Raw genomic sequence first — 288,358 nt, forward strand, 5'->3', positions numbered from 1 at the left:
AGTGAAATAAGGCATTACTTTGCCTACTAAAGTGATGAAAAAGGTGAACCAACCGACCTTAATTCACCAGTCTGCAAGTGCTGCTATAAGCACTGTGCTGCCCCGGGAGGCAACACATCAAATCTCAGCAAACTTCTGTCACTCGCTTATCCTGATTTGCTCAAGGAGTTAGAAGATCGACAGGTGAGTGTCTCTTTCAACTGCTTTAATTTAGACTTTTATTTTAAAGGGATCCTTAATATTATTTTTAGTATTAGTAATAGTGTTGAAGGGCATATTACTGCTGTGACGACCTCTAAAGGGAAGCAGCTGAGAGAGAGAGAGGTATAAATGAAGAGTTTGATTCCAAAACGCAATAAACGCCATAAAAAATTTAAAAAAAAACTGAGTTCCCGCCAAAATCAGTATTGTATGTGGTCGGTATTGAAAAGTCATTTTTGAATTTGACGCAGGATGCAATATCCGCCGTGTTATTCTGTCTTGTTTTCTCTCTATCTTTCCAAGCCGCGACAAACGCCAGTCTCCCTTCTCTGCAGAATGAGATCCATCCGCTCAACCAATCACAGCGCACCATTCCACGCATTGTAAACAGTAATGGCGGCGCTTTGAATACACCCGGCATCCTAGTTTTCCTCATCTACTTTGTACTCTGTGATCAACAAACAAACAAAAAAATGAATAATGTTGACGGCATTGATGAACCTGATTCTGATACATTTTCTTTGCACCATTTGATAAAGACTGAAAAGATATGAAGAGATGATCCTATTTTAATTTGATCTCTTCAGGTTTTTTTGCTTCCAAAATCAAAATTTGACCTATGTTCCATGTAGGTTTTATTTATTTATTTATTTACATTTTCTTTGCACAATTGTTCATGCGGCGTTTCAAGCAGTGTGTTTAATAAAATTGTTTTCAATTCACTTATATTTTGAGGCTGGTTATTTGTCACCTACGGTATCGATTTAGTATTGATACAGAGGTATTAGATCCTAGTATCGTACCGAAGTCAAAATTGTGGTATCGAGCCACCTAAAAATCCCCCACCCTAAACAGTTCCCCCACCACTAAAGGGTCCCACAGAGCTTGGCCATGAAGTGCAGGGGCTGGTAGCTGGGCATTTTAAAACCCAAAACATTGCTCATTGGAGAGTGACTACATCAAATCAGCGGGTCTTCATGACAATGGTGCAGGAATGCAAAGTTTTCCAGTTCTGCTGTTGCTCCTGTAGGGTCTCAGGGTCTTATTGCTATCAGACCCCGGCAAAGCTGTCATCCTAACCCAAGAAGTTTGTTCGCTCTTGGTCAAAGGGACGATCAAAAAGGTGGACAGCATTGTTCCAAGCAAAGTGCATGTTAGTGTGTGTGGCACTGGTATGACTGTTTTAAGTGCATTCATATTTCTGGAACTTTTTTTAACACTTCAGCTGACACAGATGGAGGATAGAGGATGATTAACATACAATTTTCCATGGGAATATAAGATCTATAGTCTCTAACTCTACACCTACAAACTATAATGAGAACTTTGACTGTAATGTCAAAATATTAGAAACCCCAACAATGCTGCTGCATCTTGTACACATAACAGCTTCACACAAATCATATCCGGTCAGAGGAGGTCCTAAGGCAGTGCCTTACCATAAATGGATAGAGTTGAGGGGTGACAAATTGTGCTTATATGGTAGGTTTCATTAAAAAGGATGCAGTTTTCATGTTCTTGTTAGGCCTCAGTGAAGATGATTTATGAAGATGATATCTTAGGATTAAGATGATTTCTTATTTTTTTCTTCCTCTATGAAGACGATTTACTTTTGAAAGTCTTCAGTTATCATTGCCACTGTGGTATAGTTTCCCAGAGTTAAGCAAGTGACTTATAATTGCAAGTGTAATATGGAAAAGTAGACCTATAATCAATATTCACTCCTTCAGTAGACTAAAGACTGGGTAATGATATGAACTATTTGCACTATGATGATGAACATGTGCACCATAGAGAGGCTGTAATCTAACATGGGTTTATTGATTTAATCTTCCTAACACTCCAGGCATGTAAAGCATAATACCACTAAGGAATGACACATAATCTGATTCATTGCTGTCTGCCGTTGTCTAATGACTGTTATTATACTTATGTATTCCTGTTATGTAGCTGTACATAGTAACATAGTACATAATAATGTGAATTTTGTTATTTCAGACTTATTGTATTACTTGTCATATGCTTATTATTTAGAATTAAGTTAATTACTTCAGTGGATTGCACAGTTTATTCTGATTAATTAAAATTTCTTCAGTTAGTATTATGAAGGGAAAAAAAGGCAAATGTGCTGTTTGTTCAGATTCTGAAACAATCAAGGCTTCAGGCAGTCAAGCTACAAACAACATCAATGAGCTAAATTAAATTGAAGTAAATTATATGGGTTAGAAACCCATCTGGAAATAAAAAATCAGGGAAAAAAAAGAAAAACAAATTAATTGTAGCATCTGTAAGCCCTGAGAGGTGCTCCATGTGTGAGCACTGAATTATGCCAGACAGCTGACCTTTAACAGAATTAAACAATAGAGTTAAGCCAGGTCATACCTAGGCAGCAATGTGACATGCTGGCCTTGGGTAAGCCAGCCAGGGTGCCATGTTCATGTTCTGCTGACCTTGTAGAACATTAGCCAAGTAGAACATCAGCAGGGACAAGCATTAAATTCATTAGGTTCACCAAGCAGCTTCAGATTTATTGGTCAACATGGCTCCAATTTGCTAGTAGTTAATCACAGTGTGTTTAAACAATCCTCACACTGATGAAGACAAACACAGTTTATGGAGTCATTTTACTGCGCTCTGGCGCCTGCCATAGTGCTGCTTGAGATTTATTTGCTTAAAGAAAAAGCAAAATGCTCCATCCTGGAAAAGGTCATGGAGGTCAAAGAATTTGGTCTTGAGCCTTTAAAGTCATGTGGTCGATCCGAGCCCATAACGTCCCACTACAATTAGTGCGTCCTTGAGCAAAGCAATCGCAGGTCACACCTGTTCTGTGACTGTGGAATACAGATTTACTCAGGTGTCTTTGAGGAAAACATCAGCTACATCATATTCATGAGATTCTCCCCAGCAACTATAATAATAATGTCATTTTTCATTAATGCACTTTTTAATTGTATTTATTTTTACCCAAATGCAAGCAAAGAGTGTGTAGAATATTGCCACTTGGTGGCAGCACCACACCAAAACATAAAAAGTATTGTGGTGTTGCAGTATTGTGGAAACAATGCTAACCATAAAACACACTAGGGAAATAAAGAGACATTTTCAAATTTATGAAGAAATCCACTAATCTGAAGCTCTATTTACTTTTAAAACATTCATATATTTAAAGGGAATAGTGAATTGATTCTGAGGCCCTAATCATAGCCATGATCTCTTACAGTATAAATATTTTTACACATAATCTAAGTATGACAGGAACAGCAGCCCAGTTAAAGGTGACTTGTATGAGAAATATGTTATGCTATGTCTGAACTGTCTATAATCTGTGATTAGATTAATAGATTAGCCAGAACAAAAAGGCAAAACACAAACTTTTAAGAACACAGAAAACAGGAAAACAGGGAAGGTCACTGTTCAAATCTCCGATACTGTAACAGAGACATACATATATAGCACTATAGACTGTTGGAATAGTTATTCATGGCATAGACATATGCATACAGTCAACTCTATCAATTACCAGAACTGTTCAAGGGCCAAAAATGATTGTACAATTATAATTTTATCACATTAACGTCAAACATGAAAAAGGTTTTTCTGTAGTAGTCATCCATTTCCTGGCAAATTTTCAACTGTTCCTTGATATTTTTAAATCTATTTCCTGACTTAACAACTGTCTGTAACCATCTTTTATGTTAATAGCTTTTTGGTTTTCCCATGATGATGGATGTCAAAAAGATTTTTTACACGTGTACAACCTCATATTTACACGCCAGAGAAACAGGAAATGGTCAACAACATTGCTAGAGTTTTTGGAGCCAGAGAGCAGAGTAATATAATTATTTTAAAACTCACATTTTATTTGAGTTTATTTTCAATATTATTTATGTGTATCAATAAAGTTGCCACATATGTTGCTGAGAAAAATGACTAATAATTAAAAAAGCTGTTTCTGCAGGAAGGTTGTTTTGCTGCTCTAGTACTTTGGATGGAAAATTTGCATCATAATGTGTTGTTTATTATACAGCATCCCTGTATATCTAAAGAATTGCAGTAATTGTGGGAATTGCAGATACACTACAGATATGGTAGACAGAGCCTAGGTTTGAAAAACATTGGAATATTAATTTAAACCTGTTACATCACCCATTGCACGTTTTTTTATTTTTATTTTATTTATTCAGTTTTGCACATTTTCATGAAGGGTGGTTGCTCTTTGATGCTTCGGGGCTGTTTTGCAGCTAGTAGTCCAGGGGCTCTGTGAAGATTGATGGTATCAGGAATTCTGGAGAGTAAGAATATATACTAACCCAAAACTATTTGCCTTTGCCAGGAGATAAAGAATTAATACATAGAACCTTAGTGGTAGTGTTTTTGAAAAAATACTTAAGTGGTTGCATTATAAACCACATGACACCATCGTCTTTTAAAAGCCCTTCAGAGTCCTTAGCATGTCCTCTGTCACATCCTTTTTCTCTCTATTTCACCTTTGTGTTCAATGTCGTTGTCACTTGCTGAATGTGCTGAATGGCCTGATCATCTCTCTGCCTTTATCCTTCACATTTCTTTGCAGTGCAGTCAGATCCCACTGTACAGTTTTAGCTTTCATATTCAGCGTACTGATTATAGGGGGTGTTGGTAGGGAGATGTGCTCATGTTAAGGGCATAATTCCAATGTTAATTACAACTAAATCACCATTTGCACAGTCCTGCTTGAACACCTGGTTGGATCTAGGCTGAATTAATGTCCTTTACCCACATGTTGCAAAGTGAAAACATCAGTGTCTGTCAGTTACATTCAGCCTTTATACATAATGCAGCATCATCTGCTCTGAATGCAAAGCAGTTTTAAGTACCCTGACTGCTTACATAAGTGGCCATGTAAATACTGAATGCCAGATTCACTTTGGTTTGAATATTATTACAATTTCTATTTAAACAATTTGTATGTGAAAGTCAAAAATCCACATTTGAACATCTAATATACCATGTTCCACATTGCCAAATCTTAGTCTATTGGAACCCTCGTTCCTATACTCTTAAAATGGGCCAGAAATGTTTCTTTAGGGTTTAGTTTTACATTTTATAAATTATGGCCCTAATTCTATTCATTTCTTTGTATTTTTTTTTCATATTTATGTAACAAGTTTAACAATAGACATTGTCTCACAGGACCTTTACAGAAATTTGGAAGTAGATTTATATTTGTAATGAAGAAACCAGAGGTGCAGAGAGCACAGTGGCAAGGAAAAACTCCCTGCGACCACATGAGGAAGAACCCATGAGAGGAACCAGACTCAAAAGGGAACTCATCCTCTTCTAGGTCACACCAGGATTACATACATTCAGGTTAGTACAAACAGTACTAAGTGTGTTGAAAAGATGTTTAGTAGGAGCATATTGCAGGTTTGGAAAAGCACAGGACAGTCTTTCTGTTTACAGCAGCAGTTCTTAGAAGGTAGAAATTGGTATACAGGTGAGGGGAAATTTATATACAGAAGCAAGGTTAGTCTTTAGCATGAACTGTCTTTTGGAAGTACAGATCTATAGGGTTTCCATGTGAGACAATCCAGAGAAGCAGAAGTAGAGTGACCAGTGCAGAAGCATTAAGTAGAAGTAGAACATCAGGATGAATCAGGCAGGTTAAGAGAGTGAGAGGAGTCACAGCAGGAGAAATGTGTCATAAAAAATGAAGAGTGCCTTTTATGTTTCTGAATGTTAAAGTGGTGTCTTACTAGGCTTATACACTCACCAACACTTTATTGGGAACATTATGCTAATACTGGATAGGGCCTCCTCTTGATCTCAAAACAGCCCCACTTTTTCATGGCATGGATTCCACAAGGTGCTAGAAACATTCCTTTGAGATTCTGGTCCATGCTGACATGATTGGAGCACGCAATTCCTGCGGCCTTTTCAGATGCACTTTTCATGCTGAGAATCTCCTATTCTACCACGTCCCAAAGGTATTCTACTGGATTCACATCCGGTGACTGGGAAGACCACTGAAGAACACTGAACTCATTGTCATTGTCAAATCGAGATTCATCAGACCAGGCTACATTTTTTCCAGTCTTCAACTGTTTTGGTGAGCCTGTGCCCACTGCAGCCTCAGCTTTCTGTTCTTGGCTGACAGAAGTGGAACCCGACGTGGTTGTCGGCTGTTGTAGCCCATCCTCCTCAAGATTCGACATGTTGTGCATTCTGAGATGCTTTTCTGCTCACCACAATTGTACAGAGTGGTTATCTGAGTTACTGTAGCCTTTCTGTCAGCTCGAACCAGTCTGGCCATTCTCCGTTGATTTCTATTATCAACAAGCCATTTCTGTCCACAGAACTGCCACTCACTGAATGTTTTTTCTTTATTGCACCATTCTGAGTAAACTCTAGTGACTGTTGTGTGTGAAAATGCCAGGAGATCAGCAGTTATAGAAATACTCAAACCAGCCCGTCTGGCACCAACAAATATGCCACGGTCAAAATCACTGAGATCACATTTTTCCCATTCTGATGGTTGATGTGAACATTACCTGAAGCTGCTGGCTTATATCTGCATGATTTCATGCATTGCACTGCTGCCACATGATTGGCTGATTAGATAATTGCATGAATGAGTAGGTGTACAGGTGTTCCTAATAAAGTCTTCAGTGAGTGTAGAGCACTACAAAATTCTATAACGGCATTATGTACCCTATGTAATGAGCATATGGGGTGAAATATAGTAAAAGCCAAAAAAAAAAAAAAAAAAAAATCCTGCAGGACATGAAGATGGATTTTTACTTCCGGGTAGCCTAGGAAATGTAAAATCTAGCTAAATATATAAGACAAGAAAACAAATCCAAAATATTAAGTTTTATGGTAAAATTATGACATGCTTGTGATTATTTTTAAGAAAAGTACAGTGTTTTCTTTGATGGAAACTTGATGCAAATGTGAAGTTCAATTTATCAGAGAAACAAACATTTATTTTTATTTCTATTATATTACACTGCAAAATGATAGCAAGTAAAAACATCTTGCATATAGGCAAATTCAACGAATCTTTCCCTTTTATTAGAATATATAAGATTTATAATGTATAAGATTTGTATATAATTTTACATATTTCAAGCATGATTGATTAATTTCTGCCTTAATCTACTGGCAGAAATGTTCGCTTATTTTCAAGAGTTTATGTCTAAAATGCAGCAAAACTAGAATAAACCAATTTTAAGCTTGAAATTAATGAATATGTGTAGAAATAGGCTTTTATAACATTTGTTAAAGAAACATCTCAAATGAGAAATATTAGAGAACTTTTCCTTTATTCAAGATATCCTCACTTGCTATCATTTTTTGCAGTGTATGCAGCATGTGTGCAAACCTGCCAGAAATCTCCACAGCACATCTCTCTCTCTCTCACACACACACACACACACACGCGCGCGCGCGCGCACACCCCCAACACCCATAACTACATCTATGCAGGCACACACACGCACACACACACACGACAACGGACTCTAATAACTACATCTATGCATGCACACACATAACCACACCACTGTGACCATTAACCATCAGCACATTTAACCATCAGCATATTCACAGGCAAATTTCCAGACCCAATTCTTATGGTCGTCTGAACAGCTTCTTTGCAACAACGTTACATAAATATCATAGAGATTAGTATATATTAGTATATACTAATGCTAGATTTGAGGTACACCTACCTTGTAACTACAATCGTGTGCATTTTGTAGGTGTACAGTTACTGACAGTAGCCCTTATGTTGTGTACACAGATTGTGGAGCAGATATTATTTGGGTGCTGGTTCACTCTTCATACAGTATATCAACCCTTATATCTGTACTGTCTGTTCCTTTTCTTTGTGTTCCAGCGTTTGTAGTTTATAAGACAGTTTCAACTTGCGTATTCTGAGTAGTCAGACTGTTTAGCTGGTTTAATTATGTATGAGCTAATTACACAGCTCACTGCTTCAGAAACACAGAGTGATGATATACAGTCTGTCTATGAGAGTTATTGTTATCAGTGTGTTTTCTTTGGCAGAAATGGCTGTACTAATTTATTTGGTATGAGATGAACCTTTGGTTCTTGGCAGTTGTTGGGATCTGGATGTACAAATTTAAATTAAATCTATTCTTTTGGCATTTCATGGCATTTCATGCAATAAGCTATTTGTTAAACCTCATGGGTTGACTAAAGACATCTCCATCTTCTCTGCTATCAGAGGACATAATATTTAGTGGAACACACAATGCAGTATGACCACATACAGAGCCACATACTCATACACACATATCCTTGCCACACAAAGCAAATGGGCCACATGAATTCAGTGGTGAAAAAATACATTTATTGAAGTCCATGGGGAATGTAGAAAAAAGGTGATGAAGGTTGTTGGCTTTGCTTACAGTATCACTGGCATATTCCGAAACACACACACAATCCCAAATACACACATGCTTGTGCACATACGTACACTGCCAGCAGTCTTGGTAATGCGCTCCAAAATGGTACAGATAGTTCAAAACAGACTCGCATAGACAGCAGTTTAGCTAGTCTCTGAAGAGCGAAGCTCACCACAGTAATCGGGATTTGAGTGAAGAAAGCTTAGTGAGTCTTTTTTTTTTATGCCAGATTTCCTCTTTTCCAGTTTGACACACTGATGGGAAAATGACACACATGCCATTTAGATGTCCAACTACTACTAATGTTCCACTACTAACGTCAGGAAGGGGTCTGAAATGAATGGGAGGAAGGTTACTAAAGATGGCCACGGCTATAACGTAGTGTTTATCCTGTTTTATTTAGGAGCTGAGAGAATACAAAGGTGCAGTAGAAGAAACAGGAGACAACAGATTTGGCATCCAGGTTTCCACAGGATGGGCAAAACTATTTTCTCTTTTTCAATCAATGTGATGTGAACTACTTGCATTGCACATGACTGATCCATACATTACACCAAGTTGGCTATTTGTTGAACCATTTTTCTGTTAAAAGATGAAGGGAAGTAGTAGCTTAGAAAACCGAGCAAGAGAACACGTTTTATAATGAAATGCAAGAATGTGCAAAATCGAGTGAAGTAGCTTACACTGAACATTTCCTTGAACATAGCTGATAATTTCCTGAGTCTAAAACCCCATCTTCCTCAAGAGGAGCAGTTAGACTCCTGCTGTGAGCAATTTTTTGCCTGTGAACCATCTGGGTAAATTGAGAAATTTGTCATGTATTGTCCTTTTTTTTTTTTTTTTTTTTTTTTGGATTTTCTATATAAAAAAGGCAAAATGAGTTAAACAAGTATTCAAACTTGCTTGACCTTAAATTTAAAAGAGAGGAAAACAGTGAGGGGTAGTTTCATAAGCACACTATTGTCACTCATTCATACCACAACAACCTTCTCTCTCATATCACAGTGTATTTGCACATTCACAAACCATCTGTGACAGAGATGCATTTAAACAACCCTTATCAGTAACATATCAACTCAGATACTGAGCAATAGCCAAAATATAGATAATAAAATAAAAGGGATGCCTCAGTTATTGAAAATGTTTTACTTATTTCATACATATTTAGGTTTTTTATGTTTTAGGTCCAAATTTTGAACTACTGGTGATCAGCGTACAGGAGTGACAGCCAGCAACAGAAGAAATGGCTGAGGCAAAGCTTTGCTAGAGGTCACCACCCAGGCCAAATATTATTCTTTTTACATACTGTAAAGAAATAAGGTTCATACCAGAAATCAAGTGCTGATTTTGAAATTCAGATCTTATGTCCATGTGAAATGTTGAGCAAATTTAGTGTGAGCACACTAAGCACCACTGGCACATGGCCACGTACTGCATGGCAGTGTAGAATGGCCAGAAAATAAGTTACATTTAAAAATACTGGGTTGAAAGATAAGATTCAGTGTTTTTAATCAATACTGTAATGGCTTATTATATACTTGCTGACTACTTTATTAGGAACACCTGTAAACCTGCTCATTCATGCAATTATCCAATCAGCGAATCATGTGGCAGCGGCACAATACATAAAATGATGCAGATAAGTCAAGAGCTTCAGGTAATGATCAAAGCAAACATCAGGATGGGAGGAAAATGTGATCTCAGTGACTGTGACCACAGCACGGTTGTCGTTGAGTATTTCAAAAATTGCTGGGATTTTCACGTAGCCTCGAGAGTTTACACTGAGTGGTGCAAAAAACAAAACATCATCCAGTGAGTGGCTGTTCTACAGGCAGAAACTCGTTTTTGAAGAGCGAGGTCAGAGGAGAATGGCTAGACTGGTTTGACATGACATGAAAGCTACTGTAACTCAAATAACCACTCTGTACAACTGTGATGAGCAGAAAAGCATCTCAGAAGGCATAACGCGCACAACGCAGATCTTGATGTGGATCAACTACAATTGCAGAAGACCACATCGAGTTCCACTCCCGTCAGACAAGAACAAGAATCCAAGGCTACAGTCTCAACTTGGGTACAGGCTCAGTGAAACTGGACAGCTGAAGATTGGAAAAAGACCAGCATTGTGAGAGGCTTTCCTGTGCACCACAGCTGTAAAGATGGTGATTTGAGTTACTGTCAGCTCGAATCAGTCCGGCCATTGTCCTCTGAGCTCTCTCACCAGCAAGACATTTGATCACATTCTGATGTTTGGTGTGAAACTGATCTACTCTTGACCTGTATCTGCATGATTTTATCTATCACATTGCTGCCACATGATTGACTGGTGGATAATTGCATAAATGTGCTAGTGTACAGGTGTTCCTAATAAAGTGGATGGTGAGTGTACATAAGTGAATTTTGTGTTTCATTTCTCAGCAATGGTTAGTTTGTTTGCACTCCAGCTGATTGATGGACCACGGTTATGCAATTGTGTTAGTTGGTCTAGCACCAGAGAGTAACACGATAGGATCGTTGTACACACACCTCAATGATCAGAAATTCACCATAGAAACGGTATAATCAATACAGATCTGCAGTAAAACAGACAGTCTCGTTTTTTTTTTTTCTTCTAAGTTTGCACACTATAGAGGCCGAAAAGAACTCGGACAGAACTAGGTCTATTTTTTTTGTCTGTTTTGTATAGTACTAAGTTTCAGCTGTCGTTCACAGTATACAGTAAGCATGATTGTTAAAGTGACATGAAAACACAGATGAGTTAAAATTGCTGGTGATGTATTCATGTTGTACTTGGACACTTGGAACTTATTCTAAGTGCTTTTCACTTCACTTGTGTTGCACGGTTGGGGCACTGTCAATAACATTTTATTTAATAACTTAGATCTCATTAGAGTATAATCCGGTATCATATGAAAGATTTCTTTTCACCAAACACTAAATTGATTGCATTTGCAGAAGGACACACACAATACATTCAAGTGCACTCGCATATACGCAAAACCCAGTCACACAAAGTCACACACAGATAATGTTTGTTATCCTGTAGTGATAAAATTAGCTTTGTGGTAAAAGATAAAATCCGGATATAGAGCATGACCCCAATCTGGCAGCAAGTGTCAAACAATGTTTCCTTTTTCCCAACAAGTCAGGTCTGTGTAGCCATTCTGGAGTGATGTTTTTGTAGAATAAACAATAAAAGAAAACAAACCTGAAAGTAAGGATTGTGAGAATATTAAAACGAAAACACATATGAATCTTTAGAACGTCTGCTTCGTTTTTTAAATCCTAGAGAAGGTGGTTATTTCAGAATGCGCATCGAGCCCTTGAACTACACAGTAGTTTCATTCTTCCAGGGTCCAGTGCGTATATTCCCCGTGCTGTCAGATGGGTACAGGTGCCCCTCGTGTCCACTTCCTTTGAGAAGCCCGTTCTGGTTGGGTACACACTGTGGGAAGGACTGTCTGCGAGGGTGCATCTCAACATGGCCATGACACGGCACTGCGAGCTCATCCTCGGCCATCTTCCCGCAGCCGCAGAGGAGGGTTCCCGGCTCCCTGCTTTCAGTGTGACACAGGGGCGAAGGCAGAATCTCTGCCTTGGTACAGCATGTGTGCCGGTGGCAAAGTGCAGTATGGCACATTGGAGTGTCATGGTGAGAGCAGGCATGGTGCCACTCCTGGTGCTCGTCTTGGGCCAGGTGGCAGATGTGACCCTGGCGTTGACAGGTGCTATGCAGGCTGTCGGTGGGTGAGCTGTGTCCGCTGCCTGCATCTGCACTGGCTGGAAGATGAAAAGCCAGCTCTCTCTCTCCAACTGGCGATGCCCGCTGCCTTCCTTTAGTCCTGCCTGGTTTCAGGCAGCTGTGCAGGTGGATGGGCCGCTCTTCCAGCAGCTTCTCTGTGTGGAGAGCTGAGCAACAAGGGGTCACAGGGCTCACAGGGGTCAGACAGGTCACGTGGTTCTGTGCCTGCAGGTTACTGAGTTTACATAGGCCATGTGAGTGTGTGTGGCTGAGGACGGATTTTCCTGTGCAGGGAGAGTCCAAGTGGCAGTGATCGTGTCCATGCCCATGCCTGTGTACATCCCCATTAACATTGACCTTAGGGCGCCCATGGGCATGCCCATGCCCTTGGCAGGTATTAGCTTGGTGACCAGGGCAACAGGCACACCAGCAATGCCAGACATCGTCACGCTTAGCGCAGTGGTGAATCAGCACAAAAAGACCCAGAGTGACCGAGAAGGCTCCATACAGACAGCTGAATATCATGTCCAGGAAATGAGTCTGAGACACAGCCAGAGCCCCAAATGTCCATGTGGCTAAGAACAAAAACAGTGTGAATGCAGCGCTCCTTAGTTGGGCCTTGAATGAGTGCTCGTTGGCAAGTAAAGATGGGTTGATCAGGCCCGGGCAGCCAGCATGGCAGCGGGTCCCATCACCTCCTGGCATGCCAGGTTCACCTTGATGGTGGCAGTGGGGCACATCAGCAGCAGAGAGTCTCTGCTGCTCCTCAGACAACACCTTTAGCTCATATTTCCTCTCTGGGTGTTTACGCAGCTGGATGAAGGTGCACAGGAAGTAGACACATGTCACCAAAACGATGAATGCCACAGGTCCATAGAAAGCCCCAAGACTAGGCTCCCATGCCATCCAGCAGCTGCAATACAAAAGTAGTACAATTAGTTACTATATCATACGACATATAGCACAAAACCCCCAAAGCATATCAGTAATTGCATTTTTTTTTTCAGGCAGAGAGAAGAAAAAACAGCAACTCAAGCTATTTATAGAGCAAAATATACATAGTATTGGCTGCAACAGAGACATTTCTAAGACAAAATTTCTAATGCACTAATGTGCACTACACTGTTTCAAATATCACCCCCAAAGAAATCATTTACTTACTATGGAGTTTGCTCTCCGCTGCCATAATTTTCTATGTTGATGGCAGCTGTGATGCCACAGATAATGAAGGGAATTCCTCCACCGATTAAATAAAACCTGCAGAGACACAAACGCAGAGTCATGTGTCACAGGATGAGACGGTATTCTGCAGGTTGACATACCAGGAGGCAGTAAAGCAATAGCTGAAACAGCAGTGCAGTAATGAAAAGGAATTAGAGATCATACAACAGAATATGACTTCCATGACATGCTGTTATATGTCTGGAACTTCCTTGCTAAGCATTTAGCTACAGTGAATATACAGTTATAGCTCCTTGTATGTGACAAATAAAACTTGAAGAATGCAGTTCACTACAGCTGGGATTTGTATTCAACTTCCATTCTCATTTTTACATTTTTATTAGGTGATTAAATATGAATGGGTACAACTTTTTATCACAACATTATTCTCCATTAAATTGTCCAAAATATTTTCCTCAAGCATATTTTGTGTGTAGAGACCCTTTCACGCTTTGCCAGCTCATTGTTCTAAAAGTCTTTCTCACTCTCTGACACACACACTCTCTCTCTCTTCCTCCCACTATCTCACTCTCTCTAAACCTTGTGAAATTCAATTAAGGTGAGTACTTGAGGGGCTCTCATTAACAGTCCTGTCATACTTGACAGAGGCTTTTTCTTCAGAGGCTCTCACCTCATCATAAATACTTATTACTCACATACTTTTATTGCTGAACTTGTGTGTGTATGCTAACATGAGAAAATGATTTGTGAGGTTCTTCCCCTGGTCCTCAAGTTTACAAGCATTTAATTTCAGTCACATTTTACTGTATTTAAAAGGAAAAAAGAAAGAAAACACCACACAGACATGTCAATATCTCATATACCCATTATGTCTGAAGAAATGAATGTACACACACACACACACACATACACACGCATGCATGCACGTTTGTTCATTGTGCTTTTATTTGTACAGTTTAAACACCTTTACAGCGAGACTTTCAGAGCATCTCTTCAGCAAGCATATCAGAGACGCAGCTTTCTTAACCTGAAGATCAAGCACAACTATCAACTGATATTAATAGACATAATATCAGTAATATCAGTAATATATAGGAAGCACACAAACATACTGCCACGTACAACAATAAACACTCCATTGGGAGATTGAGAGCTTCAGGCTAGTATCTGATTAACATACATTTGTTGTAGTGGTGTAACACAATGACACTCTCTGTATCTGTAACTGTTTAGTGTACCAAATATCGGTCTCTGTATCAGAATTTGGATTTAAACCCAAATTTGGCATGGTCTAAACCAGAATTTATTTATTTCTCTTAAATATGTACAATACCACTATGCTCCAGGTCACACAGGAAAACATCGGGGAAAAAATCTAGGAAAAACCTAATTTAAATGGTTACAATAACATCAAGTTGACATCAATAAAAAAATACAGAGCGCAATATAGAGGTAAGAATCCCAAGTTAACGACTGTTCGTGTCTGCCATTGATGTTTATTACTATTTTGAAATACCTTATTTAGAACTTCTTAACCTGTCTATTTTTTGTTTGTTTTACTTAAATTTAGTGCAGTTAGAATACCTAGCTAGCTAGCTGGCTAACATCTACAGACACATTCAGTTATATAGCCTATGTTTTGAAGGTCTATTTTGGGTACATATTTCATATTGCTTTCATATTTCATATAGGGTTATTTTACCCTGTGTTTTATTAACTACTTGTACAACACAGTTGTTTGTTTGTGTGTGTATGTGCACGCAGTGATCAACATCAGTCATGATGTCTCAAAATTGTCTTTTGATGCAATCATTGATGACTTTGCTGCAAAGAAGTCCAGGCGTGTGCAGTTTTGAAACAATTCTCAAATTTTTGCACAAAAAGTGACTACGCAAACATGAATAACCTCACAATGTTGCACTGCAGTGTGATGGAATGTATCATGTATCTATAGTTTATTGCACTTTTTTGCCTGGTTGTATTTTGTTTAATTCTTGTGTGATTTTTTTTTAAGCAATAAGAAGGTAATTTGAAACAGGTTTGTTACCAGTTGTATACATCATATTTATATAGAGGTTTATCATTATTTATGTGATATAATAGTAGATTCAAGTTCATCAGCTATCTAAACTCTTGCCTGGGATGGCCCTGACCTATGGGTTGAATCACCAGCACTCTCAGCATGCCCTGTGAATTTGGGCTCAAACTCAGCTACATCACTTGTTCATAATTGGTCTCAATTCATGTTAAATGTTCCGCTAGTGTGACAATTTTGTTGTGTCCCATGCAATAATCGTATCTGTGTCCTCCTAATCATATCTGTATTTGAATCTATTTAGAACACCTTATCTGTTTATTCCAAATAATGAATTCATATTCAGTTACATCCCTAATCTGATACCAAGGGCAAAAGCTTCCTCTGTTGTTTGGAGCATTCTGAACTGAGTCTCTAAAAGGTGAACATACAATATACAATAAGTAAATCATAATAAAAATGAGTAAAATCTAAAAATGTTTGACTTCCAAATGATGACTATCATTCTGAAGTTCCATGCTGATGCTAAAATTCTTCCCACAGATATTTACATAAAGAACAGCACACCAGAGGAAGTCTATGACATTGGAATAGGGCGCTCTGATAAGGCTGATATTGCGGGCTGGCCAATAAGCTACTCCGTCAAAGGGTTTCCATTTAAGAGTATGTGTGTGAGTGGCTTCTGAGCGGTGTGTGTGCGTGTATGTGTGTATGAGTGCAATAGAGGTGAAGGAAATTGATTTGTCTCCAGCTGCTGGGCCTCAGTGGCTAGGTCTTGTGACAGCTCACATTAAAGTCAATCACAGAGGATCAGCCCAGCGCCACAGTCAGGACATTATCTGCTTTTAGATGCGCCCCTGTACCCACACACACACACACACACACACACACACACATGCAGGCATGTATTACTATACTTGTGAGGTTACATATACACTAATAATACATACCAAAAACAAAATGAGAGCGGGGCTCATATATTAGACATGACAACATGTCCGTATGTATATTGCTATACATTACCATACCTATGACCAAATAGTGTAATGTTTCTGGTGCTTGGACCCCCTAAGGTCATTGACTAAGTATGTAAACCCATTTTCCACGAAGGTCAACTGGGTTGCTGACCTTCTTGGTTGACTGAAGCCTGAATCACATGCTTGAGCAGGAAAATGTGAATGGTGGGATGCACTCTGCAATAAAGACGCAATAGGAAGCAACTATAAATAGGTACTGATATGGTTTACTTTAGATGGGTGAATGAAACTAGTTATTATTAGGGTTGTAAAATGAAACTCACATCTAGATAACCAGGCACCTCAACCTAGCTGGTATGGAGGCACAGGACGACTTTGTTAAGCTGCATGTTGTTCTAGCTGACAGACTTAATACTGAAGATGGGCAGTTTGCAACAACAACTGTCTGTGTCATCAGTTACCGCTATATCCAATGGCTCACTGGGCCATGGAAACAAGACACATTAATATCCAATGGCACATGGTATAGTGGTTAGGTCTGATGATGTTTAATAGTGAATTTTGTGTGTACACAACCGAAAGGAGTAATTTATACCAATCCTGTTAGTTTGCACTTCAAGAGAATGTCCCATTTCCCCAATTCTGTTTGTCCATTAAATTGACGGTGGTAGTGTCCAGAAGATAAGATTACATTCACATTATGCTGAAAAAGCCTGGCCAGACATGACAAGTGGACAGTGATGCCCTGTCCCATTCCCTCTAGGATACCATTGTTATGAAACATATGGTGCAATAAGACTTTCACAGTCTCTAGAGCTATTGGGAGTCCTTTGAGAATCTACTGCCACATGGGGATTGAGAAGATCAGTAACAAAGTATATTGCAGTGTGAGACCAAAGCCTCAATGGGTTGGTCTCACAAGAGACTGATGGTCTGGCTTAGGTTGCGTACAGACAGAACCAGAATGAGATCAGTTACCATCATAACTGGTGTTGTGGCATATGCCAGACTGGCCACAAGAAAGTGTGGGCATGCAAAACTGGTACATACAATATGTCTTGTTAGGCATACACTATGTTGGTGTAGGATCTGTTTAGAGAACTTGTTGAATTAGGTTAATGTCCTATACAATGGGAGCCCAATGCACAGAGAATGTAGAGTAGCTACAGGATTTTCCTGTGGTTGTGGGGAATCATGGATTTTGGATGAAGCATCTGGCATTTAGTATTGTGTTGTATACTGTATGTTGTGGTAAAAAATAAAGAAGAAAGAACATATAGCCATTTGTCAACACTTAATTGTGTTTAGTCCTCTCTAATCAGTCAATGTTCAAAGACTAGCTTGAAGAAAAAATAGGCATCACACAACTGCTTATATCCTATATCACAGGAAGACAACTTTTATAAACAGATGCACAACAAGCCTGTTGAGGAATATTCAGAGGAATAGATCAGTATATCATCAATTTAACAATCACGAGATTGTCATGCAAGCAAACACTGATTAAATCCTAGACGAGAGATGGGGCATTACTTAACCCAAAGAACATCTAGCACTCATAATGTCCGCTGCTGGAGTGAAAACGCTGGAGTGTTTTTCCATTCATTGTCCTCATAGCCTATATCTGTATTAAATTTTAGGTACTGTACTTGTCCACCTTGGTAAAATAACATGCTACTCTGGGTGGCTCTGAAGAGGTAGAGGTAGCAGGTATCATGGTAATGATATCATAGCAATGCCCTTTTAGAATGCCTTTTTTAGAATGCAAGATCTTGAATAGAGCTATGGCAGCATGAAAAACTCACAGTAATATAGCAGTAGAGTGGTTTTCAGTATATCATGATATAAGCACTCCTGACCACAATGCAAATAAATCTAGTATATTAGATAGGGCATTGCTGCTTGGATTTTTAAATACCTCCGTGGCACTGGGTTGAAAATAATCCACCAGCCAAAAATATCAAGAATATCAAACAGTAGTCCTGTGGACAAAAATGTATATTTGATGAAGAGACTGAAAATGATTTATATAAATTGTGCATGGAATAAAAGACTGTACACCTACAAAGTGGACTAAAAAAATGCAGTATGTTTGTCCAGTAAAGCGGCCAATAATAATCAAGAATTCCCAGCAAAGCTATTGCGCCTGATATATTGAACCAGTAGAACATTTTGCGTTTTGAAATATTCTAGTATATTTGTATATTTGAACCAGAATTTGTTCTGACATCCATACCTGTATAGTACAACAATCTAATGGTATATGATTATTTCTAATCTCTTTGTCATACTATACTATCTTTGCGGTACACTGTCACAACCCTAACTTTGTCATTCAGGGGAAATTCTAGATATATAGGTCCTTTCAACACTGGTGGCTCTTACTGTTTTTCCCAAGAAAATGAGTTTAAATTAGATTAGTCAATGTAATCCTGAAACTACATCCAAGCTAAAGGATTTAAGTACCCTTGGACAGATGGAACTGCCCCACGTGAGAGTGATGGGTTATGTGGTGTGATTTATGTTCCCAGATGTTGGAGGAAGGTTAAGAGTTCAAATCCAGTTACTACAGATTATCAGTGATGCAGACAATCTATTTCTATTGATTCTAAAGGTGAACTTGGGTTTTATTTCTTCTTTGGTTGAGCCACAGAAGCGACTGCACAGGAGAATGTCCATTCAAATGCCAAGCTGAATTATTTCCTTTAGACTGGTGCAATCTATCCACAATGATCCAGCATGAGTAGAAGCACACCTGATACCACTGTTTCAATACTGACACCAAATGATTAGACAAGTAGAATTGGGTGCATTTCTGCTTAGTTGGAATGAAAAGCCTGCTGTCACTCTGGCCCTTTGTCGATAACATCACCTAGACTTGTTCTAGACCCATTGAGTCATCTTTGCATGTCAGCCCACATTGCAAAGTGGGGTTGAGTCCATGTCTGCAAAGAGGAGTCTCTGACTGTTCAACCAGACTGCTGTAATCAGGGTATGAAATTCCAGTTTGAACATTGCTGCCGATTTGATCTCCTTTTTTAGGGTCAATCACTCCTCTTGGTTATTTGTATGGTTAAAAACATCTTAAGTTAGTTTCCTATAGTCAGTCTGTGAGGTTAGAACCTGCTGTTTGCCAAATAGCAAAGCCCACTTCCCAACAGCAAAGATACAAAGTAGGCTACCTTAGCAGACTCATTTGGGAAAGCTCTGGGTTGGCTGCCTGAAGAGAGGTCAACTCTGCTGGATCCTGTTAATAGGACGCTACACACCAGGATGGAAATCTGAAGGGTTTATTGAAAAAAAATTAAATATAAAATTCAATACTCATCGACAAAAACACTTCCAAAGTCAAATGAGGGCAACATGGTAATCCAGTATCAAACACCAGAGAAACAAAGCAGGAGGCAAAACCGAAGATATCAAGCACAAACCAAACATGGCCCAGCCTGTACCTCTAAAAGAAACAGGATTTTGCAAAGAACAAGACTGAAATAGGTGTTTAAATACACAGAATCCAGAAACTAGGAACAGGTGATTGTCATAACTAATTAGCATGAGCAATAAACATAGAACTGGACCTTTGACCAATGTGGACTGTGAAAGACTCCAGTAGATTTATGGCAAAGTGAGTTGATTAGACAAGATGAGACAAAAGGACCTCAGAAGTAATATAAGTTCATAAAGTCATAGAATTAATACCCCATATTAACTCCATGCACTAACATAATTTTGAGTTAGTTAGTTAGTTAGTTATGAGAAAGCTATGAATGTGGCTACACTTTAGAATAATCCCTTATACATTGAATAAACTATGCTATAATCAGATTTTGAAATTAAGCATCTAATGGCTCCAACAGTTTGCCTAAATAAAAGCAGGCATCCATTTTAGAGGTCCTGAGTATATGAAGGTCCAAGTGGACCCTTGGGAACAACAACTGCCAAAGCATAACTTTCTCATTTACTGTAAACAACATATTTCTTTCCTAGTATATTTATCAAATCCTTTGCGTATTTCTATAAACCACTGTTTTCAAAATTCCAGTGTGTACACAAATCTCTTTGTATGCCTACATAAATCTGCATGTGTGTTTTTTCTCAGGCGATGAACACACACACACACACACACACACACTATCAGTCTCTTTCTCTCTGGGGAGCATTAACATAGACAAACATATCAATTTGCTGAGCCAGCTGCAGATGCTGACATGAAGGAAGTCAGTCAATATAGGTTTTGCTGAACATGTAGAAACAGTGATTGCTTTTTCAATAATTACCAATACAAATAAATAAGGTAGGGAGAAAAATTTACTTCCGTTATGCCAATTCTTAGACATAGATTGAAGTGTGGTATTGGTATTCAGTTAAACTGGTTGCAAAACCTTTATGAAAATCAAAGAGTAAAGTGCAGAATACCACAATTATCTGCATATACCTAATATCCTCAGCAGGAGCTTGAAAGGTCACCAGGTAACTCTCAGCAAAGTAAAATTTCATTTCTAACATGCAAGCCCTTTCATCTGCAGGATTTTCTATTAACTGCCAGCTGCTTGCTTTTGAAAATGACCCTTGTACTTAGACAAAGGCAGAAGTAGACAAGGGCAAAAACTCTTTCAAACTGATAAAACTAATGAAACAAAGTTGATTGTACAGCACAGATGATAATGATCTTGCCACATTAACATTAACCAGAACAAAAAAGACTGCACACCAAGAAAAGTCAGCACAATTGTTTGACTTCTGTAGAATTCATGTACAAAATAGTAGAAGTGAGAATTCGGTCTTAGGTCAACTCTACCTACACACTCGCCTCTCAGTTCAAAACACTATTTCAACACACAGCTGGACTGAACACCTGTTCCCCCCAACACACACACTCACAAACTCAATGACAATGCTGCTCGATCCACTATAACGAATTGACTATTGTACCACACCAGGATGCTAATACTCCACTATTCCATTGTGCTACATTATCTTGATGTCAAGGCACAAAATATATTTGCACTACTACCGTTACATTTGTACTGTATATTGTATATTTATAATAAAAAAATATTTAATGTGTTTAATATAGCTTGAAAGGGAACTGCACACTGAATATTGTTGGTATTCGTATGTGTAATGCTTGTACTGAACACCATAGCTTTGTCTATAGCTCTGTACATTTTCTCCCTGGGTGGCCAATGTGCAAGCAAAAAAATCTATCCCTATGCAAGCCCAACAGAAATTCCTTGTAGCATATTAGCATAACATCAATAACAGGTCAATGAGAAGGTTAAAAACAACATCCCTGGTACATAACATTAAAGAGACAAACACATCTGTTGCTTTTCAGTGCAGCTGAACCAGCTTGATTCTGAATGAATTTCAATCAAAATCCAATTGTGCATTTTAATCTTCAAAGCAGAGCTTCATTCATTGAACATGCACCAATATCAGTCTGAACATAATCACATAAAGCTGCACAAAAGACTTGAACACAGAGAATAATGAAGAGAGACAGAGACTCGATGAATGTGTATATGTGTGTGAGTGTGTGTCTAACCTTAGCATGGGGGATCTGGGTGGGTGAGGAGGCACGTCTCCATCCTGAGGCTTGGGGGGTTTCTTGATCACCTGTTTGTAGATGTTCCGAGCTGTGAAGCCCAGCCATAGCATAGTGGACAGAGACGAGTAATGAAGTATTACTCCAACCTATGAAACAACAAGCACAGAACCCAATTACACATAGATCAGACATATGGTTCTTTTTGGCATGCCACTATTAAAAACCCCTCTCCCATCCTTAAAAAGTAACCATCCAAATGATCCAAAGTCATGATAATCTACAATAGCTCACTCCTCCCTATAAATAAGAGGTCATTCTTCATTCCACTCACACGGTTATTTTCAGGACAATTTGTCACAAAGTGGATACATAGTTAAATCAGTGCTTTTATTCCATATTAACACAAACAGAGCTAATCACATTAGTTTATTCATGAACTGTGATGTCAAAGAGAAAAAAAAAGAGACTTTGGAATTAATATATTTAATGAATCAATTGACCAAAGACATTTTAAAACATTTATACACAAATCACTAAATATCTCACCCAGTAGCTGCCAAGATCAACATCAACGTCACTTTTTTTTTTAATTCATTGGACAGACAGGTGTAAGATTTTGTGTGTAACACACAACATTCTGGTCACTAGGACATAACTTTAACCACTGAAGTACAACTGCTAAAAAAAATCTTCAAGCTACTGGTCAGGGTCATATGAGAATTATAACCAATATTGCATACTTTCAGCAAGGCACTAAAAATACTATTTCTGAAAATTTACATTTATGGCATTTGGCAGACGCCCTTATCCAGAGCGACTTACAAAAGTACTTACAAAATGTGCCTTCCCAAAAGACTTGTTCAACTGTCTGTAATTTGAAACAAAAAGCTCAGCCTCTTGTCACTCCTGGGTCAAAGTGAGACCTATGTTACTTAAGCCTACACTGCTAATTCATCGATAGATCCTGACATCAGTAATGCATTCAGTACCCATGACAAATTCCCAGCTGTGTTGTAAAGCACACCTGCTGAAAGTGCTCGCTTATGTTCTTTAAGATTTTCACCTTCTTCTTTACCTTGGAGAGGGGAAAGTTAGAATGGTATCCCCACCCTTTCCCCACTCTGCCATATTTAATGCAAATAATGAAGAACAACTGATCTACCTTCCAAAGTGCATCTGTATGTGGGATAACATACAAAACCCAAGCAGCCTTATCAATTTGAGTAATTTGAGATTGTTATCTTAGTAATACTGCATAGTAATTATAATCACAAGTTGCACTATATGGCCAAATGTATGTGGACACATGACTATCACACCAATATGTGAGCTTTCCCCACTCTGTTGCCACACAAGTTGGAAGCACACAGTTGTATAGGATGCCTTTGTATGCCATAGCATCACAATTTCCCTTCACTTGGAACTAAAGGGCCCAAACCTGTTCCAGCGTGACAGTGCCCTTGTGCACAATGCGAGGTCCATAAAGACATGGTTTGCCAAGGCTGGAGTGGAAGAATTCGAGTCAACTGCACAGAGCCCTGACCTCAACCCCACTGAACACCTTTGGGATGAACTGGAACACTGACTGTACCTGACATCAGTGCCTGACCTCACTAATGCTCACTAATGACTGAACAAGCAAATCCCCACAGCCACGCTCCAAAAACTAGTGGAAAGCCTTCCCAGATGAGTGGAGGTTATTATAACTGCAAAAGGAGGACTAAATCTAGAATAGGATGTTCAGAAAAGCATATATGGGTGTATTGGTCAGGTGTCCACAAACTTTTGGCCATCTAGTTTATTACACAATTTTATTTATTTATTTTTTTTTACAGTTTATACACTGACTCCATTGTGTGTCCCATTTTCAATGTTCCTCACTTAAGAACATTTTTTTTCATATGCAGTACAGCCCAAATAGCCTTATTACTAAAGGTTACAGTTAACGTTTTAAGAAGAACTATAAGAAATTCCCCCTTGTGCACCATGCACTGTAAACTCTACTTTTTAACCCCTTAATAAGAAGACAGTAAAGCAGAAGCTGGTCCTTCTGAGAGCTCCACAGCATGAAGACACAACACACAACCCATAGATGAGCCACAAAGAGTAGTCAAAGAAAGGAAAAATTGCTGGGGAAATTTAGGCTCCAATTGAAATCCAGACCCATAATAACTATTATAACTATGCTATTTGAAGGGAGAGAGTGAGAGAGAGAGAGAGAGAGGTGTGTGAATAGCATCTTAGGCCTCCACAAAAATAGCGCTAAACATGCCTGCAGGGCAGAACTGGAACTCTGCCCTTACACATTCAAATACAAAGCAGATCAATAAAACTCTGGCAGCATTTCAATCAGGCCAGCCACAATTCTATAAAATATGCACCGAGGTGCAGATTTAAAGTTCAGCCCCATGATTCATGACTATTATTGTGCATGAGTTCAAATGTTTAACGAAAGGATATGTAGGTCATAAACCTGAACCAGTAACAGAAAATATTCTGCAAGGTCACTCACATTTAAATGGAGTCTGTCTGTAAGATGCTGGTTTTGATAAGTTCATATTCTGTCAGTACAGCAGAGTTCCCATGCGTGTATGCAAAGTTCATCTGTATCTTTGTGTGTGTGCATAAAGACAAAGGGTCAGTGAAGACGTTGAGCAAATTGAACTACTGCACATTAGCACACTAAATCAGGGGTTCTTCACATTTTCAACAACTTCAGATTCAACAGATGCCCTCAGTGCTATTCATTTTAAAAAAGATAATACAAACAATAATTCAATACAATAAATAATACTTTTAGATATTAAGCCAATTATATAAAATATGTACAATAATATTCTGGCTATATGTATACTGCAGCTGTAGACGGAACTCTCTGAACTTTCCACTGACAGATACACTACGTCCAAATTAGGTTTTTTTTAGGACCTATTTGTTATTCAGTTATTGAGATTTAACTACACGTATACAAACTCAATAATAAATATAATAACTCTGATACTGGCTGGCTGGGAGTTTCACTACTGTAATAAAATAATTGTAAAAATTGTGGATTCCTATCTATATTTCAAAGAACCCCTGTAGTTCCACTTTGAGAACCACTGCAAGAAATTCAAGCAATATGTACTGGTATAAATGGGCTACTACTGGTATAAATGGGCTAGAAGAACTAACACACCTTGCTTTCAAAAATTAAAAGACAAGGATTGATTCTTGGCATCTACATCAGTTTATTTGCTGTTAAAGAAATATGGTAAGATGGTATGTAGAAGTGAGGCTGGGGCTGATTTCTTTCCAGCCCTGACTGTAGATTCATGTGGCCTATCAATGACCATCATGTCAGGTAATTAGACAAACACCTCCTAGGTTTAATCTTCATTTTGGGTTAATATTTTTCAGCCCACTTCGCTGAAGGATCTGTAACACATCATTAGCAGTGATTAAGAAGGCACATGTGAAATACAGTCATGGGTGTAATGAATGCGAACGAGGCGGTTTATCATCTTTTTTCCCCTAAATGCCTTTAGAGGTGAAACTCAAGCTAGACTAAGCACTCAATGTCCAATTAAAATACAAATTACACAGACAACAGAACTGTAATGTCATGACCAGTTGTCACTGCTAAAATGTCACTCTACACTAATCACTAATCAGCCTATACAACTAGTCTAATATTACACACCTGCACTGAGAAACGATTGAGATTATTATTAAAGCGTACATGACACAAACCACTATCCTGATAAGCTACACCATGCCAACATTTCCAGTTTTCATCAGCCTACATTTGCCATTGTAGAATATGTACAGTGTATTTGATAGAAAAATATTTCTAACAGAAGATTTAGAGCAGTCTGATTGACATAATCAGTATGTGAATCAAATATACTGTTAAAATATAATGTTTTCACTTTATAATGACACTTTATAATAACAGATTGTTATTATAGCTGCCATTGCCAATTTGACATTATTTTAAAGGCATCCTAGAATTCACAAAACATTTTTATGATTAAATCCTTTCATCCGAGTTCATCTAAATAAGAATCTGTCAGTGCAGCAGTTTTGCCACGTTTTTTAGGAAACAAGTGGGCTGAAACTCTCAACTGTAAAATCTCAGTTATTATTGACCATGTAACAGGCAAGGGTTATTGCATCATAAAATATATGAGCCTATAATTTTCCAGTATGAAAATAAAGGTCATGCAACACTGGTTTACAAAGGGAAGGGGCAGAGTGGAAAGCACTGGTTGTCAGAATGTTGATCACGATTTACTAGTCAATCGCAGAGGCATTTTTAGTAGATCCAATCCATCCACGTACTGTCAATGATTGCAACACATTCTAAAAAAAAAAAAAAAAAAAAGATATGGTAAAATATCTGCTGATTGGCTAGATATTAACTGCTACATATTTAATTGGTGGTGGTGTGCAACTGTATGGGCGGGGAGTAGCCCAAAATACATTAATTCTGGCCAATTACAGTTGTGAAATTAGGTTACCTTTGCAGATAACTGTTTCCAGCATGTGTACTCAACTCTGTGAACAAACTCTGTTCAGGAAACCATGCCCGAACAATGAGAGAAGGCAAAAATATATCATTTTCATGTGAATGGGAAAACAAATTCTCGTTTACAGTGGTGAGAGAAAGAGAAGCCTACTTGACATGTCACCATATCACCATACTGCTTGATATGTTTAGTGTTGTTGAAAAGGGGCAATTTGTAGCACCATCACACCACTAACCATCTGAAATTCAAGGACTTATTCCCGCCCTAGAGTGAAATATGAGAAAAGAATTCAAGAGTTAAAATTGGTTTTAAAACCCAGCAATCACTTTTCACAAAACCCACCAAGAGAGCTAAAGCTGTTACCGAGGCTTCTTTCCGTGTTAGCCATCTCCTGGACAAGCACAAGAAGAACTTCAACAATGGGGAGTTTTTAAAAGAAGTGATGACTCACCGCTAACACATTATTCACAGACTTTAAAAACAAAAATGGCATAAAAATGGCAATTAACAGTGTGCTGCTGTGCATGCTGTATTAACATGAATTAACTGTATTAACATGTTTCTGTTCCTGTTGTTGCCTATAGATATTTGAACTCTATTACTGTGTCACTGTGATGAACTGCTTTACTGTTAGTAAAGTAAAATGGCATTACTCTTGATGGGCTTTTTGTTTCTTTTGGCAGCATATAGTGTGGTAGAGTTCGGTTGAAATGTTGACTGCCAAAGTGATCTTGTGCTCAAAAAAGGCTGAAGACCACTGGTGTAAAGGAATGGGGATGTTTCCAATTTGCACATTCACTGATTCTGTTCTTTTGTAGATCAGGTAGTATGAAGTGTTGAAGAAAACTGATCTTGAAAACAAGCTTTGGGTGACTTTTTAACTTGGGTAAGAGCCGATATTGCCAGCAGGTGCTAGATTTGTGTGTGGCTACGTTTCAAACGTTTGGATGAGCGAGCCCTGAAAGCAAATCTGTATCATGAATAGATTTTGAGCTATATTTAACAGATTTCTGACATTTCCGATTAAATAGTATTGTCAAGAGACATTTAAGGCTGTAACGAGCAGCATGACTGTAGTTTCTTCTAAAAGCTACTTAACAAGTGATTTCTTCAGATAGCCTTCAGACTTTTATAGCTTCAGTTTTCCCTTCTTTGACACAGAATGCATTAGTTCTCATGCTCTACTCTTCAGCACTGAAAAGTCATTCAGTCAGCCTGAAAGGAAAGCTGCATGAGTCACTGTATTCAGAACATTGTAGCCTCCATTTCAGCTGTTTCGGAGTTTACCAGTGACCATCTAGACATTGGTTCAGCTTGATTACCTTTGCAGGAGTCTTACAACAGAAAAGATTTTAGCGACTGCATTGTGCTTAGGTGTTTTTGTGGCCCATGCCGCTGACTTAATATTACAACACAATAGTCTTTGAACAACCATGTCTCTTTGGGTCTGGAATGCAGGGCTATAGCTATCGGGTATATTATAGGTCACTATTTACTATTACAGGATGGGCTACTCTTCAGAAATGTGTACTATTAATACAGGTGAATACAGTCAATATATACTTTGCTCAGTACATGTCTGCATAGAGTAATGGTACCCTGGAGGTAAGATACATGCACACAAAACAATCTTTAAAAAGCTCCTGTGGGATGGGGATAAATAATGCAAACCAATAGCAAAGATCCATTAAGGAAGAGGTCATCAACCATGTAGCCATTGTTAGTAACACTGGCAACACACACAGCTGAAAAGACTTGTATACATGAGGAAGTCAGTGCACATCAGTATGCACAAAAATAACATTTCAGTAGGCAGTGTTGCTTTGAGGAAGAGTGAGAGAGAGAGAGAGAGAGAGAGAGAGAGAGCATGAAAGGGTTTAAAGAGTGTGTGATTATGAAAAGGCCGAGGACTCACCGCTTGGCAGAAAATTGGGTATTTGATGCGGTTGATGCCTCCGGCGAACACAGCGAACGTCAGAGCTGTGTGGAAACAGAAGTTCAGGAGCATGTGCCATCCTTTCCGGCTGATCCGAATTGTACTGTTACAGAAAAAACATATAACACAGTTGTGTGTGGGCTGCATTTTACACTTTAAAGCCTTAATCAAGAACTTCTCTAGCTGGAAAGCCCAATCAAATGGAGTGCTGTGTATGGGCTGGGGATCATCCCTTAAGACCCAGCTGCAGTCAGTTCAAAATCTTTCTGCTGTTTTTAGCACTGCAACAACAAAGCACATAAAGTATATATTTCCTATGCTCACTAAGTTTAGATCTAATCACGGGGAAGCTGTGTTGCTGTTTTTGACTGTTGAGATTAATGATTAATGGTAAACATCTATGTTAGTGGAACAGCATCATTGACTATTTCTCATGTATCAGACATATACACTCCCTGTCTACATTATTTAGACTGTTGTCTATTATTATGGAATTGTATATTATTATAGAAAGTTAAAAAAAAAATCCAGTGAGTGGTAGTTCTACAGGTAGAAAAGCATCACTGATGACAGAGGTCAGAGGAGAATGGCCAGACTACATCGAGCTGACAGGAAATCTACAATAACTCAAATAACCACTCTTTATAACCAATGTGAGCAGAAAAGCATCTCCTGTTCTTTTTCCAGTTTCAGGGAAAAGTTTCCTGTGCCTACTATAGCATAAGATTCCTATTCTTGGCTGACAGTAGTGGAACCCAATGTGGGTTTCTGCTGTTGGAGCCCATCTGCCTCAGGTTTTGGCATGTCTTGCGGTCTGAGATGCTTTTCTGCTCACCACGGTTGTATAAAGTGTGGTTATTTTAATTTACTGTAAACATCCTGGTCATTTTCCTCTGACCTTTCTCATCAACAAACAGTTTCTGCCCACAGAACTGCATGCTCACTGGATGTAATTCTTTTTCACACCATTCTGTTGTCTGAAGTGAACATTAACTGAAGCTCTTGACCTGCATCTGTTTTGTGCTGCTGCCATATGATTGGCTGATCGGATAATTGCATGAATGGGCAGGTGCAGATGTGTTCCTATTAAAGAGTTTGGTGAGTGTATATCAAAATAACAACATGATAAGACAGCTACAACACCAATTATTACAGGAAAAACATGTGGCATTGCTGAACAATATGTTAACTAATATGGTGATAAGTCACTCACTTATACTGTTAATATTGAAAAGGAATGCATTAAGGGTTTGGATACTCTCTGATACGCTTCTGGAGATGACAACAAATCTCCCAATATTGTGCCCTATACACACTACATAGTCTCTCTGTGTCTATAAATCTGCAATTCTTTGGCACGAGAGAGCAGTCGAGACTGCAACAGCTTCAGGGGGTCATTCAGCATTAACCTGGCATCCCCACTAGAACTCTATGTGTACTCGATGGTGGCAGTGTGTGAGTCTGTGTGGGTACAGTAATGAGAGGATAGCAGTCAGGACTGCAGGATTAAGCACATTCATTATCATCATCCAAACAGCAGCAGAGAACTGCTCTAACAAAAGAAAGAAGGTGACATCAGGGTGTAGAGTAATATTATCTAATCTGAGTTAAAGAAAGGCTGAGTGAGAAGCAAAAGTGTGTGGATCAGTATCTACACTTCAGAAGTCTGTGGGCGTTGATGAGTGTGTAGACACAGGGACACAGCTCCCATCTCAATGACTAAGGCAGTCTGTTAGACAGGCCTGACTCATAGCAAACGGCCCAGCACCAGTTTAAAGAAAACAACTGAAGTGAATGGATGAGGAAAAAGATGAAAGCTGAGGCAAGAGGTGTACTGCAATGGTGAGATCAACAAATCAAGACAGTTCACTTCAGTTTAAATGTGTTTTTCCAGCTGATAAAAAAGCCTTGCTGGACAGTTAGAAGTGTGAATAAACCTTACAATTCTGTTGGATGTGGAAACATACACACACACGAAAAATGTGACTATACACACGACTACATATACCAACAGCACAACCTTTGAGATTAATTAAATCAAAGTAACATGCTAACAGGTGCACAAAACAGTACATGTTCAATACGTTAATGTTCAATTTATTAACATTGAGACTCATGACACAAAGAAAGCTTGGGATCTCCTACTCAATGCACTTTGCGTGAGAAAGAAACTGAGGTTTATAAACCGTTGTGAAGTGGTGGAAATGGTCAACCACAGAGCTATCAAAACACTCGGGACTAAGGAAGAAATGCAGTAACAAAGATGATGTGTTATTAAATGAAGTTCTTATTAAATGTAGTACAAATAAATAGTGTAAGGGCATTAATTTGGCTGGGTACAGAGTAAGGTAGCTACTTGTATATATGTGTATATATGTGTTCATTAAACTGTATTAATTTTTTTGACTGGCTTCTGTAACATTTGAAAATTTGGCTAAGTCACAATAATCTTGTTTATTGTGTTGTGAATGCGATATTTAAAGATGTAGGTTCTCTGTATAGTTCTTTAACCCAGGGTTAAATGGTCTCATAATATTACACATGCTGTCACAAATAAAAAAAAAATCTATGAGTCTATGAAAAATCTATGAAAATCCAAGAAGTAGAACTCTGGGATGCCTCAGCCACCAACAAGTCTAGTCCTTCTGGTTACTAATTTGTATGCCTGAAATATCCTTACAATATACTTCAAACAGGAACGAAGCTATTAATGTAATCAGTTCATCTGGTGGTTGCAATGATAATTCCATATAAATCATACACACATTCAACTACTCATTGTTGAGGTATCGCACTAATGAGAATCTCGGCTGGATGGACGAACAGATGGACAGACCCACGTACAAGCCGAAAACATAATACCTAGTGGTTTTGTCTGACTCCCAAAACCACACACAAAACTGGCTGCCATTAATTGCCTAAGGTTTAGCAAATTGAACAGAATATGTTATCAGCCACACTTTCCATTTTCCACCCTTCTTCCCCACTTTTTCGGTGATCTTCCCATAAATGTGTATGTATTACGAATAGAAGCAGACAGTGCTACCGGATACATGGTGCTTAAACTGCACATTTAGGCTTGTACACTATTTTTGTATCATGAACAACATGGCCTAATTAAACCTAAACGCAGGTTCACAGCCTTGACGTACTTATCCACATGATCCACAAATCTGTTGTAAGTTCATCATGATTAAAAATCTTGAATATGTTCTGAAGTTATATATAAAATTCCATATGTTTAGCTGAAATTGGCTTAACTAATGTTGTCTGGAATTGAACTGGACTGACGCTGAGAGGAAAAGAGGACCATGTGCATCTCTATAGCGCCCCAATGACTTGGAAAATTAGACTCTAATGAGAGCGGCTTGAACTGACCTACCTGTGGTGCACTATGTAAGTGATGATGGAAGCAAAAAGGCAGAGCAGCATGACAGCAGTGCAGGCATACACGACCGGGTGCAGGAAGTCCCCCGGGTATGGAGGGAACGACAGCACCTTCTTCAGATCCTACAAGGAAGAAGAAAGAGACAGTCAGTACCAGTATTGAACTGTTTTGGCAGTGACATCATCAAGGACAGCTGGGAATCAGGCAGCAGGCAGAGAGAAGCTGAGTAACCATGACAGCAAAGCAAATCAGCGCCAATAAGAACAGAACGTATGAGCAATGGCACTCGCTCAATCCTGTTTATCTGATAACAGCAATAAAAACACCTGCAGCACCATGGAAAGGACACGTGACCGATTATTTATATGCATATTACCTGTTAAGGGACACAGAGAGATTACCACTGAGAGGTAATAGGGAGGTTTCAAGTCTTAACATGACTCCTTGACTGTTTCCTTGACTATAATAGCATATAGCTTGTCATTATCATAAAAGATTATTATTACATTATTTTTTTTCCTCATCTTTCAATAAAAAGCTTGGTTGGTACTGCCACAATACCAATGGAAGTGTGAATGAACAAATCATTATTCATATTTATTAACTTCTTTATCCTGGTCAGGGTAGCAGTGGATCTGGAGTCTGTCCCCTGAACACTTGAGGTAGGAACACATCCTGAATGGGACGAAAGTTCATCACAGAACACCATATACACACACATTCACACACTCATTCACACCTAGTGGCAATTTAGAATAGCCAATGCAAATAGCAGCATGTTTTTGGGAGGTGGAGGTAAACGGAAAACCCATAGGAAACCTACATGGACATGGGGAGAAGATGAAAAACTCCACACAAACAGTAACCTGTGCTCATAAGTTCACCTAAACTGGACAGCGGAGGATTGGAAAAAGACAAAGGATTTTCCATTCTTCAACTCCAGTTTGGGTGAGTCTGTGCCCATTGTAGTCTCAGATTCCTGTTCTTGGCTGACAGGAGTGGAACCCAGTGTGGTCTTCTGCTTTTGTGGCCCATCCACCTCAAGGTTAGATGTGTTGAGCATTCTGCTTTTGTAGCCCATCCACCTCAAGGTTAGATGTGTTGATGCTTTTCCACTCACCATGGTTGTAAAGAGTGCTTATTTGAGTTACCTGTCAGCCCAAACCAGTCTGGTCATTCTCCTCTGTTTTTGACAAGAGCTGAGAAATCAGCCTTCCTGACATTTGGTGAACTGTCTTCCAGACAGAGCAGATCTCAGAACAAAGGAGACTTTTAAAAATAGCCAGGCCACAGTCTGGCCAATCAAAGTGACATGCTGCAGAAGAACGCTCCCTGCAACGCTGCCACAAAATCTGTCTATATGATTTCCAAGCACGTCCATGGCCAGCAAAGTGCATACTTAGGACTGACACCTATCCAGGCAACTCAATCACAGCTCAGAAAAGCAAGAGTTTAATAAGATTTGACCAATTCAGTGTATAATAACCCAGAACACTGTGACCTTGTGCTATTGTAATCACATTTTCCACACAAACACCTGCAAGCTCAGTCAAGTGTTGCACACTTTTTACTCAGTGTGGAGCTGGTTAAGCTTCTCACTGTGTGTTCATTGCTAGAACAGTGCACATACAAACAGCTGTCCACTTCCAGCATGTATGTGCTGGACTATGTTTCTCAAGAGCACTACATCTTGAAGGGGGTCAGGACCCATACCATGGCAAAGAATAAGGCAGAAACATCAAGTAATGCCATCATCTTTTGGTTGACACAGAATGGTGGGACTTTGATCTTTTTTTTTTTATTATTTCCTCAATTTCAGATCCTGTAGCATACCATATTACCATGGTACCAATATTATGCATCAGCACAAGCCAATTTCCTTAAATACCTGCCCTCAAAAATTATGCAAGTTCTATTAGAGGAGGCTTCATTAGAGAAGAAAGGAATAAAACAAATATGGTGTGTTGTTATGGCAAAAAAAAAAAAAAAACTCATGATGGGGTTATGTGATACACAACCTGAAGTGTTTTATTCCTCTTATACAACAGCACTTTGCCAACAGCAGCTTGTCATGCCAAGAAATCAGAAAGCACAAACTCCCCTTACTTGCTTGCAAGGTAAACCTTACTGGTTGTTACAAAGCTCTGACACTGTAGACTCCTATCAATAAATGTTAAATAAATGTCGACATACAGAAAGCTCTACCACATCACTGATTATAGTTTTTTATTTGTTAAAAAAACATGTTTTTTTTAATCTGTGGTTTGTTACTTCAATTTACTACTAGGGGGCAGTTGTGGCCTAATGGTTAGAGGCTCGGACTTGCAACCCAAAGGTGAACCTGAAGGTTGTGGGTTCGGGTCTCAGGCCGGCAGGGATTGTAGGTGGGGGGAGTGAATGACCAGCGCTCTCTCCCACCCTTAATACCACGACTGAGGTGAGACCCTTGAGCAAGGCACCGAACCCCCAAACTGCTCCCCGGGCGCCGCAGCAAAAAAGGCTGCCCACTGCTCCGGGTGTGTGTGTGTGTGTGTGTGTTCACTACTGTGTGTGCACTTGGATGGGTTAAATGCAGAGCACAAATTCCTAGTATGGGTCACCATACTTGGCCACACTTCACTTCACACTCACTCACTCACTTACTAAGTACTACTAGGTATTATTAAGTGCATTCATGTAAACCTACAATTTGAATGACAGCAGCACTACAGAGCCTTCTGACCAATCTTAATCATGAATTCAACAGTGCTGTAGTCTAAGTTGTTTATAATGCATGGACACAAATTAGGCATTTACTTTCTACAAATACGCCGAGTTGTTTTTATTATTAGAAATTTGTGAAGGGCATTTTTCTAAAGCTAGTTTGAAGTTGACTGACTGTTCTATTCTCTCAAAATGAATCTTTATTTGGTGGTTCTTTATAAGGCAAATGCAGCCTACTGGGCCAATGCTGAACAAATCACAGTCTTCTTTTAAATGCTAATAAATCTATTATAGTAAGAAATGGTCTCCATTTACCATGTCAGACTCATAGACTAGTGTGAAATGCAGTATTGTGTTTAAGATGTTTCTTTTCTAATATGATTGGCAGCCCCTGCAGAATTGCAGTAATTTCTAGTAAACAGAATGTAGCAAAATACTGTTGTATGATTATTTATTACATGTCTAGATGGACCTTGAGCTTTTTGTGTCATATTTCGTGTGAGATGTGGTTAAACGTAGAGAGGTCTATGGAGGATTCCTGTAATCTGTGTCCTTCTAAGCCAAAGTGACTAGACTGGTTAATTTTAAAGTTACTTTATATGGTCAAATGTTTATGGACACCTGGTCATCACACCCTTTTGTAGTTCTTCCCCAAACAGTTGCCATGAGGCTGGAGGTACACAACTGTATAGATTGTCTTTGTATGCTATAGCATTACAATTTCCCTTCACTTGAACTAAGAGGCCCAAACCTGTTCCAGCATGACAATGCCCCTGTGCACAAAGCAAGGTCAATAAAGACATGGTTTGCCAAAGTTAGTGGGAAAGAACTCGAGTGGCCTTACCTCAACCCCACTGAACATCTTTGGGATGAACTGTAATGCCGACTGCACACCAGACCTCATCACCTGACATCAGCGCCTGACCTCACTAATGCTCTTGTGGCTGAATGCACAAATCTCCACAGCCATGCTCCAAAATCTACTGGAAAGCCTTCCCAGAAGGCTTATTATTACAGAGGTTATTATAACAGCGAAGGGAGGACTACATCTGGAATGGGATGTCAGGAAAAAGCGCGTATGGGTGCGATGGTCAGGTGTCCACATACTTTTGGCAATATAGTGTATTTTGTCCTGTGTTTGCAGGGTTTTATAATTTGTATCAGATTGTGATAAATTCATCTGTACATAACCAATGAGTGTGAAAATACCTCCATTTACCCCATGTAATTATTATTTAATTACAGCCATCTTTACGATTACAATAGAAATCCAGTCACATTGACCTCCTATTGGGCTTTTAGAAAAAAAAAGTAATCACAGGTCTATCAGCACAGGATATTCATTGTATAATCTGACATGGAGAAAACGTTACTGTCGAATCTGTTATAGAATTCAGCCGAGATATTATACGGATCATCTTGTACAGTGTGACAAGTAATAATCTTAAAAGATATCGCATAGTATAAAACAGGGATGAGATGAGTACAGCTCAGATCAGTGCAGATATTCCATTATCTGTAACTTTTTTTAAATCATCCTTTTTATATCTCTTTAGTGGATAACTGATCCAGTCAATTAGAAATCATACTAATTATTACTTGGTATCATAGTATAATCCCATGCTTCATTACCCTGTTCTCTGTTAACCTCCAGATCATTCCAGCTGAGCTCTCAATAAGTCATTAAAGCCTATCACTATATTAGCCTAGCCATGCGGCTAAAGCCTTTCGCCACTCTAGCCTATAACCAAGCAGCTAGAACCTCTCAGCTTTAGATTAGCTGTAACTCTAAATCCTTTAAACCTGGGCACACAAGCTTGGCGACAGCTACTAGACCCTGTCAGTACATTAACAATGCAATGCTGCAAAAGCATTAGCCTAGCTGCTTCGCTAATCCCTGCAATCCATGCTAATACAAGCAGGTCGCATGCTGAAATCAAGGCTGCTGCTGCTGTTGAGGTTCTACAGGCTCATTATTCACACTGTTTGATCTAACCCTTGCTAAGCCTCTGTAGCCTTAGCCGACTCTTAAAGCGCAGAACGCAAAACCTGAAGGGAGTTGACCAGAAAAAAATTGGAAGTGAGGGTTAGATATAAAGGAGTTCAGTGGAGAGAAAGAGAGAGAGAGAGAGAGAGAGAGAGAGAGAGGGAGGACAAGGGCAGAGAAAATAATGGAATAGTGTTGTAAATATTTATCCCCACAAACGAGGCAGGGGATTTCATCAGAGCTGTGACACGCACACAAAAAAGACACAGAGAAATGGATTTACACCACACACACACGCACACACACACACACACACACAGGTGGCACTAGCTGGCCAAGAGATGAAAATCTTTTGGCTGGTAGCCCAAGCACTCACAGGCTTTATCATCCTTATTGAGCAGTGACTTATCTGGAACTGAAGTTAGCAAATCAAACCTCAAATAATCAAAAAACATGACACAGCTGCACATATATCTCTTAGAAAAGCAGGCACCACACACACACAAATTTTTATTATAACCACATCTACACAAGCTCTGTTTGCCATAACTTTTTTTTTTTTTTTAAATATCTATTGAATATATAAAAGCCTACTTGTGTTGGTATGTGAGCCAGAAGTCAGAGATCACAATATCTGAATTTAGGCCAAATACAAACATAGAGCAGGCTGATCTTTTTCTACACACCCATGTGTTCACATCGATATAAATCAGTTTCACTTACATACCTTTTGTTACAGTAGACATTGTCACAAAGCATTTTTTTCAGAAATCCAAATGTAGATGCAGATTCTGATAGAGATCCAGCAGCATGACCTGTCATACAGTATTACACATCAGCACAAGCCAATTCATTTAAAACCTTCTCTGAAGCAGAAAAAAAGTATGCAGGACACCACACACACACACACACACACACACACACACACACACACCACAGCCCATAGGAATTAAATGTTATCTACCACTGCAGAGACACTCAAAATCTTACAAACAACATATAAAGACTAGCAAAAAAAACCCACAAATATCCAGAAATAATAACTGATGACACTTATAGCTAGCATGTTCTAAACATTGCTCGCAGGTTTACCAGTAGGCTCTATTACCTAAGGATGGCACATTTAAAATACATCCCATGCTAATACAATGATGAAAAGACGAAAAACATGTGGAATGACCTGGAAGAACAGCATCATAACACCAAAACCTCAGAAAGACCTGATAAGTAATTAAGGAGTAAAGGTACACAAAGATCTTTCATTATCTGAGAATTTCAGTTGAGGCTAGGGACTTTAATTCCACTGCAGAGAATAATGCCTCAGTTACAATAGTCACTAAATGTTAAACTGTGATGGTTTAAAACTGTATTAAATTTGACAGAAGCACAGCATATTGAATTGTATTTTGTGTAATATGTAAATATATTGTGTAATAAATACCTCCATAAATACCTCCATTAAACCCATAAATACCTCCATTAAACCCATGTAATTATTATTTATAACAATGCAATGCTGCAAAAGCATTAGCCTAGCTGCTTCTCTAGAAGAGCTGCTTCTCTTCTAGACTTTGTATAGAAACTCAGATTCACATCCTCAACAAAGGGCCAAAAAGGTCACCGAAGAGCAAAGGCACTAGATCTATTTTACATGGATATTCACTGGAAACTACCCTTCCTTATATACGCAGCTGCTACATAAATGTAAACAGTAGTGAAAATGTTATACCACAGTATTGGTGACAAGTGGTCTGCAAAGTAGAAGAAGTCTCGGTTATCAGCGCTTTGTGCCAGTCAGGGCTTTGTCTAGACCACAGGAAAGTCTCCAAGACACCGCTGTCTTGGGTGCATCCAAAGACCTCTCTGTATGTGGCTGCATTTATTCTTCTCTCTGACCAGTTTCCCTGTGCCTGTCACTCAGAAGCACCCGCATAGCACAATGCTGGCACCGCCATGCTTCACCATAGGGATGGCATTAGCCAGTTGATAAGCAGCAACTGGTTTTGCCAGACATAGCTTTTAATTTATTTTTTTTAGCTCATCAGACCAGAGAAATCTTTTTCCCCTCATGCTCTTAGAGTCCTTTAAGTCCCTGACATATGCCTTTTACTCAGGAGTGCTTCTGTCTAGTTTCTGCTGAGGAATTCTGAAGCTCTGTTGGAGTGGCTACTGAGTTCTTGGTCACATCCCTGACCAAGGAACTTCTAACCCAGTTACTGAGTTTGGCTGGATTCAGCTCAATTCTAGCTCTAGAAAAAATTCTAGTCATTCCAAACTTCTTCCATTTCATGAAGATGGAGCCCGCTATGCATTTGAACATTCAAAGCTTTAGGTTATATACCCTTACCCAGATCTATTTCTTGACACAATTTGACTGCAGAGGTCTATGGAGAGTTCCTTGGACTTGGCATGGCTTGATTTTTGGGCTGAATGGACTGTGAATTATATACACATGAAAGGCGTGTGCCTTTTATATCTTGTCCGATCAGTTGAATTTGCCACAGGGGGACTCCAGTCAAGTTCTAGAGACATCTCAAGATAATCAAAACAAACAGGATGCACCGCAGCTAAATTTGTTGTGCCTTAGCCAAGGATATGAACACGTAAAAATTGTAAGCATTGGCAAATCACTGTGGTATATAAGAATTAAACACATTTTGACAAATAACACTCATCAGTACTGCAGCTGTTAATATCTACAAAACCAATCTGTGGAAGACAAATGTCTTAGCAATGATATATATCATGCAATGAATGACACTCTATTTTCATGCAAGCAAACAGAAAAGCTGAAGACAAGTGGTCTGCCAAGTCACTGTCTGTAGGGGATGTTTTGGACAAGTCTTTTTGTATTTATTGTGGTTTTCAAGGTCACTCTAACAAGTGCTCGCTCTGCTCTTTCTGCCTTAGCAGCTCCTTGGGCCTGTAGTCAGGCTACATAATACAATAAGTCTCAGATATAAGAAAGAGGTTATGAAAAGAACAGTGTCTATATTACAGTAGTTATATTTTATTATACTGCATGTTACAGCATTATATTTGGAGAGATATTACTTCTATACATCATAATGTAGAGTATGATGATAGTCATCCGTATTATGAAACATTCTTATTACTCAATTGTACAGTTAGTTTCATAACAGACATTTTGAATAGACATAATAGACATCATAATAGACTTTTGCTGAAACTTTTGCCTTCTGTGGAACAGCTTCACTGAACCTATAAAGCAAATGTCCAGTTTTTACCACATTTATCACAGCACTGTTAGAAGTAAAGAAGAGTTAGTGCTTATGCCATAGTAAGTCATCATTATATTCTCAATTTCAATATGCAGGTCATATATCATTCACTCCTGCAATTACTTATTTACTCTGCAATTAAAAAGTGTGTTTGGACAAATCACACTCCAACAAATCAGCAGCAAAGATGAGTCGACCCTGACAGCATTGATCAGGGTCATGGGAACATGTTGATTCAGCCATAGAGAAGGAGAGGATATGTGTGTAGAAAGAACCACATTTCACATTATTGTGCCGAATTATTTCCACCTTCCTGCCCTCTACATTTCATCTCCATACACACGTCCTTCAAAAGCTATTATCCTTCAAAAGCTAAATGGACCGCATCAGGGTAGAAAGCAATGAAGGGGAGAAATGTTCGTTGGAAAATGCACTAATTTCAGTACTGATGTATTAAATGGCATCAGAAAGCTTTTTTTAATGGCATATTTAGTTCCCTGTGTCATCACAAAGAATGTGTAATAAATAAAATAATAAAGTGAAACATTTTAAGAATTCTTTATGAAGAATCTGCAAATGACTCCTCCCATAATCATTAATGCATTGTTTAGATCTGTCCATAAAACATTTAATACAAACTCTTGGTACATTCCTAAAAGGGTTACTTGGTTTGTCACTTTTGGGGAACCCTTACTGCTAAAACTGAAGGTTTTTATTTTAGAAAGAACCCATTTAACAAGGTGGAACCCTTAACCATCTAAAGAACCGTTGATGAACCAGTGGTGTACTCTCAGAAATTGTGCTTCTCACTAAAGTATGAGGATGCAGGGAAAAAGGAAGAAGGACACTCATCAAACTCACGGAAGTCAGATAGCACACCAATTACAGGTATAATATAACTGAAAACAACAAACCTTCTTGATTATAAAATTAGAAAGTAAGTAAAATGACAGTTATCATATCTGACAAACACTCTCTGCTTTGCTAAGCATACTTTCATGAAGGATTCTGAAAGGTAATTGAGGTTTCAACAGAAATATAGAATTCTAAATTCAAGACTACTGTAAGCCTTTTATTAACAATCTAGATAAGCAGATAAATGTGTGCTCAAAACAGACAGGGGTCAGAGGTCATGCAAACAAAGCAATGGAGGGCAATCAAAATCAAAATGAAGGGCAGAAGCAAAACAAAGCTGGAATAATGAACAGAGAATACAACACACAGAAATGCACACTGAAATGGCAAAGCCTTGCAAAAACAGGATGAGTTCAATAGGCAAGTGAGTGACGGTGCGCTAACATCTGGACTGTATTAGATGGTGGATTTGCAGCGGCTCCTGAATTGGTGGTAGATTCAGATATGTTGATTATAGATAACAGTGTGTAAATAATAGAGCCAACTTTTTTTTGTAAAACTGTCATGTTGCCTAAATGTACATTGTAAATAAGTATACAACACCTTTATAACTTAAGGTGTTAAGTAATACCATTATTAAGTAATAATTTGGTGGTAATACCAGTGCTAGTGGTACCTCACATTTAGGCTTACCATCACTGATTGTCCTATTATTCATCACAGACTAAATATTCTAGAAAAACAAAAATTGTGTAGACAGTGGTAGCCTTGTTAATTTCCAACACTATTCCTGCAAAAAGAGTCTCATCATTGTGGATATAAGTTAGACTTTGTCAAGGAATGGCAATTGCTTGCAGCTATTAAGACTTAAGGTCTCTTAATTGGATTAATTTTCATTTTATTTATTTAATATTGTTTTCAGGTCATTTTAAGATGAAAGCAGAGGAATTGGCAAAAAACTTATAATCATAAATAGAAATATTTGTCCACTTTATAAATATTGATAATAATGTTATAATCACAAGACATTTTTAATATTTAAAATACATATTCATATAACATTTTCAGTCAACTTTCAGCTCAACATGGTCTTGCTCAATGGCACATCAAGTGATAGGCAATGAACAGCACATAAGGGTTAAACACACCTGGTGTATCTGATCACCGTGCGTTTGTACATTCCTTCTATCTTTTATTGAAACCTATGCATTGAAAGGTGTATGTGTGTGCGTGCTTGTCAGACATTGGGTTTAGATCACTGATCTGTCTCCTTCTGTCTTTTTTTCTGTCTGTCACCCTCCAGGCGAGGCAATGCAATCTCCTCTTCCCTCTTTAATTATGGAGTGCATGACACGATCTCAGCCGGTCCCATCTAGCACGCTGACAGCTCTACTAGCTGCGCCATTTACCTCTAAGTGGCCTCTTCTTGCTGTTCTACAGCTATTTCCATGGCTAACTCTTATTACGCAGATATGGGTGGGTCCGCTGTCGGCATGCTAATCTCAGCACCCAGATTAAATTTCACGTTTGATAGTCCAGCACATCGCTCATTCAGCCAGCGGGGATTACTGGCTGAAAGGAGCAGGATTTCAGCGAAAACATCACACAGCCTTAACTCTGCAGAGATTAAAATGTGGAAGGTGAGTCATAGGTGAATTTACATGCTGTCACTGGAAGTCTAGGTCACAAAAATACACAGGGAGCATTTACTATTTAACATGAGGGCTGTGGCACTGACCTATTTGGTGCCCTAGGGGACAGGGGGATGAGAGGAGCAGTCGATTGCCTGTCGTTAGGACTACTTGCACTCTTGCACTGTGTTTTATCAGAACATGGACTGTTAGGGAGTTGGGGCAGGACAGGGCTTGGGCAACAAGTGGATGGTTAATGGGGCAGGACGGTACACAAAAAAATTCAGGAGCACTCTTATAGAACACAATGTGCCAGTTCCACACTGCAACAAATGCTATCTTAACAAGTGAAACTCGAAAATATAGGCAAATTTATGTAAAGTTTCTTATTATGAGATTATTATAAATCAAATACACTGTATAAGCTTATTCAGCTTGTTTTTGGTGGATAATTATGCTTCTTTCGTGCTTGTATTTTTGCTTATTTTCTTTTCTAAAATTAGAAAAATTATTTGCCACTAACACAAGACTATATTAAGGTTGGATTTGGTAAAAAATGTCTAGAAATAGGTTTAATAATCACATATTAGTTTATTGTAATTTTAATAATAGGAAATACTAGACACATTTGACTATATTCAAATATTTTCACTTGCTAAGACTTCCTTTTTTTGCACAGTACCCTATAGAACTGCTTATGTTATGTATAATAGAGACGGGTGTTGTATTAGAGATTGTGTTATTTAGTCCGTCTTACACTCTGTGAAATACCATGAGAGTTTTAGAGACAAAAAGAGATTTAAAAAAAAAGCTAAAAAGAGAGAATACCGTGTCAGTGTGTTTCTGAGATTTATACAGCATATGGATTTCTTTACATATCTGTACAGACTTTGTTTAACTTGGCTTGACATTAAAAGGCACTGAGTCAAATTTGCATAAGTATGTTTATCTGCGTGAGCTTGTGAAACAGTTTATGTTTATGTGTTACTGCAGAATTACCATATGTTTCCATTTGCCCTGAAACCTTCCCAGGCATACCATGTTTACTCTGAATGCAAAACTTTAACCAGGAAAAAGTAGGAATAACTTTAAACCCTAGACATTTTATGCTAAATTACCACACTTTTATATATTTACATAATCCCCAACCAAGCTTGAGATTTAAATATGCAAGTATAATTAGACCTGTCACTATTGTGAAATTTTGGCTGATGATTATTTGTCATACAAATAACTGCAATTAAATCATTTTTCCTGTTGTTTTTATGTCACGCTTTTACACCCAATAGCACAAGCCTTACAAAGGTGTATTTATCAAAATTAAACATATAATTAATTAAACCCCTCTGAATTTTAAACTGTAAAATGCTTAAAAAGTCATGCCATTATAAATGAATTAAATATATTACTGAAATACACAAAAGGATACATTAAATAATTAAATTAGTAATTAAATAGATTGAACACTAAACAATATAGCCTTTCAAATATAGCTAAAATCTAACACAAATATTGTGCAAACAAATAAGCCCTGATGATCTCAAATGCGAATTTGTGTGTACAATGCGATAAATAGCCTGCGCAAATACTGGATGTTTTGCAAGTAATTTACAAATAATAGCTACATGTGCATTATGTCTCATGGAAATAGCGGAAGAATTCAATATGTGCATGAGGTTTTTGTATGTGTATATTTTGTATTTGTTATTAACAGCAGCAGCATGTTCTGTAAGAGACTCCACAAAGAGCGAAATTGAAACTAAAACTTGCCGCACACATCATTGTGCATCCAGTATAATGCCAATTAAAGGCTGAGAGATGTGCTGATGCAATTCAACATGCACGCAAGACAAAATAGTTTTCACAGACTCTAAATGCAAAGGGAGGTGTGAACATGTGGCAAATAAGTCTATGTAATATGAAACCAAATTTACTATGCTATTTAGTCATCATTTTAAGAAAGTCTGATCATTGTGAGATACTAAAGCATAACCTACTTTACTGAAACTTAGTAAATCGTATATTTTAATCTTCCAACTGGTGGAAACAGACTTCGGCAAATATAATACCTGCTTTTCACTGTATTACATTGCACATGCAATCTCTGTTCCTGAGGTGACTTTCAGGTTTAGTAGGGGTTAAATTAATCTATCTTGCACTTTCAGGTAGAAACTTTCTCAGATCTTGGATAGCATGCTGAATGTTTTCTTTTACTGGCTCACTATCACCACATGACACCACACATAAATATGCTACACTGATCAGCTATAATATTAAAACCACCTACCTAATACTGTATACCCAGTGGTATTAGTGGACAGGATCCTGCGTCCATGCAGCTGAGGCTGATTCATTATATGTGCTCAAATCACCACACATTTTGATGTCCTATGACAGTTTCAGATGTAGAATCAGACAAATTTTTTTTGTCTCCTGTCTATTTTTGTATTCTGTGCGCTCAGATCTGCTTTTGTTTCTATGCAACGTTGATGAATATGGACCAGTGTAGAGCAAGAATATATAACATAACATAACATGTCTATAACATACCTTTACATATGACTGTAAATTTCTAATGGTTAACAACAATGAGTGATTAGGTATTAATTGTGTTTTACACCACAGCACAGTTGAATTCTGAAATCTGATTGGTCAGGATGTGTGCATTATTTTTGTACAACAGCACGGCTCGGATAGTAGCTCCATTGCCAGTGGAAAAGGTGAAGGTCAGTGTTGTTGTTTAACCAAGAAAAACATATTGTCATTGATGTGGTGATGTTTTTCGTCGGGGGACGTTTATTTAACATTTATGAAAGGAGTCTCGGATGTCACTGCTTTGTAATGATCACAGTGCTTTGCAAAGTTTCCTAGCATGGGAGAGTTTTCCAGTTTCTCGGTAAAATGACAAGCTGCATTTTTACATGTGTATGTGTGTGTGTGTGTGAGAGAGAGAGAGAGAGAGAGAGAGCACACAAAGGAGATGCTGTTGAGGGAACAATCGAGGAAGTTCCACATCATTCCAGTCTGTCGTGTTATTCCTTATATAACTATAACAAACAATATATAATGAGCAAAATATGGCCTAAATACATGGGTCTATCACTGTAGATTCGCCTGAAATCACATCCTGGGCAATTCTGCTTTCTGACTATAATGTTCAGTAGATAAACAGAGTTGCTGTGGCCTGTGGCAGGGTCAACATTTGCTCGGAGTGCTGTCTAAAGCAGAGAGAACTGCCTGACCCAAATATTTTCTTCCAGCTTATTGTCTGTCCTCTTCGCTCACTGAGCACGCCACATTACTCGCTCTGAGACACAGAGATTGCAGATTCACATGTAATGCACAGACGCAGAAACAATTCACACTGCACAAAACATCCCAATTTTCATCCATCCCTCAAGAAACACACACACAAACATACACGCATGCAGTCAGGATAATGAGGGATGCTGTATTCAGGTGCGCAGCACATAAGTTTTCCACCCTGAGGCAATGTTAGAGTTCAGACAAAAAGAAAAAGCTTTGTAAAACAGAACAAAGAGACCGGCCCAGCAAGGACAACTGATCGTGATGCTACTGAACAGAGCAAGGTCAAGCATAAATAAGTAAACAAACAAAAAAAGGTCAATGAATAAATAAATAAATAAAAAACAAACAAATGAATTAATAAACAGGTAAATGAATGAATGAATGAATAAATAAATGAGACGAATGGATGGATGGATGGATGCCATTTCTATAAACAAAATGGCACCATAAAAAATTAGGGTGAACTATTGAAACTCTGCAAGATGATAAAACTCGGCCTGGAAGCTCATTACAGAAGTATTGTTGGTGGCAGCCACCGTTCATCTCCCCTTATCACTCCCTTTCCGAAATTACAAGAGACTCACTTTCCCAGAATGCTTATCTGGCAGTGGAGAAGGTGAAGGGCAAAGTCACCTCCATATTACTGCTGTAATTACAAGCTAGCTATCTGCAAATACCATTTTAAGATCACCTGTGGACACCCTTTCTCTCTCTGACACACACACACACACACACACACACACACACACACAGAGTGACACAAAGAAACACAGAAGAGCACAGACTAGAGAGAACACTGAGCATCTAAAAGCTAGTGATCTACAAGAATTCCTTTATGTCACTAGTCAACAAGCTAGGGTGCAAAGCTCAAATCTATTTCTGACATGAAGCATTAAGTGACACACTCCTTTAACACACTGCAGTGTGTTTAGTATGGGAGTCAGAGTCAGGCCCCCAGAGCAAAGAACAAGGTGTAGTCTACAAGTAATGGATATACATTAAGAAAACAACATGCTCCTGCTCCTTCAGAGCACCTGGTGACTTCTTCTCCAGGGCTTCTACAAACACACAGATACACAGAGTGTGTTCGAAACATAACAGATGTTGTTTCTAAGGCTGCAGTGCCAGGAGTCACAAACAAATGTTTGCACATAATGCTGCCTTCTGAGGTAACTTCATATGTATCCTCAACCCAGTCTCACAGAAAAACGTTCACATACAACTTATCTGTGTTATGTCAGCACCTGATTCAGTCATTAACTCAGTCATTAAAGTGATTAACAAAATCCCCCACAGCATCACAACATTGCCGATCCCGAGTCCATTTCCCATCACCCAGTAAAGAGTCATTTATTTGACATTCATAGAAAGAGTCTTGGGTTTTTTCCTTCCAGTTTCTTTTCTTGTTATTTTCAAGATATGTAAGTAAGGGCTGGTGAGGTCATGACCTGTTTATAGCTGCTACAACTAGTAATAACAGGTTTGCAGACCTTCCACAAGATCAACTGTAACTATAAATGGATAAAAAGCCATTAAATGTCATTCTTTGACAATTAAAAAATATATCGTTGGTATAAGAGGAATAAAACACTGTGTGATGTGTGGTTATAGGAAAATAATCAACCTCAAGGTGATACAGCCTTTACCACATTCACCTGACTGCTGATTACACACACCTGAACAACGCGAAGTCTCTCTCTGAGTTTACCTCATGCTGACGCTAAGCCTTTGTATTTTGTGTACGCTATCTTGTTTTTATCTCATTCTGGTTTTCGGAGTTTTGACTCCTGTTTTTTGGGGGTTTTTTTTGCCCTGTTTGAAAGTCTGTTTGTTGATTGTCTGACCCAAGCCTGTTTTTTTTTTTTTTTTTTTTTTAATGGGAATTTGGATTTGTCTACCTTCCTGCACTGCAACCATCTCTGCCTTCTATACAATGAATATCAATCATTCTGTCACAAGCATTTGTTGCATATCAACATATCAAACATTCACTCAAATGCTCAGTATGCCACATTCTGCACCAGTGTAATTTAAGTGTGCCCACCTCTATCACTATGGTATTTGAATAAGATCGATATGTAATAATTTGACCTCTTTTTTAAACATATTGAGCATAGCCCACTTCACGTGTCAAATCTGTGCTTTTCATGACTTATGATTAGACTTACTAGACTCATGAGATAAGCGTAACTTCTCCTCTTCTCTGCAAACACAATCAAGCTTGCAAGTCACATAGCAACAGGGTACAGTAATGCAAAAGGTTTCCAGACATGGAAAGTCTAAGTGCTAAATGTGGCATTTGAGTCAAAGGTAATATGTTGACATGCATTGTATGCTTGTGACAGAAAATTGATATTCATTATATAGAAGGTGCTGCAAATAAGCTGCATGCAAAAGTTTATTTTTTCTGTGAGACTCGGTTGGTATCTTTCTCTGTAAAAAAGCCAGTTAAAAACACTGGTGGGAAAAAGGGAGCAGTTTGTGGACAAATACGTCATCTGTAATTGTTTTTTTTTTGTCACTTTTATTTTCTTTACAAAGAAATAGCTGACATCAGATTTAACCGTTTTCCAACTTCACCTAAACATAGCTATCTGAACTAGGTTTTCAGACATTTTCAAATGAATATTAATTCTATTTTTTCCAGTGATCCTTTACTCCATCTTACAGTACATCACGGCACAATCCTCAAATCTGATTGGTCAGAAGGTGTGCAGAGCGTGGCTCAGACAGTACTTTCAACTGTAACATGAACAATAAGTTTATATCAAAGCATTTGTTCTAATACGTTATTGTTTCCATAGTAACAGCTCATACACCGGGACATGTATAGAGGATGCTCCAATTAATCTCAAACAGACTTTAAAAAAAATACATGCTGCTGTTTAACAAAGAAAAGGTTTAATCGTTGATGTTGTAAATTTTTTTTTTTTTTTTTTGTTACGCAGATTATTTAACATTTATGGAAGAAGTCTCGTGTGTCAGCGCTTTCTAAAGTTTCCCAACACACAAAGTCTTCTGGACAGAGGAATTTACACTTTCTGGGTTCTCGGTAAAATTACAAGCGCCATTTTTTGAGGGAGAAAGAGAGAGAAAGAGAGAGAAAGAGAAGGAGATACTGGTAAGGGAACAACTATACATCATTGTTATAACGTAATAACAGGAACTTGTCTCTCAGATGTTCAACAATATTAAATCTGCCTATAAAAATGTGGGACATGGCATTCATTAATAGATTAAACATTGTAATTGTTGCTAGTCCTTATTCATCAACATTACTGTATTCAGTAAAACATCCAACATCTTTTGGCTCTCAATAAATACTGCATTATTTAAAGGCAGGTCAATCTATTCCTGTCCTATGTATTCTTGAAAAATTCTCTCTCTCTCTCTCTCTCTCTCTCTCTATATATATATATATATATATATATATATATATATATATATATACATACACACATATATATTTGGTTAATAAAAATATGAGTTCGATGTACATCTGTTATGTAGCAGTTGTGCATAAAAGACGGCTGCACCTGCTGGTTTCTGCCATCATGATCAGTAATGTGTTTTGTCTGAAGCAGGTAATTGTGGTTGGCACATATTTGTCACCACAACATAGCACTTTCCTTTAGTATTCGGTTATTTTAAAGCATATAACAAGCCAACACATCATTTTGACAGAAGATTTCATTTTGAAATCTGATTCTTTTGTCATGCCTGAGTCAACTTTCAACATCGTTTTCTCTAAGGAGGCATTTATGGACAAAGGAACGTTTGACATTCCGCTATTCATCTGAGTCATCCTGCACAATGCAAGTCATCAACGAGTCCTAGCATGCAGCTTGCATATTTAACCAAAGTTATCATCACAGAAAAATGTACTGTCAACAACACATCATAAACTGTACTTACTTACATCGACATTTTAACATATCAATAAGTAAACACACCCTCACCTTCAGTAATCGGCTTAACTCACATAAACTATAACACTGTCATCCCTAGTCTTCACCAAATAGAACTTCAACACTAAAGTAGCCTCTTTTAATGAGAAAGCCATATAAATTTGAATTAATGAGTGCGATGTAGCTGAATTTTGTTTGATTCAAGTCGTAAGAAAAGGTACAAGCTAGGGGTGTAATATAATTCCGGTATCTGTATCCGTATCTAAGGCTGGGCAATCGCAAAAATATCATATCACAATGCTTGGCACAGGGTTAGGAACAAACTGTTAGCAAAAAGTTGTGCTGCACTAATAAAATCTGTGAAAAACTGAGTTCCATTATATTTTTATTTAATGTCTACGAAAATAAATTACAGAACACTGAAAAGGTGTCAAAATAAAATTCTCTTTTAAAAAATGAATGTTTTGCAATTTTAAAGATTCGGGACAAAATTACATCAAATCAGCAGCTTCCAATCAGAGTATATAATTATTTTTAGAAAGTTCTAAAAAGATATCACGATACTTACAATATCTTAGAAAGTGCATCATGACATAATTTATCACAATACCGATATTGTATTGCCATAATTGCTCAGTCATATCTGGATCTGGATCTGTTTAGTGCTTCAAATATTTGTATCTGTATTCAGATTTAAACCCTAAGTGGGCATGGTCTAAACTGGAACGGTTTTTGTTTTTTAAAAAACATATGAGCCCTACCACTATGCCCCTGGAAACACTGGAACACACTGGAAACAGAACAGAGTTAGGAATGCCGACACTGTCAGCATGTCATAATGTGAAAAATAAATGCTGTAAAAGCTTTATACAATGTGGTCTTTGTCTAAATCTTTGTAATATCTAAGTGTTCATGCCCATATGAAAGTAAAAACCACCGACATGTGTCTGCAGGAACCCAGTCCCAATGTGCACCTTAGTCTCAACCAGATGCCCTTTGAACCTTTCTGGAATGAATGAATGAATGAAGTGCCTCCTATTAATGTCTACAATTGTATCTGTTTAGAACGCATTATCAGTTCCTGACCTCGCCCCTAACCCTACCCTTAACCGTCATAAGTCTTCATACAACCTGAATAGTGTGAATTGTTATGTATTTGCAAGCACTAAGGTTATGACATGCAGATATGGAATTGTATAACTTTTTTAACACATTGTATTATTCATTTATTCATCTTCAGGAAGCACATTTTCCTGGTCGTAGTTGTGGTCAATCGGGAGTCTTTCCCAGGAGCACTTGGGCGTGAAGAGGGAATACATCCTGGATGGGCACCAGTCCATCACAGGGCACCAGAAACACAAATTCACACACTTGTTCACACCTAGGGGAAATTGTAGTCACCAATCTATCTACTGGCATGCTTTTGACAGGTGGGAGGAAACTGGAGAACCTTCAGGAAACCAATTCAGACATGGAGAACTCACATGCACCACACAGACTGAAGCCTGGAGCTGTGAGACAGCAGCAACACTACCTACTGCACAACTATGCTACCCAAATCTATTATCAGAATACTGCATTAGAAAGCATTACCTATTTATACACACCTGTTCTCTATGGGCAGCGTTTCAACAGTGGGCTGCCGTTCATGTTGCATTTGTTTGCTAATTAGCTTTTAGGGGAAAAAAACAACAGCTACATTCTAAAACAGAATTCGCTTTCTGTATCAAACATCATCCCCAGTGGAGCACGGGAAAAAATGTCAAAATTTTAAAATGTTCCTGTGCTGAAGTCAATAGAATCTGATCTCCTATAAAATATATATTCGAACTGGTCATTGGATTCTGTTGTATTTCATATGAATTAAGTGGTATTGAGAAATATGAGCTGTAGCCATGCCCACAACCTAAATATTATACATTTTTATACAAATTCAAGAAAATTGTTACAAAATTGCAAGTGTATAACCATGTTAGCACAAATATCAGCACGTGCCTAGCCGTCACTCGGACCTACAAACACCACCATGCCAAAAAAAAAAAAATACCATATTGTGAAAGCCGTCTCACATTCAGTCAACACTGCCACATCACACACAATCCTCTAAAACGTTCAGAGAGAAACCAAGAAAAAAACTAAACTGTTCTACCCCCTGTACTATAACAGCTAGAACAGATGGGAACATCCGGCTTCTATTTTAGCAAGAAAACCTATACAAGGCGAGGAAGGAAAACAGAATTTCCTTTCTTACACGGGTTTGTGCCTGCTGCAAAATCTGTCATTAGCTTTCTAATACAGGGTTTATAATTGCATCCCCCTGATGGATGACACCTATTAAAAGATAAGAGTAGCTGCAGAAATATACCCACAAAGCCTCTTTCTCCTCTCTGTCACACACACACACACACACACACACACGCACACACACACACTTTAGAAAGAGGTATCGGTATGTTAATATGTAAGCCATTTACCAAAGGAACATTATGCATTTAAATAATAATAGGTTAAAGCAATCCAATTTTAAGCGAAATAGGAAGAGCAAATCAGTTCGAATATATTATGTGAAGAAAAAAAACATCTAATCAGTTATACGTGCTAACTAAGGAAAAGTGAAGTAAGAGGGTGTGTGTGGGAGTGTTTGTATGTGTGTACACTAAGCGCTGCTTAAATAAGATCAAGCAAAGGAGTAATTTTTAAAATGATATTAAATTGTAAAAATATCTGCTTCAACAGACAAATTATTGGCATGCTTCCATGTCTCGTAAGCAGTACCGGATATGCAAAGTACGGCCTAAATTTGTTCACTGAGCTAGAAATTAGCGCATGTCAACGCTTTGACCTGTCCTCCAAAGAGTCCGGGGGGAACTAAATTAAACTAATTAGGTCCTGTTTTTATTGCGTGCAGAATATGCAGAAACATTAAAACAGAGGGAAGCATGTCTTGGAGCCATATGTTGCTCTTTGATTATTTTTTAACAAGATAAACTGTAACACTTTATATTAATGTTCCCTATCTAACACTATTTACAGCATTAGGTAAATATGAACACACCGTGAAAATCAGCATTGATAGCATATTAATATGCAATAGTATTATTCCAGCCATGACTATAAGTAACTTCATAATGACTAATATAAACAAATCCCTTAATTAATGTGTTCTTATTAGATGTTTCTTATTAGATGACATTAATTCAAGGACTTGGCTTAAGGTTCCCTTAGCTAACATTATTTATGCTCATTTAGTACTTTATATCACCACTAATCAATATGCTTGTTGTTTCAAATAATTGAATAAGGAATAAGGAATAAAACACTATGCGGCATGCCTGACAGGAAGATAATCAACGATGGGGTGAAGCCCGACGTGAAGTGGAGAATGTTGCATGCTCCAAAGTGTTTAACTCGTCTTACAATAACAATTTTCCAAACATTGCAATTTTTATTCATTAAAGAACGACACATCTTAGTTTTTATTTGTTTAGTTAGTTACGTTTAATGTTGTAGAACGTCCACAAAACAAGTTAGTTTATATTATCGCTTATGTTATAGCAGCTATGATGTGTTGCTCTCTCACCAGCCTCTCTTTTTTTCTCTCTCTTGAAGTTAATAAAAGAAATAACCGCAGCTTTTCACGTTACCGAGAAACCGCAAATCTGTCTGTCTCAAAGACTCGTAAAACTTAATGTTACAGCTTTACCTCTGACTGTAACAAAGCACTGACACTGTGATGTGGTATAATAATAACACCTGCATTAACCAGTGGTTATTTCTTCTATGACTAAAATAAGTCCAAAGCGATTAGCATGTTTTAAACTACAGCATGTTACTAAATGGGGATAATCAACTAAACTCACGTTAACAGGACTCCCCATGTTGGAATGTAACATTCAGCCTCGCTTGTGTATTCAGAAGGTTAAGGCATTAGTTTATATTGATCATTATACAACCGTTAGATCCGGTCCATTAATTTGATTTGGACAAGCGGCGTTCCAAGAATAGTGATTTTTAGTAGAACAGCACGGGTACATTTCAGTGTTTATATCACTCTCCTTTTGTGTTCGCTACATAAAATTACGACAGTGACCGCAGCACTCTTGTTCATGCGATATTGCTTAATCATGGACTATTTTAGCCATGGATGTGACAAACATTAGTTAGTGCAGGTTTTCACTTAATTAACTTTTTTAAAAAAATGAGTCAAATAGAGTCTTATAATTACAAGCTTTTGAAATGTTCATTACCTTCTTAACATTGTACAGGATGTCCCTAAGCCCAGCATCACAGGCTTAATGTATATTTTTATATTTTTAAGAACCATGATGTATCTGAAAAAGGAACGTCAATCCAAATATTTCTACTCATAGAAATTAGTGTATTGAGAAAAATGGTGGACATATTGAGCATGTTCTGTAAATAAAAGCTTGTTTTTTTTTTTTTATTATTCCCCTATGATGCTTATGGACTTATGCTGCATATTAAAACAAAGGTCAAATGTAGCAATGGTAAGAGTTCTCCAGATGTTCCTATGAGGAAACGCTTAAAGGTTTTATGTAGAAATGCACAACAGAAGGTTTCTAAAAGTGTACTTATGTATTAACGCTCAGGTTTATGGTTTAGTGTCGCCTGAGGAGCAATGGCAGTGCCTAATGCCTATGAAATAAATAAATATGATTTGACCTTTAACAGGTTTAGCCAAGAGAGAGCGAGATAGAGAGAGAGAGAGAGAGAGAGAGAGAAAGGAGGAAAGGCCAGAGTGTAACAAGTGTTAAGCTATTCAGGAATCCTCCCTGCAAGCTCCTAGATTTTATGGCCTTTTATCCTCTTCATTATCCCTGAGGCCAACACAAACAAGCTAACACACTAACACACACTGCAGTACAGCGGCTTCTGGAGCATGACTGCAAAAGATCATCACATTTGCATTAACTACTGCATTAACTACACTATCTTCTACCGAGGGGTTACAATGCAAGATTTCCTTAATACATCTTCCTACAATGATACAGAGTGTGATGGGCAATATCAAATCCTCAAAATCCTCAACAACATACTGTAATGTCTCCATTAGGAGTAGAACAGTATGAAAAATTCACATTATAACACAACCCAAGTATTACACAACACCTTCTGCTTACAACTTATTTTCAGAGAGAATTAAATTAATATATCACTGAAGCAGCAGTGCAAGAATTCCGTTATTCGGTTAGGGAAACGGCTAGATATTTTTTGTAGACAGGCATGCTATGAGGATTACTCTAAGCATTCAGTTTATGTAGGAATTTAAGAATTGCAGTTTCTCTCTACCAATTTGTGCCTGGTATGTTGAAAATTAGATGGCCATGTTTTTAAAACTGCATGGCACCAATATCTTTTTGGGATGTCTTTAATGTTGGGCATAACTACTTCAGATTATACAAATTATTGCAGTGTACTATTATATTGTCATACTAGCGGCCTGCATTGATTGTTAATTATGTCTGTAATAAACAATTGGAACATTTATAAATGTAACATGCAGTTAGAGGTAGGACACAAGTGCAAAAAATTTGAAGATAACAACAAACTAGAGTTATCCACAATTGTAAGATAGAAGAAAACAGATTATATTTTGACCCGTAATCATAAACAGGTCAAAACCATAAACCACAAAACTATGGAACAAGGCACTAAGGAAACAAGGAGTAGAAATGCACAACAACATTTGACGAGACTTCACAAGGGAACAAAGAAACAGCCAGGTATACATCGACAAACATCAACAAACAGCCAGGTACACAACCATAATCAGTGTTATTCAACAGTTAGTTCCAGTCCACCAATTTTATTGGACGAGCGGCGTACCAAGAGTGTTTATATTTCCTATAACTGCACTGGGACGTTTCACTGCTTGTATCACTCCGCTTGTCTGTGTTTGCCATGTAAAATTCCAATCCTACCAACAGTCCCACTGAAACGCTTACTAAAGTAGTGTTAGCGAACATCAGCGGACATGGAAAACGATACGTTTCATAAATAATATGAAACCTTGTCAAATGAAGATGAAAAGTAAGAAGGGAAGACAATTTAACCGGAAGCACCTTTAACGGGAACGTACAAATCATTGTGAGCTAGCTAGCCAGCTAGCCGACATGCTATAAAGTGAGTGTGGCTTCTTCATGATCTATTTCATAAATAAATAAATTATTTGGCCATGTTGTGTCCGCAATGTCAGTTATTCTATAATAATTTCTTATTTATATAACTGTTATATAAAAGCAATATCACACTTGCAATTGTGCAGTTATAATGAATCCCAGTACAACCTCACTCTTGCTCATGTGATATTGCTTAATTATCTAACACAGAACAGGTGCAGAGTTAGAAACCAATGCCAGGTGGCAGAGATAGGAATAAAACAGAAACCAAAATATGAATGAAGGTGGAATCTGTGACTGTGTCTCTTGATATATCACATTAGGATCCACCTGTTGACTCAATGCTGTCTCTGCCTGCTAAAATTTACAGTGGTCTTAATTCATCAAAGTTGACTAACAGTCAGTCCTGGTTAGAAAACAAGCAAATTCCACTGACAGTTTCCTTATTCATCAGTTTCATTTATGTATGTTCAAAGACACTGTCTTGTCAGAGTGTTGGTAAATCTGACAGTACTATTTTAACAATCTGAAAAATGTTATTTGTAGTTAAATGATTTGTAGTTAAAGCATTAAAATCATTATCTGTATCATCATGAATTATGGCTTGTAGCAGAGTAATATAAATAGTAATAAAAATGCAAATTGCAAATCAATACTCACACAGTAACCACGTACTAAATTACACTGTAGGTAATGTGGTTTAGTGGCAACATGTAATTTCTAAATGTGATTCAGAGGCGCAGATGTGTATCTTTATCAACTCATTAGTTCTTTAATTGAGTAATAGGTGCATTTGCATACTAAAGGCATCATAAAGCGCTGACCCTGATGTGGAGTCTCGAACAGAAAAACCACACGCCTGGGCTATTCAGAAACACTTGGATGTGATTTTGTATTTTATATAGTTTCATATAAACACTAAAACACAATCCACACTTTTTTTTTTGCTAGTCTGCTTTTCAGAACTCGATTAATTTCTTTCAGTGTTTTGTCTATATGAATTAAAGCTTCATTTATTTTTTATGATCTACACCCACAACTCACTCAGGGCCACTTCCAATCTATCCAGCTGGGCTGCAAATGTCTCACAGTTTCCATATAAAACAATGCAGGCTACTTTTAAACCCTAAGTGTATAATTCTGGTCTGGGAGAGCCAGGGTCCAGCAGAGTTCCATCATTTTACTGCTTAAACACACGTGCTTTCATTCACCAATTAATTACCAGGTGTTTTAGAGCAAGAAAAGTACCAAACTTCTGGACCCGGGCCCTCTGAGAGCTGAGCTGATCGGCGCTGCTTTTAAAGCACAGCTCTTGTACTGCTTCCTGAAGACAAGATGCTGAAACAAATAAGCAGGAGTGAGACTGAGGGCTTGTCATGGTGATGGAGAGAGACAATTCTCAAGAAGAGTGACTCAGCCTTTTGCTCCACCCCAGCATTCCTGCTGCATTGCCAGGAAAACACATTCAAGCCAGCGTGCTCTCATCATTATAAATTGGCATGAGCAAACTCATATGGAAAGTTAAATGTGGTTAAGGTTGGAGTGATGGGGAATAGTAGGAGTCCTTGCCAACAAAACTGTTCTCGCTCGTTTGAACTGCTTTACATTTTTTTTTTTTTTTTTTTTTTTTTTGGATGAGAGTGATTTAGTTTGGCTGGAGAGGAGCTGCTGTAGCTGTCCATGGTGCTGAATAAGTACCTAAATGGTGGTCTGAGATTAGACTGCCATAAAGTATAAACCCTCCCTCCCTTATGCTAAATCATATCCTGGTGCAAATATCTACTTAAAATGGTGAATATGCAGGAGAAATGAAAGTCAGTTTAATTATATACATAAGGTAAAATGTTATTTTATTAAATCAGCTTTAACATTTCAATCTTGATGAAATAATACTTGAGCAAAAGCAGAGTGAAAATCATTACAGACACTCTCAAACACAATAGTGTGTGACTCATCAAGCGAATAAAAAAAAGCCTTGAGAATAACATAAACTCCTTAGTAACCTGAGCTTGAGCAAATAATGGTCAAATGCAAAAAATTCAGCTAACTCTCGCCCACAGATATCTACCTCCTCCATCAGATTACACTTGCCAATACCGCCTGCTGCTACTAGAATTTCTAAATCAATAAGCAATTTCCTATCAGCTGTGATCAGCAGATGGGGGCTGCATGGCGAGCACGTGGGTTTTGTGGCCTGCGTGCGAGAGGAGGGGGTAGTCAAGGTGAAGGACACAGCCAATTGTACAACAGACAGCATAAGATCAGCCTCTGCTCTTGACCATCAGCAAAACCGAGGCATGCTGTCCTCATCCTCCTCCACACACGCCCCCAACAAGGACTGGAGTTTGACAGACCTTCTATTTAGCCGTCTCTCTCTCAGCGTGTGGAGCTATATGTTTTAAATTAGACTAAGTTGCAAGGTGCTGCTTTTATCACCGGGTGACGTGCATACATGTGTGCCATGCATGTTTATGGCTAAACATTATGACAAATTACAAAACAGAAGTGAGATTAATAAAAGAAAAATATCACTTTCGGCCAGGAAAATGTGCCATACAGCATTTCTTCTATTGTCATACATCAGGGGATTATTCACTGTTTTGAAAAAGATCATTCTCAATGAGACAGAACTTATATAAAGTACTATCTGCTTGGATATGCAAGAATAATGGATGTCTGTTATAGTAGATCATATTTTCTAAAAAGGCAGTGCAGAGTAAATAAATGCTCTGATTAAGAAAGAATAGTAGCTCAGGTCTATAATTATTAAATAAATAGGTAGCGTTTGATATCTGGTTCCAGCATATGCAAATAATCTTCAGCAATCTGAGATCAAGGCTAAAGGACTGGAATATAAGATTGATCACTTTCACCGAGCTGAAGACCAGAATACAACATCTAAGCGCTGATCATCTGAAGACGAGAACAAAAAAATCGCCCTTGAACGGAAGATATGATGCTGAGCTGAGCTGAGCTGAGCAACAGGTTCGGCAGTTCATTGCAGAGACAAAAAAACAAAAAAACTCTCCACATTTACCACAATACTAAATAAAAACCAGTGTGATGTCGCAAATCCGTTTAAAGGGGTCTTTTTTCTCGGGCACTGCGCAGAGGAAGGACTGCGGGTGTGGTGACTGCATTAGCAAGCGCACTATCCTGCGCGCACACACACACACACACACACATACACACACACGCGCGCGGGGGTGCACTCTCTCTCCCTCTCTCTCCCTTTCTCACACACACACACGCACGCACACACATGCGCGCGAAATACAGGGACACGCACAAACCGACCCACAAGAATAAATAACATTAGGTTGTACTGATTATATATATATATATATATATATATATATATATATATATATATATATATATATATATGAGAGAGAGAGAGAGAGAAAGAGAGAGAGAGGCGCGCAAAATAAAAAAAAATCTTTCCCTTTATCCAGTGAGTCCCAAAAATCACCAATGCTTCACTTCCATTTTCTAAACCGCCTCAGGGGATCACTTTTGCTCAGGTGATGACAGCCGCACGACATGCATCTCTCTTTCTCTCTCTCTCTCTCTCTCTCTCTCGCTGTGGAGATTAAACATACAAACACACACACTGCCGGAGCCCTGAGCAGCAACTAACCCAAACTCACATCTGCCAACAGCTTTGTATGCCACGCACATGCACACGCACACGCACACTCCAGCGCTTTATCCCTCCACATCAGCCCATTTCTCCAAAGGAACAGTCACAGAAAGATACTAAAGTGCTCACGATGTTCCCTGATACATTTCCCACAAACCACAGCAGTGACCGACCTCCCAGTCTATCGAATCCCAGTCGTCGGTGAACATCCGGCGGGCTTGTGCTCGTCCCAAAGCGGACGAGGCGCGACGGCACTACGGAGCGACCGGGAGACGCGGTGATGGTGATGATGATGATGATGATGACGATGATGATGAGGAAGATGAAGAAGAAGACGATGACGATGATGATGCCATTGCGCCGCTGTTGGTGTTATAGTCATGAAAGCGATGGTATATGGAGTGTCCGCATCCGCAGTCCGGTAGAGGCGAGTGAGAGCGCAAGTGCAGCCGGAGAGCGGCATGGAGGCGACGCTGCTACAGCTGCTGCTCTTCACGGACAGCAGCGTTATTACGGGGCGGCGCGGCGCGGCTGCAGCCAATTAGCGCTCCGCGTTGCGCACGCGGCAGGCGGAACACCGAGCCACGGAGCGCTCCAGCTTTTTTTCTCTTCTGTGCAGAAGCTTCGATCTGAACTGCCGAGAAACACGAGAGAGGAAAGTGGGCGGCGGGGAAGTTTGTCACACTTCCATGAACAGATGCGAGGGCGTCAGTCTTTCAGGGGATGCGCTTTTGGGTGACTCCCCCCTCCCGAGAATATCATTCTCTTCATCTATGAATTTCAATGAGGGTTTTAAGAACAGTGACGTGCTTATGAGGTACACGTGACGTAGAGGGTAGAGGATGCATCCAAAAGAGCACGCGTTCAACATTCATGTATTTCATTATTTATTTGTAACTAACTAACCTGAGTCTATAGCCTACCACACGTGAGGCTGGACACTTGGAACCAGCACAGAGACAGACAGGCGAGGTGCAGCGGCTTACCATGAGCACAGCGAAGTTTTTATGCTGTGTGCAGTGTATGGTGGTGGTGTTGCCCGCCGAGCCCGTTATGTGGCAGCCCTCCGCCCGCCAGCCTCCGTGGCCATCCAGCAGGTCGAAATCCCAGTAGGCTGCGGTGGGATCTGCACCTAGAGCCAAGTGCCTCAGGGTGATAATGACAGGCTGAATGGAGCTATCCAAACTGCAGCCATCTACAAAATAAAATAAATAAATAAATACATACATACATACATAAATAATAAAGCAACACGTTGCATAGACCTTAGGTGCTACATTATTGTATTCTGAGCGCGCGCAAATGCGCACTAACTCTCTCTCTCTCTCTCTTTCTCACACACACAGACACCTGTTTATGGGACAGAAAAGAGTAAAATGGTGCAAACTGTCTTCTGGCTCGAGCTTTCATCTTAACAGTTTGTTGTACTTTGCTTAATTAAACCACTAATAGTGTTAATTGAAATGGCCCATTGATGCTACATTTACGTGCTGCATCATTTAAAGCATGCTTCCATGTGATAGAACTGCTTACTATTTTCATTTCATTTCTATCCCCAAACATAAACACTCCCAATGATGTTTAAATGAGCTGTAAAACCAGTCCAGGCTGGTGGCGTATTTCCAACCTATTAACCAATTACCTCCTGCGCACATGAACTAAAGGCGCTGCGAGCTCGCGCATCAGCTATGGCCATAAATTTCCCCCTTACCTAATTTGACGAAAGCGACCGGAGTCGCCACGCTCCTCCGCTTTCCGTCGTCTGCCAAGCTTGACGAGTTCCCCGTGCATGGGAAGAGTTTTCCATTGCGAAATACAATCAGCTGCAGCCTGCAGGTCGAGTTATCAACAGATCGCAAGGCGGAGGCGCGCGCAGAGCCAGCCAGCGGTAAATGAATGGAGGCGACAGCCACTGCGTTCTGTGAACGAAATGACACAGGGGGGAAACGGATATTACACAGCGGCATGCGCCAAAACGACGTGCACAGGTGTTAAAAGACCCATCTGACTAAACTGGGCGGCATGTGAATGACAGACAGCTCCCCCTTTAAGTTTCAAGGTGAGGATACCCAGCTTGGCCGAGTTGTAATGACAAGCAATTTGACGATGATTCGGTTCCTAAGTGACTCAGGCGAGTCGATTCGCAAATTGGGATGAATTTAAAGTACGTTAAAGTGAGCTCTTGTCTTTGTAATCGTATTGCCATGGAGGGAGCCAGTCTATTATTCTAGAGAGCCACGTGACCAGTAAATCGGGCAAATCAAATCATAATTGGATTCGATTCAAGTTCAAAAGAATCGAATCAGTAAATTGAGTCCACACAGAGCTCCCCGCCGCAGCGGCGGAAATGGTTCCTGCCGCCATTGTTAGGCTACACACATACAAAAAACTAAGTCTTCATAACATCTTTTCCTGTCTGCACAACTTCTGTACTACTTTCCATTAATTATGTCTTGAGTGTCAAAGTCAATAACAAGGGATATTTACTGATTTGGAATTTTATCTGACTGTTACTGTAGCCTACATGGCATTATAAAGACACAAATATGTAAAATAATTCAGTATTATGGCATTTCAACTTAAAAAAAACAGAACAATAATAGAAATTTGCAGCTAGGATCTCTATTTTTTCACCGTATAGTCAACACAGTAGCCCACATGATAAAACACCAAGCTGATTTAAAGAGACAACAAGCCTTGGTTTACCTAATGCTGCATTCATATTAGCAGAAGACTTTTACTCAAGCCAAAGGTTATTATTATTATTTATTATTTTTTTAAACAAGACAGTGATGGAAAGCACTGAATACACTCTCAGAAATGAAGGTACCAAACTGCTCTTTAGCTTGGTACGATCAAGGGTACATTTTTTTTATACCTTTACCCTGAATTATCTGAATTATCTTCTAGAGTAAAGCTTTTAAAGTACAGAAATATTCATGTTTCCAGGTAAAAGAAACATACTAAAGGTACACAAGATGCTACCATCCCAGCAACAAGAAAAAGTACAGCTTGGTAACTTCATTTCTGAGAGTGTACCATATTCTACTACTACTACTACTACTACTACCACTTTTTTGTCATGATGTTAAAAATTATCATAATTCTTCTCACAAAAATGATCATAATCACTTCTTACACATGAACAGGAGCATTTTGACTAGCAAGCCAACAAGATTTGCCAAATCACAATCATCTGTCACATATGTGTTTGGTGTACACAACCACTTACATTACATCTACAGATGAACAATCATACAAACAATACAGGATTTATCACCTTACATAATAATACCAGCTAAATATATTATACTGTTACTTAACTGCATTGTTGTAAACAAATCACTTGTGAGATCAATTTGTATGATGGTCAAACATGAACACTAAGGTTTGCTGTGTAAGCTATGTAGATTATATTGATGGTTGCTTGTTATCTTTCCTGTGGCTGTCTACAAGTGATGATGTAGGAGGTCTGGGGGATTATGTGCGGAACACTAGGAGAGAAAGAGCGATTGTATGGGTGAATAAAAAGCGAGACCTCAGTTCTACAAAAAGTGTCAGTTAATTTGTCCATATGCATCTACAAGCTACTTCTGTGTTTTCTGCTGTCTATCGTTGTGCTGTTATTTACTGTTTTACATATTGTATTGGATTGGTCGTGAAGTTTGTGGTTGTGCAGTACTTACTACTGAAGTTAAACTTTCACTGTACATATGAGAGTAATGAGCTTTGACTTTACTTTGCCTAGCAAGCAGTTAAATTAACACACTAAGTGCTTTCATTCTCTCCTCTTCCATACTGTGCACATTTCCAAGATAAAACTCTGTCTAACCAAATCACCACTGTAGCATTTACCTGACCTTTACTGTCTTGCAGTGTAACTTCACCGCTGTGGATGTCTTCCGTTCTGCATTTTTATTATATCCAGCATTATATAGTCTCTAGAAAGAACTGTCTGCTGTACAACGTTCCTTTTCTGTGTCTGTTAATTAAAAAGAATGTAGGGGGTACTGTTTGTGTAATTTAAACTCCCACAAGAGCAAAACCAATTTGCGCTTACTCATAGCTGTCACTCAAACATAGCGTAAAGCAAATTCAATATCAAATCACTTATGCCTAGACAAGATGAAGCACTTATTTTCAAATTAGACATACTTTTAAATTTTATGTTTTGCACATTAGTCCTCATGGATACAAATATTGATACATACTCAGAATTACAAACATTGTCAACAAGAAAATCCTAGAAATCAAATATTACCACACAAAGCATAGTATATATCAGTGGATGCATAAACGACAAGACATAAACTGTTGAACTGATATTTAACTGCAATCTGCAGGAATTCTTGGACATATATGCAACCAGCTAAGTGTAGAAAATTGTACAATTATTACAAAATTAACAAAAATGTGTGTCTGGTATGCAGTCTTGTCCATGTCCATATTGTGTAGCATAAAATAATAATCTGTCAGTTTTAGTTAAGTACACTTACTCTTGATTAAATGCCTTTCTGAGGTCTGAGCATCAGTATATAAAGAATGGTCCTGGCACTTACATTACTGACAAGCAAACAACTTGTCTGTTCAAATCAGAGCACAAAATATTCACTATATAAAAAACAGTGTACGACAGTCTGTATACTGAAAGAAAAACTAAATGGTGATGGACAGCACAATTCACTCTGCACTTTTACACTGAACGACCTTTTTACTGATACAGAAATTCAAAAATACTTGTTTTGTTTTATATAAAAACAAAAACAAAAAAGCATTTTGCATGTTTTTAATTAGATTTTAATTTCTCCCACTCAAATCCAGCCAAACATTTCTTTTTTGTAGCACTTAGACTAACTGGTCACATGATACCATCAGGGTCTACTCTCGTACCACACTGCATTTCGCAATCTTCCTCATCGGCAATTCAAAATCAGGTGATTACAGGCAGCCATAATGGCATGTGATTTTGAAGAGAATTTAGGGATAACATTAGCTAAGTTAGTTAGTTGGAAGTATTTTTTTGGACGTGCACCAGGCAATAGCAAGAAACTATTAAGGCAAAAGTCCAGCTACTTATCAATACTACATTTTTTTAGTAAGCAAACCGACCACAGTCTGTTGTCCTGTTTTCAACTGGCACAAGACCAAAGTTTGAGAATTCAGGTCAAAATTAATGTATATAAATTTGGCACATAATGCAAGTAACCGCTACCAGAAGCAAACTAGTGTCTTTCGTTGCCTTGCACCCTTTCCCCTTCAGTGAATTAGCGCATGATACTTGTTTTTGGTGTTTGGTCTGACTGCTCTTTTAGATGAGAAAGCAGAAAGGTTAGATTTGTGTAGTTTTAGATGGCTTCTACATTGCCATAGCAAAAATGCTAAATAGTATGACTAAACCATAGATGGTGACACTTCTGCATGCTTCATTTGGGCTAGATGGAATCATTTAGATCAGTAATGCCAAAGTTTTGTTTACATATATATTTGGAGTGTCTGAATTTATCATAATTAGGTGATTTCCCTGCTTCCACTTACTCAACTAATAAGCTGAATCAAATGTGTTTCAACAAGGAAACCACCATACTGTGCTGCTCTCCCTCCAGAAACATAGCAGGACTCACCTTATTTAGAACATCTGGTTGCAACAGAAATACTATAAGCATCAACATGCTGAGGTCAGCACTCTAAAGACTCAGAGGAACAGGTGTATGTGTGTGTGTGTGTGTGTGTGCTGGAGGGCAGTGAAATACTTCATTCCCAGATCTGGTCAATGCTTTAGTCACTGTATTTCCATATCTGTGAGAGAAAGAATGAGAGAGAGCTGCCTGACTCATAGCTACAGCACAGCGCAGAGAAAAAAAAAGTGGTCCCTTAACAGTTTTCTGGCTAGAAAAGGGTCCCTAAAATCTACATGGAACCTCCTTAAAGTGAAAACACTCTGTTGTCAAGTTCTACATAGAACGCTTAAGGGTTCCCCCAGAGCAACAAACCAAAGAAGCCTCAAAGGAACTTTTTTTTTTTTTTCTTCAAAGAGTATTCTGTGGTTGGTCAACACATTTCACAGCTTCTCACATTAAAAATGAAGCACATTTCAGGAGAGCTGCAATTATTAATGAAACTCCATGCTTCTGAAAAAGAAAGTACTTGCCTCACTGACTGCATCCTTACACACTATTTGTTCTGAATGCTTGTAGGAACGCACCACACAACACCTCTTTATAACCTTCATGACTGATAGTTGTAATTTTGCTGCAGGAAATCCACAGCCATTTGCAGCCATACAGCAATAAAGTACTGTATTAAACATTAAATATTAATTGGTGAGACAAGAGTAGCATCTTTTCTGGGTGGGACAGTAAATGGAGCCTGAATCCTGAATGGAGCCTTATGTTACTTTAATGTCTTTTTTTAAAAAAAAAAAAAAAAAAAACCTCCACAGTATACCTGCCCACCGGATTATACTAAAATGACTAAGAATAACATATTGCTTAAGCTTTGCCTCATTTTTTTTTTTTTTTTTTTTTTTTTACGAGCTTCTCTGTAAGTGAGAGTGGTCCATTATTAGCCAGGTTTGTTAGCTATTACATTGTGCATTGTCTAACATTTGAGAAGTCATTAATATCCATCTACGGCAGTGATGCATGTGTATGTGTGTATAAAGGGAGAATGACGAGAGAGAGAATGGGCTGATGTCTACACATACGTCAGTATTTCATTCACAATGTGCTTAAGGTTTTAGAGGGTTTGAAGGCACTTCGACTGCACAGGTGTAACATCTGCTTTTACCTTACAGAAACTCAGCAAGAAATGATTTATTTAAAGCTTGTCATGCAGGCCATAAGCACAAACCCATACATGATATGTTTTATTAATCCAAGTGGTGATGCCTCAATAGTTTCCAGTCTGAGGCAGTCTGAGGTGAAACTGAGCAGAAGATTAGCTCTACTTCTGACTATTAGAGTTACATGGGGTTATATTAGAAATATAGACTGGTTATTAGTATATTCTGATTGCAGCATGGCTTGGACAATAGTGATGGGTTCCAGAAGCTCTACATAAACAGATTGTTTTTAAAGTGTGTAATTAATGATATGGTGAAGCATCATTAACTTATGCAATTTTTTTTCAACACTTTGAAGTATTCAGGGAGGAGGGATTTGTATTTTTTTGGTAACAAGCTGCAACAAACTTTTGCATCCTACTTGTGATTTTGTGTAAATTTATGCATAAGAAGACTAAATAATGTAAAACTCAACTTGATTGACAGATTACTGCACTTTTATATATGGAATATAGTGCTGAGTTTAAAATTGATTAATTTTAGTACTTTTACAGCATTTAGCAGATGATCTTATCCTGAGTGATTTACAGAAGAGCTTTGGAGTCTCTATCAAAAACACATCCTCATGCTAGTTCGCCAAGTCAGGGACTAAGAATAACATTGAGCATCCTGGTCATTTTATATTATTAGCATTAATTAAAGAATATGAAAAATAAAGAAAGTGAGCCAATACAAACCCATAAATTAAGATTAATAAAACAAATTGTTAAATTATGGCAAAATAAATGATGTGATCTGTCTGTGCATAGTTGTAAGCTATAAACAGATGCCTCAGCTGATGGAAGATTTAGCTCTCACTTATCATTATGAATATTATATACTATTAAATATTTTTATTGGCATAGAATTGAGTCAAACTAACTTCCATTTCTGCTTTTCTGCTTTTACTCTAATTCATTTCATGCTCCTGGTTGTCTGTGCACATGAACTTTTATGGAGTTTTGTGGGTGTCACTAAATGCAAATGAGCTGTGTCGGGAATGTGATCAACATATGCATGCGAGTAAGAAGAAAATTAGCGTTTGCTAAACTATGGTAGTGCTGAGTGGCTTATGCAAACATTTACACACAACTTTACTAATACTATTATTCCACAGGTGAATAAATAGCAACTAATGAGTAAAGCAATACATTTAATGCCTGTTGACTTGCAGGTGTTGCCATCTTACATTTTTAAATTGCCACTAGCTGACGTTCCTTCAATATTGTGGCCTCCAGATAAACAAAAAGTCTGTCAATTTCAGGATCTTCTGGATCCATGGAAAAATTCTCCACAGCAAGAATATGATCTCTATTACATTTCACTTGTTACAGCTTTCCTATTCTTCTCACTTGTATGCCTACTGGAAGTATGTAATCTAACAAACTACAACACAGATCTGGTTTATCTAATTAAATCTACTTCTATAATAGACATAAAATCTGAAATCTGGAATAACTGACGTTCATATCAGCCATCAAAATATCTTAACACTTTTCAACATATTATTTTAATATGTAATTGTAAATGTTTAGAAAGTAGTACCACTTAACATTTTTATTGTTTTATGTAATACACTTTATGTACTTACATCATGACAAAAATTGCTTATTTGCTTAAAAGCAGCTTGCCCCTGAATGCAAGCTTATTTAATGTTATTATCTAAAGAAAAACAGGGGGGAAAAGCAAGAGAAAAAGACAGAAACAGAGACAGAAGAGACTTTGAGGCAATTCAGGGAGAGGGCGTATTATTGCAGACCCACTGCGCTCTTTATTGGCAGGAATAATTGCAAACACCACTGAATATTTTGTATGTCTTTTTGAGCCAGCTGTCAGGTTCAATAGCCGTTCCCCAGATAATTAATTGGGTTTAGATGTTATGAATACCCAATTGAAACAGTATATTATTGGAAATAAAGGCATCACACTGGTGTAATGAAACAATGTGCTAGCAATGCCATTTGAGATTTGCTGCCTACAACAAAACAAAAATGAGTGTGAAGCTTCAGGTCTAAAAGCTTAACCACTTAATTACTCAGCAACTACTGAATAATAAAGCCTGTGGATTTTTTTTACAGTGTTTTAAAAATAGAATAAAACATACTAATAAACAAGCAACAGTTCAACAGCTGATTGAAGTGTGTATGAAAGTGTTTTTCTCAGCTTGCTTTGTCGAAAACCTGGTGTAGTTCCTGTGGTGCAATGATTAAGCAACGATTTAAACAAATTTAAAAATCTAAAATTTATAGCTAACTACACTTATCATTGCCTGGAAAAGAAGTGCATGTGACAGATTTTCTCTGTAAAATCCTACAAGTTTCAAGAGATAGAAGAGCCACTACATTATTTAAAGGAGTCTTTAAAGTATGTTTGTTTTGTATGTTAAGTTTTTTCCTATTCCTATTTCCTATTTCATGCTTTTTTTTAATTATCTTGATTTTGTTCTTCCCTGTTCAAGTTGTAGATGTGGCCACAGTACAGGCATTTTTCAACACTTCAACAAATCTTTTAAAAAAAAAAGTAGCATTTATTTTAGTCTGTGTAGGAGGGATAGTCATCGTCATAGTCATTGTTCCCGCCAATCACACTGGCTTCTTTTTATTTTTCATATATTTTGCTGCTGCATTTCAATTAGATATATTTTTGTGGGAAAGAAAAGTGTAAAAAATGTCATACACAGATTGAGTGCTGTAATGTTTTGCTGTGTCCCAGCTTACTTCTTTAAACCCTAGTGTGGTTCCTGTGGTGTAATTAAACATCCATTGATTTAAACTCATATCTAACACCAAGCGAGAGAGAGTCTCTATAAAATCCCACACATTTCAAGGTACGAATGTTTCACAAGATTATTTAAAGGATGTTAAAATTTGTTTTCATCTTCTTGATTTTGTTCTTCCCTGTTCAAGTTGTAGGTGCACTCTTAAAATTTAAAACCTGTAAAGCTTCTTTGGTTTTCCCTATCATGAACCCTACAAGAAAGTGTTTCTCTATCAGAAAGGGTTCTGTGTAGAACTTTTTTCAGAGGCCGAGAACTCTTAATTATCTAGTTAACCCTGAAGAAATTTTTTCTAAGGCTGTGTCTTTTTCTAAGTGGCCTTCATGTTCTTGAGGTAGAACTGCATGCAAGCTCCGAATAATATTGTGAATAACAAATAAGTCAGTTACTCATTAATTTACGAACGGGTTTACGTACTACGTTAGTTATGTAGGGTTTCAGGCAACGCGTAAATAATTAAAGAGTTTTCTTATTAATGAGATAACGAAGTATTTAGCATTTACGAACACTTCGAAAAACCCACCCCAGCCGTGACCTCCGTAACATGATTTAATAGGATCTTCCTTGTGAGTTGTTCTGCTGTGTGGTGTATTATTGTATCATCTGTAGAATTCCATTCTCAGTATCAGTAACATACTTTTTTTTTTAAGTCGTCTCCATTTTAACACATTTCTTTTAAATATTTGTCAGTATTTTCTTCTTCCCTGATATCACTATGTGATACTTTGGAAATACACTTGCACACATGCATAGAAAATTACATGCACACACACACACACACACACACACGCATCACTTTATAACAGTGCATTTGATAATGGTAACCTTCAGGCAGCCCATTTTTCTCCTTGTGCCTCTGTAAGTTTACGGTGCAGCACTGAAGAAGGCATGGCATCTCCATCTCCACTTCCAACATCTCCATGGCAACAGAGCTATATGACTTGACAATTTTCTTGTATCTGAAAAGGGCCTCAGAAGTCTGAATGGAGCAAAGCAATCCCCCAGCTGGGAACTGGGACAAAGTACAGTTCGTTCAGCAAATATTCACAGCACAACCTGTGGCAGTTTAGTGTACTTGAAGAGCTCAGAGATTCACAGAGCCAGGAGTGTAGTTGATAAACAGGTAATAGTACACACAACCATTGTGCCATTGTTTTCTTTCATTTTTTTACTAGCTTGTTAACCACTGTTCTTTAAATATTTGTGTCTCAAAATAAGACAGAGCACATAGATTCCTGCAGTAAGCACTGCAAAGGTAGAGCGATAGCAGTATGCAGATCATTTTACTTTAATCTGTTTTAAAGCTAAAATGATTAGTTATATAGTTTTTTCCTGTACCCTCTACTTCATATGTTCAACTGCATTTTTGTCTCATTAAGTAAAGATTAAGTTAACTGCTTTTTTCTGAGTCTACTACAAAACATTTGGATTCATCCTATTAGTAAAATAAATAAATAAATAAACCTTTTCCACATTTTGAAATGTTATAACCTGGAAATGAAATGGACTTAATTGAGATTATATGTCATGAATCAACACAAAATAGTCCATAATATTGAATTCAATATTATTCAAGAGTGAAAACCTATATAGTTGGCAAAATTATTTACAAATCAAATGTATGCGGTCCCATCCAGGGTGAATTCTACCGCCTTGAGCTCAGTGTTCAGCAGCAGAGGCACCTGAAGGTTTTTCCCATATCAACATGCAAATATGTCAGTTTATATGATATGTTTTAACCTATAGTTCTTAGTATGAGTCTATACAAAAAGTTGGTGAAGGAGGATGGTTAAACAGTATGTCAGGCTGCAGCTCTTCTGCTGAAATGAAGCTGGGTAAAGCTTATTGTAACACTGTGTATAGCCTAGAGATAAAAGCCCAGTATGGAAACAGCCATAGCAGCAGATTTTAAGTGCAAGATCATGAAATACATGAGAATAAATCAGACTATAGTCAGAAGGTTATAAAGTGTTAAAAATATACTGAAAAGTACTGTATATTCCAGCATGATGGTATACAACAGTAATAGGATTCCATATTCGTTCCACTGTATCTGGAATACTGTGTGGTATTCCTGGTGTTATAGTCTACACGTAATCCCCTCTCGCCATAAACATACACAGTGTGGATGTAAACATGTCAGCTGTCATACTGATATGCAGATAGCACTTTAAGTAACACAGCGCAGAGCAGACACATGATCCCAGATGAGCTTTGAATGGGAACTGGGCTTTTTCATCACAGTGTTTGATGATCCAGGACACTGACAGATTCCAGCTGCAGCCTCCCAGCAGCCAGCAGCAAGGAGAAAGGAGTCTGTACACTCTCACACACAGATACACAGCCATACACACACACACACACACACACACACACACTCTTCACATACACTCTTAGATAGATATATGATACAGGTGTAATGGGGCTATACAGGACATTCCGCACTAGTATAAATGATAACATAAATATACATATAAGAAATAAATAAATCAATACCTGTCACTTTCGAGCATTAACAAAATTGTTGTTGACGAGTATTGAAGCACTGGGGTTCATGAGACATAGCCAGGAGATCTGTGATTTTGTTGTTTGTTTCATTGGGAGAAAATACCAACAGACCATTACCAAAGCTATTATATTTATGAGGCAGCCTGCAAAAAGCTGCAAAAAGAGTTGAATTCAGGAAAACCGCCAAATAAAATTGACCAAAATTGAGCTTTTTTCTGCCAATAATATACTCTGACGCATCTACTTTGAGAAAACGACATATTTCTAACCTCGCCTTGGCTTTCTGCCTCCATATGTCATGTTGTAAAAACAGTCAGTCTGCCTAAAGATGTCTAAAATATTGCCAAGTGTGCTTTCCTTACAATTTGATCAGGTGTTTTGGATAGTTACATGTCGTAATGAAACATTTGAATTCAGAATCATTTGAATTTTGTGATCAGATTCAGGGTTTCAAAGTGTCCGTATATAGATAACATAGGACAAAGTTTTAAAATTACCTAAAAAAAAGACATTAATAAGAGATGAGAAATATTATTTAAGCATGTATCTAAGATATTATAAGAGGCTCCGGTTCTTTTACCTCAGTCACCTGAGTGACTTTTACCTCAGATGATCAGACAGAGACTGATGTGGATGATGCTAATGATCACTTTATCACATTGATTATTAGCATCATCCACATCAGTCTCTGTCTGATCATCTGAGGTAAAAGTCACTCAGGTGACTGAGGTAAAAGAACCGGAGCCTCTTATAATATCTTATATCCATGCTTAAATAATATTTCTCATCTCTTATTAATGTCTTTTTTTTAGGTAATTTTAAAACTTTGTCCTATGTTATCTATGTGTTACTTAAAGTGCTAAACTTTTGGAAGTACCCAGGATATTTCAGTTCAGGAAAACATGCAGTTTTCAAAAGTATATAAAGTGGAAATATGAAGCAGAATATATGAATATAAGAATATATGTAGAATATGAAGCCTGCTACACATTTAGTATTGAGTTTTTATAGTAATTAGCCTGTTTGACTGGTCACTTGAATTGAATGGGTTTAATCCAAACCTCAGAAGAACTCAAAAAACAAGTAGCTTATAAATAATGTCACGTTGGACCTAATGTGTTCTGTCAGTGGAAAGTTCAGGAATAAAAACGCTTTATGGCTGTAATAAATAACCAGTATATTATTGTACACTGAGCCTAATATCTGAATGCTTGGATTATGTTCATGAAACACATCAGTGCTGAGGGGGTTTGTGGAATTTATTTTACGGTTAAAGGGATCTCTGACTGCAAAATGTTTGAGAACCGCTGATCTTAGAGGATACAACTGCATGTTTATAGAGGTTATATAAGCTGGAGTTCTGCAATCTAAAACAAGTACATGTTGACCTACTACTTTTACTTCTCATATACTACAGGCTTTATTAGCATTTATTTCCAGGCAACAATAGTAACTGGACTAGCAGGGTCACAGCAATGGCATCACACTTACCATCTGGGGAAAAGGAGTGTGCTTTAAATATGAGCTAGTCATTTCTTGCTAATGAATTGAATAACCACAGTGGCTCCAGGATGTGTGATTAGCTAATGTTTATATATGGTATACACAACCAGCACAGCCAACTAGTTATTTTTGTGAAACCTATAACTACGTCACTGCTTTATTAAAGCAGCAATGTGTTTACTCAAGAATTATTTTTAAATGCTAGCATTATCATTAAATGCTAACATGCTAAGCTCTGGTTGCTGTGGATGCTCCACAAAAATATTGGAGTAATACATTAGAATAGTAAGCATAGTGTCGCTATGGTTACATAACATGTACATAAAGCCTCATGATAAATAACATGATAATAAGTGTCATCTGACATAAATATCTTCAGTTTTGATCTCAGGATAGATCAGGACAGACAAAGCGCAGAACATCACATTATCACAAAATAAACTGTGCAACAGAACTATAATAACACCAACGTCAAGTGACATAGTTGTTCTGCACATAAGTTTGAGTGACACTTTCCGGGCTAGAACATCATGACAACTGACTTTGTAGTTCAGTGTACTTCTAGTGTGTCAGAGTTTGCCAAGTGTGGTTTAAATTGGAAAAGAAATGGAACAAAGATGAGAACTTTAAAAAGATTTGTTCTCAACTTTATACTTCAAGTATAAGGTCTGTGGTTTTAATTTAAACCACAATCACAACAGCTGCCCTTTACATTAGAGTGTGGTTTTGATATATGATGTCATATTATTAGCGTCATATGACTTTGATATACCAGCTGACCCTTAAGTAAAGTTGTCAGCCCAGACAATGTCATAACACAAACCTATGTCAGCAAAAATCCATCATTTTAGTTGATGAAAGCAATCTGACATCTGTTTGATCAAGCTTTTAAAATATTAATGTAGGTTTATGTCAGTTGTCAGTGACAAGTGCATCCGAGGGAGTATGAAGTAGCTCTGCATCCCTATGACCAAGCAAAGTTTAACCCATTCCCATTTACACAGCCTGTGAGAAACTAATCGTACCCGTCAAATTCATTTGGCAAACACATCCATTCTCCTTATTATACACTGTGACATAGTAAGTAAGAGTGAAAGACTGAGCCAATACTGAGCCAAGGAAGAAGTAATACTGCAAAATCAAATCACAACCTGCTTATGACACAAGCCATGTTCTTTTTTTCTCCCTACTTTGAATATCTGCCAAATCTCAACCACTAGCCAGTGAGACATGTGAAGACAGCCGACCTCATCTTTTCAAACTCCTCCATTACACACTTACAGGAAAGCGCTATCGGCCCTCTTCAGCATACACAAGCTCACAGATGCTCATGATTGGCTGGTGTCACTGTGATTGAGAGGGGAGAGAGAATATGCCGTCTCTCCCACCCAGACAACGTGACCAATTTTAGTCTCTTGGCTCCTGGCCAAAAGACGGCTGTGGCATCATTGGGATTTAACTTTGTGAGCTCCCAACCACAGGGCAAATGCTTTATTATTGGGCCCCCACAAGCCATGTTCTGAGCTTTACACAGACAGAGCTTGATTTGATTCAGAATACAGTATGTGCCTTGTGCCAGAGAGCAGCCTCTCGCGCTGCTTATTCACAGTGGCAAATCTGAAGTTAACAAAGGTAACTAATTAGAAATTTGAGTAAAATAAAAAGGTAAATATTCAAAGAGGGAAAGTTCTCCATATTCAGACTCAAGTAAAGTATAAATGTTACTTAACTACAATAATAAAGAACAATTAATTATGTACTTTTCATCTCTGGGCATAAGTAACGAGAATTTCATTTACTCTGTTTCTCCAGTGTTGTATAAAACTACATAAGAACAGCTTTGATAAGAATTCCTCTTCTGTTTATCTCATTGCAATACTTTTATACTTCATGTATAAGGTTTGTGGTTTTAATTTAATTTAAATAATTAAACAACTGCCCTTTAACCTTGATTATAAGTGAGTTTAAGGAAATAGGTTTTCTGGATAGAGATCAGGTTGAAAATGCTAGAAAATTTCTTTAAGGCTGGCTTCTTAACTGTGCCTTTTCATTGGTCCCTACTGTACTACATTTTGAATGAACACGGTGTGTATAAAAGCATTTACCCTAGAGAAGAACTCTACAAAAGATCAATACAGGACAGATTCGAGAACAGATTGATGTATTTGTATCTCGATCAAGGCAAGCATACCTGACATGAATGCTGATATTCTTAGTATTCCTGCTGAATCATATGTCCATTCAAAATGCCTTAACTCTTTGAATTATCAATAAGAACACCTATCGATTGTACTACATCCCCAGGTAGTTCTTAAGATGAAGGTGTTTTTTGGTGAGTAAATGAATTGGCTATTGAGCAAGTCTTTAAGTAAATACGGTGGCTTGGCTTGTATTTATGGATACCCATTGCCATGTTAATTCTGACTCATTTCTTTCTCCAGTGCAAAATAAATCTCTAATCACTTTGTGGCCCTTCCCGTCACAGAGCCAGCTGATGAACACGCTGAGTGAGGAAGACAAACTCGGTCTCCGGCAGTGGTGCATGCATCACGTGGTAACACAGTCTGCCTGCTTAATCATTACATACATGCTGAGATCTGTGCAGCTGCTCCACCATTTCAACCTAGCTTCAGCATTTCCTTCAGACTCCTCTTCAGGAAATCAACAAGAACCAGACAGGGCTGAATAGACCTTTCCCTTCTTTTCTTTCTCCCAAGAGTGTTGAGATGAAAAATCATTTTTTTCTATAAGCAGCTATGCTTTTCATGGAATCCAAAATGTAGTATGTGTTAACTTCAGGGTTTTTTAAACCCTAGATAGGCAGGCTACGGAAGTCAGCTACTGAAACACAACACCCTATAATCTACCTAATCTATGGGTTTGAAATCGGTAGAACTGTCTTCACAATAGATTCAGAACCACTTTATCCTGGTCAGGGTTACGGAGCTAATTCAGAGCTAATCCCAGGAATTCTGCGCATAAGGCAATAATACACCCTGGATAGGGCAGCATGCAGACACACACATTTGCACACTCATTTACACCTAGGGGCAATTTAGCATAGGCAACATGTTTTTGGGAGGTGGGGAAAAAAACAGAAACCATGGACAAAACCCATGCACACAGAAACCCAAGATCAAGATCGAACCGGGAACCTTGGACCCTCAATCATGGCAACTGTACCTGCTGTGCCACATTGCAGAAAATTAATAAAATAAAACTTTGCTTAGTCTGCCTATATTCCATTTCCTTGCCACAGAAAATCTTGAGTTTCAGTTTCTAATTCACCTGAATCTCCTGTACATTTGCAAGGACCTGAATGATCCTTGCAAACGCTGGCTGAACCATGAGTATGGAACATCTCTGTCAAAGCCAGGTAAAAAGTAAAGTATCTAAATGGATCTAAGGATGCAGTTTTACTGGGGAAAGATCACCAGTGGAACATTACTTATGACTGTGATGCCACTGACTCAAACATACATCCTTTTAATGGAGTCAATGAGACACTGTCACGTACTCCTACACACCTAGCCTTAGTCAATAATGCCCAAAATATAAATCAACACTGTGTTCTCTAAGGATCTTCCATCACACATGAAGCCTATAATAAAGCCTAGCTGGTCCATCCAAAACATATATTAAGTAAAAATATAGTATACGTAAATATCCTCTTTATCGATAAGATCTTCTGTAAAGTAAAACTATTTTCTCACAACTAATGTTGGCATCAACACAAGGGTCCCAATTCATCTGTGCCATACATTTACTCTAATCATTAACGTGTCACTTTTAATTAAATTAATATGAATAACACTTAAAATAAAATAAATATATAAATATCTACATATATTAATGTTATACCTTATACCATACATAACAAGCTAGATTTCTCTCTCTCTAGATCTGTATGTTTGTGTGTGTGTGTGTGTGTGTGTGTGTGTATAGCTTTTACCTTCACATCTGGTTTGTGAACAGTTTGCTCTAATATTTTAATGATGTCTGTATATTAATGAGGTTTGTATGATAATGAAAGCCACAGTGGTCTTTGTTCTAAGCAGTTGGTCTCTGTGTGTGTGTGTGTGTGTGTGTGTGTGTGTGTGTGAACAAAGGACAAATGACACTGAATTGTAAATTAAAATCAGCACTTTGTGTCTTCAATAAATGCTACTCAGATCTGATGTTCTAATACTAATTCAAATTTGAATTTATGTTGGGAGTTTTGAATTCTGAAGCTAGGAAAAAGGAGCTCTTGCATGCTAAGATGAAAAATGTTATTTGTGCTGCACAAGCTTCTAAGTTAATAAAGTATAACACCTTCAAAATGAAATAACTTCATCAGCTTAGAAAGCTCCTTAGCTAAAATGATATAATGACCAATGTTTCTGTGAGGAACTGGATGGGAGAATCCGCTAGAAAGACACAGGTGAATGAAAATTGACATCTATCTAGCTGATAAACCGGAAATATTGAAAATCTGCTTTTTCCTGCTGGTTCAAATTGCACAGTGCTGTTATTGAGGTAAGGTATGTGTCTCTAGAAGATGTACTGAATTTCTAGCTGTGTCGCCATTGTAGACATACACAGGCAGTGTAGGTTTGCCTTAATTTATTCATAGATCTGGATTTAATCTCTGAGCCCATTTTTAAAATGCTGTTCATATGCATATTATAATTATTTCATGTTGTAGCACGATTTATTTCAAATGGCTCATTTATCCAACTTAAATATAATAAACAAGTGAAATGAATATTGAACATGACCACTGGTGCATTTACTGTACTTCGCACATGTGGAATAGGCTAACTACAACTACTGGAGTGTCAACAAAAGGCAAATAAGTATAAATGTGCAAACTAAATTATAAATGTCTATAGACTGTATTGTTGAGGTGGGTTACACACACACATCGTGTAAGAATTTAATTCCGAAATTGCGCATCGACCGAAGATGACATTTTCATATATCCACAATATATCATGCTGAAATGTATGTTTTGGGCTGTAAATATCCTCAAAAAGATTTATGGAATGCCATTTTGCTAATATTAAATACATAAATATGACTCTGTTAGTAGTACTGTCCCTTTAAATTCCACCAGAAGACACGTCTTAATGAAACATTGCTTATCTCGAGGAGTGATTTTTTTTTAATGGATTAAATTATGCATACTTAAAGTGAGCTGTAAGTGTAGCAGATGAATGCAGGTCAGCTTATCCATCTAATAATTTCTTTATACATAAATATGACACTATTAATAGTACTGTCCCTTTAAATTCCACGAGAAGACACGTCTTAATGAAACATTGCTTATCTCAACAAGTGATTTTTTTTAATGGATTAAATTATGCATACTTAAAGTGGGCTGTAAGTGTAGCAGATGAATGCAGGTCAGCTTATTCATGCAACAATTTCTTTATAAGAGAGTACATTGAAATTAACAAAAACATTAGCATTATTTTATTAATTTGAAAAAAATCAAAACAGTAAATCAAAATTGTGATAAAATACAGTGCATCCTGTGCAAACAATTTCATGACCTAGATAAAGTGTGTTGTAGCTTCATCAATTAACCGTCAGCGCACAACAAAAATAAAATAATAGTAATAATAATATTAATGCTATTTTTAAAAGCTTCTGAATAATGCCATATAGTTAAATTAAAACAAATTTTCAGTAATTAATGTGATGACTACATCTAGGACTATTCATGCAGCAATATTTTGGCACTAGACTCCTATTAGAAGTTTATTTCAATGCCTGATATCATTCATATATCATCATAATAATCTTTTTTTAATTTTTAATTTTTAGATTCTGTCTTGGTTTACATTGTATTACTGGACAGCAAAGGAAAAAAAAAAAGCTATTTCCTTATTCAGTCCACATTTTCGATCCCTGATTTTTGGCATGTACTAGTGTTTAAAGGCAGTGGTCTAGACTAGATGTTCTTTAAAAATCCCGTCTTGGACACTCAAGAAAAATTTGGCAATCTTTTAGGCATATACACACATGCTGGTAATTTATATAATCTAAACAGTGAAAAGCAGGTGATTAACCCATCTCTGAATACGAGTATCTTTCCCTCCATAAATATTGATGTACGTTTGGGACAGTAAATTACTAAGTTATGATACATTTGATAGAGCTGGATTTGACAGACATTGATTAATTCTTCCTTTCATTCTCATAGTATGGATCCTAGCTGTATTCCCATTGGTGCACTATGTTTCCACAGAGGAGAAATGCCTGAAAAATGTCAGTAGACATACCTACCGCTGAGAACTCTGTCCTCTCCATTAGTATTTTATTTTCTGTCTCTGCTCTATGATTTACTTCTTTTATTCCATTCTAGGGGATGGTTCAGAGTGGCATGTCTATATAGAGATTGCCTCCCTACAGTAAAGCAATTTTAGTGCTTTAGATGTTTTATTAGAGCGCCTTATCTGACCAGAATGTTTCCTGGTTATATGAGCACATTGCTGTCCTGCATGTATTTTCTGCATTCGTTATTTCTGCTACTGTGGTGTAGTGATATGTGCATTTGATGCACATCAAGTTGCAGACTCAAAACTGAGAAAATGTATTAGGGCAGTGGGAGTTCAGTGGTTAAGGTTCTGTGGTTGTGAGTTTAAATCTCAGAAGTGGAAGAGAAACACTGTTTGCCCTTTAAGCTAACTTGACCCTTATCTGCCCAGCTCAAAGCTTGGATAGTATAGAAATACTCTTCTTTGGATAGAAGATATGAAGAATACAGATATGGTGCACAGTATACCACAAGAAATACATACTAATTTCACGAATGCAATGTAATTCAAGTAATTTCACAAAAGAGAACATGAGGATTACGTTTCTTAAGCTGTTGTATGATTCTTTGTATGCTTGTCAGCAGCAAATGCATTACTTATGACCAGGCTTCTACGGCTGATGTATTCTTGCTATGCGTATTTTGCAATGATGTTGCTTTGACATTATTTTCTTCATAGATTTTTGCTGAACAGTGATTACATTTTAGCTGAATTTGAAATTCCAGTTACACAGAATTTTATACTTTTACTGATCTATTCGGGGTTTTCAAAGAAACCACAGCCTAGCACAATCTCACCAAGCCACACTAGCTCAAGAGGTTTAAATTAAAATTGAAATCTGGGAGAAGGGTCTATGTTATTTCTAGACTGAAAAGGAATCTCAACAAAATATACCCAGTCGTAGTAAGGAACTGTGTTTAAGTTTTTTTTCTTTTTTTTCTGGGAATCAGGACCTGTAAACTACACTTTAAAATGCTAAGGATCCTACCAGTGGTGTTCAACTATACCTCATTTTACCAATGATTACATGCCATGCATTACCCCTCATAGACATTTAGTCCTCATTGAGAAAGATAAATGCAAGCATTTTCTGTCTGAAAAGAGCCTATGCCAAAGCACACACTGCTGAGTCTGACACAATTAAGATGAGTTGCTCTTGAGTCAGACTGGTGGATAAGACACTGGAGCCATCAAAGAGAAATTACAGAGAGAGAGAGAAGGAGAGCAAGGTGAACTATTACTACTATTACTGTTATTACAATAATAGTATTCATAATTAGTATTAATTAGTAATAAAGTATTATTATTGTTAGTAGTAGTAGTAACAAAAGTAGTGTTACAAAAAACAAGGAGTATGTGTTAATTACAGCAGGTAGCATTGCTGCCTCATAGCTCAAAGGTCCCAGGTTTGATCCTGACCTTGCGTGTTCTCTCTGTGTCCACATGGGTCTCTTCTGGGTTCTCCGGTTTCCTCCCACCTCCCAAAAACTTGCCAGTATGTGGATTGGCTAAGACAAATTGCCCCAGGGTGTGGATATGTGTGTACGGTGGCCTGCAATGAACTGGCGTCCCATTCAGGGTGTATACCCACCTCCAGGATAGGCTCATTTAAAGGCTTCATTTTTAAAACTGTTCTTTGGCACTGCTGTGCTTGACTTAATTAAAAATAAAGCCAGTAAAAGACCTATTGGATCTTGGAGAGAGAGTGAAGGAAATGAACTTAAAACAAGTCACAAACTAGCCATTAAACCATAAACAGAGTGGGGTGTAATGATATGGTGGAAACCGTTACACCTTTATTTACTGTCAAACTGTCAAAAAGCTCAGTTTCGTTCTGGCTGAGTGGAACTAGCATTCCCTACATCTCACACTAAAGTCACAAAACATCACAGGCCTGGGGCAGAATGCAGATCTGCGTGTTCCTGTGTCACATACAGAATCATGCTTCTGTGAACAGGATATGTGAAGAAAGCAGCTCAGTGGCAAGGACAAGGGCAGCTTAGCACACACAGGGAATATACCAAGTTATAACACTGTGAAACCACTGACGTATTACAGTTCCATATCCTTATAAATGATTTCCTATTCTCTGACAGTGTTTAATTTTTTCTTAAGCATTTTCTTACATCTGATTTAAGCTTTCTTCCAAACAGGCTCCTTTTAACTTTCCACCTCAACAGTGATTATCAGTAACAGCGTGAGAGTGAATACAGCCAGAAGCTGGCAGGAGCTTCTACCCTGCATGTTTCACACCCTCATTTCAAACTTCAGACAGTGTTGGGTAGTAGCAAATTTATTGAAAATCCTTTTTTCATAGCAAGGTAGAAGCATTATTCCTTTAAATCAAGTAGCTTGAAAACATGGAAACTATTTTATCTGACATGTAGCATAACTAAACACTGCATCATTTCATTGTGTAGTCTGCACTGTTTTTATTTCTGAACAATTAAAATCATACTGTAGTCAACTTAAACAATAAAATAGTTAAAGAGGTTACGCATTTCCTGTCCACGCGTTGTAGCTTTTTTCTTTTAAGCCAAAGCCAATGGATCTGGTTCTTATTAAGGCAGTGTTTAAGGATTTTTTTTTTGTAGTGCAGTACTTCTCAAAGTTGAGTCTGGAGACTGCCGGGGTAAACTTCCAGGGGTAGATGAGACAGTCATTTTTTTCTTGTTGTTTTTAAATTTTATTACTGTGGTTGCAATTACAACCCACCCTTATTAAAGTGCAGTCATGAAACTCTAGGAATGAGGTTATCAGCTTTACTGATAGGAATGGAGTGTAAATAGGTGTGGTCTTGGAAGACTATATCTGCTACGCTGCTGCTGTTGTTGCTGCTGAGTGAGTATGAATACTTGCTCTGATAGACATGCACAGACATAGAGAAGTAGAGAACCATGCTGCTGCTGCTGCAAAGGGTACAGAAGGAGGAACCCCCCTCATAGCAGATCTATATGGTGGTGCTGGGGAGGAGGAAGGTACGATGCGAAATCTCGTAGCATGAGCTGAGGTTGTAGCCGGCGAGTTAGTCAGGATAATAAAGGGTTATGTAGACGGAGAAGCGTGGCTGATAGGCTGCTGCACTGGTGTCGAGGGAGCCAGTTGGCGCATGGATAGAGTTTCATGGCTGAACTAGACATTTATTATATTTACTAATGAGTTTGCCAGTTTAATTGATCACTTGAATTAAATGGGATTAATCAGAACCTCAACAACTCAAGTAGAACAATAAAAGCTATAAATAATCTCAACTTGGACATAGTGTATTCTGTGAGTGGAAAGGTCAGGAATAAAAAGCTTAATGGCTCCAGTGAATATTCTTCTGGCATGTTCTTGTTTCATGTTTCTTATTTCTTGCAATCTAAGTTATTTTGCAAATGTAATCCTCATTCTATGTTATTTTTATGTTCATTCATTAAATGCTTTGTGATTTTATACTTGGTATTTTGAGCTCTGTCACCCTCTATGGCTGGCTTGCCATTTGAGTCACTCTGAATACACTTTTCGCCTCACTCTTTTGATGCTAAATAATTTTTTTTTTTAAATCCTCAAACAATTTGTCTGGTGTCTATGAACTGCCACGTGACAGCTAATGACAGGGTTGCCAGATTAGGCAAGTTTAAAATACTATGTGGCTGCCACAATCTGTTTTATAGCAAATAATCTGAATTGTGTGTTTATGATGAACGAAATCATTTCCATTGTAAGATATATTGGAAAGATTGAGTGGGGAAAAGGGGCATTATGGAGAGAATGAAGTCCACGAATCAGAAATACGTGCAAAGTACACGTTTCCCACTCACAGGCAGAGAAAAAGAAAAACTGACTCCATTGTCCAGTGTCCAAAATTTTGGACTGGTTTAGGGTATTTGTGTGGATTTTGAGATGTAGTTGGGCTGGAAATTTTGCTGAAACCTGTCAATGCTCTATTACCTCGAACACAGTTGAAAAACCTTACATCTAAAACCTCTGAAATCGAGCTGCTAGACTGTATGCCGGCTGACTGTACGTTGTCAACTCTCAACTGCCATTTACAGGGTTACTCTAAAAATTCACTAGGTAGTAGCCTATAGCATAAATCAAGTGTGAAAGCCTCTCGACTTCATTTTGTTTGAGGCTATGCTGTTAATAAGGTCTGCCTGCCCCACCAAAATCTATGGTCACAAGCTGCTGCTCACACAATAGCTCTAATGGAATGCAACAGAGAAATGAATAAAAACAGAAGAAAAGTTCCATTTAACAATCCCAGTCCTTCCAGAGAGTCTTCAGGGTGCTGAATGCTTTGGCTCAATGTAACCTCCACAGTGAGAAGCTTTGATATGTAGCTTCTGGAGCTGCTCTCATTCATTATTACTGAAGACAATGGGGCCCATTAGTACTCGTTCCTAACTGTGTTATTAGCATACGGAGTAAACAGAACGAGCGAGAAAGAAACGGAAGAACAGAAAAAAAGAAACCCAGAAAGAGAGACAGCACAGAGGTAGATAAGTAGAGAGTAAAAGAGGGAAGGAGAGAGAGAGAGAAAGAGAGAGAGAGAGAGCGCTCTCCCAGTGGAATAAGCATGTGCTTAGTAGAATATGCTTTAGCAGATAAGAAAAAATTACAACAGTGGGGGTGTGGAGTGTGGATGGTCCTTGCTATAAGCACCCTTTGCTAAGCATGTGAAGATCAGCTAAACAGAAATGTTTTCATTTTTCAAATAGAATATTCTGGATATGCTTCACCGCCTAGTTCTCTCATTTTGCATGGCCTGACTTTAAAATTCTTAAGTTATCACGTAAAATGCCACAGAAGCATTATGGAAATAATATAATGCCCTTTGTTGCAGAACCAAAGCAATTTGAGTATCTTGCTCATCAGCAAAGCAACAGAGACCACAGGAAAGCCAGTTGAACTTACAGATCTTTATTAATGGGTTATAACTGGTGGCATCAACACAGAAATTGAAGTACTGAGCATCTCCAGACAGCTGAGGCGATACAGGTAACAAAATAGCACATGCAGCGTTTCTGTTTTTGCAAGTTATTTCCAATTTTTTAGACAGTGACTGAGACAGAGAGATGGGTCACATGATCAGCAGACAACCTAATTCAACGAAATATGTTAGTGAAAGCAGTTAAGCAGTGAATTTGGTAACTTAGTCTGGAAAATTGCATCAACAGAAGTCTTCTGAAAGAAACATCACGCACCAAGGACAAATCAGGAATTGCTGTCTGCATAAATAAAAATTTCGTCCTGCTTGGGACATGCGCTTCCCTTGGGTCTTAAACTACGTGTATGTGTGTAGACAGAATAGAATGGTACACTCAGCCCACAATCAGGTGTTCTATCAATACTAAGTCATAAATAATTGAAGGAGCATTGCAACAGTATAAACCTATGTTCACAGGTATGAAACCTGGTGATCCATCCGTGGCCAGGATACAGAAGAGGGAAAAGTGGCCCTGCTCTTATTGGGAAAGATTTTTTTTAGTCTTACCTGTCAATCAAAGAAACTTGCGATAATTGCAGACATCCATAAGTGAAAGGGTTAACACTTTCCTCAATGTTCATTGGGATGATGCGTGAAGTTAAAAAAGCATCTGTTTGAAAAGATGTGGTGGCTTTTCATATCTCAGAGGAAGCAAGAGTTAGCTTTCACTGTCCATGATTGGTAGCTGCCATTTGATAGGGGATAACAAGCTAGTGGGTGCAAACTCGCAAAAGATTAAACTACCGTCATTGTACATTTATAATCTCATTTATCCTCACCTCAACCTAAATGTTTAAAAAATAAGTTACTTCAAAAGTCACAGAATGACAATTTTTAACATAGGGTAATCTCAGTGCTTCTTTTAGCAATATTATCCATTTGTCTGAAACACCGGGCATCAAGATTTATTTTCTCAGCTTGACAGCTATGACAAATCACATTCCAGTTTGCCATAAACTGTAAAACTACATATGGTTAAAACCAATAGCTTTGGCTGCAAAGTTGATGAAATGCCAACTCGAAGGAAATACTATAACCTACTGGACATAGTAAAGAAATCCTATCCTTCACTCTCTCACTTTCAGTAAGCACTTTATCCTTGTCAAGGTCGTGGTGAATCTATCCAACGAACACTGGGCGCAAGACAGATTGGGGCCCTAGTCCATTGCAGGCCACTATGCACACACATTCACACACTTTTTCATACCTAGGGGCAATTTAGTGTAGCCAATCCACCTACCTGCATGCTTTTAGACAGTGGGAGGAAACTGGAGAACTGGGAGGTAACCCATCCGAACTCAGGAAAACACGCAAAACTCCACACAGACAGTAACATAAGCTCAGTAATGAACCCAGGGCCCTGGAGCTTTGAGGTAGCAATGCTACCTGCTGTGCCAACAAGTTGCCCCTGGAGTCCCATCATGCAACTTGATGCAAATTTTACTGTATGGAACTAAAAACTCAGGGGCAAAATGCAGTGTTCCCAAGATTTTTAAAAACCTCATTGTCACTGCTTGGTTGAGAATATGTTTTTTTTGCACCATTCTAAACTCAAAGTTTCTAAACTCTAGCAACTATTGTGTAAGAATATACCAGGAGATCAACAGTTTCTAAAATACTCTAACCAGCCCATCTGACACCAACAGCCATGCCACGGTTAAAGTCACGGAGATCACAATTTTCCCCATTCTGATGTTTGATGTGAACATTAACTGAAGTTCCTCACCTGTATCTGCATGATTTTATGCATTGGACTACTGTCAAATGATTGGCTGATTATATAATTCCCTGAATAGTCAGGTGTACAGGTGTTCCTAATAAAGTGTCCCATAAGTGTATGTGTGTCATGTGAAAGTATAAGGGCTTTTATTCATGTTTCAGTAATTGCAGTGCATCATGTCTACTGAGCATTACACTATCGCAACTTGTCTCAATGACATTATTTTGTTTATCTTTTTATCCCCAAGATCATGTTGCTGCTTCTAAAACTCATACTCTGGTCCCCATATGATGTAGATGATGTAAAGATTCACAGTGCTTCACTCTACAAGAATCTTACAAGAATCACATGGCATACCATATTTTCTACCATGTACCATATTTTCTTGGTCTTCTGTTCCGCTGGTAATCAGAGACATGCTGATAGCTCCTTTAATTTTTGTGTAATCAATACATATGCATAAAGCTGTGGATTTTACTTCTCCATGGCAATATAGCTCATCTCCTTTCCAATCAATCCTGCTAAGTGACAAGTGATGACAGCGACTGCAAAACTCTGTCAATCATCTAAACTCGTGAGACACTCTCTCTGATACTTTCTTCAGACACATTGCATCAGACACCATTTTTGCATCTGTTCTGTTGGACTTGTTTAGCCAAACTCTTTGCAGAGATTAGGTTTTAATCTCTCCCTAAATTGCTTCCCCTTAAGTAAAATTATAAAGGCGTTTAAATCAGGAATGTCAGCGTTTCCTCTTATCAGGATTCTTAAGCCACTACATTTCTTTCATCTCCCATCATCTCATAACAATCTCATGAGCACTTCACTCCAAAACGTTCCTCTCCATGGGCCTCAATGCCACACCCAAAACGTCGCTCTCTGTCTCTCTCTCTCTCTCTCTCTCTCTCTCTCACTTTCTGCCTCAGACATTCTCATCTCTGTTCCACTTTCAGAGCAAACAAGGCCAGTGTAAGTGCAGCCGACCCCAGAGCTCGTAAAATAGCCAGAGACGATCGATCTCCCTGGAGGGAACGTGTCTGATTGATACAAGGGAGCTACACAAATATCTCCATCCTCCCATTGACAGATTCATTAAAGCTCAATTTTAGCTTAGAGATCATTCATGCATTCTTACAATGTCTTTGTCACGCAGCCAGCTGGACACAGAAAGACAAACCAGATGTACACAAATGCATTTTTAATCTTTTTACACGCACACACACACAGGCAGATACGTACACACACACAGAGCTTGGCTTGCTGTCTTTAAAGGAATCCTCCACCCTGAAACACATTAAATGTATTTATATTGAAATAGTTGTGATGTGCTCTGAGTGTGTTTCTCTGAATGGAGGAATCAGTCAGTAGCCCCATCTCAGTGTTTATCATGGTTATTTGATTCAGCAGTAGAAAATGATTCACATGCAAACAGTTGTGGCAGTGCTTAACACTGCTAGATAAAAAACTAAAATGTGTGTGAGTGGGTAATCCCTGTCTGAATATAACCCTGATACTCAAGGTGTACAAAACAATCAGGTATAAACAGGATGTTTACTCATTTTGACTCAGAGGAGGTTTGCATTTGGCACTTCATCCTGAAAAATATAAGACGTTTGTGTGACAATATTGATTTTATGAGACAAGTCTTCATCCTGCTGAGTGATTCCCAGCTGCTTCCTGTGTTCTTAAGGAAATGGTTCTCTGAGAAAGTAACACAAAGTAGCAAGTAAAGCAGAAAGTATTAAACTAAACCATCCCTAATTCTGACATACCTAATTTATTTATATAGACACATGCAAAACTCTCTTTTAGCTTCTAAAGAGCAGTGACTCACGTCATCTGAAACACTTCACTTCAGATCAGTTAATTAAAGCAGACAAACATCTGCAAGCCTTTTCAGTTTATGCTTTTCACTCAGTGGTGGTAAAAATAATAATTACTGTCATTTAGCAGATGCTACAATTTCAAAAGGAGCCTAAACATCTTTAATTAAAAAAACTAAAATAAAAAATATTGCTTTATATGGCAAATTGCCATAATCTTCATATTTATACAATCGCTATATTGTTCTTCTGTGTGATGTCTTTGTTAACAGTGCATCATAGGCCTACTATAGTATATAATCCTAGTATTAATAGGTTAGGAATGCTGCTCTGTTTTGAAAGTGTGCTACTTTCCTTGCTTTAATAATGCATATTTCTCCCTGATTTTGTGTCTGCTTGGTTTAATATGCACATCCTTTTTACTACAGTCTGCAAAAATATCTCAGCCTCAAGTTCATCCTCTAAATTTGCAGTCAGGCAGATTTATTTCTAGGCTATCTAAATAGCGACAGCTGATAGTGTGTAGTGTGTAGATTATATACCAACCATCACTGACGTTGTTAAAAGGTGATAAAAAGGTGTTGACACCCATAGATGACTTGCTGAGTATTTGTATGTCTACAGTGGACTACTAAAGTAATTTAGGATGTTTCAGTAACATTAGCAGATGTCTAATTTTGGTCTGCTGGATAATATTACGTGGAAACAGAATGTTTGCTAATTTTGTCACTGGCTATGTTTACATGCACATCAAATTCTGTTTAAGGTCTATATTCAGGTTACAGCCATATTCTGAATACGACGTTTATATGCGTACAGGCATCGGATTATACCTGTATACATGGTTGTTGTAAGTATGCCTGAGTTGCCATTCCTAAATACCTAGTCTACGGCTAAGCATCCGTTAGCACCCACAGTTTCTTGCGGACTGAGCATGTGCATATACACATCCATATGTGGTTCTTCCCCAAACTGTTGCCACAAAGTTGGAATTGTATAGAATGTCTTTGTATGCTGTAGCTTTACAATTTCCCTTCACTGGAACTAAGAGGCCCAAACCTTTTCCAGCATGACAATGTCACTTCGCACAAAGCGAGCTCCATGAAGACATGGTTTACCAAGGTTAATGTAGAAGAACTTGAGTGTCCTGCACAGAGCCCTGACCTCAACCCCACTGAACACCTCTGGGATGAACTGGAATGCTGACTGAACCCCAAGCTTCCTCACACAACATCAGTGCCTGACCTCACTAATGCGCTTGTCGCTGAATGAGCACAAATCCCCACAGCCATACTCCAAAATCTAGTGGAAACCCTTCCCAGAAGAGTGGAGGTTATTATAACAGCAAAGGGGGACTAAATCTGGAATGGGATGTTCAGCAAGCACATATGAGTGTTATGGTCAGATGTCCATATAGTGTATATCTCATTTCAGTGGATTTTCTGAATAAGGTGTTTACATGCAACAAATTTCCAATCAAAACAGGTATATTCCAGGGGTGGGAATCGGAATTTGGGGAATCAGAATATTGTCTTCATCTGATTAATATCTGAATATTGATGTGCATGTAAATGTAGCCAATGTTACAGACAGGGACTTTACAGGTTTTGAAATGATGTTGCAATTACCATACTGACACAGAATGACATTTAACAGTGTACTAGGGATGGAACCAAATACAAATTTGGTGTACGAATACAAAAAACAAATAATTTGTTCTAAAGGAATATAAATACAGATATGAACAGGAGGAGCACTATACTATTTTTTATTTTAGAATGTTTCCCAGGCAGGTTCACAGGGCATCTGATTGAGATGAGAAGCGGGCATTGGGAATGAGATCCTGCAGAATGCAACAAATATTCGCATGAGTGGGAGGTTTTTAAGTGAGTTGGCAGACATGAAACTTAAATAAAGACCTTAACCTGAATGTTGAGCAGTCCTTAGTAACTTCCTGGTCTGGGTTTAAATTAGGCTACTAGTTTGTTTATATTTTGGGAAACAGAACCAACTAAATTTGTTAGAAAATATCGCAGGGAGGTGCATTTCTTGAGTGATATAAGGTTGAGGTACTGTCATTACACTGGCACTAGTTTTATCCAGGGTTTTCCAGTGTTTCCGAGGGCATAGTGACAGGGATATTGAATATTTGCACCACTAAACAGATATAGATACAGAAAGCACTGCAGTACACCGCATACAGTGAACATACATTATATGGTGTTGTATCGGACTTCTGTACTGTAAACTTCTATCTAATGGCCGGGAGATGTTCTTGGAATGTTGTGAGGATGTTATTCTTTTTCCATTTACTTGAATGTACAAATTAATGTCCTTATAACCTTTGAGGGTTTTGAGATGACACAATGAGACTGTGGCAGTGGGGACATAGTCAAGCCTTAGTTGTTGGATGAGTAAGGAATCGCGGAGGATGAGCAGGTAACGAGTGAGTGGCTACATCTGTCTGTGATTAATGTGACACTAATATATATCCGGTGTGTCTTGCAGTGAGCAGCTGAACACCAGACAGAGAGAGCCAGTGCATAGCAGCGTGATAACGCTGACAGTATCCTGCTGAGCCATGTGTTTAGTGTGTCTTATGAGTTCAGTACCCTTTTATTTTTTTTAATTTTCTGTGAAACAATTACCTGTGCTGGCAATAGAACTTAGGAAGAATTACTACTACTACTACTCCTGCTACTACTACTACTAATAATAATAATAATAAGTAGAAGAAGAAGAAGAAGAAATCCATCATCCCACTCTCTCTCCCATGCCTGCCTCCAGTGTCCTCAATTTCCATCACCAGGGCATCACATTCATTCTGTTATCTGTTATCTGAAACATGCTAACAAATTTCAGAGAAGATGAATGCTTTCTCATTTTGACTGCTTTCTCCAAATAAACCCAATGTCTGTCCCACATAGATCTGATTCCAGGTTGCAGGCTGAATATGAAACACAGAACACATGGGAAACAAATCCTGTTCGGATATATTCATGGCCAGCTAATCAATGCTCAATAAGTTAGTCTGTGATCATCCAGAGCCAAGCCTCTTAACTGAAAATCCACCCTGATCTGAGAAAGCTGTGATTCTTTAAAAAAAAATCCATAGATTGATCATGATGGTGTCATTGAAGTGTTGAAGCCCGAACGCCTGATGAAAATGGCTCTGGCAGATTGGGAGGACCAGTGATTGCGGCGCAGCGGGAGAAAACAAATTTGCACTGGATCGTTGGAGCATGCTGCCAAGCTGCATTTATTGCGTTTGTTTATCTGCCACCATTAACCGCTAACGGTGTGAGCGCCACGGGGCAGCCACAACTGACAGCATAATGATGACAGGGAATTACAGCACATTCGTACACACAGCCCTGCCTTATACTCGCATCCTGTATCTCTGCACCAACTCCAACAGCCTGCCATGTCATGCGAAAAGAAATGTCAGGAAATATCCTTGAAAAGAATTCAAAATCCAATGGAGGTCAGATAAAAAAGAATTAAAGCTCATTACTCTTAATAGCTACAGAGATAAAGAGAAAAGAGAATAACCTTTTAAATTAACAATGTTTTACAATAAATGCTAATTAAGACCCAACATGCTTCCGAATTAAGCCAAGTTAAATAAAAGACTAGTTATAACATCAGAATTTCAAAAGAAGCTCATGTCCATGATATGCAGACATTTACAATAGAAACCTTCTTCAACTTTTACAACCTGAACACATTTTATTTTCATTTTATTTCTCCTTGCTGTCATTCATTCATCTGTCCTTTCTAAAAATAACCTGAAAACGACTCTCTGCCATGGAGGGGATAAAGAAAGAACCAAAAAAAAGATGTATTTCTTAATAACCTACTGGGTATAAGTTGGGTTTGTGCACTACTGATTTTTCCCTGCTCTTTATTTATCATTTTAATCACAATATATGATTTAATCATCCAGAACGAATAGCATAGAGAAAGACAGAAAAACGAGCATTTCCACCAGTTCAGGTTTAAGGAGAGCAGGGGAAAAGTAATATAATAAAAAACATTATAATAAAAATGTATCTGGATGGTGGATTTTTACATCTTTCTGCAGCAATACACAGTAAACATTATAAAAAAAAAACTGTAACAGTACACTTTTCGATATAATCCTTTTACAAATCGGTTGTCCACATGGCTGTTTTTTAAACATATGAAAGACCTGTAGGTCTGTTTAATCTTTTCCTGGTATGCTTGTTTAATCTTTTCAGTCAAAATGTTGAAATTTTTCTGTGGCATCCATAATAAATACAGTTAAATGATGTTAAATTCTTACCTGCCTAATGTTTGCTAATGTAAGTCAAACATACATTGATAGATTTTATTCCACATTAATGAATTCAAAACATTCTCCCTTTACTTTGCCTCGTTAAAGGCTAGTGTAGATTAACCAAAAGAATAAAGGCAAATGTCTTATTGAAGGTAAATTAGTTCATTGATAAAACTAGGAATGCAACAAAATGTTTAGTTTTCAGCCAAATGTGTGAAATTGCCCAAAAACTTCCAGCTGTAGCAGTTTATATGGTGTAATAAGACTATACCCATGGTATAGTTCTTGCTGTTTAAGCCCAGGTAACAACTTTACTTTGACAATTATGTATGGAAAATGGGACATACTAGATTTTGTTGCAAGTTATCTATATAATCTTAGCATTTATTTTTCTGTGTTATTGATTCTAATGTCAATTCAGAGTTCTGTCCTATATGAAAGGACTAGCCCTCTTTTTCCATTACCATGTGGATTAATCTTTGGCTTAGCTTTTCGCTAAGAATTTTAATTCTTTAATTCTAATAATCACAGTTAATTTCTCCTATTGTTAAAAGAAAATGCCACAAACCTGGTCAAATGTTCTCATTATTTAGTTGCTATTTCACAGCTTCTGAATTATTAAAGTTTCCCTCCAAATAAGAGAGAATAAAAGCTCTACAGGGTTCTGACATTATTGTTGCCACGGTTTTTATTTGAAATCATCTATTCAGGGCTGTGTCTTCACTTTCAGGTAGCAGGAGCGAAGCTTCAGGTGGTCTTACCGCTTCAGCTCTTTCCCACTGGCATGGTGCAAGCTCTTCATTCTCATTCTAAATCTTTCTTTGCTTTTTCTTTCGTTCTCGTTCTCTTTCATTTTTTCCTTATGAATAATGCTGTCAGAGCGTCGACTCCTTTTCAGAAATGATCAGATCACTGCGAGCTGTGATTACTTGTAAAGAAAGTGGCTGCTTTTGATTTCAGTCCTCTAAAGGATGGTAAGGATGTAGATGTTAAGGCAGGACCATTTTTCTTGTACTCTTCAGCAGGGATGGATCCGAGTCGAGTGCCAAGTGCTCACAAATCACCGGCTCTGTTGCGCTGACTAGACTCTAACCACCTCTGCTGATTACAGCTGGAGTAAAGGTTAAGCACAGCAGCTACAGATTTGAATGGAAGATGGTGACTGACAGCTTGCTTCTAACTGACTGATTATATCAATTCAAAAGCTTTTATAATCTATAAATGTTGGACTGCAAGTTACTCCACCATGTCTCTTCTCCACAGTGACACTGAGGACCTTTAACGTCACCTCGTGTTGACCTCACAATTCAGAATATCTAAAATATTAGAAAATGTCCAGTTGGAATTCAGTAATAGAGGCATTTGTATTTGTAAGCACTGGAAGTTAGCTGCAGTGTTTAAAATGTCTCTGAAGAGGCCTGGGATGGTGCAGTTCATGTAGATAAAATAAGAATGCAATGATCATTAAAATAAGAATGCAATGATCAAAATAAGATTGAAAGGATCATTGGTGTGCACCTGCCCAACCTTCAGGACTTGTACAACTCCAGAGTGAAGAAACAGGCAGCTAACATCATCACAGACCCCTCTCACCCCCGGCCACAACCTGTTTGCACTCCTCCCTTCAGGCAGACGTTACAGATCTCTGTGCACTTGAACATCTAGGCATAAAAACAGTTTTTTCCCCCATGCCATCTCCAGCTTAAACAGCTAACACAGGAATCATTACCTGTGTTCTGTAATTCATTCCTGTAATTCATCCTCCATCTCTAATTACTGCCTCTTTCTCAAGTATTATGTACATATGCATATCTCTTTATTTATACAGTTGTATATAGAGTAAATAATGCATAAATCTGTACATAAATCTTCTGTTCCAGATTCATACACATTATTATTTTTTTATTGTTAAGTCTTACTATTTAAATGTTTTCTGTTCTTATGTAAGATATGTATGTATGTATGCATGTTTGTAGCAAGAGCACCTTAAAAAACCACAACAAATTCCTTGTGTGTCTGCGCACACACTTGGCGAGTAAAGCTAATTCTGATTCTGATTCTGATCCTGATCATAAACTGCTTAAGAAAGCGCTTAACTTGTTTATGTCTCATGAGATCCATAACAGTTATCTGCCATGTGTAGAGCAAAAATCCTGCTGGGTTAATTTTCACACATTTATTGCTTACTAATTAACACTGTAACTAGGAGTCTTCACTCTTGACTTCTAATTTAAAAAAAAAATCATTTTAATATTTCATCTACTTTAAACACTTTATCTCTCCACCTATTACAAATTTTCCCTCTCAGTGTGCCTCATGGTTCCTAGTGTGATGCACACTGTTTTCATGTTGTGTTTTGGTTTTGGTCCTCCACATGCTTTTAATATTGTTGTTGGTTGTTTTTCCCTCATCATAGTTCTTCAGTTTTTGGTCTGCTATCTATGACACCTGTGTCTTCTTTTAAAAATGTTAAAAGTTAAAAATGTTAAATGAGTTAATGTTATGTATATATTTTCGATTTACACTCACTGTCCACTTTATTAGGAACACCTGTACACCTGCACATTCATGCAGTTGTTTTATCAGCCAATCGTGCCTATCGTGCCAATCTAATCTAATCATTCCTTACATCAAGTACCCAAAAAACATAGTCACACTCTTGCATTAGGCTACAAGAAAGAAGAGTGACATCCTTCTAGCATTAAGAGCACATCACTCATTATATTACAAATCATTATATTACCATTTGAAACGAAAAAAAAAAAAACATTGTTACAGGAGAGTTTAATAACATGAAAAAAAATGCACTATGAATTTAAAATGGTAGTAACACACTTCACGCTCCCTTTTTGCCTCTAACATCAGGTGTGTTTAAGTTGGTGTTAAGTTTTTGATTAGTAATTCTGACTTATGTAACTATTCTTAGTCTGACATAATCTCTTTCCCAGTAGTGATGGTATGAACTAAGTCCAAATGTACTGCTATGAAGGTGCTTCAGTGTTTTTTTTTTTTTTGGGGGGTAGGGGGCGTTGTTCATAACCTCTCCTACCTAAACATGCAATAAAATAAATAAAAATGTCTTCACTTTTGAAATTTTGCACATATCCAGCGCAAAGTGTTATGGGACTCAGTAGTACTGGATAAAAGGAGTATGCATCAGCCTGCAGTGTTCATTCGTCTGTGGAATTTCGGTAGTAATCTATGCCTTATTCACACTACAGCATAAGAAAACCTACAGTATAATACATTATGCATCTTTATTTCTATTGAGATATTCTGCATCACTTCCTGTAGCTAAGAACAACACAAAACCAGCGATGATTCAGAGACACACACCTTCATACTTTAGCCTTCCTTTATTTCTCTCTGTGCAGGAGATATAGTCTGCTCTATTTGAGGAAGGCCTTACGGCTTAGGAAATACTATTAGAAGTTTTAATGGAAAGTGGACTGTTATTTCAGCTGAAGGGGACAGAAAAAGCATAGATTCAAAAACGGAACAGTGCTGGGATTTCTCAAAAAGGAAAAAAAAGAAAACAGTCTGCAACAAATTACAAAATCAGTGCTCAAAGAGAGGTCACCCTAACATCATTGATACTGTTGAGTATTATGTAAATTAATTGGTTGTTTTAATGGATTTGGCATGATTTATGAACATGTAAACTCCACAGCCTCTCACAGCTGGTTGAAATATGAATATCTCATGGCTAGTTGAAAGATTTTGATGAGAAATGAGATCATTTATTCATTCATTTTCTGTAAATGCTCTATCATGATCAGGTCTACCCTGGAAACATTGGGTGTGAAGCAGGAACACATGCCAGGGCATCACTCACACACAAACACACACGCATCCAATTGCAGACTCATTCACACCTAGGGAAAATTTAGAGTTGCCAATCCACCTACTTGAATGTTTCTGAGAGGTGGGAGGTGGGAGGAAACCCACACAGACCCAGAGAACATGCAAAACTCCACACAGACAGTAAACCAAGCTCACAATCAAACCCTGGAGCTATGAGGAAGCCACAGTTTGTTTGTTCTTATTTGTTACAGAAAAAAATAATCAAGTCTGTTGTATTTAGCTTATTATTTATGTTGAAGTGTAGTGATATTAATAGTGAAGATGTTGGGAAAATACTGCACTCAAATAGGCTTTCAGGAGGCAGTAACATGCATTTTTGGATGAAAATGGGTTCGAATGTCCTACTGTGTTGCCAGATTTTAAATGTCACACCCCCATGTCCACCCACATCAGCCACAAAAATAGCAACAGAGCACAAATGCAAAAAAGTTGATCTGCGCCCAACCAAAACACCAGTGTTAACCGGCAAATTACATTTGTCCTGGGATGAATTTAAAACCATGGGACATAGACTGACCAGCCTCTTTACACTAAAGACTTGCAATCGGCACGTTAAAACATGTAACTGAATATCAGCAAGTGATCAGCTCAGAGGTCACCATGCAGTTTAACACCAAACCCTAAGAGAGAATTCACACTGTTCTGTCCATATGGACTACTAAAGAGGGAGACTGCACGTGCATGTGTGTGCGAGTGTGTACGTGTGAGTGTGTAATGAAGCTGTTTGTGTGCTACATTATAAAAACATGGAGGTCATGTCCCTAGTGTCTCTGACATCTTGATATCCAGCTGGAGGCTACCGTGTGTGTGTGTGTCTGCGTGTATATGTAGGTGAGTACACCCATGAAGCATGTGTATGCATGTGTGAGAGATTATAAATCCATCACAAGCCACGGTCCAAGCTGCAAAGAACAGGCTGGTGGCCAGGCCATATGGACGACTTGCACATGCAACATGCTGTTTCTTTGAATGGAATCTGACAGAAGCTTCCTTACAGTATTTATATACAGATTATCCATACTTACTGATTAATAAATTCACAAGTGTGGCTTGGTAGTGATTTATTAAGATCTCAAATGAGTGTTAATTTGCACGTGCAATGGGAGAAACTGCCTGTGCCAAAAGTAGATGTGTTGTGGATTATTTACAAAGAATAACTGCATGATTTAGGTCACGTGCAAAGTATTGGCAGGAAACAATACGTAAATGAGTTTTCTGTGTGTGTTCTATTTGCTCTCGATAGACGAGTTCTCTAAAGATTCTCTAAGAATTCTCTGTGATACCGCCAGAAGAATCAAACTGAAATTTAAAAAATGCCAATTAATAACTGTGAGATGCATCGAAAAATTGTTCAGCATACAATATGAATGCGAAATAAAAGAGGGCATGTTTTCATGAGGCACCAGTAAATGAAAACCTTTTCACAGGCTCTTTTTAAATGCTGTCAGCTGGAGGCGTGAACATGCGGTGAATATCTGATATGTAACCAACTTTGCTGCAGTACTATTTACTCAGCATTTTAAAAGATTTTCTGATCATTCTGAGGTGCTGAAGTAAAAACTCTAGTGAATGGTGTAATTTTGTCTTCGACTGGTGGAAACAGGGTGGCATGGTGGCACAGTGGAGTGTTGTATGCCTTCCCCATGTTTGCATAGGTTTCATCTGGGTTCTCTGGTTTCCTTCCACTGTTCAAAAACATGCAAGGAGGGAGATTGGCTATATTAAATTATCCTAGGTGTGAATGTGTGTGTAAATGTGTGTGAATGGTGCCCTTCAGTGGACTGGCCTCCCTTCTGGTGTGAATTCTTCTGCCTTGTGCCCAGTGTTACTGGGGTTGGCTCTGGATCCACTGTGAACTAGACCAGGATAAAACTGTTACTGAAGATGAATGAGTGGCTAAAACTGCCTTTCCCAAAAGGACTTTCAGATTTATTAAATCCCACTGAGATAGCTACGTTAATCTATTTGCATAGACACCATCATTTATTATGTAATTTAAGGTGGAAAGGTTATTCATTAAGGCAAATATACAAAACCAGATAGCACATGCTAGATTGTACATGTTTTCATATGCAGAAATCTTCATGGCCTGAGTTTTTATTCCAAGGATTAAAACCTTTGTTCCAAGGTCAGAACAAGTATGCATACATCTATACATTCTATCATCTAAATTTCAATACAGAGCCACTATTATTTTTCTTTAAACATACAACATGTTTCAAAAAGACAGATCTTTCTATATCTGTATTGTAGTTTACAATTTACAGGGCTTTTTTTTTGCAACACTTTACTTAAGGGAAGTGTTCATTAGGCTATATGTTAGCTACATACGCTCTTCCTGGCAACTGACATAAACGTGTGTAAGAATTTTTCCCAAAGATCCCAGCTGTCAGAATGAATGTTTTGATGCCAAATGTCAGACGACATAGGTTGTGTCTTGATAGCTTTTAAGATGACTATATCTTTATGCTCAATATTTTCATAAGTCATGATAACGTAAGTAATAATGTCAAACTTAAACAAAAATAAATAAAAATATACAAACTAAAAATATATCCAAATTAAAAAAAAAATGTACAAAATTTGCCATTAGATTGTCATGGCATTGCCATAGGTATTCACAAAAATATAACTTTATTAATTTATTTTTCCTTTTACTCTCACTTCGAATCCCACATATCATCATCACCATTATATCAGAAGTACAGAAGGACATACCAGTCAATTGCCAAGACATCTCATGATAAAAATCAGCCCAAAATGTGTCATAACACAATCTCATATCAAAAAATCTATCATTCAGATGTTACATTAACTGGTCATAAAAATAAACAGAAGCAATCTGAAAACTAATGTCTGCTGGAATAAGCATTTATAAATGTTTATGTAAATTTACACCAGCTGTCATGAAGAGCCTATGTAGGTGTCATTATAAACATCTCCTACGGTGCTGCTGTCCTTTGTGAAGTCACTCATATCCAAGTGAGAATCTTCCTGCATCTGCGTATTTGGCACACTCACATATGGCACCGTAAAAGATAAGCCCATAAACTCATTAAAATAAACTGGTGTGGGTTAATGGATGATACACATCTGCCTTAGAGTCACATGCCACCGGTTTCATCATATTCTGACACAATGATTAACAATCAAATCATACACCAACATTTCCTGGCACAAATTAAAGATAGTAACAGGAAATGATCATCATTATCAGCTACTAAAAATGGCCTTTAAAAAGTAACGAGGTGTTACTGAAGTTAGCGGCTAAGAAATCCCTACATTTGGGGAGCCCGAGCACTGTGACATTCTGATCGAGTTTATCTGAGAATTTTAATTGAAGATTGCAGATGGACCACATGCACACACATGGCAGAGCAATTAAGAAATGTCCTATCCTCATCTTTGGAACTGCATGGCTTCCCCTCTTTCTCTCTGCTTCTCTTATTGTGAGTGTTAGCGGAGATGAGTACGAGAAGACAGATGTCAAGGAATTTTAATTTTCAGATTTTGAAGAAAACTGGAGCAAGTGGATGCTGTAATTGGGTTACTTGCCCAAAGTAATTAACGACTAAAGCCCAGTTGGTGTGGGGGTGGAGAGGGGCTGGTGCATTCATTAGCAGCACTGGGAGACAGCAGGTCTTTATGGGAGTACTTAAATTAGGTTTACTGCACCTATGAGAATCATATCCATGAAATCCAGGGTTTATTTAAAATGGTAGTATCACAGGGATTTATATATATATAGTACTGTGCAAAAGTCTTAGGCACATGCAAAGAAATGCTGTAGAGCAAAGATGCCTTCAAAAATAATGAAATTAAATGTTTCTACATTAAAAAAATACTATAAGCAGTAAACGGTAATAAATGAAACAAAGTCAATATTTGGTGTGACGATCCTTCGCTTTTAAAAAAAATAGTAGTCTCAGGTACCATTTGTGCAGTGTTATAAGGAAATGAGCTGTAAGTTTTGCTGAGCATCTTGCAGAAGCAGCCACAGTTCTTCTGGAGACTTTGACTGTCACACTTGCTTCTTATTTTTGCAGCAAAACCCAGCAGCCTTCATTATGTATTTTTGTCTAAAAAGTGTCTCTTATGTAATATGCTGCTTTCTTTACTGACATACAAACATTTTTCTGTAACATTTAATTTTGTGCTGGAAAACTGTTTGGAAATCTAAAAAGTTTTTGTACTGAATCAATAATGTAGAAGTCATAAAATTATAAATCTATAACAAAGTTTGTACTAAAAAAAATAGGGTGCCTAAGATGTTTGCACAGTACTGTACATATATATATATATATATGCACACACCAATCAGCCATAACATTAAAACCACCTGCCTAATATTATGTAGGTTCCCCTTGTGCCACCTTGTGCCGAGGCATGGACTCCATAAGACCTCTGAAGGTGTACTGTAGTATCTGGCACCAAGACATTAGCAGCAGATCCTTTACATCCTGTAAGTTGCGAGGTGAGGCCTCCATGGATCAGATTTGTTTGTCCAGCACATCCCACAGAGGCTCGATCAGATTGAGATCTGGGGAATTTGGAGGCCAAGTCAACACCTTGAACTCTTTGTCATGTTCCTCAAAACATTCCTGAGCAATTTTTGCAGTGTGGCAGGGCGCATTATCCTGCTGAAAGAGGCCACTGCCACTAGGGAATATCGTTGTCATGAAGAAGTGTACTTGGTTTAGGTAGGTGGTACATGTCAAAGTAACATCCACATTAATACCAGGACCCAAGGTTTCCCAGCAGAACATTGCCCAGAGCATCACACTGCCTCAGCCGGCTTGCCTTCTTCCCATAGTGCATCCATAGTCTAACATGTACTAACTATAGACGCTCAACTGATGATACCTTAAAGGCATGGCATTATTATGTGTGAGAGTCAGATAATCACAGTTTTAATAAATTTCCAAAGAAAAACTACAGTGAATCGCAGAAAACTATACTTTTAAATAGAATTATTCTACCATTAGTGACAACTCTGCATAATTACTGCAGCTTTAATTTTTAGATAATAGGTAAATGCTTATAGTTAATAGATGGAGAATATGTGAAATAAGTGGAGTTTGTGTAAACAAACAAATGCTAAACAAATTCTGACTTTGAGCAAAAAGGGTTAGAATGCAGAGAGACTGAGTAAAAAAGGCAAGCCAGGTCAGCTTTACAACTGCTCTCGGCTGCAAGGACAAGGTAGGAGAGTGAGAGAGAAGCAGTAAAACAGGAGAGAGTGAGAGACAGAGACAGGGAGGGGGTCAGTAAAGCTGTGCTTTGTGTGAAGTATATGAGAAAGGCAAAAGGTAGATGATAAAAGCAGACAGCACTGATAAAGTGGCACAGAGGACTGAGATACAGCACGAGAGAGAGAGAGAGAGAGAGAGAGAGAGAGAGAGAGAGGGGGGGGGGGGGGGGGGGGGGTAAAACAAAACTGCTGGTTTGTAAAAGGAAGGAAAGGATAAAGAGCACTTTAGGACTAGAGAGAGAATAAATGATAAAAACAGAGACCCCCAGAGTAACCAATAATAATGTTGGAAGTCTGCCTAGATTTTAGAGTTTATAACACACTTATTCAATCTGTGCCCTCAAATAAAATGCTACTGACTGACGAAAGCCATATTTCTGTGATTGCATTACTGAGCTGTTAAACTTTAAGATGTGTTCTCTGCCTGCCAGGATGTCCAGAAATAGACAGGACAAAACACATGGTGGGAGACACATCCTCTGCTAATGCAAAAAAAGAAAAAAGATGCACCCAAAAATATGTGTCATACAAATCTCCATTACACACCTACAGAGATGTAGGCAATTATTCAACTAGTGTATTATTCTGACTACATGGGCTGTCATCTTAAGTGTAGCAACACAAAATTTTCTGTCAACACAGCATTTCTTTCAATTCTGGTAATGATAAAAGAGACATTATTTTCTGTTATTGAGGGTCAAGGTATGAGGCCCTGAAAATAAAAAAGAACAAGCAACCAGATCAATAACTGTCTTTAGTACCCAGTCTAACAGATATAATGCTGGATGTCAGGATGGCTAAAGGATTGACCCAGACTAATTTCTGAATAAGACTAAAGGTTGATGTTTTGCTCATGGTGTCAGGGTGAGAACTTATCTCAGACAATGTGAAAGGAAGTAACAAAATCCAGAAATGGACTTTATCTATGCATTTAAAATGGATTAACACTGGATTATATCAGTGCTACAATATTTGAATCTGTACATTTGCAAGTTTTCTAGTATCAGTTCTACCTGCTCAAAAAGTCATAGCACAGCTGAAGGTAAACTAAATATAATTTTGCTAGCTAACGTGTAGTATAAAAGACACATCAAGACCTACACCTCATTATAATAACAGTTGTAGATACATTTTATACATTTAATAGATACATATTATTGTATTAGAATTACTTATAAGTGATGCACTTTCTTTTTCAATGCCCATACTCATAATGCATTATACATAAACCCCTTTTCATCTGGCCAAGCTGATTTCCTACTGAGCTCCAGAACATATCACCACCTTTTACTCCATTTTAGAGTATAAATATATTACCCTTTTATGAATGAGAATTATTGCTTAATAAACACTCATATGGATGTTAATAGGTATTACATTTACTCTAGAGCAGGGATGTCAAACTCAATTTCTGCCTGGGCCACAATTTTAGTGAGACCCTATACTCTAATCTAAAGGCCACAATCTATATAAAGACTGTTTTTTTTACTTTTAAAAATACTTTATTTTTAAATTTATTATAACCTTTATTTAAAAAACTTTAGTTTAACTTCATTTATTCTATTGATTAACATAAATAACCAGCTCTGAAACTATACTAGTGACACGTCACAGTGCTCCGCGGACTCCACATCCCAACAATCTCTTTGGCCTACTAAAATGGCCGCCTCAAACTACACTCCCCAGAATGCACCCACTCTTACCTGCTCTCAATCACCAAGCTTCTGATTGAACACACCTGCACTCAATCAGCCACACACACACACACATGGACCCTTTAAACAGAGACTCTCCTCCATTCATGCTTTGTGAAGTATATGCTCAGCTTTGTCTTGTACACCTGACTATACCAAGCCTTTTGTTTCTGTTTTGCCTCTCTGATTTTGACCTGTTCTGTCTCATGTTTTTGCATTCTGTCTAGTTTACCCTGTTTGCTGATCACCTGACCTTTGGCCCATTTTTGACTTTGACTCTGCCTAATGATTTGGATTAGTTTACCCGTGTTTTGTGCATTAAATATTCTGCCTAACCTGCAATTACATCCGTCTGCACCTTCATTATCTGACAACTAGGATGTTTCTAGGAAAAAGAAGAGCTAATAGAAACTAGTTAAATGCATGTACAATTAGGTGATAACATTTATTATATGGATTAATGTTGTTTTAATGAAATCATTGCTTTGTTTAATGACATTGTATTTGCTACCAGTTGATGTGATGAGAAACAGGATTAACTAGTTGCCCATTTCTGTTTGAAAGCTCCTGGTCAGATACACTAGGTGAGACCCGATGAAATAGCCTGCTGGAGATTTGCTGCAGTAAGATGAAAAGAAACACTGAATTTATAGTATTTAGAATTTATAGTTTAGTATATAGTATTTATAGGATAAGGTGTAATCTCTCCCTGCAATTAACATGTTATTTTAATCATTTTCGGTGGAACTGTCATAAAGGAATTTTATGGCAACATTATTAATATGGCAAGATTGACTGATGGTAGATTGTGCATAAAATTATTATATAACACCGGTCCTATCGCTGTCCCATAAGCGTGCCACACTTATCAATTTAATTGGACATATCAGAAAAAAAAATATTTTGTATATTTCCTCATCCCACAAAATTAATTTCTGGTTACTCAACTGCCAACCTCCATTTTGTTTGAATCATTTTTGACGTGAGTGTGATATTGATATTAAGCAGTGTTTCAGCACTGTGAAATGTGAGCCTCTGTACGCTGTACAGTAGCAGTCAGTACTTTACAGATCTGCTGTGAATTATATACAGTGTGAAAATGTTTGCAGAGGCCAAATGAAATGAGACAGCGGGCTGTATTTGGCCTGAGGGCCTTGGGAGTGAAACGTGCTCTAGACTCTCGGAGGAACTGTGGTGTAACCTACCAGAGCCAAAAGACTGAAACACACATTTAAAGCTTCACTCTGTATTTCACCAGTAATAGATAAAAAAGGATATCTGTATACAAATTCATATGTGCACCAGGCAGCAGGACAAATTGCCTATTTGTTCCACAAACTGGCCCAATAGATTGATGACTGACGGAAACAGTGATAATCTATAGACAAGAGGAATTTTTATCCCACTGCAGGTCATATAGTTTAAATGCTATGACAGAAGACTTTAAAGTATGCAAATAATTAAATAAATGTAGACTGGAATGAATGTGTACTATAATTATATGACCTGAAGTAAACACTGCAGCAGAGCTATCTTTAAATCAGAGAGTGTGCATGAAACAGCTGTGACAGCAGTTTTCGCTACGCCATACTGCTGCCTCATGACAGGCTATCTGCCAGCGGCATCAGCTCGCATCCTCACAGAAACACGCCGCATATCCACAATCAGCTCATCAGCCGCTATGGCAATAACGACAACCACCGGCCTGAGGGCCAGAGAAAAAGAGTTGGAGAGAAAGAGAGGAACGGAATGGGAGAGAGTGAGACTGATCTGCAGACTCGTGTAGCACACAGTCAGTGTCAGCTCAGGTGTAATGAAGAACATTGGATCAAAAACACAGTGGCAGAAATGGAAAGCATAAAGAAAGCGACAGATGAAACAAAGCAGGGGAAAAAGAAGAGTGCTATAAAAAGTGGAATTTTTAGAAAGTGAAATCTTAGTGTGTCTAAATCAGACAACACACACACACACACACACACACACCACCCTCTCACACACATCTTTTTTGGTCTGACAAAAATGGAGAGAACACCCAGGGGGTTCCATCACTCTACAGAGTAGTGGCCTTTGTTTTGCCTTTCTCTATCTCTTTCAGTTTTTCCCCCCCTCTCTCCATTTTCTCTCTCGCTCTCTCTCTCTCTATCTTACACACACACACACACACACACACACACCAAACGCACAGATCGTCTGAGAGAAACAGTCTGCTTTCACAGCCTTCAGCATCCTGACGTTCTCTCTGCACACTCATAGCCCTGTTTCCTCTCAGCACTAAAGTGAGCGCAAAAGAGAGAGGGAGGGAGATGTATTTTTAATATCTCTCTGCAGAACACAAATATCCGGTGCATGGATGCATATGCACACACACACACACACACACACACACACACAATCAAGCTGACAGACACAAACAGTGACACAAACAGATAAGTGAAAGTGCCTTCTCTCTCACGTCTGTCATAATGGCTTAGCTGAAACTCTCTCACATCATACACCACTAATACACACACACACACACACACACCAAAGCCATGCAAGATCATGCAGCATGCACAGAACTCAGCATGAATTTATTCTGTACTTAACAAGGGCACCAGCATGTATTTACTATATTTACTATGGATTTAAGCTTAAAGCAATCGTACACATAACCGATATAACAGCAATGGTTCAATACGCCTCAATCAGAAATAACACTTAAGCAGAGAGTACTTCTGATTTTGCTGATGCAGACTGAAGGGTGCCTTATGTCTGCATTTTAGGCTGAGATGCATACAAAGCCCATCTTCAGCACAGCACTCCCACTCATCCTCCCCTGAGAGTCTGCCTTGTGGATGTGCCCAGACACTGAAGTCAGGAGGGACCTGTTTTAACCATATTATTTTGTGATGCCTTGAGGAGTTGTCATGTTTTAAAGTCACAGAAAGTGGCAAAGTACACCTTTAGAAAATCTTTGAATTATCATCACAGGAAATAGGAAATCTGTACTAGCAGTGTGCCATGTACCATAAATAATTTAACAGCTGTATATGACACGCTTTCGGGAGGTGGGAGGAAACCAGATACCCCAGAGGAAACCCACACATAAGTGTGTTGTGAGGCAGCAATTCATTTGAAATTGGTCAGTCCACCTAAATCAAAATTTCTACCCAAGTGAATAAGGTAGATAATCCATTAAATAATCTGTTAAATAGACAACTAATTAGCATGTGAATCTGATTAACACCATGTAAATCAATATTAACGATCCTGCTCAAGAACCCATCAGTGGTTCTCTGGCAGCACTGGGAATTGAACTCACAACGTTCCAATACACTAGCGAGTCACCATTACCTCAGGGTGGAAGTTGTTATTTTGAAGCAGAATTACTTGAGACAAAAATGCTTATTATCACCTTCTGTTTAATAAGGACATCTGCAGTATGTTTTATTAAGACTTATAAAATGTCACACCTGTTAAAAACATAATCAAGGAGACTGAAAGCTTGGGTTAGATGTTAAACTAACTTTAGCACATTATTACACCCTGAAACTTTTTGCTGTTGATGAAAAAAGTGAATTCTGCTCCTTATATGCACACTCATTTGCTTTGGATTGCATGCATCATGCATGTTAGCAGTGTTTTTGTTATCCCTAATGAGTGCTGACTTTGGAGTACATTCAAGCACTTTATTCTGAAACTGCAATCATAATGAACATATTTGGAACTTGTCTTTGCATGTAAATATAGCCAGTGCTGCAAAGTTAATAGAGGAAACTCTGACTAGTTTGATAATCACATCACATTACATCATAGATTGACTCATATCTTCCCAGCTACAATTTTGTACAGTCCAGGAAGATCAGCCAGATTTATGCTACTCAAGCCAACAATGGATGGTCACTTTTCCGGTAAGTTTAAGCATTAATTATGGGGAGAAATTAGCTGAAGTTAGCTGATTGAAACTCAAATTCCAAACAAATCACCTCTCTCTTCCTTCCAAAGCCACTGCCACAAAACACATGCTCGGCTAATACACTTTAAATCACAGAATTGTCAGAAACTTATAATTACAAGGTTTCAAGGAATTTAATACATTGCACTGCAAAAAAAAAAACAAAAAAAAAAACATAAAAATAGCAAAAATCTTAGCAAGTGATTGAAATATCTTGAATATAGTCAACTTTATCTAGTATTTCATATTATAAGATTACAATACACCAAATATAAGGTTAAACCTATTTTTAGATATTTCAACTAAATTCAAGCGAGCAAGTCTTAGTTTTATTGGCAGATCATTTTTCTACATTTAAGCACAATTATCTGGCAATAAGAAAATGCTAATAAGAAAATGTAAAACTTGAAATGAGTAAAAGCATCTCAAACATGCTGAATAATCATATATTTGATTTATACTAATCTCATAATAAGAAATATTAGATAAATTTGCCTATATTCAAGATATTTTCCCTTGCTAAGATATATAAAAAAACAGTGTTTTTTCAGCCTTATACATTTGAGTATACTATATTTTTAGAATATTTTTAGAACATTAACTAATTTTCACCCAACAACAACAACAACAACAACAAAAATATAAATGGAACCTTACAGTTCCAAAGTCTCAACTTGTGTGAAAGAGAAACTTTCTGAACTGACAGCCGGGAAAACAAATATGTCTCCTTGTGCTATCCTAAAATCCTGTTTACAGACCCGGTTTCCCACACAAAGCTGAGCTTTCCTTCTTAGCAGACATTTTCGAGTGCTATACAGGAAAGTTGGGTTCCATTTTGAGTCTGGTTCCTCTCAAGGTTTCTTCCTCATGTCTTCTCAGGAGGTTTTTCCTCGCCACTGTCACCCCTGGCTTGCTCATTAGGGATCAAAATCTACATGTGGATTTCTGTTAAGTTGCTTTGTGACAATGGCTAAAATTGTACGAATAAAATTTCAATTTATTGACAGCTGCTGCAATAAAAGAAGGACACTAAATATACACAAGTATTCTGTCATAAAATCACTGACAAAGACTTTAATGTATTCTGATTTAAATGCTATAAATATATGTATCTATATACTGTGCATATGTGCAGCCTGCAACAACTGACTGACTACTAGTGTATAAAGGAGCCTTAAACATGCTGCCATGTTGATGCAGAGACGAGTCCGTGTGCCAGTTTAGTGGGAACTGAAAAGGCATTATTAGTTCAGCTTTCCTCCGCAATCCTATTGCTGTTCTCTCTGTTTCTCTGTAACTCTCTTTCTGTCTTGCTCAATTCCTCTCTCCCTGCTGTTTGACTGGGCTACTGATCAGACAGCGGGTCGGGGGGAGGACGGGGAGGCTTGGCGCTGGTTGTATCCTCACTTTAACCTTCCAAAGCTTCCAAATCAGTGCTCTCAGACTGCATGTTAAATGACAGCTTTAACTCCCTCATCTCACTCCGTATTCCCCACCTGCCAAGCCTAACGCAGCTACAAGTCATTAGCCACTAGCTCCCTTCTGGCTCGTCTAAAATGCTAGCCTCTTATTTATCCTGGGCTTGCTGTAAAATTCTGCTGCATCACAGTGCCACCTGGCTCGTCTACTCTGCAGAAAATTCTCGCTTGCCCCTGGCAGGCTGTTAGCTGTGTGAGAATTGTTTTTATCTCTGACTCAATGAGTGCGTGCATTCGAAAGCACTGCACCAATGCCACCTGCTTAGTTAATTATATAAAATGCCATCAGTACATACCCCTAAAACAGGTAAATAATACATAAACACACACACACACAAGCCTGGTTTAAATATTAAAACATCACACCAGACGGCTGGCTGTCTCACAGTAGTATGCACATGTAGGGGTAGTGAGAAGGAGGATTTGTCATTTGGGACAGGCCCCCAGGAGGGCAGGTTGGACGGTACTGATTGAAAGTGACAGGGACACAAGGACACAGCATCCATCAGGGGGAATGGTCAACATTTCTTGACTACAGATTAAGACCACAAACAGACAAAAACACACACACATAGGTTTACACTTACGCAACACACAAAATTGCCACTGCCTATTCTAAATGCATGGATATACAGTATTTGGTACCAACATAAGAGAAAAGAGGCTGTCAAATAAAATCTATAACACAGTTACATGTATTTAGTTCTCATGGATGAGAGGACTTCGTTCAATCCTTTCACCTCATTTCACCTTCAATCATTTTTGACATGTGAAAAATGTGATATGCTGTTGTGCTTGTTTCACCATGTGGAATGGTGGAATGAATAAGAAGGAGGTCGAATTTCAAGGATATAAAAGTATTTTATATATATATATATATATATATATATATATATATATATATATATATATATATATATATATATATATATATGCACGCATATACAGTATATATATATAATACATAATGTGTGTGTGTATTTCCCTATGATACTGCCATATGGATGACCCACAACATTAAAACCACCTGCCTAATATTGTGTAGGTCCCCCTTGTGCCTCCAAAACAGCTCTGACCCGCCGACCCGAGGCATGGACTCCACAAGACCTCTGAAGGTGTGCTGTGGTATCTGGCACCAAGATGTTAGCAGCAGATCCTTTAAGTCCTGTAAGTTGTGAGGTGGGGCCTCCATGGTTCAGACCTGTTTGCTCAGCAAATCCCACAAATGCTCAATCTGACTGAGGTCTGGGGAATTTGGAGGCCAATTTTGTTATGTTCCTCAAACCATTCCTGAACAATTTTTGCAGTGTGGCAGGGCATATTATCCTGATGAAAGAGGCCATTGCCACTAGGGAATACCGTTGGCATGAAAGGGTGGTACATGTCAAAGTAACATCCACATGAATGCCAGGACCCAAGGTTTCCCAGCAATACATTGCCCAGAGCATCGAACTTCCTCCGCCAGCTTGCCTTCTTCCCACAGAGCACCCTGGTGCCATCTCTTCCCCAGGTAAGCGATGCACACACACCCAGCCGTCCACATGATTTATCAGACCAGGCCACCTTCTTCCTCTGCTCCATGGTCCTGTTCTGATGCTCTTGTTCCCATTGTAGGTGCTTTCTGGCAGTGGACAGGGGTCAGCATGGGCACTCTGACTGGTCTGCAGCTATGCAGCCCCATATGCAGCAAGTTGTAACACACTGTGTATTCTCACGCCTTTCTATTACAGCCAGCATTAACTTTTTCAGCAGTTGGTGCTATAGTAGCTCTTCGGTGGGATTGGACCAGATGGGCTAGCCTTCACTCCCCACATGCATCAGTGTGCCTTGGGCACCCATGACCCTGTCACTGGTTCACCGGTTGTCCTTCCTTGTACCACTTTTGGTAGGTACTAACCACTGCATACCAGGAACAGCCCACAAGACCTGCCGTTTTGGAGATGCTCTGACCCAGTCATCTAGCCATCACAATTTAGCCATTGTCAGATTCACTCAGATCCTTACGCATGCCCATTTTTCCTGCTTCCAACACAACACATCAACTTTGAGAACTGACTGTTCGCTTGCTGCCTAATAAATCTAACCCCTTGACAGGTGCCATTGTAAGGAGATTTTCAATGTTATTCACTTCACCAGTCAGTGATTTTAATGTTATGGCTGATCAATGTATATATATAAAGTTAGGTCCATAAGTATTTGGACAGTGGCACAATTTTCTTAATTTTGCCTCTGTACACCACCACAATGGATTTGAAATGAAGCAATCAAATGTGATTTAAGTGTAGGCTTTCAGCTTTAATTAAAGGGGTTTAACAAAAATATTGCTTTAACTGTTTAGGAATTACAGCCTTTTTTTTGCAGAGGCCCTCCATTTTCACAAGCTCAAAACTAATTGGACAACTAATATAATCATAAATATTAGGATTATTTTTAATACTAGGGTGCAAATGCTTTGGACCCATGGCCATCACCAAATGCTGAGTTTCCTCCCTTCAGATGCTTTGCCAGGGCTTTACTGCAGCTGCCTTCAGTTGCTGCTTGTTTGTGGGCCTTTCAGTTTTGTCTTAATAAGTTAGAAGCATGCTCAATTGGGTTGAGGTCATCGGACATTTAAGAACATTTTAATTTCTTTACCTAAAGAAGCTCTGTGGTTGCTTTCATGATATGTTTTGGCTCATTATCTATCCTGTGAAGCACCTTCCTATCAGTTTTGCAGCATTTGACTGAATCTGAGCAGAAAGTATAGCTCTATATGCTTCAGAATTCATCCTGCTAAATCTGTCAGCAGTCACATCATCAAATAAACATCAGTGACCAGTTCCAGTGACAAGTTCCATTGGCAGCCATACATGCCCATGCCATAACACTGCCTCCACATGTTTGACAGATGATGTTTGTAACATGAGCCATTCCTTTTCTTCTCCATACTCTTCTCTTCCCATCATTCTGGTACAAATTAATGTTGCATCAGAACTGGTCAGGCTTTTTTTTTTTTTTTAGAGGTTTTCTAGCAAAGTCTAATCTGGCTTTTCTGTTTTTGAGTGTTACCAGTGGTTTGCATCTTGAGGTAAACCATCTGTATTTACATTCATGAAGGCGTCTCTTGATTATAGACTTTGACAATGATACATGTACCTCCTCCTCTTCCTGTTCTTGGCTAGATGTTGTGAAGCCTTTTTTTTCTTCATAGGAAGAATTCTGCATTCAACCACTTTAGGTGTCTTCCATGATCTTCCAGGCCTTTTGGTGGTGCTGAGCTTGCCAGTTCATTCTATCTTTTTGCTAACTCTCTGATAGGTCTGTTTTGTTTTTTCAGCCTAATGATGGCCTCCTTCACTTGCATCGACATCTCTTTGGACTGCATACTGAGAATTCTGATGAACAGCTACCAAACGCAAACTCAATGCTTGGAATCAACTCCAGACCTTTTATCACCTTAATTTGTCAATGAGGAAACAGGCCACACATGGCCATGAAACTGCTTATCAGTCAATTGTCCAATTATTTTTGAGCCTGTGAAAATGAAGGGACTCTATAAAAAATTGCTTAATTTCATATCCACTGTGGTGGTGTACTGAGGCAAAATCACTGTCACTGTGTCAATGTCGAAAAACTATATATATATATATATATATATATATATATATATATATATATATATACACACATACTGGGTGACTGGGAAGGCCACATAAGAGCACTGAACATGGTGCATTACCATTCTGGAAGTAGCCATTAGAAGATGGGTAAATTGTGGCCATGAAGGGATGCACATGGTCAGCAACAATACTCAAATCGGTTTTGGTATTCAAGCGATGATTGATTGGTACTAACGGGTCCAAAGTGTGCCAAGAAAACATTTCCCACACCTTTACACCACCTCCACCAGTCTGGACTGTTGACCCAAGGCAGGTTGGGTCCATGGATTCATGCTGTTCATGCCAAACTCTCACCCTACCATCTGTGTGCCTCAGCAGGAATCAAGATTCATCAGACCAGGCTACGTTTTTCCAGTCTTCAACTGTTCAGTTTTGGTGAGCCTGTGCCCACTGCAGCCTCAGCTTTCTGTTCTTGGCTGATATAACCCGACACGGTCATCTGCTCTTGTAGCCCCTCCACCTCAATTTTCGACAGGTTTTGATTTTGAGATGCTTTTCTGCTCACCACAGTTGCACAGAGTGGATATCTGAGTCTCAAACTGGGTTCATATTGGTTAATTAGGCATGTTGTACAACCAGCTGCTTAAAAATGTGTGAAACTTTTTAAAAAGATTTTAATACTGTTTTCTTATATTGGCCATTAAAAATCTGAAATAACAGACGAAGTCCAAATCCTTAGTCAAGTGTGTGACTTATGCCAGTCAAAAGTCTATTCCAGGAGCCTGTACCATCTGTATTTTATTTATGCTAGTGAGGGTTGTGGTGGATTTGGAGCCTATCCCAGGAACACTGGGCATGAGGGAGGAATAGCAGGAATATATTACTTCTAATGAAGTTGTTTCTAAAACTGCATTCGGGTGTTCTTTGGCCTAACTAGAGAGAGAGAGAGAGAGAGGGGGAGAGAGAGAGATTGTTTGATTTATTCTAAATTTATTCATTCTTCATCAGTAACCACTTGATCAAAAGTTTATCCCAGGAACACTGGGCAGGAAGTGAGTCAATCCACCCTAGATGGGACAACACATACATTCACACACTCCTTTACACTTACGAGCAATTTCTGAGTAGACAATTGGCATACTGGAAGACAACTCACAAAGACATTCAGAGAACGTCTACACAGACATTAACCTGAGCTCAGAGTCAAACCAGGGACACTGCGGCTGTAAGGCAGCACAGCGCTTCTCGTTATGGTGGTATCCTATCCGCTACACCACCATGCTACTTTATGTGTGTATTGATCCCTGACTGTACATAGAATATCTTACAGACAATTAAACTATTGGTTTTTCTTATGGTTGACAATTACGTATCACACATTTGGAAATGGCAACAAAGAGTCGCTCAGTTGTTTAGCAATATTATTCCATCATTTAGTCAGTCTAGGTTGTGACGTATCACATAGTGGTGAGTGACTTAAACCCTATCTTACTTTAATAACATCAACAACATCTGAGAAAGGCACATCATTTGTAGAGTAAGACACCTGGGTCTGGATCACCCTGTAATATTTGATGAGAATGATGTTGAAGGCTATTATTCTTAGATAAATAGTAATTACATAGTGTTCCTGCAACAACTATTTCTTCTGTGCATAATTATTTATTTATTTGCTTTTGGTCAAAAACCTTCCCAATGAATATTGTACCCTACATATCAAGCCTAATAAGGCTTCATTGATTAAGACAAAATCTCAGCAGTAGTTGTTGAACAAAAAGACAAAAACAGGCAATGCTGATTAATGAGTTATTGTCCAAAATCCTCACATATATAACTTATGAAGAAGACAGAAATATCAACAACGTCTAAGGGTGATGGCCAAGCTGTAAGTTAGCACAGCATATATGAACCATAATACTTTTAGTTCAGTAATGTATGTCAGGTCATGTAAATCATGTAACACATCAATTTGGGTCAGAGAAATTGATTCATTTTGCTCGAATAGAGTTATCATCATCGCTTTTACACTACTGCCATGCAAATGGGGTCTACGTTTAACCTTTTTAAAAGGAAAAATTATGTTGAAGCTTTAAGGGTTTCCCCAGAGGGAAAGCAAAAAACCCTTTAGGCTGCTAGATATATTCATTTTTAGAAAGTAAACATAAAAATGAAAAAAAAAAAAAAAAACAGCCAAAATGGGCCTTGTGTTCCTGTACATGAATGTGTAAGTAACTTCTCTGTATGACAAACAGGAAGGAAGCTATTGAAGAAAGATTATTTCAGACATTTGACCTTGCTGTGGCCTTGACCCTGTGTGGATCAATTCCAAAATCTAATCACTTTATCTGCTGGTTACAGTGATAATACCATATAAATCCTATAAACATTCAATCACAAGTTCTTGAGATATTGCTCTAAAGAGAATCTTGGACGAACGCACAAACAAACTGGAAAGACTAGGTCGTGGAGGTATAAAAATGAAAGAAGAATCCATTCAGTGAAAAAGTGGAACTAATTCCATGTGAAACAAAAAGCATGTTCAGTGAACTTGACTAGATCAGGAAGTGACTTCAGTCAAATGGCTTTAAGTTGCATTATTAAAGGGACATTCACCAGCTGGCTCTATTTTTATGCAAATAGAGCAGCTAGCTACAGTATGGGTGTTAACTCTTACCTGACTGAGCTGGCCACTGGGCGATCCTGTGACATTGGCTGTATGACATCTGAAATTGAGGAGAGTTTCCTCCAGCGATTTCAAAGCCCCAGAAACCCCAGCGCCAGTATTCTGACCTGGATTAGCCACCACCGTACACAACAAACCCATTACACTCGAAGGCCTGAGCATGAAGGCCTCCAGAGCTATGTTAGGAGAGACCTGCATAAACAAAGAAAGAGAGAGAGAGTGTGAAAGAGAGCGAGAACAAGAGAGATGAAGAGGAAAGGAGGGTGGCTGATGACCTAGTTTCTTCCTAGTTGTTTGTCACTCATTTGTGCTGAATGAGGCAAGGAGTTCTCTGATTATAGAAATATGCAATGAGTAAACAACCCATTAGACATTGGGCAAACTGTAACCTACATAAGCAACGCGCAAATTGATGAGGGTGGATAGCAGGGCCAGAAAACATTCAAGCAAGTATGAAAGTAGGTTGAATAAAGGACATTGTCCATACTCCTTGATTTATAAATATTTATACCACAGCGCTGTTGAATTATCTAATCTGATTGGTCAGAAGGTGTTGATTAATTATATATATATATATATATATATATATATATATATATATATATATATATATACAGTATATATATGTGTGTGTGTGTGTGTGTGTAAAATTATTATATAAATTTATATTACATTTTATATAAATGATGCAAGATAAAATGTGATTTTTTTTTTTTTTTAAATCACTGTCAAATTGCTGTAGTATAAGAGGGGAAAAAAATCAGGGAATGCTTGTACTGGAAAATAATCAACTTTGGGTGGGAACAGTAACTACCACACCATAAGTGGTTTATTCTTTACTTAGTTCTCATATAAACTCAAGTTGATTGTATATGTAGCACTACCTTTTACAAACAGCAACAAGTGTTTAACATACAGGCAAAAGCCACATGTTTATTATGATGTATTTTATATGCTTATGTTTATGTGTATGGATTGCTCTTGAGCTGTCCTTGCTGTGAATGACTAGGAAATTGAGTGAACATTATTGCATTGCCTATGAGATGCCCTGTCTGTGAGTGAATGTGAAAATGTGCAAAGGCATAATGTATTCTTGTATTACCCTTGAGAAGTTCTGTGAGAGTAAATCTGATTTTGTACAAGAGGCTGTATTACTGCATTACCTTTGAGATGTTCTGGGTGTGTGTGTTGAAGGTGAGGTCTGCAATGCGCTCAACACACTGTACAATGCGCGTGCAGGCTCGAGCTTCGTTCTGAGCCATCCATAGGATGTGCTCCTCCACCTGCATCATGTTGCTTGCAATGTCAGACACGTAGTCCCCTAGCTGGAGGGAAGAGCAAGATAAACAATACATCCCTGATTAATAATAAGCAAGATTAAATATAATACAGGGCTAAGACCTCATACAATCAGATTTGATTTTTAAAAAAATTCCATAGATTGTGTCTGATGTGAGATTATCAGTCATGCTGCATGATGTTGCATACGTGACTGACTGCCTGAATGATTTAATTAATGAATAAATCCCAGGTTGATTATGCAAAACATGCATTCATCCATTCTTCAGTAACCGCTTTATCCTGGTCAAGGTTGTGGTGGAGCCGTAGCCTATCCCAAGAACACTGGGCATGAGGTGAGAATACACCCTGAAGTGTTCATCACAAAACATCATACACACACACGCACATACTCATTCACATCAAGGGGTAATTTAGAGTAGCCAGTCCAGAGGCTTCCAGAGGTTGAGGGAAACCTGAGAACCCAGAGGAAATCATCATAGACAGAGCATTCTGTTAAAGGTCCTTTACAAGTACTGTGTTACCCAGTCTTTACCCAGTTTAAGTAAATAGTTTTATTCATGATAATAAGTGTCTTATTAGCTACCAAATGTTCTTTTGGACCATTTTACCAAAAACAATTTACCAGGACTAATAAGTCAACCACCTAATAATACTGCTTGTTTCCCACCATATATGGATATTTGGCATCAGTGCACTTATTCATGCCACATCTGGGGAGATTTAAGGAATATGTGTTTCATGAATACTATTATTTTTTTGTCCAAATTATTCAGTGCATGTATTTATAAGTTCCCTACTTCCAACAAAGAGAAGAAACCTCTTGGTATATGATACGATAATAACATAATGCCATTCTCTGTGTCTGTATCTGTTTAGTGCTCAATATATTCATATCTGTTTTCATATTCAGATTTAAATGGAAAGTGGGTGTGGTGTAAACTGGAAAACGTTTTTTTTTTTTTTTTTTTTACCACTATGCCCCGGAATCACTGGAAAACAGTAAAAGTAAACAGAGCTGTTGGAAAAAGAAGTCATTTTTCATTCAAAAACTATAACAACTTTATTTTATTTCAACAATATTATTTTATTAGCCCTGTAGGAACTTTCTGGCCAGCTTTTGATCATCCATCTAATGTGACTGAACAAGTATGTTTCAAAGCAATGATGCTTTTACAAAATCAAGAAAATATTACTTTGATTTGATAACAATAGCCATTTAATAATGTTTTATCAGATTTACTTCACTTTTTGGGTTTGTTACCATGCAGAATGATCAGAAAAGGTCTGTCCACTCTATCAGAACCTATACTATAATACTATAAAGCAGGCTGGGAATTTTGCGGAAACCTGGCAACACTCCCCATGAGCTTTGGTGAGCTATCCTTTAAAGCGGCACGTTAAAGGACAAAACTCTTTTTTTTGTTTGTCCTGCAGCACCCTAGTCCCGATCCATATACTTAGTCTGAAGTTGGCAAGTGTTCTAAAAAATAAAAATCAAAAAAAAAAAAAAACAGCATCAATACTTCACCTACTATTCATGTCTGTATTTGTATTCGCATTACCTGTTTATTCTGAATAATGTATTCGTAAATGATAATTGGTTAAATCCCTAGTATACAAATATCCATCTATATTTATATCTATATTTACATCATTATTTAAAGCTATATTTATCTTTTAATCCACCTGCTTTCTGACACACATTTCTTGCTAGTGGTTTGCATCGTATCACTTAATAAATTCATGCTAAGGTGCTGATAAATACACGATTCAGATGAACGATCTATGTGTGAATAAGCACACTGTCTGTCAGATTATTTATCTGTGTCAATTTTAAATGCCAAACTCTTAAAACTTTATAGCAAGTTTAACTCAAAATGCACTGGCTGACACAGAGACTGACAGAGACCGAAGACTATAATAAGTGTTGGATTTGATAAACTATTCCAATAAGCCAAATTCAATCACTCCACCTGTCAAATCTTCTTTAACTAAAACTCAGGTGCTATAAATCATCCACCATTAATCAAATCATCCTTTTCTGGTAAATATTCTCAACAACTCACCTAAAATTACAAGTAAAATGAGGCCGCTTATAATCATCACACTCATTTTATACAAGTATGTAATGAATATCAGACTTCTGGGCTCAGCTGTATCGTGTCCTACAAGCTAAGAAAATCTAATTGGTTGAATTATTTCATGCTTTTTCTTGTCTAAATACAAAATACCTCTGGCAGGAGCATAACGGGTGCCGTTTATACATTATAAAAGGCTATGAATGGAAATATTTTCCTGCCTTTTAATATGAACTGCCTTCCAGAAAATAAGATTTAAATCTATACCCAAGGATACTGCATACATAAAAAGCAAGAATAGCTGTTTATGTTGAGTTTGAAAATGTTTTCATAAAAGATCTATAATGAGATGCAGTTCTACATGTTCCAACTGACGCATATGAAAACAGAAATGCTAGCATAGCAAATACCTACTGGCATGTCTGCAAACGTGTTTAATACTTAATGCCACATGGGTATAATTATACACAATTACATTGCTCCAGGGCTGTAAGCATATGTCAATATGATTCTCAAACCATTCCTGAATAATTTGTGTGTCCATGACCTTGTCGCCGGTTCACCGGTTGTCCTTACTTGGACCATTGTTGATATGTAGTACCCACTGCATACGGGAAACACCCCACAAGACCTGCCGCTTTGGAGATGCTCTGACCCAGTCATCTAGCCATCCCAATTTGGCCTTTGTCAAAGTTGCTCAGATCCTCACCCTTGCCCATTTTTCCTGCTTCCAACACATCAACTTCGAGAACTAACTGTTCACTTACTGCCTAACATATCCCACCCCTTGGCAGGTGCCAATGTCATTCCCTTCACCTGTCATTGCTTTTATTGTTATTGCTGATCAGTGTATATATTAGCTAGCTGTAGGGAAGTTTACTTTAGCTACACAAGAAAAAGTTCTTAGCTTGCACAGTGCTACTATAGCTTAAGGGGAGAATCTTTAACTACAGGATTGCTATATAAACAATCCTTTATTTAAAGATTCTCCCCTTAAGCTGTAGTCACACTGTGCAAGGTAAGAACTTTTTCTTGTGCCTAAAGTAAACTTCCCTACAGCTAGCCAACTAAGTTTCTGAACTCATTCAGACAGCCACAACCCTACGGTTTCCTCCAGGAAGGCCAATGCCTAACCAGACTTCCCCTCTTTAGAATCCTGCCATTTGCTACTTTTGAAATCCTAAAAACACCACAAGCATACATTTACAACGTAAGTAACTCTACAGCTTTTGTGTACTCAACTCTAAGTTTTGTGTAGACTATACACAAAAGTTAATAACATGTAGTACGTCTGTAAACCGCACGGTAGCTATAGATTTCTGAACCAGATGCTGGAGGAGCTCCCAGGGTGCAGTGCTTCAGTAATGAAAGCAAGGTGGTCATTTCTTCTTTTCCTAAAAAATTTTATCTAAGGTTTTTAAGGAAATTCACATTATTGAGCCATATAGCGTTCGCAGTGTCAGAGGAATTTAAAATGATTTCATTATGGAGCTAATGTTTGTTATAACTTAATTGAATGAGCAAGTTCAAGTTTCATTACAGTGAAGTCAACTACAAATTAGAAAGCTTTTAAAAATTTGCTTAATGAAGCCACCGGTTGTACACTTTGATAAGAACGCCAATTTACAATGAATGAACATGTTCACACACAGCTTTGTTAAAAAGCTACCTTCACTGAGGCTTTAAAGCAATTCTGATATAATCACTCATGAGGTGACATGAGGTTTTATGTAGGATAACTGTGACAAAAGCAGTCCATAGACGAGCAGTATTAAAACCTGTCATTTTCCTGAATAGTTATTTTGCCACGGTCGTAAAATGGTCTTGTACTAATATATTTTGTAATAAATAAAGAATATCTATGAGAATACACAAAAAAACCAGACAGAATCAAAAAATCCCAAAGGTTTTAAAAGGTAGCAACAACTATACAGAATCTATATAGCTCAGAGCAACTGAGATGTAACTACATCTACTGTAGTTTGAGGAGTGGACAAAATAACATGGAAAACTGTCCATGACTAATTGCCCAAAATTAAATACAGTGAATGGAATATATAAAAACCGCACCTCCAATTTCTCCATTTTTTCGCCCTATTTTTTCTTACTTTTTGCTCGAGCATCCCACAAATGCATACAAATGAGGGAGAGAAATGAGAAAACAGCTTATTACATCAGTCTCTAAGACAAAAAAAACTAAAGAAAAAACACTCTAATAACCTTGCACTGGTATGTGTGTACTACTGTAATTCTGACTATAATAGTGGAAATAATCATCTCTAAAGCAAGTGCCAATGAATTTGTGCTTTCTCATCTAAACAGGCAAGAAATATATAAATTTTGGAAATGTGTAAATGTTTATGATTATGTTTTTAAATGATTCTTTATTACGGATCATTATATTGGAATGCAGATAGCTATCACTAAAAATTTCTGCTTTGTCATTAGCAACTAAAAATCTAACTGTTAACCAATAAGGTAACTTCTCTACAAGGCTGATCGTTGCATGTCGAGTATTTTGTTCATGGGAAGCTCATAGAATTGTGGCTGTAAATGAACAAGGGTTCATTTACAGGAGATATGCCAAGGATTACACTAGCTTAAAAAAAAAAAAACAGAAATGAGTGGGAACAAGTAAAAGGAGAAACAAGCGCAAACATCAGTATGGCCTTTCAGTGCTGGAGAAACCTGAGAGATTTAAAAAGCCTGAAAACAGATGTTTCTACTCACTAGCTTGTAATTTTGCTTAATAGCCTCTGGTGCAATTTGTTATCACCCCAAATTGTAACATTATAATGTACATGACATAATTAGCTGTACAGTTATACTCTAGCCAGCCAGATTTGCTTTCCTCCAGTCAGTTACATAACGTGTGAATGCTGTTTGCTTGGAAGGAGCTTACAAAAGCACCTTTGTGGGTGCAGACTTTTGATCCAACTACACAGAGGCACACAAGGTTATAGCTACAAATTTAATTAGTGTAAGCAGTGCAGATTTCTGGATCTGAAATCAGGTGTGTAACTGCCTGTGTGAATCTAAAAGCACTGCTGTTCTCTTGTTACACTATTTTCATACCACTGTACTGTGTGCATGCATGTCTTTTTTTTTTAAGGCGAGGCTTTGGGGAGAGGTTTGGTGGAATGCCTGGGACTTTAAGTCTGGAGAAAGTTAGCAAAGCCTATTAAAACAGCTGCTTTAAGAATGGGTCTTTAACAGTCTTTTCCAACTTACTGATTCTTCCAAATGTGACACAAAATGTACAAAAGTAGAAATAGTGGCTCAGATGAATCACAGTTAATGGAATCGATTGTCTAGAGCAGGCTGGGGAAAGCCCTTACTTCTCGGAGGCGATCCACAAGACGTGTGATTCTCTCAACAAGATGTGTGACAAAGATGACATCCATCATGTCTCCAAACATCGCTGCATTGCTGGTGATGGAGGAGAGCTGTTGGGCCAGGAGCAGAGCGTTGGAGATGTTCACTGGTATCTGTGTGTGTGGGAGAGAGATAAAGAAAACACTTAATCTCTGTAATGTACATAATGAGAAAAGGATTATTTCTACAAATGTTAGATCACTCTAATTGGTTCATAATGTTCATTTGTTCATATAGGCTTTAATCATTTACACAAGTAGACAAATATGCTTGCTTTAGAGGGACATCATCTAAAGTTCTAATGCCTGAGAATACTAATATACACCTCTTCTAATCTACCACCATTTCAGAATGTGACATAGTAAACCTTTTGAAAGCTTCGGACTAAAAGAGAACATTTTTGTGATGTAATAACACAAAAAAAAGTGTGGAAAATGGCCATTATACTGATCCTACATTAGTAAGTAAATAATTCATGTTGAATGTAGGTTACCTGTGTGGACAGTTTTACTAGTCTTGCAGTCTCCAAGCATTTGTGTCAAAATTTGGGATGGAAAGCTTTATTTGGGCTTATAAAAACCAAAATATTCATCCAAATATTTCACATTTAACATCTATAAATGCTGTCTGCATAAAATTGAGGGGAGTTCAAGTTGGAGTAATGAGATCTGTCCAATTGGATTAGAGAAAACTGCAATGATAGCATTCTAAAAGGTCTAAAATATGAAACAACATCTGCTGAAATATCAGCTCAAATGTCCCAGGACTAAGAGTTTTATAAAATGCACAATGTTATGTTATGCAAGACAATGAATCTGGGCATTACTGAAATCATACTACAGAAATTTCACTTAGTATAGCCAAGTTAAGTTAAATGATTTTTTAAATTGTTTCGATTAAATAACATACACAATTTCACTACAGTATAGGTTAGTAGCCATTTCCGAGGCCCTGTCAATAATTATAATGATCTTGATAAAATATTTATTATACATCGAAAGCACTTGCTGCAAATCTAAGTTTTACTAACAGAGTATTTATTTAATTAATTATATGAAGCAAAAAGACCCATTCAAAAACAAATATGTCACCTATGTATAGAATGAAATCTGCTTGCTCAACTGACAAATCAACAGGCTACGTGACCTGATACAACACCAGTGTAGCTATTTGTAATGTGTAATGAGAGGCAGGATGCAAGTGTGTAAACAAGTATATACTTTATTGGGGCAAATCCAAGAATCATAATTCAAGTTCATAGTGTGGGCCAAAACACAGGCCAGTAAATAGGGCTAATCCATAATTAGAATGAGAAACAAAAACTAGGGTCAAAATCAGGAAGTATGAAAAAACCATAAATTCCAGAATGAGAAAAATACTTAGATATATAGGAAAAAGGTTTAATAATAGTAATGCATGACAAGACTTCGATACATTGACACAACAGGGTATGAACACAATTGGGCAACAGGACATGGGTGCAGACAAGACTAGAACTGAAACCAAAACAAACACCATGGCATTTGTTGAAGAGAGAGACTGTGACACTACCAGGATGCATTGCAGAAGGAGATAACATGAGATAAGTGTAGAGTCAGTAAAGCTACTGACTCCTTCTGAGTGTGAAGCACATTTGGGACAGGTTGTCTTTTGAAAAGGAGAGATGAAAAGAAAACTGTCAACTTTTTTGTGGCTATTTCATTAATATCCCATACGGAGATGTCATCCATGCTACCCTGGTGGCCTCATGCACTCCTTGCACTTTAGTTCTTTTAACTAAACGCTTGCATACATATCCCACATCACATTATCTGCAGGACAGAACTAATAGAAATTAATCCCAGACAAATTTAATCTTTCGACTGGGGGAACATTTAGGCGAGTTTTAGCAGAACTCAACAGGTGTTCTGGCCTATTATCATAATATACGCAGTCTTTGCCCAACTGTTGTTTTGCCCAGCATGAAGAGGTGAACAAACAAATGATGATAATCATTTTAGCCCACCTGTGTAAGTTCATGCAGCATGCGGGTGAACTTGCGGGAGTAAGGGCACTGATTGTAGTCGTCCTCTGCCCACCGGCCCTGCTTATCACACCTACGCCACGCCCTCTTCTCATGAGCGCTGTAGGAGGCTGTGGCACAGGGGAGAATGGCCATTAAACCAGCCGGGGTTTTAGGCCACCTGTAGGACACAAGAGCAGTGTCAGATCTGCAACACTAAATACACTGAAAATAAAACACTTTAGATCACTAGTGTATTGATTTAGAGTTGCACAAGAGGTCAAAATGACAACAATATAATATAATAAATGTTTCTATACTAATAGGAATGGGAATAATTATAAGCAACTGAGTATACTACTCTGTTTACTCATAATTATTCCTATTGCTCTTAAGCGTTTTCAACATATAAAGACTCAATTAGTGTATGCATTAGTATATGCATATGAATTTTACTTGTATTACTGGGAAATCTTGTTAAGAAATATAATTAGATCATTGTGTTGATGCCAAGATAATGCAAATATTGCTTTGATTTTGAACTTGTACTAGATAATAGTATTAAATCCAATGGTATTTCAAAATATCATTGTAAAGTACTCTCCATGCATAGTAATAAACATAGAAAATATTAACTGGTGTTCCAGGATGGGCTTAAGAAAAAAAATGACACATGATACAAGAGGCATTTCATGCTAAAAGGCAATTTTTGTCAAATAAAAAACATAATTTCTGGGCTTGTCATTGCTTGCTATATGAAATATGCAGTGCAATTTTTTCTTCACAACAATGAGCCGATTTTCCTTTACATCAATATTGTACATAAGCTGTGGCAGCAGAGTGCAGCTAGATGGAAGGTTTAGGAAACTAAAGTACAGAAAATACTATTTAAAAAAAGAGCACACATTATAACAGAAGCAGCAATGCTGAGACATTCAGCCAGAGCGAAGCAGTCGGCTTCGTCTCATTAACTACTGAGTGGTGCCCTGCCAGCCATAGACATGGTTAATGATCATAAAAAATGAGAGGTGTGTGTAATTTGCTGGTTTATGCAGAATTTGGATTGTGATGCCATAGAAGATTTGTTGCTTGCTAAGAATGCTGTTGTATATGCTTTTGATTAACCTTATGGATATTCTGCATCTTGAGCTAAAAAATGCAGATGCATGAATATTGTGTGTGTTGTGGATTGTGAAATGACGGGTTTGTGTTTCTTATCCTTCGCACACCTGAAGTCACCTTTGTTGCCGGTCACCCTCTCTGCAGAACAGTACAGTGCAGACGTCTCCAAAACCACAATCTCCATGCCAATGGAGCTGTTGCCACGGGAACTGGTCACGTGACACTGCCAATTACCAGAAACATCAGCATCCACGTTGGAGAGGATTAGTTCACTGAGAAAATGGAAAGGGGGAAGAAGAAGGAGAGGAGGGAGGTTTTTCTATGTCCACAAATGCATTCAATCTAATTCAGCTTCATCACACTAAATTGTCTATTACATCCATGAGGGTTCAATACACTGACACTGATCATACCTGATAGTTTCACTTTCACTGAATAAAAGTATGACATTATTCTGAAAACACCAACAACAAACCATTGTACTACAGTCAAGTGTATTTGTAGTAAAGTGCAGTTGACTCATGAGTCATTGTGGTGCTGTAGTGTGGTTTTCACCACACTATACACACAAGAAAACCTGAATGGAAACTTAGAAAGAAAAAGAAAATATTTAAAAAAAAAAGTTTTTTCACACTTGATGGAGATGGAAAGGTTGGAGTATCAAAAAAAAAAGATGTATTATATCCAGAACAACTAATTTTTCAAACAAAGCAAGTTCTTGTTCAAATTACTCCATTACTGTATTTGATTGGTGTGTTTTTATCAACTTCTTGCAGCCTCTTTAGAATATATGTATACAGCAGAAATAGAGCATATTCATATTCTGTTCTGCAGACCTTTTGGAAATTCACTTAGGCTACTTCATAACTATTAGTCCATTTGGCAAATCTGAATCAGACTTAAATTGATCATTTTGGATTTGTTTGCTATTTGGTTTGGTTAATTAAACAAACAAAAAAGGAAAAAAAAAACATTTTCTGCATGGACCACTGAAAATATACTAATAAAATGCATTTATTCATTGAAAAAAAAGAATCACAAAAAAATCAAATATGGAGAACATGGAGCTGGTGCTAAATAAAGAATTATGATAATTATATAAATAACTAGTTTAAAACATTTTCTCAGCTTGTACCTCTCAGGTCAGTTTAACAGCTCACAAAATCACAAAAAAATGTTGCAACCCAAACTGCATGGCATGTTTTGTTTAATTTCCTCAGTCAGGTTGATTTAGAGTCTAATCGCTTTCTCATTGTAAATGATCCACACTAGAGTTTATCTGGAACTAAGACCAAGACACTGTCTGACGTTTTTTTGGTTTGCACTGCTTTGATTGTTGTGTTTTCACCTTATTAAAGAAAACACAACAGCACACTTAAAATCTGCAAAACATTTGCAAACATGCATTTGGCTGTTTATGGTTGAGATGCTAAGTAAAGCAGATTTCTGGGCAACACTTTTGGCAGGACTACTTACACAACCAAGCTGGGATTGAGCTTTCTGGTTTGGAAAGTAAAGAGTCGTTCTCATAATACCAATCGTCTGGCAATATTGGCAATCATCTTGAGATCTTAGGACTATTTGAGACCAGCAAGGTAACTAATATTATCTTGGAAAATCACAAATAGCTTTATTCTCCAAGGTGAAAATATATCCTCAATGACACTTCACCTGCAAACGATTTCAGACGAAAGGTTCAAGGCCAGATAGACACTGCTTAGTCATTGTGTGCATTTTTTTCAGCATTTACCTGCTCATAATCGAGATATAGACATCCTTACAAAAAATTAACTGAAAACTAGACACTAAATAATTATAAAGAACTTACCAGGCAAAAGCTACTAACCCATATTTGTCTAAATTAAACCCTGTTAATAGACTATAATTCATTGCAATTCTATACAGTAATAAATTCTGCAAATCTTTGGAGGAGCTGTGAAGGAAACACAGCCAGTAAGAGTTGTTTTCTCTTTTTAAATGCTAATACAAAAAATGCTGTCACATGCTTGGGACAGTTGACATTCAAACAGTAAGTCGTAGCAAGCGAAGGAATTTAAATCGTACAGAAAAAAAATGATTAAAGCCTCTCGGCAAGCTTCTGTTCTATCCAATAATCCTAAACACACACACAAACACAAACACACACACACAAATACACAAATGCATAAGTGCGCACACACTGGCACACACTGTTCAGCAAAAGTGCTCTGCGTAAAATAATGAATGCATTATCGCATTCCATGGAAATGTTTTGTAAAACAGCATTATGAATTTCAGAGTCAGCTGTGTGGAAGTCCTTCAGTAGCTATTCACTTGCATATTCTTAAACAAAAGCTGAATGCATCCTGTAAGCTAAATCAGACCAAGATTTATGAATATTTTAAAGTTGCTTGTCTCCCTCTTACAAATGTGTGCTCAGAAAGGGAAGGTTTTGTGGAAATGTCAAAAGCATGCTCATGAATCATCCTGAGATCTACTGACACTGGTTAATGATGGCACATGATTGTACTTTCCTGCTGTCCTCCACCACAATACAGTCCACTGGACATTGATTAATAATGCTGAGAAGTGTCACTGATCAACGAGGAGAAGCAATAGCTTTTAGGAGAGATTTCTCTGTACTGTATGAGCCAGCAACAGCCTGGTGGTTCAGGAGCACATGGCGATGTTGTGCAGCATGGAATCGATGCTACTGCACTCACAGCTCCAGCTGCTTCGAAACCACACGCCAAAAATAACAGGCACTCTCTCTCCAGCTGCCATAACCGCAGTGCACTGCATCCGCTCCGGCCTCTCCGTGCCGCGTCGTGCTAGAATAGCCCCGGAGCCAAGAACCTTTCAACTGCTCTCTCTTTAATTCAGATTGAAGAATGAATGAACACTCGTTTAAGATGGATGTGCCTGGACGTCAGAGATAGGATTAAAAACTGGGGGAAATAAAAATGAAGATGGGCAGTTTTGAAGCCAGACAATGCAACTGAAGTGCTTCTCCCCTCACCTGTTTTTCCCAAAGCAGATGGGAATGCAGAAAGAGACATCACTGTTAAGTGCACATCCAAATAAGCCTCTGAATACCAACCTCTTGTGTCCTTCCATCTCTCTCCTTCTCTTTCACAAGCATAGAGGCAGGGTGGGACACAGTCTGGCTTTGGACAAGCAGGAGGCAGACCGAAAAGAGTACGAGACTATCCAGCTTTAAAAATTAAACACGCTGCACTTATGCATGGGTCAGCATGGTCAATTTAAGTACAATAAATTCCACTCTGTAAAGAAAAGGAAGCATTAATGAGAGTAAAATATGGATTCAGCTCTGGCTGAGGCATACATGCACATACGCACACACACACACACGCACACACACAGACCTAAATTCTCACCGCTGCTATTCTATTGTGGCGCTGTCTGCAAACAACGCCTCCCCAAGGCCTCATTAGGAGCATTTACGCACTTGCGCTGATATTTAACGATTTGTTTATATAACAGCACTCACGAGGCTGTTAACGATTAAAAAAAAAAAAACCTGGCTATTTATTGAGCGGCATTCCAACGGCCTGACCATAGACCGGCATGTACTTCCTCTGAGACAGAAAAAGAAAGAGAGAAAGATAAAGAGAGGGAGAGTGAGATTGGCTAAACAGGTTGTATGTTTAACAAAGCTCAGTAAATATGAGTGATATTTTTAGACTAGTGATACTGACATGGATATGCTTCTATACAGACATAGGGACACTCGAATACAAACTAAACAGACGAGATGCACACAGACAGACACAAACATCATACTCTTGTGTAGCAATGCTTTAATGGAGGAGCTATAAGAAGATGAAAGGAATGCTTTATAGGGACCAAAGGCCGTATTCAGAGTTAAGTTAAGCTTGTGTAGTGAGAGGTTAATACTGACATTGTGCAGATTGCTATTGAGACCTCAGACATAACTACTCAGACAGTTGCGCTCAGGGTGGAGTTTGCCAAAAACATAGACATGTCTCAGTGAAATGTGATAATGTGTAATTAATGTTAATGTGCAGAATGGTGCAAAAAACAAAAAACATCCAGTGAGTGGCAGTTCAGTTGGTGGAAACTCCTTGTTGAGGAGAGAGGACAGATGAGAATGGCCAGACAGGTTTGAGCTCACAGGAAAGCTATGGTAATACACATAACCACTTTTTTATAACCATGGTGAGCAGGACAACATCTCAGAGCACACAACACATCAACAAAAGCAGACCACTTTGGGCTCCATAACATTGCCTGTTCTCATCAACAAGGCGTTTCTGCACACAGAACTTCCGCTCCCATCTGGCACCAACATCGATGCCATGGTCAAAGTCATTGAGATCACATTTTTCCCCATTCTGACGGTTGATGTGAACATTAACTAAGGCTCTTGACCTGTATCTACATGGACTTTTGCATTGTGCATCTGCCACATGTTTTACTGGATAGTTTCATGAATGTGCAGGAGTACAGGTGATCCTAACAAATAAATGAATATATGACCATTTTTTTCTGCACACTTACATTATTTGCTTGACGGATTTTAACTCACAACTTCCTGTTCAGTAGAACAGTACCTTAACCACTGAGCCAGCAATCCTCTTAAACCGGGATTACACAATTTTACCAAGATGTAGACATGCTGTCACCAACATTTTTTTGAATCAGTGCAAAACTGCACATGAATCAGAAGGTAAATGTGAATTGTACAGTGTGAGAGGGTAAACGACTCCCGATAAATGCATTCCCCCATGTTGCTGGAGTTTCTGAAATGTCAGAAAAATTAATTGGATGTCATATAATGTGAGCAATCCCAAGACTAGTTAACACGGTCAGTTAAAATGTTTGCTACCATCAGCATGTGGGCGTTGTTTAGTAACCATATTCATGTGCTGTAGTGTGTTGCATGCAACAAGCTAGGTAAAGAAAAAAAAAATCACAAAAACACACAGATTATGGAAGTTGCACAAATTGAACAGTAAATGAAAATGAAAGTTTTTCATTTCTGCCTGTGGCAATAACACATACTGAATGCTATAAATGAAGTAGGTAGATGTTAGGTTGAAAAACTCTTGTCTAAACCCTACACCAAACCTTCTGTGCTTTAGCTGTCTGAAAGAATTGAAATAATATTGTAATTATGCCACACACCATGGGGAACCTTAGTGGTGTTGTACTGTTGAAAAGATAGCAGGAGAACCAATTCAGCCTTAGCCTGGAGGTCTGCACTTAATTAGTATGGGGCCGAGATGAATATTGCTACAACTCACAGCTGCGTATGACTTTCTTTCACCTCAGGTAGCTGCTCATTTATAAGAAAGCATGAAAGAAGAAAGCAGATGGACTCTTGATCACCAGAACAAATTGTACAAAAATGAGCCAAATCTTTATTCTTTGTGCATACATAACCCTTTCTAATTTTTCCTGTGTATTTACCTCACACACACACACACACACACACACACACACAATTCTAATTCTTTTCCTCTATTTTCTGATTACTATCTCACTCATAGACACCCTCTCCTGCTTTAGTTAGGTGCGGGAGATGGACAGCAGTAACCATAATAAGCCAAACGACACTCTAACAAGCCAATTAAGACCTCAGTCTCCATGGAAACCTACATAGACAAAGAATCAGGCAAGAATCGGAGGGAAAGTGAGTGAGTGAGGATAAGAGAAAAGGGGACAAAACGGGAGATAAAACCTTTATAAGTCCCATCTTTCTATAATGCTTTTTCCTCTGCTCTATTCTCGTATTCCATGTCAAGTTAGAATGATTAAAAATGGAGAGATTAGTGGCGATACGGTCTGCAACTCTACAGGCTTTCAGGGCTTTGAGTAATGAGGTATGATTCACACTCTGCGGCTGCTCTCTCGGCTATTGCTTACCGGCTCTTTAGCCTCACGCCATTACTCAGCATGGGCGCCAGGCTACACAACGCACCGGCCATTAGTTATTAGCTCAGGCTGGACGGCACATCTGTCTGGATCCCTAGAGCTCAAGCAGGGATAAAGAATAGACATATAGCAAGAGAACATAAACTTTCTGTATGTGGTGGGCACTAATTAATGCCATGAGCAGCTTCATTATATATGCCTGAAATAAATACCTGTGAGTATAGCATTACTAATGTACTGAAGGTAAACTATTTGTAGCTACTGCTTTACACACACATGCACATACACACACACAAATTATCTGTCTCATCAACACCAAATACCTCAAATAGGCCAAAGTATAAATTGGCCCATTTAAAATGCTGCTTTTAAACTAAAAAAGATCTGTGTATTACAGTGTGACATTTACAGGGACAGATTAATAGGTACAGTACTCAATCATCAAGCTTGTGTAAAAATGGAGTTGCATGAACAGAAATGTACTTTAAAGTGATTTTGAGGAAATAAGGATGTTTTTTCTGTCCATTATCATGTTTTGTTTACTTTTCATGGTTGCTCCTACTATATTTTAGCTGTCCTGTGAGTTTTGAGCAATTCTATTCCAGTGTCCAATTGGTGGCTTGTAGATGAGCATCACAGTAGCGATCGCACAATGAGATTTTCAACCAAAATTTCAGACAATGCTAGAACTTTTTTGGCAGCTTTCTTTTGGTCCCAATGTCACTAAACTTGATTTTTTTTATGATGTGCAAATTTTTTATGCTGAAAATCATGCAGTGTAAAGTCGATGTTAGGCACAAATATCAAAAAACTTACTATACAGAGCAGTAAATCAAATCAAAATTCAAAGTGACCACCCTTTGTCTTTAAAATACATCAATTCTCTCAGGCACACTGTCACGCCGTGTTACAGGAAAATCCGCAGGCAACTTGCTCCAAGCATCTGTGAGAACCTGCCACAGTTCTTACGCACACTTTGGCTCTCACCTGCTTCTGTCACTTCAGGAAAAGTCCCAGACATCATTAATGTTTTATCTGAAAAGAAGTCTATTACTGAACGTGTGACTTTCTTTAAGGGCACTCTAACTTTCTGCCACACAAATGCAGAAGGCAGAAAAAAAAACACCTACAACAAAATAATGATTAAAAAATTGGGGTGTATAAGCATAAAAGCATGTTATTGTATTTTTACAATAGCCACAGTGTAGTATGAAATTCCTTCATTTAGGTTTACATGCAGCCTAAAAATCTGTTAAGAATCTGATACCTATACATGTAAATCGAAATAAAGCAAAGTAATTGAGGCAAATCTGATTAAAATTTCTCACCCATCAATCCATTAAATAATCTGTTACAGAGGGAAAGAACCACCGTGAATCTGATTACTTGATTACTTTCTCAGTCACGAGCTTTGCATATACTCAGGGCTTGTGCTTTCGCGTCACACTGACCAACACAGCAAGTGCTAAAAACAGTCCTGTAGAAAGGCAAAGTTTAGACTGCCGATTTTTAAAAAATTATAATTGTTGTGAGAGCTTTAGAATGGGCATCCAAATAATATGTCAAAACAAAATTGTACATCTTGCTGTCACTTCCTGTGGACATTTTGGTCCTGATGCACTATGTGTAAAAACATGGAAACTTGATAGCTGCCAAAAAAGACAATCTCATTTAATAACAGGATCCACAGAAGATTGTGTCTTTCAAATGAACAAAATACCACTTGTCCTTTTTGCATGTCCGTCTTAATGAATATGAAATTTGGGGCATTTCTACCTAAAGCTGAAAATGCACATTGGTTTGTCTGTGCAAATGGATTTAGAGCTGCCATGTGATTTACCATGCCTGTCAATCACTGCAGCAGCGGTGATTGCATTTGCAAATTAGTACAATTGAGAAGGTATTTGGGGAAGCCTGTTTCAGATAGTTGAAGACAAAATTATATAATTAACTAAGTCTTAATAATGAGAAGGTTTATCAAGACCATGCCATAATCAGAAAGTTTTTCAAAATGATTACTTAATATTACTGTGGTAAAGTTGGGTTAAAGTTGGTTTCATTTTGGATAATCACCCCACGTTCGCAACTCTGATGCCAACAGCATATAAACAGAGCCTTGAAAAGGTTCTTATTCACATATACCCTATTAACATAATGTTTGCCCATGTCTACACACTTTGACTTTAAGTTATACTACAGCAATTCTATAACAACATGGCTCTGCCAAAAGTTCAGCTATAATTCACAGTATAGGTTTATATTAATGCACTGGTTAATAATAAGAATGTCAATAATAAATTAAAAATTGTAATCATTGGAAAAGTGCTGTAGTGTAAGAGGAATAAAACAATTTGTAATGTGTTGTTATAATCAATTCTGGTGTGGAAACAGCGCTCTGCTCTGAGTTGGGCTGTATCACAACACCCTGTTGTGGATTATTTTCCTATAACAGCATGCCCTGTGCTGTTTTATTCCTGCCTTAATATCAAATTTTTTACATTTCTGACATGTCTCACTGCCCCTAATACAGAGTTTTAGTTTCAGTTTACTCTTCCCAGAGTGTCTTTGAGATCCACTTTCCTCCTTGTGATGTCATTTACCCAATTCTTCATTATGAATCACCCACAAGTTGCTCACTAACCATGCTCAATTACTACTTGACATTTGGGATCGTATTAAATTAGAGCCTTGGTGTATGCTTTGCTAAGACTGACATCATTTAAGGCTCATTAAAAAGCGCAAGCAATGCAACTAAAACCTCTGCCAAGACACTGAACTAACTTTAAACGCTTACACTGACAGGACCCTTGAAGCTTGAATGAAGCTTGAAATTGTGATAATTTTGCCACAAAACACCACTCCTTGCATGTGCATATATTTTTTTTTATATTACATGCAATGTGGACATAACCTGAGATTTTGAACACCAGTTTCGGACACTTCACTAAACAGTTCATTCAGAATTTACCATGTGGCAGCAGGAATCAGCTTGCATGTACATGTGTGTATATACTTGGCTGTGGCTTGTGATTAAGTGGGCTAGTGTTTTGGTTGGCAGCTTGGGCAGACTGGCTAGTCTGTGGTGGAAAGGAGAGCAGTTCCTGACACCCCACCTCCTCATCTAGTGGGATCTCCCTGCTGCCAAGAGCAACATTACAGCATGAACTCCATGTGGGGAAAAAAAAGGCCTGCACAGTTTATGTGTAGAAAGGCAGTGCGAGGACTTAATTGCACATCTTAATCAGAAACAGAGTGACAAGAAATCCATCATAAGCCTGCAGAAACTGTGAAAAAAATGTCTCACCATTCACTGGGAGAGGAGATACGTGGAACAGTGACTCCTGCTAAGGTGGTCATGAAGTACAAAATACAAAATCAGACAAGTACTATATGGTTTATGCACAAAGCAGGCTCCATGGCATTAGAGGATGTTCATTTCTGACCCTTTGTCTTAAGTCTTTTTCACCCTTGAGTTATTTTCTGGACTCAGGGCTATGTGCCTGGAGATTTCAGTATATTTGGTGGCGTGTGAAAGCCGTTTTTGAGCCCCGGAGCAGTCCAGAGAACCAATCCCCAGTCCTCTTGAAAACAGTGGTCTGGGGGCTTGCTTCAACCAAATTTTTTGGTGCAGTCTGCAATGTGTGTGGAACCTATCCACTCTCTGCAGATGAGACAGAATGCCTTATCAATATATGGCGCGAGGAAGGCATTCAGTAATATTAGAACAAAAAAGAAACTCCGTCAGAAAGATGAATGAGGATGTCAGGAACCCCAACAGAAAAAATTATGTATCGACGTGTCAGTATAGGCCTAAAACACAAGCCTTTCATATGATTTTAGCAAGATTACTGTAATTTGAGTGTGAGTGCTTGCACTAATATTGTGAGAAAAATGCATGTCTCATGGAAACCTATATAGCTAAAAATCTTCATATACAAGTTTATATGGGACATGCCATGCATTTGAAGACCAATATTTGATTGTTGGTACCAAATTCCATCTATTTCCATCTATCATTCACATACTACAGACAGATTAGAGATGCCAGTCAGCCTACAATGCATGTCTTTAGCCTGGGGGAGGAAACTGGTCTACCTGGAGGAAACCCCTGAAGCACAGGGAGAACAGATAAGCTCCATGCACACAGGATGGAGGCAAGAATTGAATCCCCAAAGCTGGAGGTGTGAAGCAAACATGCTAACCACTAAGCCACCACGCCCCCCCGGTGTCAAATTATTTTTTAAAAATCAAATAAATGACAAACTTAGTGCCTACCATTCTGCAAACCTGCGTGCACAACAACAATGCATGGAATTTCACAGTCGAGTCACGGTTCATAAGGAATTATGCTACACGGAAGCAAACCTGCATAAACGAGCCCCTCCCCCAAACAAGCCCAGAAACCATCCTGGGTGTGGACTGAATTATTCTTGCCAAGTGTGAAAATGCCTTTATTGCAGGCTATTTAGTTCAATGCTGTTAGAATATGCACGCCACTATCTAACTGAAGTAGCTAACAAACAACACTGCCTTTCACAACACTAAAAAAGGATCCAAGTGTACAGACTGGATGAGAATAAGCTGTAATAAACACAGAAAAAACACAGAGAAGAAATGCAAGAATCAGGATGTTCATATTCTCTGGAGATCACACTGAATCAGTCACTGTGTCCTGTTTGACACTGAGATTTCCCATTGCCATACAACCATCATCACTCACAGTAAAGGGACCACAAGGCTCACAATGACGAGGGCAAACAACGACAGCGTAAAAGCGAGCATCCTCCTGGGTGGTTTATGAAGGCTGCAGCTTTCGGCATGCTCTATGAAAACTGCGAGCAAAGCGTTCCAGCCGTGTTGACACAGGAAACATATTTCTGTCAGCACTCCATCAATATTTATAGGCCAGCTCACACCAAAGGGAGAGGCAGTTAAACTAATCAACGGCCCTGCACTACTTTCTCACACACTAACAAGCATACGCACACACACTCCCACACACACTCCCACACACACACGCGCACACACATAACTGAGTAGATGTGCATTGCGTGGGTGTGTTTTAAAGCATGTTGCACTGGCCAGTGAAGGAAAATGAAAGCATAAGGAAGAGCTGATAATTAGCAAAAGGTGTAGCAGATACTAGCCACATTATCACCAAAGATAGCATGATAAGCCTCAGAAAGGACATACACAACTGGCACTTTGCCAGTTTACTTCTATCCTGTCCTTTCTGATCACTATCAAGGGCAATGATAATGAAAAGTAAAGCACAGCTGGGATAAGGTCACTTACATGTCCGTGTGCTGTGAATTGATTTAAACATACTAACATGGACATAAATAAAACAGATTACATCAGAAAATATAATACTACTATTACGTAGGCATAAGCATAACTGAATGCAAAAATTAATGCCAGTATATTCCCAATTTGTTTGGGTATAAGCCAGTATTTATCTTCTCTCAGCCAGTTGGTATTTTCATGTCTAGAATTAAATGCAACTGCACTAGCGTGGGTGGTGCTAGGAAGCCGGTATTTTCACATTTCCCTCCAAGCAAAGCTTGAAGTCTGTCATATACCTTACAAACTCATTTTTGTAGGCAAAGCTGGCACAAGAAATAGACTCCATATACACACGAGACATCATATTTTATAGTATCAACAGAACATCTAACAAAATTAATTAAAGACAAATTAAAGACAAATGCCATCATAGAGATGAGGAATAAGCTGTTGTTCTAGAGGAGTATTTGACTATAATTTGTAATTGTCCAGTTAAATAAAAGTTCTTGCTTACAAAAATCAGGATAAGCAACTAACATGACTGAATGGGGACAACAGTTACCTTTAAATGCTTAACCATTAATGATTAGTTTATGGCTACAAATAAGACAATTCAAAGAGGTTGCATAGTCACAATTCATGTTACTACTTTTGGCTAGAGCCACAGACACTGAACAGATGGCATACCTGTTTAAATTTGACTTCTCTGTCCATTTGTCTTAAGTAATCTGTTATCTTTTTTGACTTTCTTTTGCCCTGTCACAGGGCAGCATAACACACTCAGAGGAAAGCACTATCTGTCCTCTTCTGCATACATGAGCTCACAGACATGTACGATTGGTTAGTGTCACTGTGATTGACAGGGGAGGGCAAGTATGTAACGCCTCCCACTCAGAGCACAGCCAATTTTGCTCTCTTGGACTCCCAGACAAGGATGACTGTGGCATCGTCACGATTCGAGCTCATGATCTCCGGACGATAGGACAAAAGCTTTACTGTTGGGCTACTCGGGTGGCCTGTTGACTCTTTAAATAAGCCATTTCACCAGTTCACTGCTCAGACCCGAGAGGGCAAATAAAATGAAAAATCTACTGACGTCTTTGAAAACGCTCCCCTTTCTGAGCTAACGTCTCTAGGCCTCTAGATAGTCTCTGGTCCAATGAACTATGGTCAGTTTTTTTTTTTTTTCATTTATTTGCTGTCTCTGTTACATTGTTCACGTAAGTGCTTGATTCAGGCCACTGAAATTTGTTGGGGCCGCATCCTTACTGCATTCTGTCCCCTGTTCTAGAGGCTCACACAGAAAGAGGGCAGAAAGCACATTATTTGTAAGTTCTGTCCATCAGATAATTATTTCTACCACTAAAATATTGATATGGAGTCTTTAAGTGAAGTCATAAGATACAGGTGCTCTGTAAATCACAAAAATATACAGAATAACAGCTACCCCAAAACAATCTGCAATATTTTTGTGTTGTGTTACAATCACACAAATATCCTTCCTTCTCTAATCTCTCACTCTTACCTGGTGATGAGGCAGCAGTCATGGATTATGCTGTCCTCCACATACACTCCTCTCTCTTCATGTGTGTGCACAGGCCAGTGGTTGTGGCTCCAGCTCAGAGTGATGGAGGGGTCCACGTAGGATGCGGTGCACTGCAGTGGGAGTCGGTCACCCCGGAACACTAGCTGCCTCTGAGACGGGATCAGCTGAAGCAGAGGAAGCTCCAGAGGAGAGTCTGTAACAGAGGACAGTCTGTAATTATTGTGGTCCTAGACTGGACATAACAACAAATGACCTACGGGGCCTCATACACAGATAAAAGACATGCAAATGACAAATGCACACAAATGTAATTTAACTAAATATTAGACAATATTAGGTCAAATTCATAGTGAGGAGGTAACACTGAAATCACCTCAGATATAATCACAGACTTATGCTAGTACAGTTGTGTGCATGGGTTGTAGCTGGCCAAAAAAACACTTGTGTCTTGGTTATGCATGCTTCTGACCTTGAACATACAGTAAGTCATTTTTTTTCTTGCACAAGCAGTAAGTTCAGCATCAGTGTTTGACAGGATGTTATCAACTTGACTACTACTCTAAACAGCTAATTAAAAGTACAACAAGTACATAGACTACGTTGTGCACACACATTATGATATCATGTGTTTGATGTAATATTTTGTGGCTACCTCAAATTCTGCACACAATGAGCACACAATGAGCTATTTTGGATCAAAAAGAAATACTGTTGTGCCAATCATTTCTGCTGCGACTCTTGAAAACAGATGCAGCAGTTTTCATCTCTGCCCAAGTCTTTTGCTCAGTGCCACTGTCAGTACAAAATAGTAGGCTTCTTGTGTAGTGAACACAAATCAACATGCTAACTAGGATTCATGTAGCTTCAATACATTATCAATATATTAGAATCTTTTTAGCTATTTATTTGAATGTTCGCCTTCTTCTGATTTGTAATTCTTCACATTAATCTTTCACACTAGTTTAAACATTCAACTTTCTCTCTTGTTTGTCTCTTCTATATATATATATATATATATATATATATATATATATATATATATATATATACACACACACACACATACACACACACACACACATATATATATATATACATATATATATATATATATATATATATATATACATATATATATATATATATATATATATATATATATATATATATATATATGATATTTTATATATACATAACATATGTAAGATTTTTTTTATAGAATGGTTGTAGTATTGAGTTTGCATATTCTAAATATTTTTACTGACTTTTGTCCTTAAACTTTCACTCTAAGTAGGTTTTGAGTCAGTTCTTTTCTCAGTACAGGGAACATGCTGAAATTATGGCCTGTGTTAATCCCACACACACCACCCACATGGTGCATTGTGTTTAGGCTGAAAACGCTGGAGTACTGCCTTAATTTCCACCTGTTGCAGTGAAGAGAGGATACGCAAGTGTGCGTGTGTTGTCAGTTCTGTGGGGTCTTCAGACACCTATAACATGTTAAATGAATTGATCTGCCAAGCTGGCACAGACGAGTAAGAGAGAATGTGTTAAAGAGGTAGATAGACAGACAGAAAGATTGAGAGAGCATCTGGCCTTGATGTTAGTGTCTGTTCTGTCCTGGCCGAGAGGACATGAGGATTATACCACTGTCCCTTGTGTGCTCACTACCATGAGTCTTGTATCCTTTTTTGGAGCCTCATATGCTATTCTCAGACACAAAGATGAAGCTTCTACTAATGCCAGAAACCCCACACGCCGGCTGTAACCTGCTCACCTCGAGACACTTGGCCTCCGTGAGAAGCTCCATCTTTTATTTTCTATTACACTAATGTAATGCTTGGACGATACTCCATGTCTCGGCAAATGATACAGTGGTTTTGGATTTGACTGGTTTCCGCTCAAGTGCTCTGGGGTTCAGAAGCACATTGTGAATGCGTAGTTAAGTGTTTTTTACACTGGGCCAAGGCTACACTTTGACCCTACAACATTGCCTACAATTAGGAAATTACCATAATCGTATACACTTATTTTTGACCGTTTTTGCCTTAATATAATACAAATCCTTCTCCATTGCAAACATGAAATAGACAGAACACAGAAGGACCTGTGGGTTTTGTTGGCTGTTGCTCCTTAAAATTGCAGGGAAAAAGAAATGGGGGAGAACTAGAGAGCTACCTTTTCTCCTGTCAGAAGCTAGATGAGTATCATGCAATGACCGTGTTTTTGGGAACTAGAATGTGATGGTTAAATGCTGCTCTTACGTAACAAGGGTTTTTGAAAGCCAGTGAGTTTTAAACCAGCACATGGCATGAAAGAATGAACTGGTTGTGGAGCTGTGATACAGACACAGCTCATCCTAGTCCACTACAGCAAGCGCACATGGTTATAATGACCTTGAAAATGCTATTACAATAGGACTTGGACTGAATAGCTTGGCAGGAGCATAAATACTGGTTTACATGAGGCTGCTGCAGCAGATCTGGTCTAGCAGCCAGGCAGTGTGCAGGCCAAGAGGCTGAACATTACTGCTCTAATCCTGTAATGGATGGAGTGAGCTGGAAAAGAGACAGGATGGATTCGTGCTGCTAATTCCAGCCACGCTAGCATACAAACACCCTGCCGTACAGGTCTGAATACAGTACTCTAAAGCATATACTATACTACATATAGGCTTGAGCATATTTTAGGCTACAGCATTATTTTAACAGAAGGAAGCAAATCCAGAACTAGAGCACTCATCTGTTCATTCAGATGATTACATAAATATTAAGTATATTTACTGTCATGCTTGTGTTTGGGTGGGTGTGCTGCCATTAAGCTCAAACCGGCCGTGTTTCATGATCACTGGTTCACTCAAGAAAGAAATGCAGTATTAGGCACCTCATAGACACTTGGTTTCAATTCAAAATGGATTTTTTTCTGTTATTTTGGATGGTATTTTACTACTCATGGCCATCAGTGTCCCTACCCAATGACTCCTCCTACATTCACACATAGACTAAGGCCTGGATTATAGTTTATGCATGACTTTTGTGTGCAAGTGCAGAAGCATCAACAATGTGTGTGTGGCATTGTTCACATACTCACCTAGGTATCTGATATACGTACATCTGAGGGATCCATCAATCCCTTCTATGTACTGCTTATCCTACACAGGATCGCAGGGGAGCCTGGAGCCTATCCCAGGGAACTCTGGGCACAAGGCAGGGGACACCCTGGATGGGGATCCAGTCCATCACAGGGCACAATCTCACACACCACAGACAATCTGGAAATGCCAATCAGCCTACAGCTTATGTCTTTTGACTAAGGGAGGAAACCGGAGTACCTGGAGGAAACCCCCAAAGCAGACACCGTGCACACAGGGTGGGGACGGGATTCGAGCCCCCAACCCGCAGGTGCAAGGCAACAGTACTAACCACTAAGCCACTATGCCCCCCATCGGAGGGATTAATAGTGTAATCCACTAGATTTTTGTAATTCACAAACATAATATGAAAAACAGTTAGTGTTAGTACTCAATAACGGCCTAGAATCATACATAAGGATGCAATTTGAGATGCACAGTAGTTTCTTTCATCATTTGTGTACACCATGTCACATGGTGCTACACTGCCTCAACAATTTAGTTTGGTACTACACTATGCAGATGTGTAGAGCTTATTTCTGAGGATGTGAACAACTGTCACTCCAAACAACCACAGGATATGTGTGGCAGCCATTTTGTGTACATGTATAGGTAGATAAAAGCAAGTATAATCCAGGCTTTATGTGATGAGAAAATGTCAAATGCACTCAGCCTGGATACAGATTTGCTGCTGTTTGTTAGTGAACTTCTATATGTCCCTATATGTTGCCTTTCAAGATCGGAATTGAGGCCCATCAAACACAGACACACATACTATATATTAATGTATGTTCTGGATTACCGCAGGTGAGCTGGTGTTCTTGGAGGCCACGGACTGGGAAGCCATGGAGGTGTGAAGGGTATACACACGTTGTCTCGTTTCCCACTCGTACGGACCTGGCTCTGGCCCACAGCAGCAACCACTCCAACTGGCAGTCACAATATAGGTAATCTGTACTGAAGTGTCTGATCTCACACACATATACACACACACACACACACACACACAGGTGAATGAGTAACAAGTGAATGCAATTAGTTTATCTCTTTGTAATAGTGTTATCAAGATGTTTCTAGTGTGCAGAAGTACCACTCGATAATCTTACAGAACTCTCAGGGAACTCAAGTGCATGAACAGCCCTTCAGGCAGTGTGGAGAAGATGTTTCCAGATATATTTCTGAAAAACACATACAAAGAAACACATTAGACAATTAAGTCTAATCAAAGCCAAATATAATTCACTACCACAATATTGTCAGGGAGTCTGATTTCTTATACAGAGCTCAAGCAGGTCATGGTAGGAGCAGAAAGCACACTGTGTGTTTCAGTCAGCACATTACTCACAGCTTCGAGAGATTGCCAAGGTCAAGAAATATCTCGGCGGAAAGGCAGCCAATGCGGTTGTTGGATAGATCCCTGAAGATATAGACACACAAAGAGAGGTCTTAAATTGACATAAATTGCCTGAGGCCAAACATTTAAAAGCATCACAATGGATAAGCCATGGGTTGTGGTTTATAAACATGGCCTTTTTTAGTCCAGATACTCCTGTAAAACAACAGGGATGTCTGCATGTGGCTTGGAACTCACAAACTCATGTTTAGCAGGCTGAAGATTCTCCACAAGGGGGCGCTCTTACTAACGTAGCTTTTGTGTGCGTAATTGTTGGACAGAGGAGATTAGAACCCACAGCAGCAGGATTTTACAAACGTATTCATGTTTCCGCTTACAAATTTCCTGTATATGCAGTACGAGATCTGTTGCTTCCACTGCAGTATGAAAACTATTACACGCACAAATACAATACATATATTGATTGACACCAATGATTTACTGCACTAACCATAAGAGTTACTGAAGAAGAATGAATGAATTAAAGTATCAGCACACCAGGGTGTGTTTGAGTGCATGCACATCCACTATTTAAAAGTATGCTTATCTCTATGTTCTAACAATATAGTTTCTCACAGTATATATGGTGAACAGGATTTCTTCTGGTAGGACATATTCCTAAATCAGTAACTCTGTCATCTAATGTCATCAGTGTGTGCCTGCTGCTTCTTCCACTTCTCATCTTCAGCTACTTAAAAATTCTCTCCGGAAAACTCTTGTCAATGTCAAAACTCTGCTTTTCAGTGTTTTAAAAATTATCTGTTGAAAATGGTACTTCGTATGCAAAGCTAGCTAACAATTGCTCATCTCAGCACTGAGCTTCCTACCTTAGCAAGCTGCATAGCTATAAATAGAAAAAGTTAATTAATAATTAATCAAATGTGGAGCTGCACAATAGCTTTCTCTGGAAGCCAACTGGTGCATCTGGAAGGATGTACATAAATCGTTGATTACAGATTAATGACAGGAGTTGATGACAGGCATCAGATGATTGGTTAAAAGAAATGTGGTCCCAGGTACAACACAATTTAATCATCTCTACAAGATTTTACACTGCCATGATATTCAGTGGTGTAATTAAAATATTATATTACCAAACCAGCCAATTTTTACCCATTATGCATCGGAGCGCCGCATTTTAACATCAGAACACGCAAGTATGCATTACCACTCAAAAGTATGCCAGAAGTGCAGTCTTTTTCTTCCCAATAAAATAGGAGAGGAGCCAATTGCCATATTGATCTAGAATGACTGCCAGATTGCCAAAACTAATTGCCTGGAAGCCCCGCCCTCTTCTCACTCATCTCACATGCTCCTGACTGGACTCACAAGGTACTTGAGGTAAATGGAGATTGGTGACCATAAGGGCATTAATAAGCAGCCCAGCATTTGCAAGTATGCTTATTCTTAATATTTGTTGTCTTTACCAATTAATAATAATGAGCTCATTTACAGGTTACATTTGCTCTGTAGTGGCAATCGAAATCTGCTAAACCCTATCGAACCTGGACTAGTTCTAGTCAGGGAAGTACTATAATTTACTCTCTTTGTTCTGTTCACAACTTGTCAATACAAACTAAAGTTAATGGAAACACATACAAAACTCCTTCTCATGCTGCTTGGGAATCCTCCTGCTTAGTATGTGAAGGCTGTTGAAAAATGAGCAGGAATAAATGATGAGTAAACTAATCAACTCTCCCTGAATTATAGCATGTGTTTATTACCCCAAGACACCTCCTTGGAGGAATGGGGGGAAAGAAAATCACTGCAACTTTGTGGATGAAGATTGATGTGTTGCTCATTTGTGAATCGTCCCTGCCGGTGATGTTTGTATTAGGATAATGAAATAATTTAGGGAAATTACAAACATTCCTTATCTTGGACAAACCGGTCAGAAAGCAGGTGAAGCACATCAGAAATGACGTTAGTGAATGATCTCATGTAAAAATAATCCAGTTCAAATATGGCTCTAAAGACAATTTTAGGTTATATGCACTGAGAGTTCAGTATGTTTGGTTGTGTGTAAAAGCTGTTTTCCAAGTCTGTGTGCTGTTCAGGGAAACCATCTCTGGAAAGCTTTAAAATAGTGCTCTGGGGTTTGCTTTAACTGAACTGTGAAAGCAATCTGCTTCCAGGACCAGGTGACAAATAACATAATTGGTTGAAAATTGGTTGACCTTGTCACATTACTTCCTGTTTGAAGTTGAAATTGTGGAGAAAGACATGTTGTGATCTGCAGTAGTAATGGCTTCTTAATATACACTATGTGGCCAAAAGTATGTGACCACCATCACACCCGTATGTACATTTTGAATGTCCCATTGCAGATTTAGTCCCCCTTTGCTGTTATAATAACCTCCATTCTTCTGGGAAGGCTTTCTTCTGGATTTTGAAGTGTGGCAGTGGAGACTTTTGCTCATCCACCCACAAGAGCATTAGTGATTTCAGGCACTGATGCTGGGCAAGGAGGCCTTGGGCGCAGTCAGGGTTCCAGTTCATCCTGTAGGTGTTCGGTGGGGTTGAGGTCAGGGTTCTGTGCAGGCCACTCGAGTTCTTCCACACCAACCTTACATAAACCATGGACCTCGCTTTGTGCACAGGAGCATTGTCATCTTGGTACAGGTTTAGGCCTCTTAGTTCCAGTGAAGGGAAACTGTAATGCTACAGCATACAAAGACATTATATACAATTGTGTACTTCCAACTTTGTGGCAACAGTTTGGGGAAGAAGCACATATGGGTGTGATGGGCAGGTGTCCACATACCTTTATCCATATAGTGTATGTGGTGGTCTAGGAAAACCTGTCGTTGTGGCAGAATTCTAACAACCGGCCAAGCAATCAGGATTTGATCAAAACTGGGTTTTTTTGGCTTATGTCATATTGTGTCACCTCAACTTTAAGAAAAAAATTAATATATTTCACCAAAATTATGCACAAATGCTTTTATTTACCTTGTCTTGACTTTCTTACTGATCATGGTGGGTAAGGTGCCATGATGAATGTCCCACTTTATTGAAGTTGCTGGATAGCTATGTGCTTTAGCAAAACATACATATGCATAATCTTTTCCGTTTGTAATCAGATACTGGCTGTCAGAATGTCCCAGATGCTCCTGGAGTTGGAATGAAAATCTTTAAGTGCAATTTCCTCCTTTTTCACTCTCGGGGTAACCAGATTTAAAATGCTAGACCTTTGCTTGTGGTTGCAATACATGCAAAAGAGAAACATGTTTCAGTTTCGAGAAAACATGTAAGTATTAGAACTTTATACAGTAGAAAATGTCAGAATTGTTTTGGGCTTTACCAGGCCACCACACACTTATTGAGCAAAAAAGCCATTTAAGTGACTACAACTACAAATACTATATTATATTTTATATATTATATTATATATTATATATTATATTTGTATGCAAGTGGGCAGCTTTGAAACACTGAAATGTAAAGAAATACCAATTCATGAATAATTCATCATTCGTTGATTAACTTAATGCTAATAAAAGCAAAAGTGACGTGCAGAATTAGACAATCTACCCACGGTTCAAAAGGAAGTCATCATTGGATGAACAGATCTGCGATAATAATGCACTCTGCAAATCCAGAATCAATGATGCATATTGCAAATCCAGAATCAATCCTGGAGAAGACTTATGCATTCGAGCCATGAGTGAAAATGCCATATTGAAGTGTACTGTGATTGTATCAGTGTCTAAGAATAGAATATGATATCTTCACTTAGACACCCTGGTCTTTTGAGACTTCTCATCTATGGCTCAGTAAGGATGCTGACCAAAGCACAAAACACAGACAGATCATCCCACTCATCCACACTCATCCGTACAGGCATAAACCTACACATTATTATGCAGTCCAGCAGAAATATCTGAGATAAAACAGACCTCTCAGGACAAAGCCTACACTGTGTGTTGAGTATTGGATTGGCCAGCTGTTTTAGAGCTTAAGAGCAGTGACCTTTTTGTTGATGACTAAGTGTATGTGCTGTGGCTGTGGTGCTGAGCCTTTGCTGTATGTAATTAAAGATATGCGCAGAAGCTGAGCAGAGGGAGTGGCTCAGCCCTCAGCTGTAATCACCAGTTGGGAGCTCTTAAATTAGCTCTACACACCATTATGGCTCACACTGGCTCACACATTAGCACAGCACAGCGGCCAGGACCTGGCACACGCTTCTACAATTAGCAGCCTAAAAGTAATCACGACTACATTAAAACAAGCACACACACTTACTATTTTTTCACTGCCATCTGTGTGTCAATGTGTATGCAGGAGTGAGAAAGTGAGAGTGTGAGAGATAATGAGAGAAGGTGTTTAGAAAAGGCAGAGCCACTGTGACAAAGGTGTACTTTCTCCTTCATTCTGTCTGAAAAGTTGTAGAATAAAAGCAAAACAAAATTCCCTGCAGTTACATTACAATAAACTAGTTGAGCAAAGACATTTTAGTGATTTTTTTTTTTTTTTTGGAACGTCTGTCTGAAGGATAGTGAACAACCAGTGAGGGCCTTCATTGCAATTCTGGGCTTATTTTATTAAAGGTAGGTTGTTTGTTTGTCTCTTCATAATCCAGCAATCATACCAGATTTTCACCTAACTATTATCTTTGGGCAAAAATGGGCTGATCTTGGAGGGAATTTAGCAGTAAAGTTGGGTACCTGGTTTGCCTATTTGCACTTTTCAAACAAAATTAAAGGCTTATTTTAATATTTTCCAACCTAATTAATCTCTACACTACAGTAGTTATAGCATAAGGATGATTACCAAAGACATTTTTACATGTTTTCCTGTACTGAGAAAAGGACAAAAAGCTTCTTAGGCATTATGGTCATTTTCACACTTGCATTTTTGTCTGGACTCAAGATATTTGCCCAGAGATTTTGGTGTGCTTGGTGAAGTGCGGAAGCTGTTTTAGTGCCCAGGAGCGATCCAGAGAAACAGTCCCTGGTCATATTGAAAACAGTGGCCTAGGGCTTGCTTCAACCATGGTACAGTTCACTTTGTAAGCTATCGGTGCTGCATGCTGAGTAATGTGATTGGTTCGACTTGTTACTTCTTCTTTTAAATTTTGTGATGGAAGGAAAAGGGTTGTTATGGTCAGTGGAGGAGACTGAACGCCTTACTGATACATAAAACCACACTTTCTTAGGACTGTAGTACTGTAATTAGCAAACCTTTCTGGTGCTAGTGCTTGCATGAGAGCATCACGAAAAATGCACATCTCATGCCAGCCTGCGTGACTAAAAGTAACCTCATATGAGAACAGCTCCTTGCTATGCATCCAAAAAGCACTGCTCTTCACCGTTTTGGTGCCACAGGAAAATATTATAAAACAGAACGGATGAGCCCCTCCTGTATACAAGCCCAGAATTGGTCCTAAGTGCAAACTCTAGTATTTGGGCCAAATGTGAAAACGCCCTTAGGGTGCATTCACATATGCAGCATTAATCAGTCTGAATCGATTCCTGGTGTGATTTTCTCCTCACTGTGTCTGAGAGCGTCTAAGTGAGGTGGTCTCACTCCGGTTCCTAGCAGATTCTAATGGTTCGATTGTAGTGAGAAAGAGATTTGACTCTAAATCGACCCAACTGTAGGAAGTGAACCAAATATACTATGTATTTTTGCTTGCAGCAACAAAAAGAGTAAATAAATGCTGGATGTGCTACACAAAACATTATAAGCTAGTTATTTATGTAACTTTTTAAGCATTAATTTAGCACAAGCTCCGTTCTCCATGCTCTAGTGATGTTTTGTGATTTCTTTGGACAAAGTTTTGTTTACTTTTTTCCATCACTGACCAGTGAATGAAACATTTTTTTATGAGTACTTTTTCAGTCTCACACACCCCTGTTTTTTCTATTACTTTTTGGTTTGTTTAATTATATGAGTGTAAAACTAAACCGAACCAAATCACAAACAGACTGAATAAATTCAATTCTTTTTGTAAGAATTGCAAACAGATGAATATGCATGAAAGCACTCTTAGATTTCCATTATGAGTTTTGTCTAAACAGATTTTCTGCTCTTTTCTCAGTACAGGGAAAGTATAATGAAATCAATGGAACATTCCTGTAAGAAAACACTCTACAATTAGCAGTTCCACCATTTTTCTTTTTTGCAGAACAGACCACAGCCTGACCTTGTTTTTTTTTTTTCAAGTGTCCATTGCTATTAAAGTAAATTTGGCAGGTGACTTTTATTTGTGTTTGGTCTGATTGCTACTTTTTTCCATATGTATGCATAATGAACAAAAATCTTATTTTTACATTCATTGTTATTAGGACACACCTGTACTCCAGCTAATTCATGAAATGATCCAATCAATCAATCAACAATCATGTGGCAGGAGTGCAATGCATAAAGATACAGGTCAAGATGTTAAGTTAATGTTCACATCAAACATCAGAACGGGGGGGAATGTTATTTCAGTGGCCATGGCATGGCTGTTGGTGTCAGATGGGCTGGTTTGAGTATTTCAGAAGCTGCTGATCAACTCGGATTTTCATGTAAAACAGTCTATACTGCTTATACAGAATGGTGAGGAAAAACAAAAAACATCCAGTGAGTGGCAGTCAGGAAATGCCTAGCTGATGCAAAGAGAAAAGCATCTCAGAGCACACAACATGTCAAGCCTTGAGGCAAATGAGCAGACGATCACATAGGGTTCTAAGTGAAGAAAAGGAACCCGAGACTACAGTAGGCACAGTCTCACCAAAACTGGTCAGTTGATGAATTGGAAAAATGTTGCCTGATCTGATTAATCTTGATTTCTGCTGCAATACGCAGATGGTAGGGTCAGAATTTGGTATGCTCATGCAAATCTGTCAACGTGCATCAGAATCTCAAAGGACCTTGCTTGTGGAATTCATGCCATGAAGCATTGAGACTGTTCTAAGAACAAAATGGATCCTACCCAGTATTAGTATGGCACTCCTAATAAAGTGGCTGGTATATGCTAATAGCTTGTTATACGATTAATATCAAGAGGTCATGCCAATAAAATACACTGCAGTTGGTAAAAAAAAAACCCTAAATTAGTGAGTAAGACAGAAAGAGTGAGAGAGCATGGAGTGTGATGTCAGTGAGCTGTAGATCTTTTCAGTTAGCTTATTTCCAAACGTCAAGTGGCATTCATGCTCTCTCTTTACGTTTCAATAAGACTAGATCTGTGTGTGAGTATGCGAGTGTGCTTTGAACACACAGATCATAAGCAGTAGTGTTGGCCTCAAAGGGTGTCTCTTTTCTGATTACAGACACTTCTGTGGCATCACAGACACATCAGGCAGTGAGGTGTTTCACATTTCTTCATGCACTGCATCTACCAAAGTGTGGGCTTGTGCCTATCATCTACAGCAATAGTCAGTGTTGTTTAGAGAGAAAAAAAAGAAACATTTTGATTACAGATGCTGATCCAAACTGACACTACAATACATTACTTCCCTTCTCCATTTAGCACACACTCTCACCTCCACGCTCACTTTTTCTCTTCCCACACTTCTGTTCAATAACTGATATATATTTGATGTGTCATGATTCGCTAGGCACAACAGAACTGCTATACCTACATGCTTCCCTTTCTTCTTAGAAAATATATTTTCCTATATGTTTTCCATGACAGTACTATGTACAAGTTTAACTAATATTAGGTGGCTGCCAACTAGCAAAAAGCCCAAACTTACAATTATCTAGCACGTGGTTTATTTTAAAGCAGTGGACATCTCATTTATCATTAACAAACATATGCGTAAATAGTGCATTGCATCACCCTTTGTTAACATTACATTTCGCTCTGAATTACTGATGACTGACACATAGCTGGTTCCAACATGTTAGCTAACTAGAACAACTAGATTTTAGCTAGCTAGAAAACAAAGTTATGTGTAATGTAACAAGCTGCAAAAAGCCGGAACGTGTTCATGTACCATTGCTCTACCAGGCACTGCGATAAAGCATCCTGTCCACATTCACTGTACTTAAAAAGATGTACACTAAGTGCCAAGTAAACTATCATTTTTGATTTAGATGTAGAAATACTTGTATGATTGCACATGCCTAAGGGAAGTGGAGCCTGTTTTCTAATCAAGTTGTACAGATCAAAGATCATACATTATCATGCATTATCATACTCACAGCCTCTTCAGCACAGCCAATCCACGAAATGCGCCAGGCTCCACTGTACTAATCAAATTACTCCTCAGGTCCCTACAGAGAGAAAGAGAAAGAGACACAAATTATTTATCATTATTTAACAAACTACTGTGTCCCCCAAACCCCCTAGAACCATTTCCACATTTTGTAGTTTTACAAACTGGAAATGAAGTGGACGTAATTAGGATTGTATGTCATGAATGTACAAAAGATGACCCGTAATGATGACGGGGGGGACAATGTGGATTTAATATAGTCAATAAACCCTAAATTACCCTAAATTAGTTTCAGTGCAACCAGTTTGAATTCATATAAATACCTGAATGAATCCACCAATTAATGTGACGTCAGTATACTGTAAAGATGCCTGTTTCTGGGAGATCCCAGAGTTTGTTAGAGAACATATGTAAACAAACAGCATAACAAGTCTGGGACAATGTTCTGGAAAAGTATCAATCAGGGTTTGGTTATAAAATAAATGATCAAACTTTGAACATCCCATGGAGCATCATTAAATCATTCATTCATTGATCTTCAATAACAGCCAGCCCATTGCAGGACACCATGCACACACATTCACCCACATGCAGACCAAATTAAGCATAGCCAATCCACCTACTTTTATGTTTTTGGACAGTGGGAGGAAACCAGCATGAACATGGGGAGAACTTATGAAACTCCACATGGGCAGTAACCTGAATTCAGAATCAAACCGAGGACCCTTGAAGCGGTAATGTTACGCACTGCATCGCTGTGCCGCCCCAACCTATAAATCCATTACTAAAAGTGTAAAGTATACAGCACAAGCATGACTCTGTCTAGAGGAGACTGTCCACCAAAAATCAGTGCCTGGATAAGGAGAGGATTAGTCAGAGAAGCAACCAAGTTCAAAGGGAGCGAATACTTATGCTAGTCATTGTACGCTGAAGCTCTTTGCAAACGCAAACACACATATTCACTCACTTTAATGTCTGTGTGAACTTTAATCCTCACATCACTGTGGGTTTTAGAGCTGCACGAGGGGACCAATTACTTCTCCACATAATGGTTTGCCCTTCAAAGCAGATGGTCAGTAATCCCAGACACACATACACACACACACACACACACACACACACACGCTCGTTAAACTAATGCAAGCCACAGAGGACATTCTCATCCTCATTACACTCCCATTCTCTTTATGCACACTGTGTGTTTAGAGGCACAGTCGAATCTAAAGGAATCAGCCTCCACTGGGCTTTTTGAGTGTCATCTCTGTGCCCACATTCCATAAATAGGGCCTTCGCTTTCAGCTAAAACGCTGGGTTAAAGAAGTAGAACACTACCCAGTGATCAGATCAGAGTCTCACTATCTCACAATGTTAGCAATCAGCCCCTCCCTTTGGCCCGCCCTCTCGGCCTCCGCACACCCAGCGTGCTAAAAATACATTCAATGATTTCAGAACTCCGTGTGTTCCTCCGGGGCCAAAGCAAACTTCCTAAAATTGTGTCCTCATATTTCCTGCGTCTGTCTGAGGGGAGTGACAGGATTCTGAAGGAGCCCTGGGAGCAGCAACGGTGTATGGAGACATAACTTACACACACGTGCTTAATCATTCTGACGCCTCCTGATTAGAGCATTGGCTCAAACAGGGCCATAAAAGCTAAATGGCCAACATGCACTGTACCTTAAGTGGAAAATTAATTTGGCAATTTCTCAAATACATCAGCTAACAATGGTTCTGATGTATCAGACAGTAGAGTCAAAAGGTTTGTTTTTTTCAGAGTTTTAAATCACCGGAATTACCTTTGTTCATACCTTCTTGTGTTTGTTTAATTTACACTATTAATTTGAGTTGTTTTATTCATATTTATCTCTGCTTCCCCTTGTTTTTTTCCATAGCAGTTCATAACATTGCTAATCCAACTCCCTTTGATATGATCTGAGTGTGTAAAGCTTTTCAGGTCAAACTTTTTTACAGGGCAAAGACATTGCTGATTGCAAATCCACAGCAGGTTTTTACTTAATTCAGCATTTAGCACCTGAGTGAAAGGGTCATTAAATGCTGAAAAATGGCTGCTGTCTGCTTGTAATAGGGTGTGTCTATAATTATGAAACATACCCATTCGGCACCATTTCATCCCTCCATCCTTCTATCTATCAAGCTCTTTCATTGCTTATCTTTGTATGGCATACAATATGTTCAACAGTTAATGCCCTATCTGAATAAATGTAATTATAATACCTTAATATTATAAGGTTCTGTCTACCATTCATTCTTAACCCAGATAGAACCTTATAATATGAAGGTCACGACATGTCAGCTAGAAAATTTATGGTTAACCGTCATTGGTCAGTTCACTACTTAGCCAATGGATCTTTTGAATTAATAATAAAATTCTTTCATTCATCTTCAGTAAGTACTTTGTCCTGGTCAAGGCAGTGATGGATCCAAAAGCCTATTCCAGGAGCACTGGGTGTATGGCTGGAATACACTCTGGACGAGACAACAGTCCATCTCAGGGCACCATACACACACATATTCATACACTCATTCACACCTAGGGCAATTTACAATAATTCAACCAATCCACCTATCAGCATGGAAACCTTGGGCAACATTACATGATCACATACTTGCTGATCCTTCTGATGGTGGGTGTGTGCACATTTGTGGGAATGTGATAGAAATTAAAATCTCATTTTTACTTAATTTTGACCCCTTTTTCATCTTATTAATTGTCTTAAGTTATATACCTAGAAAGTTTTTTTATTCCCTAAGGAAGTGAAAGCACATTAAGCTGTAGTATTAATCTAATTTTAGATTGATTGACCCATACAGAACATGGGGTTAATGTGCACTTTGACTTACGAGCGCCTCATAGTTCCACAGAGTAACTCACCGATGTTCGAGTCAAGTTTCAAGTCATGGACTTTTAGCTATAACTATAGGCGTTTTATTACACATAATTAAATCACTGTAATCGTATTTATAATGAAAGCACTGCTGTGCACATTGTACAGGGTAAACTAGCATATCCCTATTAAATATCAAAAACTATACACACTAAGAATATCACACTTATTTGTCCACATGTATTAAGAGCAATAATAATAAAAAAAAATCATAGTATCATAATTTAATTTGTTACATAGTTAGATAACACCCTTGTTATCCAAACTAACCAATATTTCTGGGTGTGTTTTAAATGCTTCTTATAAAGTTTCTTCTTATAAAATTTCTTATAAATTTATATTGAGGTTATAATTGAAGCATGGGCATTTACAGGATAAAAAAGTCCAGGGCTTGTAAAGGAGTCTTTTCTTTAACATATCAAATTCAGAACCTAGATGAACCCAAGTCTTCATTAACCAATTTATTTGGGACAAATGTAAGTTTTTAACCAAAATGTTTTGAACCTGGGCCTAAGAGAACTTCCAACTGTTGAACCATTAAAACAATATACCTCATCTAATGAAAATACATATTGTGGACACTGGGTCTCATTAAATGTAATGATTTCATTAAACAAATTTACAAATCAGTTATTCTCTACTGAATAACATTGACAGAGTCTATTGTTAATGTCAGTAATCTCAAGTCTTACTACATTACTAAACAACAGCTCAAGCAGAACCAGACAGAAACAGCCTAGAATATAGTCTGAAACAGTCTCAAACAGTCTCAAACATTTTGTAGTGGAGGCTCTTCTATTGGTCATGTTTTATGTTGGTTCAAGATAATAATCTTATTGCATACCACACTGACCTGGCAAGAGAGTTAACAAAATTTACTTATTTAATAATAGTTTTAATGATGTAAGGACATAGTGAATGAGACGTCCCTATCGGAAAACGAATGATTGACAATGACCAACACTTCAATAACTGTATTAATGTTGGCTTCCTAAAGATTTTCACCTTGCAAATTTCTTTGTTGGGGTGGACATGTCATGTGTTTCTAGAGAGAAAGTAAAAGCTAACCTTAGCCAGCTACATAGTGTGTAGTGACAAGAGACTGTATGTTGACAGAACGGGGCTCTAGAGAGAAACTGTTTTTCTCTCAATCTGCCTCTTAAAAAAAAAAAAAAAAGCAGAATATAGCCTTATGACAAGACCCAGTTTTCATATGCAGCATACCACTATGGTTTCATATTATTCTTTTTGATAAACAAACAGTCTATATTTATTACAAAGCATTTCACAGAGCAGACTGTTCTCTTCTCCACCTCTTTCTCTGCATCACAGATGAAAGTTCAGAATTCCAGCACAACGGTTCGTGCAGCAGGTAAAAAAGAACACACTCATGCGAGGTATGATACATTCTTAATGGTGGTTTAATAAGTTATCTGAGAAAGGTCATACATCATATAATCACACACATCATACACTTATTTTTGTTTCAGTAGCAACCAAGTTTGTTAGCCAAAGTTAGCAAATATTAGAAATGTTGGCCAAAACTCGACTTAAAAAGTTTTCAGAGGTGGATGGGTGTGTACTGGTGTCATACACACTTACAATGATTTCTCAGGGCTTGTTGACTATGAAAATTCCTTAACATAGGATATGCAGGATTGCGTATCCCAGTAAGGGCGCCATCACCTCACATTTAAACACAATATCGAGCAAAAATGGCAAAAAAAAAGGGTACAAAAGTTTTTTAAAGTTATTGAGAAATTCTCTCTGGACAGCAGATTTTTTCATCTTATTTTGTATCAGCACTCTTTATAATGTTAATAAACAGGCCAAGCTGGTGAGTGCTAGTAGATGAAAAACTTCCTAATTTATTAGTTTTTGTTTGTTTTCATCTAGGCTGGAATTTCCCAAATTTCCCGAATCTGTGAGTCAGAAAATTTCAATTGCAACTCAAATTGCCATTCAGTCAAGTTCAAGTGTGAGTGAGTGACTCCAGGTCTCTCATATAATATAATGTTATCAGTGTTACTAAAACAAACTGAAACAATATAAATGTAGTGAAAAGTAATTTTAGTTTTCACAGAAAATGAACGTTAAGGCAAATGTGTATTCCTTACTAATGAACTAATGCATTTTCCAGTCTGGGGAAAATAGTAAGCCAGCTGTAAACACTTAAACATCTCATGCAGTGGAAGAACAAGCTCTCCAGCTGGTCAATGTCAAAATGAGATTTAAACAGAAACAATGCTTCTTCCCTTAAACTCTGTTTGACATTTATACTTTTTCCACAGCAGTCTATACTGTATCTATGTCTGGTGCTAAACTCCTGACAAACTTTAAGAGTTGCAGTTAATATTTCACCAGCAGTTGCACCCAATTAGCTTCCACCCTCACAGTGTGTGTGTATGTGTGTGTGTGTAAAACTCCCCATGCGTGCTCATTCAGCCAAGTTGCTACACCACCCGCTCCCACTGTGACATTAATGTGGAGATTTATGGCCTAATGGTCACACTCACACACAGAGAGGCCTTGGAGAAAAATGCTAGAAAGACAGAGTATGTGTGTAGGTGGAGAAAGTAAAAGACATTGTATGTGTGTGTATATATGTGTGTGTTGCTACTGAAGAAAAGTTTTGGAAGACCCTGCCAGAGGTCACTAGGAAGACATCTTCACTGTAAGAGGAAGAAGGTCTTAAGGAGGATGACAAAGACCTCTCTAATTAGCAGCTAACTAATACTGTTTCCACTAAACTCACGATAGCTATACGTCAGCAGCAAGTCATGCAGGAAAGATTCCACAGATGGATATAGAAACAAATTGTCTATTAGGGAGTTTCTGGAAGATAGTTGAGGATTAATCTGATTACTGTCTAAAAACTCTCATATCGTGCGAAGGGCATTTCTTTGACAGTAATAAATCCAAGAACAAAGTAAAGTGAAGAGTCTCTTCAGACTGGTGGCTTAATTAACAGTTAGATACAGTAGCTTTGATGACTGCATAAAAAAATTAATTAAAAGTGACTTTTGTTGGAGACCATATGAAAAAAATCCTATAATTATTATTAAGCCTATAATTATAATTATTATAAATTCAGTTCAATTCAGGTTCAAAACAAACAGAGCTTTTATTGTGTAGTGTTGCCAGTATACTGGTAATGATGCTTGTTCTGGGCAACTCAGTTATCTGAGGTAATAATCAAATAAGATCAGATTCCCCCCCACACACACAGGAAGAGTTTTCATGGCACTAATGAGCTAAAGAGAGATGAACTGCTGTTCTGGAGAGCTGAGAATGGAACATATTCACAAACTGAGTCATCCACACACACTTGCTTCAGCCATCACTCTGAGCTCAGAGGAAACCTGCCTGTGTAACAATGTCACTTAGGTGTCTGTGATGACATCACTGTCTGAAATACTGCTTCCCCTTCCTGTTTCCTTCCTAGACATGAGCCAGACATTACAAAGAGCTCTCAGTTGAACATACTGAGTCTAAGGGCTTGAACCTCACTCCACACGCACTACGATTTATGATCACAAGCAACAGCCACTGACCCATAAAAGCACCATTCAACATGCCAAAATGCTCTAATTCAGAGCTAAGAGCAACATCAGTGACAGGAAGAATGCTCCATTCATCACACTTCATCCTAACCGTAGTTGGCGCATAATCGTTTTCTGACAATTTCAATTCAGAGCACATCTCTGATGTGATGCATTTTTATTTCTACATTGAGCATAAGACCTGGAAATACCCAAGACATGTCATGTATGCTTTTTGAGAATTAATGCAGACAAGCAGGCACAAATATAGAAAATCAGCCAGCCGAAACCACAAGCAGAAATGATGCCAAGATTGCAAAATCTCACTGTAGCCTTTATTTAAAGACATCTGATTCTGATGAAAGACCACATCTGTGAGGTTTGGGGTGAAGACGAGAAATTGAACACTGAAGTGGTTAAAGGTGAAAGTCTGTCCAACTATATTCAGCACATTCATATTCATGGTAAAATATGTTAAGAGTAGTTGTTCAGTAATGTTGGGATTGTTAACCTCTGTGTATTCCTTCTAGCCAGTCTATTAGACATATCTATTTGATCCATTATGTAAGCGTACAGTAAGGGCCTACACTCATGGAAAGGTTCTTAGCTTCCAAAAATGGTTCTACTTTTTCTCATAGGAAAATATTTTGTTGTAGGTTTCTACATACAACCCTTAAGGCAGGGGTCATCAGTGGATGGACAAAGGTCTGAATGCACACCCAGCAAAGTATTTCAGTGGAACTCAGTACTTGAGAAAATTCTGTAGTCGCTCAGATAAATATATATAAAACCTGGCAACATTTCAGCAAGTTCAGTTTTCTAAACATGAGCCACCATGACCTCTGTAGCAGCTTCTCTGTTGTGGCTTATCAAATCACATACATTTCTTTAAATTATTTAGCTGAAGGCAGCTCACTGGACTAGAGATTCGCCAGAAGGCTAAAGACATTAGTTTTCATAGACTTACATGAATTTTTAAATTTTATTACCGTCTCTAGTCTGATTAGTGGACTGATCAGAGGACATGTTTAAAAAACAAAAGTAACGTCAGTCATGGGTGTCTAGGAGGTAATGCATGCTAAAGTGGGCATTTAGCACCTTCCTCCAAATGTGTTACACCAACCCCTGACGTCTGGCTGGCTTCATGTGCCTTGGAGGAAGCATGTGACAGCCTTCGCCCTCCCTGGTTGGTAGCTTTCTTGTGATTTGGACATGACCAATTTAGGGAGAAAAATGGGGGGGGAAAAGTAGTATGTGTGTATTCTCCCTGAGTCAAATTGCTCCCAAAAAAAAATGAAAATCAAAAAAAAAAAAAAAAAAAAAAAATTTTTTACATCTTACTTTTAACAATGTACATTTGATTGCTTTCCTGGTGCAATCTGTGTTAATCATCTGCTAGCTATTAATCGGTTTCAGTTGACCACAACACTGGTGTTGGATGGATATTTTTGTTTCTCAACATTATGGTTTTATAAAATCCCAGCAGTGTCACTGCTGCATTGAGAATGGTCCATTTGGTTAGCGGTGGTCCTATGCTTCTTTTCCATTTCCTTTAGCATGGAAATATATTTGATTAAATAACTGCAGGTTAGTAAAAGCTGCAACTTAATCGAAAATAATTATAGGACGCAATTTCGTGTGTTGTGTGCTTCAAACTGTAATTAGAATAAATTACATTAGTTATGTCTGATTCATATAGTGAACATCTAGTTAATATAATTTTACTCAAGGATTAAAACGCTGCAGTCGGTATTGTACATTCACATTTTCTCAGTACCTTCGGCTAATTAATTATATCTTGTAAAGCCCTATACTGAGAATGTGACCTCCACCTCTGATGCCAGGAACTCACACGCTGTTTCAGATTTGCTGATGTGCTGTTGCTCATTAGAAAAACAAGCATGATTTTTGAACTCAATGACTAGTCAGCTCCAAGAGTGACAAGGGGCAAGTCCTTATTTGTGGGCTTTTATTTACTGTAGACAGATAAGAAAAAAATCCAATGATGTTATATATAATGTCACATTATGACATACTAACCTTACTGTTATAGTAATATAGTGGTTTTGTTATTAGCATTAAGGTTCTTTCATGTTTTGTTTAGCATTCTTTTACATTTTTGTCAAGACACTGTTTGTATAATGGGTAGATACACTTTTACTGGTTACTGATCTTATGATTCACACTCCTTGCATTATGTATTCCTAGCTCCCTATTCAGTTTCTATTAAATAGTCTACTCAAAATATCACCTGCTACATCCTTTTACAGTAAAGAGTTATTGTCCAATTACAGTAGCTCTAAGCAAACAAAAATCTTGGACACAGGAAACACCTGTACTCCTGCTCATCCAGGAAATTATCCAATCAATCAATCATTTGGCAGCAGTACAATATATTCAAATCATGCAGATACAGTTAATGTTCACATGAAACAAATGAAATGGTGAAAAATGTGATCTCAGTGACTTTGACTGTGGCATGGTTGTTGGTCCCAGACAGGCTGGTTTGAGTACTGCAGAAACTGCTGATCTCCACAATAGTCTCTAGACTTCACACACAATACTCTCTAGAGTTTACATAGAATGGTGCAATAAAAAAGAAAAAAAAAGTTCAATGAGCAGCAGCACTGTGGATGGAAACAGAGAAGTCAGAGGAGAAAGGCCAGATGATTCTGTCATGGCAGTGCCAAAAGGTGCACAAATCCACTACCCATCAGCCCCAGCACATCACGTGACCAAGTCGCATGCCTCCACTCTCACCTGTGTCTCGTTATACCTTGTTAGTACCACTATTTAAGTTCTAGTTCTTCAGCATCATTTGTTGTGTGTCCGCCACATTATTGCTTATGGTCTTTATGTCTCTTGCCTCGTGTTCATGTTCATGTTCATGGTTCTTGCTTTCATGGTTTTGGTTGTTTTGTTTGCACTTTACATAAAAAATATCTGCACTTCCATCTCCCAAGTAAAACATCTGTGTAGATATTTTTTATTCTGCAGGAATCCACTTACCACTGGCTGATTTACTGTGTGCTTTTTATAATAAAGCTGGAATCCTTTTGTCTGCATACAGTTAAAATGATTGGAAATCTGCACAAAAGCATTTTAAAAGAATGAGGTCAGGTAGGCCATAAGGATAAACAAATATAAATGCCACGATTTAAGATCTGAAAGTGAAGGGATAGGCTTATTTCTACTTTTTCCCTTCTCTTTTTCTTGGTCAGAGGAGGAGAGGAGAGATGAATTTGTCCTGAGAGACATGTGCAGAGAGCTGGAGTGTGAGAAATAGGGAAGGCCGCTCCTTACTTTTTCCAGTCATACACCAGCCTATAAAATCACATCCTTAACCTTGCCATGTCAGTGAAATATTACCAATGATTCCATGGAAAATTGTCACCATCCTTTTTTTAACCTTAGTGGAGACATTTCCAAGCAAAGGCAATCTTATATCTATCTATTAGAACTTACATCTATCTATTAGAAATAACACAGCAGCTCATAGCCAAAACATTTGCCAACTATTTGTTGACTTTTTTGTCAAGGGTGCAAACACATCAACGTGCTACATCAAACTTTCTCAGGAGAAGACAAAGACCATGACTACACTCCTTCTCTGAGATATTAACACACTTAATTACACTATATGGCCAAAAGTTTGTGGACACCTGACCATCACACCCATATGTGCTCTTTGAACAGATTTAGTCCCCCATTTGCTGTTACAATAACCTCCACTCCTCTAGGAAGGCGTTCTACTAGATTTTGGAACATGGCTGTGGGGATTTGTGCTCATTCAGCCACGAGAGCATTAGTGAGTTTAGGCACTGATGGCAGGCGACGAGGCCTGGGGTGCAGTCGGACTTCCAATTCATCCCAAAGGTGTTCAGTGGGGTTGAGGTCAGGGCTCTGTGCAGGCCACTCGAGTTCTTTTACTCTAACTTTGGCAAACCATGTCTTCATGGACCTTGCTTTGTGCACAGGGGCATTGTCATGCTGGAACATGTTTGGGTTTCTTAGTTCCAGTGAAGGGAAACTGTAATGCTACAGCATACACAGACATTCTATACAATTACGTGCTTAGAACTTTGTGGAATTCGTTTGGGGAAGAACCACACATGGGTGTGATGGTCAGGTGTCCACAAACTTTTGGCCATATAGTGTAGCTACAGTAGCTAGCTCACCATATGTTATTATATTATGTCAGCTAGCACTTTTAACTTTTTCATTTCATTTCTCTGTAATTAAAACATGGGACTGGGTAGCACACTGGAGCCAGGTGAATGTTGCTGTCTTTAGGTCACACTTTTTCAAATAATTTTCCAAATATTTGTAATACCTTCTATGTGAAAAATATTATTCCATGATGTTTTGGTCATATCAACTAGCTTATGACCCACATAACAGCTTAAGTGGTATTTTAGGTGGCAAAGACTGAGTAATATTTCAGTTATACATCAGATAGACCCAGAACTTCCAGACAATCCATTTTTCATGTGTATTTTTGTCACCCACATAAAGAGCACTGAAATCTCTCCAGACAATTCGCCAAACTATTTATCAATTGCTTTTCAAGGAGACTGAGTCCATAAGAGGGAGAGATAAATGACACCACTCCAGCCAAAACAACAAGGGAACTCTTCAGGAGGAAGTCTCATTGACTGACTCCCAAAGACGGAGAAGAATGGCTGATGCAGAACAAAGAATCCCGATATGGTCCCAGAGCGATGCCCACTCAGTCAGGATGGCACTTCACTTATCATGAGTGGGGGAATTTACATTCAAGGACCTGAATGGTCAAAATACATCAGAGCTCCAAACGATGAAATATTATGTATACGTTCTGAAGGTGTACACAGGTTCCTGTAGGAGCGGAGAGAAGGCTGATGACTAACAGGAAGTAAAATGCTGAAAGCTGTACAAGACAGGATGCAGAAATTGTGGAATGATCTTGGTCTATTATGCTAAATATTTGTTCAATGTAAAAACAGCCTTTCATTTCAACAACAGACATTTTTAAGCTCTTTAATGTGGCTCTTTCAGCATAAATACACTTTAAATAGATATAAATAGTTATAAACAATATTGCTGGGAACATACATCTCTCGTCTATTTTCCTTGTAGAGGTCAGAGTCCAGGCTGTGATTATAAACGCATGAACACAGAACTGAATTTCTTCTCAAACTGCCTGAAAATAATAATAATAATAATAATAATAATAATAATAATAATGCAGCTGACTTAAAATATCATTACTGCAGTTTTTATTATTCAGATTTACCCAAAAATGACCAGTGTACATTAGAGCTATTTGGAAACTCATCTTAGCAGAGCAGTGCACACTGAACATTCAGACACTCATTTCACCATCACAGCTTTGCCTTTGACCTCTAGACTGGTAGTGTCCCATGTTCATGACTCTAGATGTGTGCTTGGTAAACATCCCCTTTATCAGACTCAGAGCCGAATCCAAATCCCAGTAGAGACTACTCTGCTTTCTCTCAGTCACAGACCAAGCTGCGAAAGCTCAAAACTGCAACCCATTTGTCCTTATGTGCAACTGTTTCCTTCACAAGCAGTCACAGACAGCAGCAGGCTCTCCCTTTTCTAACGATAAAACACGATTTCTACTATATCACAACAATAGATTAGATTAGATTTCCTTTAGGAGAAATTTGTCTTGGGTAATCGAAAGAACACAGTTGACGTTACAATACACATATACAATCAAACTACACTGACATGCAATTATACCTAGATTTGTATAAAGCGCAAAACATACACACCATACAATAACCAAACATACACATAACATACACAAATGCCATACATCAGTTATTGCACAAATGCCCTATACCTAATATTGCCCAAATACCCTACACTTAAATATTACACAATCACCACCCCCCCAACACACACACACACACACACACACACTTCATCTCTTACTGTTCAGTAATTTGATTGATAATGAAACTAAGGAAAATTTATACCTATTCAACTTACAGTTTGGTAACCTGTACCTTCTGCCAGAAGGCATCAACTCATATTCTTTATGAAGGATGTGGTTTAGGTCACAAATGATTTTAAGGCTCTGCTTCCTTACAGTGTCCTCAAATATCTCCTGAAACAAAGATGTGGGCAGCATGCCAATTATTTTTCCAGCCCTTCTAATCAGGTTTTGGAGTTGTGATCTGAGTTTAATGGACAGGTTACCAAAGCATGTTGTAATACCATAATGGATAATGGATCAATGGCTGCCCTTTTAATACAATAACATAGTGCTTTTCTCCACTCCATGGACCCTAAGCCTTCGTAAAAAATGCAAACGCTGACTAACTTGTGAGCAAACATACTCCACTTGATGAGCCCATTGTAACTGAAAATGAAAATGAATCCCTAAATACTTATATGTTGTTAGCTGCTCAACTCTCTCCCCATAGATTAAAACTGGGCTGTGGTCACCAACAGACCTGGGATCAGAAACCATTTCTTTAGGTTTTTTGACATTTAACATCAGCTTGTGCCCCTCACACCACTGCAAAACCTCTTCTATCTCTGACTTTTACATGGCAACATCTGAATCTACTGTCAATATAATGAGTATGGTTGTGTCATCCGAAAATGTAATATTTGAGATATGGTCTGAAATAAGGCATTCGACATTCTAATAATAAGACAGTGATTACCCATAATTGATATAATACCAAACAACTGATTAAGCATTAGTTACTACAAAGATAATGTATTTAAATATGAGTCATTTTGTACAATGCTACCTTTGACCGTGGCCTGGTTGTTGATGCCAGATGGGCTGGTTGGAGTATTTCAGAAACTGCTGACCTCTTGGGATTTTCATACACAACAGTCTACAGACTTTACATAGAAAGGTCCAAAAAAACAAAAAAAATCCAATAACGGCAGTTCTGAAGACAGAAACCCCTTATTTATGAGAGAGCTCAGAGAGGACTCGCCAGACTGATTCAAACAGACAGGAAGGCTATGGCTAAAACCCGTATCTGCATGATTTTTTGCACTTTGCTGCCATTACATGATCGCGTGGCTGGATAAATGCATGTATGTGCAGGTGTACAGATCGCATGCATACAGATACAGTGTATATACCCTATAAACTCACTAAACATTTCATTATTTCAATTTCAATAAATTTCAATAAAGTAGTAAAGTAGGTTCATATGAAGTCACATGAGAACTTAGCATTAATATTGTTCTCTTTACACTAACTATCTGTTAGTTGTTGGGGAACTGCATTTTTAAAGCAAGAAAGCTTTTTAAGCATAATAAGAAAATGAGGAAAATGTATGGAGGTGATGCGGGCTGCAGAGTGGAACAAAACTGTAGCTCTAATTAACAGATCATTAGCTTAATTAATGTGACTAAAGCATGCATACTGGAGAGTTCCCATGTTATTTTTCAGATGATTAAACTTACTTATCAGTTCATCAGCACTGTAAGAACCAGCAGTTAGTACACAGATTGCATCAGAGTCATGCATCTTCCTTTATTAATAACAGCTGTATTGATTGTCTGGGGAACTCATTAACCCTTTTTATATACATTTTGGATCATGTGTTAATGCTCAAATGCCACAAAGTAAACTTGATGAAATGAAATACTGCTCTGTGACTTTTTTTTTGTGAAGACCCCAATGCAAACCATATAGTCTAAGTCTTAACAATGTTCATATTCTACACAAAATGGCACATTTTATCCACAGTGCGACACCCCCTGTTGACAGATGCAGCAGCAGCTAGCGGTGGCGTTATCCCTACGACGAGCACCTGAGGCTGGTGCAGTGACAGACTCTGGCAGCTGGTACATAAGGCATCAGTATTGTGGCCTGGGGCAGGAAGGCCATTCTACAGTATTTTAAATGGACTTCAATCTGGCTGCACATCAAATGTTTGATTATGAGAGGTGTCATGGTAAAGAGTGTAGAGAACTGCCAGATCACTGCCAGATGCTAATAAGAAATTGCAGAATGTGGAAAAAAAAATGGGCCATGTTAGAGGTGAAAATATAATATTGTGAAATAGTATAATTTTATATGACTATCCTTTCAATATTAACCAAAAGTAAAAAAAAAACAAAAATCTGCCAGTTTTATATATTGTACAGTTTTGGCATGGATGCACATGGCGTATCCTGTTCCTTTAATGCAGTTTCTTAGTGATCCAAATTCTATAAGAGTACTATCTATGCTTTAGCCTACAAGCGTAATGGGCTTTTTATATCCATATAAACTGAAAATCAACACTAATAGATAGAGTTAGGGCATGCTGAGATCTGCTGCAGAATCTTTTTTTTTTTATTTACTGCATCTGTTCGATTCCAGGAACATCACTTTGGACGTGTTCAACAGAAAACCTTGTTATTCGAAATACTTTTATAATGGAAGTCTAATGGGCTGTATTATTGGTTATGTGTAACCAATATTTCCTGTTCTTTTCTCAGTACAGAGAAACATGATAAAAGTATTGCCCATGGTAATCACAAACACTCTACAGACATGACACAGGCAGAAGAGCTTGAAAAACCTATTTGCTAAATAGGTTTTAATAACTTGTGATTTGTTTTTCTCTTTCTGGTTACTGTCTGTTTTCTCATAATCCTTGCAAACAATTACCAAAGCAGCTGAATTTAGTAGCAAACACTGAAAGAGCAGCAGGAATAAAATGAAAGAATGTCCATTATCATCTATAATATATTGTATCCTTGTTTGTTGCATAAACGTATATCATTGTAAATGATTATTATGAAATTCTTAGAAAACACAATTGTATGGTTTCCAGTCCATATTATTCAGTCATGATGTTTTCACTTTTACTATGCTGAAGGTGAACCTCGGCTGAGATAATCTTTAGCTCAGCATCAGAATTTCATATTACATATGTCTAAAGCATTATTGTTTTAGAGTATTCAGTCTATTCAAGGATAACTTGATAACAAAAAAACTGAACAATTAATGAAATTAATATTAGCAACCTAAAAATAATAATAATTGTGGAGCACCCCTTCAGAGGACAACTGAGACTTGTTTTTTTAATGTTATTACGTACACTCCTGGGCAAAAAAAAAAAAACGAGCCAAGCCCAAAATGGCAAAATATTAAGCTTTTAATGGTCTTAACAACAAATCATTGGTCAGGAAATTAGCAAGAATTAAACAAATAGATAAAGGAACTTAGTATGGGATAGCTTTTCCCTTTGATTACTTTAAATGTTTAAGCCTTATGGCTCTTGATAGGCTGCATCAGGTATAGCAGATAACCAAATACTGACTAATCTGGTTAGACTTTTAAGAAAAAAAAACTTCCCAGAAAATATTTTTGTAAAATTTCATACACCCAGACATTTGTTTGAGTATGAATTTTACATCAAACATTTTAATCATGATCATGATTTTCCTTTTGCATACAAGAAGATTATATAAGTAAATTTCCTGTTTCTAGCTTCTCCCCAAACAGTTCACTGCAGCGAAAGTAAATGAGCAGCGGGGGCACAGGAGCTCTCAGGAGTGCGTTTGTTTAATTCTTGCTAATTTTCTCACCAATGATTTGTTGTTAAGACCATTAAAAGCTTAATATTTGCCATTTTGGGCTTAGCCCATTATTTTTTGCCCAGGCGTGTATTTCACAATGTAACACAAAGCAATTAGGTACTATATAAAAAGGTAGGATACAAACAATGGTAGTGTAACAGACATACAACATACTAAAAAAAAAATATCTACAACATCTATAACAGGATCACTTGGTATCATTTGGTGTGTGGTACATTTTTGAGGGGAGGTTATTGATGAATTATGTTTATATTTAATCAGACTCATTTGCATAAATAATTGCAATAATTTTTAAAAAGTTCAAATACAAAAAAATACTTGTAAGAATATCAGTAATCAGCTGGCAAAGATGGATTGTAATATGTATTGCTTTAAAAATGACCCTATCTTGCCTTAATTAACTTTACTGTCATTGCACAGAATGCAAGCGCTAGTACAACTAAATGCAATTTAGCATCTAGTTAAATAGTGCACTAGTAGTAAAGTGCAGAGTAAGCAGATAGTAACTGAGATCTTTGATTTCCAATTTCTCAGGATAGTTTTCTAGACACTGGTTAGTGCTATCAGAAGTTCTCTGCTGCTTGGCTAAAACTACTAAGTCTATAAATAAATCAAAGATTTCTTTGAAGTAAGTGTGAAAAACAATGAAGCCAAGTGTTTCACTAAATATGAAGCGTTGACGCGCTACCCCACATTAGCTCCCGCTCTGCAACACTCTCCTGCTGGAATCATGCTAGTCTCTCACATTTCTTCATGTTTTTGTTTGGCATTCAAACCAGAGCAAAATATCACACGATGCCCTTTGCATGTGCTATTCTCATTATTTCTGTTGGGTTTCACAGTTGGTGGCAATCTGCACCAAAGTGGCCTGTCAGTAAAATGTGAATAGCTGCTGTGAAAGGCCCTTTAGAATGTCAGGGTGGCCGTCTGGGTGATGGAGCTTAATTAAAATCAAGGTAGGGGGAGTAATCAATAGGACCACACATGCTCCTGGTCTGTTAGCTGCTCATTACTTGATCTTTTGTGAAAAATTCATCCATGGCCTGCTGGCAAACATTACATGGCCTGTGGAGCAGGCAACCTAATCCTATTGATTGACACACTGATTAAATACGCATCGTTTTGGGATCATCAGTACCAAGTGCATTGCTCAGACGGACTTCACCACAGAGATAAAAACACAGACAGTTTAATCCTGGGAAAGAGATTCAGACATGGAGCTGAAACCCTTGGATTCAAAAGAATAACAAGCCAGCTATTGGAACCAATCACTTCTTACAAATGGGACTCATTTGAGCTATCAGCAAGCAGTACAGTGCAGACTGTGTGCCAACACTTCTGTGCTAAAATCATTTGTAGCACGTTATTAATGCTCATGGAAAGGTTAAATGTACTCACAGTCTCTCCAGAGAGTGTAAGCCGAAGAAAGAGGCGTTTTTCACTGTTGAGATTTTGTTATTGCTGAGGATCCTGAAGGGGAAGAGAAAATGAGCATCAGCAAAATCATGCAAATTCATAAATAAAACATGACCATGTCATTTTTTCACCCACACTGTGTGATAAATCTTCAGACTACCATTTTTGCTACTAGACAAGATATTTATATGGATTTCTGAGCATGCTATAAATGTCTGAGGCACTGCTTATTGGAGTATTTATTACTATGTATGGTAATGTAATGTAAGACACCTCAGACGAGCACATCCTGCACAAAACACCCTGCACTACCCCAATCTTAAAGAAAAAAGTTTTAAATTCAAACATTGTAAACTTAGTTATTGCGCAAACTAATTAAAAGTAAATAGTGCGGTATAACAAATAAATAATAACAAAAATAAGATATAAAAAAAGTATAAATGCTAATATACTAGGTCTAATATATTTAAAAATGAATTCACACACACAAAAAATCCTTCAATCCTTTTAAAGTGTGCAAGGCTCATCATCTGTGATGGAGATTCCAAACTGCCATATTTTGGTTTTAAACTTTAATGACCATGCTATTTTCAAAATAATTTTTAAAAAATAGTAGTTAAAGGTTTTATTAATGTTTTTTTTTTTTAAATGACTCAGTTATATCAGCTTCATAGTGAAGAGCAGTTTCAAAAACTTAAAAAAAATTAAGAAAGATTAACAAACATCTCACACTTCTGTGCTCATTCATCAGGTCGAAACGTGATGTTAAGAAATGATGTTATGTTAAGAAAGCAAAACTATGTAGTTTGTCGCTGTTACTCGGTTGATGAAATGTTCTTACCTTTTACAAGCTACCTGACTTAAAAGTAGCAACCACCTCATTATGGGAAATGTAGTTACACTTATGGATTTGCTCTGACTCACACATTGTTAAAATTTGTAAATATTTTACTGAATATGTGGTGTGTGACAGTGGTGAGCCAATTACTTAACTACAGACACAGCTGTAGTTTACTTTTGGCAAGTCTATGCTGTCTTGATTTAGCCCTAAATATACACCTTTAGCCCTTTTCTGATGGGATTAAATTTTCAGGTGGACTAGGTAATCCCTTCACTTGTAGGTGCTACTCTGTGATCTGGATTGGCCAAGTTTTTTTCACCCTCTGAGAAAATAACAGACTCAATCACTGTTTTTTGCACAACTCTGCCGTGTTAAAACTATACTCTCTAGATGTGATCTACGGTGTAGATCTGCACCTGGTAGAATAGTGCACTGAGGTGGATTGGCATCCTATCCAGTGTGTGTGTCCCCTTTTAATTTATTTATTTACTTTTCTGTAGTTAGATTTCATTTGTCATAATTTTCATACTCATTGTTAAGTCAGTTTACCAATGGTGTACAAAAGCTTGGGTTATAAAATAATGAGAGAAAGTAACAGATGTCTGGAGAGTCTACAGTAGGAGTGGGCAAAAATATCATATCACGATACTTAGACATTCTAATGATACACGATTTGTATCATAATATATGTATATGCAACCAGCAAAACAGTAGTGCTGCATTTTAAAAAAAACTGTTAAAAACTGAGCTTAATAATACTTAAATTTAATGTGGGGTGTTAAAAATTATTAACAAGGAAAATAAGGGAACATAAAAAAAATATGATTTAAAATTTAATTTTCCCCATTTGGGTCACCTACCAAATCCCACCCACTAGCCAGCTCTTCCCTATCATACAACAGCTACCAAGTACTTAAATAAATAACACATAATCCCATACATTTGCTCATTTAGCTGATGCAGGATATAACTGAGCTGAAGGTCATGGGTCGTACTCAAAGATCCAACCATGGTAGTTTCATGGTGCTGGGATTTGAACACACAACCTTCTGATCTGTAACTCAAATCCTCAACCACTGAGCCACCACATCATGCTCAACTAGCATTGATTCAACCACTTCTACCACTGAATTAACTCCAATACAAGACTGCATTGACTAAACGCAAACTGGTTGAGCTAGTTGTGATTTTTTCTCGGAAAAGTGTTTTGTAATATAATTGGTCAAAAGACCAATGTTATATAGTCTTATTGTCCAACCCTAGTCCACCGAGTCTTGTTTAAAGGCCAGCACATAAGATTTGCTACTGAGTGTTACGCAAGTGCTGCAAGAGATGTTAGCTCCAGACTCCATGTTCACTCACACACAAGTCTGCAGGAGCACAAAACAAAGACCAGATATCGATTTATGCTGTTCACAGAAGCAATTGTCATAATGTCCTGTACATTTTGGCTCTGAACAACAAACCTAATACCTACTTCCGTTAGTACACTGCTGCCTGAAATATTAACGTTAAGTCGACAGAAAGAGAGACAAAAAGAACAATGTTCACAAGGTCTGGAAGTTCTTGTTAAATCTGAGACAGGCTGTTACCTGCTGAGACACAGAGAGGATGATAGGCAGAAAAACTGAAGGACAGCCAGAAAGAAGACACTGAAGTGTGATAAATGTCATGCTTAGTCTCTCGCCCTTGTGCTCATTATTTCAGCAGTATGGTGAACAATTGCATTTTTGGACTTCACATCTGCAGGAATATTGATCACAGAGGTGAGACATTATATCATCCTGTCACCTGATGTGCTGCTCACTCAGGCATGCTAGCATGCATCACAGTGTGTGTGTGTGTGTGTGTGTGTGTGTGTATGTATATGTCAGTGTGTGTGTGAAGGGGAGAAAGCCTGCTTTACATGCACTATGTGAACAAGAACTCCATCTCTACCCTACACACTGACACCAGAGCTAGCTCCTTCATCCTCCTCCTACCTTTCCCAAGGTCAGGCGCAGCTCTAGGGAAGCAGCTGACCGTGCATTGTGAGTGTGGAGCTGAATAAAGATTATAAGTTCCTATGCGGCAGCTCTTACAAAACATATTTGTAAGCCGCTGAGAGAGCAAATACACAGACCAGTACCACATGTGGTCTATTAGCAACACAGGAGTGAACAAGGGTAAACGTGTTCAAGGTAGTGCACCTCTACTCCTGAGCAACCCAGAGAGAATAAATAAAAAATAACAAACTGAAGAAAAGGCAGCAAATAATAAACTCTCCAGATGTGCTTTATCATGTACTTTTGACTCAGTACCTGGTAGATAAAGTTCCAACTTCAATGGTAAAGAACTCTTTAGGGAAAAAGAACTCTGGGAAACGAAGTGTTTGGAGTGAGACTGTAGCACGGCACAGCTGTAATGTAAAGGGCAATGATCATCTCCCAGAGGCTTTCTGCTGTCTGACGTCATGCCCATGCTTTTGCATGCTTTCTCTCACACTCTATTATATTTTATCTGAAGCTTATCTGTCTGCTAGAAGAGAAAACTTTAGGACAGAGGTTCTCAAACCCTTTTCAGACCACCTTATAATTATAGAATTGTAATTCAACTACTTTATGCCCCTTTAGGCAAATACGTACCATCATATTTATGTATTGGAGCCACTCATTTATTTATTTATTTATTTATTTATTCATTTATCACAAGGTACCAGGGTCAATTTAGCGTAGCTACAATTACATATAATATAGGGCAGGACGTTGCTGCAGCAGGTAGCATTGCCACCTCAGAGCTCCAGGGTCTTGAGGTTGAGCCTGAGCTCTGTTTACTGTCTGAGTGGATTTTTTGCAGTACCGGGTTCTCCAGTTTCCTCCCACTTCCAAAAAAAACATGCCGGGAGGTGAATTGGCTATGCTGCATTGCCCCTGAGCGTGAATGGGTGTGCATGGTGCACTGCGGTGTGTGTTCCCACTTTTTTAAATTACAGTTAGATTTCATTTGTCATAATTTTCATACTTGTTCTCAAGTTCTTGAGCCTTAGAGTATAAAAATAACTTATTAACTTACTAGAAAAGACAGGAGTCCGAGGACCCTGCTTGCCAGAACCATGACATTGGTAAAAATTCACACACAAAAACACGCACATGCATCCAGGTGCTGGTGTCTTGTAACACATCCTGGCCCAAGAATGGAACTGCTTGACTCATGTTTTCCTGCATCATCTCATCATGGGCACTATATGGTCATAACTAATGATTCAGAGCCTCCTCAGGTAACACACACCTAATCCAATGCACTGTTTGCTCATTTACAGCTATTCAGCTCAGACCAGTTTTTTATGAAGAAAGGCTTCCAATACAGTTCAGAGATGTGTTAAAAATTAAGTAAGGGTGTATATTGCGTATTTAGTCAATTTGAAATGTGTTTAACCTCTTACTGCTGTTCATTTGGGCATACAGTCTTTGGCTGGATGAGAGAAGATGAGACTTTCAATAATAGTCAGGTAAAGTTTAAATACCCCAACATAATATTTAAGTATAGTAACGAAGTATAATTACTCAAGTATTTTCCACCCCTGCCTGGGAACGCTGGGTGTGAGGCAGGAATGCACCCTGGACAGACACCAGTCCATTTTAGGGCACCATGTACACACACATTCACAGACTCATTCACATCTAGGAGCAATTTAGTGATCTAATGCTGTGTTCAAGGCAAGGTTGCAGCTTGTAGTTCCCTGTCTCTAACCAGTAAAACCCACAGAAAATGCCCCCTCAACTTGAAATGTCAACTCATCAATGTAAGGTTGTCTTCTCAGCTACCAGTTCCTTCCTTGTTTACAGAGTGACATCAAATCAACATGGCTGCACACACAGAGTAACAGAGTAAACTGCCCCTTCTCTAGTTTAAATGAGTTTATAGCAGTACTGGCTTTAGATCAGTTAGACACAGTACTAATCACTGTTTTAAGAAGGTAATCAGCAATGTTACAGTTATCACTCATATAACTAACATTAGCTGGCTAGTCTGTTGCTAATGCTACTCACTATTGTCCCCTGGCTGTTGTTGCTGTACTGCAATTTCAGTCCAAAATGTTGCATAAAATATTTGAAATATTCATGAAGGCATCCATGTTTTTTTTCCCACTTCGCATGTCAAACATGCAGAGACGTCATTACAACTGCAAATTACCGCTTACAATGCACCAGGAATGCAACACAATCATGTACTGTACAGTACACCAAAATTATTTCCTTTTCAACATCCAGAGATCAACTGTGGGTTACAGGTCACTGCTCAATAGTAGTAGCTTGGCAGTGCTGGGATCTTAACCTCAAACTACCACTACTGGGCATGAACAAAACCCCTTAAGCATCAGCATGTCGAAGTGCAGTGTATTTAGCACTGGCTCTATTCTCAGTGCTCAGTTGATTTCTGTGACTATATTTCAGACCAAGGAATGAAAGACCTTTGCAACTACGTTTTCTATGTCCTGCCTCTTCCCACAACATCCTCAGCAATTTATTCAGTTATTTTCTGGCCTTCTTAAATCACATAAATGTAATGTGTAATTTCTAAGCTTGTATAATATCTGTATGTCCAAGGTCTTATGAGTCATTGTGTAGCTTTAATATTTCCTCAGTATGAAGGCAGACTGAATCTCTTGAATCTTCATTTATGTAGTGTGAAACGGAACAGGACCAAATATAAAAACAAACTGAAAATATCGATTTTGCTCAAATTCAGACATGGGTAAGAGTGTGAGAAGTGAGAAGAGTCTGCAACTGCTTATCATACATGTGTAATGAGAAGTAAAGTTTAGATTCTATACTATGTGTAAATATATATGTTATGTAATGTACTAGAGATGTATTGCTTGCAACTCCAACAGAGCAGTAAAATAATATTATACAGCAATCAAATGGATGACTGGGTTAGTTTCTGTAAAGTTCAGTTAGTAACCCCTCTCTCTCTCTCTCTATTTCTCTCTCACTCTCAGACTAGAAAGCATGGCAGGAACAGAGGCTCTGTGTTTGTGCAAACTCAAGCGTTTGACTGCGTGCAGCACCGTGTCCATGGCTCCGTTTGGCCAGAGGAAGCTCAGCTGCTCCTCGACCCCTCATGCCTTTTCCAGGCCTCTGCACAACGTCCAGGAAATCGCAGGCAAAACATAATTGTACATTATGTAAACAGCACATGCCGAACATCCAGAGTGTCCTTCCAACTTTCTATTTACAATATCAATTATGCTCTCCCAGGATAAGCAGCTTTCAGAGACAGAGAGGCAGAGGACAAATCAAATATTGTCTCGCCGGGGCTGCCGGAGCAAATGGTCTATGTCATTGCACTCTGTGTTTCTCTGATCGCTTCCATCAGGAAGGGGTGCGCAATACACACACACACACACACACACAACTCTCTCTCATAGACATTCCCATATACAGTATGTAGCTGACAGTACAAAGAGGCCCCCTTTTAACTGTGTGTGTGTATGTGTCTGCGAGTTTTAGAGTATGCAGCAGCCTCTGTAGAGCCTTTGTAGATTTGCCTGGTGTTGGTCTTCCTGGGTAAAACTAAGAGTCAAAGCTTAGACTTAATTCACACACTCCCTATTCCCTATCTCCACTTTCAGCGGTCCACAGCTGGCCAAACCCCTTGAGAAGCACTCTCAAAACAGCCTCGGGACATTCAGCCATCCTACTGCATTATTATAGGGGTGGAAGAAATGAAAATAACCCAAACTTCAGCCCTTGGTGGGCACAAGTCACACGGACCAAGTAGGGTAGAAATCAAGATTTGAACTATTACAAACATGCTGAGCGGACAGCCCAGTTCTTTCCAGCCTCAGCTCCAAACCCTGTGTTATTCTGTAATATCAGGTTTCTTGGAATGGCTAACCAGAATAACATATTTCAAATAGGCTAACATTGATGTTGGATGTGAATCAGACATAGTTCAGATGGATATTAAGGAGGCTGTAGACTTGGAGGAGGAGAGAGTGTGGCACATCTGGTTGGACAATGCAAAGAGGCAATTCTAGCTATTTTAGCCACTAGCACTGCAGGACTTGTTTTTTTTGTTTGTTTTTTTTCTTTGAGCGTTTCCACATTGTGGATTGGTTACATGTTGTTGCAGTTGGCTTTGAAAACTGTGACAAGATAACATTGTGCTCTGTGAGAATAAAGCTATCCTGCAGTCGAGCAATCCTGTAGTTAAAGACAAACAATAACTGTTGATACAGTGGCTCAGATTAAAAAAAGAAAAAAAAACATAAAGCATGTCACCACTACAAGGTCATCAATTTGCATTATAGCTGCCTGTAAACACAAGGCAATACCTTTCAGCACATTATCAGATGATGGCCTGTATGAATCCTCTCTCTGGAGAGCTGATAACATTCCTCCTCTCATAAGCTCACCCCCACAGACAGAAGCCGCGCTCTCAGGATGTTAACCCGGCTGCTTTACGATGTTTAGGAAAGCTGGAGCGCACAACACACTTCTGAGAGCCTGGGCCGCCAGTGGTCCAACAGATTTATGAGCGTTTAAATAACTTAACTATTTATTATGTCCAGACAAAGGGAGGCAGAGACAACAGTGAAGTAACGGATGCTTGGCAGGCTCCCTATTTTCCTTTCCTTATATTCTCAGATAGTGAATAGTCTGAACACTATCAGACACATTCTTAACTTGTCTGAAGGATACAATGGGATTTATGAACTTTTGTTATAGGCATGTAAGTGTTCGAGATTATACACATTTATTATACAGAGGGAATGGCTCAAAGAAACATTTCTGTTTTGTCTATGCATCATACATTGTGTTCTTTGGATAATACTCTTTGACATATCTCTCAGAGAGAGCTTAGTAGCAATAACTCAGCAGTCTGTGAACTTTTCTGAGAGTGAGAGTTCATGGATTTGATACAGCACAATTGCCTGCCTGAGGTTATTCACTTTGGAAATTAGATAAAAGGCAACATATATCAACATCTGTAGAGGCATCAAATGTTCAACTGGTTTCAATAATACCATGTGGGAAAAGATTTGATTTTATAATTTTCAATACTTTCAATGCTGCATTTTAATAAGCCAACACTAATCTGACAGTGCTTGCCTACTGGCGAATCAATTTGCGTGTGCTAATATGACTGGGATGGTGAGCAGCAAGTGCACGGGGTTTTTTTTTTAAATGGTATTTCAAAGGTATTTCAACTTATGGAAAAAATGACTTTTTAACCTTGCTGAAGATGTGCAGCAAACAGACAAAATAAAACTGTAAACAAAAGGTGTTATAAATCCCTCTACTGCAAAACAGCAAGCAGAAGCAACTTGGCTAAGCATCTGGCCAACAAGCATCATGACCTCTAGACCTCTTGGCAGGTTAGATGGCTAAATTCTAGGAAGGTTTTGTAAATATAAAAAACATTTTTATGGCTATGATCAACTGTATTTTTTGTGTGTGTAGTGTCTCAGGATTGCCATCACTCCTAATTCCTAGTCTAATATTTTATGTAGACTAATTTTAAAAGAGAATGATTAAATAGGTGATAGGTGTTAAATTCACAGAAAGCTATAACCTCACTTTATGAACTCATGTCATTTAACAGTAAATGCACACTGCACACAGTGCAAAATATCACACTACACTCCCCAGGCCTTTAATCACTGCATGTGGGATACTATTTTTAGCTTTACAACAGTGATATTTGGTGACTTACAGCACTCAGCTATAAATCAATTGATATGCTTGGTTTTGTTCCTGTCACTTTATAACAAATCTTTTATGGAACTGGTTGCAGAAACTGATCCAAATAGTAAAAAAATATCACTGTAGCCATATTCATGAGGTGGCGCCTGTAATAAAATGTCCCCTCTGTGACAAAAATCTTGTCATTAATGCCTTAATCAGTCTGCAATATCACACTCTTCTAATGGGCTCCCAGTGAAAACACAATGTAGGTAAACCATAGCAACAAAATTTTAAGACCTCCAAAGCACTCATCTTAGTGAAAAATCTGGTGTGAATTTAAATGCTGTATAAGCGCATCTTATTCTGCCAAAAATGCTTTTGAGCTGCTTTCTGTGCAATTAGACTGGTTTATAATTGATCCTGCAAAGTTTTTTCTTTTTTTAGCCCCATCACCATTCTCGTCATAACAAAGTTATGCCCATGCATCATGACAATCCTAATATAGCATCATCATCTGTTTTGAATTAATACCTAAAACATTTTCATTTTCATTTTTATTTACATTTATGCCAACTGGCAGGTGCCCTTATCCAGAGCGACTTATAGAAGAGATATGAAGTCTATATCAATAAATACATCCACATACTGGTTCACTAGGTCACAGACTAAAAATATCATCAGTCTAAAAAACTCTTGGGGAGGTAATACAGTAAGAAAAGCAGACAGACAACACAATTCTTTTTACACGACATATAATGGATTTGAGCATTCAGATTTTAAATGGATGTTATTAGTCTAGCTGATATTCATCTACGTATATATCCTATGTTGTCATAGTCAGTTAACAAATAATCCACTAGTGGCATGTCCAAAGTTGTACAGATGTGGGTGGAATATGGGGAGAAAGTGTGACAGCAGCAAACTTCTGATTTGTTCCTTGGTTTAAATGAATGACCATACATCGGCATTATTAAATCCTGTATTGGCTATCTTGCTCACTCACTTTCAATAACACACAGACAGTAACTCAAGCTCAGGATCAAACCTGAGAGCTGCAAATCAGCAATGCACCACCATGTCACCTCTGTAGTGACTGCTCTATAGTTTCTAATAGTCAGGGGATTTGGTCATAATACTTCACAACTCTAACTTCACAACTTCAACTCTACAAGAATAATTTAAATGGTAGCTAGATAAAAATAATTCTGTATTAAATCTTTATGAATTGCATGGAAGTAATAAAACTTCTCAGGTGTGACTCGAGGTCAAAGTTGGGGTGCAACTGGGGTAAACTTGTTTTTAGGTCACCGTCTTCCTCCAAATGTGGCCTTGTCCCTGAAAACAATGTGGTATTGTGACAGTTTTAATCTGAAGTCCAGGCATAGTGGGCTACAGTATTTCATTAGTTTTTTATCAAATTAAATTAGATACGTTAGATGTAGATAGATGTTAGAGGTAGGGCAGCATGGTAGAGCAGTGGGTAGCATAAAGTGGTGATAAAGTAATGACTGAAGATAAATGAATGTTTGAAGCAGGGAAAACACCAGGTTTTGACTTTCCCTCTCCAGGTTTTGACTTTGAAAACTCCGGGTTAGTGCTAAAACCTGTGTCCTAGATTAAACGCTCAGAGAAAGCCCATAGCTATTATTGTTCACCAGCATTCTAGAGAGCACTGCATAACACTGTCTGCTGGCCTCAGGTGATCTCCACACAGAGAGATAAGGCAGTGCTGATTACCATGACTTGAGTGCGTGAGACCTTGCCCTGGGCTAGCATATCATCTCTGGAACTGTAGACATAACACTTGAGATTATGTCACCACACTTCATATCATTCCATGATGTCTACTTTTACTGTCAGTTTGGATTATAGAAAGAGGGAGCGATAAACAGAGAGAATACAGAGAGAGAGGAAGAGACTTTGCTGGTGAATGGAATAGTTAACTCAGGGCATCTCTGGACCTGTCATTTCCTATTAGGAGCTGCAGAGCTGAGGTGCATGTTAACCAGCAGCCTTCATGCACTGCAGATCACTTGGTATCTGCCTGTAAAATTTTCATTCCTCAGTGGTGTGTCAGCTACAGGATACATGTCACACTCGAGGAGAAACAAGCCAAAAAAAAACTGTAAATGAGACTGATGGAGGGAGAAAGTAGTGGAGAAGAACAAAATGGGCTAGGATTGAAAGGTTCAAAATGCTGGCATCTGAGGTGGCATGGTGGTGCAGCACATAGCATCGCCACCTCACAGCACCAGCAGCCCTATTTTCATCCTGAACTCAGGTTACTGTCTGTGTAGAGTTTCTCCAATGTCTCCTCCAGGTTCTTCTGTTTCCTCCTACCTCCTAAAACCATGTGGATTAGTGGAATGGTTGCTCTAATTTGCCCCTAGGTGTGAATGGGTGTGTGTATGGTGGCCTGTGATGGACTGGCATCCCAGTGCTCCAGATCCACCACAACCTTGAACAAGACAATGTAATGAATTGGAGGAATGGGGATATAAGCACAAGCTTAATTTTTATTAAAATTCCAATTTTATGACCAAAAACAGGCAGAAGGTCAAATGGAGGGAAACAATGGAAAAATAACACTCATGGTAAAACCTTGCAGTGTGTGTGTGTGTGTGTGTGTGTGTGTGTGTGTGTGTGTGTGTGTGTGAATGAGCAGCTTAAATAGTGACTGGGAGAAAACAGGAAACAGGTGTGCTCGAAATCAGGTGAGGGTAAGCATTGTAATGTCCGAGTGGGATTCTGATCAGGACAAAAAAGTGGTGACTCCACAGAAACAGATAAAGTGGTTACTGAGATCAATGAATGAATGAATGAATGAATGAATGAAAAATCCTAGAATCTATTTTTCCAACAAGTCCACTGATTAGATTTCAAACAGCTCCTTTCAGATGTTCTCGTAATCAGGACTGCAAGAGGGGAAGGACTAATGCTGATTGGCAGAAATAATGCTGTAGCTTGAATGCTGTGATTAGTGCCAATAAATGAATGGTCAAAGAACTGGCAGACTAAACCGACCATGTTCATACCAGAACCAAGGTTAGTTCAATATTTAAATGTTCAAGCAGTGAAAATTTATAGAATACATTAGCACCTCTGAGAACATCAGGGATTTGAAAATGACACATCATTTTCTTTTGAAAACCACCGGCTTTGGGAAATGTTGGAGCTCTGATGAGCTCTGTGGTTCTCAGACCCTTTCATCTTACTAATGTGGTTTACTAAAAGAGGCTGAATGATCCCGCTTAAGGTTCAACAGCCTTACTGGTGGCATGTTTATTGTGCCAGTAGAAAACCACAGATTCATTCCATGTCTGTGAACTAATTCAAAACAAATCAGAACTAATAAAAAGCAGTGAATTCCCCAAGTTAGTCATCTTCCCTTAAACTGCAACATCATTTCCAGATATGTGACTGCCACAGTCTGAAAAAAAGTTTCAGAAATCCAAAAGGCAGCTGCTCAATCTCAAACCCGAGGAAACTAAAACACGACCTCACTCGCACTGTCAGTTATGGAAGTGAGGTGTGGGTCCATGCACGGAAAATACCAGAGTGTGGACAGATCCTTTCCACAAGAAGTCTGTCCTCATCCGTGTGCCAAGCAGTAGCCCTATACAGGCTCTCTCTCTCTCTCTCTCTCTCTCTCTCTCTCTCTCTCTCTCTCTTGCTGTAACTGATCCTAGTGCCAGAGCAGCTGTCAGTAAGCATTCACACTCCTCCTGTCCTCAGCAGTAGCAATGCTGCACTACATTTGGCCTCATGTCACACACAGTTAAGACCAATTCAGAGCTCAGCCTTTTTCCACCGCTCAGATGAGGCACCGCTACATCAGCACTACAGTCCTCTAGACAAGCAAAAAACATGGATGGACCCTACATAGTAGCGCTAGCTTGAAATCAAATCATGATTGCTAGCATTAATTTTATCAGAGCACCACTACTATGAGACTGCTTATTGAGAAAGTGATAGTGTTGCCACCTTACAGCTCCAGGGTCCCTGGTTCAATCCTGAGCTCGGGTTACTGTCTATGTAGAGTTTCGCATGTACTTCCTGTGTCTGTGTGGATTTCCTCTGGGTTCTCCAGGTTCCTTCAATCTCCCAAAAACATGCCAGAAGGTGTAGTGGCTACACTAAATTGCCTCTAGATACGAGTGAATGTGTGTGCATTGTGCCCTGCGATGAGCTGGCATCCAATCTACCGTGTATTTCCACCTCATATCCAGTGTGTTCTCCCCGGGCTCTATCTCCACCACAGCCCTGACCAGGATAAAGCAGTTACTGAAGATGAATGAATGAGTTAATTAATTAATGAAGGAGTTAATTCATTCATTCATTCATTCAATAATATTTCCTTTATTTAATCATTTTCAGTTTAATTATACAAACAGAATGTTGCCATATCACCTGATATGTGTGATCACCTGTTTCCTCTGGGTTCTCTGGATTCCTCCTACCTCAAAAAAAAAAACATGCCAATTGGTGGATTGGTGATAGGTGGAGTGGTAAATTTCCCCTAGGTGTGAATGTGGGTATGCATGTGCATGGTGCTGTGCAGTGGACTGACTGGAGTCCCATTCAGGGTGTATTACAGCCTCATGGCCAGTGTTCCTGGAACAGACTCCGGATCTAATGTGATCCAGATCAGGAAAAAGCAGTTACTGAAGATAAATGACTAAATGAATGGATAATGACTATTACCATATCAACAAAAATAGAATATCAAGAAACTAATGAACTGCACACATATAACTTATGTGTGACTGCAATAACTTACAATAACTGGTACATAATTGTAACATATATAGATCTTCAGCTTTGAACAGAATGTTGAGTAATATACTGTGCACATGAAAAGAAAGCCAGAATATCCAGAGAGACCTGAATAATAAATCAACAGTATTCGAGGAATGTGTGAATAATACAAGAGCATCCACCAAAGAAAAAATAATTGGGCAGCTATTTGTCCAAAGCAGAACTGACACATGTCTCTGCCAGCACAGTACTGCAGCTTCTGCTGAAATAAACATGTAAGAACAGGAGCCAATTAACAATAACGAAGGTGATCCAAAAAAAAAGGGTGCACAACCATAATATTTCCACATAAATTCTTGTACGCGTGTGTTCTACAAGCACTCCAGATGAACATTCACAACTGGCAGCAGTGTTACGCTTTCCTGTCACATCAATCTCAGTTCAAAAAGTTAGCATGCTTGTCTTTCTTTGGAAGAATGCACAAGGACACCGGCAGTGAAAGACTGTTGTTAATTTCGAGCTTGAAAATGTATCATGTATCAGGGATTTTTCCAAATTTCAATTCATGTCTATCGATAGAATTAAATAAATCCAAATAAAACACATTGCTGTGGTATTTCTAAACTCTTCACTGCAGTCTGCGTATGAATTCACACTCTGCCAGTAAACAAATTAAACAAGTGGGGAGGTCTATTCTGTCATTTCATAATGTTAGTCAAGAGAAAGCCAAATTAAAAGTTGCTTCTATAATATAATTACTGTAATTACTGATTATAGCTCATAGTGATTCAATAAATATGGCTATGAATTATTGTTATGAATTATTATGGTTATGAGTTATTAGCTAATATTAGAAGATAGTCCAGAATGTAATTATGTCAGCTTCAGAGAAAATACAGGCCGCAGTATAAACATGCAGAAAGCTCAGACACAATACATATTAACTGACATTGGCTGAAGAATATTGTTTACTGTGAAAATTCCACAGACGATAATGATTTAATTACAATTGCAGTCCTCCAAAATAGATGTCAACGAGATGTTAAATGTGTATCACGACCTGTCCAATCTCCTTCCACTGTGAACCAAATGAGTAAATATCCCTGTGACTCTTCAATATACCAAATGCAAACACGATCCCACAACATTCACTGTAACCAAGCATGTCTTCATTTTAATAGTCATTCCAATAATTCAATCTTCACCAATAAATCAAATGAGATTGCCTCTTCAGTCTGTTGCTCTTACAAAAGGGGGGCATCCTGCTCCAAGCACTCAGAGGAGTAATAATGCCAGCACGCTAACGAGATAAAGCAGGACCCCAGGGTCTAAGGGCAATAAATGTGAAAATGAAGGAGACAAAAGGGAGGCATTAGTACACAGCCAGAGGAGTGAACAGTCCAGTCAGCTTACCTCTGGCCATATGCACACTTCCCTCTCTAAGGTGTTTATTTTTTCAGTGTGGGGAAACAAAAGTGAGACGAGGGTGGCCACTTCAGTTTGATAAAAGGTCACATTTCCTAGTGCAGGAACAAGGCTTCCTGGCCAGCAAGGACCAAAACATAGGATCAAGTTTCCAGCCAAAAGTCAAGTACATACACATTGGTATGAAAAATATACATAAAAGCTACATCTTAACAGCAGGACAGTTTATAAGAGGTAAAGGAACTTTAAATGACATCTGGTAATACCTGTTTAAAACTAAATACCAGGAGTGGTAAAATGAATAAAAAATTAATTAAAAATAAAGGTCAGTTTTTTGGCATTCACACTGTCTTATTTACTGCTAACAAATGGCTTAAACTGGATTCTTTTTTCATTTTCTGGAACTAAGAACAACAGCACCACCAATTGTCATAGTAGAAATACACAGAATGGTATGAAGTAGCTGATGAAGCTGGGGCTGATTTCTTTCCAGCCCAGACAACAGATTTACATAGTCTATCTTTGACAGTTGTGTAATATACTTACATTTGCTGAAACACCCCTAGATTTCATGTGCATTGAGGATAACGTATTTGATGTATTTAATTTAATGCATTTAATCTGCAACCTCCAGCCATGTCATCAGTAGTGATAGAGAAGGTGCAAAGCAGTGAAATACGATAAGAACTGTAAAAAAAAAATAAAAAAACAAACAAAAATAAAAAACATGCAGAAGGTCGATTACTTTCTTGATCATCAGTGATGTTGTAGTACAAACTAGAAGCAAATGGACTAAGCACACTGTCCAAACAAAGTACAAATTACATGAAGGAACAAAAGAGATAACCATAATGGTTAATAACAAGCGCAGCTTTTAATGTCTCGTTGTGCTGCTTTAGAATTTATCTGCAGCACAGAATTATGTAGGATACAATACAAAAACGATCTTCAAGTTGAAACTATTTCAGATGTCACAGCTAGTGAAACATGAGCGAAATTACGCCAAACCAGTCTGAAAAGCTGCAGTCTTTCATATCCAGTAGGCCTGATTTTATACTCTTGGGAAAAATAATGCCTGTCACCTCATACTAAAGCCTTTCTTTACACTCACCCTAAATTTGCAAACCACATGAGAATGTGGTAATCAGATAAATGAGCAGCTTTTAGTAGTACACTGCTACTAAAATGCGTGCACCCTGGCCATTAGTGAGCAAGCCCTCAGCATGGGGGCATGAAAACAGTCGAGACCACTACAGTCAGCATTTATAGGTGGAGCACTAATGATATCTGGCTCCCTAGTGAACGTTCTTAGTCAGGTATCAGGTAGTGTGTTTGCAACAAACTGACATCCAAGCACTACGGAAGTGTCATGACTTACATCAGGACTATATCAGTAACTTCACCATATCGGTATATTCACAACATCATTCATTCAATCATCTTCAGTAACTGTTTTATCCTGGTCAGGGTCACAGTGGATCTAAAGCCTATCCTAGGAACACTGGGTGTGAACAAAGAATGCATCCTGGGTGATTCCAGCCCATCACCAGGCACACACACTTCACACACCTAGGGGCAATATAGTGTAGCAAATCCTCCTAGTCACATGTTTGTTGGAGGAAACCATAGAACTCAGAAGAAACCCACAAGGACACATGTAAACACATGAAACTCCACACAGACAGTAACCATAGCTCAGGATCGAACCCAAGACCCTGAAGCTGAAGTGAGGCAGCAATGCTACCCACTGCACCACCTTCACTCTACCATGTGCTGTTATTTATGGAAAGTGAACGTCTATAATTTCCCATGAAGGGTGTGTTCCTGCCTCGCGCCCAGTGTTCCCGGGATAGGTTCCAGATTCACCCTGACCAGGATAAAGCGGTTACTGAAGATGAAGGAATTTATACTATAATAACACTATTACTTTAAGTACATGGTTCACTGTAATTTAAATTGCTTTATAATGGATGTCAGATATTCCCAAAGTGTTCAGTAGGAAATTAGAAATGATCATTTAACCAAATTTCTGCTCACCTTCTGTTGCACCTGTCATTGATTAGTATACCTCAATACAAACGCACAGTACATTACACACACTAGCCCAGGAGCCTGGGATGAGGAGACTGGGTGCCTGGGCTGTCAGTTTTTTTTATTCATCATTGCCCAGCACACAGGTAACAGGTGTCAGTGGAATGTTGTTATGACAGTCACCTGCTGTCGATATGATACTCACTTGCATTGTTTCTCCCTTCCATAAGTGGTGGGAAAAAACTCTGCTTTTTGTTTGTTTTTTTGCATTTTGTTGGATTTTTCATTTGTTGTGTCTTTGAACTTTCTATGTGGTTCTTATATATATTTATTTATATAAAATATCTATTACTCTATTATTTACACACACATAGATATTTTTGGTGGTATGATGCACCTTGATGCTGTAATTGTAGCTTGCTCCTTGTTTCCAAATACAGTCGCCTGCTCTACTCCAGACATCAACCAAGACATCAATTAAGCATTCACACAGCTGATGGGCTAGCTAATTCATTTAGGATTTGTTACCCCCCTGCCATATTAATGTTGATTCTGAATGAACATTAGCATCAGAAAAAGGAGTTGTAATGTAACAATTACATTCCATTTTTCCAGATAAATTAATCAACTAATTGTGATTGTGTTACAGCAAAAAGATAAATCATACACAATACAGTTCAATAATGCCAATGTAGTTACCCTGAGGAAAATCACTGCTGCAAATTAAAATTTCACAATAACCCACTCTGCAGGAAATCTACTAACTAAGCAGGAGATCAGCCATAAGGCATATGCAATACTGTACCCATGGAGGAATAGCTTTTCTGTTTATGTTGATAGGAGTCCATTCAGAGGTGTTAGTTTAACATGTCCTGTAATGTTCTCACAGGATTTATTCCTGTAGTGTCTCACTGCAGTAGCTTCGGTTTGACTATTGTGCAGTCAATAGAAAAGAGAAATTAATTGCTAAGTAATGAGCCTTTTAAATAATTCATTGCTAGATTTATTTGACAGAGAAATGATGAAGGAAGGATGAATTATTTTATGTCCCTACAATGTCTATGCACTAAATTCCACTGTGATTTAAAGGTGTAATGTACATTAAAACCAAAATAGTACAAAAGATAAAATATCAGAGTAAAGAGAAAGTGAAACTGCTACACTGAGCTCGAAAAACACTTTCTAACCAATAATTCTAACCAGTATATAAAATGGAGCTGAAAGAAAGAAAGAAAGAAAGAAAGAAAGGAAGAAAGCTCCTTTACATTTTCTACTGCAGTAAGTTTCCAATCATCTTATCAATCAGGAGATAATATTTTTAGTTACTGCTGCTTACTGCCTGCATTGTACGCACTGATTATAACTGCCAGCATCTGTATGTCCACTGAAGTGAGCAATTTGACAATATTATATTGAATATAGCATGGCATTATATCATTATAGAATGGCAAATTATATCAGTTTATTTTTCTAACATATACAAAGGTATGATCAGTAGTTTTATAATACTGACCAACTCCATGGTTACTCAGAGCAACAAGTAATCGCCTGGAGGTTAAAAAAAAAATCCTTCTAACAGATGATTCATTTTACCTCCATTCCTGTAATATATACAATCATCACAGTGAAATGTATGTATTTATGTTTTTGTTTATTGTTGGGTTTTTTATATCATTATTATTTGCCCTACTATTATTATCTGCTGGTACCTTGTTAGCAAACCTAAATATTGTGGTCATTGTCATGCATTTGTTAAACTGTTTGAAGCAGTGCTTCTCAAAGTGGGGTCCAGGCACTCCCAGGGGTCGTGAAGTACAGCCAGGGGTCAGTTATTAATTTTATTACTTTTTACTTTTGTTACAGTGGTGGAAATTACAACCCAACATTATCAAAGCTATTATATTCATTGTTGAGGTCTTATAGTTATCAGTCTATTTACAGTGAGAAGAAAGAAGAGGAAAATGTTTTGCAGCCTTTATATCTTGCACCTGATTTATTTTTACGTAACCTTTACACATACATTTTTTAACATAAGGAAAAAAGTATTCAGACATTATCACTTTCATTTTTGTAAACCATATGTTTTCTTTATGCTTATTAATACATACCTTTTGTTCATATTTATAACTACAAAGTCAGAAGACATCCTGTGTTAATTTGTGGATATATGGATATATGGACTGGAAGTATATTAAATAACAAAAGCAAAAGTGTCTAAATATTTATTTCCCCTCACGGTAACTGGCCCGTTGAACTGACCAGGTTTAATCCAACCCTCAATAACAGGTAGGCCTATAAATGATGTCAAATTGGACCTAAAGTTTTCTGTGAATTTAAATTTCAGGAATTACAATGCTCTATAGCTTCAGTAAAGAGCCAAAAAATATTGTATACATTTGAATAATAAGCCTAATATGGATTATGTTATAAGATAAATGTGGGTTGATGGGGTGTGTGGAATTTATTTTACAGTTAAAGGAGTTTCAATAAAGTTTGAGAAGCCCTGGTTTAAAGGATTATGATATTTCAGCCACTCCTACACAAACCCATGCATGCATCCATCCATCCATCCTTTCACTCATCCAGCCAACCCTCCCGTGTTGCTCTCAGTGGACTCACAGTGAGGTGGTGGTGGTGAGCAGCGCGCGAGGCTCGAGCGTGTCCGTCAGATCCGCATCATCACAAGCCACCGTGACGCGCGCGCTGCGCCGGTTCAGCGCCCCAGAGCGCTCTGCTGCACACTCACAGCTCTCCACGGTGAGGTCGGGACAGTGTCTCCTGCTCCCAGCACTCATCCTCCACAACGCGGCCAGCGCAAGAACCACGCTCACTACTTTCATCATGGGGCGAAAACGCGCGTCGCAGTGTTTTTTAGGTTATTTCTCCCCAGCCTGGGAGGTTGTAACGAACCATCTCACGCGTAAATCACATAAAATGCACTTTAGGTGACCGTGCACGGAGGACACTTGGCTTTCCAATTCCTAAACATCTCCAAAAAACATTGCGCGTAAACTGTAAATGACGTGCATGTCCTCGAGATGTCACTTACGACTTGGCAAAAGTTGCTCGCGCCTCCCTCGATTAATAAACTTGTGAAAAACTTTGCTCGGTGTCTCAGAGTTCAGTGTGCAGATGTTGCTCCAATGCACATCTGTACGAGATCCGATCCGATTTCAGCCTGGTGTGTTGGGTTAAGTTTACGCTCCAGTCAACAGGTGATCGGAGTGAAAGATGCGGCGGCTGCACGCGCTTTCTGTCCCGAGTGAGCACTCGGCATGATAACAAGCTCCTCCCACAAAGACCATAAACGGAAGTGCCGCGCATTCCTATTGGCTCCAAATTGACCACGGGATTCAAATACGCTCTGCCAGCCAAAAGGAGGCGTGTGATCTACATCCCAAATCTCTCATTGTCATTAGGGTGGTCCACTCAGTGGCTTTTATATTTAACCTTTAAATTGTTTACTTTACCTTTAAGCTCATTTGCATTGACGTATGATTCATAATTCATAATCCATAAGTGGAAAAGCACCACTGTTGTCTCTTTTGAATTTCTTTTTTCCTTGGGGGAAAATAGCTTTTAGGACAATGAAGGAATTTCGATGTTGAATTCTATCATAAAAGTAAGATTCATTCCTTCATTCAGTTTCAGTAACTGCTTTATCATGGTCAGGGTTGCGCTGGATCCTGAGCCTACCCCGGGAACACTGACCAGAGGCATGGACACACACTGAATGGGACACCGGTCCATCACAGAGACATGCACACACATTCACACACTCTCTCTCACATCTAGCACCAATTTAGAGTAGCCAGTCCACGTACTGGTATGTTTTTCAGAGATGGGAGGAAACCGGAGAACCCAGGAGAAACCCACACAGACATTCTACACCACTGTGCCACATCTCCTTTTTCTTTTTTTATTGTTATTTTTTACAATTACATTTTTCATATTCTTTGAAATAGAAAAAGTACGACTAATCAACAGCAAAACAGTTCCACCTCCAACCATTCAAAATCTGAATAATTGTAATTGTAATAATAATAATAAACACAACTGTCAGCTTCTGGTGTAATTTATCTGCATTATCTATCTTTGTTTACTTTCTTGTAGTGTATTTTAAACCATAATTTTAACTGTCACTCTATATGATGACTGCATTGTTTCAGCTTAATACAATCAATACACTTTTGCTGACACTATTTGTGATTCAAAGGAAAATTATGTTTTGTGATTATCTAGTGTCTGAGTTTCTGATAATGAGTGCCAAGCTTAATCTCTTGACATTTACTGACGTGATTATTTGAAATGTAAACTCACATTTCCAGTTCTTAGATATAGAATTGTAGGGCAGCTGAATCATGCAAAAACTTATTAGATAATAAGTGAAGTGAAGTGGCTTGTGGCCAAGTATGGTGACCCATACTAGGAATTTGTGCTCTGCATTTAACCCAGTGCACACACACAGTAGTGAACACGCAGCCTTTTTTGCTGCGGCGCCCGGGGAGCAGTTGGGCGTCCGTGGTATTGAAGGTGGAAGAGAGCACTGGTCATTCACTCCCACCTACAATCCCTGCCGGACCTGAGACTCGAACCCACGACCTTCAGGTTCACCTTCAGGTTGCAAGTCCGACTCGCTATCCATTATGCTACAGCTGCTTGGTTTATTCTCTATTCTCTATGACCGATAGTAATTGCAATATGTTGAATCAGCCAGCGTGTTAGTGAAAAGTGTTTTTAATAATTTAAGGAACACTGTGCTGGGTAATGCAACTGAGAATATTAATAGATAAATAATATCTATTATTAAAGATAGACTTATACTTGAGATGCAACAGTTATGGTGAACTCCTTTTTGGGGGGTGGGGCTGCAGTGGGGTGGATGTACATTGTTTTGCAATGTGATGTCTGTATGATTTCCAGTTTTGAAGAACTTGCGAACCTACTGTGTAGTATATTCTTCTCTTCAAATGAAACAGCTGTCCTCAAAGACTATTTATTTCTTCTAAACTGTATTTACTGTACACACTATTTATTTCAGTTGCATTTTAGTGTAGTATTCAGCCTGTGAGTTGGACGTAGTGCGGTGTAGCTGTAGCTGTGTGTTTTAACCACAGCTACACGATGTTGAATGTATGTGATTACGAGAGCTAATATAATATGATAGATAGAGACAGCAGCTTTAACAGCTGGTTTAGCTCCAAAAGCTATAGAGGGAAAAGAGCTTCCCCTGAGTGTACAGAGCGTGTATGGTGTACACTCACAGAGAGAAAGCAAAAAAAAGAGAGGGAGAGATCATGAAGGGCAGAGTAACCTCCGACCTGCAAATTTTCCATCCTTCTCTGCATGACAACCAACAAATGAAATGATCTATTTGTGGAAAAAATTCCTGACAAACATTCTCACTCTACTTCGCCTTTCTCTTCTTTTCACACTAGACTTCTTTTTAGGAGCAAAGTCCAAAAGCATGCATTAGGCTTTGCGTTCCTTTCACATTTTGTCGCTCCCCTGGCTGCCCAGGGTGGTTGTTTACACAGATGTACGTTCATCTCTCCAGCTTTGGAAGTCCAACGAGGGAATCATCCCACCTTCCCGTCTGAGGCAGAGTTGGAAAGATGCGTACAGCTCACATCATCGTCTGGAATGATGAATCATTACACTGAGAGGAGACAGGGAGATGTTGTTGGATCTGGGCCACCAGTGTTCACTCAGCTATCAGCTCTTCACTAATGAGAACCAGAATCTTCATCGCTCCCTAATGTGTTGCAAGTGTTGAGTTTTGTTTCAGTGCGTTTGTAAGTTTGATTAACTTGACACATCAACAAACGGCTATGCGACCCAAAGTTACAAAAACATTTTCAGACTTTAAGAAGAAAATCAAATGATACATTTGAGCTTTTGAGATATAAAATATGTTTGCGAACATACAAGAGAGCCAAATACTTGAGCAATGCTAATTGCATACAGTTTTTCATCTAAGCATGAAGAAGGTAATGGTAGGGAAGGAAATGGTTTTGACCAAAATAATACAATGAAATATAGAGCGTTTTATTTTAAATCACTTGTCTGGTGGGATGCAATTATGGAAAAATAACACACATTTCACGTTATTAAGTGAACATGTGATCGCATTTGAAAAACATGTGAAAGTGCCTTTCACCATGTTATGGTTTGAAATTGTACATGTGAACTCAAGTAAACACACTGATATCATGTGAACAATACATGAAGACATGAAAAAGAATTATTAGTGTGAGAAAACCATGTGATAAATAAAACCTAACACATGAAAAATTATCATATGAAAAACAAATAAAGTATGTGAAAAATCACACATGAACAATAAAACCACATGCTCCAGATTTTAAAATTGAGTAATGTTTTTTCCAAAAAAAGTCACAAGAAAATAAAACTACATGCACTATATATTAAAAGACCTACACATGTGAAATATGTGTAAAACATAACATGGCATATTTAAAACAGATAAATTTCACATCATATGATAAATTTCAATCATGTGATAATTCACTATTTAGCTCCTTTTATTAGCTCCTTGTCACTAAATATTTAGGCAAATTTATGAAGGGTAAAGTGCATTTAGTCCTAATTATTATGGACAAATAAATGCACTAGGGGTGTAATGCAATGCCAGTACTTGTATCTGTACTTTTATCTATTTATTGCTCCAAATATCCATATCTGTATCTGGATTTAAATCTGAAGTGGCCATGGCCTAAACTATGAACTAGAGAACCAGGATGAAACCCAGACATGGAAAGAACATGCACAGAAACACCACACAGTCAGTAACCCAAGCTCAGGATCGAACCAGGAATCTTTTTTAAATGTACTACTACCAGTTCTTAATTGGTCTCAACTAGGGATATGCACTGGAATGTTTTAAAATCTTGCTCAGAGCTATTATTTTTGTTTGTACCGGTCAGCGATTTTTTTTTAATGAATTTAGGTGATTCTACTTCCCAAAATATAAACAAACAAGTAACCTAATTTAAATCACCACAAACCTGACCAGGCAGTTACTATGGATGAATAAAGGAACTATACAAATGCAAGCATGCAATGCAAATGTATCATGCAGCGCTGCACATTTGTGTTCTTTGTCCTGAGAATTTCATATCTGAGTGCTCGCTCTCTCCCGCATGAAAGTTCACTTTAGTATTAACCAGATGCCCTGTGAAACTTTCTGGCAAGCTTTCTAAAAAGCACTGCTCCTATTCGTGTCTGTATTTGTATCTGTTTAGAACACATTCCGTTCATTTTGAATAATGTTGAATATCCTGTTACTTTCTTACTACTGCAGCATTTTGGAGCATTATCATTTCAAGATCAGTGATAAAATACACCATAAGCAGTCACTTATCACTCAGGTATGATTTCTAGGTTCTCCACATGGATAGTCTGTTCACCAAATGATACCCTAAAAATGACAGTAAAGATGAGCAGAATCTCACTTGATACAGGCAGAGGCCTATGCGATAAAAGGACTTTTGATAGGTTTGGTCCCACACATAATGACTGTCTAATCTTCCTCCAGCAGGAGGAACTCTGATAGCATAAAACACTGGGGACTAGAAACATGTGCAGCAGAGAGACTCTGGCTCACACCCTGACAAGTACACACACATGAGCAGATGCACAAGAGAGCACATGGAAGCAAATCTGTCAGTTCTTAGAACATCATCAAAATATCTAAGGACCATAAATGAAACATTAGACAAAATACAGAGGCTCCAACAGGTCACAGTCTTATAATAAATTTAGACTTGCAACAGTGAAGAAACATTAAACAGACTTTTACAGTGTTGCTTTGAGTGACATAATTATTTTATTCATGGGCAGCAGGTAGCTGCAGCAGCAGCAGGTAGCTCAACCCCCTTCAAATTCACTGAGTGAGAATAAAAATAGTTTCAAGTACTCTAGTCATGTAATTACCTTATAGGCTGCTAAAGGTAGAACATTAATTCTCAAACCTGAATGTTGAATTCTCAAATCTGATTGTTCAGAAGGTGTTGATTAATTTTCCATAACGTCACTAGTTTATAGAAATGCACTCATACTAATAGGTTATTGTTTCTATAGTAACAGCTCATTCACAGGGACTTATACAGCAGATGCTCCACATAATATTAGTCTAATATTAACAACCAAATATTGTTATTTATCAAATAAAAACATACAATTATTGATATGGGGAAGCTTTCTGTAAGGAGACAGTTATTTAAGACTCGTGGAAAGAGTCTTCAGAGTCAGTGCTTTGTAACAGTTAGAGGTAAAGCTGTTCATGTAGGTGTTCCACAACAGGAAATTCTTCACAACAATACTTTTGAACATGCTGTTATAGAAAAATAATCAACTTCAAGCTGGTAACTCCGCATCACACTCTGTCATGGATTATTTTCCTATAACAGCACACCCTGTTGTGTTTTATTCCTTACATAATTAAAGTCTTTGAGAGAAGGATTTCTGTTTTTACATATTTTATTTTATGTGTGTAAACATGAAAAACTGTGAATATAATGAGAGTGCAATATTTGAGGACAATGTTCTAATAACCAGCAGCTTACCCATATGTAGCATGTCCCCTGTGCACTGTTGTCCTCCAAAATGTGTTCTCAGTAAGTTTACATAATTCTGTAAGTTTACAATAATGTGTGCCAGATTTTTATTTTGAAGATCAGTTGACATTTGTGTGTTTTTTCTAACAATATTGTTATGGAACATATGATTTGAAGCTGTCCTGATCCAAGTGTGAACCCAAGGAGTGCTACAAATTCTTAATGCGAACTAAAGCCTCATTAAGGCTTGTCTTTATTCACGAGAGGTTTAAACTCAATGAATACAGCCTTGACAGAAACTGTCGTGTAGCTGAATGAAAACTGACCCATCCCTGCTGTCTGGGGAGCAATGTCTTATCATGAGATTATACTTTTACACCACAGTTAAAGGAAAACTCTTGGAGAGATCTCAGTTTATGGGTTATGGTTACTGTATATATTACAAATGGCTCCCCTGTCAGTCAGAATGACACTAGAAAACTACAGGCATATGTTAATAGAAGTCAGCATTTGCATTTGTCCTGTCATCACAGCTGGAAGTCTGAAAGAATATAATTAGCCTGCTGTGCCTGGGAAGGATGGCTTGCCATTCTTCCTGTTGAAAAGTTAGCATCAGTATATATAGGAATGTGATTAATGCTCTACTCCACACATCCTCAGCTGCCCTGTGACGCTGAAGTTTTCAGTGTTTTGATGTTTCTTAAAACCTGGGAATGTGTTACTGTCAGATCTGCTAATTATTGTGTAGAGTATGGGAAACCCAAGCACAATGTGTCCCATAAAAGCCCCAGCAGTATTCCAGCCTGCAATAAGAAGCCCCAAATGTGAGAACAGATTCTAGGAACACTTTGTAAAAATTTGTTTCCCTGTCTATAACAATATGCTGCCTGACTTATCATTAGAAACACTCACACTCATATATTTTCCTTATCATGACAAGCTCTCTCATACCTTCAGATTCTTTCAGGGTATTATTGAATCATCTAATTCTTTCACTCCCACTTTTTCTTCCCTGCTTGTATATACTCTCTATCGTTTTTCTCATGTGAAAATTCTAGTGTGTCCTTCACACACATACACACAGCTGTGTAGCTGCTACTCCTGTGGCCTGGAATTATGATAGGAACACTGCACTACTGTTGTCTCTTGTGAGTTGAGAAGAGTGTATTATCATGATTCCTTAACTGCAACAGATTGAAAGTCACTGTCCAAATCCATTAAGCTACGTACTAATGTCCATATAGTACATTTGGGATGAATACTGTTCCTTACTTCTTTGACAGATATAAAGCCTGTTGCAGTGAACTGAATGATAAGTTATTGTCCAAGGATTTACTACTGTATGAAACAGTGAGATCTTTGTCCTAATATAGCATACAGCATAATAAAACATCCCCTTCAGACCTCTGACCTGAGAAACTCAGAGCCTCAGCAATGGCGCTCTCATCAACCCCTGTACAGCACTGTCGGATCTGAGCAATATAATTGGTGGTTGTTCTCTGGGGTGAATCAGGCTGCCCAGGATCAGGAACCCTCTGGGAATGAGACTGCATACCGTGTCAGACAGTTACAGGCAGGGACAGGAACAGCAGACCTTTAGTCCTCATCTCTATTAAAAGGGCAAGCTCAGAGATGACACGGTGAGAGCCAGTTATCACACAAATTCATGGCTTTCATGCAAACATCCTTCAATCTTCCCATTCCTCCTTTCTATGCCCACCTATAGACAAAACCACTATTGATACAAGCACATTTTGTTCAATGTATTATTCAGCATGTTTCCTATCTTCCCGTCCTCGCATATAATATCATCTGTACTTTGAGGAGTGAATTTCTGAGTCTTTTTTTCCCTGAAAGACATGAGAGTTGTTCAGAAAGTCCTTCATCTGGTAAAGGAGGTCTGATTTGATTCAAGTCACTCAGCTCCAATATGGAACAATGACAGAGGATGGGGTTTTATATTTCAGAATTGGTGTAATGCAATCTTTTTCTGCATTATCTTATCTGTATCTGTGCCTCCGTATATTGTTATCTGTATTCTGATTTAGACTGAAAGTGGGCTTGGCTAAATTGATCAACACTAGAAAAGCCCAGCGGTAGCACGATTTGTGAATTCTGGCCTATATCAGCTACATCACTTGTTTATACTTGTTCACACACACACACACACACACACACACACCACACACACACACACACACACACACACACACACACACATATATATATATATATATATATATATATATATATATATATATATATATATATATATATATATATATATATATATATATATATTTCCCCCCAAAAAAACCCTAACAAACTAGTAGCCCAGCTTAAACCACCAAAACCATGACCAGGCAGTTACTAAGGAATGAATGAATATTGTAAACATATTGCACAGGAACTCACTTTAAGAAATGTGCTTGTCCTGCAAGCTTCCTATCTGCTCTCTCACTTGCATTAAATTAAAAACTTCCTGCTCACGCAATTTTTTTTGTGTCCCCGCTTTCAAAAAAAAAAAAAGAAAACAAAAGAAAATGAATACTACACCTCCTATTCATATCCGTTATTGTATCTGTTTAGAACACATTGTCTGTTCATTCTGTATAATGTATTCATATTCAGTTACATCCCTGCTTATAATGTCTTGTAAAAGCAGACTGTCATTGCAAGATTTGAGTGAGTGATAAGGCAAAAACTTTGCAACAAGTTTGTAGGAAAATTATAAATGTCAAGGTTATAGCTGCATGTGAGGCAAGCATTCACACCTGTTATCATAACGTCATTTATATGAAATTGAACTAAATCTGACATCACTTTTGCTTGCTCAAATTTGGACACAGCTCCGAGTCAGAAAGACATGGCCATTATGCTTATCCTGCATTTTAGTCCCTCTCATGTCTCAAATACAAAGTGTTTTCTAAATCATCTATCTCCATAGGCTCATAATCTTCTCTTCCAAATGCTTCCAAGCTCAGCTGCTATGTCCCACTGCTTTCCTTCCTTCTGTTCCTCCTGCTTTGCACCACCACACACGCAGCTGCTACTGGTGGCGCTTCCAGAACTTTTTTAATTGGTTGTAAACCACAGCACTGGCTTGTATGGAAGCTGAGACCTTCAAAATGTTCCACTGTATTGCCACAGTAAAAGAGAATGAGCCGGCCACGGAGCGAGAACACAGGATCCCACAATGCTGCCACAGCTACAGTAACCTCAGAGCTCCTGAGGTCACTCACACACGAAAACACACACACACACAGCTGTTTCTGCTGGGAGAAAAAGGCTTGGAGGCAGAAGAGAGGAACACTATAATCTTTTAAATGAGGGGAAAAAAGAGAAAAAGAAAATAAAATCAAGTCAGGGTGTGGAAGGAATTGGAAAATAGACTCTTGAGTGTGTGCAGTAACAAAGCCAAACTACACAATGAGACAGCAGTGAGGACTCACTCCCTCTGCCTATTCAAAATCACTGTGTATTTGAGACCCTCTGTCTGTGTGTGTGTTTGTTCTGGAGAACCTTGACACTGAAGACTCACGTGCTATAACAAAAGAGAACAGAAACCAGCAGAGAGATCAGTACAAAGGTGTTGTGGTGTGTTTGAGGGTGCATACATGATATACACACTCCGGCCGGGGACAGGACCACCTATGCAATGCACCTGTGCTAACATAACCTGATTCCCTGTAGCACCCCATGGCCTCTTATTGTGCTGCTATTTGCACTAATACACAAACATTTCTAGCATTCTTTAGCAAACATGAAATCCTATAGATTGCTCAATAAATGCTGAATTCTAAGTTCATAAGTTAATGACTGTTTATGCCTTTAATGTCACTTACACCACAGCATTGTTGAAATCCCTATTCTAATTGGTCAAACGATGTTGATTATTTTAAACTTGTTGATTAAAATAGCTCTGACAATAGTTTGGCTGCAAGGCTAATCACAGGTTTATATTAATATACTCGTTCTAATATATTATAATTTTTATAGTAACAACTTACACATGGACTTGTACTGTATGGCATATGCTTTACATTACCAGACTAAAGATCATAGTGGAGCAAGAGAAGAGCATTTGTCCCCTCATCAGGAGATTGAGAGTTTGAATCCCGACAATGCGGAGGTGTAGCATCAGGTGTAGCATACTCTCTCCACTGTCAATCACTGCCAATCATGGACCTCTGTCAGCTCATGTATGTGGAAGAGGGTAGATAGCACTCGGAGGAAGCAGTGTTAGCCTCCACTCTCCCTCGTTGGTAGCTGTTGTATGATAGGAGGGAGCTGCCTGGTGGGTGGGAATTGGCAAGTGACCAAATTGGGGAGAAAATGGTGGTAAGAGGGTGTAAGCTGTAAATAGTTACACTGGGCATATAGTAAACATTGAGTGCTTAACTTCACTGTACAAAACTAGCTATTTGAGTAGAACATAAATGTTTAGATGCACTTACCTCTTTCTGGTTCATCTTCTATTTTTTTTTTTATTCCACTCCACAGCTCTTCTCTTCTCTTCTCTTCTCTTCTCTTATCTTCTCTTCTCTTCTCTTCTCTTCTCTTCTCGTCTCTTCTCTTCCCTTCTCTTCTCTTTGCGATTATGGTGTGAGTGTGGCAGAAGACTGTGATTGGCTAAATGGTGAGTTTGACCACTCTGAAAGCATTTATGTTTCCCTGGGAATCTTTACCTTTGACCTAATTTACATAAAATCTGTATTTTTGATATTTTAATTTTCGGGATTTGTATTTAGGGTTCTGAATTTTTAAAATCTGTATTTTTAAAATCTTACCCCTCGGAAGACTAAAGAAAAATTAAAATGTTAATGTATTAAATACACCACAGAAAGAAAAAAAAATACATTTGATTTAATGTGATGTGTATATAATTCAAATATATGAAATTCATATTCAAATACTTTTGTCAGCTTCCGAAGTCCATATGAATGCCCCCCAGAGTGTTTTATTCCTCACTTATTTGTTAATGTCTTTGCTACATAGAAATATCTCTAGATGAAGAGCTGGTTGCCAATTTGTTCCACAAGCTATCAACAGCAGCATACATTTTTCTTATCATGACAAGCTGTCTTATATCTGTAATTTCTTTCAGAGGATCATAAAGATAATTGATTCTTTCTGTTCCACTAAATTGGCATCAGCGATTGCTCAATTGAGCAATTCAGTGCAGGAGAAGAGAATCTGAAATAAGCAAAGCAAGCAAAAGACTCTGTATTTTTTCTTCTGCAGGGCTCATTATTTATTATAGTTTATGCTATCAGCTTTAGCAAGCTGTAGTTTTGTAATACAACAGTTGAGCAGACAAATTAAAAATTATTTCTGAGCAGACCATTTAAACATTTTCACAGCCGTAGCTTGACATTTGTTTGGCTTTATCCCAAACCTGGCACTATGTTAAAATAGTATGCCACTAGAGCCACATTTGACATTGTTATGATAGTGCCAAAGGGGCACAGAACTACATTACCCATCAGCCCTAGCACATCACATGTTTTCTATCACTTGCACCTGTGTCTGATTTCACCCTGATTACCACCAATATATAAGTTCCTGTGGTTCAGCACCTGATTGTCAAGCTTCTGTTGTTGTCATATTTGTGTGTTGTTGTGTGGTCCATGGTCCTGTTTATTGTTTGTATGTTTTTGCATGCTAATATCAGGTAGCCTTTGATGCAATCTGATACATCATGAGAATTTTAATGCAATTTCAATTACATATAAAATGGTTAGGATTCAAATATTAACTATCAGGTAATGTTCACATGAAACATCAGAATGGGGAACATATACGATCTCAGTGAATTTGACTGTTGCGTGGCTGTTGGTCCCAGATGAGCTGGTTTGAGTGTTTCAGAAACTACTGATCTCCTGGGTTTTTCCATACACAGTAGTCTCAATAGTTTACACAGAATATTGCAAAAAAAAAAAAAAAACGTGATGAGCGGTAGTTCTGCAGGTGAAAACACCTTGTTGATAAGAGAGGGCAGAGGAGAATGGGCAGACTGGTACAAGCTGACAGGAACGCTATGGTAACTCAAATAACTACTCTTTACAACTATTTCTTTACAAGAAAAGCAGAACCTTGAGGCAGATGGGCTACAACTGCAAAAGACCACATCAGGTTCTGCTCCTGTCAGCCAAGTACAGGAATCTGAGGCTACAATCAGCTAAATGGACACCTGAAGTTTTAAAAAAATATCAGTGTTTTTTTTTTTTGTTTGCTTTGCATACCATTCTGTGTAAACTCTAGAGACTGCATGAAAATGTCAGTAGATCAGCAGTGTCTGAAAAACACAAATCAGTCCTTCTGGCACCAACAACCAAAGTCAAATTTTTTTCATCATTTTGATGTTTGAATATTAACTGAAGCTCTTGACCTGTATCTGCATGATTTTATGCATTGTGTTGCTGCCACATGATTGGCTGATTTGATAATTTCATGAATGTGCAAGTGGACAGTGAGTGTATAAGAGGTGAAGAGCCTTACCTTACAATTTTCTGTAGAAATATCTTTAAATATACTAAATTACTTGAATGCACTGATATGTGTATGTTTATGACCGTAACTGTTTCGATGTAGTCCATGTCAAAACAGGCATTCAGTCAAATAGCTTAAAGAGCAGCAGTGGTTGCAGCTGGATAGCTCCGACTGGACTCTAGTGGCCTCTAACTCATTCTGTCAATAAACTAGGGTTAGCACTGTCGCTCACTCTGGGTTAACTGAGTCATAATTGCAGGCTGAAGTTACGGCGAGGCAGCGGTGTAAGAACCTGCCAGTTCACTGGCAGTGAGGAGGAAGGCTGCAGCTGAATCAACACTCGGGAGTAACCTTAGTCCACACACACACACACACACACACATACACACGTGGTGTGACGCAAATGGTTTTCAGCTAACTGCAGCATATATATAGAGGAGACAGGGAGAGAGGTAATATGTCCATTCTTCGTACTGAGTGTTCCTGAGCTCTGGGGCTTTTGCAATATTTTTACCATAACCAAAACCAAACCCAGATCAAGCCTATAACATTGTGTTTACTAAGATAGTCAAAGCAATTACATTATTTTTGAGCTAAGTATATTTTTATCTGTTCCAGCAGTTGAGAACTGAACGTTTTTCTGTACCAGCAGAGGAGAAAAGTGTATCCATCACTCTGCTCTTCCTCTCTCTCAATGGCCCAAATCACATTTTGTGCACTGTTTCTGGTCCTTATGATGCACTACTAGAGTTAAAAATACTGCCTCCTTCTCCTAGTTCTGTTTTTTTTAACCCTCCTTCCATTTCTCTTTCCTTTCCCGTTATGGCTGAAATGGCCTGGCAAGCTGCCAAACAAAGCACAGAGCCTCATTCTGCAGACTTTTACGCATCCCCTGAGGCCTGTGTCCAGAGCCATGGTGCCATATTTCCTGTAGGGAAAACACTGCTGGTCAGGTAAAGCAGTAGTCCTCAATTCCAAACCCAGGGACCCCATGTACTGCACATTTTTGTGCCTCTTCTTCTTTGATGCATGAGATGACTGAAGTGTTCGATCAGTAAAAAGAGTTGTGGGACATTTTGCAGTACGTACAGTCCCAAGGTTCTGAGAAATACAGAGATGACATGGAAGTACAATACTGCAAAAGTGGGCAATGGTGTCATGAATGACTTCTGAAATATGCCTAAAATCTCTATCATACAACTCTATATGTTTATATGCACTGGATGTGGTGTTTTTATGCAGTTTGTAAGTGACTTTCTATACACAAAGTCTATGTACCCTATGTCCAACTAATGCACAGTTAAAGGTTTTGTTACCCTTTTACACAGTTTTCCAAACGAGAAAGAATGTCAGATTATGAGATTTACCATGGGATTCATCAGTGAGGACAAAGATCTTTAGCAAGTTGTAACAAAAGTTTTAAACATGTGATTTTATTGGATGACGGCCAGCTGACTTATCTATTCACTATGTTAAGATAGGCTGAAGCAGGGGTGACATAATTCCCCATCTGCATTTGTATTTCTCTGAATTTGGGATTAATCTGGAACAGAAGCGCAAAGAAGGACTTCTTGCCAACACACTGAACTATCATTTCAACACACTGTAATCAATATAATGAGCATGAATTCCTCAGGCTGTAACATATTAGGCTACATTTGAAAAGATGATTGTTTCAGTTGGGTTGATAATAAAGGCTTCTCGGTAGATAAGGGTACTTTATCTTTCTCACACTGAACAGATCTTGGCTGTAAATTTAAAACCTTTCTTCGCAAATACTTTCTGTAACTTCTCTTTCTCTATGTTTCAGTCTTCATGTTTTTCTTCACCTTCATCTGATGACCTGTTGAAATAAGCTCGATAAGATTAACTTGATGGGAAAAAAGCTTTGAATGTATCATGAAGATCTGCTCACTCAAGTGTGTAAGTGTGTATTATCCGGTTGTCAGCTCTTGATTACTTACAGTATGTATAGACTTGAATTCCTGGTGATACAATATTGTCTAGATCTACAGAACTAACATTGTGGAATGAAGGTCATCTGCCATTTTTGTTTTTCTAGCAAATCACAGCCAGATTGAGCAAGCTTAAAAATTATATGGGAATTTAATCTAATATTTATGTGTATTTGGTAGTCAGAGCCCAAGGTATACAACTGCTAACAACCACATTGTTTAAGATATGTGGTAGATCATTTCCATGCTAGTCTTTGCTTTAATGCTTTAATTTTTTTAGATGTAAATCACATTGAACTGGCTTGTAATGCACATACTCTCACTCATTCATGTTTAGCAGGCTGAAGATTTTTCACAAGGGGGAGCTATTGGCACTTTAGTATAGAGAGCTGCACTGCAATACCATGGATTTTTGTGGATATCCACAGGAATGGGGAAACAATTAAAAACAAAATTTGTGGTACAAGAGACAGGGATGAACTTGTACAGTATTCCCATGGAGATGGTAATAAAATGAATGCTAACACTGCAGTAATGGTAGAAATGATGAGCATGTGGCAGTGACTAAGGCGTAGGAGTGTGCAGGGATGAAGCGGGTGATGGTGTCGGGGTACTAGTGGTTTGGAACAGGGATGATCAGGGGTCATGAATGTTTCATGGTGCTTTGTATTAATGACACAGTGTGTCCTTGTTATTTTTACTGTCATATTAATGAATTTACTGCACCTAAACTGAACAGACTCAACTAAATTCTTCGCAAGCCAGCACAGCTTTCCACAGGGGTCTTTTTTTCTAGTGATTTTTGAATTTTGAATGAACAGTCTTTGAAGGACAATTTTAAGCAGCAGTTCCAGGTATAAATCAAATTATGTTTTTGTTCGTATTTTGTTACACTTGATATGTAAAACTCTTACAATCAGTGTGGTTACAGTGTAAATATTATTAGCAATTATATGACAATGCTGTTAAATTTCTTTAATTTGTTTGTTCAGAATGTGTTGATTAATTTCATGTAACAGTATTGCGCTCAGTGTAGTTCTTTGTGCAAGGCAAATCATAGGTTTATATTAATACGCTTGTTCTAATACATTTTTTTCTATAATAATAATTTTTCTATAATATTCTAATAAGCAGATTTATAAAAATGTATTATATAAAAATAATAATCATCATCATTGGCATGGTAAAGCTTTCTGTAAGGGAATTTTATTTTATTTTGTTTATTTTACATTTATGGTAGGTGTCTCCAATGTCAGCTCTTTGTCAGTCAGTGGTAAAGTTAAATCTTTACATTTTCTCTACTTGGTAACAATGCATATTTTTTCTGTCTTATTAACTTCAAGAGAAAATGAGGAATCTACCATTTATAGCTGCTAACAAAAGTGATAAGAGGAACTAACTTGCTTCATGGATGTTCCACAATATTGAATGTAGCTACAAACTTCTTTAATTAATAAAAAGTCTTAATAGTTGTCAAAAATGCTGTGGTAAGAGAAATTGAACACTTCAGAATGTGCTGTTATTGCAAAAATAAAAAAAAAAATTTAAAAATCACAACTTTTTTGCTGATTATTTTCCTGTAACAGCATCTACCATGATGTTACATTCCCTACTCAGATGGGAATGTGAATTGTAAATAGTCTTATCTTTAAATGTGCTTTACACAGACAAAGTGGAACAGTATGTAGGCTATGTGGGGTTCAAGGTTAATGATATTTCTGAATACCACGTTGAATGGTTAACCAATCATTCAAGCTTAAATGAGTAGCTGCAAAGAAATTAATCAGGAGAAGTAACTCTTTTTTGCATGAGTGTTAGACTATTGGGATAGAAGCTCCTAATGAAACATAAGTGATGAAAACCAGTGCAACCAACCACACATACCAAAATAACATTTTCCTGGTAACCAGATGTCCTTATGGAATAAGGCACCTGCCTAACTCCCTCGCAAAGGCCTGAACAGCACTGGTGTGTTCATCTCCTGAAATACATTTGTGACTTGAGCTGTTACACCCACTAGAAATACACACTAAAAATACCAAATGCACTACTCATGCTCTCTTTTTTTTTGGTTTTATGCATTTAATGGGGATCTATGCTGTTAATACATTATGTCCAAGATGAGAGCCACTAATGCAGACACTTTCATAGCTAAATAAAACTCAGTCAAGATGATTTCCGGACAAATTGAAGAGGAAAATGAGTCTTGATCTATCTATTCAATAAAGGTGGCTATAATGTTACAAAATATAAAACACTATCAGCGCTAAAAAGCTTAAGAAGGGATAAAAGAGAGACAGAAGCCAAGCAATAAAAGGAACAAAAGGGACGTATGGACTGTTATCACCAAATAATGAGAAGATATATTCATTTTATGGCTGTAATGTGAAATCGCTGCAAACCCAAGACAAAGTATGCACCTCTGCTCCTGTGCCTGAAATTGCTTCCTGGAAATGAAGACCTAACAAAGGCAAGACAGTAAAGCAGTGTTTTTAACCACATAAAATAAACGAATAGAAGTCTAAATAAGCAGTTAGGCAATGTGCCATGAGCTACATCAGACTTTGGAATATTATAGCGCTATTTATAAAATGGCAAAGACTAATCAGTGTGATTACCTACAATAAAATTAAGGTAAGCCCACCATGAATATAAAATCATCATGAGAATTATATAAACTCAATGTCTTCCATATAATGCACAACATTCCTTAAACACAGGACTTATTTTGATTTAAATCCAAAACAAATTAGTGTTATAATTACATGTAATAACATGCCATAAACATGATCTTCCATGCATAATATCCAGCCAGCTTGATGCATGCTTTAAGAGATAATGGACCACAATGTAAATTATTAAATAATAATAAAGCAAAAGCAGTTTAATCACAATAATCTTACTATATCTCAGGTTGCTGCTACCTCCTGCTTACAGCTCCAGTACAAATGAACAAAAACATAAAGAGTAACAAATTAATGCTCCTCAATGGTCAATACCAGTGATGACAAATATCCATGGCCTGTAGTTCAAAAGAGCAGAACTAGTCCTGCTTTCTAGGCGAGACGTTTGGTGTTGCTTCATGTCTTGGAGCAGAGGAAGAACATGTTAGCCTTTACCCTCTGAGATTGATCGTGGGATAGGACAGATAGAGATAGGAACTGGCAGCAATGAAATATGTAGGAAATAGAAATTTAAAAGGTAATTAATGAATGAGACAAATTTAAATATAAAGTTCTATATCAGTGACCTACCTATGAGGTGTACTATTACGCAAGGTTACATCACTATGCAAATTAAATGAACATTGTTACTAATTAATTCTGTCATAAGATATTATTTAATATAATTCTCTTGCAGTGTGTGTGCATGGTGCCCTGTAATGGACTAGCATCCTATCCATGGTGTATTCCCACTTCAGGCCAGCTGTTCCTGAGGTTGGCTCCAGATCCACTGAAAGTCTTAGGGATAATATAGTTACTGGATATGAATGAATGAATGAATGAATGAATGAAATGATTGATTACCTTGTTGAGAAGATAAACATGCTCATTCACACCTAGAGGCAAATTGGACTACCTAGTCCACCCACCATGGTGGTTTTTGGGACAGGGGAACTAAAATTTTTTGCAATACCATAAATTTGTGTATGTGTGTGCACTCATGTGTGTGTGTCTGATTTAGACAACAGTAGGATCTTCCCATTAACTATTAAATAATGCCCTAATTTTATCTCAATATATAAATGTTTAAATTTTGTAATATGGTTTGTCAGTAGAGTTCCAAATATTAGAACATACACATCAAATATTTATACAAGGACTTATTCTAAGCAGACTTTATTTTAGAGGGGATAGTAAAAGGAACATCCTTTCAGCATTTGTAGACTATAAAACTGTTTGTAGCTTCAGCCATCTGACTCAGTGATTCAGCCTTCTATGAGTACTGATGATACTTGTCTTCATGATAGATGCTTGTTTGTGATTCATAATAAGAATAGAGAGGACTTGGACATATGTTAAATGTGTAGAAAATGACTGGCTTGCCAGATAGCAGAGAAATAAAATGGGCATAAGTGGTTGATTTTAGGCACATAAGGGCCAGTTATGGCAACAGCATGTGTATTGTGGGCCAAAAGAGGCCCAAAGATAAGCAGACATATTTAAATTTTTAATCGCATTTCGAATTTGGGCCAGAAATGGGCCAAGTGTGACAAATGCTTGTGTTGCATTTCAAATTTGGATTGAAAACGGCCCAGCTTTAAACATACTGTCCCCTTTAGGTGGAGTTGTGGCTGTGTTCAGGCTAGTGAGTGTGAGCTTGTTGCTGTCCTTCCCCTGTGATTTGTAGGCCAGATGAAGTGGTAAGTATGAGCCATCAGTAGGTCATTACTCACATATCATCAGGGTTTGTCACTCATACACATTTATTCAGTCATTCTTGGCCACTAAAGCAACATGACTCTAAATACTGGCTGACTAATGCTTGGAAACAAAGAAAGACAGAGCAAACATCTCCAGCAAACTTTATAACAACACATCAACCCGAATCAAATTCACCAATAGTAAACAGGAAGCCAGGTCTGCAGAAGATATTTACCGTAGCTGGGGAAAATCTTATTTAAAAGCAACAGACAAACTAACTGCTTTTAGATGATTACTTCAGTGTACTCACCAAAGTCCACAGTGTCTGAGTCATTGCACTCTAAAATTTTGATACTTCTGATAAGCCCACAGCTGACAGCTGACCTTGAAATCAATATAAAGATACCAAAGTTTCCTTAGTTTCTTATCTGGCCTTGTAGCCAATCCAAAGGCACTCTAGCTATATCTAATCCCACAGATGGAATCTAAATGGAGGAAAGAGAACAGCAGACGGCTCTAACTTGATATTTTATTTATGCATTTATTTTCCTGACTATAAATTGAACAACTGGAACTTACAATTAAAATTTAGAGTTTCTAGGGATCATATGAATGCCTGATAATACAACGTGAAGTGTTAAATATTCAGGAAACATCCACACGTAAATATACAACATCACAACTGTACTCATTTTGTTATTCTTTGAATGAAATGCGGACGTTTTAGAAGCAATGCTCAATATCATTGCCTGGAGGCTACATAACATGAGAGTTAGCATGAGTAAAATCAATACTGTGGTTAAAATATGAATAAAAGAAGAATGATATAGCTCCAGGGTCCCAGGGTTGATCCTGAGCTTGGGGTGTGTGGAGTTTCTGGGCATGAACTGGGTCCCTCCCACATCCCAAAAACATGCTAGTTGCCCTTAGGTGTGAATGTGTGTGTGTGTGCATTGTGCCCACCCAGGGTGTATTTCCTCTTCATGCCCAGTGTTACCAGGATAGGCTCCATATCCACCATAACTCTGATCGGTTGCTGAAGATGAGTGAATGAGTCTAATGAACAATCTGACTATGACTGTATGAGAAAAATCAGTCGTGTCACTGAAGTGACAAATATCTATGTTTCCAAAAGCATCATAAAGTTCATCATAAAGATCATCTTAAGAGATTGAGATAGCATTAATGTGAAGCTTGTTCTATCCTTTATTGATGAATTTTTGAACTCAGACCGGGTCCATTATCTGCTTCACATTTGTAAAAATCTGGTTTTAGATTTAGATCTGGTTTAAGTTTTTTGTTTTTTTTTTTTTTTTTTTGCATATTATGCAGCAGCTCTTTTTGTACGTATTCTCTCATTCATTCTGATTCAGCATGGATCTAAGCTGCGGCTGTACAGGAATATATTTTGAACAGGAAAAAGAGCGAGTTGTTGAAGATGAAAGTGAGCTTTTCAGAGAGCCAGACCAAACTGGTGAGCCCTCATCATGGTCAGTGTCACAGAGGCAAGATGGCAGAAGGTGCAGCTGAAACATACATCAGAGCTGAGCTCAGGGATGAGAGCAGAGGGATGAAGCTAGCAGCATGGAGAATGGGCTCATGGGTGAAGGAAATTTCTATTACAGGTCTAATACATCACTTTTCGGTTACTTTAGTTACTCTTACCACTACAAAGTTGATTATTTTCCTGTAACAGCATGTCCCAAAGTGTTTTGTCCCACTACTACAACAGGAAGTTGCTAACAAATACAATTTTTCAAAATTAATTAAAGAATGAGATATAGTACTTTTATGGCTACATTTAAGGTTATGAGATATAGTACTTTTATGGCTACATTTAAGGTTATGGAAACATCAGCAAAACAAGTTTCTATTATCACTTACATTATAACAGGTATAAACAGCCATCTCCTCACCAGCCTCTCTTTTATCCTTTCTCTCTTGAAGTTGTTTTCTTTCCTGAAAACTCTCCCATGGCAGAAAACCGACTAAATTTTACAAACAACATAACAACATAGCAACAAAACTTTCATAATTATTAAATATATTTCTTTTTGCAGAAAGTGTCACCATATCAATGATTTAACATGTTACTTTGTTAAATAACATGTCTATTTTAAATCTGTTTTTGGTCCATGTGAATGAGCTGTTACTATAGAAATGATAACGTGTTGGAAATCTGTGTGTGTGTGTGTGTGTGCCTGCACAGGATGCCATTTTTTCCTTCAAACTGAGTTTAAGTAAGTAAATATGGATCTATAAATCAGTTTGCCACTAGAATGGTGAGATGATGACTGTAATATCTGAAATGAAAGCAGGATCAATTCAAATCAGTTCATAGGACAGAAATTTTGGCCACCAAGGACTAAATTGTGTGGGTTAGTAATTACTCAAAATGCATCAGGAATGACAACAACACAAATTTTCCTCTTTATATTCTCAATATTATTGGCCAACTATTTTCATTTCCCTATGACATTCTAATCAGTTTGTAAATTGTTTTATAAAAAGTCAACATTTACACATTTGGCTCAACATAGCACCATTAACCGTTGTGTTGTCTTAAGGGAAAAAAATGACTCGCCACTATGTGTAACAGCAGAGAAAATTAGTTGTGTCGGCTGATTATATGCAATCTTCCTGCACTGTGAAGAGGGAAACACAGATATTCACAAAGTTTGTGATGAATGACAGTTGTTTCTTCATAAAAAATAGATTTGGGGTTTAAAATTCAATTAAGCTGCTTTATTTTTGGGGTTTAATGAATGCAGGTTATTTTTGCGCCTTAGGACAAGGGTAGTGTACAGTGAATATAAAAAGTCTACACGCTCCTGTTAAAATGGCAGGTTTTTATGGTGTAAAAAAATGGAACCAAGATAAATCATGTCAGAACATTTTACACCCTCAATGTGTAATTTCAACATATAAAAATTGAGTGAAAAACAATCAGAAACATTTTAGGGGAAAATAGAAAATTGATAAAAGCCCCAGTTCTGGCTGAAGAAAAGCAGCCTAAAGCATGATGCTGCCACCACCATGCTGCACCGTGGGTATGGTGCTCTTTTGGCGATGTGCTTTTTTTTTGCACCAAACATACCTTTTGGAATTATGGAATTATTATAACTTTTGGAATTGTTCTCATCAGACCATAACACATTTTGCCACATGTTTTGAGGTGATTTAGTTGGGCTTTGATGTTTTTTTGAGAAAGTGCTCCCGTCTAGCCACCCTACCCCATAGCCTAGACATGTGAAGAATACGAGAGATTGTTGTTACAAGCAGAGAGTAATCAGTACTTGTCAGATATTCCTGCAGATCCTTTAATGTTGCTGTAGGTCTCTTGGCAGCCTCCCTGGTAAGTTTTTGTCTTGTATTTTATCAGTTTTGGAGGGATGTCTTGTTCTTGGTAATGTCACTGTGGTGCTCCATTTTTTCTATTTGTTGATGATGGCCTTTATGGTGTTCCATGGTACATCAATTTTTTGTACCTCTCTCCTGATCGATGCCTTTCAGCAGTGGGACCCTGTACAAGCTTTGTAAGCTCTTTGTGGACCATGGATTCAGCAGTCGGATGAAACCAAGAAGGTGAAAGTGCCGAAAATCCTACAGAAACAGCTGATCTTTATTTGGGGTTAATCAGAATAATTTCATTGGTGACTGCTGTGTGATAATTACTTTTGAACATGAAATTGAATGTGATTGGTTCATTCTGAACACAGCCACATCCCTAATTATAAAAGGGTGTGCATATTTATGCAACCAGGTTACTGTAACTTTTTATTTTTCCTATTTTTCCCTAAAATATTTCTGATTGTTTTTCACTTAATTTTTATACAGTACATTTACTTTCACATTGTTGGTGGAAAAAGTTCTGACATGATTTATCTTGGTTTCATTTTTTTACATCACAAAAACCTGCCATTTTAACAGGGGTGTGTAGACTTTTTATATCCACTGTATATAAGACTACACAAGGGTTAAATCTACACCTATCACTTATATAAGACAGAATACTGACACAGTGATGCAGTGACGCAATATTCATTAGATAGAAATTCTTGGGGTTATAATTTTTGGATTCTTTTCTTGGTTGATTTGTTAACCCATTAGATATTTTACGCTGTTGAGAGATGTGTGAGATTAAAGATTATTTAGATACAATCTAGCTGTAATTTGGCAGTTCTAGGCAGTATTTACAGCAACATTTTGTTTAAATGTTACAGAAATACATCTGTATTCATTAATATTTATTCAGTCCATGATTACACATAAATCCACATTATTATTATCAGAATTAAATTACAATACGTTTCTAAACTGCACTATGGTCTCCAGGTGTAAATATTAAAACTTGGTTTTCAGCCTCAGCTCTGATTTTTGCCAATTAACAACCACAAACATGTTCATTACGGTGATTATCATTGTGGGTTTAATTTCACTCATGGATGCATGGACATATCTAAGGGGTGCCAGTGCCACCCTAGCATGTGCCACCCTAGCACCCTAGTTTACCATTATTATTAGTCCCCTCTACATCTCAGTACAGGAAGTGTAATGTCTCTAGGGTTCACACCAAGTTATGTAATGTCTCATGATTTTCACACCAACTTAGTTTTGGAACAAGGCTGCTGGTGGAAACAGCAAGTCCACAGGTGCTGTTTCTTGGGGTAGTCCATGGCCAACAAGGTTTTCTTTGAAAACAAATAATCAGAATTCAATCTAATCACAATTTGTGAAAACAAGCTATCACAAACAAAGGGAATGCGTAAATGCAGACAGTGTATCTATGGTGAACAGAACCACTTCTGTTCCAAGATATATTGTAAAGATTGGGAGACAAAAAAGGAATATTGCACATCAAATATATCGCAAATCAACCATTCATTGCCACCATGGTGAACTTAGAAAAAAGTTTTCCAATGTTGGAATTTTTTGGACTAGTTTCAAGTCTTTTTTGCAGTTTTTGAGATGTAGTTTGGCTGGAAATTTTGCTGAGACCTGACAACCCTGGTTGTTCTGCAGGAACAAGCAAGTTTAGCTAGCTGACATAGAAACGGAATATATAATAAAATTGGGTTTCTTCAGGTCATTATTAGCTGTGTGTCTCTGTATGTCTGATGGGGATCCTACTCAGGCCACCCATGTGTCAATTCTGTGGATGTAGATTAGTATTTTGCCTACCCTATGGTCTCCCCATTGTAAAAGGTCTATGTTCCTACATGCATGGAATAAACATTGGTTCATGTAAGTGATGATTAGGTGATGGTTGCATTTCATGCTATACTTAAAACATTGTAGTTGTACAATGTAGATAACATTGTAGATAACAATCATACTGTTTCCTGTGTGTGGATATCTCAACCATATTTCTCATCATACTCCTGAGATCTGCCTTGAAATAAAATCTGATTAAATAGTGCCTTCTAGTGGTTATATCAATGTCTAGATGTCTAGAGAGTTATCATATTATAGAGGTTAATTGGTCTATGGAATTAATTTTCCACTACGGCTGTGTCATGGCATTTGCCTTGCAGAAACACGACATGCGTTTTAGTGTTCATTTTCAGTGGTACTTTGTGGACATCAGAAATAATTCATATTGTTTAACATCCAAAAACATAATCAGTGACTTGTAAGGTGAGGTTTTGATTTAGATTTTCCTTTGAATTTGCTCTAACTAGGAAAAATCACATTTAGTGTGCTTTATTCTCTACATATTATTATTCTACCATGCTGTGAATGAGAAAAATAAGAGTCTTTCCTTTTTTCTGCATAGTTGACTGAACTGCGCTGTGTAAATAGTGTTTATGAGGGATTATGTCCCCTAACACATTTTGTGTATGCTGATTTCACATTTTTCTTTATGTACAGTATGTGTATTCAAATGCACAAATGCACATAGAAATTCATATTCAAATCCCATTACAACACACAAAGATGAAAAAGATAATATTTCTTTAGTAGTGATTATTAACATTTGCACTTTTGTCATCAAATAATGCTCAAATAATTGCATTCATTTCACATTCATAATACAGATTCAGTAATGATTATTTCTCTCTTGCTGGCTTTCCTGTGTAATTATAAAATCAATACACATTCACAACAAAGAACATAAGCTCTTTTGTACACCCCATATGAACCTTCATTCCGTCTCTCTGTGTTTAATTACACATTTCCATTAGGATTGTGGTTGTGTATATTTTAGCTGTTGTTATAATGCATAGTGTGTATGATACACTATTATTGCAGTTTTCCAACCACCTTGAATAATGTATTACATAGGGGCATAAACACACACACAAACAAGATAATGAGACTGAAGAGTTCAGTGCACTATAGATTATGCACAGACATGATCTCTGGGTCTATATACCAGTGTAGCATGAAGTCTACAGGCATGAGCTGGGCTGTAACAGTCATGTCCTTGTTCTGCATCTGCATCCTCCACACTGAGTATATAATTTGCTTATATCACTGACCTTCTAGACTGCTGGGAAATATACATCCATTTCAGAGCCATAGCAGCCAGAGGCAGTTTTATGTAACCTGCAGATACACTTTGAGGTTTTAAGTCTTGGGGAACAAGAACAAGATAGATAAGAACAGAATTATTGTGCCATGAGTGGATCAAAAATCAATCAGTAAAAATTCTCTCTAATTCATCTTAAGTAACTGCTTCATCCTGGTCAGGGTTTGAGCCTATCCTGGGAACACTTGGAGTGAGGCGGGAATACATTGTAGAAAGGGACACTAGTCTGTTGCAGGTCTTCTATTATTTCAATAACGAATTATATATTTGTGTATGTGTATTTGATTTATTAAGATTAGTATTTGGGATTTTTATGGTAACTCATATGTTATAAGGTTACCAGTAAGGGTAAAGAAAAAAAAAAACTATAGGATGCTAGATGGTGATTTTTTTGGGGGGGTTTTCTTCCAACATGTTTCCAAGGCACCGCTGGTGTAGTGGTATCATGCAAGATTCCCATTCTTGCGACCCGGGTTCGATTCCCGGGCGGTGCAACGTTGTTTTGGGGGGCAGTGGTGGCTCAATGGTTAAGACTCAATGTTACTGATCAGAAGGTTAGGGGTTCAAGGCCCACAACGCTCCCTGCTCTAGGGGTGCTGCATCATGGCTGACCCTAACTTCCTAACAAACTGGGATATGTGAAGAAAAGAATTTCACTGTGCTGTAATGTATATGTGGCAAAATAAAGTCTGATTCTTCTTAAGGTGTTCTAATGTTTACTGTATATTTCATTATAGGATAAAGGTGATGGATGAGAATAACTTTGTATTCATTTGACACCACCCCATTGCTATGCACCCTCCACTGGCTTCCTGTAGCTGCCCACATCAGATTTAAGTGAAGTGAAGTGACTTGTGGCCAAGTATGGTGACCCATAGCCAGAATTTGTGCTCTGCATTTAACCCATCACACAAGTGAACTCACACCCGGAGCAGTGGGCAGCCTTTTTTGCTGCGGCGCCCGGGGAGCAGTTGGGGGTTCGGTGCCTTGCTCAGGGGTCTCACCTCAGTCATGGTATTGAGGGTGGAAGAGAGCGCTGGTCATTCACTCCCCCCCCCCCAGACCTGAGACTCAAACCCACAACCTTCAGGTTCACCTTTGGGTTGTAAGTCCGACTCTCTATCCATTAGGCCACGACTGAAACACTGAAACACTGAAACACTGAAACACTGAAACACTGACACTTGCCTACGGAGGCAAAAATGGACCAGCACTTACCTACTTTAAAGTACTTATCACACCTCACACTGCACCACACTCCCGCCGATCCTCTAGCACTGCTCAGTTGAACCCACATCTCTCAGGGTACAAAGAATGCATCAAGGATCTTCTTTTTTCGGGCACCTTGGTGGTGAAATGAACTTCTGCTAGACTGGCAGTCTTCAAATAATGTCAAGACCTACCTCTTCCTGAAGTACTTAAATTAGCACTTTGTTATAAAAAAATCCATGTCTTGTGTTATTTAAAAAAAAAATTAAATACTATGTCTTGTGTGTGTCTTTTTTTTCATACTATTACCAACCTCTCTGACAGAGTTAGAAGACTGATAGTACTCAATTAGTCCCTGACCTAGTGAACCACTATGAGGATGTATTTATTGAGAAAGACTTCAAAGCACTTCTGTAAGTCGCTATAGATAAGGGTGTCTGCCAAATGCTATAAATGCAAATGTAAATGGACCCGAACCATGCCATCAAAATGGCTCCCACAGTATAACAGAGCCATCATTTTTTCCCTTTAATTTGTCAGCCCAATCTGTAGTTTCTGTCTTATTCCAGAAAAGTCATGCAGTTTGTGCTAATACAATTTAGTTTTTTATGCATTATTCTCTTTATATAAATGGATCAAATGCTCACAGTAGTGCTGCCACAGCATGCTACTGTCATGTTTGTTTTTATGCCACCACACTGTTGAAGGTTTGATTCTGATCAGAACGTGTTCAATTTTTTTAATCATATCACGGCTCTGGCAGTAGTAGTGGTTTATATTAATATTTGTTATTGTTTCTATATTAACAACTTAGGCCAGGGCTTGAATAGTGGATGCTCCTCATAAACAGATTTAAAAAGCATGTAATTGTTGATATGGTGAAATTTTCTTTTAGGAGATGTTTATTTAGCAGTTTTGGAAGGAGTCTCCAGTGTCAGCACTTTGTAACAGTCACAGATAAAGCTATAAATTTAAGTTTCCAATACAGGAAATTCTTCAGGGCAGGGGATGCTGCTCTTTGTGGTTTCTTAATAACATTACAATCTGCATTTTTTAAAATTCATTTCAAGAGAGAAAAAGAGAGGCTGGTGAGACAACAACTGTTAAATGTAACTATAAACAGAGAAAAGTATAACGTGTTATTCACACCACCCCGTTGTTGATTATTTTCCTATAACAGCATGTCCATCATGTTTTTATCCTGTACGTAAATGAATCAGTTTAATGGTTTAATGTTTGGCTTTTAATTCATTATTTGAACCACAACACTTTTATCAAAAAATAAAGAGGACATTACACTTTATTTACATTATTGTTTATTATGATTACAACTTTTTCAAGAGACATCAAGAAAACATGCAGAGTGTAACAATGTATTTACATCTTTTTTTAAGCTATCTAACATCATATATGCTTTAGTGTTACAGTATACACTTTACAGTAATTTAACAATAGGAAGTCAGTTGCATCTCCAGATGTCAACACACTCCATCCATACTGTAAGCTCAGCTGGCATGTCATGCTGAAAAAACACGAAATATTTAAAAGCAATAGAATGCTACTGTATATTGTGCAAAAGGCTGGAGTCCTGCATACGGACTTGAATAGTCTGGTCTATTAACATGCTGGATGAATGTTATGAATGAGTCCCAAAATGTAATTGATTTGAGGACTCTATCTGAAACAGATAAAATGGTGGGGGGCTAAAAAACCTTTCCCAAAAAAAGTTTCAGCTTAAACCAAAAAATCAGCAGCTTAAAAAGACAGAAAGATCTTTACTGAGAATCATTTGTGCTCTTTTATGGTCGGATTGCTTTTTCTTACTAAACAATATGCACATGCTATTTTGTTGAATAATCTGGCACTGATATGCATTTAATTATATCAATATAAACCACTCAACTGTTTTATCAAAGGACACCTATATAAGTGACAGTTTTGCTTTGCACAAGGTAATGCAACTTTATAACAAGAAAATCAGCATAACTTCTAACTTCTATTGCGAGTCTAGTAACTATTATATATAAATTAAATCCTGGATGCTCCATTTAGTATTTGCTGCAACCAGCCAGCTAAATGTCACTACTGTAATAGCAAAAGATTTATAATAACAGCTCCCCTATTACAATGTTTCGAACGTTTTTTCCACCATGTTCTCCTTTAATAAACTCACAACCAGTTCTCTGTAACTGTGGCACAGTTTCAGCTTTTCAGCACTACAGCTTTAAAATCTCAGAAGCTTAAGGCATGTCCACTGTGATGTACACTGTGATGACCACGCATGCAGCTGCAGCTCTACAACATGAGCTAGAGCTGGAGTAATGGACAACTGACATGGCTTTATAGATAAATTTATGCCGTAGTAAAATGAAGGGGACTGAGGTTTTACCACGAATCAAAATGCATTTTAAAATGTCTTCTTACTCCAGCTTCACTAGTAAATTTCCTCATGTTTTTTCTTTATTTTTGGCAACATCAGCATGTCAAAAAAATTTTGACTTATCTAAAAATTTTCACATTCTCTGAGAATTCTGATTTATCACCTCAATATTCTGACTTTTAATCTCAAAAGTTTGATATATGATGATAGAGATACACAAATAGCGAAAGTAATTAGTCCTTTTTAATCTTATCTAAGCTTATCTTATGATCAATGTCTGAAAATGGGATCAAAGGTCAGGGGCTAGTTCTTATTAACCAGTAACAAATGTTCTCTAAAAAATTACATTCAACATAATTTTATTTTGGTCTACAAAGTAAAATAAATTGATATAATTTGAGAAGAAGTTATAAGTTAAACTACTAACTACTACTAAGTCAAAACATATTGTAAGTCAAAATTTTCAGATAACTCAGACTTGTATGATAATAAGTCGGAATTCTGAGATAATTCAGAATGTTAAACATAATACTTCAGAATTTTAAAGATCATATGTGACAATTTTGAGATAATAAGTCAAGACTTTGAGTTAAGTCCAAATTCTTTGATAATAACATCAGAATTTTAAAGATAATAAGGAATTTTGAGGTAATAAGTCTGATTTTCTTAAAAAAAAAAAAAAAAAAAAGTAGTTCAGCATACTGCTGCTGCCGAAAATCTTTTTAAAATGGAGTTCCATTCAATTCTGTTTACCTCATAAAAGATTATTGTTAAAATGTCCATGAATCCATATTGTAGACATGATTTTCAAATGTATTTTACATTATATAAGCATGGATGGCCTACAGTAGATACCATTTTTTCCTTTGAATTTTTACAAATGTATACAGTTTAAAATTACATATATTAATAAACATAAAATATGTGGCATAACATTATGTATTGCCATGTATTGTGTAAAGCCAGAAAGGAAAAAACATGAATCAAGCACATCTAGTGGGGTGGGGGTAGGGGTAAATGAATGCCAAGTGAAAGCTCCTACCTCGATGTTGAGCTCTTTAGAAGTTGATTGAAATTTTAGTATGGCTGCCGTGCTGTCCTTTAATCTTAACAGGATGAACAGCTGTCACATCTTTAGTCAGTCATCCTCTTTTATCTGCTTCACATTTCATATAATCAATATGGCCATTTTTTTAACGTGCTGCAGGTAAGGCTTATGGTTGGACTAAATCTCGGAGGGGTGCCACATTTAAGAGGCAATCTCTGCCTAGGACAGAAAGATTAATCTGTGCTGGGAGATCCAACTGTAGAAGAATATTAATGCCATTCAGAAAATCAAACACTTGTTTGCTTGTCTGCTAAAAAGGGAGAATGTTGCAGTTGGCTGTTTTTCTCTTCCAGTTTCACCCTTATAAGGCAGTATGTATTAATTAGGTATATCTTATTGTTTAGATCAAATCTTACAAGGCTTGTCGCAGGGTCATATCACACAGTGCCACAAATCCATGTTTATTTATTATTATCAGAATGTATTTTTGATATACTTCAAAGCACTTTTGTAAGTCGCTCTGGATAAGGGCGTCTGCCAAATGCCATAAATGTAAGTGTAAATGTAAATTTTGCAAAATTATACAGCTTCCTAAAGAAGTGATTTACTAACACAAAGTGTCCCTAACTGTCCAAGCAATCTAGTCCCCTGTCAAGGGTACAGAGGATACTGTAAGGTGGTCCCCAAGCTCCTGTTTGTACCGTTTCTCTGCAACCAGACATGATCTTGGCACTTTTCCTGCTTGTAAAATGGACTACATAATGAATAATTTAATACCAAATCATATAAAACGATTTACACTGGCTTGCGCTGAGAGTTGATCCTCATAATGTGTGAGAGAGGGAGGGAGCCCGGGCCAGAAATTTTACTGAGGCAATAAAAAAGAGCAATAGCTTCAGTTTGCCCCCTGTAGCACTGACCAGAATTTCAGCCAGCTCACTAACTCAGAGCAAATCCCTCCACTGGCAGAACCAATAACTGGAAACACGGTAATGCACGGACAAGAAGGGAAGAACGCATTACATGTCTGCGGCACATGAGGACAATACTATAAAATGTTGATGCTCAAATATATATCGATAAATCATTAGCAGAGGCACCAACATCTACGGTTTAGCTGGAGCAGTTAAGATTTTTGAACCATTGCTACAGCAATACTGGAAAACTATGCATTCCTGCTTTCTCAGCAGTCTGACCAAATGCAAATAAAATTCCCCTGGCTGGAAAAAAAAAACAATTCTCTCAAGGGGAAAAGACATGAGATGTGAAAAACACATTTGCTTCTGGTAGCAGTAGGCTGAATTTAGCTGATTTTGAATGGCCCGTGAGGAATATAGAGAGGTGAAAAAACTGTGGCAGAGCTAACATATAGTAGATATGTGCAACTCAACAGTATCAAGTGATCAATTAGAAATCTGGCTGAATTTGAAATTGGAATTGAAACGAGTTCATAATTTTCTGCAAAAAAAATATCATAATCTCATGCAAAATGTGCTAGGTAGAATGTACTTTTTTATTTTTAAAAAAATTTTTGCATTTCTGGGTTGACAGACAAATCACTTAATAATAAAAGTGCTCATTGTATTGTGCTGTGGGTTTAATATATTCCTACAGCACTTATTTTTTGATAAATACAAAGAGTATTTTGTGTTCCTCTTTGAGCAGACTAGGTGTTTCTTTTGTATGACGTTTTCCTTTCAGGTCAGTTATGAAAGTTTACAGATCATCAAAGTCTATATGCCCAGATCTACAAAAAAAAGTCAGTTAATCAACAGTAAATAGGTTTCACTACATTTTTAGATGATTTATTATTATGTGCAACATGTGGCAATTGTTTGGACTGAAGACCGGACATGCATTTTAATTTTATAACAATTGTATAAAGTAAGCATTTACACTAAGCTGGTTGCTTAAAAATCCAAACCTTTCTGCAGATTGAAGTTAAATATCAGTTCAGCCAGTGCATGTTTTATCATTAATCCATCAAGCCACCTTGTTCACTGGCTTACGCTAGGGGATTTGTGGAAAAAAAAAAATCCCTTATTATATTATATTTTTTCTTGTATATTGTTGGCACCTCTGCATTGCAGATGAAATCAAATGGCATCTCAATGTCTTAATCTTAATCAGCCTCTTTCTCTTGCATGTTATTGCATCATTTTAGCATGTTACACCTTCAGCAGTTTCTGTAAAAGAATTGCAAACCTGATCCACAAAATGGTTAATTTGTGAGAAGAACTTGCACACCCACTCAGGCAAGTAAAATAATGCAAAATAAAAAAAACTCTCACACTCACACCATCATGCATACTGTTACTTCCATTCGGATTTTCAACAACCAAAAGAAAAACCCAGACATATACAGAAACTAAGATCGCTTCATGCTCAGTCAGACATGAGGTGCACCCTCTTTCATCATAACTCCCACCAACACTCTGAGGCGTATTAAAAGTACAGATAGTAAGTCCAGTAGAGCAGGTTGACTACGATAAAGGATAGGGGAAATGTTACACGAGAGTAGTTGTCTATGTAGTGTGGATTCTCCACGTGACAGCAGTTCACAGAGCGGAGCATCTGTCGTATGAGGGACAGGCTTCTGATGCAGCGGTTAAGAGGATCCTCCAGGGCCTCCGGGGTCCTAGGCTCTGGGTGAGAAGGGGTTTGGGCCATGAGATCAGGCTCTCCGCTAGGGGTCGATGTGGACGCAGGGGTTGGAGAGTCCTTACGGCGTTTTGCTCGCCTGGAATCACTGGCAATGGTGGTGACAATGCCGTTCATCTCCTCTTCACAGTCCTGCATGTGCTGAGATGCAGAGAGACAGTATGATAACCAGAATTTTTTTAAATATCAGGTCGTTTGCAAATTGCGATGCTATCAAAGTTATCGTTATCTCATAACAAATCCTACACTGAATAAAAATAGCTTAAAATGGTGATCTAACCAAAAATGTGAGGGAAAACTGATCTACACTTTTTCCCTCACCATACCATTCAGTTTCTATAAACATGGAAATTAGAAACACCACCAACCTGACATACTCCATTCCCTCTCCTGATAAACTAGTGCTGTATGCCCTGCATATTGGAATATGATTGGCTTTTATACTTTATGACACAATTACACATGACCTTTCGTATGTTCCATACTAACTTAGATCATTAACTACCACTGTTCCTTAAAGCCATGATTCTCAAATGGGGTCTGTGATGTGCATCGAGGGAGATCCCTGAGTCTATTGCTTTTTTTAAAACCACTTGACAGTGGTGGAGATTATATGAACTAGTATCAAGGTTGTTATGGTTATTATTTAGTTATCATAGTTGTAAGTCATATTGACTGGTCACTTGGCTAATCTAGGGTTCATCTAAGTAACTCAATCACTCAATAACTTCACATGTATAAATAACTTTAAATTTAATCTAATTGTGCTACTAATAAGATACAGTGTTTTGAATCTACATCTGGGTGAGTGGAAAGTTCAGGAATACAAAGCTTTAATGGCTAAAATAAATTAATATGATGGTAGATATTTGCCCTGTTGTTCTTAAAATTTATTCTGGAAGATGTCCCTGGATGCAAAAAGTTTGAGAACGTCAGCCTTAAAGAATTGGCCAAACTGGTGCCATGGCAATTTTAACACTCAGAGAAAAGGGTGTTAATTATTAAAATAAAATTATTCTCATAAATGATAATGTAGTAATCACAGGCAAAAAATTGACTGTGGTCTCACCGTAAGTGCACTGTTGCAATCTGGGTGGTGGAGTGTGCAGAAGTGAGCAACAGCATACTCTATCAAAGCTCCAAAGATGAAACTGAAACAAATTCCCAAATACACGTCTATTGCCTTGATGAAGCAGTTAGCGTTGGGTAGAGACGTCCTTGCACCCATCATCAGAGTGGTCATCGTTAACACTGTTGTAACACCTTTAACGGTGAAAAATAAACACAAAAACATGACAGGCAAGAAGGTGACAAAACAGCTCTGACTATGACTTTGATAAGGAAGTGGTTTACCAACCTAACAAAGGAATCAGAGCTGCCCAAACTAAAGTTTCAGGTGGAGCAGTTTTCCTAAAATCCCTGGATAGCTTCATTTCCAAAATATGAAAGGTAATTAGAATTTGATATGAAACAAACTCTGCTATGAAGAAATAAGAACTGACAAATAGATTTTTACCAAAATGGTAGTGGAGCTTTGTAACTCATTTATAAGAGTTCTTACTGAGTTTCATTTCATAGACTGTTATCAGGAATACTCACCTGGGGATTTGTTGTATGATCATTTTTTGTTTGAGCTAATACTGCTTTGCACATGGGCTTATGATGATATGTAGCTGTAATCTCACTGAACTGATTCAGAGGTCTGATTATAAGCATTTGTACATGAACTGTTTAAAAAAAGGAAAGGCTGTAGCTGTTTAAATATGAAAATATTTCAAGACTACTACATCTATGTTTCTATGTTTCACCGTTCTGCATCTTGTTGTTTTTTGTAATATCGCCTTGGGTTTCCTTTTGTTAAGTTTGCACTTCAGTTTCAATCTCAGTTTATATGAAGCATGGGTAATAGTAGTTAACTGACTCCATCATGTTGACCAGCAGCCAGTGAAGAATGTTAAAGATGATAATGTTAAAGAATGATAAAGCTAGTATTGTTTGCAACTATGTTAGCCATCCAAATGCCATTGTAGAACACCACAGTTCCTAAAATATACTGGTTGTAACTATAAATAGCATCAAGAAAAAGAAAATGAGGACACATGTGTGGCTAATACTATATTCAGTCATGTAGCTAGGTTAACATCATTCATATCAATTATATGTTGATAATTCAGATTAAGAAATGTGCTGTCTCAAAGCCTAATTCAGGGAAGGGGGGTTCCCTTGCAATAGCATAGGCATCCTCCTTTTTTCTTTTCCTCTTCCTAATTCATGCCTAGCACAGGACACTGTTAGGAAATGTCAACATTTAGATCTCAGATCAACACAATAATACATTGTATTAACTAGCAGTGCTAATAAGATGCATCATTCAAGTCACATGCATTTCTTTATATTACCATGTGATTTTATCTCTCTTCATTTGCCGCCTATGTCATTGCTGTGTTTCCTGATTGTGTCCATGTGTTCTGGGTCTGATCTCCATTGTGTGTCTGCCTTGTTAGGTCCAAGCATTCGTTTCCTGTGGTCCCTGACCTTTGTTTCTCGTATTGTGTCCTATCCTGTTTTACTGTTACCTAGCTGTGCTCTGAGCCCTGGTATGGAAAGTGACATTGCCAGTGATTCCTAGTTAGGCTTTAATAAATATCATGCTTTTACACATGTGTTTCCTGCCTCATACAACTGCATGTTACATATGTACTCTTTTTTTTTTTCACATCAGCATTAAAGACTTAAAGTTTGACTGCATAGACACAACTGGTAAAGCATGTGATTGAAGGAGATAATGTACCTATACATATGCGAGCAGGCACAGATGACTGGCTGATCCAGAAGGACACCCAGGAGAGCACGACTAGCAGACTGGAGGGCACGTAGGTTTCCAGGATGAAGTAGAGGATGCTTCTCTTCAGCTCAAAGTGGAATATGAGTTTAGGATAATTACCTGTGAGGAAATACATTGTATCGTTAATTTAAAATAAATTTGTCTTATTTGTCTAAAATACTTTCAAACATGGAAAAACCTTGTCTGAGGAACTATTTCGACTTAGAAATTCTCATATTAATATTGCCATAACTAATATTTTATTCTTAAAGTTCACAACCACAAGCAATCACAGGCCTTTCAAAGAACAAAAACATAACAAAAAGTATTATAGTCTTGTATATTTGAGCATACACATTGACTTTCATTGCATTGTTAACATTAGCTTGAAAGTAAACTGTTTCTAAACTGATGTTAAAAGGTGCAATAGTCATTTAAAAAAGAAAATCTTACTATTACAAATGAAATAGAAGAATATGTAGAACCTGATAAACAAAAGGTTTGGGCCATGGCCTCAGCACAAGGCTATAACATGTCTGAGGAAACCCATTTGGAAAACTGCCTTCCAGTCCAGAATGCTTGTTTGTGTTTACATGGTCCTCTTGTCAGTCATTTTATAGACACTCCCCAAGGCCCCTTCATACCACCTCATCTCAGTCTGAAATTGGCAAGTGCCCAGCACTATCAATCAGCTTAATGGTCTTTAGCTCGTTTAGATTTCGGTTAGATCTTTTAGCTAGTTAGCATGCTAACTCTAGTTTAACCACTGTAGGTTATGGGGCGGGGCTTTGTGTACATGGGTGGGGATGGGGGGCAGGCTTAATGAGTAAAAAAAAAATCATTCAAATTTGATTCAACTCTACCTACTTACCCGTTAGACAAATCTTACCCAATGCACCTTAAGTCCTTACCATGTTGTTTCCTCTTGGGCCTTTGATTATTATCATTATTCCTTAAGATTAGTGGCATAAAAGAATGTTCTCTCAAATGATAGAGCAGTTCTTGCTGAAACTCACACAAAGTTTGAGTCACTAACCACAACTAAGATGTACAACATGAATAATATACAGATACTCTATTATAAATCTAAAGAGAAGATGACACATGGACTAATGTTATATTGTATTCAATTATTTAAGTTAATTGGCTGCATCCAAAAGAACATGAAGAAACCTTATTTATATTATTGGAAATGTGCTGAGTATGTGGGTACCTGTCTCATACACAGCCTCTGAGGCAGAAGTGTAATGATCCTCTACTGTGTACTGGGCCAGACGCAGAGTGTCCAACCCACTGACTGAATCATTGCCTCTTGCCCAGTAAAACATCACATCATTGACATTATAACCCCCTGATGGAGAGAGAGAAAGCGAGGTTACACAGGATCACTGAAAAGAATGAGATTTGTGAGGTATCAGACGCTGGTGCAGAATTATAATAAATTCATATGTGTTAGATTAATAGCAGATACATCTAGCCATAAACTGTTATAGTATTCATAATTGAAGATTCACGATGAAACATTAAATTCTTGTGCTATATTGAGCTGTAGCACACCACTGAAAGCAGTATCAATGTATTTCCTCAAGAGGGAGCTCTGTAATAAAAAGTGATCAAACACTGTAATCTGACTTACTACAGCTCATAACACTCACAGTACACACAGCTCTTGCTAATGTGCAATCTCACACAAATCCCCTCAAGGGAAAAAGCGGGATGATTAAATATATTATTATTTCATATAGTATAACTGGATAGTGACTATATGCGCTGCTTTCAGACTTTCTCTCTTTACGGGTCCATGATATAGACATATCGGTTCTAACCTCCTTCTCTAGGCCCTGTGATATTAAAGAAATCTCGCACAACAACATGAAGGCAATCTGTACTAAATAAGGCTCCATGTTAGTCAATTGTCATAGGAAGTAAACTAGGTATCAGTAGCCAGTACAGTGAAGTAACTAGACAGAGTAAAGTTTGTAATGAAAAATACAGTATGTTCTACATAAGATCTTACATAACATAACCTAACTCTAAACTAAATCTGAGTGACTTTCAACACTTCTGCTAAAACAAAACCTTTCACAGTGCCATGTTTTCATTAAAGAACAAAACTTTTTTCGTGACTTTTTTTTACTTAACCATCAGTAATAAATAAATATTTCAGCATAATCCGAATTCAAAAGCTATCTACACAGGTGCGAAGTCAACTTTGTAGTTTATAGCTTAGTACAGTTTCTGTTTCTGTACTGTCATGGATTTGCTGATTCACAAACAGGCCAATAGCAGCAGATATTTAAGAATTAAACACACAGCATTGTTGAATTCTCGATTCCAATTGGTCGGAAGTTGTTGGTAAAGTTGGTAAACAGCAGTTCTGACAGTATTCCAGCTCCAAGACAAGTTTATACTAATACGCGAGTTCTAATACACTATTGTTTCTTATATGGTGAAGTTTTCTGTGACGAGATGTTTATTTAGCATTTATAGGAGGAGTCTCTGGTGTCAGCACTTTATAACCATCAGAGGTCTTTCTGTTTAGAAACATGCTGCATTATTATTTTGTCTTATTAAGCTCAAGAGAGAGAAAAAAAAGAGAGACTGGTGAGGAAACGACATTATAATGTAAGATATTATAATGTAAGTGATAACAAGAACTTGTTTTGGGGAAGTTCCAGAGCATTAAATGTAAAAACACTGATAAAATTATGATGTGACATTCTTTAATAAAAATTATAGTTGTTGGCAAATTGCTATGGTATAAAAGGAATAAAACATGTCAAGGCATGCTTTTACAGGAAAATAATGAAGTTTGGTGTGGTAGCAGGTGTGGTATTGCATCCCACCACCCTATTATTTGTTATTTTCATATAACAGCACATACTGTAATGTTTTATTCCTTACTTATTACACACTCCTGGTGATCCTTAAAAAAAGATCCTCAGATAAAGTCCTTAGATAAAGTCGACTTTTGAGTGAAAAAGCTTTGGAAAGGGGAATGATAATTAATCATGTCATGTCATTCAAAGATGCATACCTTAAAAAGCAACAGATTGTATCACTGTGGTTAAAGTTTAGCTAATCTTTTAAGGCAAGATTAAATGAAAATCATATATTGTTCTTCTGTTTCAATGTATTTACAAGTGAAAGAGTTCAGTGTTTTAAAAAAAAAATTGCTAGATGATTACTGAGGGTGGGGGAAGGGGAGGTGAAATGTAACATGATATTATTATTTATCAAAAATTAGAAGTTTAGTGGCTGGCAAAGGTCAGTGCATTCTGATGCAAGACTACATACAGACAAGATTTCCATATTTAAAGCGACTGATATTGATGTGTTGTGAACAATACAACCGGTGATATGAAGTAGCAAGATAAGAGATATGTTTTTAAAATATGGTTGTCTTTAAAAGGTGATTTGTGTGAAACTAATAATCTTTGTCTTTCTATATCAGGGAATATTCTAAATTGCAATTTCAAACTTTATGCCAATATCATGGTAATGTTATTATTAGGTATCACTACAAATTATGCTAAATATTGTATGCAGTCTTGCAATGTATGTAGAGTAATTTCAGTATAACATTGCAAATTTTTTGTGCACTTGTGTTTTTTGTGTGTGTGTGGGGGGGGGGGGGCGGGGGGGGGGGGGGTTGTTGTGGGTGGGAGATACAATATGTTGGAAGAACTAAATATGTGGGAGGACTTGATCTGCCTCTCTCTCTCTAGCTCTCTCTCACTCTCTCTCTTGCTCTCTCGCTCTCTGGTTCTTTCACTCTCATTGCAGCTTACATAACGATTAACAGAAACCATGACAGAAGCTCAATCCAAAACGCACATGCACGAGAGAGAGAGAGAGAGAGAGAGAGAGAGAGAGAGAGAGAGCAAGAGAAAGAGAGAGAGAGAGGGGACCACAAAAGGGTTTACAAGCTTGGAGGATTTAGAGGATAAAATTTGCAAACTGGTTTCAGGAGTAGCCATATTGACCCAAATAAATTGACTGTCACCAAATATCACACACTCCTACAACTTCAACTGCTGTCATTACACTCTGTATCTCTCTCACAGATTGGAGAAAAGCGAGACAGCCTCATACTAATCCACACACGGAAATATTATAGTTTCCTAATTTGTGGTTATGCGTTGTTGCTGGGTTGGAGTTGATCATGAGTGTTTGGTCATGGAGATGCTCTAAGTAAAACTACACACGTGCATCTTTAGCAGGCAAACTCATCCACTTTTGAAGTATAACCACACCACGCATTATGAAATATGAAACAGATTATATAGCCGTACATTGCTGATGCGACAAGCAAGAGCTGAGGAATAAAAAAAGAGCCTATAGCTTGTTGCCACAGCAACGCTCTCATTAATGCCTTAGAAAAGAGTGAGAAAGAGAGAGTGAAAAAGAAAGTGTGTTGCTCTTACAGCTTTCCAGTTGTAGTGTGCATGTCTGTTTATCCATGGGGTATTTAGTCAGGTCCATGTTGCAGGCCACAGTGGTGGTGATCCTGGAGAAATACATAAACACACATGAAATATTAATGCTTCATTAATGCTGAAATATTCAGAAACTTGCCAGAGTAAGACATCTTAGCTTGTGTGTGTTCGCCTGAATCCATTTCTGCTTTCAAATCAATATGTAATATCAGTACTACATTATTTGGAGGGAGAATCTCATTGATCCTCTTTTTTCTAAGCACGTACACATACACTCCATCTCTCAATTAAGTCACATTCCTTTTAGATGGATAAATTACCACTTTTAGATGCAGTCTTAGCTCCCAAATGTAATTATGTAGAAATATGAATACTACTTTTTTTATTTTTTTTGCTGACTAAACAAAAAATCAGTAAACCTGCCATACTAAACAGCTCTACACCTCAGACACTTACACACACACACACACACACACACACACACACACACACACACACACACACACACACACACACACACACACACACACACACACTTCTTAGCGCGTGCACACACACACACACACACACAACTTCCTCATTCATAATGCTACAATGCCTCATGTTACATGCCTCTTGTATGTAGTGGCAGAAAAACAACTAAATGTAACGCAGATGTATATACACTCACTGGCTACTTCATTAGAACTGCCATTAGTAACACCTGTATACCTACACATTCATGCAATTATTAAATCATGTGGCAGCATAAAATTATTCAGATGCAGGTCAAGAGCTATGAGGTCAAGAGCAAGAGTCTCTAAACACAGTATAGTGCAAAAAAAACATCCAGTGAATGGCAGTTCTGCAGGCAGAAACACCTTTCTGATGAGACTGGTTCGCAATGACAGAAAGGCTACACCAACTCAAATAACCACTCTTTATAACCATGGTGATCAGAAAAGCATCTCAGAATACTCAACATGCCGAACCTTGCAGATGGGCTACACAGCAGAAGAGCACATCGGTTTTCTCTCCTGTCAGCCAAAAACGGGAATCTAGGGCTATAATGGGCACAGACTCATTGAAACTGGGTTGTTTAAGATTGGAAAAAGACTAGGCAATGTTTTGGCAGTCTTCAACTGTCCTGTTTATGTGAGCTTATGCCCACTGTAGACTGAAATTTCTATTCTTGGCTGATAGAAGTGAAACTCAGTATGTTTCTTTTTTTGCCCTTGTCCATCTACTGTTCTGTAGTCCATCTGCTTCCAGGTTAACCTTTGGACTGAGCTGGTAAAACTGAAGTACCAATATAGACTTGCTTCCTCTTTTCATTACCAGTTCATGCTCTGCTAATACACACTGGGATCGTGATGAAGATACAGTACTGTCCAAAAATTTCTCTCAAACCAATCAACATGTTTATTGTCTCATAGCAGCGTATTTGTACTGTACATTTGTTTGTGGTTTTCGTTGCCAAATTCTTGCATGTGAAAAACCTGTGATTATAAGACTTTTTACTTTAACCCTGTTTGCCTGTGATTTAGGCTCTGAGTATAAACCTGACTGTTAACTGTGCCTGTATATGGACTATGACTGATCATTGAGAAAGCCCATGCATTTACATAAATAACATCTCACATTTAGGTTTAGGTTCACTGCCATCATTTAGTGGCTGAGTGGAAATAGGTCGCCTCACCGGAGAGCGTAAAGCACAGTCCCGTTGGGGAAGATTCGGATCAGCCGGTTCTCCACTGTGATATCATGCAGGAAAGACTTCTTGGAATCCACAATGAAGGTATCAGGAACCCAGAGCAGCTCCACCAGACGCCCATCCAGACTCAAGCTCTTATTGCCTTCAAACACCAGCCTCTCATCTGTCCAGCGCTGCCGCAGGAAGATGGTGGCAGTGTAGTCCTACACAGGAGAATCAGTGACTCAACGTTACTGTGGTGAACCACATAACAGACTAAAATTACTTCATTGAAGTACAATGAGTATTTCATTGAATTTGACAGTGGAAATCTGCATAACAAAACAATCAGGTCAATAACTTCAACATACATGCTAGAAGACATGCATCAGGCCTCTTCTCTGTACCAGCAACAAAGTGGTGGAACGAATTTCTCCCATCTGTCTTCAAACAAAGACACAACACTCTTCCTCTTCACCAAGCACAGAGACTGAAGACCAACCTCTTCACCAAGCACAAAGACTGAAGACCAACCTCTTCACCAAGCACAAGGCTTGGAGATCTGTCTCTTCACCAAGCACAAAGACTGAAGACCAACCTCTTCACCAAGTACAAGGCTTGGAGATCTGTCTCTTCACCAAGCACAAAGACTGAAGACCAACCTCTTCACCAAGTACAAGGCTTGGAGATCTGTCTCTTCACCAAGCACAAAGACTGAAGACCGACCTCTTCATCAAGCTCTTCAGAACTACTCAATCAAAGAAACCTTGACTTGTACTGTTTTGGTTGCTGTGCTAATTTGTTGTACTGAGTTTTCTTTATCAGAGCTTTATCTTGAGAGCATTCTTAGATCCTGGCCTCTTCCTAGCATGAGGATGTTTTTGATGGAGGCTACAAAGCACTTCTGTAAGTTCTCTCAATAAGAGCGTCTGCCAAATGCTCTACATAGTTGTAAATATGTGGAACTTTTAATGGCAGATGTCCATTCTGAAGTGATCAAGTGATCATGAGTGTGCCCTACTCCCTCCAAAGATGGCGTCCGTTAAAGTGAGAACCCCGGAGGGTTCACTCAGAAGGGGTTGAAATTAATAGCCACTTGACTGTCATTTTATAAAGCTGAATCCAGTGGGATTTTTGTCTCACTATCACAGACACATGCAAACATGAACAAGTTTCTCAGTTTAATAATGAATAAATGAATAAATAGACTAAGGCACATCCCCTCACTGCCACCATTTAATTTTGGAGCTGCCATTCAATTGGTCAGATTTTCTACATTTAAAGGGGGGAAACAAATACAAATGCAAAAAGTTATTGGCTTTTACTTGAGGTAGTGACAAAAACATGAAACCTACATCAAACACTACTGTAATACTCTCAGCTGTTTCATTCATTTTTGTTACAATTCAATATTACTAAATATAATATTTTGAAACTACTATTTAAGCCTTCTGTTGCCATTGCCATTTTTAACCATTCAGCATAAAAATATCAGGATAAAAATCACAGGAGCAAAGTGTTCATCTGGTTCCCTTGTTCAAAACATTATCAAATAATAATGAAAAAAAAAAACAGTTTTAGTATTGAGCGTGTTCTTTTTTTTTTCTTCATTCTTTTAATTTTTAAAATTTTCTCACCATGTTGATCTCTGATATTGTGTCAATGCTGGCAATGTCCAAACTCATTCCCACAGTGACAGGGCCATCTGCAGAAAATGTGGAATAAAAAGGAGAGACAAAGCAATATGTTGCATGTTTATGGCTCCCAACAAATATCATTTAGATGATGAATGAGCATTCCTAACTATTCCTGGCAGAATAAACAATATTACCACTCACTGTGAAACTTGCACAGAAAGTTAGAGGTACATAAAGCCAAAAAATATATAATAATGCAGTGCTGATAGAACAGATTAAACAAAATTACTTTTCAAATAATCATAGCTGTGTTTTTCAGTTTCTCACCTTAAATAAAGATACATATCTAATCATGCCCTATCTTCTCTGTTAAAGTGCATCTCATGAGGCAACTGCAGAATTCATCAGGATAGAAAGTGTTAGAGTTGGATGTTATTTTGGTGGGTAGGAGAAGACTGGCTGGAAGAGCAGGCACAGGGTGGTGCCATGGTGAAGAGATAATGAAAGATTCTTTTTGAAGAGACACACAAAAAGACAGCTGACTGACAAATGCTAGTTGTGGGTAAGAAATAGATGCAGTGTGGAATCTACTGTATCATTTGAGATTTGTGTGTGACATGAATGTGGAGTTTCTCATGTCTCAATTGAGATCAAAATATTTAGTAAAAGTCATTGTTAATTTAATTAGTTTCTGCATGTGTGTATGAACATAGACTTTGCTTACTGTCAAAGAAAGGCCTCAGGTACTTGTTGTATCCTTTCATCAGCTTCTGAATGGTAGGAGGCAGAATCTCTCCTTCCTTCACCTCAGCACTCAGCAGTGGCTCCTCCAGGATGCTGCCGGCACGTAGGGAGAAAAAATGAAGGGAAGGCGAGAAGGAAACCAAATCTTTCGGTCTCTTTTTTTTCTGATGTGATAGCTGGGGGCTCCAGCTCCTGCTGAACTATGCCACATTAGTGGAGCAGTGGAGTGATGATGAGTGCGGCGTTACAGCCAAAATTGCATACTAACAGAGAACAGGAGATTAAAGCTTCCAAAAAAGCTTTAAATTAGAAGCTTGTGTGTGAGAAGCAAGGTTCTTGTGTAAGGGAAAGAGAAATGTGTATTTCATAATTGGACAGGTAGTACACAGCACTGGGATATTCCCAACAGTGTGTTGACATACCATTTTTGGATTCACTAATAGAGTACCAGCAATGTTTCAGAATTTTACATCTAGGATCATTATTTCCCAAGTTTTGTAATGAGGATTTTGCAAAGCCCAGAATAATATGCATCCACAGCAGGATAGAGTATTTATAGAATATGGTGCTTAGCACAGACTGATATTTAATGCATGACAAATCTTCAAGCGCAAGGCTACAGTGTAAAATACAATGGGTGAGAAGGTTGTTTAACGAAATAAAGTGAGCACATTGATTTAATACCCACCCATGCTCTTTATCTAAGCCAGCTACTACAGTATGGCTCTGAAAAAGCAAAAGTTCATAGTTTAATCATTTTTTGCAAAATTTTCTGCATAATGATTATCCTCTAGCTCAGGAGTTTCTCTTTTTTGTCAGCTAAACCCCTTCAATCTAATTTATTTGCCTCAAGTATCCCCTGAGATTTCAGACAGGGAAACATTAAGTGAAACATTCACTTTCTGATTTTTTTTTTTTTTTTTAACTCATCTGCTTTCACTGCTGTTTGAAGTTACGCAACTGTCCTTGAAACATTCAACTGGTTTTGTGTCCAGGTTTCCAAAGCTGGCTTCATACTTTGCACCACATACATAAATACATACATACATATATAGAGAGAGATAGATAGATAGATACTTTTACTGACAATTTATCTGTCCATTTTCATAAATTTAAAGGCATTAATTAGTATTATATAGTAGTATTATATAATTAAAATTTAACTTAAATGACAGTGACATTTCCATCACAGTCTCACGAATCCCTGGTTTGGGAACCCCTGCTATAGACTACTGTACATATTCATTGTTAAATGGAGGTTTGTAAGTAATCATAAACTAATGAACATAAACCTATATACACATTTATAACAAAACATTAAAATGGTTGGCTGGCTGGGAATATAATATAGGGAAGAGTAAAAATTCATTACATAAACACCTTAGAGAGCAAAAACTCTGGCTGTCTTGTGATAGGTTTAATCCACAGGTATCTGGATTCTCTAATGCATGTGATATGTTATTAACTTAATACATAGTGTTCCGATATATACTTTTTCTGCAAAATGATTGTATGAAGCTGTTCCAAATAATTAATAAGAATAATATAATGTGCCTTCACATCAATGTTTTGGGCTGAAGAAAATGCAGGGTTCTGCAGGCTCCACAGTGAATGGTAGGAGGAGCCTGCTGATGGGACTTTGGCATTCTGTGAGTTGAGCACTCAAGCATGTAGAGATAGTGCTAAAGAATTAGCCGTTATCATACTTTGACACGCTGAGAGAAAAAAAGGGTGTTGAGGTCTTGGTCTAGTTTCACACGCACTCATTCTCTCCACACATACATTCAAATGTACTGTACGTCACTGTAGTTTTATGTCAGAGGTTTTGTGTGGGGGTGACAATGTATAACTCCTGCCCTGCTTGTGACTGTGTATTGTTGCAGGAAAGCTGTGTTACCCAATATAAGACACCCACACACACCCACACACACCCACACACACCCACACACACCCACACACACCCACACACACCCACACACACCCACACACACCCACACACACCCACACACACCCACACATTGAAAGCATCCAGATTGACAATGCAACTTGGGATTGTCATTATTATTTTATTTCTGGAAGCACAGGTGTGGCAAGCGCTAATTTTCAATATGTTGAAAGTGAAATATAAAAATAAAAACAGGCATAAATAAAATAAATAAAATCATAAAGTAAAGCCATTGCAAATTAAAATATAACTAGTAAAATATAACTAGATTAAATATTTAAAAACAGTCTAGCATAAAAATAAATGTGTCCAATTTCAAGGTCCTCTGACTCATATTCCAGGTGTGTAGAGCAACTGTGTGGAGCATTGCATCACTTTCTCTCATATACAACAGATCAAAAGACGGATGCTCCAGTCTGAATTGATTTAACGCAGGAAGAGCAGGTGAAAAAGACAGAAGGAGAGGGAGAGAGCGCATATAAACAGAAATGTGTCCGTCTGAATACAAGCCATGGAATAATAACGATGCGATCATTTCCCCACAGATATATTACACTCCTGTCTGGTGGTATTACATTGCCCTTCATCATTCTAAGCTTGGAGCTGCTCACAGATGAAACCCAGGCAGAAACACATGGAGGTCAGTTTGAAGTCATGTAATTATGGGAAATCCTAGAGCTCATAAACATGAGCCAGCACAATCAAACTGGCAGAAGTGGAGGGTGCTGATGGCTGTTGAGGGAATTCATTTTGGAAGAACAGGAAGGATTTCCACATGGTGTAATGGATTTAACCTCCAACCTGCAGTGCAAGAAGCACGAGCCTCTCTTTCATTTTTCAGGTTTCTCCTAGCTTCTGCTCTCTGTCTCTCTCACTCAACTCCCTTTTGATTGACACAAAGTCAGAGAACTTATGACAGCTATCATAATGGCAACAGTGGCATAATGACAACTTCTGCACAGCACCGTCAACCTTCTCGATCATAATGAAATATGCAATATTGAAAAAATGTCACGTTCCTACAAAAAAAATATATATATATTCATTAGATAGATAGATAGATAGATAGACAAACAGACAGATGTGTATGTATATGTGTGTCTGTCTATATATACACATAGGATCATGCTTTGATATACACACAACGTCCACTTTAATAGGAACACCTGTACACCTGCTCATTTATGCAGTTGTCCAATCAGCCAATCATATGGCAGCAGCGTAATGCAAATCGTGCAGCTACAGATCAAAAGCTTCAGTTAATGTTCACATCAAACATCAGAATGGTGGAAAATATGATATCTGTGACTTTAACCGTGGCATAGTTGTTGGTGCCAGATGGGCTGGTCTGAGTATTTCACAAACTGCTTTTTGTGTATTTCACACACAGTAGTCTCTAGAGTTTACACAGAATGGTGCAAAAAACATCTTGTGATCAGAGATCTGCTGGCTGAAACATCTTGTTGATGAGAGAGATCAGAGGAGAATGGCCAGACTGGTTTGAGCTGACAGGAAACCTAGAGTATCTCAAATAAGCACTCTTTACAACCGTGGTGAGTAGAAAAGCATCTCAAAATGCACAACACATCAAACCTTGAGGTGCATGAGCTACAACATCAAAAGATCCCATCAGGTTCCACTCCTGTCAGATAAGAACAAGAATCTGAGGCTGTCATGGGCACAGACTCACCCAAACTGGGCAGTTGAAGACCTGAAAAAAGACCAGGTAATTTTTTCAAATCTTTGACTGCCCAATTTATGTGAGCCTGTGCCCATGATAGCCTCAGATTCCTGTTCTTGGCTAACAGGAGTGGAACCCAGTGTAGCCCCTCTGCCTCAAGTTTTGATATTTTGTGGATGCTGAGAAGCTTTTCTGCTCACCACAGTTGTAAAGAGGGATTATTATGGCCATTTTCCTCTGACCTCTCTTATCATTAAGCTGTTTCTGCCCTCAGAACTGTCACCCACTTTTTTTTGTTTAGTTTTTCACACCATTCTATGTTAGCTCTAGAGACTATGGTGTTCTGGGGCCCGTTCTTCATACGTCGCTTATTACATCCGAGATCAAAAGACACATCCGAGATGCTATGATCCAGCTAATTATTATCTGGCTAATTAGGTTCTTCGAACACACCTGTTGTTGATGATTAGTATGGCTGGATTGAGTTATCTGAGATCATTGCGCGTTCAGGCGCTGGTTTAAAAGGGGCTATGTATCGAGAGTAGAAACACTGATCAGCAGCGCTGCTATTGGTTGCCCACAATGGCCAAAGAGCATGCCCACTTTTTCTCAGCGACAGAACAAGAACTCTTAATGGAAGGCTATGGCAAGTTCCACAATTTAATAAAAACATCAGGGAACACCTCAAAGGCTGCAAAGGCCAGGAGAGAGGGTTGGCAAAAAGTTGCAGACAAATTAAATGCATAAGTAGTGACGGTGTTAGATGTTTTTATCACTTATTACAGTATATATTATGTACTTTTTTTTTTTAATTTTCATAATTACTTTAATCTTTTATATTAGAGCCACCATGGGACCCAAATACAAGAATATTCTACAAAATGGTAATATTAACTACATATACTTTTCATGTACTGTATGTGTACTGTTGTATACATTAAGTTCTCCGCATCTCCAATACTGTAAAGGAAAGTGCCACTCGCAAACAACCTCAACGCGATGCACCCAGTTTGTGCTGTTGTTAAAGCCCTACTCCGACGAGTCGAACTTTTAATATGAGGTTCCAACAAATTAATTATGGAAATGACACCCTCACGTGAAAAACGATATCTTTCAAAAAGTGTACTATCGCGCTGTGCTAATGCATCCTGTCTGTCTCGCAAAACGCGATTAATTCTAGAAGCTCTGCGAATTATCCTCGCACCTTCCACAACAGGTTGCTCTTGTAAAAACAGGCAAGACATGGCTGCAGCAGACTTCCCGTATCACCTCCGCTTATAAAGCCATGATCTAATCCTGTTTACATGAAATAAGCATGCTCCCGAGCAGGTTTAAGCTTACCGACCCGTTGCTATGACAACAACTTCAGGATGAGCGTCGAAGAACCAAATAATCCAAGATCATGCCAAATCGTCAACAATCAAATCCAGCTAACTGAGTTAGCGACGTACGAAGAACGGGCCCCTGTTCTCACTAGAGCAATCTGCCATAGTGCTACAGGTGCATTCACATGATGAAACAAGAAAATAATCTCAGCTAAAATAATGGCTGCTCTCTATACATGTCAAATTCTTTGAAAAGTTGATTTTGGATTTAGGTAACTAATTATATTTTAAGGTATATTTATATAATTCAAGACTTTAACTTTCCATGGCACTTCTCCTCCATGTGACCACTTCATATTTGTTAATGACCCCTTAGATGCCCAAAGTATCAAGTTAACCTAGTTGTAGACACGAGTAGCAAAGCTTGTCCAAAAGGCACTGTGATTAGATGCAGCTTTACTATGTAAAACAAGTAGAACTGCGGACTGAACTGTTTATACCTGTAAACAAGAGGAATACCATATTCAAAACCTTCATTCCATTCAAAATATTTATTGAGTCAATAACCTAACTGTGATGTAACTTCATTACTTGACTACACTATCTAATTAGCTCACTCACTCTCACTCACTTTCAGTAACTGCTTTATCCTGGTCAAGGTCATTGTGAATCCAGAGCCAATCCCAAGAACACTGGATATGAGGTATATGAGATGCCAGTCCATCACACAGCATCAGTCACACATAAATTTGACAATTTATTGGACACGTTATCACAGCTAAACTACCAATGTACACGTAGAGGGATGTTTAGGGAGGTAGGAGGATATCAAAGAACCCAGAAGAAACCAACGTGGACATGGGGACAACATGCAAAACTCCACACAGTCAGTAACCCAAGCTCAGGATCGAACTGAGAACCCTGGAGCTGTGAGGGAGCAAGGCTACCTAATTACTACACTAGGTAGTTGGCAATCCTGTATTACTCTGCACATAATTCAAAAGAAATAGAAAACTCACCAAGGATGTCTTGTAATTAATTGTTCTTGCTGCCAAGGGCAAGTGCTTTCCTACTGAAATTCTACAGGAAACTAATAGTAAAAAGTGTTTATGAGAGCCAAGAATGTAAATCTACACCTGCTGGCAAGTCCTGATGGTTTAAGGTGTTACAGTTGATATTGTGTTTATTAAATGTGATTTTTCTTGTGTAGAATATGAACAACAAACTCCCAAAGCATGATCCTACACTATTTGACTGTATGTTGTGGCCTTGGGATGGCATTTACAATGAATTTTACGTGTGATATCTTCCACTGTTTATCAAATCTGGATCAAATAGGATCAAATCTGTGCTTCCTGTTTTAGACATTGTTGAGGAGGGGAACGAAAAAAATTGTTTTTACTTTTCTTATAGTCCTCTGTCTGATGCTTTCTCTGTAAAAGCTCAATATCTGTAGCACAACTCAATCTGGGTGTATTTTATAGCATTTTGTTCTCTCATAATGTAGTGGTTTTACAGTGGTGTTGGTAAGAGCATCCCTCTGGATTGGATATAACCAAAGACTGTCCATTGGTTATATAAGATATAACCAAAGACTGTCCATTTTTAACAGACATGCTGTATGGTAAGCCCACTCAGCCAGCGGCCCACTGGCCAAATCCGGCCCACTTCAATTTTTAAATGACCCATGGGAGTTATGTAACAGTGGTCTTATATCTACAGTATTGTACAAGCAAATCAGTAAATATAGGTCATACTATTTGTAGGCGATATTGAAATCAACCACACTGGTGAAAATCTGCTATTTTTCATCCACTAAAAATTCAAATTATTTGACTAAACTGTTAATTATTTGGTCTTAACCATGAAATGCAATGGTATGAGTATATAATAGATCTGACTGCATAAGATTCAGCTAACTTTGGCTTAAGGGGGAAAAAAGCTCAACAGGACACTCTCCAAGCCATAAAGATGGAACACTGACATCAATAATCACCAATTCCAGGTTGGACAGACAAATATTTGTTCACCAGCCACAAGTGCTAAAGCCTCTTTATTGTGGAAAAAGTGTGGACAGAAAAAAAGAACAGAATAAGCTGGATTCTGTAGTAGAGTGTAAGAGCTGAGAGCATTTGTGTCCGGATGCAGGAATCAGTCCTCTCTTAGTAATGTAATGAATTTTGCTGCTTCTTTTGAAGAACAAATAAGAAGACTCCAAATCAATCTCAAAGTATACATATTCAATGTTTGAATTTCATATTCATTTCTTTCATATTCAATGTTTGAGTATAAATTACCTACACTGATGCAAACAGAAATTGACCATTTAAAGTGTCAAATTAAATTTCTAAATTGATTTGTAACAAAAAATCTATTTCCATCAGCTCTGTTTATGACATCCAAGCACCAGTTAATGTGGTTCTTCCCTAAACTGTTGCCACAAAGATGAATTCTATAGGATGTCTTTGTATGCTGTAGCATTAAGATTTCCCTTCACTGGAACTAAAAGTCCTAACCCAAAACTGTTCCAGCATGACAATACCCCTGTGCACAATGCAAGGTCCATGAAGACATGTTTGGAGTGGAAGAACTTGAGTGTCCTGCACAGAACCCTGACCTCAACCTCACTAAACACCTTTGGGATGAACTGGAAAGCTGAACGCACCCCAAGCCTCCTCACCTGCCATCAGTGCCTGACCTCGGCTGAATGAGTAAATCCCCACAGCCATGCTCCAAAATCTAGTGGAAAGTCTTCCCAGAATAGTGGAGGTTATTATATCAGCAAAGGGGATTAAATCTGGAATTTGATGTTCAAAAAGCATATATGGGTGTGATTGGTAAGGTGTCCACATACATTTGCCTATATAGCATGTATTCATATTTTATGATTTAGTGGATGGACACACCGGTGAAAAAAACTGGCCAAATTATCCTTATGTTAGAAAAAAAAACCTTCATTTCCTTACACATATAATTTTACCTTATAGGCTATAACTTAAATACACTGAGTTGCCAGGTTTATTTTTAAGTACACCTGTTTAGTAACTTAAGTCTGGCTATCTAACGATATATTCAACAGACTGAATAAATAAGCAGGCTATTCATGATGATATACTACAGTCCTTCCTCTAAGTGACACTTCCTCTAAGCACACTGTTTCACAAGCTAATAAGCGATCATACTATTGTACTAGCATTTTAGCCATTAACACTGCACACTGACTGAGAAAAAGAAGAAAAATATCTCTCTTTTGTAGTTCCCAAATTATTTTTGGGCTAGCTTTAGGCTTTTTTTTCCCGGTTTTTGAGATGTAAAAAAAGGGAAAGTTTGGTCATAGAGGTAATGAATTCCTGTGTTGTGAGGAAATGTTTTACTACTCTTAAAGACAACTGGACTGTCCTGCCATGAACAACCCTTTGCACCTTGACCCAAAGAGCCCCATTATGCTTGACATCCAGAGACGGTGCAGCCCAAAGAAATAATTAAAACTGAACACATTTCATGTTCACAGAGCCACTTGGTAATAGCAAGTGGGTGGAAAACTTAGTCTGACTGAAACATAGTAACTAAGTAGTTAAAAGCCAGAGTTTAGATACACTTCCAGATAAAGGCCCGAATGTGTGTCTGGAAAACATTTCACCATCACACTACACCCACTGGCCTGTGTTGTGGCTCCATGCACTGTAAATTCTGATCCTTTTATCAGTAAGACACAAAAGAAATGGATTTGTCTAGCAAGGCAGTTTTAATTCCCCTCTGATCACTGAAGATGTGCCTTCTTTCCCTTTACTGACCACACTGGCACCAGTGCAGTCACTTGGTGGTTGTAGCCCTGCTCATTTGAAACAAAGGTCAATAAGTCCCCTTTTATCCATAAGCTGTTTTTTTAAGCCACAGTATCATCAGCCGCTGGTTGGTTTAGCTTTTTCCAATGTATTTTGTAGACTGTACATTGAAAATGTTGTAGATGAAATGCTTAGGAGATGCTAGAACAGGCACAGATAATGCCAATTACACTATTTATTTAGCAAATAACCTGTTTTTTGTTTTTAAAATCAACACATTTTTCCACTTCAGGAAATAATCATCTCTGGAAACCTGTAAACTTTCAAATACAGTACTGTACAAAAGTCTTAGGCTCCCCAATTTCTTTTTCAGTAGAATGGTGCAATCATTAAAAACAACAAAAAACTTACAGATTTTTTAAATATGTTGTTAAAGAAGTAACATATGAAGCAGCAGACAACTTTTCCTATACATAATTGGTCAAGCCAAAAGCTGGCTGTTACTGGTTGTGAATTTTTTTTGAATATTTTCACATTTTAAGGATCTTAACTCTCCGGATTTCTTTACATGTGCCACAAATTTTGCATGTAATGTTAAAGCACTTTACTTTGTTATTTCTAATAACAATTACATTATGATGAGCTTCCAAAATAAAAAGAATATAACTAAAGGAAGTATAATACAAAATAGCATTATCCTTGTATTCACTTCTATTCGCTTCTATTCACCAGAGTGCTCAAAACAGATTCATTTTATACCATACAATCTGAGCTGAACGCTCCAGCAGAGACTATCTACCTTCTCTCTCCAAATAGATTGCCTTCTTAATTTCAGTCTGCTCCACACCCTGAATAAAATGCTCCATGACACCCAGTAAGCATCTAATCTTTCTGTCTCTTTTTCTGCCACAGAACATGTCATCACCAGCTGATCCCTGCCTTATATATTCCTCCTCCTTCTCTTTCATGTCTTTTTCTTTCTTTCTTTATCAATTCCTTATCTCCTCTGCTGCTCCTCTCTCTTCATCTCTGTGCTTTAGCTCCGCGTAGTTGCTGAACATGAGCGTAGGAGCACTATGAGGATGGATATACGGTTTTCTTTCTCATCTTCTCTCCTCGTGTAGCATTTGAGAAAGAGATTTCATGTTATTATAAAAAAGTCATTTAAGGTACTGAACATCATTCATATATCCACTAAGCCAAATATAATCACATCCATACTACCAATAGAAGCTAAACTAAATTTCAAGAAAATTTTATAAATTACAAATTATAATAAACAGCATTGCTCTTATTTGTACAAGGTCATTGGATGAACATAGACACTAAGTGGATAAAAACCAGTGTTTAAATACATTTTCAAATACAGGCCCTAATGTGTGTCTGGAAAATAACTGGTGCTAAAAACAGCTAATTTTTTTATATAAATCACATACACAGGCACGCAAATGAATGACTAAACTAAAGCCGTTACTATAGCTTACCAAAATACATATCACCTAAATATAGTGAGCATGTGCTTATTGAGCAGGGTTGGTGCCAGCTATGACAGTTATGAAATTGAATGTGTCAACAATGATATTATGTGAAGTCAAATGCAATCTACACCTTGTAATAGGCATACATTTCTGCTGAATAGGCAGTGATGAAGACACTTCCTAGCAATTACTGCTGTGCAGCTACACTCCTGCCTGCATCTGTCAAAGCCTGAGATTGGATTAAATCAGAATACAGTTTAAAGAGAGACATTATTTATGCAAACCTCCAAATATATTGCAGAAGATTTCACCCTGGTTAAATCTCTGCATAGTCTATTACTCCTAGAGATAACAGTTTATAGGTCCAAAAATAAACATATATTAATACTTAATCCTTGTGTTTTGTTGACATTGCCTTTACTGCCTTGTTGTTGGGGGTGCCAAAGACCCCAATGTTGCATGTGTTATAAAATAATAACATTGAGTTCAAAATTAACCATTTTTTCTTCCAAATATTTTTATATCATCCTATACCAAAGATTTCAAAACTCGGTACACTGAAAGTAAGTGTATATTTTACCGTGCAACATGTGGTAGACAGTGACGAGGTCTACAAGACAACAGTAAATATGGACACTAAATGCAGACAATAATACCATAAGGTACACAGGATCAAACAAGATTAAACAAGTCAGATAAGTAGGAAATATATAAAGTGTAGCAGCAGTGGGGAGATGATGATACATACAGCAAAAAAAAAGGAAATGTGGTGTAATATATGAACATTGTTGACAAGTACTAAGTCAATAAATATATACACAGTTATTGCACATAGTAATGTAATAATAATATTGCACTTGTTGAGGGAGGTAGAGTGATACTATTGTTCAGTCTTCGGTTGGTAGGTCAGTCTCAGGCCATGATAGTGCATTTGTTAAAGTGACAATAGTGCAGTTGGGGGTTCTGATCACAGTCCTTGGGGGTGGGGGGTGGTGTTCACAGTTAGACATGGCTGTTCAGAAGAGGGGCCCTTCCTGATAGAGGTTGCCTTCCTCACACTCCTTGTGGTGTAATTGTCCTCAATGGCAGGAAGATTGGCACCAGTGATGCGCTTTGCGATCTTCACTACCTGCTGCAGGGCTTTCCTGTCAGGTGCTGAGCAGTTTCCATACCAGACAGTGACACAGTTGGTGAGTACACTCTCAATGACACATTTGTAGAAACCAGAAGGATGGAAGGGGCATGCCAGCTCTCTTCAACTTCCTTAGAAAATACAGGCACTGTTAGACCTTCTTTACTATGGAGGAGACTATTCAGTGACCATGTCAGGTCATTGGGGACGTGCAGGCCCAGTAATTTGAAGTTCTGCATTGTTTCAACTTCTGTGCCAATGGGATAATGGTATTGAATGCTGAGCTGAAGTCAGTGAACAGCATTTTAACATATGAGTCTTTGCTTTCCAAGTGTGAGAGGGCCAGGTGAATTGTGAATGCGATTGCATCATCTGTGGAGCGGTTATATCTGTATGCATATTGTTGAGGGTTATAAATTCACAATACGTCAAGATTCCCAGCCTAACTGACTGCTGGTTTCTAGCCCTGCAAGGCACAAAGGCTGGATGGAGGGATGGAAGTAACACTTAAGTAAGGCTTTACTTTGAACAAGACATGCAAAGGGTTTATGTGTGCCTTACAGATATATTTTTGGCATTTCACACACATTACACGGGTTTTTGAATCATTTCTTCCCATGCAAATCTGGCACCAAGTTTTAGAGCTGCTGCTGGTGCTGCTGCAGTCAGAGTATCAGGGGGTACCACAGACTCACTGAAACTGGACAGTTGAAGACTGGAAAAAGACCCGGTGGGTGAGTCTGTGCCTATAATAACCTCAGATTCCTGTTCTTGGCTGACAGTAGTGGAATCCAATGCGGTCTTCTGCTGTTGTAGCCCAGCCGCCTCAAGGCTCAATGTTTTGTGCATGCTGAGATGCTTTTCTGCTCGCCATGGTTGTAAAGCGTGATTATTTGAGTTGCTATATCCTTCCTGGCAGCTCAAACCAATTTGGTTATTTTCCTCCGACCTCTGTTATCAACAAGGCGTTTCCACCCACAGAACTGTCACTCACTCAATGTTTGTTTTTCACACCATTCTGTGTAAAAACTAGAGACTGTTGTATGTGAAATTCCCAGAAGATCAGCAGTTTCTGAAATACTCAAACCAGGCAGTCTGGCATCAACAGCCACTCCATAGGCAAAGTCACAGAGATCACATTTTTTCCAATCCTGATGTTTGATGTGAACATTAACTGAAACTCTTGACCTATATCTTCATGATTTTATGCATTGCACTGCTGCCACATAACTGCATGAATGAGCAGAGGCAGGGGTCTTCCTATTAAAGATGGCTGGTGAGTGTTTATATAAAATACACAGTGCAAATTAAAAGCAGATGTTAATAAGGCAACTTTGGACATCTCAGAAACTTCAACATCACTATGACTCACTATGACTGTTAATCCATGCCTCATAATGCCATATTATTCTGTGTGAATATAATTTATTGATTTCAGTTTCTTGCAGCCTGTTTTCTAGCTGCCTAAGTCATGTCTTTCAGATCCTGATTCCTCCTACTTATAATAATGTTTTACTTGAATCAGGAGGATCCATTTTCATCTATTTTATTTGTTTTGTGTTTTTGTTTTATGCATCTGCCTACGCTAAAACCAACTGCTGGTACTCTAAAGCCTCCTTTGGATTCCGACAACGGCTCTTAGACAAGCCTGAATAAATCCACTCTGCAATTATATGGCACTGTCTCTGCAGCTTATGTGTCACTGAATAGAAGCGAAACCCTCAAACTACAGAAAACACTTAGCTCTTAGCATATCTTTATCAGTCTGTATAAATAGCATGAATATTATGGCAAAGGCAGGTGACAGAATCTATAGCAAGCTGGGTTTTTTTTTTTGTTTGTTTTTGTTTTTTTTATGAGAGGGACATATTTCTTTGTGTTTTGGGCTCAGAGTGTGGGCACAGATTTAACATCAGTGGCACAGCTTGTGTGGGACAGCAAAGACTCAGACACGGTCTACTTAGTCCGTCAAAGATAGCCTAGATACCTGCAGAAGGAGAAGCCACAAGAGATCAACTCCTCTAAAGGATTTCCACTTATGAAAAATTCATGCATGCAGAATCAAGATGGTAACGAACATGCATGAGGAATTTATGTCACGTCTCAGCTGTGGATTTCTCTTCCAAAATACAAGTCGACAAGAAGAGTGTCCGACACAAAAATATTCACTCATAACCAAATCATGTTACCAATATAACAGCTATAAATGTTTCACAGAGATGGACCATGCCTGGGTCTGATCCATAACCTACATTAATAAGTAAGGAATTAAGGAAACTGAGTGTGATGTTATAGGAAAATAATCAACAACAAGGATGTGAGATGCAGCCCAACATGAAGAGTTGATTATTTCTTATAATACAGCAGTTTCCTAATGATAAATGTTTTAAATCTAGTTTAATTATAATTATTAATTTTAAATGATTTTTAGGTCCTCTATCCTCAACCCTGAAGACTTTCCCATCTTAACTTAAAACCTAAAGTTACAGATTTATCTCTGACTGTTACAAAGTGCTGACACTGGACACTCCTTTCAAAATGCTAAATATATTTCTCCTCACAGACAACTTTACCATATCAGCAGTAACAAATACGTTAGTCTAGGTCAAAGTCAACTTTATTGTCATGCCTTCTCATCACAGATGTTCTGAGTGAGGAATGAAATATAGTTTCTCCAGGACACATTGCTATATTTAACATTAAAAATCTGTTTATGTGGTGCATCTTCCAAACAATTCCCTGTGAAAGTTGTTACTTGTAACATTAGTCCACTGAGGCGAGCGTAGTGAAGAACCCAAGTGCAGCTTTTAATTAGCAAAGTGTAAACCAAAATACAAATAAAGACTTGACCTGAACAGACTTGACTTGGCACGAACAAACTAGACTCAACCAGACAGCAGGTTACAACATCAATACACAACTAGAGACAATGGTTACATGAGGGCTATATATACCAAACAATCAAGGACACATGACTTAACCAACCAATCAGAACAAGACACATGAAACCAAGGAACCAATCAGAACATGACACAAAGACAAGGGTAACACATGACAAGATCACAGGAGGGGCAAGGAACACATGACTAGACAGGAACCATGACTAAACTACAAAATAAAAGACATGAGAACAATGAACAAGAAACACAACAAAACCCAAACCCCACGTTACATTACTATAGAAACAAAACGTATTAGAATGAAAGCATTGATATAAACCTTGCAGCTGGAATTACTGTTATGGAAAATTAGTGAACACCTTCTGAGCAATCAGATTCAAGACCTCATTCAGATTATTTCATGTCTCATCTCTGGATTTCTCTCCCAAAGTATAATTGGTCACTAAAATATTCACTCATAACCAAATCATTCTAGCAGCTGTAAGGTTCATAACAGGTACATGAGTGAGAGACAGATGGAATAACAAACAGAGCCAGGTTCACACAGCTTGGGTTTGCTTGGGTTTATTATATTTACATTATAGAAATGACTGCTGTGCTTATAAAAGACATGTACAGAATGTGTACTTAAGGTGAAATGACCAGGTCTTTCCATGAAAAAGCAGTTACTCCAAACCAATCCACTGCTTATCCCTAGTGCCTGCTCATGGGAGGCAACAATTAAACCTTGCATGCCTTACTGGGCAAGGGGAATATAGGAATATGCTGGCTCAGCCACACACTATTCACACTGCTCATTTTAATCTGAGGTTAAAATGAGCACATACATGTAGAGGGCAAACATTCATTTGCCATATGCTTAGTTTAGCATGGTATCAAAGTGGAAGAAAATAAAATGTGCAATGTGCACATTAGATAGTGAGACTATTCAAGCATTGTGCTTTTTAATGTATGTGAAGATAAGCTGTGAAGGTTGCCATATTGTTGTAACAGAAGAAAAGAGAGAGCGTGAACAGAGAGAGCGTGAACAGAAAGAGAGAGAGAGAGAGAGAGAGAGATTCCCAATTATCTTACATTAAACCCTTAATCTTTAAATTGATTGAACATCATTGTAACATCAGCCAAAGGGAGAGAGAGAGAGCATATAAAAAAAGATGAGAGCTAAGAGCTAGCACAGTTCAACTATTATTCACCACAGAGCCAAGCATCACCATAAGTACACTAAAATCTAATTACAATCATAGTCAAGGCATAATTCACCTTCTATTACAAGCCTTTTGTTTATGTCTCTTACATGTTGTGTCAAATTATAGTTAACCATGCAGAAAATCGACTCAATGTAAAATTGACTTGTTTTCTTAGTGCTATACAGGATGAGGTTCCTAAACAAGCTCATTAATCAGTGTGACATGGCACCAAAAAGCACAACAGCATCACTACTGGCCCCTGAGCAACACAAGCAGGGGAGGACACTGGAAACTTAGTTAGGGGCCTATTTTCCTCTCTGAGCTGGGTATCAGCTGGAGAGACAACATCACTTTATTGGAAAAAGTTTCAAGAAATTTGGAGCTGGTCTTCTCTAAACAGAAGCAGAAATAAAGTGTAGTCAGATTTATGAAACATTGCATCACTGATTGTTTTTTTTTTAAAAAAAAAACAGTATCTTGTTTGGTTAAGTATTGTGACCTGATAAATAGAGATTAATATAATATAATAATAAAGGCTGATAACTGATTTTGACTTTCTCGCTGATGTTTTGCCATTAATGCAATGGCTTGAGAGCTTTCATCATGTTCATCACTAACTGCACCAGGATTTGCACAGAAGACTAAATGTGAGTGCAGAAAATTAATCTTTAGTGCCATGTTGAATCCCATGGTTCAAAATAGGCAATTTCAGAAAAATGGTGAAAAGGGGATTTTCAACCTCAGCAGTCCAGAATCCACAAGATACACCCAAAACCTTTCAGATAGCAAAATATTTGTTGTCCAGTGTAATTGCTCTGCTCTCCAGAAGATAAAAGATAAGCTTTCACGTGCAGCAGAAAAATTCAATGCTGATGGTAAATTTCTGAATCATTTATATACTTTATGAGATATGAAATTGAGAACTGCAGTGGAGGTTTAAAGACAGTAAGCAGGGCACAGAGAATCACAGAAACTTTTTTTTTTTTTTTGCTATGTTCCTGTGGGACGTTCTGATTAACGTTCTGCAAAAATGTAAACTCCATATTTAATTATATTTTTGTGTATTACCATTGTTAAAGCTGTAAAATATGCCTGTGTCCGGAGACAGTTAAATGAGTTACCATGGTAACAGCCCCCAGTGACTGTAAAAACTTGACTACCACCAGTTTTAAATTCATTTATTTTCATTTAATGATTTATTTCATGCAAATCATAGCAAGACACTAGTATTCCCACACATGAAATAATTGAACTTTTAAACATGTGATGTAATATCATACATTAATCCCACATGTATTGTATTTAGCAAAGATGAGTTTGTTCTGGAAACATGGCCGTTCAGCCACGCTAGTTTGTTAGGCACAATGTGCTGTTGCAGTAGACAGATATCATGCTTAGCCTATAAAAAAGCATCCTATGATCTTAGATCATGCACAAATAAAACAAAACAAATGTGTTGAAAAAAAATGCACATCTTTGTCAGTTCTCAAAGTTAAGGCAATGGTGTTTAATCAATATCATTAATTAAGAATTTGAGGTCGGCCGACCCAAAAAAGTGCAGTGTGTGTGTGTATGTGCACAAAGGTATTCACGAGCATGGAGCAATGAAGTGAGCATCCACAAAAACTGTCATGTGCTTCACGTCAATGCCAGAAACGGTGTCCAACAACACTACCCATAATACAACGCGACCTACAAACATGGCCACTACGGACTACAACACCCAGCACCAGTAGAGACTATCACGTTCAAGTTCACCATCTTACTGATCACACACCTGTTCACAATTACAATTCAATTCAATTCAATTCAATTTTATTTGTATAGCACTTTTAACGATGGACATTGTCACAAAGCAGCTTTACAGAAATAAATGGATTCACAAATAATATATTGTATATATGTGAATTTATTCCTAATGAGCAAGCCAGAGGCGACGGTGGCAAGGAAAAACTCCCTGAGACAACATGAGGAAGAAACCTTGAGAGGAACCAGGCTCAAAAGGGAACCCATCCTCATCTGGGTGCGACGGATAGTGCAATTATAAATAAATCCCTTTTATTATTGTGTACGTTGTGAATTACAGACACACTCACGCTGGAATACACGCTGTGATTCTCTCCAATTATTACTGAGCTGCTGTATTGTGATTGTCTACCTGGTTACAGATTTTGTTTGATTTTCACATTTTGTCTTAGTCTTGCCTAGTGTATGCTGTTTGACCCCTTCTTGTTTGTTTACTATGCTCGTCTTACGTTTTAGAATTGTCTGCCAGTGTCTACAATAAAGCTGCTGTTTACCTGCACTTGCATCTGCACCTGCCTCGTGAAATTGTGTACAAGCAGTTCAGATTTGCAAGCACTAAGCACTGAGACGTGCACTTTACTTCACCTCTCCTCACTTTGTGGAAATAAAGAAATAAAAGGTAAATAAAATGCAAAGAAAAACATCATGGCCTTCACACCACTGAAGTCTGCATCAACCAATCCCATTTAAGCATTTATCGTGGCAATTTTTCACACAGTTACCTGAATCAGATGATTCTGTTAACAGCACAGACCTAGCACATAACATAAAAGCAGGCATGCAGCAGTTTAAGTTGATTACAATTCAACTTAAAAGTGCAGTATATGTAAATATATTAATACAATACATATTTGAGGACATATTTATGTCTAAAGATCAAAGAAATCTTCAAGTATCCTGTTCAGGGTTGCAATGGATTCGGTGTCTATCCCAGAAACACTGGGCATGAAGTGGGAATACATGCTGGATTATAATACCAGGCCTTCTGCAGGCACCATAATAACACACACACACACACATACATTCACACTAGTGGCAATTTAGAATAGACAGTCCACCTACATTTTGAGAGGTGTGAGAAAACCAGAGAGCCCAGTGAAATTTCACACAGACAGTTACGTGAGGTCAGGATCGGTTAGGTGGCAAAACCACCATCCCGCCCACATGTGAACAGTCACCCACAAATAGATTTACATTTATTCATTTATTCATTTAGCAGATGCTTTTATCTAAAGTGACTTACAACTGAGGAAATACAAGCAAAGCAATATATCAAGCAGAGAACAATACAAGTAGTGCTACCATACAAGGTTTTTAATTAAGTGCTAGAGGAGCAAAGTGCACAGAGAAGAGGTGTAAGAGCCAGTGTAAATGCAGATATTTTTAAAAATGTATTTATTTATTTTTGAGTGGGGATGGATTAGAGGTTAGTTAAGTATTCACAGAAGAGGTAGGTCTTTATCCGTTTTTTGAAGATAGTGATGGATTCTGCTGTCCAGATTAAGGTTGGAAGTTCATTCCACCACTGAGGGACAGTCAATTTGAAGGTTCTGGAAAGGGACCTCATGCCTCGCTGAGTAGGCACTAACAGGCGCCGGTCGTTAACTGATCGCAGGTTGCAGGAGGGAACATAAACCTCAAGGAGAGTGCTGAGGTAGGGGGTGCTGTTCCAGACAAGGTCTTGTAGGTGAGCATCAAGGCCTTGAATTTGATGTGGGGGGCTACAGGAAGCCAGTGGAGGGAGAGGGGTGTGAAGTGGGTCCTTTTGTGCTGGTTGAAAACAAGGCATGCAGCTACATTCTGAATCATCTGAAGGGGTTTGATCAAGCTGGCTGGGAGGCCCAGGAGTAGTGCATTGCAGTAATCCAGTTTTGAGATAACCAGAGCCTGGACTAGTAGCTGTGTGGCATGATCAGTGAGATAGTGTCTTATTTTCTTGATGTTATACAGAATGAACCTACAGGACCATGCAGTTGAAATGTGGTCTATAAAGTTCAAGTGGTCATCGAAAGTCACCCCAAGGTTTCTTGCTGTCCTTGCTGGATTGAGTGTGGTTGAGCCTAGCTGTACGGTGAGGTTGTTGTTGATTGAGGGGCAGCCAGGGATGATGAGAATCTACTTTTTTGCCAAGTTGATTCACAATCATTGTTTGTGAGTGCAGACCACACTGACTAAATGACACGAAGAGTGATTGTGGAACTGTAAAAAGGGTGGAGAACTCTGAGACCTTGGGCTGGATTTCTGGAGTCTTCTGTTTTGTGCTGGAAAGCCAGTGCACCCAATAAAGACTCTTGGGTAGGAGTTGTTGAATAGTAGGAAGGACGGTGGGTGCAGGTGTGGTCTTTCTCCCAAACTTTTTTATTTCATAACTCCATTTAGCAGCTTAGCAGTGTAGCATGAATTTCAACAAAACAGAATAGCGATTATATATTTTTAAACTGCTAGCTTATTATTCAGTCTGACATTAGCTTAGTTTTGCATTTTATAAAGATTAAACCGGAATTGTGACTATGGGCACGATTTTGAAAGAATGGGGAAAAGTTCTGTAAATGTGAAAGTAGCAGAAATATCGCTTAACAAACATCATATACATAATACTGTAACATTGCTTCTCTGAAGTAAAGCGAGTGCTAATTTACATATCCATAAGTCCCCAAGGCTGCCTTCTTATGGTGTTGTTCAATGTCTTTGCTTTATTAGAATAAGTTTTTCCTGTTGTAAGGGAAGTGTGTTTATGTGTTGTCCTAGCCAGCAGGTGCTATACCAGCCATGTCAGTTTCTGCTTGTTTGTGTTTACCATTCTGATGTCATTCCTGCTGGTCTTTCTTTCTTTGAGCCAGTTCTGTGGCTATCTACAAAGCCTGTGTTTGTGCATAATAATATAGAATAAAAAACATAATAATATAGAATAAACTGTAAAATTGTTTAGCTAATTCCAGGTAAGCTTCAGCCCTACACAAGTCATGCAGGCTGATAAAAAATCTTCTTTCTGGCAAACTCCCACTCCAGGACATCTGATATCATTACTATTGTAATAAGTGGCTAATCTAAGATTCCCACTGTGCCAGCTAAATGAATACTGTGTGTGTGTGTGTATGTGTGTGTGTGTGTGTGCATAATATAGAGTACATGATGGTGAGAAGCTTTTCAGAGTGCTCTTCCTGTTACTGAACCTCTTCATTGTTAGCCTGTTTGTCTTGCTCTGTTTCTGGCTTATGGAGGCACGCTGCTATTTTCTTTCTGACCTCTCCTGCAGCTTTCCAACTCACAGCATTTATATTTGATTTAACGCTGGTATGGCGGTGTAAGCTTGCTGTATGTATGAGATTACATAATGATATATATGACTGAGTTTTGGTCGAGGAGGAAGACTGGAACTCTATATGTCAAGAACTAAATAGTCACCCTCAAACCTTAAAAAAGCATTTCATACAAAAAAAGTGTTTTGTGCTGGGCTGAGTATTTATTCAGCATAATAATGTACATACATCATTACTATGAGATATCCCCTGCAAAGTCCATCCACCACCTTCCCAGCTGGCTTGAATTCCAATATTTCATATATTCTACCTTTACATGATTATGGATGGTTGCAATGCCACCAAATAAAACCATAATAAATGAGAGCCTTTCTTAACCCCATAAAGTTCCAGCTTAGCATTCAGTTATTCATCCTAAAGCATATTGGTATATATCTACTATGGCTGGTCCTATGCATAAGTAAACTAAGTAGCTGTTTAGGGCCCTGAGGCCAGCAAGGGAGAAGAAAAAAAAAGGTCAATAATAATAGTATAAAAAACAGCTAAGCTTTTTTTTATTTTATTTTTTTTTTGCATTTAACTAAACTAAATCATCTAAATTAAATTAATACAACATGCTTAGATTGATTATAAATACAGGGAACGGCAGCACTGTGAGAGTTTCAGCAAACAGCAAGCAGTTTCAAAAAAAAAAAAGACTTATCTTTAAAATAAAACCAAGAAACATGAAGATGTTGAAAAAAAAACTCAAATGCACTGTAGGTCTTAGACATTTTGGTGAGTTAACAGCAGCTGATGAGTTGGCTAGTCAGTTAGCTTGTCACAAAATATTTCCTTTATAGTGTGTCCTCCACCAAACCTAATGACATGACTAAAAAAATTAAAACTGCCAGCACTGAGCATTTCGTATTGTATGATTTCATCATCCCATTTTTGTCAGTTCCTTGAAAATTGTGGATGGATTATTTAGGTAATGAAATAAAAAAAAATTGATGGATTATGGATGTTTGGCAACCAAGCTATAAGAGATGTAATACTTGCTGATATCAATGCCAGAAACCAAAGATGAATTCTGTCTTGAAATGTAGACAGTTTACTCAATAAATGAAAGTTAACCCAAATGTTGAGGTCACATGGAAGTAATAGCTAGCCTGAGTAATAGTTAACATAACTGAAAAAACCCACACCGTTTCAATGTCCTACGTGTAATTATTTTGTAAATACAAAATCACTTATAATTTTGGCTAGGTTCTCCAGTTTCCTCCCACTTCCCACAAACATGCCCATCACCTATGATTGGCTAAACTAAATGGCCCCTAGGTGTGAATGATTGTGTCAACTCCATTCAGGGTGTGTTCCCTTGTGCCTAGTGTTCCCAGGATAGGCTTCAAGTCCACTGAGACCCTGACCAGGATAAAGTGGCTGTTGAGGGCAGAGGTATTAGTGACCCTAAAACTCCGGAACTCTTTACCTCAATCCCTTTGACTTTGTTCTTCACTATACACCTTCAAGGCCCAGCTTAAAACCCTTCTCTTTTCTCAACATTTTCAATCTTCTTCTCACTCCAGTTGATGTGTTCTTCCCCTCGTTCTCTCATTGCACTGTGTATTTTGTGTTTTCTGGTTGTACAACGACCTTGGGTATGAGAAAAGTGCTATATAAATGAAACATTAATATTATTTTTATTATTATTATTATTATTATTAATTGCATTGAACCTAGTCATAATCAGAAATGAAGAAGATTTTTTTTTTAAATCCAAGAATGGTAGGCTTTGGATGCTTAAGTGGGGTAACAGTAGCTTGTCAGTCAGTTAGCTGCATTGAAACTGATATGAAGGGCATGTATGTCAGTGAAGAAAGTCTGGACCTGCCGACAGTTTTCGTGAGCAAATTTTCCAAGTTTTATTTCACCTTTTTCCATAGAAAAGCTTGATTGACAGAAGTTGCTCCGCTTTTCTATCACTTTTTATTGCTACCTGGGCAAGAGGCATGCCTGTCTTTGAACAATTGTTTCTCAGTGCTGGAAAATTTTATGGAAAAGCAGCTTGATTGTTTAATAGTTCCAGCTTGTGCCTCACCTCAGCTCATAGCCTAATAGCACAGCTCATATTGCTAACTGTAATAGAAGAAGTCATAAAACATTTTGATCAAATATGAGTCTGCTACACCATTCTGAAAGCTTTTAAAACTTTACAGCCACCTGTGAAAAATCTATCTGTAAGAATAGATATCTGTTTCTGCTTTCACTCTCAATTTATTTCATGCTTTGTTCTGTGTTAGCAGATGACAGGAAGAAGGAATGAAACATTGTGCTTTCAGAGATTGTGAAAATTTATGGACAACAATATTGTCTAACTACACACGTCAAACTTTCCTTATTTTATCCAACACCAGTGAAAATGGCTTCATAGAATGTTTTCATACATTAGACATTATAACTCAGAAGTTCATCACTGTCTCTGAGCAGAAGGCCAGAAACAAGCTGTCACACTTACTCATACATGCTGGTTTGTCTCTTATATACTCTCGATGGTGGCATAGACATGCCTTTTCTGTGGCTTAGAGCCCTAAACTACTGTTTCTATGGTTCCAGATCAGGAGTGATGAATTATGCTTATAGACTGCACACAGGCCTGTAGCTTCTTTCAAGATGAATTTGTCATATACTGCATAATATCATACATCTCCGTTATTGTTTCTAGACATACAAAACCATATTTCAAGTCCAACCAACACTTTTATAGTCAATGATTAAAAAAATTAAATCAATAATTCCCAACATTAATTACATTTAAATCTCAGCTACTCATTAGTAGCTGAGTAGGCAAGTACATGCTCCGCATACAGCTCTGACAAGCACCAACTGCAATTTCACCAGTAGCTCAGGATAGATGTAACACTGTCATGCAGTGATGCCTAAGGCAAGAGAAGAATATTAAAAGCACATGTTTTTTTCGGAGATGATTTTTTTTAAAGCACTGCAAGAGAAAGTCAATTAAAATCAACCAAATTCACCACATATTAGAAACATATTAGAATCTCAGACAAAATCATCATAGAGCAAAATCCAAATGCTAATAGCAAATGCTATTTGGCCCTAAACAGACAGTACAGCATGGCAAACTTTTCATTTTTTCAACCAAACACTGACATAACACTGAAAGAACACTAACATAATGATAGAACACTGATAGGACACTGATAAAACACTGAGAACAATGCTGTCACAAGCACAAGCTGACCAGCAATCCAAACACACCCAAGCTGCCTAAAGAGTAGAAAATATGCCAACAATGTGAACAAAATGGACAGAATGTGAAAAATCCAGGCAAATACAGGAAAAAAATTACCACCCAAGATCCTGAATCCTGAAAAAGCCTATGATGATGATGATGTTGAAATAATATGTCTTAATCTGTTTTTTATTTTCCTGTCTTCTCATTATTAGCAGTAATTAGCACTGTTTGAATTTGTTCACACTGAAAATGTGATTTTGCAAATTGAATGAAGGTCGGTAGCTGGTTCCACCATCACAGAACCACATATGAGAAGCTTTTGGTGCGAGACTTCAAGCTAACTTCAGAAGCAGCTCCAGACGACCTGAGTAACCAACCATAGTGGATGAAATTAAGTTTGGGTTGAATGCATGTGGGTGCTGTTCCAGTCACACTAGGTGTGGATTAAAGCTTTAAACTTAATGCGATCAGCCACTGGAGTGAGCTGATGAGAGGTGGAACGTGTACGTTTAGCCTGGTTGCAGACCAGTCAGGAGGCTGCATTTGGAACCATCTGCAGTGGTTTTGTATATATTTGACTATCAGAATTTAAACCCAGGCAGAGCACAGAACTACAGTACACACCTATATTCATAATTACAAAATATACACAAGGATGACACGATGAGGGGCAAAGCTTGCAACGTTTTTATGACTATTATAACTTTTCTTGTATGCATGGAAAATCTAATGAAATCACCTTGCTTATCTGGACTGTAAATCAGGTTGTCTTCAGGTTAAACTGTAAATCAGGTTACATTATCTCAAGAATGCAGCCTATCTGATGCTATGTTAACAAGCCATATTTGGGAATTTTGCGTAGTATCCTAGAGTAGTTTGAACAATTATCAAAAATACTACAGTCTCTCAAAGTATGGAGATGTTCAAAGTCTGGAGATGCTCAAAGTCTGGAGATGATATTTACAGAGAGAGGGCAAGAGAGAGAGAGAGAGAGAGACAGAGAGAGAAAGAAAGAGGCCACTATATTTAGTGAGATTATAGCATGTATGTACCATGTATACCAACTGATTAGGGTGTAATGCTATGGCAATATCTGTATTTAAATCTGAAGTAGGCATGGCCTCTACAGGACAGTTCTTTCTTTCTTTCTTTCTAATCAAATATGAATCCTAGCACTATGCACCTGAAAACATAGGAAAGAATAGAAAAAAAAAAAAATCAAGCATAGCAGCACTGTCAGCATGGTCTGCAAATTCTCGCTCTGACAGTTCCTCAACCTCAGCTACATCACTTTAGTTCATAATTGGTCTGGAGATGTGCATAGGACTGTTTTTTTTATCTCTCTCATGCAGTTATTATTTTTGTCTGTATCTGCCCATTATATTTTCTAAAGAACTTACTTGGTTCTGTTTTCCAAAATTTAAACAAACTAGTAGCCTAATTTAAACCCTGACCAGGCAGTTACTAAGGACGAATGAATGAAGGCAGTAAATGCAAGTTGTTTCTGTTGTTTCTGCTGCATCTTGTAGGATCCTAGTCCTGATGCTCACCTCTAGTCTCAACCAGATGTCTTTCTGGCAAGCTTTATTTAAAAAATTAATAATAAAACTAACAAACAAAAAAATTGAAAAAATAATAATAATAATAATAATAATAATAATAATAGTTATTATTATTATTATTATTATTATTATAGATTACCATAATATTGTAATCAATTATTGTATAAATGTATAGGTATTTATAATCAGTCACCACTCCCTTTATCTGGCTACCAAAACAATGGGAGACAACATTAGTAACAGATCTGACTATTACAAAATACTATTAACATACCCTGGATGATTTTTCCACAAATGAAAATAATGAAGTGAATAACAACAACAATAATAATAATAATAATAATAATAATAATAATGAAAAAATAATACCAGCAAGATGATTTTGTTGGCTCTTTTATTCGAGACAAAAACAATGAAAGATATAAATCATATTTAAATGGAGTCTTTTGCTCTTTTTAACTGCTAATGAGTTTTCAAGTGCCAATTTCATTCACTCACACCAGGACTGATGTGACTGTTATCAAAATGATCTCATCATGGATTGACAAAGTTCTTCCCATAACAACTACATAAACAGCATAAGTCCAGAATTACAACTTTTCATTAGTCTCTGTAGCAATTGTAATGTGTCGACATGTGTACACTATAAAAATAGTCACAGTTTTTAGTGTGTCATTATAGATGTTGACTCCTAATGCAACTCTCCAAGGGCAGCCAAGCAGCAACAGACAAAATCTATTTCTACTTGAGACTTTAGTTTTAGTAATCAGAGGATGAGTCAGACTATGCATTGTCACCTCCCTTGTGTGTGTGTGTGTGTTTTCTGGCTTTTGTACTATATATGCCTCATAAGGTGTGTGCATGTTTGTGTGTATGGTTGTTATTGTACATGGATGTGTACTCATTTGTGGACATGTGTTTCTAAAAAAAAGTCATCTAAGTTCAGCTACACAGTATGTGTCATTAACGGAGCGTAAAGGGGGTTTGGTCACAACTGAACCTTCTCTAAACTAGCCCATCATCCTCCTGTGTGTGCCACAGGGTTCTTGGCTGTGATTGGCTGGCTGCAGAGAGGCATGTGGTGATGAGGATTTCCCTGCACACTCACCCTGGCACAGTCAATGACAATTTTCACACTCTTTGAGCAGCTCATATAAGGTGAGGTGTACTGCACACATGTCTCTGGATTGAGCCAAGCTGTGTACCACAGAGAGAGATTCTCTTCAGGTTTCTTTTCCACTGCATCTCCCTTGCTATCTCAAAAACATACAAAAAAATCCATTATGAGGAATAAACTGGTCCAACCTCTTTAGTTCAGGCTATTCGGGAACAGAATACAGTGAATGCCAGTCTATCCATTACTAATGAATAGTGATAATAAGCTATTATATTATATAATATATAATAAGCTAATATATATTATATAGTGATATTATATATCACTGCAAATCAATACAAAGATTTTGTATTAAGTATGAAAATGGTGTAAATCATACCTGGCTCAAAAATCAAAAACTGACTAGCATGAATGCTGAATAAAACTGGCTAGCATGAATTACTAACATGAAAGCTGAATAAAATTGACTTACTAAAAAACTAGTACGAATGACTAGCATGAATGGCAAGGAAAATTTATGATACCAATATTTCAATCTGAGGGAAGATGAGCTTTAAAAAATAAAAGTTAACCTGACAGAGAATACAGGGAGGCTAAACACACAACCTGCTGAGTAAAACTGACTAGCATGAATGACTAGCATAAATGCTAAGTAAAACTGACTAGCATGAATGACTAGCATAAATGCTTAATAAAACCGACTGTATGAATAACTGGGATGAATGCTAAGTAAAACAAAGAGTAAAACTGGCTATCATGAATGACAAAGAATTTGAACTATAACTGGATAGCATGACCGTTACCAGTCATAGTTACCGGATCTCAACCAAACACCTATTTGAGATTTTGGAGCAGCGCTCTCCACCACTATTATCAAGACACCAATTGAGGCAATATCCTTTAGAAGATCATGTTCATCTCTTCAGTAGAGTTCAAGAAACTTGATTTGTTCTGTCAATGAACCTGGATGATTGCATCACACCTGGTCATATGATCATGTTTATTTATTTTGCAGCATCTAACTTAAGATGACTAGGGATAGCAATAGAACTGCTCAATCGTTTATATATAGAAAACCATAGAATATGGGGATATAAAGTGGCTTATATACATGTAGCTGTCATTATAATAGCCCCATTAATCAGCCTTCAGCACCGCACTCTTCTGATTTCATTTATTTTCTTACTCCTGCTAATGGGCTCCTATAATGTAGGCAGTGTGGAGATTAAGTTACACAGCATCTATAAAGTTGTTGAGAGACTAAATATGAGTAGCAGCAGTCAAAAAACATTTTACATAATGCTATGCTCACAGGACTAAAATGATCAGATGACCACAGAGTTGGTAAAAAAAACGAACAGGTCTGTTAGAAGAGAGAATAACTAAGACATGGTAGACAGATGGAAATAAAATCACAGAAGCGCACCTACAAATGATAGAATTACCCATGTGAAAATTTGAAAATCTACTCCCATCCAAAAAGAGGCTCAGCGTTGTTATTACCTCTGGGGTAAGTAATTGAAGATGTGCCTTCCCACAAATTTGAAACCAGGTTTCCATAAAAACTATTTTTTTTAGGAAAATTTTACTCAATAAATAAGAAATTTTGTTAATTATTATAATTATGTATACATACACTGACCTAGTAACTGATTATCTTGTTGCTCAATATAAATTAAAGGCATTTGGAGCCATTGCACATTCTGAAACAACAGCATAAAGCAGCTGAATGGAGATTCACCAGCATAGCTTACCTGCTGAAGAGGATGAAGGCAAACAGAGTGAAACAGGAAGGGATCATGATCACAATTTCAGGAAGACAGCAGGTGCCTCCTAGAGTTTATCTAGAAGAGAGAGCAAAGGGAATGTTATGGGCATCATGTTGTTAGCTTTAGCATAACTTTAAATTTACATAAGTATGTAGTTTAGTTCCAACTCTAATGCACTACAGCCCTTTAGAAATCTGAGTACTTGGATCAGGTATATAATGGCACCCTGTTTAGGGTATTCTGTCAGAAAGTTAACCAGATGTTGTGTAGTGGGCGTGTCATGACTTGATATACTGGCTATTTTGTGACATGGGGAAAGCATGGTGTTAGTTACTAACCATATACATGTTCTGGAGGCTGAGCAAGTAACCAGTAGAGATTATGTCATTTGAATGTTAACAAGATTGAATCCAACAGAAAATATGTTGTTGCTGAGAGAAAATGTAGAGCTTTTTCTGAAAAACTGACAAATTGTACTGACAACTTTACCCCAACTACTTCTGTAAAACTATGCACATCAGTGGAGCTAAGGGCTGCCTGCTTGTCAACATTTTTTTCAGCCTGAGGGGACAAGAGACACTGACATTAAACTTTGGATTTAGTATAAGCACCTACTTTGTGAGGTACTCATACACTGTGAGCCTTTTGTCATGTCAAATGATTAACATTTTTACCATGATCTTGAAGCAGTACCACATCATTTCAATCATCGTTTCAATCATGTGTTTGAAACTTAAGCAGCTGTTTCTGCATGTTTATAAATCCTGCATGTATCTAAATCTCAAACAAAAAAGGCTCTGGTCGTCTTTTGAAGAAGAAGGGAGAAAACACAGAGGGCATGAGACTTGACAAACTATTCCTGTTTCTATGCTGCCATTTCTCCAAGTTTTTTTTCTGAAAGTCATAGGAATGTCATTAAGGTTATATTAAAAAGCTTTGGATAATGAGACACGCAAATAATTAGCAGCTCTTCTGTTACAACTAGTGCGTCACATCTTTGCTATGTCACATATCAGGGCTCATTTTATTGGTTAGCCTAAACTGGGTGAAAGTTGAATGTGAATGAACACTGAGCACAACACCAAAGCGTCAAATCCAAGCAATGTGCTCTGCCCAAGCAGTGGTGCCTTTAGGCAAAGCAGCACCATTCTCTTCTCAGGGAAACAGTGGCTTCTCTGACACAAAGTGGCTTAGCTGCTGTTCATCTGTATGCAGCCTAAGGATTTCAGAGACAGGCAATGGAAAAAATGCCACTTCAGTAGACAAGAAATTAATTCCCTATAGATCTCCTGAATAATGATCAGAAAAAAACATGATGAAATAATACACTTTATCCCCAAAAGTATGTGGACACTTGACCACTGAGCATCCCAGTCCAAAACCGTGTACATTAATATGGGGTTAACGAAGTTGGTGCTCCAAATTCAACCCAAAAATATTCAGTGAGGTTGAGGTCAGGGCTCTGTGCAGGCCACTCAAGTTCTTCCACACCAACCTTCGTAAACCATGTCTTCATGGACCTTGCTTCATTCTAGAACATGTTTGGGCCCCATAGTTCCAGTGAAAGGAAATCTTAATGCTACAGCATACAAAGACATTCTAGACAATTGTGTGCTTCCAACTTTGTGGCAACAGGTTGGGGAAGAACCACATATGAGTGTGTCCACATACCCTTGTTCATATAGTGTATCTTTACACTATGGCAAGTTTTTGGGTGATAACATTAGTATTGTCATTACAAAAATGTATTCAGCTGTTTCTTTTGATGATTCAGTGCAAATGCTTGCTGTATAAGACTGAACAGATTGCTAACAAGTACTACATTCTCAGAAAAAAGTTCATCTCTAGCATTCAAGGTACAAAAGCTTCTCACTAGGGTGGTATGCTCTAGGGAACAGTTTCTGGACTTTTAGTATATACACTATATGGCTAAATGTTTGTGAACACCTGGCCATCACAACCAGATGTGGTTTGGAACATCCCGTTCCAAAACCATGTGCATTAATATGGAGTTGATCTCAATTTTGCTGCTATAACAGCCTTCACTCTTCTGGGAAGTCTTTCCAATAGATTTTGGAGTGTGGCTGTAGGGATTTGTGCTCATTCAGCCACAAGAGCATTAGTGAGGTCGGGCATTGATTTGACGATTTGAGGATAACTTCTGTACCTGTGAGGGTATGTTTACACTACTTCACACAGCGCATATGGTGTTTTGCCTAAAGGCTGCATATGCCAGTGAAAAAACCCGGAGCTCTCAAGATTGTTTCTAAACTAATTCTCCCCAGTGGGCATCACAGCTGTCTCAGGCCTTCTGGGTGTGTTTTCTCTCTCAGAACCATCTCTTCTGTTCCACCACACAGACCTTTCTCTCCCCAACAAACTGCCCTGCCACTCAACTGCCAGGGAAGCAGATTCTGCAGTCCACTCTGTGTTTATCCAATACTTTGGTCTTTAAATAAATAAAAAAAAACATGATTAAAAAGATAAACTTGATAGACTTGATAAATAAACTTGATAGAATAGAATTTTGTTATTTAATGGTTACCCGTATTGATTTCATATGAAATAAAATACCATTATTCACTTCATTATCATACATTTACACTACAGTGCTATTCTGCTGATAATATAAACAGATTAAAAAAGTGTCAGTAATTTTTCCACCACAGCAATATCTTCAGGAAAGCACTTTCTGGCTGTTGAGGAAAAGACTGCTTATAGCTGCTATAACATAAGTGATAACAGGAACTAACTTGTTTCCTGGACATTCCACAACATTAAATGTAACTATAAATGTTAAAAGCATTAAAATCTAAAATTAAAAAGCACATGTCATTTATTAATGAAAAAAAAACTGTAATTGTTGATGACCCTGAACCAAATAAAGAGATATAATATATTATATATAAATATATAAATAATAATATATTCTCTGGTTAATGGTTTAGGTTAATGGTTGCCTTATGTTTTAACATTGTAGTCACATTTATTATATAAATTTTTGAGAATGGAACCTAGGAACATCCAAATCTGTCTGCTGCTATTAACGTTTATTCATGAAATGTCTACTGAAACATTTGCAGAATAAGAGATATGGCAATAACAAAATGCAGTGCTGTCACAAAAGAATTATGAATGATTATACCTGTGAGTAAATAAGCATAAGCAGTTTAAAGATTTAGTCCTTCTAAGATGACGTGCAAACCTTTTGACACAGGAAGTCTGACTTGGTGCAAAACTCTCCTGCAATCAATATCACTATTTAGCTTGGTAAAACATGGGGCTGCAATATATCCTTTACATGACATATCTCTGTATGTAAAAGCGAGGCCAAGTACTGCAGTGTGTCAATGGTGATTTCAGCTATTAGACTTACATATATAAGTGGAACACACATGGCACGCAAAATCAATAGCAGTTAAGCTCCAACCTGGGAAGTTGTTCAATACCTCTGACAATGCTGTGTGCAAACGCCCTTAAAGTGCAAGTGCCCATAAACCAGAATCAATAGAAATGATCAAAACAATTCACAGCAGCACAGTGTACCCGAATATCTGACAGGGCAGATTATTAAGATCCAGCATGGCAGCCCTGTAGCCTTAATTTAACCACAAACTGGCACTAAATGCAACCACAACATTCGTAAACCTAAACTAAAATGTAAACAAAAGAAACTTCTAGGTTCATATGTACTCTCACTGGCCTTTGGACTGCAAAATCATCAATAATTACGCCCAGGTTTCTTCTTTGTGTGTTTGTGTTCTTCAGGACTTTGTGTATGGCATTTGTTTTCTTTTAAATGCTAAAATATTGAGTTTATATTGTGCCTCCATGACACAAATGTTAGGAACATTAACATACGTTCCCACAATTCCCTCTGTACTGTGCATAAAACAGACTTTTAGGCTAAAAACCAGGTCCCAAAATACCAGAGCTTTTTTTTCCCATAACACATTTGACAGAAGTCTTATACCTAGAGGGACTAAATCACCACTAAAATAAACCAACAAATGTTCACTCACAAACACACACACCGCTGAATAAATATAAAATAAATAACACCATCTGTCTAAATGGAGTAAGCTTTTTGTTATGAGAGTAGTCCAGGACACATAGTCCTTCAAAGACAGAGTGAATTGTATGCCTCCACCACCACCATCATCAACACTAATTGAGGGAATATCATTTGGAAGCTCATTGTTTATCAGTCTAGTACAGTTCCAGAGATTCTGTGCCAAGAGAGTCTATCCCAAGGCACAATGAATCTGTTCTGGCATTATGGCTCATGATGGTCAGGACCATGCCAGCAAAATACAACATAACAGAGCCACCATTTTCCTTCAATTTGTCTCCCTTCTATACATCTGTCCATGATGATGTCTGAATCCTCACATATCTCTGCCTACTATCACATGGGCAGCACTGTGGTTGGTACAGGCTAATTAACCACAGATGTGCATTTTACACCAGGCATAGATGTCTAGGATGAACACTGTGATTATATCATCACAGTTCAGCCACTATACAAATTCTAGCTCCTTTTTTTTCCAGCTTTAACCGATTGAACACATATGGGAGATTTTTGGAGCAATGTGTTAGACAATGTCTCCAACACCATCATTAAAACATCAACTGAGAGAATATCATTTGGAAGAATGGTGTGCCCCCAGTTCAGTTCCAGAGACTTGTAGAAACTATGCAAAGGTGTACTGAAGCTGTTCTGAAAGCTCGTGATGACATGTTATGTTGCTTTTTCTTTTAATTTGTCAACTGTCTGTACATACAGTATGTGTGTATGCTGTATGCTATTGTCAGCAGATCTCACTGTCTGGTGAGACACACTGTAACATCTGTTTTTTTGTCTGCCCAAACCTGCAATAACAAAGGCAAATATTAAATACCTAAAGTGCATCCTTCTTAGTTATTTAAGAACAACACATAATTTACTTAAACAACATATAATTTTATTGTATCAACTGACAGATCTTCTGCCTAATCTCATGATTACATTTCATTCTCACCCGTCTGATTATAAACCTGTTGTCTTATGCTTGTGCTCCTGGTAATACACAGTCCTCCTCTGACTGCTGTCTGTAAGTAGAGAGAGAGCACTGAATCTAGAAAAATAAGCATTCAACTTTTACCTTGTACTCTGTGTAGCTTTAACTTAATTGAGCTTATTGGTATTCTTGGACCCTGACCTAGCACAACGATTTTTTTTTATGGAAATGTCAAAGCAGCTCTGTAAGCCACTCTGGATATGAGGGTCTGCTGCAGGCTAATTTCATTTATTCATTCATTCATCTTCAGGAACTTCTTTATCCTGGTGAGGGTCACAGGGGATCCGGCACCTATCCTGGGAACACCGGGTGTGAGGTGGGAATACATCCTGGATGGGACAACAGTCCACACAGGGCACCAAACACACACATACACATTCATACACTCATTGACACCTCGGGACAATTTATAGTCACCAGCATGTTTTTGGCCAGTGGGAGGAATCCAGAGAATCCTGAAGAAACCCATACAGACACAGTGCGAACACCATGTGAAACACCACATAGACAGTAATGTGAGCTCAGGATCGAACCCTGGAGCTGTGATGCGGGCGTTGCTAGTATCCTAATGGTACGGATATCATATCACATCATCAAACACAAATCTCTTGATTCGATATGCCTGCATATCAAACAATACGTTCAACAGACTACATAATAAAGTAGGCTATTGATTATAAAATACCACAAATAAACATTTAAACTGAATCAAGCCTCTGAAAAAGTAATTTCCTCTTTACACTGAATGAGGAGAGGCTACAGGGGGCAAGAAAAAAAAAACTCTTCTCCTAAGCATGCTGTTTTTCCCGAAGCTAATAGGCTAGCATACTAGCATACTGGAATCCTAAATACTAGCATACTAGTTAAAACAGCAACAGCTTCGCTCAGCAAGACTGGTGTATGGGAGCACTTTGGTTTCCCAGTGTGTTACGATGCTGAAGGCAATGGCAAAGAAATCGCCATTGGAAAGTTCATTGTGTTGAGATATGAGATTCAGTAGTGGAGATCACAGGATTCAAAAATACATCTAGGGCTACAGAGAGCTGCATGATTTTGACAGCACAATTAGCTATCAACAGAATGGGAAATAGCAGTGTTTTATTTTGGTTACATTCTAATGCCCAGCTTTTGTCTCCTTGTATGCTGCTAAGAGTCTGAATGGATCACACAAACACTGTGTCATTATTACATTTAATTGTACTTTTATAATGTTGAATGGTTTTATCAATTGAAAATGGAAACCTAAGACACGTATTCAGGCAATGCTTATTTCTGCTGTATTGAAAATGTATTGTATTGAAACCCTAGGTATTTGCACAGAATGGAAGTCAAATATTCACAAATGTGTTTCTATTTCTGCAAATTGCTTACATATTTAGTTAAATACTGACCAATCAGTGTTAAGCACCAACTGTTTTAACATGACTCGTATTGAGAGAGTCACACATTTGTCAATAATCATGAAACTAATTTCATAAATTTGTCAGTGCAGCTTTAGTACCTATAACTAATCCCAGCATCAGAGATGGACACACATCTGACTTCACAAAAATGAGACAAAAAAATCTGTGATCTTAAGTCAGTATAGAAAGGTTAAAAAGAAGAACATACCATGTGTGTTTTGAAGTTCCATACGCTATTTTTTTATTTTCCTCTTTCCCACCTTTCTTATATATTCTGTCTAGGCTGTAAGTTTTACTGTGTTCAAATTCTAACCTACTTATTTATAATGCCTTGGGCCAAACAATATTGTTAACACAACACACTAGAATAGCCAACTATGACCTTTGACCACTTTCCTGAAGCAGAATTGCTGTAGTGCTGCTGATATTCTGGTGGAGAAATCTAGAGGTTAGTAGGTCTCTCTCAGGTCTACTCAATTGATTCCACTGAGCCTGAGAAATAATGGAGTGCTCAGCAGCCATGCTTATAATCCTGACAGCAAAACTAAGTGTATACACACACACACACACACAAACCAATAGTCAGAGGCATAAATGAGTCATGCACACATTATATTATTAAGCTTAAATGGTTACAATGTGAATTTCATTCATTTAATTATTCATTCAGGCACATATTTGTATACAAGCCCTGCAGGCCCATATAAATGTTTTGTATCCATTTTACTGGCTGTGCTCAAGCTGAACACAACAACCCGTTAAGTTATAACATGCCTCCAAAAGCTCTACTATAATACCTAATTTTGCAGTGTAAAGCTAATTATTGTGTCATGCTGCTTAAATGCACAATTTACACTGATTTTGCCATCTGTTATGGCACACAGTGCTGCTGGCTGATTCTTGCTACTAGGGTTTGCCAATCTATCCACTGCAAATGCTACATCTTTATACAATATAACACACACACATATTATAATCTCCATGGAGTTCAATCATATCAGACTGTGAGACTGGGAATTATAGAGCATCACAATGGCTCAGGGGAAAATCCATTGTGGAAAAGCACCTGTGCCAGAGACTCCATCAGTGTTCATACAGCCTCAGCCTCACTTCCTTCACCAATGCTACAGTGCGTCTGATATCTTTTGTACACTTTTCTGGCCACAAGCTTCTGGATCTCGAAACTTGCAATCTGTCTTGCTTCTGCACTTCCATGTGTACACATGTGCCAACTTTCGAACATCATGACAGAATGAACTTTTTTGGAACATGATATAATCACTAGATTAGAAAAGGTAACTGCATGAAAGATAAAAAGAGATTTGTTTAAAATAGTTGGTGGATAAATGAGATTTCCTTGTGTATTGTTGACATTTGCCAAAAAAGTTAGTCTGTAGTTAGTCATTTTCAATGTCAGTCAAATAGTCTCTTTTTGTGAAAGTAGGCAAGTCTTGGCCATGTTTCACAATGAAATGTACCAGGAAACTAGAGGTCTTCATATGATGCAGAAGCTAGAAGGTTTTCTATGAAGCTAAAAGTCTTTATATGAAGCAGAAGCTAGAGTTCTTTATATGAAGCTGATGCTAAAAGTTTTCATATCAATTTGAACCTAGAAATCTTCGTATGAAACATAAGCTAAAAGTCTTTAGATGAAGTGAATTCTAGAGGTGCGGAAGCTAGGATTCTTTAGACAAAGTGAATGTTAGAAGTCTTCATAAGAAGCAGAAGCTAGGATTCTTCCGATGAAGCAGAAGCTGAAGGTCTTGATATGAAGCGAAAGCTAGAGGTCTTCATAAGAATTTGTATATGAGCCACACAGTGAGCTATGTTTCCTATATACCATTATTCATCTTTTAAAAGTTATGATCCTTGAAAAAACCACCTGTGTCAAGTGTCCCACTGGGATTGGACCTTCCAGATAAGGGTGATAATGAGAGATACAGAAATTGGTTTATTGATTAATTGACCATAAAATCTGGAGAGAATGACTAAAAGCAATTTGGAGACATTGGTCATGAGTTCTTTATAATCTTTCATCAGAAAATGTAGTCTTAAAAGGTTTAACCATGTGAACAAAACCTTTTATCATTAGCAGGAAAGCACAAAGCAGAAATCCATTCATTTATTCACTCAACTATAGTAATCTCTTTATACTGATCAGGGTAATGGTGGATCCAGAGCTGGTGGATGACTGGAACACTGGGTGCGAGGCGGGAATACGCACTGAAAGGCACCGCAGTCTATTGGAGGGCACACACGTACATTCACACCTAGGGGCAATTTAGAATAGCCAATCCACCTACTGGACTTTTTGGTAGGTGGGAGAAAACTGGAGAACCCGGAAGAAACCTATATGGACACAGGGAAAATGTGAAACTCCACACAAACTCCTAGAGCCGTGAGGTGGCAATTCTACCTGCTACACCACCTCCCACATTTACAAGTTGTTGTAAACATCTTCATAATACCAAATGGAGGAAATATATCAACACATTAAAAATAGCTCAGCACATCAGAAACCAGAACTACTGGACCAAATCCTGTACAGGACATCTAACCTTCATCTGGCTCTGCCACTGTCCCCTTGATCAAAGTGTTGAATGCTAAGTTGAACCCAAGTGCTTAGCTCCTCAGACAGACAAGCCTGCTCAGTGACCCATCTATAAATAATTAAAAAGACACCTTTTCCACACTGTGTGCAGAGGAAACATGTGGTATTCTCTGCACCATAAATCACAAACTATGTCAAACATAAAAGACTTCAAATAATAGTATCCTGTATTCTTTCTTCAACTGGACAGACATCTTAGTTTATGCAGATAATTGAGAAAAGGGAATTCAAAAGACCCTAGAAAAAATGTAATTCATTCAGTCTCGAGAATGAGTTGTGAAGGAGAAATGGATGCCTGAACTGGCTAATAAACCAAACCACATCTGAAGCATCAGTCAAGCTTCAAGTCCCAAAGGGTCATGCTTGCCAGCTGTTCTCAAACTGTGGAATATAGCAAAGTCATATGGATTATGGAGAAAAATTCGTACCAACCATCAAGGAGTTATAAAAAAAAATATGCAAACATATTTAATTGCATGTTTCAGCTCACCATGGTTGTAAAGAGTGGTTATTTGAGCCTTCCTGTCAGCTCGAACCAGTCTGGCCATTCTCCTCTGGCCTCTCTCATCAACAAGGCATTTCTGACTGCAGAATGGCTGCTCAGTAGATGTTTTTTTTTGTTTGTTTGTTTTTTTGCACCATTCTGTGGCATAACCCATCTTGCACCAACAACCATGCCATGGTTAAAATACCTGCGATCACATTTTTTTCCCATTTTGATGTTTGATGTGTATGTTAACTGAAGCTCTTTACCTGTATCTGTATGGATTTACACACTGCGCTGCTGCCACTTAATTGGCTGATTGGACAATCACATGTGTACAGGTGTTCCTAAAGTAGATGGTGAGTGTATAGAGTGTATTTTAGATATAAATTAGATATGCAATTAGATATCACTGAAGTTTTCATATACACAACTGTAACCGTTTTACTTAGAATTGACTGAAGTGTGTAGAGTGAGTGGATGAATTTAGAGGACGGTGCTAAACTCTCAAGGGCAAAGCGATTAAGCCTGAATCTAAATTGAGTGAGCAGAGGAGCCTTTGATTATTTTTATTCCAGTGGCAAGTAGCCTGGCTACTCTGTGCTAACTGAACTGTAAGGCACAACTCCACCTAGTTTTTACTAGTACTATTGCACTTTTCTGCATAATTACTACAGGTTACAATTGTTACTGCTGTCCATAATCTGGCACTTTACTCCTTCAGTAAATACTTTTATTTAATGTACTTGTCATATTTATTGCTATTTGCATTTCTGGTCAGAGGCTAACTACATTTCATTGTCTCTGTATGTGTACACTGCACAATGACAAATGATAAAGTTGAATCTGAATCGAGTTAAGTAGATGTAAATTTTGCAAAAAAATAAGTATTTCCAAATGGATTGAGCTCACTATTTAAGAGTGATAAATGTAACAAACCTACTGGTAATGCTATATATGCAAATAAATGAATTTTCTAAGTTTTTTTTTTAAGATATTCACATATTTTATTTTAAAAAAAGAAAAACGTTTATGTTGACCAGCCAACTGTCCATACGTTGACAAAACTGTCATTATTCCTCAACATGATTCCTCAACATTCATGTATTTCTAACAGTTTGCATGGTTCGAGTCACAAACCTTAAGCCCAGGTTTAGGATTGGGATAGTATTCAAACCTTTCCTTATGATTCATATGAAATCAGACAAAATCCAAACACATCACTCTCACTCTTGTGGTTTTGCATTATTTTTTCATTACATCAGGTTTAAATTCCTATAATTATGAATAAACTGCATCCTCCCAAAAGGCTAAGAGCCTGGATGCACACACACACACACACACACACACACACCGGATTGATCTAGGCAAGTCTGGTGAATTCTGGGACTTCATAAACACATGCCAACTTCTGCAGTTGTGATGATAAAAGTGGGTTCACTCCTCTTTGGCAGTTTATTCCTAAAACCTCATTTATGGTAATCCTGTTCACTTCCGCTCCTGCTTTTAATGTCATGCTCGGCTGAGAGGTTTCTGCAAAATTGCAAAACTGCGTACTTGAGAGCTGATACAGATATATCTGTAGAAGAACAGTAGTAGTATAAGCAGTATATAATACCATTTTCTTTTTTATAAAATTCTTTCAGTATGTGTTAGAAGGAAGAGACTGAATGAAAATATCTAGATAAAGATAATTGCAGCTATTAACAAACTTTATTTCTGTATTTGTTTGTTTGTTTGTGTGTATTGTGTATGACTTGTTGAAGACAATCAAGACAAGAATCAACTGACAGGTTAATGCACTAAATTCTTTTTTCAGTGTATGCACATACACACACACACACACACAAGGCTCCCCATTAAACAATTCCTGTCAGTGAATCAAATCCCCCAGAGTGTTCAGTCTGGCCATTTTATTGATCACTCACAGTCATAAATCAGACAAAAACAACACAATTCACAATAATCCCATTTATATTCCAGCAGAATATTATTCAGAATATTATTGACAAGTCATGCATTGCCATGTTTATATAACCCTTAATTGTGGAAATAAGCCAGACTGAAATGTGTAAAATAATAATATAATAACCTTTTTATTGTATCTTTAACTATTGATTAGATTTGTTGTACACTGAGGTAATAAATTCTTGAGTAATTTATGAACTCTGCATGCGCACAGTGAACAGATGACAGATGATCTAACCGCACCTATAACACTCATCCTCCGCTCAAAGTTAGCTCTAACATCAACACATGCATGCACACTTACTGCCTCAAACTGTTTAAAAAAACATGCAGAAAAAAATAATAATAAAACATGAGCAAAGTGAAGCCATGGGTAGTGAGCGATCTCCAACTTACCCGTGATGACGTTTTGAAGCGGGCATTTCTCTCAGAAATATGCGGATGCGCCGCCACAGAACGTCGCCGTGTTTCCCTCTGCTACGGAACAAAAGCAGCAAATGGCGCCGCGCGCCTCCGCCTCGCTGAGCTGCCGTTAAACTGAGCGCGAAAACACGTGCGCTGATCCGCGCGCCTCCACCTGCACCTGCACCTGCACGCGCTCACTGAGCTCACTGCGCTCTGCACGCGCGCACATTTACCCGCGCTGACTGCTTTACTTCCTCCAGACTGTACCAAACTCCACCTCAGCCACATATACTCTACAGATGGACATAATTAATAAAAACACCTCTTCTATCTATCTATCTATCTATCTATCTATCTGTCTGTCTGTTTCCTTTTGTCTGTCTTTCTGTCTGTCACTCTCTCTGTCTCACTGTCTGTTTCTCTCTCTCTCTCTGTCTGCCCCTCTCTTTCTTTGTCTCACTGTCTGCCTCTTTCTCTCTGTCTCGCTGTCTGTTTCTCTCTCTCTCTCTCTCTCTCTGTCTTACTGTCTGTCTCTCTCTCTCTCTCACTGTCTGCCCCTCTCTTTCTTTGTCTCACTGTCTGCCTCTCTCTTTCTGTCTCTCTGTCTGTCTGTCACTCTCTCTGTCTCGCTGTCTGTCTGTCTGTCTGTTTCCTTTTGTCTGTCTTTCTGTCTGTCACTCTATCTGTCTTACTGTCAGCCTCTCTCTCATTCTGTCTCGCTGTCTGCCTCTCTCTCCCTGTCTCGCTGTCTGTCTCTCTCTCTCTCTCTCTCACACTGTCTGCCCCTCTCTTTTTCTCTCACTGTCTGCCTCTCTCTCTCTGTCTCACTGTCTGTCTGTCTTTCTCTCTCTGACTCGCTGTCTGTCTCACTCTCTCTCTCTCTCTCTGTCTCACTGTCTGTCTCTCTTTCTGTCTCGCTGTCTATCTCACTCTACCTCAGATGCATTCTGTACGTATAAAATAACTGACCATAGCCCATCTGTTGCTACAAACAGCTTGTCAGCCTCTAACTTCTACAATATAAGAAAAGACCACCACAGGATCACCACTGAACTGATATTCCATACATGGTAGATCATTCTCATCACATCAGTGATATCTCACATAGCAGTGTGTGTTGGAGCATTGTTGCAGGGATTATTTTTTAAATGACTAGCCTATACTGTCAGAGACAGTTACTGATGAAGGGCTACAGGATACTTAGCATAAACTGGCCATGAATAAAGCGCACCTTCAACATGAACTAACAGCATAGGTGTGTGTAACAAAGTAAATATATACAATGGCCATATTCAGAGTTAAGTTGAGAGCCTGAAATTGTGAAATTGCAAAACTGTTCTTATGTGATATTGGCTTGAGCAGGGAGCAGTATTAAGTCCACAACTGCCTAACTACTTGATGTAACACAATATGTCACTGAAATGTATGCTTTTGGCTGTAAATACAACAATATGTCCTTCTTCTGTCCACATTTTTTTATCCCTGATGTTTTTTTGGGTTTTTTTGGGGCTTAAAGGGAAGTATTTGTGCTTGAAGGCAGTGGCATAGACACTACTGAAAAACCCCATCTCTGACTCTCTTCAAGAAAATTCTAGCAAACTCTGAGACAGGAAATACACACAGATACCCCAAAAACATATCAGGGTACCCACCCAGAAATTGGCCTAAGCAGTTGCATAACCGGTCTCTGAATACATGCAAATTTCCCCAAATTAATACTGAGGTAACTTAAATTCCCAACTCTGAATACTGTCGAGCGTTTAATATCTTTGCCATTGCTGCTGCACCTGATACACTCTTCCTAGCGCAACACCTACCACCATGTCAGGATCATTGGTGTTCTGAGAATGGTCCACCACCCAAATGCAAATCATCTGATCAGCAATAATCCTGACTGTCCCTCTCCATTGATGGGAGAGGTTTAAGCAAGATGACAAATGTTACAGAGAATCAAATGGATTACAGTCAGTAATTGTACACCTAGAAAGTGACCTTCATCAGGTTGACCAAGTTGAGTGTATGCATTCATCCTAATTCCTTAAGCAAGTATCATTGCAGATAACTTCTACATCCTTCCAGCAACTTGTCCTCTGATTCTAAACAGCTCTTAAGTGTCATGAATCAATTACCCCAAATAAATCGATTAGATAGCTACAGTGTCACTGTTTGGTCCATAGTTACTGCACTGCTACTAGAAAAAAAAAATCAACTCAGCATTATGTTTTCTGCTGCAAAACAGAAATCATGTCAATCATCCATGCTGTTATTTTGCGAGGCTGGTTCTCAGGTGCACCAGATCCCTTTATTCTCAACTCAACTATTCAACAATTCAATTTAAATGGTTTACAGACGAGAAAGTGCTAAAATGTTCAGTATTGTGGAACTCCAGGTCTAGAACAGGGAACACTCATCTATTCAAAAATACAAGGTGTGAGACTTATGTGGAGTGAATGGTATTTGGAAGTTATGTTGTCTGCCAAGTTCAAGCTAACAGACTATCCTAAATTAAATTTTCCCTGGGATTAAAACAACAAGGTACATAGCAATATGCCAAATGACACCAAAATGATGCCAAATGATGCAATTTTTTGTTTTAAATTTGATTAGGAACAGGAATTCATAACCTATGATATATAGTTTAGAAAAGCTTATTTGTTTGTTTGTTTGTGTGTGTGTTTGTTTGTTTTGTAAGTTTAACTCCTTAAGCATTGAAATCCTGCATATTTATTTTGAGTACTAACGATGGCTCTATTTAAGTATTATTTCTTGTTATTGTATGGTTGTAAACATCACCATATCAAATGCATTTAGTGAAATGAACATTCCACAACAGTAGAATTTAACTGCATGGACAAGACCAGCAGAAGTATGGTATTTAACTTTCAGCACCACAGATCGAGACACGCCTCTCATTAATAATCTTGGCACCACGCACAGCTCTGCAGAACCCAGTGCAACGCATAATTAAGTAGTGCTGTTTTTTATAGTGCTGCTTCACAGAAAATCTCGTCATACCAGTGATATAATCATTTTCCATACATGAGAACAGATAGGAATGTTTAACAGATACATAGTTGTTGTACGTGTCACTGTTGAGTAGTTTACTGTTCTTTGCTACACTTAAATAATGTAAATAATTTTGTAAATTTACAGTAGCATACTGGCAGTATGTAATTGCTGTAGTTAATATTTCCATCATTATTACTGCATTATTAATGGTTGTTTACAGCAATGGCACATTGTACTTTATTCTTAAATAGAGTGCGAAACTGTATCTTTACAGGACTCATTCACTCACTCGCTTTACTGCTTTATCCTGGTCAGGGTCACAGTGGATACAGGTGGATACCACTATCCTGGTAACACTGGGGGAAAGGTGGGAAAATTCGGCCCAGATGGGACGCCAGTCCATCGCAGGGCACCATGCACACACATTCACACCTAGAGGCAATTCAGCACAGCCAATCTGCCTACCTGCATGTTTCTGGGAAGTGAGAGGAAACTGGAGAACCCAGAGGAAACCCATGCAAACTTGGGGACTACATGGAAAACTCCACACAAACAATAACCCAAGCCCAGAATCAAACCAGTGACCCTGAAGTTGTGAGGAGGCAATGTTACTCAGGACTACATAATACAGATACAGGACAATGGTGTATTACTGTAAATGTTTTCATATCTTTAAAAATGTTTTCAGTGCATCTAAAAAAATCTTGAAAAATGAAAATTTAGTAACACAATGCAGTAAAAGTGAAGTAGTAGAATATGAATATATTGAATATATTCTGTAGACATACAAAACAAAATTACACCATAAGAATTAAATAAGCTAAAATAAGAGCACAATAAAGCTATAATGAGCAATCACAATTACAATAAACTGCTAGGATTTTAAAAAAGACAAGAAAAAGTAAGCAACATGAGTTATCTATTAAACTATCAGACTAGCAAGTAAGCATTAGCTACCCACCTAGACTAACATTAGCTATCGTTGACTCCTGGTTTAAACTTATTGCACTTGCTCTTTGAAAAAGTGTAATCTGCCAGTACTGTATATATTTTACCAGGCAAGCTGCTGTATCAAAAAAAGAAAAAAAAACACTTTTAAAAAATTGTACTGGTTTATTTTAGTGTACAGTTTAACAGTAATTCTTTACAGTGTTTAGAACATAACAGTGACAATATCACGGTGTCACATCATCCTAGATCCAAGAGCCAAGATCCTTAGCATGACAGAGAACTACAAAACAAGTCACCTGACATTGCATTACCTGTATCCTTGTTCTCAGTGCCCAATAGGGTTGTAAACAAATATGAATCCATTATTTGGAATGAACAGATAATGCATCCTAAACAAATAGGAATACAGATTTGAAAATATAGGTTTTTGTCTTTTTCAGGTGTGTGCATCAGGATCCTGCAGGACAAAACAAGACCATGCCTACTTTCAATTTAAATCTGAATATGAAAACAGATATGAATATTTTGCAACAGGTTTAAACTATAGGTCAAGCAACAATACACCATGTTTGCCACTTTATGTAGCTGATATTCACAGGGTAGTCTAAAAAAAAAAAAGATAACCCACATAGTTTACTAATAAATACATTTTTATCAAATTCTTTTGTTAAAGTTTTTGTTGAAATGACACCATGGTTTGACCTTATTTGTTTAGTTTCTCCATTTAGTCCTTGCCTAGTTTAGTCTGTTCACTGATTATTTGAACCTTTGTCTGTCTTTTGATTCTGATTCTGTTTGTGCCCTTTGGATTTGTCTGTCTTGTAGAATTTCTAACAAAATCCTGCATTTGCATTCAAACCTTGCCCATGTCTGACAATAACCTACATGTGATAATGGTTTAAATAAAAGCATTCATCAGACACATTAAGCCAGTGCTCCTGAAACATATGCACAGATGCTGTATAGGTTAGAATGCCTACATGTTTATACAAGAAAGGGAGCTTTATGAATTGACAGACAGTGATTTGTTTCTCTTCTCTACAGAACCTGGGGCACCACAGAGACTGGAGTTTTTCCTCTGAGTATACTTTTTATTGACAGCTGCCAGAATGTTAGAAGAATTTCACTAAATATTACAGATCGTCTTCACTGACCTTCTCTTGAAGCAGAGAGAAGCACACTGAATGGTTCGTGATTGAAAATCTCTTCCCAGAGTGTTGTTAACTTCTAAGTGTTTACTGAGTTTCTTATCTGAATTCACTTTCTGCCCATGAAGACACTTGTGAGACGTTACAGCTTCTCTGTGTACATAGTGTACACCATATCATCTGAACCTACTACCACTGAGAAGCTTAGACTGCCTCCGTATAATCAATTCTCTCAGCCTCCAATATATTATGTTTGAACCTCATCAATCTCTCTCTCTCCCTCTGTTCTCCTATTCCACTATTGATGATTTTCTTCATCTGTCTCATATCTACCTTTTTAACATCTCCTCCTCCTCCCAGAGCATCTTAGCCTCCTCTATTATGCTGTTTCCACCCTGTCGTCAATCTCCTCTGTCCCTGTCCCTGACACTTCTCCCATATTCTCTTCCCATCTGGCCTTTTGTTTGTCTCACTCCCTCTTATTTACCATCCTGTTTGCTTCCTCATTTCTGTTCATAATTTTGGTGTGTGTATTCATTTTCTCAGGAACATGTATGTGAGTTATTAACCATTCCCCTATCTCGATTTTAAATAAGACAGCAACAACAAAAAAAACTGATTTAAAAATAATATTCATTAAAGCAGTCAGTTTCTTTCAGTTAACAAAAACACTGTTATACTTTAAAATGATTTAAAAAGTTGTATCTAAAAATCTCAAAGCTTATTAAACATAGTAAATATATTTTAGAACAGGCATAAGATTTGCAGAATAAAAAAACTAAAAATATGAATAATACAAAAAAATAACAGTTACTTGACCTCTGGTTTAAACTTGTAGCATGTACCCTGCCTTGCTAAAATAATATATAAGACAAATTTGTTACAGTAGCAATACATTAAGGACACACACACAAACATGCACACATGACACAGGAAAAGCTTACAGCCTCATAACAATGCTCATAACAATTAACCACAGTCACTTAAACCCACAATCTTTATAAATTATGCAACTGCTACTCTGTACATTATAATAGATATTTACAGACTACTGAGATTATTGTGATAATTGTAGATAGGAAAAAAATCTAATTGTAGATAAAATTAAATTAATTTAGATTACTAATTGTAATCTAAAATTGTAGACAGGAAAAAATCGTGAACAAGTGAGCAAGCAAAAGTTCCAACTAATTGTAAGCTGTATTCCACAATATTCCACAATGTTATTGTTTGTTCTGTTTCCATTTCTCTCTCACCCTCCTCCAGCCAAAGACACAGCATTATCTACTGTCCATATGGCTTTCCCAGCAGCAGGTTTGTTAACACAAGGCAGACATGCTAATGCATGTCTGAAATAAGCCACAGCATTTTCAAGTCCTTTGCACATCATTAAATGTGAAAACTCGAATATGGTATTCATCTTGTTTAATGTTCTAACAACTTGCATGTGTAAGGTTACAATTTTTACTTTTTCTCTCAGCTTGCTAAGAATTTTAACCACTTGGATGTTTCCAGTATGCCTGAGCTTCCTTCATTTTGCATTGTACATCACAGGCACGTTTTTAATATATGTGAAAAAAGTATGGAAGTTATTACCACATTACTATGGGTGTTATATGAATCGATATCGGAGCTGACCTTTGCCTGTCAGCAGGAGATTCAATTGACAACACCACTGTCTTATTTGCTTTGGGCTTTACACAGCACATGCTGGATAACATTGTGGTCTTTGGGGGATAGAAGATGGACAGATGAAAGAGAAGATGCCCAGTGACTCTATCAGAGCTACTTGCTGAGAGGAAAAGCAAGAAGAAAATAGGTTTTTATATGACTGTAAATTGTCATGGTATCAGCCATTTGCGAGCACCCCTCTATTCCTTTAATCATTGGAAAGGACCACCATATGAGCCAGATATCACAGAAATGGTGGAGTAATCTCAGTACAGCATGAAACTGCTATAAAAGAGGCATCTTATTGTGATATCAAGACTCACACCCATGATTTATTACTCATTTATTCATCTTGAAGCATATAATTCAAGAAATACTATGAACTACAATTAAACTATTAAGAAAGGTATGTAGTTTCAAGAGCAGGGAGTGTATTGTGCATCTGAAACCATCACTGTGTATATTTACTTGCTGTAGTTGAGACTATATCATCCTTTTCCATGCACAATGTCAATGCCATTATTAATTTCAGTTTATTGCCTCAGGACCCTGGTGGCTGAATATTTTTGGTTGATGGACTGTTTTTTGACGCAGCACAGTCATTGTGGTGTTTAAAAATCCCAGTAATGCTGATCCATGACACAATCCACCCACTGCAACACACATTACCATGCTACTAACATGTCAGTGTCACTACGGTCTAGACGGTCCAGCATGAGTGTAATATCTGGTCAGTGGAAGTACTGCAGTGGTCCCTTACACTGATTTGGGGTTGGGGAGTGGTGGGTGGTGGGGGGAGGTGTTTTGGGCCATAGAGGCGCTGCAGTCAGTATATTATGTGTATGTACGACATGGTCTTACAGTATATGGCAGGTATAATGGTATAAAGTAAAATGTATGGTAAAAGTATGGTAAAATGGAATGTAGGTAACCTGGCATGTGAGTGTATATTATAGTATATTACAGTACATTATATATTATATACAACCTTATAGAGACATACAATAATTAAGGTAAAACACACATCATTACATTTCACATACATTTTACATTTGATGCTACTGTAAAATCTTTAAAAAAAAAGAAAGAAAGTTTAATTTTCCTTAGTTTGTAATCATATTTCCCCAAAGTTGATTAAAATATTCTTAGAAATAGTTCTTTGTGATAAAACAATTAGGTATGTGTGTTTGCGTATGCTAGTAAATGTGCACCTATTGTGGAGCCTGTAATGTAATGTTTACTTTTCAGTCCGTGACTGCAGTATTCATCGTCTCCTGTGTGAAAAAATAAGATGTCACCAGCACCTTGTCACGACTGCAAATCCACAACTCTTAGCTTGATAAGTGTCACATTTACGTTCTTTTTTACATAATGGTTATGTCACTATTTTCCTTCGATTATGGAGGAAACAAGAGCTGTCTAGAATGAATATATACTTCTACATTTAGTGTTTATGACAGAAGCTCAGATGAATATGTTTGTGGAAGGTACAATTCTTGCATTTTATGGCACCAGTGGTCAGTCAGAGATAACAAAATTATGCATCTGCATCTTTTTCATGCATAATGTTTTTTCTCTACTTACTCTTACTCCATCATAATCTGGCACTTACAGCAGTACCTTACAGCATAGCAAACACAGCAGGACTCCAATGGCAAATTAGATTATATCTCTTTCACCCAATAAATTGTGCACAAGATTGCATTGATGTTCAGGACACATTCTGTTGCAGACGATCAGACCTCAGCAAGATTAAATCAACTTCCTTTCAGACTCACTCTTCACTCTGATTTATTTACTATGCTCAAAACAATGTCACACAAAACTATTAAGGAAAAGAAAAGTATCTAAGTTTATAGAAAAGTAGAAAATACAAGAAGATTTACCAGCATGGCCATGTTCCTATGTATGAGTTTCATTTCAGTTTGAAAAGCTTTCATTAAAAAGGAATTCTTTGTGCATTCAGAAGTTTGCTTGTTGGCCTCCTGTGCCTGGGGAAGTAAATAAAGTAAGGCCATTTTGCAGGATACAATTCACCCTAAACGACTCATACAACAACATATCATGCAGTTGTCTCTGTCTCCCACAGGGCAGAGGCAGGATTTGAACCACCAACCCCAAAGGTACAAGGCAACAGTGCTAACCACTAAGCTACCACACTAAACAACAATGTTGTTATTATTGTGATTTATATAGTGAACAGCAGCTGTTGGTTTAGGAAGGTGTACAGTTTGTATATCAAATAATAAGGAGTTAGAACATGTATATGTTGTAAGAGAGCTATTGTATGAGAATGTGCAAGATCTGTATTGCATTTTCAGTAACAACATCTCATGTCTAGCTAATGGTACTGATAATACAATGTGACAGCTAATATTTAGTTAAATAAAATGTGACAGAATTGCCCTTCAAAGATTGACTATCCACTGTAGATCACTACAGAAATGGGTTTGAATGTTTTAGTAGTAAAGGTGCAAATGCTCTTTTAATGCAAACTATTTGTTCATTTTTTTTTTAATGTGTATTTCTGAATAGTGGAGATTTAATATTTTACTTTAACTTTTACTTTACCTCTGACTTTCAAGTTTTCGCCATTAAAATTCTTAAAAGTTTAAAGCCAACAATTTGTTAAATACAGGGCTCTTTACATTCTGCACAGAAAAGAAAAGTTTAGGTGCCTAAAGCAAAACCTGCCATATGACTGGGGTTTAAAGAGGAGTCTTCAACATTCTATAGGCTCTGCCTTCTATCAACATGCCTATAGGGGGTAATTTTAAGAAACCTTTTCTGGGGTCTTTCAGAGTTGACCTTGGAAGAAAGCCCCAATTCCCGCATGAGAGCCTGATGATCACCTTAAGGCCAAGGAAAGCAAAGGAAAGAAAATGTTCTAAATATCAAGACCTGATCAAAGGCATAGAAAGAAACCTGGCTGTGAAGGTGGGCCCAGGGGCTGTCTAGAACCTGCTGACAACAATACATCTGTGAGGAAAATGTGGCAGCAGCACAATGCATAAAATCACACAAATACAGGCCATGAGCTTCAGTTAATGTTCACATCAAACATCAGAATGGGGAAAGAAATGTGATCTCAGTGACTTTGACCATGGCATGCTTGTTGGTGTCAGACAGGCTGGTTTGAGTATTTCAGAAACTGCTGATCTCCTGGGATTTTCAAGCACAACAGTCTACAGAGTTACATGGAATGATGCAAAAAAAAAAAAAAAAAAGTTCAGGTAAGTTTCAGTGAGTGCGTGCCCACTGTGGTCTCAGATTCCTGTTCTTGGCTGACAGGACTGGAACCTGATGTGGTCTTCTGCTGTTGTAGCCCATCCGCCTCATGGGTCAAGGTGTTGTACATTCTGGGATGCTTTTATGACCACCATGGTTGTAAAGAGTGGCCAGTTGAGTACTACTTGAACCATAGCATTCCTATCAGCTTGAACCAGTCTGGCCATTCTCCTTTGAGTGTTCTAATCAACATGGAGAATACAGAACTGTCACTCTCTAGATGTTTTTCTTTTTCATGCTTTGCAAACTCTATAGACTGTGATGAAATTCACAGCAGATCAGCAGTTTCTGAAATACTCAAACCAGCCTGTCTGGCACCAAGAACCATGACATTCAAAGTCATTGAGATCACCATTCTGATGTTTAATGTGAACATTAACTGTGTTGCTGCCTTATGATTAGCTCATTGGATAATTGCATGAATAAACAGGTGTACCCAGTGGCCAGTAAATATCCTGTATAACATAGCTAATACAGCAGTAGTTGAATATATGTATTGTAATACTCAGAAATGCTTATTTATTTATATATTATTTTATTTATTTGGTGACAATTGCAGAACTACTGAGATGTGAACATTCAGTAAAAGATATCAGGCAGTAAAAAAATATACTTTACTATGATCTCCTGATCTGTCTCCCTTATATCTTTCTCTTAAATGCTTTCTTTCAGGGCAACATTTTTTTACAGAAACTGTTAAATATGATTTAAATGTTTTTTAAATGTATTTTCTTTTTTTCTCTCACAGCAAGCCATACATCTACTTTCTCAGCACCTCAGCACATAGAGTATGTGAGTACCATATGACTATATGTATGAACCATTGCCGTGAAACTGTATTTTCATGATTGTGTTCTTGTCTTCCATTTTCACTGGTCCTCTTAACATGGCTACTCTCATCTAATACTGAGGGGGAAAATGTCGTTTACGAACAACATGACATGCTATCACTAATGAAATGGCTTTACATTCATATGACTGTACCATCAGTTTGAATCAAAGATTCATATAATGTCATTAACCTGGATGCAGGTCAATGTAGATGTATGCTCCGAGTCTGCTGCTGGCAGCTCTAAGACATCTGTGTGTATGTGCTAATGCATTAGACCTGTGAGGATCTTTATTTTTTCATATGCAGTTAGAGGGAGTTAGTGGTGGGTGTCAGTGAAAGTAGTAGCAGTTCTGTGTGGGAAGACAATAATGAGGAGACATTTGTCTATGTGCTTGGAGAAGGTTGTATTGGTAAATGCATCCTTTTTCGCATTTGTCATAACAGATTTGAATAAGTGCACATAATGCCATTAGATGTGATTGCCTCATTCACTCCCGTATATGTTCTTCCCAAACCTGGAACCTCTACAAGCAAAAACAATAAAAAATTAAAGCTGCAAGCAGCGTTTTCAGGGGCCAAGCACACAGACTCAGTGAGCCACACATTCACAGAAACATTACAATTTTTGCCTAAGCAATCACAGGAAAGCAAAGCCATAACTTTAGGCAAAGTGATTCAAGAGTGATTTGTAGTTTCTCTCATGATGTGTATGTTTTTGACCACAGACAGTGGTGGAATTCTCTGACTGTAGGAGGAAAGGTCTAGATGAACAAATGGGCAGCAGGGTGGCATTGCTGCAGCATTGTTTAGACAGGTGTCAAGATGATGTGAGCCAAATTTGGTGAAGATAGGACTAAACTTGGAGGAAGAGTAGCAAAAATGGCAGTTAGACGTAAGCATTTTTGGCATGTTATTGTAACTTTTGGCCAATAGGTGGCGCTATCATGAAATTTGTTGTATAGCCTTAGGTCATGATCCTGAAGATGCCTAACAAGTTTTGTGTCAGTGCGCAAAGTCGTTGCTGAGATACAGCCTCACTTCCTGTTTAGTGGCTTTGCCATCAGCTTCATTGGCCCATTACGGGCAAACTCTTTGGACTATTCAAAATTCTTTTAAAAACTTTTGTGCGGCTTACTCTGAAGATGATGTATGCCAAATTTGGTGATGATTGGACAAAAATTTGTAGGAGGAGTAGTGAGAATACTGTTTTTGATAAAATCCAAAAATGGTGGAAAAACTAAATTATGCAGAAATTCACATCATAGGATGCATTAAAGTCGTCTCAACCCAGGGATTCCAGGGATGCCTGGCTTTTAAATTCTGGACACACGGTTCAAAAAGTTATGACCATAAATGTTCTTCAAAATTAGGCCCAAATTTGACCCCGATGGTGGCGCTACAGCATTGGCAACACTTGGCCCAAATTTGGTCAGAATGTTCCTTAGACCCTCCCCAATCAGTGATATTCATATTATTATTATTTGTAATTTTTATTATTATATGTCTTGCTGTCTTATTGGTATGTGTGTTCTGGAAGCTTCATACCAAGTCAAATTCCTTGTGTGTGTGTGAGCACACTTGGCAATAAAAGCTCTTTCTGATTCTGATTCTGATGTGATTCATTTTCACATTTTTTACAAATGATTTGTTTATTTTCACCTTTATTTTACATATGATTCATTTATTTTCATGTGATTATTTTTTTACACACAATTTATTTATTTCCACTTGTACTTTTTACACCATTCATGTATGTTCCCCTGTGATTTTTACATGATTCATTTTCTTTCATGTTATTTTTTCACATCATTTATTCCTCACATCATTTTTTTTACACATGATTCATAAAACATGTGGTTTTATCTGATGTGTATAGTATTAACATTATGACACTTTTACATGAGAAATGTAATTACAAGTGCAATTACAAGTGCAATTTCTGGGCATAACAAGTTGACATGCACTTTCACTTGTTTTTCATGTGATCACATATTTCTCACATAATCACATGTGAAACATATGGTATTTTTCCATAAGGGAAAAAAATTTATTCTCCTAAGTTTTTAAGTAATGACCATTTCTATATTGTATGGGAGAAGTCTGATTTTATAGGCTAGGGAAAAAAACAGTAGGTCCAAGAGATGGTTATAATCCATAATCCTGAACCTAACTGCTGTGCAGCATAGGTCCACCATCATTAGACAGAAAATCAAAAAAACTTAAAGTTAGCCAGCTATCCAATACATCCAGACTAACATTTGCTGGAGAGATGCAGCAGCTGACTTGTCTCTTTCTCAGTGAGAAAGAAGAAGTGAGATCGATAAAGTGGTAGAATGAGGTGACAAGAGAGACGATGAGAGGGACAGAAGTTGCCCTAGTACCATTATAAAAGATATAAGAAGCAGCCCACATACATCCTCTGATGAGAAAGTCGAATAATCCTTTTTCCTCTACTAATACCTCACATGTAGGTGCCAATGAGAAAAAGGCTTCACTTCTGCACTCCTTTAATTCTCCTAGCTTCTGTCCGATTTTCTATACTCAACAACTCATACAGTAAGATTACATGTAAAGGCATAAATCCTGCTTAAATACAGTGCCTCTGCCTCTGGTTGAGATCCAAATTCTCAGTGTATATTTTCCTACTTAACATTTCTTTGATCGGGTTCTTGGAAGGGGTAACACTTTATGTAGACACATTTACAGTCATTGAATTAATATTTTATAAAGTAAGAAGTAGAAGAAGTAGGAACAAGAAACCTCAATTCTGACTGCTATATCTGTGTAAATGTATGTTCTTTATCTTGCAGTTTGTCTTTGCTAACAGCTTATTCATGAACCTTTGATGCATTTTCTATGAGGTCCTTACCTTTTATCTTACCTTTTGAGAAGCATACTGTATTTATCTTCTTTGTATAAGAGCCTTAAGTTTGATGCTCCTCAACTGAATAGGTGGTGCAGTTGAATTTAAAATTATCAAGCACCAGTCTAATATTCACTTATTTAAGAAGTCAATACTCCAGCTGATTTGATATTTATAATATTGTTATGAAGGATTAATGTATACCTTCTACAACTTCACTTATTTAAGAAGCCAACATGTCAGAATGGAATAAAAAAGCTCATAGATGATGTCACAAATATTCATTAACATGCTGTAGAAACAAACTAAAAACTAATAAAACAAACTTTTCTCTTTCATGTAAAGGAAAGTTATACTACATAAAACCCATAATGTCAGCTAAAGAGTTTTGATATAAACCTTTTATAAATCTTCCAGCATTCCAGCATTCAGTATTTGTGTAATGCTTTTTCCTGCAAATGTATGCATGGATTATTTATATTGTTAATGAACTTATTTAATGAACTTAATAAATTAATTAGTAATTGTGGCCTGTACAAAGGTTTACTGATAGAGCACTGGTGGTGCACCATTCTGTGCAGTTGTTACATTCACAAACATCTGCATGGAAGAGTCATCAGAAGGAAACTTTACCTGTGACATCACATAAGTGAATGTCTGATATGTACAGTATGTGCAAAACAACACCTAGATAATAAGAGGCATTTTGGAAGCAATTGCTATTGACTGTCTAAGTAAAAATGGAACTTTTGGAATGCAAATGGAAAACAATGGAAATGCCAAGGTAGAAGGTGGGAAAAAAGACTGCCATAATCACTGCTATGGTGAAAAATAATAAAGCTAGTAATATTTTAGGAATAATCTTCTTCTTCTCTGTATCATTTATTCATAAATTGTTCACAGGAGCATTTACATAAGAAATGTGTTATTCATGAAAATCCAGTTCTCATCCCACAAGAGCTCCTGAGTTAGTGTAAATCTAAGAATAAGGAGACACTAATGTGAGCCTCAGTTGATCAGCTTCAAATCGTATATTTACAGTTATTGCACTTTTATATAGACATTATGCTGACAAGTTTAAATTCCTTTTTTTTTTTACTGTATCCAGATTTTTTTATATGGTGCTATTTCTTTTGTCCAGCAAGAATAAAAGAAATGGCACCCTCTAAAAGGAGGAAATGTTAGTCTATAATTGTGGCAGCTGATGCGCTGCAATGGCTAAGCTGCATTACTGAAAGCTTTAGCTCACAGTGTGTTTAGGAGGCACTCTTTCACCATTTCGTCATTATTTTGTCAATTTCTGAGCTTTGCCTTTTATGGAGTTTCATAAGCATCACTAAATCAGCTGTGCTGTCAACATGGGCACATGAAGAAATGAAGAAAATCAGAATTACCGAAACTTTGTAAATCTGGTGTGAATTTTTATTTCAGTTTGGCCTCTGAACACATTTACACACATTAAATATTCATAAATGAGGCCCACTATGTGAGAAGCAAACCATTATTACACCATTTTTGGATTAAGTTCAAACTTTTGAGAACCTGTTGAATACTTAATGCAGAATGTTCTAATAACATTCCCTGTTATGTGGGTTATTGACAGAATAGGCACGTACTATATATGGATGAGCGAATGGAGCCTAGGAGAGCAGCAGAAGATTACCATGAATGAGATACAGCTGCTGTGGTGTAATCAAAGCAGCCTGAAGTACACCTGTGGCCAAATCCTCCTGCAGAGCTCCTGCATGGTCTTTTGAAAGACCATGGATCAGGTATATAATATACTGAAAACAACTGAACAGTCCAGGAAGGTAGACTACAAGGAAGCATGTATCTATTGATCAAAATCCCTACTGTCGTTCCATGCAATCTCAGGAATTCAATTTTCCTGGTGATGCTCCATCTCTTAGCAACTCAAAGTCTACTAAGAACAGAATTGACTGTGCTCACTGAGAAGGATGGCCAATGAAGAAGATGCTTGATTCTACTCATCAGCAGTACAGACTCATTCTACACAATCAAGTCATTCAGATTGTCAACACATACAAAGTAATTCAGCTGCTGAGTTACACTGAGAGCAGTAGCTTGAAAAAATGCAGCTCAGTAGCTACACGTCATGGAAAAAAGTTCATTCTAGCTTTCACCCCCAGATTTGTGGCTTCTGTCCAAAAGCAGAGTCCTACATATTGCTTTGCTAATATACTGGGGGAAAATAAAAGTATATGGGACTCCTTGAAAGAAAAAAACTCACAGCTAGACAATTCTTATTTCTCTTTTTCACTGTCTGCACTGATGATCTCTCACATATCACTATCACTACCACTACCCATTACAGAAAAGCACACCTCTCTCCTCTCACCTCTCTCATTCTTCTTTCCTCACCAACTTCAGTGTGTCTGTATCAGTCTCACATGGAATATTTTTCCCAACTGATAGGCGATATATTGTCCACTCGCTAACATTCTGACTCACCTTCCCTAACTGAGGTAGGAAAGCATGGCATGGTGGAGAAAAGAAAAAGAGCCATGGCATTGTCTCTGACCATTAATAGATGATATGAGTGAAAACATCAACATGAAAGACATCAGATTAAAATTAACTAGTTAATGAGGCACTACTACTGTTTTATTCCTACAAGCTACACAGTAATGTTAGTGTAAGCAAGCTGATTTGGGCATATACAAGTAGCCAACTACAATGCCTAGGGAACTGCACACCAAGTTTACTTTAGTTAAGTTAATTTAACTAGACTTAACTAAGTTTTCAAAAGGTAAATATGTAAAAAGGTACATATTATGTATTATTTTATGTACATGTGGGTTTACACTATTGGGGTCGAAGACAAGGAATCTTTTAGCCTCTTTTTCTAAGACTGTGCACACATTAACAGCAAGTACTGAAACCCATGCTATAGTAACAATTCAGTCAGACTACCAATAACCACAGTTTGCAATAACCATAGTTTGCTATATATTATAACAAACTGTTACAATGTCATCCACTCTCTAAAATAAATATCTGAGCACTACTAGTATCTTAAGTGTCTGATTGTCTGCTTTACATGGTCTCAAAGATATAAGAGTCAAAAGTTTATGAACAGATACAAAAAAGGTCAGACAAGCTGCTGTACTTTTAAAGCTTTTTAGCAGCCAGTTTGCTGTTGTTTTGCTGAAATGCAGAATTAAGGCTTGGGAATATAATGTCACACAGTAGTGATAAACAGTTATGAGGCATTAAGCTAGCTAGATTTGCTTCTGGCATTTATATTCTAGCTATTCTAGCAAGTTACATTCTAGAAGTATTCTTAATGCTGCTTCATTAACCACTGAATATGAAAATATGTTTGCAAGCTGGTAGCAAATCTCTAACGGGGCTCACTGAATGAGAGCAGATACACACAGGATCTGTATGACCACAAGCAATTCCCCGCTGCCTGAAAACCGAGCTGGCAAATATTCAACACCCACATGCTCTAACCTGCCTTCTCAGGTTAAATCCCATCATGCACCTCCAAAAACATCACCTTCACGGCCTTCTTCTTGGTAGTACATGGAACTAATAAAAATAGCAGCGAACAACCATCAAATTCCTCTAAGGTCATGAGTAAAGACTGTTAGAGCAAGTGAACAAAAAGCTGCTGCTTTGGGTATTATATTTTTGAGGCTTCAGCCAGAATAGGCAAACAGCAAGGTAACAAACGTGGGCTGGATACAGGATGTACTGTGGACCAGACTGAGTTAGCAATTGGCCTCTACTGGAACTACATCCGACACACACAGAGAACCGAAAACACACAAAGAAGCAACATAACATTTAAAACATGAACACAAATTACAAAAATGCAAAATGGAACAAAGAAAACAGGAAATACCTCCAGCAAAACACTAATTTTACCCAAAAGCACAGGGAAAA

General features: G+C 38.0%; 2 protein-coding genes and 1 non-coding gene across 6 annotated transcripts; 1 reads left to right on the top strand and 2 right to left on the bottom strand.

Moving 5' to 3' along the window:
* Nucleotides 1-6,975: 6,975 nt before the first annotated feature.
* Nucleotides 6,976-187,284, bottom strand: LOC113544831 (adhesion G protein-coupled receptor A1). 3 transcript variants are annotated; one of them, XM_026943850.3, is made up of 19 exons: nucleotides 186,652-187,284; nucleotides 167,287-167,358; nucleotides 149,854-149,925; nucleotides 141,667-141,738; nucleotides 141,428-141,499; nucleotides 141,124-141,287; nucleotides 137,171-137,384; nucleotides 124,569-124,733; nucleotides 123,343-123,520; nucleotides 121,301-121,450; nucleotides 115,746-115,907; nucleotides 114,574-114,774; nucleotides 61,064-61,271; nucleotides 60,339-60,547; nucleotides 31,929-32,056; nucleotides 28,526-28,649; nucleotides 22,097-22,245; nucleotides 13,516-13,611; nucleotides 6,988-13,267 (listed from the first exon to the last, which is right to left on the bottom strand). In XM_026943850.3, exons 1-19 carry the CDS (start codon nucleotides 186,873-186,875, stop codon nucleotides 11,941-11,943), a joined length of 3,987 nt encoding a protein of 1,328 aa, XP_026799651.3. In that variant the 5' UTR covers nucleotides 186,876-187,284; the 3' UTR covers nucleotides 6,988-11,940. The 3 variants fall into 3 exon arrangements, with proteins under 3 accessions (XP_034159042.2, XP_026799658.3, XP_026799651.3); XM_026943857.3 differs by lacking the exons at nucleotides 137,171-137,384; nucleotides 141,124-141,287; nucleotides 141,428-141,499; ... (2 more) ...; nucleotides 167,287-167,358; nucleotides 186,652-187,284 and having other exon boundaries at nucleotides 6,981-13,267; nucleotides 124,579-124,714; XM_034303151.2 differs by lacking the exons at nucleotides 60,339-60,547; nucleotides 61,064-61,271; nucleotides 114,574-114,774; ... (9 more) ...; nucleotides 167,287-167,358; nucleotides 186,652-187,284 and adding an exon at nucleotides 59,526-60,234 and having other exon boundaries at nucleotides 6,976-13,267.
* Nucleotides 187,285-212,377: 25,093 nt separating this feature from the next.
* Nucleotides 212,378-212,448, top strand: trnag-ccc (transfer RNA glycine (anticodon CCC)). Its single transcript has one exon. It is a non-coding gene; the product is annotated as a tRNA-Gly (tRNA).
* Nucleotides 212,449-214,518: 2,070 nt separating this feature from the next.
* On the bottom strand, nucleotides 214,519-271,097 carry LOC113538140 (gamma-aminobutyric acid receptor subunit pi). Of its 2 annotated transcripts, none has more exons than XM_026933013.3 (10): nucleotides 270,676-271,097; nucleotides 258,739-258,828; nucleotides 230,549-230,661; nucleotides 229,825-229,892; nucleotides 228,194-228,411; nucleotides 226,504-226,586; nucleotides 223,290-223,427; nucleotides 222,044-222,196; nucleotides 220,322-220,515; nucleotides 214,519-219,393 (listed from the first exon to the last, which is right to left on the bottom strand). In XM_026933013.3, exons 2-10 carry the CDS (start codon nucleotides 258,783-258,785, stop codon nucleotides 219,037-219,039), a joined length of 1,371 nt encoding a protein of 456 aa, XP_026788814.1. In that variant the 5' UTR covers nucleotides 258,786-258,828; nucleotides 270,676-271,097; the 3' UTR covers nucleotides 214,519-219,036. The 2 variants fall into 2 exon arrangements, with proteins under 2 accessions (XP_026788814.1, XP_034157720.1); XM_034301829.2 differs by lacking the exons at nucleotides 258,739-258,828; nucleotides 270,676-271,097 and adding exons at nucleotides 231,257-231,294; nucleotides 244,765-245,204.
* Between the last annotated feature and the right edge of the window lie 17,261 nt (nucleotides 271,098-288,358).

The sequence above is a fragment of the Pangasianodon hypophthalmus genome, chromosome 3, assembly GCF_027358585.1.
Source record: "Pangasianodon hypophthalmus isolate fPanHyp1 chromosome 3, fPanHyp1.pri, whole genome shotgun sequence".
Taxonomy (NCBI): Eukaryota; Metazoa; Chordata; class Actinopteri; order Siluriformes; family Pangasiidae; genus Pangasianodon; species Pangasianodon hypophthalmus.

Bases quoted from the DNA above. Each gene is read 5' to 3' on its own strand.
- LOC113544831 (XM_026943850.3), bottom strand. From the start codon at position 186,875: ATGATGAAAGTAGTGAGCGTGGTTCTTGCGCTGGCCGCGTTGTGGAGG. The intron at 124,734-137,170 runs GTAAGAGTGAGA...CCATTTTCTCAG, and splicing joins GACTGCTGCCTCATCACCAG to TGAACTAATCCTCTCCAACG. The intron at 61,272-114,573 runs GTAAGAGTTAAC...TTTCGTTCACAG, and splicing joins CCAGTGGCCAGCTCAGTCAG to AACGCAGTGGCTGTCGCCTC.
- LOC113538140 (XM_026933013.3), bottom strand. From the start codon at position 258,785: ATGATCCCTTCCTGTTTCACTCTGTTTGCCTTCATCCTCTTCAGCAG. The intron at 230,662-258,738 runs GTAAGCTATGCT...ACGTGCCGGCAG, and splicing joins GCCTTCATCCTCTTCAGCAG to CATCCTGGAGGAGCCACTGC. The intron at 220,516-222,043 runs GTACATTATCTC...TCACCGTTAAAG, and splicing joins GCCTGCTCGCATATGTATAG to GTGTTACAACAGTGTTAACG.